The 244,022-nt window shown below is 48.8% G+C and overlaps 5 protein-coding genes across 7 annotated transcripts in view; 3 read left to right on the plus strand and 2 right to left on the minus strand.

The window, feature by feature from the left end:
- Positions 1-7,925: 7,925 nt before the first annotated feature.
- LOC142575601 (solute carrier family 35 member G1-like) lies at positions 7,926-86,218 on the plus strand. 3 transcript variants are annotated; one of them, XM_075685089.1, is made up of 7 exons: positions 7,926-9,169; positions 69,222-69,340; positions 72,220-72,349; positions 81,959-82,152; positions 82,868-83,108; positions 84,598-84,800; positions 85,508-86,218. In XM_075685089.1, the coding sequence occupies exons 3-7, from the start codon at positions 72,277-72,279 to the stop codon at positions 85,967-85,969; spliced, it is 1,173 nt and encodes a 390-aa protein (XP_075541204.1). In that variant the 5' UTR covers positions 7,926-9,169; positions 69,222-69,340; positions 72,220-72,276; the 3' UTR covers positions 85,970-86,218. The 3 variants fall into 3 exon arrangements, with proteins under 3 accessions (XP_075541204.1, XP_075541202.1, XP_075541203.1); XM_075685087.1 differs by lacking the exon at positions 69,222-69,340 and having other exon boundaries at positions 7,927-9,169; XM_075685088.1 differs by lacking the exons at positions 7,926-9,169; positions 69,222-69,340 and adding an exon at positions 67,613-67,709.
- A 5,079-nt stretch (positions 86,219-91,297) lies between these two features.
- On the minus strand, positions 91,298-93,844 carry LOC142575599 (methionine synthase reductase-like). The gene has a single exon (XM_075685084.1). It carries the CDS (start codon positions 93,727-93,729, stop codon positions 91,642-91,644), a length of 2,088 nt encoding a protein of 695 aa, XP_075541199.1. The 5' UTR covers positions 93,730-93,844; the 3' UTR covers positions 91,298-91,641.
- A 157-nt stretch (positions 93,845-94,001) lies between these two features.
- On the plus strand, positions 94,002-95,736 carry Ctu2 (Cytosolic thiouridylase subunit 2). The gene has a single exon (XM_075685086.1). It carries the CDS (start codon positions 94,161-94,163, stop codon positions 95,436-95,438), a length of 1,278 nt encoding a protein of 425 aa, XP_075541201.1. The 5' UTR covers positions 94,002-94,160; the 3' UTR covers positions 95,439-95,736.
- A 1,579-nt stretch (positions 95,737-97,315) lies between these two features.
- On the minus strand, positions 97,316-123,351 carry BCAS2 (BCAS2 pre-mRNA processing factor). Its single transcript, XM_075685090.1, has 6 exons — positions 123,236-123,351; positions 122,988-123,080; positions 122,785-122,855; positions 121,187-121,399; positions 111,214-111,294; positions 97,316-97,645 (listed from the first exon to the last, which is right to left on the minus strand). Exons 1-6 carry the CDS (start codon positions 123,308-123,310, stop codon positions 97,378-97,380), a joined length of 801 nt encoding a protein of 266 aa, XP_075541205.1. The 5' UTR covers positions 123,311-123,351; the 3' UTR covers positions 97,316-97,377.
- Positions 123,352-149,663: 26,312 nt separating this feature from the next.
- The window catches only part of LOC142575603 (uncharacterized), a 283,677-nt gene continuing 189,318 nt past the window's right edge, over positions 149,664-244,022 (plus strand). The window contains exon 1 of the mRNA XM_075685091.1: positions 149,664-149,953. The gene's annotated coding sequence lies outside the window, so the exon portion shown is untranslated. The remainder of the gene's footprint in view (positions 149,954-244,022) is intronic.

The following is a 244,022-nucleotide window of genomic DNA, read 5'->3' on the forward strand; positions in this document are numbered from 1 at the left end:
CCACCAGCACACCATACAGTGAGATCATCAGCATAAATGGTATGGTCAACGCCCTTAATGTTGCCCAGCTTTCTGGACAGACCAATCATGCACAGGTTGAAAAGGACGGGAGAGATCACCGATCCCTGGGGGGTTCCTCGATCTCCGAGCTGAACCACTTCCGAGTTTGTGTCTCCGACCTTTATCGTCGCCGTGCGTGCTTCAAGAAAGGACTTGATGTATTTAAACATCCTCAACCCGAGTCCAATGTCTTCTATTGTTTTGAGGATGTACTCATGCTTGATGCTGTCGAACGCTTTTTCCAAGTCTAATCCCAGTATGGCCTTAGTATTTCTAGAATATCCGTCGAGTATGTGGTGTTTAATTTGCTTCATGGCATCCTGCGTGGAAAGTGCGGACCTAAAACCCAGCATGTTGTGGGTGTATATATTATTATCCTCTAAGTGGTCCTTTAGCCTGTTAAGGATTGCGTGTTCAGCGACCTTCCCCACGCATGATGTAAGTGATATTGGCCTTAAGTTGTCCAAGCTTGGAGGTTTACCCGGTTTCGGTATTAGTATAACTTGTGAAGTTTTCCATTCTTCTGGCACTTCGCCTGAGATCCATGCTTCATTGATGAAGTCTGTCAGCGATTCAATTGACGGCTCATCGAGATTGCTAAGTGATCTGTTTGTTACTCCAATGCCTCCTTTACTAGATGCCTGCCGCGTTGTCCGGTAGCTCGGTTCCGGGCCCTCTCCCTTTTCTCTCCTCCGCGAAAATGCAACGAGCGCCTGCATTGGCGAACGCCTGCAACTTGCAATCACGTGCTGCGGCCTCTGAGATTAACGCGGCATCTATCACAGTCTCGGAGGCCCGCGATAACGCTCGCTAACAGACGCCCGCGCATATAACGCGCCGGCGGTTGCATTCAGCCGCCGCTACCACATCCGCCGGAAGTTGAAAAGGCAACGAGCGCCGCCACACGGAATTTATGCTGAACTAACTTCAACTAAGGGAACCGCCGCTACAATGGGAAAGCGAGCAACGCGGCGGGCATCTAGTAAAGGAGGCATTGGTTACTCCATCAGGACCGGGGGCTGACTTTCGATTTAGTTCCCTTAACACCCTGCGGATTTCGGATGTGCTGAAGGGTTGGTCGAGTTCAGGTTGAGCGGCTCCCCTGTATTCTGATTGAAGTGGCTGGTCCTGCTCATTTCTAACTGGTAGGTATTTGTCAATTAGTTGTTTGGTTACTGTTTCGGTGGGCTGATCCTTAAGGGCTATGTGTATGTATACGTTACATAAGATATGATGGAAGCATCGGATTTCCAAGCATTCCCCCATTTACGGGCCTTACTTCCGACACTTCATCGGACGAGTTTTGTGAGTCAATCGATGAAGTGTCGGAAGTAAGGCCCGTAAATGGGGGAATGCTTGGAAATCCGACGCTTCCATCATATCTTATGTAACGTATTGTTTGGGATGAGTCGAGGGTTTTCTATACGTCATGTTTATAAAAGCGATTTTTTTCACTGTCGCCCATTCATCACTTTCGCATGTTTCGCCTCTACACGCAGTTTTCCTATAAGGTCTAACTACCAAAATGGCACAAGCTTGTAATTTACTTACTTCAGCTGACGGTGTCCGGTGCAGCTTCCTACGGGAACTATACTACTGCTTACAACATTGAATGAACGCACAAGAAGCCCGGAACAAGCATTTATATATAGCAAAATAAGATTTCCTCGTGTCACAAAGCGTCTTGCGTTTACTTCATGAAATTATACGTTGCACAGAAGAAAGATTCGATGGAGGTTTGTAAATATCGCTCGCAGATATATTTATTTTATTCAATAAAAGAAAAAATTATTCCTCACTAAGACAGTGCGTGGATGAGCAGTACAAGCAAAAACAAATGCTGCACCGATCAGCGCAGCTGGCCTAACGCGTACCAGCCCAAACCTGAAACCGGGAGTGCGGTTCAGTTTTAATGCCAGCCACTTGGCGCGTTACAGTCGATTCGGCCGCTGGGCTCAATGGGAGTGTCCGCTCTTGTTAATGCCCTTCCCTATATTTAGTTGTTCAAAACAACGGTAATATACAAAACCATCAGGAAACGCTTACCAGCATCACTGCAAACAATGAGTTCAGCCGCTGGGTTCTATGGGAGTCTCCGGTCTATCGAAATTAAGTTTTCAAGACAACGGTAACATTCAATCCTTCAAAAAAAAAGCTTATTTCAACAAAAGACAATACGAACACTGAGTCACAATGACGGGACAATTTCACCAGTACGATAACATACACCAAGCTCGAAGCGCTGTATACATGGCACGTTTTCAAAGACGTGTCCGAGTCCACACTCACTAACATATAACCGCATAGACCCACGGAAACGCACAGTTACATAACTAATTGTCACATAACACAACGTGACGTTCGTGTATGCAGTGTACACAATGGTTATGTGCAGTGATGATGTGACATTATAAAGTTTTGTATCGGTGCTATGAGATGTGTATATACAAAGATGATCATGCATACGTGAGCGCACACAAATCTACAGCGAAAAGCGCTTGACTACCACTGCAAATCGAGCCAACCCAAATGGCAGTGCTACGATGATACCACTTTGTATAACCTCTGTCGTTTTCTCGTTTTTGAAACTTCGCTGAGTCTCAGTAACTCGCAAGAAGTAAAGATACAATAAAATTCAGTTCAGCACCGCGCACATGCCTTTTATCGCGGTGCCTCTGCAGCAAGCATGGCAGAAAGAGGTACCTTCAGTCCCTAATATAAATTGAACTGGATTTTGGCAGAGATACTTAAGACTGCTTACGTGTGGGGAATGCATTAGAGCCCCTTGGGTGAAACGCTTTTTACGCGAGTCTCGCTTGTATTTTACCTGCGACTCGGTAAGGCCAAATTAAAACAGGCTAAGCGTTTCAACGCGCTCGCTTGCCAGCGAGGAGTTCCAACTCGAAGGACCGCTCAGTGGTGTTCAGTTGGACAGTAATGCTCCTTTTTTTTTAAACGCAAGCGTAACTGGCCAGCTATTCAGATCGACAGTGTTTGTTTGAGGCTGTCAAGCATGCGAACGAGGAAGAAGACGTCTCACATTGATCAGTCACATTGATCACGTTAAATCTAGGGCAGCACGCGCTGTTGGCATGACAAGCAAACTAGGGCGACATCACTCTGGGCTAGCGCAGGGAAACTTTAATTATGGTTTATCGCATGCATGTTACACCGATAATCGAATTTCGGTGCGTGCTATTCTCTGGTGGACCAGCATACAAGATTAGTCCCCTGGTTCTTCTAGAGCGGGAGGCTCTTCGGAATTGTCTTGGTTTACCAAAATTTGTTGCTAACAACGTTTTGTATCAAGAAGCACGAATGCCTACTCTTGCCTGCAGATTCCGCATTCCATTGTAAAACATATTTAACCATATAGGAATCTTCTTTGACACGATCAAAATTTGTATGTATAAGCATTAGTGAAATGAGGGCGTTTTTCGAAGAGCACTGGTCCCGCTAATATAGACGGCAGGTTTTGTTTGTACAAGCTGAATTATATTAATTAGGCGTTATTGTAGGCGAGATCATTTGCCTATACAAGCCTTTGCTTAATAAAACGATTGAAGTTGATGCTATACGTATTTCCATCGAATGCCAAACTCCTGCTTACTACATATCTTAATAACATGTTACGAGATCATTTAACGCATTTGGGAATAGACAGTGTGATTGCGACTGATGCGTCAATGAGTGAGGAGAACGGGGGTGCGGGTATTTTCTCCGAGTCACTATCCTTGTCATGGGCATTACGCCTTCCGGATTTTACGCCCATATTTATTGCTGTATTATCAGCCATTATCTTAGCTCTGCGAAAACTTTGCTCAAATCATTCAACAGTGGTTATGTTGACTCATTCACTGTCAGTATGTACATCACTCCCTTGATCTTCGGACACGACTGTAGCCAATACATTTAAATCATTAACTCCTTGAACCCTAAGTCTGGTGCGATTGGTATGGGTTCCAGGCCATCGCAGTATGTTCTTAAAAGAAATGGCTGACACACTTGCGCGGATCTCTCTTGATGGACCTGTTATGTCCGTTATGCCTACTTCGGCTTATGTTACTGGGGCCAGGTGTAGACATTTTCTTTTCGAACATTCAACAAAATTGAAAATTCAAATGTCGGAATTTAATCATCTGTCCTTTTCATGGGACAATAAATGGTGTCCCACACGTGAATTAGAAATCTCCGTGACAAAATTACGCTGCCGCATCCCACCGTTAAATTTTTACGTATGCCGGTTTTGTCTCGCACTGTCACATCTGCGGGGGTGTGACTGCCCAAATTTATTTTGGAGCACTTTGGAGCAGACAAAATTGCATTTTGGAGCAGATTGGGGCAGACTGAATTAAATTTTGGAGCAGCTTGGAGCAGGCCAATCTGAATTTTGGTGGAATAATGGAACATGTAATATGGAATATGGCAGCACACTTCGAAACCACGACGAAAATGAATAAACCAACACGAGCGCTGTACTGCAACTGTCTTAACCAACGTCTGAAGCTGAATTTCGAAGCAGATTACTGTGATTATGAAACCGCCTGTGTATGCAAATTTTGGTAATAGTGCCTGTAGATCTTTAATTAGTGATAACAATCAGAAAACATGTATTCTCCAGTATTGAGTTAGACATTTTGAAATGCAGCCCAAAGCACTTCTTATAAACACAATTTTCTTTATTGGCTCGATATTGTGGGCGAAGTGCCTGGAAATGCGCTTCACCACCAGAACGTACGAAGAAGTGTGAGTTATGAACTACTGTGGTTTATTATTGTGATAGCAATTATATGAATACTCCAGGCACATTTGTGCCGGCGTCGTCGGCGTCGCCATGACGTTCCGTACAAGTTCAAGGACGATGACATCATCGCCGCGCGCCGTTTGCTGCATGTGCTACTGAGAGCCGACGATCGTGGCTCAATCTCGGGCGCGTATGGGAAAGGGAAGAGGAAGTGCGTCGTACTCCGTCGCTCACAAGGCGCCGGGGAGACGGGAGAGGGCGTTCTACTCCGGGGGCTGCCGCGTATGACGCGGCTTTCGCGGCCGCAATGTGCGATGGACAGAGCACAAGCGCCGAGTGTTGATAGCTTCGTGTACGCCGAGTTTTCTCCACTTAGTTCGCGTTGAAGCGAGAAGCAGCATGAAAGTTAATTCGCCCACTGCTGGTAGCGCGGTTCCTCCCTCCAGTGTTTTGACAGTGAGTGCGCGTGGTGAAGGAGTGAGATGTGCTCACGTTTGCTTGTGCGCACGTGACACCGTGCTTGTTAATTTAGTTAGTAAGCCAATGATTACAAGTGCACACGACGGATAAAACAACTATCCTTCCTTTGTATAGCTGTCCACTAATTTGCTATCGCAATGGATGCTTCGCCTCTAGGCGAAACTAGAACTCTTTCTGAAAGCCATTTTTTTACATAATAGACCAGGGTGATTCCAAAGCACGTAATGGCTAACCTTCTGGTTTCACGTTTGTTTCTGTTTTTATTCCGAATCCGCCAGTAGCCCTTCGTGATAGGTCAAAATGGCCCAGGCCTCGCCCATATAGAATAAGATGGTAATAGTTTTACGCTATACCGGCCCCAGGGAACGAGACGCCCTCCCGCTGAGCACACTGCAGTGCGCTCATACCTAATATCTAGTTCGCTCGCAGCGCCTTGAGCCTGCTTTTCGTTGTTTTGCGCCTCAGATAGGGAGCACCGCGCCGCTCGGCCCTCTCCAAACGTATTCTAATACACTCTAAATACAGCCGCCCTGGCCATTCCGACAGCAGCGACAACATCCGGGAGTGGCCGCGCGCGGGCGCGCCGGCAACATGCCGGAAGCGCCGAAAAGTGGTGTTAGAAGAGCCGGAAAGGGATTCAGAAGAGCCGAAAAGTGGTGTTATAAGCGCTAAAACATCGTGTTGGAAGCGCCGAAATGTCGTGTCAGAATCACCGAAAAGTCGTGCTAGAAGTGCCAAGAAGTCGTGTTGGAAGTGGCGAAAAGTCGTGTTTGAAGCATCGAAATTCGTGTTAGAAGCCTCGAAAGGTCGTGTTAGAAGCGCCGAAAAGTTGTGTTAGAAGCGCCGAAAAGTCGTGTTAGGAGCGTCGAAAAGTCGTGTTAGAAGCGCCCAAAAATCATGTTAGAAGCGCCGAAAAGTCGGGTTAGAAGCGTCAAAAAATCGTCTTAGAAGCGCCCAAAACTCGTGTTAGAAGCGTGGAAAAGTCGTGTTACAGGCGCCGAAAAGTCGTATCCGAAGTGCCCAAAATTACGAGAAACTCTGCAGGAGGCGCCGTCATGCGGTGTGCGGAGTGTGAACGACTGCACTCTTATTTTTTTAAAAAACGAATCCGCTCGCTATTCGCGGTCGCTACCGGACCACACATGCCGGAGCCGTTCTGGCGCAAATACGGTCAATTTTCTGTGTTCGGCGCAGTTTGAGGAAGGAATTTGCGTTTGTATCAAAATGGCGCAAGAGGCGCAGAGTCCCACCCCTGCATCTGTCTTATTTGCCAGGGATCTGACGACATTGACCACTTTCTACTAGCATGCCGTCGATTTAGTAATCAGAGGAAGGAAATCGAATTGTTATTGCGAAAATTGGGTATTTTTTAAATACAAAAATATCCTCTCCTTCGGGACTTCTTCATCGGGCTTTAGCCACACGAACATCTGCGTGGCCATTCGCGACTATATCTGTAACACAAGGCTGCCATGTTAATTTTCGAACTGAATAATTGGATAGCTGATTAAATCGCTGATTCTAAGCTCGAAATAATCCCAATTCCACTAAAAAAACACGAAATTTGCTGTTTATTCACATGGTGTCCCAGCTAACTTTAGCCATAGCTTAAATATATACGAATGTCATATAGCTGGACAGAACCAAGGTAATGAATGTTGTTTGCCGTCGCTTGGAGATACTCAGATTATTTTTTCATTCTGCATAATTATTTAATTAGTCTTAAATAATTAATCAAGTTCTCAAATATTATAATTAGATGAAAAGTGTCAATGAGAAAATTGTAGAGCGCCATGAAAAACTCCCGGTACAGCTTTCAGTTCCTCAATACATGCTGCATAAAAGTGTTTTTCCGAGCGTGAAAGAAACCCGCGAATACACACAAAGTGCCTCGAGCGACCAGTCGCGCGGCAATTTTGTTTATTTTAAACTGTGGTTATTTTAGTGATAGCACTGATATCATCGGTAGCTATACCATCACGTACACACTTTGCAAAGTTTCACATGCATGTTCGCAATATGGACACTTACTGCACTTCGATCCATGCAAAAACATCATGGGGCTACACACTGAACGTGTTGCCCTTTTGGAATGGACATATTTGCTGCGTTTGCTAAAATATTTTATTCTTAAACACTCTAGAATACATCGTAAACAATTATATAATATCAATGTTAGCGCTCCTTCAAATATTGCCTTACGAAGAACATAGAAAAGAAAACAAAGAAAATGCAATCAGTGTATAGTATAATACGTTGAGTACTGCAAGATAAAAGCCGTGGGCCAGCAGCGCTCAGTTCTCTCTCCTCGATAGGACCGACATACGCAGGCGATTTCATCAGTGGCAAAGTACATTGCTTTCTCTTTCACTTTTTTCCCCGTGCATAGGCAACGAACAAGCTGCACCGACGACGCCTATCACCAGATGTCACACACGACTCAGCTGCGCTCGGCGCGCGAGGCATGGCCTCCGCGAGCGACCTATCTCCTCCGCCCCCACGTGCAGCGACAATCTGTCCTTTCCTCTCAAGCTGCAGAGAGGTAGCGCCCTTTGCTTCGGCTACATTTCTCGCCTCCTTTCTGGTCCCACTTCGCCGCTACAGCATACTACCACGTGCCCTCTTCTCCTCTCCACATCCGAAGATCACAGCGTCAGAGCATACAGCGAGCGCCAGGAGTCGCGGAAAAAACTCCGCAGGCTTGTTTTAACCCACGAGCAAGGCTGAAACGCGCCGCGCTTTGGCGGCATACCGTTATCTTTCGGTGTCTGGCGGTGGTGCCGCCTGCTGCGTCAACCGATCGCGCTTTGTCGTCTGCAAGAAATATCCCGCCGCCGAGTGTCGTACAAGGTTTACGGTGGTGCGTGTCGCTTCAACGCGCGTCCGCGCAGTGGTGTCGCCTTCTGCGTCGTCCGAACGTACCTTGTCGTCTGCAAGCAATAATCTGCTCTCGAGTGCCGCACCGGAACGACTAAGGTGTTGTCTTTAGCTGGATCAGCCTAGTACCCGCCTGTGTCACCTCCTGCGTCGTCTGAACAGACCTTGTCTGCATGCAATAATCTGTCACAGAGTGTCAGAGAAGAACGTATGCGGTAGCGTCGTCTGCTGCATCAACGCGGGTGTCCGTGCGGCGGTGCCGTCTGTTGTGTCAACCGATTGCACCTCGTCGTCTGCAAGCAACGAGCCGCTGAGAATGTGAACGAAGAACGGTTGTTGTAGCAACCGCTGATCACTGTTCCCCTTATGTAAGGACTTCATCGCAGCTGCATACTGCGTTTGCCACGCGCATCAAATTTACGACGAGCTTTCCTCGTGTCGTTGGCGTCGGCAGAAGAAAAGACGAGAACGGCGGGCCTAGCAGACAACAGTCTGCAAACACAACGAGTTTCCCGCAGCATTTGATGTATTGAGCGCTTCTGCGGCGAGCCCGGGCCTTTGCTCAAACGTGAACGTGACGCCTTTTCTAACCCGTAGCTCTTGAACCGTCATTCTTTTGTTTTATTTAAGGTCGCATCGGGTGGTTAAAGAAGAACAAGAAATGACCTCAATAGTCGATGTCCTAACTTATGGGTTAGAACACAAGGAGAACTAACCTTTTCGTTGAGACAAACCAGGAACTACTCGTCAAGCCAAATGCAGCTATGATGGCAACCTTGTTGGATGTACTGCAGCAAAGCTGGAAGACTGTGATAACGAAGGAGTGAAATAGCCGCGCGTTTCTGGTTGCTTAACAGCACACGGAAGCACAGCGTCCAGTTCGTTTCCTCTATTTCTTTTTGCCTATTTGTTTACCGTGCCATCGTCTAAGGACTCGTTGAACTGTTTCAAGGGAAACATCAGTGGTTATGTTCGTGGGCGGCGGACGGTGCAACATTTTGTAAAAAGGTGAGTCTAACATTCCAACATTCAAACTGGAACTCTTCCATGTACAGCGTCGCGTAGTTCCGGTCGCAATCAAATTTATGCTTACTCAGCGCCTTTCCTTAAGCTTCGAGGGTAGAATTAAGTCGAGCTTTCGTAAAATTGCGTGTATTGCTTCACATCTTTTTACTTGTGTACTGATTATGTCATAGTAAGCAGCACCGAGGTTATCTACATTACAATACATTACAAACGAATCCCTAAAACGTACCTATACTGACTTGTTGCTCCGTGCTAACCGTCTTTTGGAGTAAACGGTTTGGCGAAATCTCGTACGATTGGCGGCAATAACAGCACGATCATAAATATAGGAACCGCCGCACAATCGAAACAAATTTCAATATATCGAAACTAATACTAATTCAGTTTATTCTTAAATTTCTTTCGTGACATGCATCGACATGCGTGTTCTCCTTACGTTATGTCTCGACCGGGAAAAAAATCTATCTGTTTCTCTTATTGCCGTGCGCGGGCTAGAAATATACAACATTAAAAAGCACAGTTTATCAAATGAAATCATTGTGACAAAATAATAGTGCACTAATGTAAATGTTGCCTACAGTTCTCGCCCGAACGCTGCATTAATTCCCGTGAGCATTACCGAAACACAGCGCTATTGTGCCTCGACAACGTAATGTCATGTAGTAATGTACCTGGATAAAGTAGATCAATACCTGGATATCAGCACCTGCAGATGTACATACCTGGATATTAGCATCTTACGCGGTTTGCGTTCGATATCAGACAACCATATTCCAATTACATCAAGAGCATGCAACAGACAACTGGTGCGATTGCACTAAAGATAACACAGTTGGAGTACAGTGGAACAAAACGAGAAAGAGATCTTCAAATTGATGCTGCTTTTGTTTAAATTGATAATTGTGAGAAAAAAAATGAGCTCATATTGTCCCCCGAGTCCCTTCCTTCTTCTTCAGGAAAATATTCGGTAAAGCAATTAGCGTGAGTATTGAATAAGGACTGTTTAGAAAAAGTGAGCGATGTTTAATTTTGCCCCGTCCCCGGGGCAAAGCGAGGCAGCTAGAGGAGGCAAAAGATGACAACACAATAGCACAAATTATTGCTTGCAAATGGTGCACTTGTGGTAGTCTACGTGGACCCCCACGCGACCATCACTGGCACACTCGTTGTAGCTCGTAGCTACCACAATTAGCTTCCAGAACTTGCAAACCAAGCACTATCAGCACCCTTCGATGCGGGTCACGTGGTTGGAAACATACATTTAATTTTCTGGTGCTTCTACGTCGAATGGCTGTTTGATTTTCTTGGGTTTTCTTCGATTTATACATTTCTGTGTGAGAGAGGCTACAGACCTTCTAGTAGAAGTTTCCGACAAAGTCGCCTTGTATAGGGAGATGAGGGGATAATCTTGTTCACCTCTGCGTACTCAGCTTGAGGTTCTGTTATTCTTGGCGCTGCAGAAATTTCATGGAAGCTTTTACTGCTTTCAGTAGGCTCAAGGAATTTTTCCGACAGGCTCTATGGCATACGAAAAAATATTGTCACATTTTGAATAAAGCGAGTCTGCTGATAGACAGCTTCATGTCCTCGTTTACGTGACGTTCTCGGCGAAAGCAGCACCGAATGCATTTCTCTTGTACGGTCGTACCGTCCTAGACAAGAATACAGAAACGGCACAGAGCGGTCACAAGCAATGAGCTCGATAAAAATTACATTAGGGTATACAAAGGCGTGCTTTACGGGCAGGTTAGAGGAAATCGCTTCAAGCCAACCTCTCTGCATTCCGTCAATATATTCTCTCTCTCTCTCTCTCTCTCTCTCTCTCTCCTTTGTGCGTTTTGCCCCTGGATTAGAGTGCTACCCAAATAATTTTACCACAGCGAACATTAAGGTGAACTCAACAGAAACTGGTGTAAGTGTAGCAAATGAAGGGAAGAAAGACAAAAGCTTTCGTTGAGTGAGAACAGCACTTGGACTGTGGTGTATTCGCTCGAAAAATTATGCGAGCCGGCCCTTCTTTTGGCGGGGCACCGAACCTACGGTCACTGAGTCATCCTTTTTTTTTTACAGCGGAGCTATTTTAGGCTAGTTTCCAGCGTTTCGTGATGTGCGTTTGCGTGATGTGCGTCGTACTGGTGCTACTCTGACGTGGTGCACGAGTACGACCGGATGCACCCACGGAAGCTAGCATACGTGGAGTTGAGCCGCTGCACCGACTTTAACCGTCTGTACCTTACCGTTGCAACGCCAAGGGTGATCACAGGTTCCAACATGCCAAAGAAAACTTGGATCGTGACCTTTTAGACGCTTAAACACACACCATCTTCCTACTGTAACCCAGGCGTGCGCTGCTCGGCTCCTCGAGCCACATTCGCTCGCGCTCGCCACGTTGAACGTGACGTCGCTGCGTCTTCGCGCCACGCATATCGTCCGCGATGCCGTGCTGAGGGACATGCCTCTCATGTGCCTGTCCCAGACCTGGACCGATGCCCTGTTTCTCAGGTGGATGACTACAATGCCGTCGCGTGCGACAGGAGCCTCGATTCCCAGGCGGGGCGTCGGTGGGTTCTACGCAAAGAACGACAGCACGGCCGTTGCGCCCTGTTGTCGCCACCGTGTACGTTCATCCCGCAACGTCAAAGAGGGGACCTTGAAGACTTTATGATCGACCCATTTGAGTGGATCCTCCCGGTGGACCCCAATCCCGTCGTCATTGTGGGTGACCTTAACGTCGATGTGCCTCATTCCGACGGAAAGTTGGCCCTTCAGTGTTGCGCCAAGACCAATGTCTCCACAACGCGCCATCGGCCGTGCATAGACCTAACGTTCGCTAAGAACATCTCCAGTGTCGTCACAGGGCCCATGGCCGTCTATCATAGCGACCGTAAAGCAATAATTCCAATGGTCGTGACGTAAACGTAAATACAAATAAGCATAAGAAAGTACATACTTGTGCTATAATGTTTTGTTGTTTTGGTTTATTTTATTTATATCTATACAATGAACTCCCACTTTAGTCAACTTCAAGAGACCAAAGGAAATGGTTCACTTAACTGAAATTTCTCTAGACTGAATATTCACTAGAATATGGAACAGCATAGGCCACAGCAGACGTCGAGTCAAAAGTGTGAAAAGTGATTTATGGAGTTATGTACATCAATATATACGAAGTGCGTAACAGTTACGTTGCTGCCTATCTCATTTTGAAAAAAAATCTAATTTGCACTGGCGCTCTTAAGGAGCAAGAAGTAACAAAGCTGTCCTGAGAGCCTCTGTTTTTGCCCACTTCCTCTGCCACAGCTTGTTGCTGAGACACGAAGTCTCGCAGCTTTCCAAGGCATATCCTACAGCTTCGGCTAGAATGAGAGGATTTGAATCTGGCTCTGTCACTGCATCTCTCTAGTCGCACTCTTCTTCTTCGAGATGAACACTGGAAACAATCTGCAGGTCTGATAGCTCCGCACAGGTGACCAGCTCACTGTCACAGTGGAGATAGCCGCCGCTGGAAGGGCGACTTGGGGGAGGCGGGCATCGGTTAAGCCAGCGCTGCAGAACGCGAAACTTAGCTGAACTGATTTCAAAAATGAGCCCGGATCCGCTGATCAAGTTCGCTCAACTGAAATAGTCACTGTTCAGAAATTCGTTTCACTGATAGATTTTTGCATTGAATGCATAGGAAAACTGTCGGGGAAATCCCAAAAGTTCGGTATTCTGAAATATTCGTTAAACCGACGTTCGTACAACTGACGGCTTACTGTATACAGCTCGGCTGGTCGTACACCTGTGGACCTACACCTGTGTGTGAGTGGACTGACTGTGAATTTTTTCCTCCAAGCTCCATCGCCCGATGGCGACAGTTTTCTAGTCAAGCAAAGTGGACGTGTGGAATGGATGTAGGCAAAATGTCACGCGACTTGAACGATTCAGTTAGAAGACAGGAAATGGTAAGTTCGAAATGACGCGTTTGGCCCCGTCTCTCACTTTGTGCCATCCTACGCGACTGGTGAAGCATTGGCATCTTGCGCAATCAACTAATACTAACCAGAAAATAACATGTATCAACAGAATCGAACTGCGAAGTGATAGGCACTACTTCAATGCGTCCTTGATACATGGTGTGCTTGTGCAGCCGATATCGTAATTTGCCTGATTGCCTTCGTTACGATTAATAACTAACAAAATAGCACTGATTATTATTATTATTTTAATCTATTTCGTTTACAGAGCATGTTGCAACTGCAAAAGTGAATTCATGCAATGCACTATGCAAAACATTTTGCAAGAAACTATGTGCCACGCGCCAGTTTCCAAGTTTGCGGACTCAAAATATCGCAGTTAAATCCATTCCAATTCCAGTTATTAGCTTTCGAAGCTGCATTTCTCATAGTGCGGCAACACCTACTGGTGCAGCTAATTTTGAGCACTTGTTTCTGAGACCGGCGCAGAGACCCGGCAAAACGTTACGTTTTGAGTGCTGGCTGGCTTGTATTCTTCAATGAGATGTTCCCAAGTAGGTAATTATTTGGTCTGTTAATTTAGTTAAAAAAGTATCATCATTTAAAGTAATCGAGATTATCAAAGAAATCTGGCATCTGTTAGTCGGCAAAGCTCTGTCAGCAGAAACTACAAACCCGTCTCGAATCCCTTGTTTTCAATAAGGACAGCCGATGCTCAAACGGTAGCATAATAACATATATTATGCTGCTAACATTTGCAATGAATAACACTCCGACTCTCCATCTTGAGGAGCTGTACTCAGTTAACATTTGCAGTTACTTTCCGTACAATATACAGGCAGCTCAGGCTTTTGTCATCACGGCAATAGATAACTTCGCGACAAATGTCATTCTGGGAAATTTCAGATTTGGCATGTGACGTTTCTTCTCAAGATATGGTGTGTGAATATACGAAGGCTTTAAAAGCTACACAAAAGTATACTGTGATACAAGAATCGCGCGAACAAACACATACAAGGAGGCGTAACCCTCCGAAGTCATGGTCATGCCATATGGTCATGCGACACTTCTCTCTTGTCCACGTAGCAGAAAGTTTACCCAAAGTGGTCATTTCAATTGTGCAAAAAAAAATAAGAATGGATAAACAACCCACTTGTAAGGTGTTAAAACATAATGCAAGGTTACGCAGTGGAACCCCTGATTTGCAAGTTAAATATTTTTTGAATTAGTGTCGTAGCTCAACACGTCGTAGAAAACTATTTGATTCCAGTGAAGCGATGGACGGCGAATCTCCGGTACCTATAATCAGCACCCTACGCCCGAAATTAAAAGAAAATGCTATCACGCAAATATGAGCTACATTTGTTATTATGGACGATAATATCACCAACAATCCAATCCACAAAGAGTTCCAAGTGAATGAATCGATAAATCGGTGGACCACCCAAGGCGAACAAAAGCGCACAAGAAATTCATGCAACGTCGCCGAGACGCCTGCAGAAATTATGTAGCAGATGCTCGCTTGAATTTTGCGCGGCGTTGACTCCCTTCCCGCCAGTTCCTCGAATTTCAAGCTGCACTTGCAGCTTTTCTTCCCTGTCTCCCCCAATCTATTGGAAATAAAGATATATTCATTCATTCATTCATTCATTCATTCATTCATTCATTCATTCATTCATTCATTCATTCATTCATTCATATGGTCGGTTGACTGCTGATTGAATGACCCAGTCAGGCAGGAACCATCCTTTCCGTGTCCGAGCTACAGCTCGCACGTCAGCGGAAGTAATCACTGCCCATGATTTTTGTGAGGTGATACTAAGACCTTGGTTATAAATCACTTGCAATCGACTTGCTATTTCTGCAGCCCTCGCTTTCCCGAAAGCTCGCACCTATTCTTTACCACGACATACTCAACTTTGCCGTAAATTTACCTTAAATGAGTTGAGCTGAGCAATAGCGCCCTGCTGTACAAAGAATACTCCATACCCAAGTGGCCTTACAAATATAACGTAAAAGAAAGCTCACACCAGCATGCAGAATGGCAGCTTCAGAGTTACTTAATGTCCTCCAGGTAGAGGAGCTACTTCGGGCTTCATGCAAGTTTTCAGGCGTAATCGTAATCCTTAAACCTGGTAAGACCCCAATTTATCGTGAGTCCTTCAGGCCCGTAAGCCTCACAAGCTGCCTTTGCAGAGCATAATGAAGAAAGTGGTAGAACTGTACTCAAATGCTGGTGCGCAAACACAAAAGTGCTATGCGATTACATGACAGGGTTTAGACAGCGGCGTGGCACTATGCATGCAGTGCTGGACCGTGTGACAAACGTCGAGCATGAACGTAGCTGCGGAAATATGAAAATTGCTGTCTTTATAGATATTAAGACAGTTCTTCTTTTCCCCTTGCTTGGCGCGACGCTGATAATAAGACGGGGGCATGACGTCACCCGAATGACGACAGAGTGACGACGAAGGCAATTGGCAACGGCCCCGGGCGCAGCTGCGCTCTCTTCTCCGCGCGTTTACTCTACGCAGGCCACATGCTCTTCCGACCATTCGCTTTCCAAAGTCATGCGCATACCGCGCACTGTGGGAGCCGGCCTACGCGAAGCTGTGGTAAGACGACTCGAAGAAACGGCGTATGTCGACAGGAGACGCGGAGCAGCGGGGTTATTCTGTAAGAGTCCACCTAGTGGGCTGTGTTTGGGATCGGACTGCTGGTACGATCTGTTGGGAACTCGGCGCTGACGCCCGTGGTTGTACCTGGGTCGCAAGCCCCAAGGGTAGCGTTGGCCTGGCGGCCTGGGGTACAACTGGAAGCATCCGAAGGTCCCGGCAAAGCATGAGTCGACTGGTAACAACGAAACAACTTGTTTATTTTAACATCGCAAAGAGTTGGCGGTCAGGTTTGACCGAAGTAGAGAGACGGGAGAGCACTTCACTCAACAGAAGAAATCGGAGCCCTCCTTTTGGCGTCCGGGGGCAGCTGTTTTTATACTCTCGCAGTTGAGGGCAAGAAGGAACCCCTCAAAAGACGAGCACGTGAATGTACAATGGGCTAATGGTGACGCACACTGTCGTAGCGATGCCGTAGCACCATGTCGAGCACGATCTCGTAGCACCCTGTCGTGGCGCTGCCGGTCGGACACAATGACTGTAATGAGAGGATGGTCCCTGCTTTGGCATCGCCTGTTTCGGGCACAATGACTGGAATGAGATCCCTGCTTTGGCATCGCCTGTTTCGGGCACAATGACTGGAATGAGATCCCTGCTTTGGCATCGCCTGTTTCGGGCACAATGACTGGAATGCGAGGATGATCCCTAGGCGGTCGCATCGCCGCAGTCGCGCCTGGAAACACCTGGCGATGAGTGTTGCGGCGACGACGATCGGACCAAAATGTCTGCCGCCCCGCCGCAGTCGCGCCGGCAAAACCACGTGTCGCAGGCGAAACGCAACAGACCGCCCCGCCGGGGGAAGGAGATCCCGATGGACAGGGGACTGCATCCGCTGTCCGGAGGGATGTCGCTCGATGATGCTCATAACCGAAGTCGGGCGTCCCTCGACGTTTCTTGAGCGCAGCGCACAGAGAAGGCCTCGTTCTCTTGTTCAGGTTCGCACGGGACACTGCAAAGTGACTTCGGGAGAGTTCACATTTTTGTTCTCGTTCCCGGCAAGCGTTAGAACTACGCTGAAACTCAACCGCTCAGTCAGCAAGCACGGCACAACCCTCACTAAGCCCTGCCAGGCTCTTTCCCCTTTACGAGGAGGTCTCGCATGTGAGGCTCGAGAAGCTTCATGTTCTCGTCAGTGCTGCCTATTGAAAAAAACACAACTTTTGGTGTTGTTTCCGGACACTGCGCCGAAAAGTGACCCGGCTTCTGGCACGTATAACACAAGCGCGCTCGCCTCATCTCGAACCGCTTTCTGCGTTTGGCTGCCGCCGTCTCTTTACGTTTGGTCGGACTGCTTTCGCTCGCATCCGCACTACGCGTGTCCCCCTTTGCTCTCATGGGTGTGAACTTCGGCCTCTCAAACTTCGAGCCAAATTCACCCTTTTGACCGTCCTTAGCTCCGCGAGCCCGACGCGTCACAAACTCCTCGGCTAGCTCAGCGGCTTTAGCCACCGTACAAACGTCTGGCCTATCCAAGACCCAGTATCGCACGTTCTCCGGTAACCGACTATAAAACTGTTCTAGCCCGAAGCACTGCAGAACTTTATCGTGGTCACCAAACGCTTTCTCTTCTTTGAGCCACTCCTGCATGTTCGACATAAGCCTATACGCAAACTCTGTATATGACTCACTTTTGCCTTTCTCATTTTCCCGAAACTTCCGACGGAACGCCTCCGCAGACAGCCGGTACTTTTTTAGCAGACTCGATTTTACTTTGTCGAAATCCTCTGCTTCCTCTCTATCCAAGCGAGCGACTACGTCGGCCGCCTCGCCGGGTAACAAAGTGAGCAAGCGCTGTGGCCACGTTTCCCGAGAGAACCCCTGCTTCTCGCACGTTCGCTCAAAGTTAACCAGGAACAAACCAATGTCCTCTCCAAGCTTAAACGGCCGCATCAGGTCAGTCATTTTGAACAATACTCGTTCTCCTGCACCGTGTGCCTGACTTCCATTACGAGCGCGTTCCATTTCTACCTCAAGACGCTTCATTTCCAAAGCGTGTTGACGGTCACGCTCTTGTTGCTCTCGCTCTTTCTGTTCTTTAAGTTCGCGCTCCTGTTTCTCTTTTTGCTCTTTAAGTTCGCGCTCCTGTCTTTTTGACCTCTCCTCAATAGTCTCAAGGCATTCCGACAGCTCGTCATCCTCAGCCTCTAACTCAAGAATAGCCTTTATCAGTTCCGGTTTTCTGAGTTTGTCCGAGACATCCAGACCCAACTCTCTTGCAAGCTCCAACAATTTCGGTTTGCGCAACGACTTCAAATCCATGGCTGCTCTGAATGCTGCTTTCTCTACTGCTTACTATTGTCTTGCCGCAACTAACCCGGCAGCAACGACAACCACAATTACCAGCTCTGTTTCTGACACTAACAAAAGCCTGGCAAAGCTCAGAAGAAGAAAGTCCCGCACTCACCAAACCTCGCAGGCAGGAATTCCGCGCAGTCGTTCCGCTGCAGGCAACCAGTCGTCACACAGGGCTCGTTGCACTGCTCCCGGATCGTCGTTGAGCTGCTCAGCATACCGTCAACTGCATCTCTTCGCTGCTGGCCACCGTTGTCGCGATCTCACCGCTGGCAGACAGTTGTTTGAAGTCGGAGGCGATCTCACCGCTGCCAACCAGATGTTTGGATCCGACTGCTGGTACGATCTGTTGGGAACTCGGCGCTGACGCCCGTGGTTGTACCTGGGTCGCAAGCCCCAAGGGTAGCGTTGGCCTGGCGGCCTGGGGTACAACTGGAAGCATCCGAAGGTCCCGGCAAAGCATGAGTCGACTGGTAACAACGAAACAACTTGTTTATTTTAACATCGCAAAGAGTTGGCGGTCAGGTTTGACCGAAGTAGAGAGACGGGAGAGCACTTCACTCAACAGAAGAAATCGGAGCCCTCCTTTTGGCGTCCGGGGGCAGCTGTTTTTATACTCTCGCAGTTGAGGGCAAGAAGGAACCCCTCAAAAGACGAGCACGTGAATGTACAATGGGCTAATGGTGACGCACACTGTCGTAGCGATGCCGTAGCACCATGTCGAGCACGATCTCGTAGCACCCTGTCGTGGCGCTGCCGGTCGGACACAATGACTGTAATGAGAGGATGGTCCCTGCTTTGGCATCGCCTGTTTCGGGCACAATGACTGGAATGAGATCCCTGCTTTGGCATCGCCTGTTTCGGGCACAATGACTGGAATGAGATCCCTGCTTTGGCATCGCCTGTTTCGGGCACAATGACTGGAATGCGAGGATGATCCCTAGGCGGTCGCATCGCCGCAGTCGCGCCTGGAAACACCTGGCGATGAGTGTTGCGGCGACGACGATCGGGCCAAAATGTCTGCCGCCCCGCCGCAGTCGCGCCGGCAAAACCACGTGTCGCAGGCGAAACGCAACAGCTGTCAATTTCGACCGCCGCTGATTGGCTAGGGCCGTTCGTCTCCTCCTCTCTCGTACAGTCGCATCCAATCAGCAGCGGCCGAATTGCACAGTCCACTAGGTGGACTCTTACAGAATAACCCCCCAGAACACCGGCGAAGAACGCGCACTGCAACCATCAGCCCCCTGGCGGTGAAACGCGACATAGCGCCACCACCGTCTACGGCATCTAAAGAAGAGCAGTAAATCACCCTGATCGAAACTTTCAGGTCATGGGCGGGGGCACACTGGACACGTACCTCCTACGCCCGAAATTAACCAGAATTCCCACCCCCCTCGAAAAACATTCCTGGGGATGCCACTCTTCAGATGCCAGAAAACCGTCATCTAAGAGGTATAATAGCTTTCACGTTACATCACGAACACCGCTTCTCAACGTGCTAGTCCTCCAACATGGCGGCTAGAATGACGTCATTGTGTCGTATTCATTGCCACGAGTAACCTATTTCCATGTTATACAGACTCGGTCGGAACGCAGATGGCATGTCTGCAAGAACGACGACAGAACGGGCAGAACATCAGCACGAGGCGCCCAACACACTCAAGTTTTCTCCTCGGTAGATAAAGTCCCACAGCCGACCGCCACGGAAACGGCTGAAGACTGCGCGCTACCGCTAGGCCAAGCCAGCGCTTGTACGACATACCCAGCTCCAGCTCTTCGCTATCGATGGAGCCAAATGTCTGTAGCGCTGCTAAAATTCGTTATCTCGAAAAGCATCGATGTTTGTCCTAGGTATTCTGGAGATCTTGTCGACATATCTCACAAGCAATGTGGCAAAACATTGTATAAACATGAGCATAAAGTTTGTTTACATATTATTCATATCCTTTAAGCTAGCACTTTCGACCATAGAGTACACATGCTTCAAACTGGGCTGTTAAAATGTTTGTCACTAACGCACACAAAGCCACAACCTTCGCAGATGCGTACCAGTCCTAGGAACTCGTACATCAAAGACAGCGAAGTCAATAAGAAACTGTTCAATAAAGGCGTTGCCAATATCCGGTGCAAGTCCCTTCCCTAACCGATCCTTTCGTACTTTTCAATACATGTGAGCTTTCAAAGACGCACTCCGAGATGAGCGCCCCGCTTGAAGCACTTGCGCTCACATCGTTCTTCGAATACCCATGCGTTTCAGCGAACACTTCTTCAAGAATACCGGACTGGCGGACGCCATTCGATGCGTGAATGCAAACGGAGCCTGTAGAACCCAATTTCTGACCAGGGACCTTTTATTATCCCACCGCGAGCCTTAGAAGCCACCAACCTCGTGAGCACCACGCTTAGCCTACTGGAGCGTAGGTGGTAGCGGCAGCTGCCCGGCGGAACGCCGAGGAACGCGGCAGCAGATGGCGGCGCCAACACCGGCGTCTGGCGCAGCGGACGCGAAGAATCCCGCAACTTGGAGCCCCGGAGGTCACGAAGACACCAAAGGAATGGATTGCCGCGACACCGAAACCCCAGCATCCAAACCCACGACCATAGGACCGACCAGCAGCTACAGCGGCGGCGGTCCGAGGGCAGCACCAAACGCAGGAGAAGAGGACTGGCAAACGGTACTCACCCTGCGACAGCGTAAAGCGCAAGCGAAGAAATGCCAATAACAAGCAGCGGGAAAAGTGCCCAGCTTCGAAAGAGCAGACGCTGAGAACTCCTCCGGGAATCAAGAACAACGGCCAAAATGCCGCAAACTTCCACCACTCCCACGCGATGATTTCAAAGTCGTCGTGAGGCTCCACCAAGGACTTCCAATCCAATCCCTCACAAGCCCGTTGCTCGCCGAAGTGGTCATCGCCACATGCAACGGACACATCCGAGGTGAGCACTTTATGCTCCGTATTAAACCGCGCTCCATTATTTTTATCGTATCGACCCCTTTCCAAGAACTGGCGGAACGAGTTAGCAAACTCACCTCCATCGTCATCAACGGCAGGCCGCATGCCGTGAATGCGTACGTGGCTACTAGAGACGAGGCTGTGCGCGACGTAATGCATGGTACACTGCCCTATACCCCGCCTGACACCCTCAAGGTCAGCTTACGCATCCGATCGCGAAGCGTAGGAGTCATCCAAACTCGCATGCTCGGAGACTCAAAGACTGCAGTGGTCACCTTTTACGAAGATATTGTACCACGCTACGTCTGCTACCAAGGAGGAGAGTTAGCGTGCTACCCTTACAAAGATACGGTGCAGGTATGCAAACTATGCCAACAAGTGGGACACCGCACAGACGTTTGCCCAGACTCAGCACTCCAAGTGTGCCGCACGTGCGGCACATCGGACCCCATGGAAGGACACGAATTCGCCCCGCGCTGCACCGCGTGCGAAGCGCCACACCTCACAGGAAACAGTAGCTGCAAGAAAAGACTGAAGCCAAACCGTCAGCTGCAGTAAACCGAAGCATCTCAGCGCAATAAACCATCCTGGAAAGCTCCACCATATATCAATAGCAAGCTGCAACGCAACCCTCGACCCCGATGATTCAGCTCGGAAGAGGAAGAAGCAACCTAGAATTCCCGAGCCTCGGACACGGACCCGACAGCCGCACTCGGCGAGTGAGACACCAATCAAGATCCAGGACGTGATCTCGATCGCGATCCAGACCTCGCAGAACGAGCCGCCACGAACTTTTTTTTCTTTTTCAAAACCCTCAAACGTCTCCCAAACACCCTCTACAATGTCCATAGCAGCCCGTCAGGAAGGCCACCAACAAACCAACCCACAGGTAAACTGGGCGTACGTTGCGTCATCCACAGCCAAAGCCTTAACTGAAAGACCCGAACACCAACGCATTCTTGCCAAAAACAAATTCCTGTAAGCTAGCTTAACAGAAATCAAACAAGAGCTCACTGCATTCTGCTGCGCCCAAACTCAATCCAGGCCTACAAATACGAAACCGGGGATAGCTAAGGAATCTCTGAAGCAGAACCCGTACTGCCAAAGTCATAGCTGAAAGTCCGGAATACCAACGCATTCTTGCCGAAAACAAATTGCCCAAAGCAAGCTTAACAGAAATCAAACAAGAGCTGGCCGCATTCCGCTCCACCCAAATTCAATTCAGGCCTGCAAATACGAAACGGGGGATAGCTAAGGAATCTGGAAAGCCAGACCCCATTAATCGGGATATGCCGTCCAATCAGATCGCAACACTAAAGCAGCAAATGCAGAATTTTCTACAACAAATGTGCACCGAGCTCCAAAACTTAAAAAGCTATTTTGATGAATATGAGGCTAGTCACAATCCTGGACTCTCCCACACGAACAGGAAGAGACACTTTTTCAGACCTCGCGTATGCAAAGACCTTAGACCGAATCAGCTAGACTAACCTCGACGAAAACCTAGGCAGCGACCACAGCATCATAAGCATTTCGGTAAACTCGCCCAAGATCAGACGACCACGGGGTCAAGCAACAATCATTGACTGGAAAGCGTATCGGCAAAATAAACCAAACACCCAGTTAAAAAATTCCACGACCAGTAGCCTACAACAACTCAACCCAACTCAACTCCACGACCTGGGCTGAACAAATACGGACGGCCTACAGGTGGACCACCAAAAAGGTGGCGCTAGCACACGACGTTCCAGCTGTCGACCCACACTATACTGCGTCTATGGGACGTCAAGCGCAGCTTCATAAGACGATGGAGACGACACAGGCAAAATAGAACGCTAAAACTTAGAATAGTGAAACTGTCCCAAGAGGCGAATGAATACACCCAACATTTGCATGATAACAATTGGCTGGAATTCTGCGGGTCCATGCAGGGTACCCTGCACACAAAGGCAACGTGGGCCGTACTACGCGGTATGATGGACCCATCAGGCACTTAAGCAGCCACCTCCAGAACGATAAGGCAAATAGCTAGCGAATTCGAAGTTACGGATGAGGAATTCTTTCGGAAACTTAGAGAAACCTATATAGCAAACCCACCACAAAAGCAGCAATATCATGCCTACGACGGCGCAGCTAGCTATGTGCTCGATGCCCCAATAACTGTAGCGGAGGTACATGCAGCAGAGGAGTCCCTAAAGAAACACACAGCCCCGGAAAGTGATCAAATCACTAATGATATTTCTGATAAGAAATATATCAGCTACGAAACCGTTGATCAAATCACAGACTTCTTTAACACAGAGGTCTGGGATGCTGGCTTGGATCCGAGGGAGTGAAAACAGGCTACAATAATCATCATACCCAAACGTGCGAAGGCTAAAAACGTTCAAAATCTGCGACCAATCTCCCCCACATCCTGGTTGCGGAGATTATTTGATAAAGTCGTGCTAACGCGCTTAACCGCTCACATAGAAAACAACCAACTCTTCGCACCCTCAATGTTCGGATTTCGGCCCCATCTACCCGCCCTAGACATTTTCCTCGTGTTATGAGACGAAGTCTCAAGCCCTTCGACAGGCAGCTCCGATAGAACAGTGGTAGCGCTAGACCTTAAGAAAGCGTTCGATAGCATATCGCGCCAGCTAATGCTGCAATAGCTGCAAGAATTGAGCTGTGGCAAGAAAACCAACGCCTACCTCTGCCTGAGCGTAAAGCCACCACAGGTGTAGACTCACTCCGATCGGAAGAAGAACAGATACCGAGCAGAGACATCCCGCAAGGCGCCATCTTGTCACCGCTGCTATTTAACAACGAGATGCAAAGGCTCGGCCTGTCCCTTGAGACAATACCAGATCTTGATAACGCACTGTACGCCGACGATATTACCTTGCGAGTCTCGACAGGTTCAAGTGGGCGTAAGGAAAACACCGTACAGGAGACAACAAACAAAGTCGGAGCCTTCACGGACACGGCGGCCACGTGCTGCGCGCCGGAGAAATCGGAATTTATTCGAATCAAAGCAAAATACACGCGCACAGAACCAGAGATCTGGATAACGCTCCAAGACCAACCGATACGGGGAGTGCAAAAAACTGCGAATTCTGGGCCTCCTGTTGCAAAGTAACAGCAGATTAGATCACGCCCTACTCTTGCTTAAATGTACAGTGCATCAAGTGGCCCGAACCTCCCACAGGAAGGGCTGAGGACGAAACGATCGGATTGATACACGCTTTCATAATCAGAAGGGTGACATACAGACTACCTTACCAGCACCCTACAAATTCTGAAAGACGAGCCATCAACATCCTGACACGCATACCGCACAAAACCGCTCTGAGCCTACCTGAATATACCGCCATAGATCGACTGAAGGCCCTATATATATATATATATATATATATATATATATACATGAATGAGATACGAAAGGCAGGGAGGTTAACCGGAAGATAGATATCCAGTTCGCTACCCTGCACTGGGGAAGGGGTAAGGGGAGACGGGAAGATAAAGACAACTACACGTACATACAAAGAGAGGGAGATTACAGAAAAAGAAAGAAAAAACACGCACACGAAGGAACTCAAGGGTGTAAAAGCCGCTCAAACAGGTCGCTTGACCGGAGGAACTTCAGCAGTGCCTTCATCGCCTTCTGGTGTGAAGAGTGCATCAGCCGCCACTTCAAGATCGTCTGCTCAGAAAGCGGTCGGTCGTCGAGGCGTGCCAACTCCCTCACGAGCGAGTGTCTCTGGGAGCTGTAGCGGGGACAATGACAGAGGATATGTTCAATCGTTTCCTCGCTGCCGCAACTATCACAGGCCCTAGGTTTGTACATGTGCAAAGAGCACGCAGCCGCAGTGATAATATCTCAAAGGGAAAGACTCAATGTCACCAATACAGGCAGGGCCCTGCTCGAGCGCTTACGGTATCCCCTACGTGCACAGTACATAAGCGAGGAAACCACCCCAATGCCCCGGGAAATACAGAATCGAATACTATTCTCCCCAATACTAAAAAACATGAATCCTAAGAATCACCTACCAAGAAGGCAGGCAAGGTCTAAGAACCTACAAAAGCGCTCCGGCTCAGATCCCGGAATGATCTATGTAAGACAGCGATCAACCATAACAGCCTCTGTCAAAGCTAACTCAGTCAGCACGGCAGAAGTGGTAGCAATCGTCCCAGCCATCAATGATAAAGACTGGAGAGAAGAGTCAGCCTTGGTACTCAGAGACTGCCAAGTAGCCTGCCACCTATATTTAATTGGAAACATCCCCAAGGCGGCCTTACAAATTTTGGGACGTGGCTTACAAGAATATCATGCCATCGTATGGCGCCCAGCAGACACAGGAGTGGAGGGAAATGAAAGGGCGGACCGGCTAGCTCACGCATTTTACAGCCGAGCGCCGACCAATCCTATCGACGAACCTCTAACAAACTCACGTGATGTCTTGGAAAACCAATGACGCCACCGCCAAAAATATAGTAATACGCACCAGGACCTTACCGCGTAACGGGCTTGTGATTGTGCCGACTACAAACAAACACGTACATAAATTTATACCGACAACACCATATAAGCCCCACACAAAACGCGGACATCTGCCCGTGGTATGAGGAGCGGCCCACTCATGCCCACATTACTTGAGAGTGCAGTTAATTGGCACCCAAGTACCATTTCCCTCAAATTGGGGCAAATACCCAGAAAAAGGCAGTGGGAGATCTGGCTTCCTAGCGCGGAACGGAAGAGCCAACTGGCCCTCCTAAGTGGTGGTCCTAAGTCCAAGGCTCCACTGGCCTTAGCCAGTGGAGCCCTGGACTGAGGGCCCCACCCACTCACCCATCAATCCCCTTCATGCAATAAACGTTTACTAGCATTTCTGGTTAACATCCGTGCCTCCTCTCTTTATTTCTTCCTGACCTCCTCCTCCTCCTACTACTACTACTAATAATATTATACTACTGTGCTTTCAAAGGAGAGACGATTTTTAATGCAAAAGCATCATATGTCCTATTACGTGAAAATCCGTAGCCTTTGGCGCGACCAAGAGATGGCATCAAAAATGGCCGACGGCGCAAACAGTAAAAACGGGTCAAGAAAAAATGCTCCGACTGACGTCAAATTTCTCGGGGAGGTTCCTGTAGACAAAGTAAATGAATGGCCTTGAAAAGAAAATCAAGGACATTTCGACCTGGGTGGGATTCAAACCCGGGCCTCCGTGGTGCGCGACGAGCACGCTTACCCAACGACACGGCAGCTCCACGGTTCTGCCTGACTAAAGGTGTGCCCTAGTGCTTTCATTGACGCCCGTGGGCTGCATGGCTGCATGACTGCATGGCTGCATGAATGTAGCCAGCTCTTCGACGACGACCCAATCATGTGCACTCTCTACTTAACCGCATCGTGAGGCACATAACGTACATTCTGTCCATCAAGAGCATTTCACCATTCGCGCCCCACTACGCTGCCGAACATTTCAAACGTAAGGAGTTTGATGCATGTCTCAAACATCAATCGAAAACATTTCACCGAACCGACTATAATGCTTTCCCACTCTCCCGCGCGTAAGTAGTCTTGAGTGTCTGTACCGAATTTTTCGTTTAAAATCCTGACAAAAAAAAAGAACGCTGCGGCACGCACGTGCTCATAACAACAGATACAATATTTACTGAGCCCAATCCCAAATATAATCTCAGGATACGGAGTTGTCAAAGGTTCAACACACAACCGATGGACATAATTTGACTAACGAGTCGAATCCTGACAAATACAGTACCCTACCATGAGAAACACGCCGTGTTTAAAGATAAAGAAGACTAATAAAATCATCCATTGACTCGTTGGTCGCTAATAAGGCATGGTCGGAAGATGGAGGTTGCCCGTAAGAATTTTAACGAATCGCGTGTGCCAGCGCCTTAGCAACCCGTCGACAACACTGACTTCTAGATCGTGCACAAGGTAGGCACTGTTGTGATCGCACCGCTGGCGCGAGTTGTTGGGAACTCGGCGCTGACGCCCGTTGTTGCACCTGGGTCGTAAGCCCCAAGGGTAGCGTTGGCCTGGCGGCCTGGGGTACAACTGGAAGCATCCGAAGGTCCCGGCAAAGCATGAGTCGACTGGTAACAACAAAACAACTTGTTTATTCTAACATCGCAAAGAGTTGGCGGTCAGGTTGACCGAAGTAGAGAGACGGGAGAGCACGTTACTCAACAGAAGAAATCGGAGCCCTCCTTTTGGCGTCCGGGGGCAGCTGCTTTTATACTCTCGCAGTTGAGGGCAAGAAGGAACCCCTCCATAGACGAGCACGTGACGGTGCCGCTCGGGAACAAAGGGATAAGGTGGCGCAGCGTCGTGTCGGCGCCACTCGGACCCCCCCCCCCCTTGCTTCACAGTTGTTGGGAGCTCCTCTCCCCGGCTGCCGCGCTTCGACAAGCGTGGGCACAATGGGAAGAGAAGGAGGAGCAGCCGTCGTGTCGGCGCCGCTCGGACCCCCTTGCTTCACAGTTGTTGGGAGCTCCTCTCCCCGGCTGCCGCGCTTCGACAAGCGTGGGCACAATGGGAAGAGAAGGAGGAGCAGCCGTCGTGTCGGCGCCGCTCGGACCCCCTTGCTTCACAGTTGTTGGGAGCTCCTCTCCCCGGCTGCCGCGCTTCGACAAGCGTGGGCAACAATATGCACATACACTCACACACGCACATGAAGACACGTGGCATCGGAACATGCCGGGACGCGCTTGGCGGGGAGGCGTAGCGCGGCGCCGAACAGGCCAAAATGTCTGCCGCTTTGTTGCAGCCGCGCCGGCTAAACCGCGCGTCGTAGGCGAAACGTAACAGACCGCCCCGCCGGGGGAAGGAGATCCCGATGGTCAGGGGACTGCATCCGCTGTCCGGAGGGATGTCGCTCGATGATGCTCATAACCGAAGTCGGGCGTCCCTCGACGTTTCTTGAGCGCAGCGCACAGAGAAGGCCTCGTTCTCTCGTTCAGGTTCGCACAGGACACTGCAAAGTGACTTCGGGAGAGTTCACATTTTTGTCTCGTTCCCGGCAATCGTTAGAACTACGCTGAAACTCAACCGCTCAGTCAGCAAGCACGGCACAACCCTCACTAAGCCCTGCCAGGCTCTTTCCCCTTCTATACCACTGCCTAGTTCCTTACAGTAGTCTAGCAGCACTTAGAACGCGTCCACAAATTGGAAAATTGCACTAGAAAGCATGTCATCACTTTGAAACACTAAACAAAAGCAATATGTTAAAAATCCTGCCTCAGGAAGAAAAACATCAGTAACAAACAATTTTGAGGCTGATTCCTACGTTAGGGGCTTCGACTTAAGCCATCGGCGTTTACCGTTGAGACTCCCCTTTTTGTAACGCACCTCAAAGGAATATTGTTGCAAAGCGAGGCTCCAGCGCAGGAGGCGGCCATTTTTGGGAGAGATGGTCTGCAGCCATTGGAGAGGGCAGTGATCCGTCTCAATTATAAACCTCGAGCCGGCTAGATAGCATGACAATTTCTGAACGGCCCACACGAGACATGCACACTCTTTCTCGGTGGCGCTATACGCCTGCTCACGACTGGTCAGCTTACGACTAGCATACAGGACGGGGTGTTCTACTTCTCCATTTTCCCGTTGGCACAGTACAACGCCCATGCCTCGCTCACTAGCATCGCACTGAACAACGAACCCTTTTGTATAGTCTGGCGATCGTAGCACCGGCTGGCTTGTTAGGGCACTCTTTAGGGCGCTAAGAGCTCTTTCCTTTGTCTCGTCCCAGACGACTGTTTGGGGCTCTCTTTTTCTTAGAGCATCCGTCAGGGGAGCCGCGATATCAGAGTACCTGGGGATGTACCTCTGATAGTAGCCGGCGACACCTAAGAACGACCGAATATCGGTCTTCGTGCGCGGTTGCGGGAAGTCTCGCACAGCGGCCACCTTTACTTCAGAGGGGCGGCGACGACCCTGACCAATCACGTGACCGAGGTAGACAACCTCGGCCTGTGCTAACTGGCACTTGGGAGCCTTGACTGTCAAGCCCGCTTCGCGCAGGCGGGTTAGCACTGCCCGCAAGTGTGCCATATGCTCAGACCAGGATGCGGAGAATATCGCTACGTCGTCTAGATACGGTAAAGCGAATTCTTGCTGTCCCCGCAACACTTTATCCATGAGGCTTGAAAAACAGTATGGCGCGTTCTTCAAACCAAAACTCAACACTTTAGGACGGAATGTTCCCATTGGTGAAATGAACTCCGCATACCTACTAGCCTCTTCTGTAAGTGGAACCTGCCAATAACCCCTGACAAGATCTAGGGTGGAAATAAACTGAGCGCTACTAACTTTCTCAAGGCGCTCCTCGATGTTAGGGATCGGATAAATTTGATCCTTAGTGATGGAATTAAGCCTGCGGTAGTCGACGCAAGGACGAGGTTCCTTGCCCGGTACCTCAACTAAAATCAAAGGGGAGGTATAATCACTCTCACCTGCCTCAATAACACCGAGCTGTAGCATTTTCTTTACCTCAGCCTCCATAATATCGCTCTGGCGGGGTGACACCCGGTACGCCTTGGATCGTACTGGCTCTGGGGAGGTAAGTTCTATGTCATGAGTAAGGACAGAAGTCCTACCAGGCCTCTCAGAGAACAGACCTTGAAACTCTTGTAAGAGCTGGTGTAGTTCGGTTTTCTGCTCAGGCGACAGCGGTGCTTTACTGATAAGGTCACTAATGACTTGACCGGTGTCTTCCCTGTTCGTCACTGAGCCTAGTCCCGGAAGCTCGACCGGAAGCTCTTCAGGAACGTTTACCATCATGCACACCACTGCTTCCCTTTGTCTATAAGGTTTGAGCAGATTACAGTGGTAAACTTGCTGTGCTTTCCGCTTTCCTGGCAGACTCACCACGTAGTTAACGTCCGACAGTTTCTGAACAATTCGTGCTGGGCCCTCCCACTGCACGTCTAGTTTGTTGTTTAGCGATGTGCGCAATATCATGACCTCATCGCCCACCTCAAAACGACGGGCCCTGGCGGTCCGATCATAATAAACCTTGGCCCTCTGCTGGGCCTTTGCCATTGCTTCACCTGACAACTCCTGTGCCCTTCTTAAGCGTTCGAGGAGCTTAAGCACGTACTCCACCACGACTGGGTCGTCGCCCCTGCCTTCCCACGATTCTCGAAGCATGCGAAGCGGAGACCGAAGCGAGCGACCGTACACCAGCTCAGCTGGCGAAAACCCCGTAGCCGCATGCGGCGCGGTCCGTAATGCAAACATCACCCCAGGCAGACACAGCTCCCAGTCAGTTTGATGTTCAAAACACAAGGCTCTCAACACGCGCTTCATGACGGAGTGGAGCTTCTCAACGGAATTCGACTGTGGGTGGTACACTGAGCTGTGTAACAGCTTTACCCCACACCTTTCGAGAAAAGTTGTCGTCAAAGCGCTAGTAAACACTGTGCCCTGATCTGATTGGATTTCCGCAGGAAAACCAACTCGCGCAAATATGGACAGTAGTGCATTGACTATCTCAACTGAGCTGAGTTCTTTAAGCGGCACTGCTTCAGGGAACTTTGTCGCTGGGCAGATCACAGTCAAAATGTGTCTGTACCCCGTGGCTGTTACCGGCAGAGGTCCCACTGTATCAATAACGAGCCGTCTAAAAGGCTCCGTAATGATAGGTACCAATCTCAACGGCGCCCTCGATTTGTCCCCTGGTTTGCCCACCCGCTGACAGGTGTCACATGTCCTCACGAAATGGTCTGCGTCCCGAAAACACCCTGGCCAATAGTACTCTTGCAAGAGACGGTCCTTAGTTTTCTTAACTCCTAGGTGTCCGGACCACGAACCCCCGTGCGACAAGCGCAACAAATCCTGACGATAGCATTGAGGCACGATCAGCTGATCGAACTCCACTCCCCTGCGGTCTAGATACTTCCGGTACAGGACTCCACCTCTTTCCACAAAACGCGCATTTTTCCTGGCGATACCTTCCTTGACATTGCAGCGCACGTTTTCTAGGCTGCCATCCTTTTTTTTGCTCGGCTATCAAAGCCGACCGGCTGACTTTTAGCAACCTATTAAGTCCATCTGACGTAGGCGCGATGAGCAAATCTGCAGATAGCTCTTCTAACTTTCCCGCATCGGGAATTTCCTCTCCAGTATTTGGTGCCTTTAACGTTATAGACTCAATTTTATTCAGTTCGGGCGTGCTCTGAATATCGGCTTGCTGCGCCTCTGACCCTTTTTCATTGTTTGATAACGTCGGCCCCGCAACTACCGCCTTTGCAGCGAGCTCCCGAACCTTCGATCTGGTTACGGCCTGAACGCTAGCCTCACCAAACAAAAGCCCCTTCTCGCGCAGGAGGTGATCGGACCTGTTTGAAAATAGGTACGGGTACTGGGAGGGCAGCATAGATGACACTGCGGCCTCCGTCTCAAGCGCTCCGAAAGGTCCTTCGATAAGCACTTTTGCTACGGGCAGACACACGCTATGAGCTTCCACGGCTTGCTTGATCCATGCGCACTCGCCCGTGAACATATGGGGTTCTACGTAAGAGGGGTGAACTACATCCATCGTAGCTGCGGAATCGCGAAGCACCCGGCACTCTTTCCCGTTCACGAGGAGGTCTCGCATGTAAGGCTCGAGAAGCTTCATGTTCTCGTCAGTGCTGCATATTGACAAAAACACAACTTTTGTTTTTGTTTCCGGACACTGCGCCGAAAAGTGACCCGGCTTCTGGCACGTATAACACACGCGCGCTTGCCTCATCTCGAACCGCTTTCTGCGTTCGGCTTCGGCTGCCTCCGTCTCTTTACGTTCGGTCGCACTGCTTTCACTCGCCTCCGCACTACGTGTGTTCCCCTTTGCTCTCATGGGTGTGAACTTCGGCCTCTCAAACTTGGAGCCAAATTCACCCTTTTGACCGTCCTTAGCTCCGCGAGCCCGACGCGTTACAAACTCCTCGGCTAGCTCAGCGGCTCTAGCCACCGTACTAACGTCTGGCCTATCCAAGACCCAGTACCGCACGTTCTCAGGTAACCGACTATAAAACTGTTCTAGCCCGAAGCACTGCAGAACTTTATCGTGGTCACCAAACGCTTTCTCTTCTTTGAGCCACTCCTGCATGTTTGACATTAGCCTGTACGCAAACTCTGTGTATGACTCACTTCTGCCTTTCTCATTTTCCCGAAACTTCCGACGGAAAGCCTCTGCTGACAGCCTGTACTTCTTTAGCAGACTCGATTTCACTTTGTCGAAATCCTCTGTCTCCTCTCTATCCAAGCGAGCGACTACGTCGGCCGCCTCGCCGGGTAACAAAGTGAGCAAGCGCTGTGGCCACGTTTCCCGAGAGAACCCCTGCTTCTCGCACGTTCGCTCAAAGTTAACCAGGAACAAACCAATGTCCTCTCCAAGCTTAAACGGCCGCATCATTTTGAACGATACGCGTTCTCCTGCACCGTGTGCCTGACTTCCATTACGAGCGCGTTCCATCTCTATCTCGAGACGCTTCATTTCCAAAGCGTGTTGACGGTCACGCTCTTCTTTTTTTTCTTGTTGCTCTCGCTCTTTCTGTTCTTTACGTTCACGCTCTTCTTTTTCTTTCTGTTCTTTAATTTCGCGCTCCTGTCTTTTTGCCGTCTCCCTTTCCTCAATGGTCTCAAGGCATTCCGACAGCTCGTCATCCTCAGCTTCTAACTCAAGAATAGCCCTTAGCAGTTCTGGTTTTCTGAGTTTGTCCGAGACATCCAGACCCAACTCTCTTGCAAGCTCCAGCAATTTCGGTTTGCGCAACGACTTCAAATCCATGGCTGCTCTGAATGCTGCTTTCTCTACTGCCTAATATTGTCTTGCCGCAAACTAACCCGGCAGCAACGACAACCACAATTACCAGCTCCGTTTCTGACACTAACAAAAGCCTGGCAAAGCTCAGAAGAAGAAAGTCCCGCACTCACCAAACCTCGTAGCCAAGAGTTCAGCGCAGTCGTTCCGCTGCAGGCAACCAGTCATCACACAGGGCTCGTTGCACTGCTCCCGGATGGTCGTTGAGCTGCTCAGCATACAGTCAACTGCATCTCTTCGCTGCTGGCCTCCGTTGTCGCGATCTCACCGCTGGCAGACAGTTGTTGTGATCGCACCGCTGGCGCGAGTTGTTGGGAACTCGGCGCTGACGCCCGTTGTTGCACCTGGGTCGTAAGCCCCAAGGGTAGCGTTGGCCTGGCGGCCTGGGGTACAACTGGAAGCATCCGAAGGTCCCGGCAAAGCATGAGTCGACTGGTAACAACAAAACAACTTGTTTATTCTAACATCGCAAAGAGTTGGCGGTCAGGTTGACCGAAGTAGAGAGACGGGAGAGCACGTTACTCAACAGAAGAAATCGGAGCCCTCCTTTTGGCGTCCGGGGGCAGCTGCTTTTATACTCTCGCAGTTGAGGGCAAGAAGGAACCCCTCCATAGACGAGCACGTGACGGTGCCGCTCGGGCACAAAGGGATAAGGTGGCGCAGCGTCGTGTCGGCGCCACTCGGACCCCCCCCCCCCTTGCTTCACAGTTGTTGGGAGCTCCTCTCCCCGGCTGCCGCGCTTCGACAAGCGTGGGCACAATGGGAAGAGAAGGAGGAGCAGCCGTCGTGTCGGCGCCGCTCGGACCCCCTTGCTTCACAGTTGTTGGGAGCTCCTCTCCCCGGCTGCCGCGCTTCGACAAGCGTGGGCACAATGGGAAGAGAAGGAGGAGCAGCCGTCGTGTCGGCGCCGCTCGGACCCCCTTGCTTCACAGTTGTTGGGAGCTCCTCTCCCCGGCTGCCGCGCTTCGACAAGCGTGGGCACCAATATGCACATACACTCACACACGCACATGAAGACACGTGGCATCGGAACATGCCGGGACGCGCTTGGCGGGGAGGCGTAGCGGCGGCGCCGAACAGGCCAAAATGTCTGCCGCTTTGTTGCAGCCGCGCCGGCTAAACCGCGCGTCGTAGGCGAAACGTAACAGCACACTCAATCCTACAGATACTTGTCCACAACGCTTGCCAAGAACGCCGCCCTGTGCGGTTCTCGGCGCCCTCCCACCTAACGAGGGCTCCCCCAAATTGTGCAGGTTCAGGGTTTGGTACCCACCGGCAACAAGTTACCTTTTCGTCCTCCTTCACTTCCCCTTTTCTTCGGTATTTTATACATTTCGATTTCAAGCACGGCTAACTACCTAACTGTATGCTTTCAATGGCTCCATTGCCTGGTAGCTTTAAAAGGTCGTGATTAACACAAAAAACAAGCCCTTCAGCGTACCTTATCCTGCTTCACAGAGAGAGAGAGAGAGAGACAAGAAGGAAATGCAGTCAAGAAACCAACATCACACCCGGGCAAGAGAAAAGGGGAATAAAGATCAGGAATGACGGAGGATCATTGTGCGCGCACTGGCAAATGAATGTTCAGTCACGTTATCTCCACTCATAGTGAATCATCCGGGTGGCCGTTGTCTTAACTGTTGGATTAGAACACGACACGAACTAACCCTTATGCTGAGACAAACCGGGAAGTGCTCGCCAAGCCGAACACAGCTGTATGATGGCAAAGTTGTTGGATGAACTGCAGCAAAGCTGGAATCCGCACTCGAAATCCTAGTGTCTTGGTAAATGAGATACCTTGGGCTTCATGGAAATTCGAATGCGTAATCGTAATCCTTAACCTAGAAAGACCCCAATTTGTCTTGACCCCTTCCGACCCGTAAGCCTCACAAGCTGCCTTTGTATAGTAATGAAGACGATGGTAGAAAAACGCCGGCATATTCCGCGCCCTGTGAGAATGGATGTAATGCGAAGCAGTGTGCTACCAAGACGCCTACCAAGTTATCGAAACGACCATGAGAGCACCGAGACGTAGGCGGCTGTTTCATGGCCTAGGTTTCACGCATGTCATGACTTATATATAATTTATGTTCGACATACACTCTTGTTATACTAGGCCAATTTTGGCAAATACCAAGTTAACGAAACGAACATGAAAGCATCAAGACGTAGGCGGGTGTTCCATGATCTACATGACATGTATATCATGACCAATCATTTCTGTTCGTCATACGCTCTTGTCACACTATGCAAATTGTGTTACATACCAAATTAACGAAACGACCCCGAGAGCACCAAGACGTAGGTTGCTGTATAGATACGCGCTGAAAGTGGCGAATGTTCGCCGAAAATTGCTTCGCATTTAACATACTTCAGTGGTGGTGAGCAAACACGAAAGTGCCATTTGATTACATGACAGAGCTTAGACAGCGGCGTGGCCCTATGGGCGCAGTGCTGGACCTTCTGACAAACGTCGAGCATGAATGTAGCTGTGAAAATTTGAAAAACGCGGTCTTCCTAGATATTAGGACAGGCTTTTTCGCGCTCTCAGCCGCATACACGTCTCCTTCGGCCTGCCGCCGATAATGTGACGCCGATGTTATGACAACTGTGCGACGGAGACGGCAGCACGCCCGATCTGGCCTGGCGACAACGGAGTCGTCACTTTGTGACGACGATGGCAGCACGACATCGACGGAATGACGACAGAGTGACGACGAGGGCGGGGGGCAACGGCGGGCGCAGTTGCGCCTCTCTTCTCCGCCCGTTTACTCCACGCAGGCCATGTACTACTCTTCCGACCATTCGCATTCCAAGATCATGCGCATACCGTCCACTGTGGGAGCCGGCACGAAGAAACGGCGCATGTCGACAGTAGACGCCCAGCGTAACGCCGGCGACGAACGCGCACAGCGACTATCAGCCCCCCTGGCGGTGAAACACGACGCAGTGCGACCATCGAACACGGCTCCTAAAGGAGAGCATTAAATCCCCATGATCGAAACCTTCAGATCCAGGGGCCGGGACACACTGGACACGTGCCTCCTACGCCCAAAATTAACCAGAATGCCTCCCCCCTCCGAAAAACATTCCTGGTGACGCCACTGTTGAGATGCCACAAAACTCTCTGAGGTATAATAGCTTTCACGTTACGTCACGGACACTGCTTCCGAATGTGGTGGCACTCCAACATGGACGCTAGCATGCCGTCAGTGTATTACATTCACTGCCGTGGGTAACCTACTTCCATGTCGTAAATACGCGGTCGGAACGCTGATGGCGTCTATGCAAGAACCACGGCAGAACGGGCATAACCACGACACGAGACGCCAACAAACGCAAGTTCTCTCCAGCACGGCGTGAGCATGCACTCTCGGAATTGAAAGGGCAGAAGTAGAGAGAGAGATTTATTTACAGAAAGGCAGAGAGGTCGGCCTGAGCTATAACTTGCTCTGGCCTGCTACTCTACACTGGAGAACAGGGACGGGGAGGAAAAGGGCTGATGAATGATGATGATGGTATCTGGAAGAGATGCGTATATACAAGTTCACAAAGTTGTGGTATCTCTAAAGCCGTGCGTCCAGGCCAGTGGCTTTGAGAAAGGCTATATAGCAGCACTTGTTATCAGGGCTGCGCTGCTTGCATTAGGACAAGGACCTAAAAGAAACTCGACTCGTAGCGGCCTTTTATCGACGTTTGCAATGGAGGAGACTAGTTGCTGTCGTTCTTGCGCGTACGCGGGACATACGCAAAATATATGATCAAGCGTTTCTGGTACCTTACAATATTCGCAGTTTGGGCTAGTATCACTGCAACCTATCAGATGTCTATAACGGTTGGTGAGTGCGACACCAAGGCGAATCGGTGCACCATGCTTGTTTGGCTTCTTTTGAGCTTGTGAAGTATACAAAATTTCATTCCTTGGTCCCATTTTGTTTACTCGCCTGTGTCGTCGATCTTGTTGGGTCCAGTGTTCCAACTTACGGTTGCGTATTACGCGACGAAGTAGGGCGTTTGTGTCTGTTCGTGAGAACGGAATGCGTACTTCAGAAGCATTATTTAAAGTAGTATTATCGTCAGCGTCTGCCTGTTCGTTCCCTATCACGCCACAGTGTGAAGGTATCTACTGAAGGTGACATTGTGACCATTTCTATTTGCGTGGTCGTGATGCAACAGCCATACAGCGATTGAATAATACGGGTCCCGTCTGAGGACACAGTCAATCGTTTGAAGAGGTGGCTTGGAATCGCAGAATATCGTCCATGCGCGGGGAGGCTCCTCGGAGAGAAACCGAAGTCTGAATATCACCCGTATTATCAATCTCTCCAGTACATGTAGGAGCGGTACATAAGGGCGTTCCCGCAGGCCTTGATGGTAACGAGGGCCACTGAGTACCCGATGTGTTTGGGGCCGATGACGAGTCGCCTTGCACTTTCGTAAAATACAAAGGCTTTGAGGCACGTGTTTCTCCATTCCTCAGGCGAGGAGGGGGTGGAAGCTGCACTTGAGCCGTCGATACTTCTACGCGAGGAGGGCTGTGGTCCCGTTGACGTCGGTGTCGTGAACGGCGTCTACGGTGGCGGATAGCCCTTGCCGCTTCCCTGTGTGTAGAATGATCTCTAGCCATCTTCTTCAGAATACCCATCTCATTCCTTATCTTTGGGCACTTTTCTGGAGTTGCGTCGTGTCTTCGCAGCAACGTTGCAATTGCTGTCTCCGTGAGGTCCACCCCATCGTTTGCATGTTACTGCCCCCTTGCAAACTGCACTCACATGCCCAAGTTTCATACACTTGTGACATTGTAAAAGCTTAGGCACGTAAAGACGTACCGAATGCCTCGCATATCCAACCTTGATCTGTGTTGGCAAAGTTTACGACTGGAACACTACCTTCACACATCGGGATCGTCCAAAATGGTGAAAGCTGGGCACAGGAGCCGACGATGATAGATGTTTCGCGAGATCAATGTGTGTAATATCAATTTTGTGGGGATTTGAGGAATTCGATGCGCCATGGAGCGGGCGCATTTCACCTGTTTCTGCAATCCCTACGCTTCACTTCCTCTTTGCTCCGAACCAGTTGTCAGTGGTGGCGCTCCACTCGCGACGGTTCGCGGTGAGGGCGGAGCTACAACGTCACGAAGCGGCCCCTGGTGGCTATTCTCGTGGCGTGAGTGTGTCTCTTCGCTCTTGGGGCTGCGCCGGGTACCTACATGTTTCCGCTCTTCCGCCGACAGCTTTGAGACTAGGACTGAGCTCACGCACGGTGCCTTTGCCCGTGCGGGGAGCGCGTACCTCGTATTGATCCTGTCCAGACGCAAAGCCGAAGAACGGGTGCTGTTGCGTTTCGCCTGCGACACGTGGTTTTGCCGGCGCGACTGCGGCGGGGCGGCAGACATTTTGGCCCGATCGTCGTCGCCGCAACGCTCATCGGCAGGTGTTTCCAGGCGCGACTGCGGCGATGCGACCGCAAAGGATCACCCTCTCATTCCAGTCATTGTGCCCGAACCAGGCGAAGCGAAAGCAGGGATCATCCTCTCATTACAGTCATTGTGCCCGACCGGCAGCGCTACGACAGGGTGCTACGAGATCGTGCTCGACATGGTGCTACGGCAGCGCTACGACAGGGTGCTACGAGATCGTGCTCGACATGGTGCTACGGCAGCGCTTCGACAGTGTGCGTCACCATTAGCCCATTGTACATTCACGTGCTCGTCTTTTGAGGGGTTCCTTCTTGCCCTCAACTGCGAGAGTATAAAAACAGCTGCCCCCGGACGCCAAAAGGAGGGCTCCGATTTCTTCTGTTGAGTGAAGTGCTCTCCCGTCTCTCTACTTCGGTCAAACCTGACCGCCAACTCTTTGCGATGTTAAAATAAACAAGTTGTTTCGTTGTTACCAGTCGACTCATGCTTTGCCGGGACCTTCGGATGCTTCCAGTTGTACCCCAGGCCGCCAGGCCAACGCTACCCTTGGGGCTTGCGACCCAGGTACAACCACGGGCGTCAGCGCCGAGTTCCCAACAGATCGTACCAGCGGTGCGATCCAAACAGTGCCTAGTGCTCGCGCGAGGTCGTACCACGCTGAGCCGCACTCATCGGAGGCGCAAGCCGAAGGAGTTTGCCCGAGCTCTCGCGACTTGGCCCATTGGTTATTGGGAGAGCAAGCAGCATAGCTGCCGGGTCTTTTCCTAGCGGCGTGTCCCAACTTGAGCCTGTGCTCTCGCAGCAACGTGCTATAGACACCCCCGACTGTATTTTTCGCCCTTGGTTGGGGCCCCTTTTGCTCCCCGCCGCGCCAGGACCGGGCGTTTGTGCAGTGCCGGGTGCCGCCGGATACAATAAAGGGTATCAGATTACTTAGAGCAATAATGTATTCTTGCGTGCGTCGCTCGGCAGGCCCTTGTGGCCTGAGCTCGCGCGCAGCGTGCTAGAGGCTGACGGCTGACGTGGCCCTGTAGCGCGCTAAATTGGAACCCGTCGTGGTCGTACTCCTGTGAGACCTGAAGACCCCACAATGTCCATGTCGTAGATGACGCCTGTCGTCGCTTCCTTGCCATATGTAGGGAATGCACGAACAGGGATGCTTCCCAGCTGAGTGATGTTTTTCAGTGTTTCCAGTATTGTCGTTGTATTGAGTTCCACCGAGGGGATGTTCTATCGAGCGGATGTTCTATACGTATTTCTGCCACTTTACCATGGGCAGTTCCTTCGAAATATTCCGACAGGCTCTGCCTATTCAATGAGTTGAGGTTGTCTGTTGTTCGTGGTGCGTATGCAATAGCCTATGACTGCTTGCCACTTGCCTTTTTCGTCGCCTGACGACTGGTTGGTGATGTCCTTCTTATCTTTCCCTCCAGAAGTCGGCTTGACACCAACGTAAAATCGCTGTCCGAGCCCATATCTTAAGTGGAGCAGTCATCAGATGACTCAATCGGGACCATGCTGGGGGACGAAGAGGTCACTCACGTCGGTGGCATAGCGAACTGGCCGTTCATGAAACAACTGCTGGGCGCGCTTCGGGTCTCCCATTACAGAGGACGACGTCCCCCAGTTTTCTTGTCACTGATTGCAGAAATCACTGAAAATAAAATAGAAAATGCAGAGAGCTCTAAGCTGCTTGATGATGATGATGATGATGGCCTCATGTTATGGCCCATACCCACACTGGGGGATTGGCCAAGAATTGGGAAGCTGCTTGCTACGGTCACTTCTTTCTCCTTACCATAAGGAAGAGAAAAATGCATTCGCTTGAAAGACTCAGCGCAACTGCTAGGACACGCCAGTGCTTGTTTCAATGGCCACCATACCATAAAGAGAGAAAAAATATTCGCTTCTAAAAAGCGCAACTGCTAGGCCAAGCCAGTGCTTTGCAGAGCAACAGTGTGTAGATCTATCGATGGAGCCAAATAGACATAGCGCTGCTAACGTGGGTAATCTCGAAAAGCATCCGCGGTGGTCCTGGCTATTCGGCAGATTTTTTATGTATATCTCGCAACAAATGCGGGAAAACTTAACATGAAGGCACAAGGTATGCTTCATATCCTTTAAGCTAACATCTTCGACCACAGGGCCCACATGCCTCAAACTGGGCTGTTAGAATGTTTGCGAATCACCTACACAAAGCAACAGCCTTTGCAGATGTATGCCAGTCCCAGGAGCTCTTACATCAAAGATAGCGAAGTCAATAAGAAACAGGACGTTGCAAGTCCCTTCTCTATACCTGATGCGTTTCATATTTCTCAATACATTTGGGCTTTCAAAGGAAACACGTTTTTAAATGCTAAAGTGTTAATTGCCCATTTACGCGAAGATCCGTCGGCGTGATTGGTGTGACCGAAAGATGGCGGAAGAACTGGCCGACGGCGCAAAGAGTAAAAACACGACAAAAAATGCCCGGTCTAAGGTGAATTTCCTGTAAACAAAGTAAATTAATGACTGAAAAGGAAATCTGGTACATTTCGGTGTGGGTGGGTGGTTGGTTCTGGCTGACCAAGGGTGTGCCTAGAGCGTACGCCCGAGGATATAGTGAAGCTGTGCGGAAAAAAAAATTATAGGGTTTTACGTGCCACAACCACTTTCTGATTATGAGGCAAGCACGCCGTAGTGGAGAACTACGGAAAATTTTGACCACCTGGGGTTCTTTAATGTGCACCTAAATCTAAGCACACGGGTGTTTTCGCATTTCGCCCCCATCGATATGCGGCCGCCGTAGCCGAGATTCGATCCCGCGACCTCGTGCTTAGCAGCCCAACGCCATAGCCACTGAGCAACCACGGCGGGCGACGCTGTACGAGCGCAGCCAGTCCCTCAGCGACGATTCCATCATGTGCGCTCTCTACTCCGCCCACATTGTGAGGCAGATAACGTTCATTCTGTCCAACAAGAACACGTCACCATTTGCGCCCTACTACGTTGTCGAACATTTCAAGCGTATAGAGTGTCATGCATGTCGAAAGCACCAATCGAAAAGCTTTCACCAAACCGACTATAATGCTTTCGCATTCCCACACTGCCACAAACTTTTTCCTTAAAATCCGTTTAAAGAAATACATAGCGGCACGCACGTGCTCATAACAACAGACACTAATCGTGGCAGTGGTTACTGGCCCCAGTCACAGATATATTCTAAGAATACGGAGATGTCAAAGGTTCAGCACAAGACCGGTGAACATAATTTCGGACTAGCGAGTCGAATCCTGACAAGAACAGTACCCTAACCTGAGAAACACGCCATGTTTGAAAATGAAAAAGAAAATTGGCCGACGATTGCGCTTCTTGGTAATGCGATCTTTGAGCGCAGCTGCTGCCTTAATGCGACAACAGGCAACCGCACACAGAACACGCAGTGCCGAACGGAGGTGGTTCTGCGTTTCGGATCGGGCGGCACACACCGCGATCCGCCGCTATCGAGCCGGCACTCCGGCGACGCTCCAATATAGTGGGTCACAGCCGCGGAGAGGGGGCGGGGATTGGCAATTATTGTTTCATGTGTCTTCTGAGGTGGGATGAGGAAGCGGGTGGAGAACAGGGGTATTGAGGAGAGGTCACACACTCATTCACTCACAGACAGCCCTCAATGTGGATGCATAAGGTTGGGATTAGAAGAGGCGAAGGGACGAAACGCTATAACTGTCTTTCGAGTCACCGCAACGGCACTGCACCAGGTAAGGGGAAGTATAGTGTGTGAATCTCTATGAGGTATGCGGCAAGAGTGGAGGCGGGAGAAGTACAGCCAGGCGCCGTGGATCCGTGGACCACGCGCAAGGCGGCAAGGAGCGCCCGCCGCCGGCACCGCGGCCGTGCCGCGACAGCGGGAGAGGGGACGGCGAAGGCACTCAGCCTTCGCCGTCCTACGCTAGCGGCGAGAGTCACCGCAACGACGCTGCGCTTAGGAAGGGGGCGAGAGGATAGGCGAGAAAATGTGATCCGGCTTTGGAGCACTAGGGACATAGAGTTTCCTACAATATACTAGAGGGAACTATGGCACTGCAGTCGTTGTCCTACCATGGGAATGATGGGAAGTACTTGGATATGTCTGGTCTTCGTGCTTGTGGATTCAGATGTTACTGTGGCCTTGTATATTACGCTATACAAATCTTATCGTAAACTTCAAAGCAACCTACACTCTTCGAAGTTCAGGAGGCGCCGCGAACACGCACAATAGGTACTAATTGCAACGACTGAGCATGTCTAGGTGGCCAAATCGAAACGCGCCCAGCGTCTCAAGGCGTCTCATGCCCGCGATAAATTCATAAGGACATTTCACATCGCTTGTCGATACATGCGTCCGTGGCTTAATAGCTTCAATATCCGGCATCTGTGTTAGAGTTCCTGTGTTCAAATCCTGTAGTCAGACAATTCTCATAATGTTTATTTAATTACTTATTAAACAGTTCATTGTTGAAAATGACGAGTTTACAAAGTCACAAAGCCGTTTGAAGCCAGAAGGACAAAATTTAGGCAAATCCATGTACTTCCCTTAATTCCCATGCTGGTACACTGCAGCTCCCGTAAACACAAGCGCGAGAGTACTCTCTAGTATTTATTGTATGAATCTCTATGACCAGGGAAGAGCAAGACTCGCGCCGCGCGCGAGAGATGGCAGCAGGAGCGCGCAGCTAGAGCAGCGCGGATGATGACCTTGGTTACGACGAGGCACGACGGCGAGGGCGACGGCGACGCGAAACGCGGGAACGGGCGTCAAAGAACTGCGCCCTAAAAGTAAGAATTACCAACAAGTTCCACCGGAAAAGAGCGCTCTGCACCCTCCCCTCCTCTCTGACAGAGAGCGGAGCCAGCCGGAGTCCACTCACAGTTTAGTAACCCTGCTCTTCTGATGTAAATGTTTGGCTAATCAGAAAAATGAAGATCGTTGTTTCAAGCTAAGATATTAACTTGGCTCAGTGATACCGAGATAAACCATAAAATTCGCCCTAGACATTCAATTTCCTTATTGAAATCAGTGCGATTTGTGCGATGTGTGCGAGAAAAAATCTAATTCCTGTTTAAAACGCGCAACATCGCCTGACGTCAGAGAAATAAGCGAATCTAATTGGTCATGTATCATCTGTATATAATTGTGGGTGGACCTCAGCGGCGCTTGCGGCTCTCTCTCAGAGGTGAAGGCCAAGTGTACTGCGTCTTTATGGGTGCAGCTTGTTTGCAATTCTGAGGTTATAGGCGACTACAGTCCGGTTGTTTTCAAGAAGCGTACTGGCACTCTGCGGCGCCTTGTGCATACTACACCCGGCGACAAGGCTCTGTGGCAGCAGAGCAAAAACTACGGGCGCGCAGTAGCACTTGCCGAGCTTCTGCGTTTGTGTTAACACGCCAAGTAGCGCTGACGTTTTGCTGGCGGTTCAACCAGATTTCAAACCGGACTTAGGCAGCAGAAATAGATAAGTAGGAACCTCAATTAACGGAAATCCTTTTCCTGAGCGCATTTTATTTTTGTTAGGAAGTAAATAATGAACAAAAAATGAAGAACAATTGGTGCGATTTGTGTTACGCTACTTAGTTCGAGTTGCATGCATTCGCGGACTACATGCAGATGCGCTGAAACAAAACATGTGTCCTTCGGCTTCGTAGCTGCGGCTGCGCTGCCACAGGAGATTGTCGCCGGGTACAGAGGTGTGCGACAAGGGTACCACGATCTTAGCTTCCGAGAACAGTCTGTCGTCTAAACAGCTAAACGCAGAACTACCCGTTGAGAGTTATAGCTTGGGCAATGGCACAGAATGTGTTAAATATATATGGTCGCATCTCATTCTCAAGAGTTGCATACGGCGTTGTTGACTATTCCGATGAGGAATGAATAAACGCTCGTGAACGCGACAGGCAGAGTAGCATGTCAGAGTCTAGTGAATATAATCGAGAGCTGTTAAAATTCAAAATCCGTCGAATTCTAGCGTCAGAGTGGAATGTAACGTGCAAGTGAGTAAAGCTGCCACGCTATATCGGTTCTTGGCAGTGGTATTGGTATGCACTGCTCTTGCTGGTGAGCCGAGCATGCCAACTGCTGGACGCATATGGGACCTGAGAAGAAGGTTCCACCCCATCTGGTGCCAGCGCGCACCAACCGTCACTAAGGGCTCAGCACAAAAGTTGATTCTCTCTCTCTCTCTCTTGACATCTGCCTTGTCGTTGCCGGCAATGCCGCAGTAACTAGACAGCCAGTGAAATATAATATTGACACGGTGAAATCGTTTATCTTTTACGGGTGAGCGCTTTTACCGCCTAAGAAATGTTATCGCTCAGAGCAGGACGCGCCTGCATATATCAGAAGTTTCTGGAATGTTATCGATGCTTCTGTCCGCTGTCTGTTGTCGCCGAACCTTGCGTAATCTGATTGCATGTATGCGCGAGGCGAATGGCGTAGAACTTTGTGGAAGGCACGCGGGTCCCAGCGATTACTCTGGAACATTTGGCGACTGATGTATAAAAGCCGACGCGCTTGACCCGCTGATAAGGTTTTCGACGATCGCTGAGTGTGTTCGCCGCTATCGTTGCTCTTTGAGTGTAGCCTACTTTTGAGGGCACAAGTTCGCCCAATAAACTAACCACAGTTTTTCTACCTTCTTCGCCGTCAGTACTACGTGACAATATCATGGCCGTTCTCGAAAGCTTGACGGTGCATACGTTGAATTTCATAAAAAAATCTGCTCATGATTGTCATTTACGTATACAGTGACCAAAGTGACAAATCGTGATTTTGCCCCAGTTAGGGCACTGATCGTTTCACACTACGTATCATCTCTCGAGATGTTACGCTCAGGTACCAATTGCTACATTCTTGTCCAGTCAAACTCGTGCATAAATTCCGGGACTCGATTTCTTCCTCGTTGGTGTTGTCTGTTATTTGCTGATTTCTTTTAATCTTATTCCCCCAAATGCTTTGCGGTGAAAGGAAACTTAATTTTTATTGGCCACTGCTCTTCAGATTTTTCACCCTTCTCAAGTTCCTCGAAAGTACCCTCTGCAGGTCGCTTTTCATTGGGGTCTCTGCTTTGGGCGCACTGCTTCGGGCGCTAGGGGACTTAAGTGTGCAACACCAATACAGCAGTAAGCACTTCTCGGGGTACCAACAGCAGTTTTCGATCTGTAATCGCCTCTATATTGCTCTTGCGAACGATAACAGTTCGGGAAGGCCAAGAACGCCACTGTCGTTGGGGAGGTCGAGGCATCCAATTTGCAATTTCGCTGGTTTCCCTTCCCGTTCAACATCACCTGCTATCGTTGCAACCTTTCTGGTGACCCGCCGTGGTTGCGCAGTGGCTATGGTGTTGGGCTGCTGAGCACGAGGTCGGGGATCGAATCCCGGCCACGGCGGCCGCATTTCGATGGGGGCGAAATGCGAAAACACCCGTGTGCTTAGATTTAGGTGCACGTTAAAGAACCCCAGGTGGTCAAAATTTCCGGAGTCCTCCACTACGGCGTGCCTCATAATCAGAAAGTGGTTTCGGCACGTAAAACCCCAAATATTATTATTATTATAACCCGTCTGGTGATTCGGCGTGGCACGGAATCAACACGCTCTACGTTAAAGGCGTGTACGCGCACGGTTGTGTCTGCACGAACGTCGCTCTTGCCGCGATGGGCAGCTTACATCGGGAACTTTCGTTGTTACCTCCCTAGCTTTTTGCTACCGCTCGGTCCTAAGTCATGTTCGAGACCGCTCCTGCTTCAAGGAGCAACCCTAGCACTTTGACAGCGTCCGCGAACTGGACATTTTCTGGTATTTCTCCGTTGAACTAAACTTCATCATAACCAGAAGGGGGCCCACAAGCTAAATCCACAAGACGTTTTTGTCGACTAGGGCCCCTCCTGTAGCCTGCGACAACCCAACAATGACAAACAAGCTCCCTCACTAAAACGCAGTGCACTTGCCCTTGACGTTTCAAAAAGAACCTAGCTCACTGGAATACGCTCACAGTTTAATGACCTTGCTCTGCTGATGCAAATGTTAGGTTGACTAGAAAATAAAAGCTAGTTGTCTCACGCTAAAATGTTACCTTCGGAGGAGCAGTGATACAATGATGCCAGGATTGTCGACAAACTTTGCCCGGGCGTTCAGGTTTCATGCTGTAACCAGTGCAACCACGCCCAATCTTTCCAGGAAGAACGGTCGTTTAAAACACACGAAATCGCTTGACGTCAAGTAAATAACCGAGTGCATTGTGTTTGAGCTGGACAATCTACATGTAACGTTTCATTTCTTAGGTTGTCACCGGCTATAGTGCACTGACACGCGACGTGAGAAACAACCTTACGGATTGCCGGCAAAAAAAAAAATGAAATAAACCGCGTAAATAAAGTGGTCTATTCGAGTGACGTATAGATTAGGTAAGTTTCAATGCGAAAGCATTAAATGTCCCATTATACGAGAATGTCTGTCGGCGTGACCGAAAGATGGTACTTGAAAATGACTGCCGGCGCAATGAGTAAAAACACGTCAAGAAATGTTCGACGTAACATCACATTTCTCAGCGGGGGGGGGGGGGGGGGGGGGGGGGGGGGCGTTCTTTTAAGCAACGTAAATTAATGGCGTCGAAAAGAATTTGGTGCGTTTCGATCTGCGTGGGAATTCGACCCGGACCTTTAGGGTATACCGAGGCGAGCACGCTTCCCAAACGCCACGGTGGCTCCACGGTTCTGGCTGGTTAACGGTGCTGCGCCCAATGTGTGCGTCATTGCACACGTCACGCCGCAGCCACCTGGCTGACTAAATGTGCGGTCAAGTGCGTGTGGTCGTTGGCCACGTGAGGGTGCAGCCAATGGGGAGGACGTGGCGCCAAGTCATAATAATAATAATATTTGGGGTTTTACGTGCCAAAACCACTTTCTGATTATGAGGCACGCCGTAGTGGAGGACTCCGGAAATTTCGACCACCTGGGGTTCTTTAACGTGCACCTAAATCTAAGCACACGGCTGTTTTCGCATTTCGCCCCCATCGAAATGCGGCCGCCGTGGCCGGGATTCGATCCCGCGACCTCGTGCTCAGCAGCCCAAGCCAAGTCATGAGTGTGTAAAGCATTAGCGTCCATTTGAACTCCCCTGAGCGGTCCTTCGAGTTATGCACTCCTCGCGGGCAAGCGAGTGCGGTGAGACGCTTGGAGCGTTTCGATTTGGCCTTACCGAGGCGCAGTTAGAACGCAGGCGAGAGCTGGCTCGGAAAAAGAAAAAACGCGCGGAAAAAGAAAAGACATTTCGTCACAGAGACTACAATGCTTTCGCATTTCCAAACGCAGGGCAGTCTTAGGTGTCTCTACCTAGTTTCTTCTAAAACTGTCGATAGTTACGTTTCAAGACAAATTCGTGGTTCCGACGGAGATGGAGTTGTTGGCCGTACCTTGATTCACATTCACTACCGCCCACTTCGCTGCACGCCGGCGTTCGCCGGTGGTTTCCGCCTTCGAAGCACGTACATACCGTATATACGTATAAAGCGGTGATTTGGACAAGTTCCTCATGCATCGCGACATTTTTTTTTTTTTGCACTAGAAGACGCGGATAAAGAAAATGGAGTACAGGAGACACGAAGCGTTTCGTGTGTCCTATGGGTCCTGTCCTGTGTCCTCGTCTTCTAGCACTAAAACCGTTTCTTCTTAACAGCTTCGCTGGAAAACAGCTGGGTGCTCTGTTCTTGATTAGAAGTTACGTACGCGCTTATACCGGCTGGATAAAAGCACTCAATATGAGAGGTAAACTATACTTTTGAGAGCAGTTCGTTATCGTATTTGACGGGCTTGTGTGGCGGTACGCACGACGACTTTACATGAATGCTAAGCGACAGTGCCACAAGCAGAAAAAGAAATAATGCAACTATTAAAAAATAATCCACAATGGTTGTTGTTGTTGTTGTTGTTGTTGTTGTTGTTGTTGTTGTTGTTGTTGTTGTTGTTGTTGTTGTTGTTGTTGTTGTTGTTGTTGTTGTTGTTGTTGTTGTTGTTGTTGTTGTTGTTGTTGTTGTTGTCGTCGTCGTCGTCGTCGTCGTCGTCGTCGTCGTCGTCGTCGTCGTCACTCCACGCGGTGACTCAGGGGCTGTGATGTTCCGTTGTGGGTACAGCTGGTCGCGGCTTCGATAACCGGCCTCGCAGCCACATTCGGATTCGAGACGAAATGCGAAATGCCCTGCCGTCTTAGGCGTACACGTTAGAGACACCCAAGTGACAGCAATTCAATCAATCGATCAACCAATCAACCGTGTTTCATTTTTTGCAATAAAATTGCCGCGAGTCCTGAACCCTCTGCTGTGGCATCGCTCGTGCACCAGGTGTTATTTTGCAACGTTAGAACACAAAGGCCCAACAAGTATCAGACATTTTCAACGCCACAGACGGGCAACACGCTCCTCAATCTTCCCAGAGGTTCAAGGGAATTTATCAAATCGGCGTTTATACAAGAAACACTGTGTCATGTTGTATTGTCGACGAAGCATACATATATATATATATATATATATATATATATATATATATATATATATATATATATATATATATATATATATATATATATATATATATTAAGAAGACAGGATGTATCTGATGTTAATTTGATTCCTGCAAATGTGAGTACTTCCCTTCGGTGTATGAGTACACAAGGAGAGGGAGGGCTCGTCAGAATGTGCATATCGTACGTTATGCCCCCTCCCCCCTCCCCCACACACGCTCATTTTTCTTTCTTTTTTACGACGATCGCTCTTCATGAACGTTGTAACGACGGTACGAGAACGTGGCGAGCAAAGGCAAACGGTCTCGCATCCATCAAAAGTTCGTGTCCCGATCGTGGCCCCGAGGCGAGACGCGTAAAAGACGGAACCCGCGCACATCACGCGTCCCGCCTCTCGCCCACGCACGTGCTAAAACCAAAGGATCGGTTAATGGGCGCAGCTCGAGGGTAATTTATCGACGCAAAGAAAAACACTAACAAGAGACAAGCCGACAGCTGTGGGAATCCCAGATAGGAGGTCGTAAAAGCACTCTCCATATCCGGTACCGACTACATATACTCCCTCGCTCTACTTTTTTTTCTTGCGTTTCCCTCGTAGTTACTTTTTTTTTCTTCTTCTTCGCGTTTTGTTGTAGAGTGCCCAATACGAGCAGCTGCATCCACGTGCTTGTGCAGGAAGGCTAACGTATACAGAAAGCGCAGTATGCATATAAACCTAGTCCGGGCTGCCCGTTTGCGATTGTAAGGCCACCTGTTGAGCGAAAGATCAAGCTTATCAAAAACCATATTCTTCTTTCATTTTTTTTTTATATCTACAACGGGATTGTGCGGTGGAATTATTTCGCTTCCTCCGCTCGCTGCAGATTGAATAAACAGACCATTGAGAAAAAGAATATATATATGACCAACTGCGCAAGTCCTTATAGCGAGGTGGGAGCACAAAACTTTGCCTATATACGTCAAGTTAGGCATATTATTTGATACTCCTCTCCTAAAAGTGCGTCTGTAGCATTCAGTAAAACGTCGGCGCCGACATGCTTCATCATCCGGCATGACCGGCACCGCGAACATGGGGCCCTGTTTATGATAATTTCTTTAGCCTGAACAGACAATGGAAAGCATGTGAGTACGTCATCGATATCTTTACCGTCAGTTTTCGCTGTATCTCTTTCTGTCTGACTTTGCAACATTGCGATCACGCTGGCACCGCTGCTGCCTGACTGGCCTTATCTCTATCCACCCGCCGACGCGCGAGGCCATGCTCGACCACTCTGCAATCTCCTGATAGTCCGTGCAGCGTTGTCGAAAACTGCAGCAGCACTGTGACAGCCACACGTGTCAGTCCGCATGAAAGCGTCAAGTTAAAATAAATTGTGGAATTTTCTGTGCCGACTTGACGATCTCGTTATCGAGGCACGCTAGCTTTATAGTCGCTATATGATGAACGGAATGAACGTATACGGTGGCGACAACGATTCCGTCCCCAGTCTGTACGGCGCACGCGTCGGCACCATTCCACGGCGAGGCTCTCGCTCGTCGTCGGTGAGGCGCAGCGCACAACGGCCGCGCGGTCGTTCTTTGCGTAGAACGCAAATGTCGCAGATGGCACGTGGCAAGGGCAGTCCAAGGGCGCGTTACAGGTCCCCGAGCCTACAGGGGGATGTGCCATTGAGCCGCGACCTTCCCTGAACATCATGATCGGCCCACATGAAGATAGTGTTTGCCTACCCACGCAAACCGCCAGAATCTAGCGTACAACAGCTACCGTGTAAAACAAAACAAAAAAACATTCGGAACTTTTGTTCTTGCGTTCTACCACACAGCTTTGCCCATGCCTTCAGTCTACTCATAGCTAGTACACACAGCGCGCAATAAGAAACACGGACGAATAATAGACAGACACGAGCGCTGACTCACGACTAAAAGTTTATTGCGTTTAAACACGTATATATAGGAAAACACACACATGCGTACACCCGCGCACCAACGTTCCCCTAATCAAAAGCAAAGCAAGAAATGCAGCGATAAAGCAAGAAGTCCGGTAATTTTAACGATTAGATGTGTCTAAAAAAGCTTTTTCTTTGTTGTGTAGTGCGAGTGATGCCTGGCTTACGCACTTGTCACCCCATTTATTGATTAGGTAGGCCTCTCATTAGGTACCGCTCGTGTTTGTCTATTCTTCGTCGATGTTTTTTCGCGCGCTGTGTGTAATAGTTAAGAAGATGTACCGACTCGCCCAGCTAGCTACCGAACTTCAGTTTACTCACGCACATACTGTGTTCACCATGTTTTGTTTGACAAAATTACAGAGAAGCCGTTCGCCTCTCGTTGGTCGGCATGTTTCGTGCCCCCCCCCCCCCCCCCCCCCCCATGTCCGTGGGCAAAATTGTGGGCCGATGCCGGAGGTAGTGCATACCGGGCCGACACGCGGTGGAGGTGAAGCAGGCTTCAAGCACTCGGCAAAGTGAAGCGAAAAGTGCAAACATTATTTGTAATCGCACGTACAACGTACAGAAAAGCATACGTTTGAAAAAGAACGAGCACAAAACAAGCATCTAAACCACAAGATAAGGCGCTGCCGATAACAATGCGAAGCGCGTAGCGCTCCCCGCATACGTTTCCCGGTAAAGATTACTGCTGCGCAAGCTGTCACGGCGACGGTAGCTTGTTACGTGGATAGTGACGCCACTAACCTTCAGTACATAAATGAACCAGCCTAGCAACTCATCTCATTGTTCTTGCAGCACCGTTATGGGTTGGCAACGCTCAGTTGGGACTTCCGAGGAGCAGCTTGAATACCAGGAGCGGCTAAGGGAAAAAGAAACGGCAATACGACCAGTGGTGCCGTGCTGTCAAAATTACCATTACTGCCATCTGAAGCAAAAATCTGCCGTAGTTGAAGGCGGTTAAACCAACTTTGTCGAGCGATAGGACGCTTGTGCTTGCTTTGGGAAAGGACACAGACGCTGCTCGGCGCCATGAGCAACTACCGCATATGCAACTGCACCACAAGACAACACACAGACACTGCTCAGCGCCGCAGCAGCAGCGAGCGAATTGACCTTCATGCTGCGTCTCGCTTCAACGCGGACGAAGCGTCGAAAGCACAGCGCATACGGAGCTACCAGCACTCGGCGCGTTTTGTCCGCATCGCAGATCCTTTTCGATATGTGGGCGCCCACGCGGCGTACGCAGCAGCCTCCGATAGTGGCAGGCTAAATACCAGTTTGACCTTGGCTGAGCTTGAAGGTCACATTTACGGAACCAGGCTTTTCTGGGTTTGTACCTGTAGTGATAGAGCTATTGCTGTAATAAGGCACTGCATACCCCCTACAGCAGTTGTAGTGGTGGTTTTCAACAGCTTCGCTGGCTAGTCTTTTTTTTTTTTTTTGCTACCGACGGACAGTACCTGCTTCTAATATGGATACAATAAAGGCGAAGCGTTAAAAGGCTTATACAGAAGGTAGAACTGCATTACAGCGAATGGTGTGCTTTTCGATATATTGAGCTAGAAGGAAGCTTAGTAATAAATAATTCTCGTAAATAACCAGAAACACTACCGAGGTTATTCGAAGTGGTATCTTCGCGGCACTGCCTAAAGCTTCGGCTCCAACTGCAACAGTAGGCGGTCCGGTTTATGCTGATTTAATGTAACCTTTTGTACGTAGAACATTGAAGTGAAGGAAATTGTGTGGCTGGATGCTGTCTCACTTTTACGTTTCTGAAACGTTCGCCTTCCGCGAAACTATCGCCTTGGCCACGCCTCTGTCAACGACGCGCCCGGATTGGCTGTCTTAGCAAAACCGGAAAATAAACAGCGCCAGCTAGTAGTTCCGGCCTACGTCATTTTAACGTCATGGTGTCGATGAGTGCTCTCGACATGTATTGAATAGACAAACACGTCTATTGGCGTTGGGTTGGTGGTAGAGTGTAGTAGATATGAGAGGCGGTAATTTATAGTAGCCTTTTTGGTGGCATCGTACACGCGTTGTTTCGCGGCGATTACTCTTGCACACACACACACACAAAAGAAGCAAAACGGGAGGCAACAATAACTGTTTCACTTGTGAGCCAAGCTTTGAGACCACAGAAGCGGAGGCAAGTGATGTGTTGCAGGAATATACAGTGAAAGCATACCCCGCCGCGGTGGCTTAGTTGCTATGGTGTCGCACTGCTGAGCACGAGGTCGTGGAACCAAATCCCGGCCGCGGCGGCCGCATTTCGATGAGGACGAAACGCATAAACGCCCGTGCCCCGTGCATTGGGGGCACGTTAAGGATCCCCTTGGTGGACAAAATTAGTCCAAAGTTCCCCACTACGGAGTTCCTCAAGATTACATCGTGGTTTTGGGACGTAAAACCCCAGAACCAAAACGTCGCTGGTCAACGATATCCTTAACTATGTCAAATAGAGAGGCGGCAATATAGTGCCTCTATTAGCCAGTTTACGATAGCGATCTGGCGTGTGGCCTCATCTGGAGTCTCTACAATGAATATAATTGATCAGGGGATGATTGTCGGAGTCACGGCGAACGTTGATAGTACGATGCAGTCGAATTAAAACCTTAAATGTCCTTTGCCCATTGCACTAATAGTCCCACAGCTGCGCGCGTCTGCGCTGGCCGTTTTTCGTTTAGTTTGAGCGTGACACTGTTCATAGCACGCGTTAATAATAATATTTGGGGTTTTACGTGCCGAAACCACTTTCTGATTATGAGGCACGCCGTAGTGGAGGACTCCGGAAATTTTGACCACCTGGGGTTCTTTAACGTGCACCTAAATCTAGGCACACGGGTGTTTTCGCACCCGCCGTGGTTGCTCAGTGGCTATGGTGTTGGGCTGCTGAGCACGAGGTCGCGGGATCGAATCCCGGCCACGGCGGCCGCATTTCGATGGGGGCGAAATGCGAAAACACCCGTGTGCTTAGATTTAGGTGCACGTTAAAGAACCCCAGGTGGTCAAAATTTCCGGAGTCCTCCACTACGGCGTGCCTCATAATCAGAAAGTGGTTTTGGCACGTAAAACCCCAAATATTATTATTATTATTACGGGTGTTTTCGCATTTCGCCCCCATCGAAATGCGGCCGCCGTGGCCGGGATACGATCCCGAGACCTCGTGCTCAGCAGCCCAACACCATAGCCACTGAGCAACCACGGCGGGTAGCACGCGTTCTGTAACCTTCGAAAACGTGCGCGCGCCTGGTTGCGCTCGTACCCGCGTGACAGTAAATATATCTGGTCATACAAGAACGTCTACCCGTTCAGACTTCAGAGCCGTGTAATAATGCGATTAGCTTTCTTTGGGAACCTGACTCACTTTCAAGGAACTTTCTGTTTAAGCTTGTTGCCACCAACTAATGGTGAATTGCAATGGCAGATTCGGAGCACTTCTGGTAGTAGTTCTTCTGCTCCTTGTATAGATAGTTTGCACAGGCGCCATCTCGGCCGCCATCTTTAGGTACTAGCACGTCGAGAAGGAGTGTAATCAAGAAAAGGGACAGTATATGACAGCACGATGCGCCCATCTTATGTCGAACGACAAAGCGTTAACAGCTATAAACGGGTGAAAAGAAGTCACCGTCAGTAAGCAAAACAATGTGCGCGTGATAATTCAATGCATTGAAATCATCGTGACCGCCATCTTTAGGTACTAGCGCAGTGAGAGGTGGTGTCCGTGACGTCACATGAAAACTATCTATAGCAAGTCTATTCCATTGGGAGGTGGAGAGTGTTTCCCGTACCTTTCATTGGCGGATTGGGAGCAGCTCCACCGATAGACCCACTCAGCGGAGCAGCGCTCTCTACTCCGCGAAAATTGACGTAGTCAACCGGAAGTCGCTTGATGTCACGCCACCCACAGCCAACGTGCCGCTTTGGCGCGCGCGCGCCCGTGAATGCGAATCGCGGTTTCTCGGAAACAAAGAATGGTGCTTCTGATCGTCAACTCTGCATGCGGAAGGCGATGACTGATCTAGCTCAAGTTCCCAATGGACCAGCGGGGACTGAAGCGACGAATAAGCTTCGGAAGCTAGTGTATTCAAGCAAGCGTTCGAGAGCATGCTTCGGCAGCCGGCGAAGAGACCGAAAGTTGCTCGTGTCAACGTCGACGACGTCGTTCTCCGGTGTCCGGATGAAGAGGTAACAACGGCTCCTTTTCGGAAGTTCGCATTTTGACAGCCTTTACTTTTTCTGACGAAATGCACCTCCCGTGGCACTTCAGGCTGTCTCGACGTGTTGCCACCGAACTAATCGCGGGCTTCGCTGCGTCCCTCCGACGTGCCCGACACACAATCACCGCGGACGCGAGAAGCAGACTTACATGCGGCGTGACTTCCATTAGAGCGCCAGGAGGCTAAAAATAAGCAGCACGAAACTTCGAAACACAACGCGCGCGCGAGTTCAAGCCGAAAAGGCCGAAAACTACTAAAAACGCGAGGAAATGCTGGGCACTTCCGGGAGGCGATGTGCGCTAGCGCCCCTGCCAATCGCTCTGGTGGTAGTGCCTGCGTTAAGATCGCAGACTTCATTATGTTTCCCTCCGCCGTAGCAGAGTGCTCCGGCACAGAGCTCGTCGGCCACTCCGAATCTGCCAGTGGAATTCACCATTAGGTAGGTCACTGCCTCACCCGTAGTGCAATGGGTACAGCATTGGGCTGCTGCGCGGTGGGAACATGGTTCGAATCCAATCATCGCACAAATTTTGGTCGCTGGGTATATGTCACGGGGTGTGGGCCACGCTTCATGTGAATCTCTTCACGCTAACTTGGGCTGCTGGGCGTGTGCCCGTGGCGACGTGCCTCTCTTCAACGTGAAAAGAAAATTGTTAAGTAATTTCTCAAGTGCTGAGAGGAATCGAACGCGCATCATATGCACTCAGATAACTTTGTCTGAATGCATATTCGCTCACACGCGGACTTCGCGGCGTCGGCGCTAGATGGCGCAGCGCGTTCGGCGGGATGCGTGGGAGAGAAACCCGGGTGCGTACACGCCTCATACATCGTAACCGGTCTCTGCAGCGGTGAATCGCTGCATTGCGTCAGTGCTAACCGCATTAACGTCGGCATAAAGGTGAGATCGGTTGTGTCGGATTCTTCAAATGCGAAGCATTTCTTGGCGAACGTTTGCCACTTTGACAGCATCTCTCTCTCTCTCTCTCTCTCTCTCTCTCTCTCTCTCTCTCTCTCTCTCTCTATATATATATATATATATATATATATATATATATATATATATATATATATATATATATATATATATATATATATATATATATATATATATATCCGCCTACGTCTTGGTGCTCTCATGCTCGTTTCGTTAACTTGGTAGGCTCACTGCTTCGCATAACATCGATCCTCACAGGGTGTGGAATCGGCCGGCTTTTTATTATTATCCACTCAAAGTGCTCCTTTTGTGCAGATAGGCGATAAGCGGCTAGAACAAAAGAAAGTGAAAGGGGGGTTAGCGATACGAAAACGACACGACATGCGCTAGGTCAGAGCTACGATAATCGGAGTAGCGATAACAGAGGACGACCGTCCTTACTCTAAGCAATGCCGTTCACGACGCTTTCGCTGCGGACTTCTGGCGCTTTCCACGAGATTACACATAATGTTTATTGTGCTAGTGAAGGAGACTACCAGCTTTGCTTAACAGTTTATTGTTCCTTTGTGTGTGTACTCGACATACTATCGCCTCCGCATATTTATTGCCAACCGTTCCTATATCGGGACAGCAGTGCTGTGCGGCTGAAATTATAACCCACAATGCATTAGATGAAGTCCACTCCAGGAAACCAGAGAGCTTAACGACTTTCCTCTCTGGTCTCCAGTAACATCGCATAGATGACGTTCGGAGTACCATTATCTAAAATCATGCATACTTCCCTGGTACATTAGGTTAAATCGCAAATGTGCGCTTCACGCGAACCGCACTGCTGTTCGATAGCAAAGCAATGTAGCTGCACGTTTTAAGCAGGTTGCATCACAATCGTTCTGCCGTCGTCGCTATGTCCTCGTCGCTGCCGTCGTTATTTCATCGTCATCATTCCATCGTCGTTCATCACTCAGTCATCGTCATTTCATCGTTGTCATTCAAATGTCGTCACTCTGGCGGCGGCTGCGTGTGGCTCGGCTGAGCGCAGCCGCGCGGGCCCTACCTTGAAAGCGATGCGCGAACGGTACAGCGTCTAGATGTGTCGATAGCTGATAGCTTCGTGTGCGCTGTGTTCTCGCCGCTTAGTGCCCGTTGAAGCGAGAGGCAGCACGAAGGTCAATTGCGCGCCGCTGCTGCGTTTATGTTGTGTGTGTGTGTGTGCGTGTGTGTGTGTGTGTGTGTGTGTGTGTGTGTGTGTGTGTGTGTGTGTGTGTGTGTGTGTGTGTGTGTGTGTGTGTGTGTGTGTGTGTGTGTGTGTGTGTGTGTGTGTGTGTGTGTGTGTGTGTCGCAGCACAGGAGCTCGACGCTGTAACTATTAAGGCCGTGCACGCGTGTTTGAAAAGCCGAAAAGAAGACACCCTTAAAAACATTCCTCGTGAAAGACAGAGTTCAGGAACGATTGGCGCGTTACATAGTTGCGTCGCATTACACTAATTTACTCATCTAAACTGAACATTTCCATCGTACAGTTGACAATGAAGGCAACAACTAGGGGACGCGTTGATCGTCGAAACTCACACTGCGTCTCTCATCGTTGTGTGGCGATCTGGCGCGTTTTTTCGGCGAGGTCGAGAACGTCGCGTCTTGTGATCCAACGCTTTCGCACGCTGAATAAAAGTTGCGCTTTCTCTGCGAGCTGCTCCGTGGTGGCTGAAGGACGCGTTTGCCACCGATATCTGCAGCTCGTCTGTTGTCGTACGATGCGTCCACTTTGCACTTTCTGGCTCACGGAGACATCGCCTCCTCGCGGATTCTCGCAGTACGTGGGACATGCGCGTTATTTTTCGTATTTGTTTTCGGATGATGCTAGGCGCACTAACGGAGCGCGCGCCCCCTGGCGGAAGTGGCTGAGTCCACGAACGCACAGGTGCCGCGCGGCGAAGCTGCCGCATGCCGTAGAAGGCTTGTCATTTCAGCCGTACAGTAGTTTGCCAATCGAAACCTATACACTCGCCGGGAATCACGAGTCTCGTTTAGACTATTACAACTGACGCACCCCAATCCGCGAGCTTCAGTAATATTTCGTTCTAACCGAATTATAACCAACTTGCTTTTAACCTAACCTAACCTAATCTAATCTAACATAACCTTGCACCAACCTCGCACCAACCGCATAGCATGATTACCAAAATTTAGGCATCGCGCCCCGAGTCAACGCCTCCTAGATTGCGGGCACGTGCGCTCTGCTTTATATGACGTCGTGCTACTGTACTGCTACGTGCTGCACACTGTACTGTTGGTGGTGAACATAAGCGTCAACTTCACATTTCCGTCGCCAAGCTCGGCGCGACGGAAGCGCGGTGACGTCGAAATCGCCGCGGCTCACTCGGGAGCGTCCCCATCAGATTCTACCGCAGTCGGACAAGGTAGTGCAACGTCTCGGATCGAAGTACACCGGCCTTGTGATAATTAGGGGGCGCCGCCCGAGTGCGCGCAGTATTAACTCTTTCCCTCTTTCTGTTCTATTCCAAGTCTAGTGCAAGGTAGCAAACCGAACGATCTCCCGGTTGGCCCCCGCCCCCCATACTTTTCCTCTTGCATTCTCTCTCTTTTTTTATCTCTTCAGGATACCGTGCATCTCTACAGGCCTCACATATGCAGGAAATTTGATCCGGAACCCTTGTATTCCCCTTTGCCATGTATACAGCGTTTCCTCGATCGGCTTCAATGACAGACAGTTCCGCCGCTACGGCAGTGACGGCGCTCGTAACGGAGACGATACGGCAAAATACAACCTCCTTAAGTAGCACGGTGACGTCACTGCCGAAGAAGAATGCTCTGCACGAGGCATACAACTGCGTACGACAGATCGCCGGCACACGACGTCGATTATTCGTGCAAGTCATTCGCAGTTCATCGGCTTGTTTTTTTATTTGTTATCACGCACGACGCTGCAGCAACGTCACGAGTTTGAAAACGGAAGGCAGTTGTTTACGTCCTCGAAGCTACGAAGCGCCAAACGTCACGGCATAAACAACAAATGCGAAACATTCGACTCCGCGGAGGTCAAGTTTTCGCGTTGCTATGACGTTTGCAGTTTGCTTCAATGTTTGCTTATGACTGTAGCAACGTCTTTCTTCCGGTCTTCTGCTCCCAGTGCAGACAACTATACTATTTGCTTATTGAGTTGGAGCAACCCTTCTTTATTATTATTATTGCATGGAACACAATCATCAGCCACGACCTCGCTGGTCAACTGTGGGCCGTCCGGCACGCCGAGGAAGCCGCCCGTGTCCAAGGACTCGAGGCCGTCACCTAGGCTGGGGTGCTTATGGCCCCACCCCACCCAAACAGCCGGACATTTAAAATAAAGTTTTTTTTCACTCACTAGAACACAAAGCGCGATTTGGTTTAAGTGGATTACCTGAAGCGCCAGACGTTATTCGCGCGAAAAATCGGAATGTCCTGGTGTTTCATTAAATAAATTTAACAAATTCCATTTGAATCCTTCACTTTAGAGCTCACGCACTCGTATTGCAGAGCTGAAGGTTAGCATAACTCGTTAGACTAGAGCAACATTCCAGATATACGTCTCTGAAATCTGCTATAAAATTCACTGGCGTTACAGTTGAGATAATACCGAATTGCTTGACACAAGCTTCGGGGAAACCGTTAGGAGGAACGCCCGTGTGCTTCGCAGAGCACTTTAAGGACCGATACATCAAAAGTGGCGCAAGATTTGCAATTTATGCCAAGTGAACACGACATCACTGCTGCCCGGGCTTCAATGTCGCGATTGGAACACATGCCCTAAATTGAATAATTCGAAAGTTAATTAGTGAACATTTAATTTATGATTCGCCACCCTGTTATTTTTCGTGCAGGCGCCGTCCACCTCTTCCATGAGTAGACATGAAAAGGAGCAACCGCGCTATTTGCCACAGTCGATTTGTTTTATTCTGTTCGAATTAAACGGATTTAAAACAAAGCATATGGTATATACAGAACACGGATCAAAAGCTAAATTCCTGCCAGCTATAGTAAATGGGCTTCGGAAATGCAGGTTCTCGTTTTGCACTCTACGACAGATCGTTGACAGAAAAGAAAGACGACACATGACATAGAATAGAATATGCGAAAGAAGCAACTAATATATTGCAATCTAGGGAAAGAATGTACCCACGTGTTAAAAAATTAACTATCTGCATGTACATAGAACCGGAACTGCAATGCGTTGTCTCATACCATATGTGTATCAAATTAAGTACGAATCCGTATTTACACATTTGTGAATGTTTCGTTGTATTTTGCTAATTGCTTGCTTTTATGTAAATGTGTCATGTTTTTGACAAACAGCGATGTATAACTAAGGCGTACATTGTGCATGACTTTGACGATTTGTGCGCTTAACTTGTTCTGTTCCTAATAATGTACCTAATCTTCTCTGTACATAGTGTATTGTTTGTTTTTGTGTTCTGCTTTGCTGCACCTGTCCGAAGTGCAGCACGAAGCGTAGGCCCAGTCGGGAGACAGATTGTCTCCTTTTCCCTCTCTTCGTGGGCATTTCTCGAAATGTCCGAATAAAAACGAAATGACATGAAAACTGAAACGACATGGCAGCGACGAAGGTACCTTATTCATGCGCATGTTTTTTTTTTAATTTTTTTAGACCCGACACTGCACATAGCTACAAAATGCAGCGGCAGAAGCTAAATTTCAGCGAGTAGGATGAATGAGCGAGTGACCGAACGAACGACCGAGCAAACGAGTGCTATTATAAAAGAAGCTATTCGCTTTGAAAGCTCTTTGATGAAAAGCAGAGTGCCAGCTAAGCGGCCGGATGTTGAGCTTCGCTCGAGCCCGGGTTTATATACGCACGAGCGATACGGCAAACTCGGTCAACCGCCACGGGTGCAAAGAACTCTGCACGCACATTATAAGGGTATACAGCTGCTGCGAACTATACTTATTGAGAATATTACAACAGCGAAAGGACGCCACCTTGCTTCCGTGAAGCTGCTGATACAAAACCAGAGCAATTATTTACTGTCAACTTGCGACTATGTGTTCCGCTGCCCGCTTGCCAATATGAACCTACCGCATTAAGGAGAACTGAAGTACCACACATTTCTAAACACCCTTCGTGTTTGCCTGTCCGAGCGCTTGATGAAAAAATTAGATAGAAAGAGAGAGAGAGAGAGAGAACGTTTTTCTTGAGCGGACAGGCCTTTCAACAGGTTTGGCATGCAATGCAAGTGTAGTCCAAAATCAAGAAAGGGGCTGCCAGATGGAATAGCACACTGTGGTATAAAGTTGCAAACAGGGATAACGTCTTTCTGAGGCACCTTATCCCTGTTTACAAACTTTATACCACAATGCAAGTGTAGTGTAATACAAAGGATGACAGCACACACGCACACACAAACGCATCCACATACATACATACATACATACATACATACATACATACACACACACACACACACACACACACACACACACACACACACACACACACACACACACACACACACACACACACATACATACATACATACATACATACATACATACATACATACATACATACATACATACATACATACATACATACATACATACATACATACATACATACATACATACATACATACATACATACATACATACATACATACATACCTACAACTTACGGCGTGATGCCTAAGAATAGAGACTCGGCGGGCTGCAGGCCCGGGTTCGATTCCTCATAGAGTCATATTTTTTTCATTCTTGTACGTTCATCGTAACGAGGCCATATTGACTATAGCAAGGTAGGGTAGCCAAATAAATGTTCTCGCATTTAAAATTTATTTCACCAAACAACGATACGAACTTTGCGAACGATACCACCAAGACCATACAATACCAGGCTGTGCACTATACGCACAGCTCGTGCACACAGAGCACATGTACAGGTATGTCAAACTCGGGGAACCTACTTAGACCAAGAAGCATAGATCTAGCTAAATGCTACTAGTCCTGCGCGAAAGTCTACACCCGTGCAAGCCTGTGACACTAAAAAGCCTGCGCAATCTCTGTGGCCACTGCCTTTCTATTAAGTCTTAAATATTCTTCGAAAACATTACTAGAACTAATCAAATCAAACAGCGACAATACGCTATAACTGCACCGGGTCCTTTTAACCCGAATCATTTTCAAAGGAACAAAAATCTACGGAACGCGGCTTCTTCGAGCTATCCTATATCTGGGGATTCATTAGTTGAATTGTAATAAAACAGCGACGCCTGGCATCGCTACGAAAGGTTAGCGGACGCATTCAAAACTGTAGCACCGATAGGCTTGCGCATTCATATTCTAATGCGTTAGCGTAGTAGTGTCAAAGTGGAAAATAAGCGTATCTGTGTGAAGCACGGAGTAAGATTAACAGGAGCGCACCATCGCAGAGCGCTTTCAAGATAAGGCCCGCGCGTCCGCACCATACGCAGCAGCCGCCGGAGTAGAACGCTCCCCCCCCCCCCCCGATGCCTCGCACGCGACTGCACGCGACGGAATACGGTGCACTTCCTTCCCGCTTTCCTCCCTTGCGCGCGCGACATTGAGCCGCCATCGTCAGCTCAGCTTCGCTCGATTTCATTCGCACATATAGCATAGGGCGCGCGGCGACAATGTTATCGCCCTTGGAGTTTACGCGAAACATCACGGCGACGGCGACGGCACCAATGCACCTGTAGTATCCATATAATCGCTATCGCAATAATGTTATCTCGTTAGATAGTACATGTTAGGCGAGCCTGTCGCACATCGGTAAGCAAGGTGCTGCGTTAACTTCAAATTGTATGTTCTATATGATACACATGTTCAATATTTCAACTTAAAGCAGAGTCGTAGAGAAGGAGTGGCTGCTTATGCCTGGTATAAATCTTCAGATTACCTAAACTTCCGAGATATATATGTCCACATACTGTGCTATGAATACACTGGCGTTCCAATGAGCGGTTTCTCAAAAGGCTCCTTCCCACAGTTCGGAACGACAATAACTGCAACGCCAATGCAATCTTTAGCAGATTTCGTAGGTGGATAATGGGAAAGTGCTTCTGCGTAGTCTTAGGAATTTGTGCTAACTAGAAATGTCTTTAATACTGTCAGACTGCAACATCGCAGTTTCAGCGGGCGTCCTTAAATGATTAACCAAACAAATTAACGAGTTAATCGGTTTGATTAGCTGCCTGGATGTTGCGGCTTGTTGAGCAAGTAATGTCCGCCTCTTCCTGAAATACGCCTGCAAGCGTAGACAGTGATATCTTCCACGGGCTATTTCGCGACCGGAGGAGGCAGATGCAACCGCGACGCGACAGAGCTTGACAAAGCGACGAATGGTGAAGCGTGCACCGTCGAGTTCATTGACACCGCCGTAGTGGCCGCCGCCGTCGCTTACCTCGCACCAGCCCTGGCGCACAACCAAGCGTAGGTTTCCACGATAGCACCTCCGAGGCGGTACCGTAGAGGCACCCTAGCCAAGAGAGTGCGTTTATTTCGGCAATAACCCGATAGTAAGCTCTCGTTATACCCAAACTATGGAGGCAGCAAATGAAGTTCGTTATAAGCAGTAGTTTGTTAAAAGCGAGCAGGCACTGAAAGAGCCATAGTAACGCGAGCTGTGCATTCGAAGAGTCCGGAGGCTCGCGGAAAACTATAGCCGCGCTCGATGCAGGCGCCATGAAAGTGGAGAGATTCTGCGCACACGCATGACCACTGCAGCTGTCACGTGCGACGGTTATGATCACGTGATTGAGCTGCAGACCAGAGGAGCGGGCGCCACGTGGCGGAGTTGTCTCCGCAGCGCCTTTCCAGGTTGTCGCGAAGAAACGCACAGGGTCAACGTGTGTCCTGCAGCAAGCATTTCCGTGCGGATCTCTCGCTTCGCACTTCGTATTAAGCAAAGTACGGCGTTATTTCACTCCGAATAATCCGGTCTATAAGATGCCAACACAAGGAGTCGGGAGCTCGCAAAAAAAAAGCTTCGAATAAAGCAATATTTCGAAAAAGGAGACTTCGTCACAACGAGAGTTTACTGCATTTGCTAAATGTATGCCGGTCTTATGGGTGCATTGAGGTCGGACGCTTCTCTGAGTGTGACCTGCATGAGCAAGGGCAAAAACATTTACGCACCCCGTCAGCGAAGCGGAGAAAGTCGCAGTACAGACCATATCAACAATGCCGGCCGAGGCCGCTTTACCCCGCCGCAAAGATTGCGCGTGCAATTCTCCAAATACTGCGAACTTTCTGTCGTCACGCGAACCCGGAATCTTGAGCCGGTCGTCTCAAAATGGTCGAAAACATGACGCCGCGCCAAAGAAACCCGAGTCAAGAGAACCGCGTGCTATTCCAGCCCGTGCCGAAGCTTCCGCAACTGGTAACACGGCCGCTGCGCCGATCGTATTACGGCCCACGCTTGACGTCAACTCGGCGTTTGCCCCCTTTTCGAGAGCTCGTTTATCAGCTGCTCGATAAGGAGCTCTCGTGATGATACGCCTAGAGGCATGCGGCTAACCACTCGCACGACCCGTGCACCAAGTGCTGACGCTCGCAATCGACGAGATAGCCACTTCGACCGGAGCACGAGATGTCTCACGGTTCCGTCAGCATAAATGCCGCGAATGAAACACACGGAGAAGCGGACTAAACGCCTCAAGGACCGAAAAAACAAAGCGCGAAATGGAAGAAGACGTTGCGAAATATTCATCGTACTCATACGACAAAGGAACGAACGCAGTCTGTCACTTAAACGTTTGTGTGTTCAGGCTTTAGTGGTGACAATGTAGTCCCTACTAAGAACGTCCAGCCGTCCGCTCATGTCTCAGTACACTGTAAAACAAAAGAAGAGGGGAACGTGATGCTCGTTTAGTGCTTTTGTAATACGCGCGATTGATTGATTGATTGATTGATTGATTGATTGATTGATTGATTGATTGATTGATTGATTGATTGATTGATTGATTGATTGATTGATTGATTGATTGATTTTCCAAAGCGAGGCAGAGTCAATGAGAGGCGCTGCAGGGGACGGCCATCTTCGAATCAATTTTCACAACCTTGGTTCCCACCTCTCGCAGGCCTAACAGGCCTTCAATGAAGAAGCTTTTTATTACTCTTTAACGTGAACCAGGAATGCGCCTGGACTGTCCATATATTTGCTATAGCCATAATAATAAATCTTCTGAGGAACGATGAAGAGGAGGATGTTCTTGGGGGAGACTGTAGGCGGATCTGTAGCCTCGCAATGCAGCAATTCTGAAACTTTGTTTTTCATTACATCTAGAAATAATCCATCGATTTCTCAGCCAATCGTCCATAGTGGGTATATAGGAGCCACATGTTCGACAGCCAATAACAGCAGCAACAACAACATGGCGGCAATCGCTCCGCACACGAGCGCCTCCATTCAGAAAAGTTCGCTACCGTTCGGACGCGCAGTGCCCAACGAGTGAACGCGACAACGTACGTGCGCAGGTTGGAGTCTGCGATAACTAACTCCTGTTTGGCTGGCCGATGCTGCGCAGTTCCTCGATGTCACAGGGTGTGACGTTAAATCTTGAAAACGTGTCATCTGATCGACTGGCTGTCACGTCACGACAGAGCCAGTCGGCTATGCGTGCACTCAGATTGTTTGTGCGTGTCAAAGGCTTTGACGTTAAATCTTGAAGCCTGTCGTCTGACTGTCACGACACAGGCAGTCCGGTGCGCGTGTATTTACATTGCATAGACGCACGGGTAACAGTTCACATTTCACTTTTTTGAGGCCAATAGTTCTAGGTTGTTGTTTTCCTTTTTCTCGTCCTTGTGTGAGGATTCCACATGCTTTTATATAGTAAAAAATGGACGTTCTGCCGCTGTATGGCGCAGCACCTTAGTGTCCGTAATACTGTGGCTAGTGTCAAAATATTTCGCTCCCTAACGCGTCGAAAACTCCCATTATGTCCAGCCACAAGGACACCTATAGGGACGGGAATTGGGATAGTAGATATGCTTGTTTACTCGCATCGTTCTTGGAAGGCCTGGCTGCAAAGCGGATCGAATAGCTTTTGTTACAAATCCGGGGTATTGCCTCTGTTTCGTTTCTTACTTCTTTCAGTCTGCGTACAATCTTGCCTTCATCCAACTCGCGATCAACAGCCCATAATTTCTGGTTCAACGCGAATCTCGCTTTTCAGCAATCCGTGAAGGCTTGCAAGCAAATCTCTAAAGTGAGTGCATGTATGCCAAAGCCAAACCCTGCCCACTATTTTAGACAATCACGCATTTCTTTCACAATTTGGGAGCTTCCTCTTACTTCGGAGTTCGAAGCTTTAAGCTGAAAAACGGTCGCTTTAAAGCCTTTAAAGTTTTGCCACAGGTTCCACGATGCTGGTTCACGCCGCTTTGCTCCTTGTTAGTAACGTCGCCTCAAGCGAATGGAGGTCAGCGGTGTTAACTGAGCAAGGTCACTTAACTCGTTAGCTTCGAGCGTAAATTTGGTACGACTTTTCGCTGTTTATATGAACAGGTTTGCATCCTGCATTGGCACACGACAAACCTGCCGATGATCACGGCCGTGTTGAGATAGCATCTTACGTCTTAATGTTACAGATCCTTGCTAAACACCATTGTGGCACCACTTTGTGAGTAATGGTTAGTTCGAACCTGGGACGCTCATCTTCTTTCCGTAAAAAAAAAAAAAAAAAAAAAAAGATTGAAGCGCTAGAAACCTAACGCAAAGCCTACAATAGCATTTCTGATACGCTAGAGGCGGTCTTCCCCTGTTGTGGATAGTTCAGCAAACCATTTACTAGCCAAATAATTGCAATACTAATTAATTTACTGAATTATCATTCCATTGTTCCTCGCACAAATGTGTGCTTTCCGCGGCCAGAAATTAATGTGAAGTTTATTTAATTTCCATTAATTTTAAGTGCCCTTTGAGCTTTGTGGAGGCCAATGATGACAGAAACGTGGCATATAACACCACATTCATTGGAAAAAAGAGTGCAAGCTTTGTGCTCTTGGAGCTCTTCGAACTCCACCGTATCTCCAACAGAAAACTGCTTTGTACAACTCATATAAATAAATAAATAAATAAATAAATAAATAAATAAATAAAACAGGAGCTGGTCACAACACTTTCTAAAAGACCCGCCGCGGTTGCTTGGTGGCTGTCATAATGGGCTGCTAAGCACGAGGTCGCGGCATCGAATCCCGGCCACACGGCCGCCGCATTTCGATGGGGGCGAAATGTGATAACTCCCGTGCACTTAGATTTAGGTGCACGTCAAAGAACTCAAGGTGGTCCATATTATTCCGGAGTACTCCCCTACGGCGTGCCTCATAATCAGATCGTGCATTTGGCTCCGTAAAACCCCATATTAAAAAAAAAAGGTAATTTCTAACGGTATACCGACCAGCTAGCTGCTGGAATAGCTATTCTAACGTGGCACACATTCGACAGCTCTTCACCTCGAACTCACTGCATGGGCGCCCGCCGCCCTAACGCCACGCGCAAGAGGAATCGAAAGCTGAGAGTCCCGGCTTACGCACCTCCATTTTTTTTTAACGTTTCTTTTTTTTTTTCTTGTTCCGCATGTTCCACAGCTCGGCACTCCATACCTGTACAACGCAGCCGGCAGAGCCGCTGTCGTGGCATGATTTAATGGGGTTCTGGCTCGAACGACGCGTCTGTGTATATGCGTTCCCCTTCCTGCAAACCTGTGCTGGGCGGAGGAATCGAGCTTGCCTCGAGGTAGGGGGCTTTCAACGTTTTATCTGCCTGCGCGTTTCTGTCTGTGCACTAATTTCGTTGCACGCGCTCCCTGACGAAGGTCCTATGCAGTGCAGCGCCAGCGGCAAAACAAGTTATTTCGCATTATTGGATTGACTCGATCGATCCGCTTGAGTCTAGTCGCGGGAACAGCAGAGCTTGCCGCTTGGCTGCTGTCTCGTTCGTTCTTTCTTCTTTATTTATTTTTAATTTGACTGTCTAGGAACGTTTGCGTAAGAAGCTTCGTTGCCAGAACGTTTCTTTCGTGTCGCCTTTCGGTATCATCCTATGACCCTTGACAAAGTTGTTTGCGGAGAAGCCGGCGATACAAAGGTTGGCGACATTCCCGATTTCGTTCGAGCGTATGAGTCAGTGTTTACCGCCCCGTTGTTTCCATTAAACGTGAACGAAGGCAGAGAGCCACACACTGGAATGTGTGCCCAGGTCCACCAGCATCGCAGTCAGTGGTGTGATTCCGTGTTACCACGACTCCAGAGTCGGTATTAATATCCCTGTGAAAACAACAGGAACCGCTTTGAAGTTGGAGAAAGAACACTCTCCCCGCAAAGAACTGCTGGCAACGTGGCACTTAACGCTTCCGTTCTCCAATGCTTGAAAGAATGCCTGTGTAACTGGAGACATACGGAATTAGACGAGTTCATAAGCGTGTTTCCCGAGTTTTTCATGTTTGCTTGAAAAATATTGCTGCTGCCATACACAGCGTCATTCGCTGATCGAATCTGACTCAGCTTTTATGGTGCTCTGTGTTGACGGGCTGCTTTGCTTTACGTCGTCGATGTGCACTGCTAACCAGCTTCCGAGACATGACAGAAGGAATTCCGGCTATGACAGTGACTTCATCTGGTAAGGTCGGCACTGTCGCGGAGAAATGGCCTCACATTAAAAATTAAAAAAAACATGACCGTGTTAAATGTCACCTGCGCTCTCTCTTCAAATGTGCGGTGCTTCAATCCACCCACGTGACGTCACTGTTCAAACCGCAAGGAATTATTTTTTTCTGTCTGTACGAGGTGCTGACTTAATTAAACTTGCGGATATATTTCCGTGGCAGTTTGAAGGGAAAGGTGTATGGAGGCAAAGCGCAAGTCTGACAGCTGCTCCTGCGTAAGGTCCCACATACTCTTTCGCTTTCTTTTATCCTGGGAAATAGAAAACATAAACAGATTACGCAGCACTTACATGTAAAGAAATACCAAAAAATACACCGCCGAGCATCAAATTAGAATTTTACTCCTTTACTTTGTTCTCCAAAGTTGTGGCAAATGCGAAACCGTCACAAGTTGGAAGCTACGCAAATTCAGAATCTGCTTTAAAAAAAAAATTAGGAAAGATAAAGCAACGTCAAGCTCTGACGCACTATACTTGTCGCAGTGACGTGTGTGCGGAAGCTCCGCCCCGTAGCTTTGTCTTCATTGCCACAGAAAGCAGAGCTGATCTTTCGCGGTGGTGACGCTAAGCTGCTGCGCAGTGCAGGTCCCAGGTTTGGTTCCCAATCGCAACGGCCACATTTCGATGTGGACGAAATGCAAAAGACGCCCATGCAGTGACGCTGGATTTTTACAGTAGGTTTAAAGTGACACCCTAACGCAAAAGTAAGTCAGTTTAGACTATTAAAGTAACCTTTCGAAGCATTATTTTCACTAATCTGGCGGCAAAAAGAAAGGGGGGGGGGGGGGTATATTCTCGCACTTCTCGTGGTTCTGACTCTGGAAGAGTTCTCGAAACATGCTTAGTTTTATCTTTTGTTTCTTTCAATATGAAAGCTATATTCCGACTTTACGAACAAACAATTGAAAAGGCTCGAATGCACAATATGAAAATCTAACGACGTCAAAGCCTGTGGGAACTGTGGGATCTTGATAACGGCATTGCCGTCAGTTTGCCGTCTTTGTGTCTTTTTCTGGCTTACTGTAAAACTGCTTCCACTGTAAGAGCGGCCACTGAGCTATCACAAAAGCGTAGTTTACTAACACAGCTGTAATACAGGATGCAAAGCACTTACATCCTGTAAGCTTCTTGCCTTTTTCTTTTGTTATTATTGATTATATGATACTGGTAAGTATTTCGTCGGGGTACGTATTATCAAATCAGGAGATTCGCAGGCGCAAGTTGGAATCAGCTAGAACAAGACACGGTTAATTGGAGATCGCTGCGAGAGGCGAGGCCTTTGTCCTGGCGCAGTGGACACAAAAATAGGATGACGATGATGATTATGATGATCGTGATGATTATACCCCCTCCTTCTTTGCAATAACCTCCAATGAGGGCCTTTGGGGTGTTCACACTGAATAAATGAATGAATGAATGACACTTGGTAGGTTATCTGCAGTGTAGTTCATGTGGGTGGTCAAAATAACACCCCACCCTTCCTCTACCTCCCTCACAGTCCTTGCGTTTCCGACACCGTTTACAGCTCTAACGTCATCTTCCTAAAGAGTGGAACTCTGAACTGTATTACCGATTCCGTCACTGCCACGTACTGCAACCGTGTACAACTGTGGTCGTTGTTGTTGTGTACGCGCGAAATGGACATACTGTCCTCGACCGGTACCGGTGCGGTAACTGGTACCTGTAGAACCGCGACGGCTTTCCAAGCAGTTTAACCTAATTTGATTTCGCTTGCTTAGTAAGCCAAAACCATAGAACGTGATAGCTGCAAAGTGCGGCAAACCGTAGAGAATGCGTTACTTTCTGGCTCAGTTGTGATGCTTTGGCACCGCATGACCATCGGTGGCATTGTCTGGACCCATTAGCAATATAAGCATCAGTTGACGTGCATTAGCTGTACGTAATGATAGTGACGATGACGATCTCCCCAGTGGCACTGCTTGGATTCATTAGCGGCAGATGGATCAGAATTCATGCATTGTCATCTGAGCAGCGTCGTAGGTTGTGACTCATCGTCAGCTGCAATGAACACTACATCGACGCCAGGGACAACGGAATACGTAGACAGAGCAAGTGTTTGGCTCAAGTACTGCGATAGCGTTTCGTATATGGAGCTAAAGCGAAGCAGCACTTTCAAGGGCGCTGTCCAAACGGCTGCTGGGATCGTACGGGGAACGTAGCAGCTGCTGCTATTCGGGGCGAGCACCAAACTGAAAAAGTAAAGACAAAAAGAAAGTATTGACAATGTCGTAGAAGTCATGTGGCATGACTATCTGTGAGAATGAAATAGCGTTTCAGCGTAATGGCGCCTTGTGACGCGATTCGTGTCTTTCTTTGTGTGTGTGTTTGTTGTGGCAAAATTTTTACGGCGTTTAGGCCAATTCTGCTGGTCCGCAAATGATACAGCTCACGCCAGCGCCTACGGGACATAAGCTAAAGTATGATACGTATGTCTTCTAAATTTTAAGTTTTGTATTCCTTACGTGAACGTGTGGTCAGTTATTACATCGCGCGGTTTTTGCGGTGGGAACCAACTCCGTGGGAAAGCGCGAAGAATTCCCGCTTCAAGGAAAGTTATATGAACTTGTTAAACCTTACTTTTTTGCCATAGAAAGTGTATCCGGACAAAAAAGAAGTTATGCAGTGTTACTTGAGTAAAATTTTCTCTCTGTAGTAATTAATTAAACAGAAATTGAGTTGCTGCAGTATCTACAACCTAAATCTCGCTTCAGCCAATCAAAAACGCTGCCATGGGCTTTGCGTTAGGCTTATCGCGTTTGAATCTGGAATTGGACCTATCCAATTCAAATGATGCGTTGAGCTTTGTGATGGCACAAGAGAGAGAGAGAGAGGGAGGGAAAGAAGAGCTTCATATTATTTGGTGCTATCGTTAAACGACCCTTTAGAGTGTTGTTGTGGTGCTATGGTTATTAAATAGTAGCGTCACACCACAACCTTTACTGTTCTGTTTCTTTTGCTTATTTGCCGGCACTTTAGTGTTATTTTCAAGTAGTGACAAAGCGCCCTTGTCATACCTGGAGATTTTAGTTGTTAGTTTAAGCTGATACGGCTTCGAGGTCAGGTAGTTAGTCAAATTGGCTCCCATGTAATGTACCATCGGGACCCTTGAGGTACAAATGTAATTTCTTTTTAATTCAGGAAAGATTTAATTCACGCAAGAAAATGTTATTGCACTTATTAAAAGGAAAGTTTACCTCATACACAAATTGTATGAGACTGCCTACGGAACTAAACTTGCTATTTTTCGACAAAGTACCTACAACGCAAGCCGGCAGAGCTTCCAGTCCAGAAAGCTAGATTCAGGAAACGGGGTTGACGTTCGCGTGTGAAATGGTTTTTCATTACAAAAAAAAAAGGGGGGGGGGGGGGTACGAAAGCTGAGGAAATATGGCTCGGTTCGCAAACGACGTCAGAGAGAGCATACGTTTCCGCCACCGGTCTCGGCTCTTGACTCCCGCGGAGGCGAGTGGACGCGGATAGATATTCAGGGAAACGGCACTCGCGAACGCGCGGAAGGCAAATGTCAAAAAATGTTGCTGCGTCACACCGGTCGTTCACGCAGGGCCCTGAATGACACCGGCGGAGCGGACGCCTGACGACAGCTGCGATCGGCGCCGCCATGACAGCTGGGGACAGCAAGGCAGGCGATGACGTCAGCGTCGAAGTGGCCGCGGCCAAGCTGGCTGCCGAAGGCAAGTTCACGGACGCGCGCCGCGACAGAAAGTTATCGTGCTGCGACTCAGAAACTTGCGGTGACACGCAGATCTTTTGTGTTATTCTTGGTTTCTTCTTTATTTTTTTTTTCATCGTGCCCATTCATTTTATTTTTACTGATATTTTGTATGCGTGGCTTTCAGTGCAGCTCTTCGACGTGACGAATATTTCTTCGGCAAGATAAAAAATATTAATTCCGAAACAACGTCACATTTTCGACAATTATTGCTTCAATAAGATACATTTAATTCGATCATTAAGAATAATAACTTCAGCCATGCACCACTTGCACAACGAAGACGGGCTAGTGTTGTTCATTGACTAGTCACTCCACGCAAAGCGCACTTCTCATTTTTTTTACTCCAGAGGCCAGTTCATTTCAAAGCGAACGTAACCACCCGACCTACTAGCTTCTTGTTTGTTTTTTTTTAATCTTGCCCCATTCGAGTTGTTAGGCACCATAGCTTGTCATGGATCGAGGTGCATCGTTTTATTTCTCGGTGGCGTTATACCTGGCGTGCTATCCTGAGGAGGGGGTGGGGTATTTACAAGCGGCAACCTAGTGCACTGATCATTTCGGCTGCCGTCGATTGGCTGGGCTGGGGTGCGAGTGGGGCCGACCTGTGCGGACGGCTGTAGCCGCTTCGCCTTCCTATACTTCCCTTTCTCCCTTACTCTTTTTATCCCTTTCCCTCAGCCGTGCAGCGCTGTGGAGGTGCCCTCGCACGAGAGGCAGTAAAGGCACTGTACTTTTCTCTTCCTTCTCTCCACTAAAGTCGCTCACACTCGCTCGTACACTCGCTCGTACACACCCAGCCAATCAGGATTTATTCAGCAGCAGCCGAAATTGTCGTGTCCACAGGCGGACGCTTACAGAATACTAACCTTCTCTCCCCTCCCCCTCCCCGTCGGACACCACTATTTTTTAGTTTTGACTGCTTTAGAACCAATTCGAGAGGACAATGAATACGCTCTCAGCCAATTAGACAGCGACCTAGCCAAGATGATGAGCTGTTAATACAGGACAAGGCGACATAATAATAAATATAGCTAATATGCCGAAATTCGACAGTCTCCAAAATAGCAGTTCTGCAAGCAAGATTCAGCCCTTAAACCAAGTATACCGGAAGCTTTTCTTTCCTTCTTTTTTTTTTCTTTTACAGACTGTACGAAATTATTCTCTTTCTTTTTTTTTTTTTTTAGTTGTCGCCTGTTTCTGAGCATGACACATGTTTCAACATATTATTTTCCAAGCTGTGCGGCGAAGTGCACTGGCGTCCCAGTCATCTTGGTGTTTCAGTGCATTAAAATGCGCTCTTTGTAATAAAGTGAAACAATGCATTTTTACTGCCAGTTCGACGGCGTGCATGTCACGAATCCGGTGTCATCCTCACAACTCGTTACAAGTGGAGACGCCTTACAGTCTCACCGATTACAATTCGTAAGTTGCAATGGGTGCCGTAAAGTAATTACACAAATGCATAACACGTGCTTTCTTTTATTATTAGTTGATTGTTCATGTCGGTTCTTGCGCAAGTTATGTCCGCCGCTTTGAGTAATTCAGTTCAAGTACTTCAGTTATGCTGTCTGGCACGGATGACTCATAAAATATCTACATAACTTACAACACAGCGTATACGTATGTGTAACATACACTCGAATACTTCACGAGTCTAAACAACAGAATGTTACAAAAAGAATCAACCAGAAACTCCTCTGGGAGTTGTCTAAGTACGCTCTTGCTCATCTCCACGCATCCCGGTGTCAATATCGATGTTCTCAGACTTGATCCGGCCAGTATAGACGACAGCACTGCGGCGACACCAACTGCTGCGGACGGCGGCGCTAGGTGATTCGATGACGCTCGCAAACTACTGCAGGCGGCTGCGCCAGGTGGTGCTGATGACGTTCCTATCATTATAAGCCGTTGTCGCTCCTGAGCGATTTATCCATCCGCGTCGAACCGTTATCAACCGTGATTAACCGTACTCCGGCAGCAACTGCGTATCTTTAGCGCTTTATCCATCCGCGTCGAATCGTTATTAACCGTACTCCGGCGGTAGCTGCGCATGGTGCGGCCGCGCGGAACTTATGTTTAAAGCAATCGCCCTACGTGACGGACGGACTATAGTTTCCGCGTTGGGTAGGCATAAAAATTCCCGCGCATTTAAATATTTCGTAGCAACAGTCCGAGCAAAATAGGGCTACTACTTAAAGGGCAACGCCGGCGTGTTCTTTTTTTTTTTTTTTTTTTGTCCACCATATTAGGATGTTTTCATCTTCAAATGGCATTGACAGTCCTGTGACCGGTAGGTCGGTTCAATTTGCTCAGAAATTCGTCAATATTTTTAAATAACCAATAGACGAAGTAGCGAAACCGAAACGGGTAGCTGCTTAGTGTGACGTCAGGTACTGCACCACCATAATGTAAACACGCAGAAAGCGTGCTAAGCACGCAGTACACGTGACGCTAACGCCAGAGAAGCAAAGCTGATGACGTCTCCTGACGACACAGGGAGCTTTTACAGAGTTTCCAAACTAGATAGCGGCTATTTAGGCGAGGATTTCAGCGGTAGTGGCGGTGTAGTCTCTGACGTATCAAACGCAGGGTGGCCAGTAAGAAGTCATGAGTCGGGAACGCAATCAATCTTTAAAATTCACTTTCGGGAAAACTAAATGACTTGCAGCCATATTGCTTGGCACAGATAATCAGAGTGCACCAGAAAACGTATATTCAAAATTTTATTAACATCAGCGGACGTCGAAAAATCGCCGGAGTTGCCCTGTAACATGTAAAGCACGAAATGACAGTAGAAATAAGACGCTCATACGAACAAGGCTTCCTCAGAAAATATCCTACGGTGTATTTGCACGCACGTTATAACAGCACTGAACTATGCCACCTTTAAAAAAAAATTGCATGGCTTTAAGTTGGATGCAGTCCCGGTGATTCACTTAAATAGAATGGCCTCCGATGTAATGCTATTAGTGAGGTTTTCAGACAGTACATTTGCGTCTCGTCATACGAGCGTTCTGAAAGGAGACAGTGTGTTTTCCTGGTTGCCCTCTTCTGGGCACGAATATCTCTGTGAACACAGGCACCGCAATTCACCTCAGTAATTAGACAGCGCAGAATTAAGCCCGTGTGTTTCCTTCGCAGCTGGCAATTTGTCGCCGGCCAGGCGCAGTTGGTGCGCAGATACATAGCACGCCCTCTCGCTGTCCGAGCCGTGCACCGTTGTAGGGCAACAGATACCATTCAGCTGTGAAAGGTGGCGAGCATCGTATGCACGCCTGCAGTAACGTGTGCAGTAGAAAAACACCGAGTTTCCGCGATGAAAAAAAAAATGCGAACGAGAAAAAGATACGTGCGAAATTAAACGAAAACGACACGGGCATAAAAAAAAAAGGTTGAAAACAGAGAAACGTGTATGCATGCGACGAATACGGCAGATATAGACCTGGCAGAGCTTTACGGGGGGAATACGTCGCACTTGCGACCCAGATTAAAGTAAAAATAAGAAAGAAAAAAAACGTGCCACAGCTGCATACTCGTACAGAATGTACTTTTGTGCAGCAGCGCACTGAGCCTTTTCGCTGCGACTCGCAGAGAACTGCAGTGCTATCGTTAACCATTAAACTAACAAGGTCGCAACTACTGCGCAAATACTTTCCTTTATTTTTGTTTTCTTTTTTCTCTCATTGGTTCATGTTGTTTTACTTTCCTCAAATGGGCATCGAAACGAGTTCGGAACCATTTCAAAGCAAAATTGGAAACACACAGAGCGTCGAACGATATATTCGTTTGCCAATTTAAGGAACATAATTCGAAAAAGAAAGCCAAGCCCTCAGTACATTATACGAAAAGAAAAATCTTAAACCACGCGACATTGAAAATAAAGAGTTTGAGTTGCGAAAAGCAAATACCCGGGAATTTCGTATAAAGGCCAACTTGGAGTGCGGCCAAGCGGTGAACACAAATATAACCACATATAAACGCACGACAATCATTATAATGCCCACTGAAAGAGGCTCAGACCACTTAGATGTCAAATGCACGTAAGAGACGTGAAACGCGTCGTCTCAGGTCTACAGCTGTGCCCGTGTCGCGTGCACATTTATGTCGCTTACGAAGTGCTTAATTCGGCGCAGTCATCGACAGACATTGGCGGTCGGCAGGGCAATAAATTCTATAGCGTGGACTCGGGACAATTTTTTTTTTTCGCGAGCTATAACTCGAAAACAATCTCAAAGTTTCATGCAGGCTGCTCCCACAAAGACGTATACGTGCACTTGCCACGTGCCCTTCATGTCGCCGCGAAACGAAAAGGTCGCTTCCCCCATGACGTCACGACAAGTACTGAACGCAACTGGCTAGCGCACATATATACAGGGTGTCCAAGCTATATCATGCACCAAGCTTTACAAAAACTCGGAACATTTACGTCAATAAGACCAAATGCTTGCTGCTCAGAGCCTTGTTAAGAAACGTCGGAATTTTAAGATTTCCTGACATCCGATTGTTTATTTAAAAATAATTACCTAACTTTTTATAGTTCTGTTCGTTGTCAAGGTGACACTTAGGGAGCTGTAGAGAATCGCAAGAGGTGTTGAAACGGGGATGTTTCCGGCCAGATACACAACGCGTGTTCAGTGGGAAAGCAAGCTGTTCATCTGCTACTCGGCCGATAAGCGACGATAGCAGCACGGTTGCACTCTAAAACAAAATTACACCCTTTAATGCTGTGAGCCCGGTACTTCCCAGTAGCGAACGGCATGCGCGTTATCAGCATGACATAGCATTCGCGACAGGAAAGTAGCGGGTGCGGCATTTTCAAGAAAGGAAACGCAAGCAACGCAGATGCCGATTATCGTTGTGTGGCAGATATACACCCCGAAGTGTGTACCTTTGTCTAAGAGTGTTTTTTTTTTTTTTTACACGACGTGCCAAAAGATCTGACTATTGCGCTTAAACGTCAGGGAAACACGTACGCTACCTACTGGGGCGAGCCTGAAGATGAAAATCTTGTTTTCCCGCTGAGAACTGTTTCATGGCACTGATATCCTATTATGCAAAAAAGATGTGAAGCGTGCAGACAGGACACAAGAGTGGAGAAGTGGACAACACGAACGAATCCTATGCAAAAATCATATCCAACACGAATCCAACACGAATCCTATGCGTGCTAATTCTTCTGCAGAAACCTCAGTGCGCACGGTTTCGTAGTGACGTGGCATTTTTTTTTTTTATCTCGCTAACTGTTCTCTATTCGTCGAAAGCAAAAAAATAAATGCGCGATATGTACATTATTGGAAACTCCTGCTTTCGACGTATAACTTGCGATTTTCTGCGAGGTTTTCATTGATATCTCGACAATTAGGACAACAGTTAGGAAGTTAGAAAAGTGATCTCAGTTAACCAATTTACGTCCATGGCTAGAAAATCACTGACGGTTTGTCAAGTGAACTCCGAACGACATGTGCATTTTATACAAGATGCACTTGCCCTTGCTGGCGCAGGACGATCCATATGGCGGCTGAGACACCCTACATAGTTTGACAGCGGTGTCCGTGCCACCTCATCCTCGGTTTATCACTGAATCTCGGAGCCTATGAAACGTAACTTCAGCATAAAGCACTTTTCTCTTTCGCAGTTTCCTTGATTCTCTGTAGTAAGTTGTATACGGGCCAGCGGGCCTTGCGTGCACATTCATTGACACTCGACCTTGTAAACAAATGACCCGGTGCACAAATGTGTGTGCTTCTATGCCTACAGCGTCAAATATGTTTCCGCGCTTAATTCGTTTATGTGTTCCGAACCCGTTGCAATAGCGTTAAAGGGTTAATGCGACCCACAACGAATCATCCCGCCGGATGATGACGCCGGAGGTTCGCCACCTGCCATCGGCTGCAAAGAGTCTGTGGAAAATGCCAACTTTAAGTGAGAAAGAAAGTGGAAGAGTAATAACGAGAACAAACGAAACTAAGAACAGGTAGTGAAAGACTGACAGAAAGAAAAAAAAAGAAGTTATCAGGTGGTAGCGAACAAGCTAAATGTAAGAGCATTCTATTTGCTTTTGGTGAGCGATAACGCCCTACACGTGTCAATTCCAGACTGTGCACTCAATGCATGATTTTACGCTTCGCTCATTCGTTTCTTTTTAATATTTTTCGTAACGAGTCTCCACTTCCCGTCGGCCTTACATTTTTTTTTTTCCGAGCGGCAAGGCAATTTTAAATCTAAGCGGGATATAATATCGCGACCGCATATCGAGTCAGTAACGGAAATGCACAGCATCCGCCGTAGCCCGAAAGCCAGTACCATATTTAAGTTGCAAAGAGGCAAGAGGGGAGAAAATGCTAAAAAGCCTTAAAAAAAAAAGGAAACACTTGCACTCTAAAACAGACTCCGTCAATAACTCCATGAACGCGACAATCCGAAACGTTAACTGACGTTCGTGCCGTTCAAATCGTGCAACATGATTTCCAGCGAAGTAGGAACGCTCCAACTTTAAAGGGGCCCTGAACAACTTTTTATCGAAGTGGAGAAATACATTTGAAGTGAAGGTGGGCTATTTCAGAACCACTTTGCCGCGAGAAGTACTTCAATGCGTTTAGCAGAAGCGGAGTTATCGGCAATCAAACACGGCCTTAGCTGTGTTCCCCTTCCTGCTCCAATGCCTTGCACCGCGAAGGCTACGGCGGAGACGTCACCGTGGCGCGCAGTTCAAATTTCCGATTTGGTGCCTGTGCCGCGCTAAACGTAAGCCAAACGCGGCTGTCCTCAGAGAGCCGCAGTGCGCTTAGCCACTGGACTCGTGGCGGCACCTCGCGGCGCCCGCCGTGTAGCTGAGCGCAGCGACCTACAGCAGCCGCGTATTGGATTGTGCTTTACGACGAAATAAAGCACACAGAAAAGAGCGAGGAGCATGGGGTTTTTGAAACGAGAGCGTCTGAGAAAAAGGTGACTTCGCGCTCCGCTTGCGAGCTCCACGGATCGCGTACGACAGCAGAACTTGGCTGAGATGTTCATAACAGCGTATGCTACCCGCGGACTATGTTATTTCACCAAGCCCGAGGGGTGGTTCAGGGCCACTTTCGGCAAGCGAACAGCACGAACGAACCGCAGCCACCGCTGCCGAAAGATTTAAAATCGCCAATCAAGAGCGCGAAGAGGACGGCACTGCTGCATGTGGCGCCACCTGCGTTGCGCTTGAAAAAAGCTGCCTAACCATTTCTCGTGTATGTTGACGCCACAACATGCACCGGCAAAGGGTAAGAAGGCAATAAGCACAAAGTGGCGACGGTCCTCAGGGAAATCACCAGCGCGTCAATACGGAACCGCGCGGTAGTTGAAGCCGAGGAAGCGGCCGTAGCTCTAGCGGCAGTGGAGGGCTATCGACTAGGCAAATCCCTAACGATTCTAACAGACTCGCAAAAGCATGCCGGAATTACATGAATGGCAGGATCAGCCGCAAAGCGCTGAACATTCTCCACTCTAACGGCCGACCCACAGACAAGCAAAGCAAACATGCGATAGTTTGGCTACCGGAACACCGAGTGTCGAGGGAAATCTGGAGGCAGATAGGATAGCTCGAGACTACGCAACAAACCGGGCGTCCAAGAACACTGTCCCCATATGGACCCAGAACCGGTAGGCCAAACATATGCTGACACGCTAAACTACTTCAGGGGCGCCACAATGAGATATCCGGCACCAGACAAACAACTCAACAGAGAAGAAGCCGTAGTCTGGCGGCAACTACAAACGGGGACATACCCGAACTTATACACACTAAACAAAATTTACCCTACCCAATATGAGAATACATGCCCCTGGTGCGGGGACAAGCCCACGCTATATCATATCACGTGGGCCTGCCAAAAAGCAAAAGAGATAACTATAATAGAAAACCCGAGTGCGGAACAGTGGGAGAGGATGCTTTTCAGCGACATCTTGAAAGTCCAGCTACGGCTAGTAAGGCGTGCGCGCACGGCAGCTACCCTCAGTGGGGCCCTGGACTAGGGGCGCCAACCCTGCAAATCAAGATGGAAGAAGCCATCTGAAGAACCGCTAAATCCATATGTAAATAGAGCAAAATAAACGTTTTTCACCACCACCACCATGCTTACCTATTTTCACTTTAAAACAACTTTACTAGACAGCTCACAGCTACCTTTTTTCAATAGGATACATTTAGTTTTCTTCTTTTTACTTGCTCTTTATGTACGCTTCAAATTGTGCGCCTGCGTTGCGGGCTGCATGTCGCCGCATGCCATCAATGTGGCGCCAGATTTGAACCGGCGAATGCGCCCGGCCGCTTGAAAACGTGCGTAGGAAATCGAAGAATCGGTTTCCGCGCGCTCCGCTCCATTTGTGGTGCTTATGACGCCACAAGGGGTTTCACGTGCCCCATCAACGCAGCTATCCCCTCGCCTTTTCCGGATCGCGCCAGCAACTTCGGTGCTTACGAAATTGACCACAGACCTGTGGGTAGGCGCCCTTCGCGACGGCACCTATAGTACGTCCGCCCGGCACTGATCCGGCGGGCCCGGGCCATCGCCGAAAATGAGCCCCGGAAAGCCCCATCGAGATTTGCCTTTACATGTAGATAGACATGTTTTCATCATCAGCAGCGTTGTCGCTTTCAACTTTCTTCCATCGCGCATAACGAACTCATCGGAAAAAGTTAATAAGCTTATATATATACATATAAGTTTATTAACTTATGTATAATATATATATATATATATATATACCGAATTACTTCATATACTGAACTTTTTTTTGTTTATTGCACGAACTTCATATACTCTGTTTACACATAGCGGCCACATAGCTGCAGAAGCTGCACGAATAGTGTGGCCGCGGAAGTCTCACTCCGCGTTTCACAATGCAATGTCGTTCTGTAATTTATCTGCGTATGTTACTGAATATATACTGCGTATGTTACAGCTACGACTCGTGGACGCCAGCATTCACGTTAAATGACGGATTATTTTTTTGCCCCTTCGTGCTTCCAGTGCGCGACACACTACACGTTTTGGTCACGAGCGCTAGTAATTTACACTGTGGCCGCTGTTCGTATACAGTGACGTCTCGCTCCGTCAGAGAGAGAGAGAGAGAGAATAAACATTTTTGTTGGGTGAAGGCAGCTTTGGAGAGGCGTCCTCATTCCAGAATGCCTTGAGCTCGGGCCGCGTCCTGGGCCCTCGCAATCAGCCGTTGCTGATCCTCGAGGTCGGAGCTGGCCAAGGCTCTCTCCCAAAGCTCGTTAGTGGGGTAAGGGTTCGGAGGATTTAATGGTGCCGCTCTGCAACCCCCTACTGTAAGGTGGGTCCATATCTGCAACGCACTTCATCTGACAATTACCTCATAGTTTGTCGCCATAAAAGTGCGAGACTTAATGTTTCATCGAATTCGGTTTTCTTTTTCTTTTTTTCCTTTTTTCATATCTGACGCACTTCTTTCTTATCTATCTCTCTCTTTTCTCTAATGCGAGCAGCAAGAGCAGACTTGCTAAATTTGAAACGGAGTGCAGTTCGTTATGAACATGGTTTGACCGTTGTTCCTTTCCTTCGCGCAGGTACCAATGGCGAACCGATCAAAGATCCCAATGGCGGACCGGGCAAGGGCTCCGACGGGCTGCCGTACTTGCGCCGTCACAGCAGCGTCCACATGCTCGCCCAGGCAGCCTGGCGCGAGGCGGCCGGCATCACGGCTGCCCTGGGCACGGGACTCGCCATCAGCGTCGGGGGGCTGCTCATCGGACTCGTCGAGGTGAGCTTCCCGCGGAGCGCGAGAAACGCGTTAACGGACGTTCGCTGGCTGGAGGCCCGACCGCGCAGATTAAGCCGCGCGAACAACAACAAAAAAGAAAGCTTGGAGAAAGGCACGACGAGGACGATGATACGTTGCGAAAACGCAAGACAGGCTGGCAGTTAAGGAATGACGAGAAGCGTCGTAAGGAGAGAAGGCAGGTTTTATTTACAAAATAGGTTTATTCTGCGTATATATAGATATTTTGGAGAATAGTTTTGTTGTTGTTGATGCTGCTGCTGCTGCTTGATCGCAAACATAAGCGAAAATAAGGTACCTTAGAGCCAGACATTCAAAGACTACACTCTACCTTCTTGCCGGTTTTCCCGCTATTTTTCTTTTGATTAGAGTCATTGAGCAAAAAATCCACCACCGCATTTTAACGTGGTTGGGACTAGACTTAACTCTTTGCTAAAGATTTTACATCAAGAAAGTAAACGATCGATCGAATGAATATATGAATGAATGTTCCGCATGCTGGTGCATTCCTCCGCTCATCGCCGTTGATCTGCTTTCCGGCGCCATGGTCGCTGGGTCCACAACTTAAAACTGCGAGCACATGTACCTGCGCTCGCAGATGCGTGTCATGCAGTCTGGGATTGGAAATTCGCACGCGGAACACCTATTCGCAACCGTTGGTATAATACCGTTGTATGCGTCCGTCACGTGACCGCAGGTGATACCTCCGCTGGCGGTGTCCGGGCTGCGATGCGTCTGCTCGGTGCTCTACCTGCTTCCCGTGATCGCCCTGTTCCGACCGCAGCTGCTGGCCGACAAGGGAAACCGCATAGGCCTCGCCGCCGTCTCCGTGGTGCTCGCGCTTAGAGCGCTCACCTTCACGCTGGGAAGCTCCACGCTACCCCTGGCTGAGTTCTCGCTCCTCATCAACACCATGCCCGTCTTCGCGGCAATCTTCGGTAATTTTGCACATGCGAGCTTCGCATGGCTGCCGCTCTTTGGCCAGACCTGGCCTTTCAGCCAATAAACCATGTGCACGTCATATCAGCGGGAAAGAGCGTCCCTCGCGGTAAACTTATTCACTGCGTTATGATGACAAAGGCAAGAGAGGGGTGCCAGCTTTCTGTCAAGAATAAGATTGCTACACATTTGCCTATGCACTGTGGTTCCTGCATGTGTGAGCCCAAGTCTCTCTTAACGTCCGCATACTGCCAGATGCCCCGGCAGGTGAGTTAGCGGAGGAATATGTATATTATACTTAAAAAAAAAACACACACACGACATTTGTACAAGCGACACATATACGTCTGTGTCTCTGCACAGTGTTAAGAACGGCCAGCTGAAGTGCAAGGTTTGCCGGCCAGTTGCGACCGTGGCGGCAACTTTCCTGGAGCGTCGCCGCAAACCTCTAGCCACGGCATGACTAAGTCGACTGTGTGCGAACAACAATACGTGCGTCCTCGACTCTCCGTCGCTGGAGCAGAGTTTGACGAAGCAGGCTTTGTGCTGAACCCGCCACAGTTATGCTCTAGCCTCGTCGCCATTGTAACTAAACGGGCTCGGAGGATCAACTATTGTTACTGAGCCCGCGGGAACGTCTACTGAGACCCCTTCCCACGCGCCGACCAAGACACAAGACAATGGGCAGACGGCGGGCACGCTGCGGGGGTCAGTTCGGGGAATAAAATGCCCCTACGGTGCCTGGACGGCCGTTTCCGTCACCTGCGTATCGGGGGAGGACCGAGTGTTTATAAACCACTGTTGTGCGGCTGCTCAGCGCACTCTCTCTCTCAAACAGTCATGTTAGACTGACGTACTTTCTCTCGCAGTCATGCTAGACTGATGAACTGCATGTAAATACTGTAAATAAACCCATATTCCTCGTTCTCGATGAGAAGCAGTCCTTCCCTTTAACAACGTCCTCAGTGTGGATAAGTTGGACGACGGCATGGGCCAGATACCTTCTAATTCATGCCCGACTCCAATCTTGACAACTGGATACGAACGGTGGGATTGAGCCCCCAATCATAACAACAGCAATAGAGAGTTTTAGTTTAGGACACGCAACCCGCTTGCGTCCCCTAAACTAAAGCTCTCCAATGAGCACGCATTTTCGCCGTTCCATCATCGTGGTCTAATTGGATTGCACAAATGCATTTGCGCACGCTCGGACCTTCCTAATTAATATATTTCCTATGAGTAAACGTACAGTTGCGAGTGACGCTCTTTCTTGTCCGTGGCCTTCCTTCACGTTATTTCGCGCCTCATTACATTGTAATGTCTACAATGACCAGTTGAGGCCACCCATGTTTGGCAGGTATTTCTCTCACCTCTTATATGCGAGCCCCCTGAGGCCATAGTAAAGCGTCCGACTCTGACACCACATAGTTCCAGATTCATCCACAAGATGGCGTGTCAAGCGATAATCGCGGCGTGACTCACACCCAGGCTGCGCCATACTGGAGGAACGCTGCGGGCCCCGCGAGATGACGGCTGGCCTGCTGGTGCTGGGCGGCATCCTGGTGGCCTTCCTGCCTACCTTGCTCCTGACGCCCGACGTGGGCACCTCCATATCGGGCATCGTCATCACGCTCGCCTGCGCGATCTTCCAGGCCATGGCGTTCGTCATACTGCGACGGCTATCCTGCCAGGCAAGTGTGTGTGCAACATGCTTCCGCTTAGAGGCAGCACTGTAATGTCTAAACAACAGCACATTCCATCTCATGAAGTCCGCGCAGTATGCATGCATCGCGTCGTCAGGTAACTAGGAATAGAAAGGAGGGCCGGCCGAACCGCGCCCTTTGTTATCCGCCTATCACCCACCTCGTGAGGAAGCCTGAATGGAATTGCTTCGCGGCAGGATCGACAGTAGGCGAGCCCTCCTTCCTTCTCTGGAACGAGCATCTGGCTCAGTTTTCCTGGCGTTCTGCTTCCGAGTACAAGTTATATAGGTCGCTGATTCATTTCCTTGCCGCATTTTGACGGCAGAGGAAGGTAAAAGAAACGATCACTTACCTATCTATGAATGCGCGTCAAAGCTTCTCTCAGAATCCGAAGGCTTCCGTTAGGGCGTCTCTCATGGCTTGATGTAGATACACGCGCTAATCCACGCTTTTGCCTCTACAGTGCGTGTCCCACCCGCTTGCGCCTTCCTACATCTTTCTTTCGGTATTACCACCCTACTCTCACCATTCTTTAATTCCTTCCTTCCACCCGTCTCTCACCGCATGATAGTGAACGTGCACAGGATTAAGCGCTATAACGTAGGCTGCATGGGTACAATAAATGTGTGAAAGCCGGCCGTCAGCAGAAAAGACACAAACAATTACGCACGCGTGGCGCTATCTATCGCTCGCAGGTGTCGCCCATCACGGTTTCCTTGTGGACCTCCGTGGCCACCGTGGTGCTCTGCGTTCCCCCGGCAGGGGCGCTGGGACAGCTCCGGCACCTGGACACCGAGCCCCTGGACGTGGCCTACACGGCGGGCGCGGGCCTGACCGCGCTGCTGACGGCGCTGCTTCCGACCATCGCGTGCACGTTGGCCGAGGCCGGACGCGTCGCCATCGCCACCACGTCCAGCGTCGTCTTCTCTTTCGCCCTGCAGGCCGCCGTGCAGCTCAAGGCGCCCACGCCATGGGCCCTCGTCGGCGCCGGTTTCATCGTGGCCGCTGTCGTGTGCTCGAACCTCAAATGGGAACCCTCGGTCGACATCCTCGAGAAGCTAAAGCTCAAGGGCTCCGGTGAAAAGGACAAAGAACCGTTTTTCGCGGTCAAAGACTACGGAACAGTACCGGTGCCACCGTCCACCAAGTCGCCTTGATGCCTACGAACCTCTTCGAGCGCACACTGACAGACAGGACACCAGGATACGCAGTGCAACGTTTGCGTTGTTTGCTGTACGTTATTCTAAGCAAATGTAGCGTCGGGATGAATTGAAACGCGAACGGCAAGAAACAAATGAAAAACAACCTAACAGATGAAAGTGCAGCGCGACAACACTGAATGCCCGACTTCCCACATCCAAGCCTGAATCACAAGTAAACGTGGAGAAACGTTATTTGCATTTCAATTTATGTTGACCGTGCAATTAATATATTCGGAATAGGTGGTGTTTAATACACAGCGCTCATGTCTTTTTCCCACGCCTGCAATCGTTTTCTGTACAAGGAGTATGTAAAAGTATGGCCTTTGAGATTGGTTTCAGTTTCTGAGGGGTATGATGTGTCGTCTGCTACCAAGTCGACTAGGATCGTGAAACCTCAGCCGCTCAGCTGTGCAAGCGACTTGGAAGTTTAAGGGAAATGGAAAAGAAAATATACTGGTGAATTCATGTTTTGACCCTGGCGAAATCATGCCAATCGCAGCTGTCTGTCTCGCATGCACAGCCGAACATGTACAGAACTTATATTTGCTCATTTTTGTCGACTGCCAGACTAATGTGTGGCTGAAGGTCGCCTTCGGACCTGTTCGTTGCCTCCCGACACAGGTTTCTTTTCGCAGCTCAAGAAAGTGGTACCAAAATGGCCACTAGCCACTGCTCATAGCCAGCATATAGCCAGAGACACTATTCAGACATTTCTGCTTAGCAAGTTCCTAAATCATGAACATATATACATAAATGTACAGTTTACCAACTTCCCTGGAGTTTTATAAGCTCTAGTCCTAAAGCTCGACATACATATATATACCTCCACCAGGTGTGCTGTGGCAATACATGTTCCTTTTTCTACCAATCTATAGTCAGCAACATACAGAATTTTCTGACATCATATGTTCTGTACATTGTACATCTAGCTTCAGATTTCAAAGGAGGAAAAAGAACAAGAGGTTGGATGAAATTTATGACTTGTTCCTATTGTAGATGACCTTACAGTCGAAGAGAAGAAGAAAAGAAAACACAGAAGAAAATTGTCTTTGTCCTGTACGCATCTACTCCTTTTCTGCATGCTATTTTGGCGCGTCATGAACAAGAACCTACATACTCGCACAAATTAATGTGCTGCACCGATGCGGTGTCAGTTCTAGCACAGGCATACTAGATTAAAAGAAAGTATAAAGGGCGACCGGCTGTTCCGGATAACAGATGACTGAGCTTTGCTTATTTGTGTTGGAATGTACAGCTGGACGTGTACAGAAATAGCTGTCCGGTCACCATCATTTTTTTGGCCATGTGACCAACATCTTCAAAAGAACAAAACATTGGGTGACTAGCTTAGCCTAATGTCTGTCTCATGCTGTTAATCGTTCAATGTGGGCAAGCTAGGCAAGTACAGCAGTGAGCAGGCCCCAGGGAGCATCACTCCTTTGTAAATCAGCCCTGGCTCGGGACTTTCGTGAACAGGACTACAGGAAAACTACTGTAACTCAGGCGATGATTTCACGAAGCAATAAATCAGCATGCATATTTTTCCTGCTTTAAATTCCCTATCAGGTACAGTCTACAGAATACCAATACAGTTGACTCCCGCTAATTCGATCTTGGTTAATTAGACTTTTCGTTTGGTTAGAATGCACTGACAAGTCCCAGCCATGCATTGATGGATATGGAAGAAAAACTGGTTTAGTTTGAACGCGAGAGCATGCCGCTTTGGTTAGCTGAACCCCACCCGCACCCCCTCATGTGCCCAGGAGTTGCTAACAGCTTGAAAACACAATAAGTTCACCACACTTTGCCTACTGCTTCACTAAACAACTGACTTGCCGTATGCCCTGGGCGATGCCTTTTTTGGGGATCTTGTCAGCCCCGTGACGGAGCTGGGGCCGGTGGGCCACTGGCCAACAATGACATGTGTAGTTATTGGTATTCTGATTTGAAATAGATGACAGACTACTTCAAGAAATAAAATAGAGAAAAAATATTGAATTCCTTCACTTTACCACCGTTACTTTATTTGACCTTTCGGATAATTCTACCACATTTAAGAAAAGAGTCAAATTAACGGGAGTCGTCTGCATCTGGTTTTCATGCAAAGTTACACATTTATAACTTTGGCATTACATGTTTTTAATATTTTGTTTTTCCTCAGGTTTTGTAAATAACTTGGAAGCCCAAACTGAGATTCCGCTACTATCATGCACATGCTTATGTTTCCTGACCTGCTGATTATATCAAGGCACCTATGACAGCTGTCCACCAGCATGCCTTGCCTGTGATTTTAATCTGGACAAAATGTTTGTGATGTATGACAGCTCAGTCTAGTATAAAGGTATATATACATTATTTTGTATGTAAAGCATCCACTGTAAAATGTGCAAGTTACACTTGTGAGTGGAATTCTCAAATTACACATCCATATGCAAGTCTGGTTGCTAGAATGCATAAGTGTCAGTCAAACCAGGGTCCTTCAATACATTTCTACTGGTCCGGAAAGTTCGCCAAAAGTTTCGTATAGGGACAGAAGGTGGCACCGGAGGCACCGGCGTAAGTAAAAGGGGATCAGTCTGCTGCACGAGATGGCAAACTTTTTATTTCAGCATGTTTGCCGAATGAACATGCAACAAGAAATTTAGGCAATATAATTTGGCGAGCTTAAATTATGCACGGTAGAGTTGTGTGATGGACGTGCCACCCCCTCCACCCTCCCAAGCAGCATTTCTCACACAAAAAAGTTTCAGTCTATTTACTAAATTCTCTAGTTATATTTGGTTAGCTAGTTTAGTTAGGTAGGCTAGTTTATTAGTAAGTTAGGTTAGTGATCAGTTACATAATTTCGTTAATTATTTATACTTTGCTAGTCAGTTATATTTGGTTAGATAGGTTAGTTATATAGTTTAGTAAATTGTTAGTTTATGTAATTAGTTTATAGTTATGTGGTTTGCTAGGTTAATGTTTAGTTTCGTTAGGTTGTTAGTTAATTTGTAAATTAGTTAATCCATTAGCTTAGATTTAGTAGGTTAGGCTAAGTTATTAGCTATTACTTGATGACTAATACCATGTAACTTGACAAGTTTATTCTTTCAGCTCAGACAAGCAAGCAACCAAGAAGGCCTTTAAAACCCTCCAAATGGCCACCTGCTTGCTTAGATCGCTCACATTGTTGCAACATAAAATTCACGACACATCTTCACGAATAATGGCTCAACATCAAAATGTTTTTTACACATTTGAACATGTTTTCAGTCAACTGTGAAGCCCCAAGTCTCTTACCGCTGAACGGGTAGCTTCCATTTGCCTCCTAGGTCCACGTTGGTAGGGGACTAAAACAATGATTTTGTTTCAGTGGTGCCCTTGGAACTGGCTAGACATACAGGGACACAAAAAATGTTAGGTATTGTCGTTGTCATGAAGCATGCTGTAACCATACAAAGAGAAATGTACGTACAGTGCAATAATCGAAACATGAGCAGCTACAAAGAGGAATGCATGCCTTTATGCGTAATTACATAATAAAATATGACATGCAATCGTTCCGTAGCCACTGTCTAAAAATGAAGTAGTCCCAAGTATACCTTTTTAGGTATGAATTAGTTCACCATTACAAATTCAGATAACCCTGGAAATGAAACAGTGCATTGCCGTAGTCTTGAAATTGTTTGCATTTCAATTTTTGAACCCTGTACAGCAATGGGGTGGCAATTTTCATGTTGTGCCGGTAATGTTCACATGCCGATAATGGCAGTCGACCTTGCAAAAAATTCGGCAAATAATGCCTGTAACATCTGTCCAGCATCTGCTCCTATACGCTTCAACTAGCGCCAGCGTGATGCCCGTGTGGCCGCTTTATGAAAAACTCCTATAGTATTCCGTGGGAGTTTAATGATCAGATGCAAAGTATTGAAGGATCGTGGTTAAACTCTGTGCAGCCTACCAATAATCTGGCACGAACAGAACACAAGGAACGTTTGATCGTGTCCTTGTGTGCTTGCCTGATGTCCTCTATGTTCCTCCTATAGCTCGACTGTACATTTATGGTACATTCGACTTGTCACTTTTGAGCGCTCTGGCGGCATGCTTACATTCGCATGGACGAAATTGAGTGCTCAGAATGCATTTACCTAGTTCTCTCAGTGGGCCACGCTGCAGCTTGGGGCACTCCGAGGTGCTCTTATTGTCAAGCTGACAGTGCATCCAAGACCCGACAGACTTCTGGTCATGTGGCCCTCCTGATTGCTCTGAAAGCAGCTGAAAGTTTGGCTTAGGCAGGCTTTCTCCCGTGCCAGCTTCAAGAGGGTTTCACATTGCTGCAAACCAAGTTAAAGCATCATAGGAACCAGTCGAGTGTACCATTAACCTGCTACTCAGTTTGGCCACCGTTTGCTGTAGCGAGTTGTTGCACATCCCGTTATGGATACAATGCACTGCGGATGGCAGTAGGCAGCCATGAATAATTGTGCAATTTAAAAGGAGCCCGATAGTTCAGTTATATAAGAAATAAATTCTCGCTTCGAAATCTGAATTCTAATGCTTAGTTCTATGTCGTTTTACTGCGTCCATTTGCTGCGACACAAAAAAAGCTTCGAGCCATGTGACTTAAATGCAGTGCTATGCAATGGATGAGGCTTGCTTGTGAACTCAAATGCAAAATAAGATAATTTGGCATGTTATCTGATGTTGTTAAGTATAATAGGACTTTGTCTTGCACAATTATTTCTGCTTAATCCAATTTGTGTAATGGAAACACATTCTAGTAAACTCAGTAACAAGGTAACTCTGATAAATGCTTTTTGTAATTAAAACAAAACCTATGATTAATAAATATGGTGTATCATTGATTTCAATATTTGCAATAAAGGTTGTACATGTATGCAGGAATGCAGCTTATTGTCCTTAAAAATAATCATCGCCAATGCACGTTTAAGAATGAGCGCAGATGTCTCGCATACTTTGGGCAAAGGCAGCCTGTGGGATGCGGTTGAGTCCAGTGTTCACATTGCAGTGGATGTCGGCCATGTCCAAAAATCGGTGTACACGCACTTTTTCACTAAAACAGTTTCCATACACTTGGAACAGCATGTCGTTACATTCCCTTGGCATTCTGATGAATATTACGCAAATTTTATGTGCATTGCTCCATTTTGACCATACCAGCGTTGTTGCCCTACACCTTACTGACAACCGCAGGACAACCGCTGGACTTTGCAAATGATGACTGACAGACCTTTGGCTTCACTGACCTGACTGCCAACCAGAAGTACCAACTACACAGCGTACCAGCAACTCATTCACCATGTTTATTGAACACAAGTTGTATGACACAGTGTGCACAGTTAACCAGAATTAAAATGCTTTACTGCATTATGAAACATAGTATGGCATCATAACACTTATTTTGCATTAAAAAAATATCAAACAAGGCACACTGCTTATTTAACTCCTTTCATACACTACACAGCTGTGTAGTAGCTTGTAGTGGTTGTAGTGGTTTACTGAAGATTAAAATATACTACAACTGCATCTTGTTTTCATGGTTCGATACAAAACATGTGAAATAGGCCTACACTATAAAATCATTAAAAATGACACTGAGCTACATCATCTAAGCATCAGAAGTATCACGCAGTCCAGATGTCTTCCAAGTACCGACCTTGCTTCTGAAGCTCCTTCACAAATGCAAGACCATCTTCCCTGCTTGCAACAATGCCCTCATCAACGAGAATGTCCACAAGTGTGTCTCTCACACTAGTTGCCATGCTGACAGCATCACCACACACATACACACGGGAGTTGGCTAGGGAAATAAACCGTGCTAAATCTGCACGCCAAAGCCTCATGCTGTCTTGAACGTACTTTCCACCACGAATCCAATTTGAGCAGCCCGCATCCTTCTCTTTTAAGTCATGTCCTTCACTTCCCTCAGCCTCTTTGAGTCTCATCTCAGATCCTGTTGCAGTGATCCCGCTGTCAGCATCTCTTGAAAATGAAACAACCAATTTCGACAGCGCACCTTGCTTTACCAGCCCACAGAGCTCATTTTCATACAGAAAATCTAAGCAGCGGTGCCGGCAGCCCGTAAACAGCCATGTCTCGGATAAATCACCTCTATCACTTTGAGCCATGGCTTCTCTCCGCCACTGCAAGTATGAAAGGAACGGGGCAACACCCGAGCCCGGTCCAATCATAACGACAGGTATGTCCAATGATTCGGGAAAGCAAAATGTTGTGTTTTTTCTAAGATAAACGGGCACTCTGCTGCAAGAATTTTCACTCAGTGATAAAGATTTCATGCTGGACACAATGTCGGGCTGTGCACGCCATTGCTTGGCAAGTTCGGTTAGCCAGCCAGTGCACAGACCTTCTTCATCACGTCCGGGTATTGGACATCGTTTGTAGAGTATCCTGAACTGACGTGCAACACTGCTCTCCTGTGGGGGCCAGTTGCAGACTGAATAGTAGCGTGGCAGGAGCCTGGGCAAGTGTTCCAACAAGGCAGCCAGAGGAGGTTTGCAGCTCGGAAAAGCCTTGAGCACATCAAGGAAAGTGTTTCTTGCTTCGAGGATGAAACGTAAGTAGTCCTTGCTGCCTTCTCTACTACTAAGCTCCAGCAGGCGCCTTTTTTCACTAGCTTCCGAAGCAAACTCTGCAAGTGTCCTCAAGAATATCTTCTTCGGAATACCTCTAATGTCGCAGATGGTAGTTAGCAATTTTTCCACGGTGAGCGGCGCTTTAGGCAGGTGTTCCATGTTACGTGCTTTCTGCGCATGCGTCACGGCAACCATGTGACTACTGGAAACGCCTAGCCTATCAATGACGTAGCTCACTTCGGCTGGCCGGTTCACGCAGAGAAAGCCGAACGAGTCGCCCGGCTTAAAACAAATTTTCGGTTCGCCGGTCGCACCAGGCAGCTGAAATTCCAGTTCCCAAGCTTCTTTGACCGCGTCCGAAAAGGTCAGACGTTTCGCCGAAGTCAGAGCGACATACAAAATTTTCGATTCTTGGAAAGGCAGCGGCTGACCTCCTTGCCAGACTTGACTGTCCGAAACATTCTCGTCGGTGCCAGATACATCATATCGCACGCACACCAGAGGATCTTTCATGAGCGGGAGCGTGAGCTCTGCAGAAGCCGATAGGCTGCAGTTCGTAAGACTTCTTTCTTCCATGCTTCTTTGCACCAAACGGTCCTCCCGAGTCTGTGTTGTGGTGGTGGGGCCAGAAAACAGGGTACTACGCAATGCCGTCCACAGTCCCTCGATCCAAGGTTCGACAACGATTTCCAGCCCCACCGCGTCGTCGGCGTAACCGGTCTCGTAGAATCTTGCAGCACCCAAAGCGTCGAACTGATTTTCCAGAGTCCTGGCGCCGTTGCAAAAGTTGTTGTAGTTGGTGTCGCCCAACCCGAGAACGGCGTACTTGGACCCGCTCAAGAAGCTGTCCGATTCCGCCGCCTTGCGTAAGTATCGGAGGAAGCGACGAGCGTTTTCAGGCACTAGGCCTTCGTCCGTAGTTGATGTGATGACAACGAAACAGCTTTCTTTGACCAGGTCGAATTCACGGCCAAAAGCACTCACGCAGTGCAGATCGGGCAGAAATCCTCGTTCGATGGCGGCGGCGTTCAGTCGACGAGCTATCGCCTCGGCCTGACCAGTTTGCGAAGCGTACAAGAGAAGAAACCGTCTGTTTTCCACCTGCTCGTCCACGCGCATAGCTCCGAAATTTGCGCAAACATTTAGGAAGGTACTCGCGACTTTTTACTTGAGTCAATGCACGTGCGCTTGTTTGCGAACGTGAGAAGTGTGCGGCTAAGGCTACTTGTGGCTTCGTTTTCACTTAATAAGTGGCTTCATAAACCATAAGAAGTAGTCAGAACACAAAATCTTCGGCAAGTGTGCGCACAAATTTTCAACAGCACTATTAATAACTAACAAGCTAAAACGTGCTCATGTTGTTATTAAATTAATAAGGCGAAGGAGAAGAGTTGTTAACGGATAGCCGGATAGCCTACGTTAGCCAAACCAAGCCTAGTTGTCACGGCATGGCAATGTGCAATGGCATGCGTAGCCAGCGTGTTGGACAAAGTGCAGTGTTTCTAACAGGCGTTTATTTAGCACATACTTGCTGGTTGTAAACAAACAAAATGTGCTCCAATTCCTGCGATTGCGAAGACCTCAGCGAGGCTGAGCCAGCACCAAATGGGGTTGCAGAGACTCATGTGAGCAGCAACACATGCAAGACCTGCGGGGACTCTGCTCTCCTATTACTTCGCAAAAAGGATCCATACTGCAAAGCGTGCTTCATCGCGAACTGTACTCACAAGTTTCGCTCTACTCTCGGCAAATCCAAATTGTTGAAGCCTGGCGAAAAGGTACTGGTTGGTTTTTCCGGCGGACCTTCGTCGGCCGCCATGCTACAGCTTCTCCGAGACGGTTTTTCGGAAGACGCGCACAAGAGACTTCTCTTCGAGCCGAGCCTCGTCTACATCGACGATTCATCGGCGTTGGCAACACAAAGTGACGAAGTTTCATTGCAGGAGGTAACCGATTTAATGAGGGAGTCCGGCTTTCCCTACTACACATGTCGTCTTGACTCTCTATTCTCAGCGGAACGCTTGGACCTATACCCGTCGACCCGTTGCACGGAGGTAACAGACAGCGAAGGGGCGCGGGCTGCCTTCACGACAGCGTACCGATCGTTCAAATCGTTGACTGACCGCGAGTCGTTCTACAGGTTGTGCGTGCGTCGTCTGCTTCTGAGGCTTGCCAGAGACAACGGATTCGTCAAGGTGTTTACCGCCGAAACGGGCACGTTGCTGGCCGCCACTCTGCTCTCAACTATCGCCCTGGGTCGGGGGGCGCAGTTGAGGGAGGAGGCTGGTTTTCTCGACGATCGCGACCCTCAGGTGCTTCTGCTGCGCCCTATGCGCGAGTTCAACAGCAAGGAAATCGCGCTGTTCAACGTGCATCGCAGCGTCCGCTTTCGCGTGCAGACTACGCAGAGTACGGGTCGCGATGCTCGCGCTAGCGTGGCCCGGCTTACGGGAGAGTTTGTGAACGGCCTGCAAGAAAACTTTCCCGCGACGGTGTCTACGGTGTGGCGCACGGGAGACAAGATCGGGTCTCGACCCCGCGCGCGAGCCTCACCAACAGCTTCGGGTTCGACGTCGTGTTGTCGTCTGTGTGGGTCGCCGCTCGACACGGTGGGCGTCGAACCGTGCTCGGCCGTAGCGGCGCTGAAACTGACGCGTGAAATCTCGAGACTGAGAGTGGAAGACGCGCAAGCCAGGACGTCCGATGAGGCTGGCGTCCCGGACGTTTCCTTAGCCTTTTGTTACGCCTGCCAAGCGCTCGTCGGGCAGGGCGATTCAAATGCGCTGTCATTGTTCTGCGAAGCTGTCGGGACCAGTAGCAATAGGTGACGTTTGACTTAAGAGCACGCTTTTATTGCTTCACACATGACTTCAGACCTGACCATCTTTTAAAACACTGAAGCCTTTGTACACAAGTTGTCTTTCACCGTTATGCGTGGCCATACAGAAACAAGTACCGACAGTGCCAGGACGTGTTTTTATCTGCGATGTGCATATGCCGACACCCGATTTGCTAGTCCTTACAGTCACTCATTAGGACTGAAAATGAATACAAGCACCGTTTGCGAACTCCACGAAGAAGTACTGACCAATAAATCAGGCTAAATGAGTCTTGTTTTCATACAGGCATTTTTCCTCTGTCCTAATGCAAGCCTCTGCTGAACACTTACAAAAAGGTTTGTACTGTATGGGCAACCTGCAGTTGTCATGCAGAGTCGCCACACTCTTAAAAAAGTTTGCACCCTTTGGATTGTAACTTGTCCCACAACAATAATTGTCATCTGTCTTGTCCGCATTTCCTTTCTGTAATGCTCCGAGCCCAGTACTTTCAAGTCACGAATGGCTTGTGCATTATCAACGTGGCGCAGCATTCTCGACAGGAAAAGAGCGAGCGCTAGGTTTTCAAATAAGGAAATGCAAGCAAGGCAGATGATAATTGTTGTGGGACAATATAAGCCCCAAAGAGGGTAAACTTTCTGAAGAGTGCAGTGCATGTGCTAACATCACCAGTGACAGCAAATTTGACCATGGAGTGTGAAGCAGGCATCAGCCTGAAATGAATTCTGTAACTTCAAAAAGGCCTGCACATACTGATTATTTATGATGCATACGTAGGAGACATTAAATGTAGCATTTGTATATAACAGTGCCACTCACACGAAGTGCTCTAATAGAGTGTGAAATGCTCTATTTGTCCCTTGCTTCCTTTTGCATTATTTCTATCTGCAACAGCAGCTGAAAGTACGGTGCTAGGGTTTGCCGAGTTCATCTGTTCCTGCTGTTATGCCATCATTGCCGGGCCACCTTTTCATCCTCGGCACGACTCTCACGACATGGCAAAGAAAAATAGGTTTGACCACTGAATCCACTGGGGACCAAACTCGTGTTCCTGTGGCAACTTGCCATCGAAATTCATGCTGTGGAAAAGGTAGGCATACAAAACATGGACACAAGAATAACGAGAACAGAACCTTCTCATTGTGTGCATGTTTTGTACACCTACTTTTTCTGTGCCACAAATTCCTACAAACTTGCTGAGCTTTGCCAATCTGATGTGGTTGGGAGCTGGAAACTCAACCATCGAGCTATTGTATAATAATTTACACTGGGCCATGCTGCACACATTGAGACACAGGGAAAACAAGCAAGGTTAACCAGATGGACGTCCGATTGAATACCTTCCACCGAGGAAAGGAAAAGGGATTGAAACAAAGGAAGGCAAAAGGAGAGGGAGTTCACATAGTAGCAAATGCAGCGTGTCTGCGTCTTCTCACCTCCGTTGCTTTTTAATAAAAGTCATTAGCCCATGTACCCAGGATCTTTGTCACCGTAAAGGGCTGACCATCCACTCGGCAGAGTATGCTCCAAAGATACTCGGACCTTCACATTCTAAAACTGCCCTCCACCTCAACTCAAGAAAGCATAAGGCGGCGGAGCTCCTTGACAGTGGTCACTGTGCTTCACTGACACTTCGCTGCAATTCTTGAGAAGCGCAGCACATTCTTCAGTTGAGGGGCAGTGCCATGGTGAACTAGGTGGAGTGGTGGAGTTGAGGAAAGTTTGAGAATACGGGGGGCAAGTATGACCAGCATCTGACCAGCACATGCATTTCAGGAGCCATGGGTCACTCTCAAAGAGAGTATCTTCGCAACACATTCATCCCACTCTGGAAAAAAAGATACCAACAAAGACAACATTACACGGCATACAGAAGTGAACGATGGTGTTGTTTATTACAGAGATCATAACATACAGTCAACAAACGGAATCAGTCAACCCCTGTTACATCAGGTGGGGCCTCTTCAGTGGACTCGGGTTGTCCAGCTGTATCCATCTTCTCCTCCTCCTCCTCCTCCTTTGGCTGCTCTTTGCTCTGGCCATCACTTGTGTTTGCAGACTCGCTCCGTTCCACCGCTTGCTGGTTCTGAAGTGCTTTCCTCTTTAGGTCATAGTCAGACTCCAGGCCAGCTATCTCTTTCTCCAGCTCCACGCAAGCTCGTTCAATTTCGAAGTTTTTACTCACCAGGCTGACCCAGCTGAAATGGGAAAAGAATATACGAAAATTAAATTACAGGGTTCAACTTCCGAAACTTCGCACTGGGTTATGAAGTACACTGCAGCAGAGGGCTGTAGGTTAATTTCTGCCACGTGAGGTTCTTCAGGGTGCAAACCATGGCATGGTACATGAGCATTTTTTCACATTCCGCCTCGAGCGCAATGCAAATGCAGAATCACCCATGAGCTCGTGCTCGGCAGCATATCAACATAGCCACTGAGTTGCCAATGTCGGTTGAGACAGAATACGGTGTTTCCGTGCATAGGCGCCAACTATGGGAAAGGTGGGGGGGGGGCTCTGGGGCCCGAGCCCTGCCCCCACCAACACCTATTGTGTCATTTCCAGAGTTTTGTCATCCACATCATTTGAGGTTTCTTTTGACTCGCCCAGACATTTTCACTCAAAATTTTGTTGTGGCTAATAGCTTACTGCATCACAGTTTGCATGGATGTGCACGGATGTTAATTGATGCTTTGCTTCATTTATTGCAAATCCTGACAATAGGAGAAGAAGCGCATTAGAAGTACCAGGGGCGGCTGCCTCATCCATATTTTCTGTCTTCAACATTGTTTTAAATTTCCACTGTGAACATCATGCACATACACAATATATCTAAATATATATACACAGGACAAGGTTTAATATATTTTTGAAGAGAAGGAGGTAGCCGATCAATTATTTCTCAAGATATGGATAGCTTATGATAGAGAATGAATATGTTGCTGTATGTTCACCTCGCTTCAAAATGTGTTGCATGCTTTTCTTTTTTTGAGCTTGAAAAAAATACCTATAAACTTTAGTGCCTCCTTTGGCAGAGTCTTTTATCAACGGCATGTGAAATGCAGGTGAATGATATGTGTCTCAGTATCGCCTGTCTTGGAAGTGAAAGTGGAAGCACGAACCAAAGTAATGCGATGTTGGGACTCAAATTCAACAATTTCTTTCTCAATGAAATCGCAAATTACTTTGAAAAAATTTCTGCAGCGAAAGTTGTTATTCTTCTGAATAATATTTGCTCTTCTGCTTATTTTTTTATGAACCACCTTAGTATGCAACTAACGTCTAAACATAGGCCAAAATAGCATTTTTGCCAAATTCAGGCTTTTATTTTGGAGCCTGGTGTTACGTTTCGCCTACGACGCGCGGTTTAGCCGGCGCGACTGCAACAAAGCGGCAGACATTTTGGCCCGTTCGGCGTCGCCGCTACGTTCCCCGCCAAGCGCGTCCAGGCATGTTCCGATGCCACGTGTCTTCATGTGCGTGTGTGAGTGTATGTGCCATTGTGCCCGACCGGAGGCGATACGACAATAGAAGTCACCTTCTCCTCCCAGCCATTGTGCCCGACCGGAGGCGATACGACAGTAGAAGTCACCTTCTCCTCCCAGCCATTGTGCCCGACCGGAGGCGCTACAACAGTAGGAGTTACCTTCTCCTCCCAGCCATTGTGCCCGACCGGAGGCGATACGACAGTAGGAGTTACCTTCTCCTCCCAGTCTTTGTGCCCGACCGGCGGCGCTACGACAGTATGCGTCACCTTATCCCATTGTACAATCACGTGCTCGTCTATTGAGGGGTTCCTTCTTGCCCTCAACTGCGAGAGTATAAAAACAGCTGCCCCCGGACGCCAAAAGGAGGGCTCCGATTTCTTCTGTTGAGTAAAGTGCACTCCCGTCTCTCTACTTCGGTCAACCTGACCGCCAACTCTTTGCGATGTTAAAATAAACAAGTTGTTTTGTTGTTACCAGTCGACTCATGCTTTGCCGGGACCTTCGGATGCTTCCAGTTGTACCCCAGGCCGCCAGGCCAACGCTACCCTTGGGGCTTGCGACCCAGGTGCAACAACGGGCGTCAGCGCCGAGTTCCCAACAGGTCGTACCATCAGTGCGACCACAACAACCGTTGCCATCGGTGGGATTCAAACACTGGGAACATCACATAGGCGAAAATAACATTTGATAATATAGCAAGCTTTAGTGACAGTTCTATACAAGTAATTCCAGGTTTCCTACTCCTGTCACTGTTATTTTTTCTTAAAAAAATGTTAGAATCTGCACATTTTCACCTTGGTGCTAAGGGGTAAAACATATGAAGTTATATTGTGAATCTGTTTTATAATGAAAGAACAACGTTCAGACAATGCAAAACCTCAAATTTTGTAGTAATGCACAAAACGGTCGATTATCGGCGAATTTCTTTTTTTGCACCTGGTTTTCCACCATTTCGTGAAATTCAAATGGCGCTCATGTGGCCATTCAATATATTTTGGGGAAATAGTGTTTAAGTAATGCTTATATACCTGTTATTTTCTCGTAATTATTTGAGAGAAATGATTTTTCTCGAGTGGCACGGTTGGGACAGTTTGCGTGGAATGACTCCTTGTAAGTTCTCATATAAGGCTGTCACTTCAGTGAATGAACAATTCTTCGAGGTCACACGAAGTTTCTTCAAGTGCAAGTCAAGTGTGTGTATATATATATATATATATATATATATATATATATATATATATATATATACACACGTGTGTGTGGGGTTCGGAAAGGTTATTGTCCCCCCCCCCCTCGACAAAATGAAAGCTTTCCGCCTATGTTTCCATCTATACCAGGCAGCATATATTAAACTAGCTAGGCACGCAAAAGCTTATGCATACTTGACATAGTAGTGCGAATGATGAGGACAAAGGGAAGGAACTGCATTGGAGTTCATTGAGTAATTTAGCTCACAGTTTAAAATTGTGCTATCAGCCACAGGCAATTTTTCAAACTTTTGTGCAGCTAAAGAAACAAGAACAGCTGGTATAAAGATACAACCATTTATCAACTTTGAGTTTCGTTTATTATATTTTACTTGCCAATTTTAGACAATATTTGTACAAGAGTTTGAGGCCATAAATAGAAAAGATTTGGGTCCTACAGTTGGAAGAATTTATTTTTCTCTTTAATAGGAACCAATTTCACTGAAGTTGGTTCAGTGGCTGTAATGAGGACACTTCTGCATTCCACATGTATTTCAATAGGGAAATCGGAGCTGGCTCTTGACCTAAAGCTTCCTCTGAAGTTTTTTTTTTTTTTTTTGAAAGGAACATGTTTTTCTAAGATTGCTGATAGCCTGTGCTGTAAGACAGACGTTCCAATGTCATAAAATCATTGACCAGAGCACACGGAACCACGAGTGTTATGATGGCTAATGGACTCCCCCCCATTTTTGTTGCCGAGGTACTTATGGGTTGTAAACGTCTTGGTGCACAGCTGTGGCACTGGAAATCCACTTATGGTGAATGCCATCGTGAAAAATATATAAAAAATGATGTAGTGTCAGTGAACATAAATATGGGCAGGAAGAAACGAAGTGGACAGGATGGAGAAGCTCCTGAGCATCTGTCCTGTTGGCTTCGTTTCTTCCTGCCCATATTTCCACTCTATGAGACTACATGATGCAACAAGTGGTCCAACAACAGTTTATGCTTCTGAAGAAAATAATTATTTTGCTTCTCCTTCCTTCTTTTTTCCCCTGTTCCCTTCTGGCAAGTGTTGTAGTGATATTCATCATCATCAGCCTGGTTACGCCCACTGCAGGGCAAAGGCCTCTCCCATACTTCTCCAACTACCCCGTTCATTTAGTAGTGATATTTACGCAAGATAAAGTCTGAAACTTGCAGAGCAGCTTGATGCAGCTTCTAGTTCAGTATTTTAGGTGTAGATACAATATTCATTCAATGTAACTGCATGTCCTGCCATGTATTCTTGTTGCAGCTTCACAATGTTCTAGGACTCTCCCATAAAGTGAATAATAATTCGGTTTAATCAGGTTTCGCCTAATTCTGTTTTACTGTATCGTGTCAAGTATGCGGCCATACCAACTCGTCTGCCAACAGTATTATCAAAGATCAGGCAAGTGCAACAGCATGGCATCCTTTGCTAACCAGGATCATTTCAACACTTTCGCACTTGTTCATACCTTTGCACAAGTGTGCTTTATAACAGATTGTCATACAAGCATTGCTCCATAACTATTCTGACCAAACTACAAACAGCAGTGCACTGCCGTATCGAACTCCTTGACTCAGGCATTCAATGTGGTTCACTTGTACTCTCAGAAATTCCTGAGCTAATATGACAAAACCAAGTGCTATCAACTTCCACTTGAAAGATGGAGGAAGAAATAAAATTAAAAAAGCAAGGAGAGGCTTCAACATCGCTTTGCACAAAGCTCTCTTGATTGGCAGGAGTTCAAACAGACGTTGCAGCTCCTTCACCCCTGCCCCTTCTCATTCCAAAGACGAGCGCGCCTCTTCCATACTTTGCACCATGCTATGTTGAACACAAAAAGCAACCGATTTTCTTAGCAGCTGTTGCAGACTGCCTCATTAATGAGGACTACAAAGCACTGAGCCATATCAAGGATAATGCAATTTATCCAATGTTATGCATTGGGGCTTCGCCTTAGCTTTCTCCACTAGTCAGTGCTGCAAGAGAAAAATCCATACCACCATCTATACAAATGATCAGATATAACAAATTCAACTTGAAATGTTTAACTGATATCGGCATGCAACGAATATAGGATTGTAGCAAATATTGGATGTAACATTCTTATGTCGGATGTGACTTCATTATAACGAGGTTTTGTTGTAGTGGTCCTCCTAATGCACTTTGTCTTGAACAGTACAGATGCACAATGAAAGAAAGAAACCAAAAACCCAGTGACAACAACGGCATCCTATCAATGTCCTATGGACATCCACCACCAGGACATGGACATCCTAGGGATGTGTCGAACATGTCCTGCGGACGCCCTTTGCAGGACTGCTTGGTCACACTTTCCGCATCTGGCGGACATCCCCTATACCATAGGGACCCATGCTGAGTGCAGTTTGTGGACATATGCCTCAGCCTTTCGCACAGTTTGCCATAATGTCAATTATGGTCGCAGCACACACTGTGTGCACACCATTATGCATGCATGCACGTGTGTGGAAGTTCAGCATACTCCTCATTCTTCTAGGCCTTCCACCAAGCGCAAGTGGGTTATTGAACTAACATAAGTTTTCAAAGTAAATTGCATCAGAAAACATCTAAAGCATGATGTGCACACAAGCTGCATACATGATAGCTTTGGATTGTAATTTGAGCATGCAAGAAAACATAATTCTGTTATGAGAAAACTAAAAGACACAGCCTTAATTGGAGGACAAATATTAGCACGCATGTCAAAAAGGTTCATGTCCTTGGGACTTCCACAGTAGGATATCTAAAACTGGCATCCGCGAAATGTTCTATTGGTCTCCGAAATGGTCTATAGACATTGGGACATGATTCAGATGCAGTATGTCCTGTGGACGAAGTGGTTTTGCTGAGGACATACAGCAGTGCTTTTTGTTGTTGTTGTTTCTTCCAAGCATATCATTTCTGCACTGTTCCAGTTAAGCCAAAAGAATTGACTAGCTCAGACCTTCAATGCTACTTTTACTGCATTCTGAGCATCCCAAGAAAAACAGCATCGTGGATAACTTTGGGACCCAGCGTTAAAGTTTTGGAGCACTGTGTATGCTATTGCAAGTCTGAGCCATCAAGTGAGAACTCATCGTTAGCTCAGAATCAACCTTGGTCACAGCCTGAGGGTCTCTCATGTTTCTAAACATGCACCCAACATCTCGCAAACCCACTCGGTCATCTGTAGTGGCTTACTGAGTGTAAGAAATCTGCCACTCGAATCAGTTTCAAATTGTTGCACCCCAGATGCCTAATTTTCTGTCAATAAGTGGGCGGCAGCAATCAATTTATTTTTCTCCTATTGTTAAATGTTCAGGTGTGAACACACAATTAGATGGGAAGGCCAATGAAATTAACTTTACAGTTACAGTCAACTTCCATTCATTTAGCCTTGATAAGACTGATCAAATTGCTCGAGCTATCCAAAGGGGCGAATTAAATAAGGTGGCAGAAAAATTATTGGAACACACCCCTGCATGATTTGGCAGTACTTATCCGATTCTAATGCAACCCAGGATCAAATGCGCAACTGATCTAAGCAAGTCCCACTAGCTTATAGAAAATACTCTACAACAGCATAAGATGGCATGCAATCAAGGCACATGGTAAGAGAAAGGATGTCCATATGCCATTCAGCAGTATGCGTGTGCTCTGCAGTCAAGAGCCAGCTTAAGCTAATTACGAGACTTGGCCTTTACTTGCATCTTGTGCAGTGTATTTCGGCATCAAACGTGCCCCATGACTTGCCATGAAGTGGGCATGGCAAATGCTTTGCAAAAGAAGGTGTTGTGCTACCTACTTTCCCTAAACACAGCGTCACACAGATGGAGATAGAGCAGTCATCCGAGCATAACAAGCCTTTGCTCTATGGCACACACCACCTAATATGGGTGTCACATGGCGCGCTTTCGATGAGGACCAAGCCCAATCCCAGTCGAACTTCTCGGTTGCAATTGGTTTCCTTGTGCAAGCTGCGCAAGGGAGCCAATTGCGGTCAAGGATTTCGATCTGGATCGGGCTTGATGGCGATCGAAAGTGATCGTGTGACACTGGTATAACTTCCTAGCACCTAATTGTTGTTGACCAGTGGTGGTATCCTCAAGTGGTCAATTTCAGGAATACAATCACTTTTGCAAGATATTGCGTGACTCGGCATCGGGAAAGACAAAGTATGTGGCCAACAGCACGCCTGCAAAACTTTGGGGGATACGAACACTTTCAAAAGATTTTGCATGACTCGATACTGGAAGTGTGAATGCATAGTAGAAAATCATTGGTAAGTTTGCGCTTGTTGCATTTTCCTGGCTCTTATGCTATGAAGCACATTCACCATTTAGTTTGTAGGATAACATGTATTAGCTTCCTGTTCGTTATATTTCTCTTTCTGTTATTTTCTGTCCAATAACTGTAACAGCGCACTCATGAAGTGGCATTGTCGGTCAGCAACACGTCTATTGTGATTGCTGCTGAAAGCGGTCACTTGAAAAACCAGCTGTGCAATGCAGAAACACCACCATCGCTGTGTCCAGATTGTCGCTGGTTGCTGATCTGAACACATCCCATGAAGCCGAAAGGAAAGAGGTGGTGGACAAAGCCACGTTAAAGGAAGCTGGCCCACAACCTTCGCATTTCGTGGGTTCGGTTCCCACCTGCTGCAAGTTGTTTTTTCACCCACTTTAATTTCCACTAACTTATCGTTTCTTTATTTCATTTATTAAGCACAAGTAATTTCCCCTATGTTGTCCTTGGTGTCAGTGTTTGTTGGCTTCTTATGATATGACTAATAAAAATCGGGCCCCTCGGTTAACCCCCTTTCTTCTCGTTTAAGCTTCTTTTAGTGTGATTCACGGCTAGAACCACAGCACAAAAGTGTTCAACGTTAAACCTAAACGCCAGGTGGTGGTACCGAATTTTACTAAGCTTGTTTCTAATAGTCTGTTCACTTCTTATTACACTGCAGATAAGGTTTAGTGTGAGAGTAGCTCTTTGTCTCATCAGTAGTGCTGCCACAAGTGTTATCGGATGTTGCGCTCTCTCTTGCCATACATTCCTTCTCTCTGGTCCCCTAAAAACCTTATGAATGGGGTTTTACTGTATACAGCCAACAGCGTTCTTGGTACTGTTCGAAGCTATGTATACACAGTGCTAAAACACTCAGCCTTATACTTTGACACATACGGTATCAAGTTGTGAAATCTTGTGAAGGTGATCATACTACTATCAAACTTTTTCGCTTGAGAATACTGCCACAGGATTCTTCTTTAAGGTAGTGTCATTGCTCAGCTTCGTCAGACACGTTATGCTTGCACACCTGTTTCGCTGCTCTACAAAGCTGTTGCAGCCGTAAAACCATGGTTCAATGTCAATCACAGCACAGTCACAGCACCTCATGTGACCTTTCTGTATAGCATTATGCAACAAACCTGTTATAGCCTCATGATTAATGTGCGTGAACATTGCGAGACCCTTGCATGTGCACCGCCTGCCGCACATAGTGCAGGTAAAGCATAGGGCGAGTCTTTTATGAGCATTCCGCAATATCGACAAGTGCCAAGGACACCACCACTATTTCAATGGAAGAATTCCTATACTATCAGTTATCACTCTCATTTTGGCGCAAGCCTACTGCTACATCTCTTGTAGCACAGCCTGTAACTCTGTGACATCAAACTGCTCTGATACTGTTAAAGGGACACTAAAGGTTACCAGAAACTCAAGTTAAAGTGGTAGAGCAATGTTCTAGAACGTCTAAGGCGTCAATATAATCGCGAACAGAGCTTTAGTAACCGAGAAATTGAGGTAAATGCATGACACGATTTGAGACCCCCCAGCGACATTCCGGTACTAGCCCGATGACGAAAGGACTCCTCATAATTTGTGTTACTAATACTCAACTACTAGTATTAAAAATATCATTTCATTCGATTATAAGACGGAAAAAAATGCTACTTGTCTACGTCTATTCGATTCTAAGAAAAAATAACATTTTGACGTTACCCTTCAGTAATATGGGTGTTCGAAAGGTTTCGTTTTCGCTCGACTCTGCGCGCTCAACTCTGCGCCGCGCATGCTTTGGAGTTTCAGTAGTTTCGTTATCGCATCGTGCTGTGAGGGTTCTGCTGACTCGCGAAACTTTCATTTGGAACAAGCAGCGAGAATGCCACGTCCATGTGATGTCGTGGGAAGCCCTCGTTGCCTTCCCGCTCCGGAGAGCCGTTGTCGAGGCCGCCGTCGTAGTACGCAACGACGCCGGCAGTGCGAGCCCTCAGCAGCAGGTCGCGCTCGTCGGTGCCCAAATCGCTGAAGTTGAGCCCACCATCGCGAGCCAATCTGTCGGTGTCAGGGTCCATTGCGACGAGCGTCAAAGTTAGCGTCATAGAATGAAGTACCAGCTTATGGGCGCCTTGCGCTGGAGTTTGAGGTATAGTAGCGGCGCCTGGTGGCGGTGCGGGAAACCACATCTGGGTCGTGCCAGCTTGGGTCGTATTGAGCCCTGGCTGTGGCGAAGCACGTTTCTAGGCCGAGTTTTGCGTCGATTCGCACATTTTTATGCCCTGTTGCGAGTGCGAAAAGGCTCGTCGCTTCTCATAGACCACGCCGACCACGCTTCGAGCTCGCCGCAGCCTATAGTTTAACGAAAACGGACTCTCCGTGTGCCATGGGACGTAATGTGGGACGTAATTCGTTTCTCCTTCCGCTAGCCACCATACTCCCGCTTTCGCTCTGCTGTCGGCTCTGTCTTGGCTCTGTTTCTGGCCGCGCGTTCGCGTTTTGCGCAGAAAAGCCGTAGCGCCGTCTGCGGACGCCGTTCTACTCACCGATGGCGCAACGTCACTATGAGACCATGATGTCAGTACTCCTCGATCGGAGGGCGGGCGATTTGAACTGCGCTAGATTTGAACTGCGCTTCAGAACGCATTTTCTCTTGAAATAAGTCTCTCCTTGGCACGAAACAAGCGTTTCGAGGTTTCTGGGATGGTATTTCAACAGTCCACGTTGACTTAATAGTAACCTTTAGTGTCCCTTTAATCTTCTTCAGATAGATGATCAGTAGTGAATTTACTGCTTGCTTTATTTTCCCTCTAGTGCTCATTTCCTGCACACTGTGCTTACGAGTTGCATCTCCACCCAACATCTTATGTATGCTGCTTCAATTCTAACACAGTCAAACACTGACACACAACAATTAGGGAAATAACGAATTATCGAAGTGCAGTAGACTCATTAATTTGACTGCGGTTAATTCGATCCGAACAAAAGGCCCTGCCAATGCCCATGCATTTCCAAGGGCCCAAATGTCCGTCATTTCGATCCTAAAATTGGCCTCCGTCGGATAATTCAAACTTGACCAGTCAGCATGCATGAGCCTGACCCCTATGATGACCCCCAATAGCAACTCCTTTAATGGCTGCGTCTGTCTCGGTGAAGCTTAGGGGACGGTGGGCATGTTGCACCCATGTCACCTCCCATTGAAAACGGTCATTTTCAGCCTGCCACAAGATGTTCAAGCAGTAACAGTCACTCACAATGCCTGATTATGGCATTTACCCTATTCTAATGTGCAGCGTTTCTTTTTCCAGAGAAAACTGGGTTGAAAATTGCCTCTGCGGTGCAATCCGATAGGAAACCAAAACCGCATTCACCATGTTCGTAGGCTTTACCATACCGTGAATGTATTGCAGCTAAGCTGACTTTAAGAAACCGGCCACCATTAAAGGGAAGATGAAAGGTTTTCCAGAAAAAATGAGTGAAGAGCCGCACGTCACGATTTTCAACCCTCCGAATTCGAATATCACATCGAAATTGAGCGAAAGAAAGCGCAAACAGACTTTATTTCGACGAAAAGTGCAGCAGCAGACTCAGGGCAGCTTGCGCACCTCATTTCCGCCTGTGGTTGGTCAGGCGCCTCGTGACGTCAAAAATGGCGTTCGTCCGGACCAACCGCTGCCGCTACACATGAAGCACGGTGCAAGGTAATTTGGTGCTGTTTTGCTGAGACGGTAATGGAAAATTTCGAGAGCTTGCGTTTCTCTGAGGAGTTCGGCGTTACGCCCAAACCCCACGAGAGCGATTTTACGTGCGACGGCGACGGCTTCGTGTGACAAAACGGGCCGTCGCTTGAACACATCACTCGGTGTTGCCACTCGATCGCTCGTTTCTAGAAATCTAGAACTCGTCGCCCGGAAGTGCTATGAGCAACTAGCCAACAGCACGAAGCCGGAACTGGATGTACATAACTCAAATACTACTGATTGTTGCACGGAACGAGCAAACTATTGAATTTTACACATGCAAAAATAAGAACCTAGTGCAAGACCTTCAGAAATATTTTATGCTCTTTTTTACAGTAAAATATATCCACTTGAATCAATAAAGCATGTGTCACGCTAGTTTCAGCGCGTATATTGCTGCCCGCCTACCGGGAAGTCGTCGCTCAAGGCCATCGCTCGCGTGGAGTTCGGCATGTAGGCGACAAGTGAACGCGACAGCCATCTCTATCGCCTCGTTTATTGCTGTCGTGTGCAAGATCGCTTGTATGGGGTTTATACTTTACTGCCCACATGTACCAGCCAATTGCAAAGAGCTGACCTCTCCAAGAAGCAAAAAATGGTGGTGCAAGCAGTGCTTTCGATGCGAACAAAGGCGAAGTGTTAGCATCTCCTCATGTTGTAAATGATCTTTGGTGAGTATGTTTTTTTGTAAGCTGCACTCAGCGATCCAGTGAGTTCGTTTCTGGGCGAACAACTGTAGTGTTATGTTCCTGTATGCCTCCTTGTAGAACGTAAGCGTCGATGCGATCTTTGGCATTTGTGCGCTGCCCCAAAGCTGTCAGCAATCTACACAGACGGTTTAAACGCGGGAAAAGTTTACCGGCTGTTGTAGCATGTGTAGTATAGAACCTTCATCAGTGTGCCATCCGCACGCTACTCGTAACCGGCGAATTCCGTCGGCTACGTGAGATGGTTGGTTTCTCTATGTGTGCGAGAGAAGGGGGAGCGCAACGTCCTGGCGTAAGCAGGCTTTCCAACACATGCAAACTTTACACTTGCACTGCGTTATGGTAGCTGCATGCAGGCTGTTTCACAACACACGTGCGAATAGAAAATTCGTGGCACTTGGCGACGAAATCTGTGTCAAGGGCGGGAGATAAACATGCACTTTCTGTGCAGTATGCTAACATGAAGGAGAACCCAAACACGCATTATTGATAAACTCTGGTAGTAATCATCGTAACAGAAGTGGTTAGAGCACAGCAATGTTGTTCTTGAGCGCTTGAAGTTCTTTTGCTTCACAGCAGCCGCCCACTTAGCTGAAAGCTTCCTGTCTTGTAGGAAGTAATGGAAGACAAAATTGTCGCGGCCGCTGCTTTTTGTGCAATCATAGGCTGCACAGAAGGTCGGCATTTTTGGCCCACCATTTCAATTGATGGTGCGCAAGTTAGACACAAACAAAGTAATGCAGGGTTGAGCGAAGCAGCTTATGACGGCATGCGCGCAGAAACGAAGAAAGGTCAGGCACAGTAGCGGAGACTGCGAAGGAACGGGACGCCAGTGTTGACGTCACTACGCCGCAGTTTCGGGTCTTCGCTTGCATTGTCAGCATCAGCAGCAGGGCGCGGCGTTCGACGGAGGCGAATCGACAGCGCAATTTTAGCCGACGATTACGTCGCTCCTACGTGAAAAATCCACCCCAAAATTTTACCTGCATGGTTTATAAGGTTCCCGCATCCGTATATGAGCGTCTTATTGAATTGACAGACTTTTCAGCTTCCCTTTAAGCAAAACATAATGAACCCTTGACACTTTTTCTTGCTAAGAAATTGCGTGCTCATTAGATATCTACTTTGTTTAGGAGCTTTAACATCTCTACACTGGTTCACTATTTCAGACACACAGAAAGTTGGTGCGTGTTTGATTCAGGGGCATGTCAGACTTGGGGCAAATACTGCCAAATGAATCAGTGGTGTGTTTCGGCATTATTTCTGCATCTTGTTTAATTTGACCCACCGCATAATTCGATCAATTTCATCAGACCCGTCAGGCTCAAAAGTACAAAAAAGTAAATATGGTGTACTTTCACAGTGATATCAGCATGTAACAAATATCAAAAATGGTTGCTGACCAATAATTTGGACTCTGCAGGAACCGCGTAAGTGTCCGAATAATTAAGGGTACGAAATAATAGATTTAGCAAAAAAATAACTGGCTTTATCCCACAAGCAAACAGATAATCTTGTTGGCGCACTGCTACATGCACATATGCTTGCATACGACCTGTAGTCTGTACTTAGACCACTCTGATGCTGTCACTACAGATAAACGGAGGTATGGTCAATGCATGCATCAAATCTCCATCGCATATCAACTTGAATGGAGGTTGACAGCGCTCTGACAGCCAAATGATCACACCCCTTTTTCACAACAGTTGCTGCTTGGCACTCCCTTCACTTTATTGCTGTGCTCGGAGGTGCCAACATCGAGGGTGGAGCCGGCACCATTCGAAGCTGCTTGACGATTCTGAGCAGACAACAGTCATACGAGGCTGTGTTGGCCAGTGTCTCTGTTTAACTCAAACAAATGCTGGACACGCAGAACACGCATGGCTAACTAATTGCAAACGCGGCCTTTACAACTTAGCTACTTGACTTAGACTTGGGTTTGTCCCATGGTCTGGGTGTGGTCAGCGGCTATTGATCAAGTAGGCTTTGCTCCTTTTGGTTTTGAGGAGGGGCCGGTAATGTATCAAAACAAGAACACAGCTTTTCCTCATTTTAGTAGCAAGCAGTTGTGCAGGCAGAGTTCAAATTATAGAATGGCACGCTGGTAAGGGGTCCCAAATCTCTACCATTCTTGTATGTTACACATATGGGTCAAATGGTTAGGCCATGAAGCTGTCCGAATGATTGGTCGACGACCGTATACCAAAGGTATCTTTGAGTTGGACGTGGCTTTGTTGTAACGAGGCTCAAGTTACAAGCAGCATACGTTGCCTCTAAAAGGTACAGAACTGTTCTAGCATTTCATCATTCCTTTGGCTTGTACACTCCTTTTCTTACCTTGCTTCCAGATGCTTCAGCTTCTCACCCGCCTCTGTTTGAGTTGTCTTCCGCTGCCAGTTCACCTCCTGGATCTCCTTGCTGCATGACATCCAAGAAAAAAAATAGCTATCAGAATGTGCAGCGTGACCAAGACAAGCTGCTACCCCATGCTGAAGAAAGGATGAAAATTATGAAAGCAAAATAACAATGGCATGAAAATGCCCATTATAAATCTAAATGCAGAAAGCTATGCAATCCCGACCACAGAATTACTGCATTACACGGGTTCTTATGTATAAAGTTCATGTGCTGCAAAGTTGCTGTTGTTTTTGTGGGTTTTTTACTGTTTAACAGGGAGAGTAAAAAACTGGAGTGCATTAGGTAACCGCACAAACAACAACGGACAAAGAAGGTTCCACGCTTGTCCTGTGTGTTTCCTTCTTCGTTCGTCGTCGTTAGTGCGGTTACCTAATGCACTCCAGTTTTTTTACTGATATGAAAGTAAACACAGGGGTATGTGCCACCATGAGCTAGTAATTGCTACTCCTTTCCACTTGGTTTCAAGTAATAAAAAAAAAACAGATCAAAAACATGCAAATTCTTGCACTAGTTAATGCATAACTAAAACACAAGAAACTGCAATGATGACAAGAAATAACACTTGAAATAATATCCATGGATGCCAGAGGTACATCTGTAGGCTTTGCACAGACACATAAATGATACACAATTACACCAAGTGCTTGGTAGTCAATATTCATCGTTTATGCGATCTTGCGAATGTCGTGGTAAGTAGTCTGGCCTTAACAGTTCAGAGACCACTCAGTCTAGAGTATTCGACAGGTAAGTCAACAGGAAAATTGCACCAAGAGCGCCATGTGAGGGAACTGAACTTCACTGAGATCCACTAGAGATACAGAGCAATCTTCTTACTACGAACCTCAGATCAACAACTTTTTTTTTTCAGATTACGAAAAGTTTTCTAAAACCCTCAACCAAAAGCTTACTGTGTTAATGTAAAGATATTTCAGTACTATCAATTTCAAAACATGAAACATTTCAAAATTAAGACCAAAATTTTATGCCTTCGTGATATTAGTAGCGTCTCAAAATAATGATGCTGTGAAAAAGTAGACGTGCCACTATCAGCAGCAGATATTCCTGGACAGCGGCAGTTACAAATCCACGCCAGCCCTATGGCCATGGCCCACAGTAATGGTGGCCCACAGAATTACTTCATCACCATCATCATCAGCCTGGTTACGCCCACTGCAGGGCAAAGGCCTCTCCCATACTTCTCCAACAACCCCGGTCATGTACTAATTGTGGCCATGTCGTCCCTGCAAACTTCTTAATCTCATCCGCCCACCTAACTTTCTGCTGCCCCCTGCTACGCTTCCCTTCCCTTGGAATCCAGTCCGTGACCCTTAACGGCCATCGGTTATCTTCCCTCCTCATTACATGTCCTGCCCATGCCCATTTCTTTTTCTTGATTTCAACCAAGATGTCCTTAACTTGCGTTTGTTCCCTCACCCAATCTGCTCTTTTCTTATCCCTTAACGTCACACCCATCATTCTTCTTTCCATAGCTCATTGCGTCGTCCTCAATTTAAGTAGAACCCTTTTCATAAGCCTCCAGGATTCTGCCCCGTAGGTGAGTACTGGTAAGACACAGCTCTCTTGAGGGATAATGGCAACCTGCTGTTCATGATCTGAGAATGCCTGCCAAATGCACCCCAGCCCATTCTTATTCTTCTGATTATTTCCGGCTCATGATCTGGATCCGCCGTCACTACCTGCCCTAAGTAGATGTATTCCCTTACCACTACCAGTGCCTCGCTACCTATTGTAAACTGCTGTTCTCTTCCGAGACTGTTAAACATTACTTTAGTTTTCTGCAGATTAATTTTTAGACCCACTCTTCTGCTTTGACTCTCCAGGTCAGTGAGCATGCATTGCAATTGGTACCCTGAGTTACTAAGCAAGGCAATATCATCAGCGAACCGCAAGTTACTAGGGTATTCTCCATTAACTTTTATCTCCAATTCCTCCCAATCCAGGTCTCTGAATACCTCCTGTAAACACGCTGTGAATAGGATTGGAGAGATCATATCTCTCTGCCTGATGCCTTTCTTTATTGGGATTTTGTTGCTTTATTTATGGAGGACTACGGTGGCTGTGGAGCCGCTATAGATATCTTTCAGTATTTTTACATACGGCTCGTCTACACCCTGATTACGTAATGCCTCATGACTGCTGAGGTTTCGACAGAATCAAACGCTTTCTCGTAATCAATGAAAGCTATATATAAGGGTTGGTTGTATTCCGCACATTTCTCTATCACCTGATTGAGAGTGTGAATATGGTCTATTGTTGAGTAGCCTTTACGGAATCCTGCCTGCTTTTTTGGTTGACGGAAGTCTAAGGCGTTCCTGATTCTATTTGCGATTACCTTAGTAAATAGTTTGTAGGCGACTGACAGTAAGCTGATCGGTCTATTTTTTCATGTCTTTGGCGTCCCCTTTCTTATGGATTAGGATTATGTTAGCGTTCTTCCAAGATTCCGGTATGCTCGAGGTCATGAGGCACTACGTATACAGGGTGTTCAGTTTCTCTAGAACAATCTGCCCACTATCCTTCAACAAATCTGCTGTTACCTGATCCTCCCCAGCTGCCTTCCCCCTTTGCATAGCTCCCAAGGCTTTCTTTACTTCTTCCGGTGTTACCTGTGGGATTTCGAATTCCTCTAGACTATTCTCTCTTCCATTATCGTCATGGGTGCCACTGGTACTGTATAAATCTCTATAGAACTCTTCAGCCACTTGAACTATCTCATCCATATTAGTAATGATATTGCCGGCTTTGTCTCTTAACGCATACATCTGATTCATGCCAATTTCTAGTTTCTTCCTAGTTCCCTACAGAATTACTTGAAATTACACAAACAAGCACTGTCAGCATTGCTCTGCAAATTGCAATGCTCACTGGAACCGTGATCACACCCACTGCATTACTCATTATTGGGACAATCTTGAAGGATTGCAAAAAAGAAAAAAAGGAAAGCAGGCGAAAGGCACATGTGCTTGAACCGCAGAGATTGATCAGCAAGTTGGTGAATAATGCAAGAAAAATGATAAAATTCATGGAAGCTTCTGGGTTGCGGCAATGTTTCGCGACAATGCGCAGAGGTGCATTAGCGTATACGTTTGTGCAATGGCTGCAGGTATTGTCCAAGATTTGGGGTGAAAATCAGGGGTGTGGACATTACAAGGAGAAAAAGGCAACATTTTCTTTCCGTAAATATTTTCGGCGGTACTTGTCTTTATTGAACTACAGTACTCACTTGTACTGGCTTTGGCTATTCCTGCAGTACATCACCTGCTGGCTGGTGTAAATGGTGACACCCCACAGACCAGCAACAGCAGCGTCTCAGAGGCAGTCGCTAATTCTCGGAGGCTGTGCTTTTGCTACCTGGAGGCACCAAAAACTCGGCATGGCTGCCTTGTTTTGCGACCGATTAAAAAAGAAGTTTCGGAATTCTCACCACCACACAACAGATAACGACGGCAACCTTCTAAAATATCAAAGGTGCGGCTTATACACAGGTAATTTTTAAATATATCTTTCGGGGGGATTTTTTTTTACAAATTTCTGGGTGCGGCCATTACACAAGTACATACGGTATGTGCAAGCCCCTGATGTGTGGATGCTGCAAGTGCTCGCTGAGCATTTTCCTGATAGCCATCAACGTTATATGTGAGCTTAGGCATAGCGGGAGTGATGGCTCAAGGCGTGCGGCCATTACACAAGTACATACGGTATGTGCAAGTCCCTGATGTGTGGATGCTGCAAGTGCTCGCTGCGCATTTTCCTGATAGCCATCGACGTTATCAGTGAGTTTAGGCATAGAGGGAGTGATGGCTCAAGGTGTGCGGCTATTACACAAGAACATACGGTATGTGCAAGTCCCTGATGTGTGGATGCTGCAAGTGCTCGCTGTGCATTTTCCTGATAGCCATCGACGTTATCAGCGAGTTTAGGCGCAGCGGAAGCGATGGCTCAAGGCATGTTAGCTACACTCTGAAGAAACACACCACCGTATTGTTGATGTGTGATAGCTGGCATGCGCTCAAAAATCACGGCATCGTGATCGCTGTTGCCGTGCAGCGTCGTGCTTCATCCTACCACATACAGAACATGCATGCAATTGTGGCACGTAATCTCACTGCTGGTGACTGTTGGTAGAGTGTGTGGACGTAAGGTTGGGCACACACTCATGCACTGCGAACAGATCCGTGGTGTTCAAGAGCTGCGCATCCATAAGGCGGAGGTGACTCCACATAAATGTTCGCTCCGACTCCTATCTTGTGGAGTCGTCCACCAGCACAAATGCACTCGCGTATGTACTGCTTTCAGATGTAGGCAATTGCTCCTGTTGAATTCAGTTTCTAACACGAACTTTGTGTTCAATAAAACATGGTTTCAAAATAACGAAATATTTTTGGCGGTCTGATGAGATTCGATATATTGGGATTTCATAGTATTTCTGACTCACAGTAATAACTATGTACACCACAACGTAAGATGTAGCGGGAAGATTACAGAATTAATATTCCCAGACTTTAACAGTGGTTCGTACTTGGAGTGCCATGAACACACATGCCATGAACACACGGCACACTGGGAAAGATTTACAATCACTTGCAATTCAAGACCCGTGGTCATTTACAACAAGCTGTACTGCAGAAAGGTAGGTACCATTTGGCTGCCACGACATCATGTGTCAGAGATAAACCAAATCAATTCAATTCAACTCTGGGGTTTTACATGCCAGAACCATGACCTGGTTATGAGGCACACCGTGATGGGAGATTCCCGATTAATTTGACCACCCGGGATTCTTTAAAGTGACACTAAAGGCAAGCTAAAGTGACAGAGTAGTGATCGAGAACATCTAAGGCGTCAATATTAGCGCAAACAGAGCTTTAGTAATCGAAGTACTGAGGTAAATGCAGGACACGATTAGATGCCCCCGGGTGATTCAAGTACTAGCCTGATGACGAAGACACTGATCATTATATTGAATTATAAGACAAAACAAAATGCTACTTGCCCAGTCTATTTAATTTTTGAAAAAAGAATTCCTTGACATTAGCCTTGACAATCATGCGGGTGGTCGAGAGGTTTCGTTTTCTTCACTCTGCACCAGCTGCACTTTCACGTTTCAATATTTCTGTTATCGCATAGCTCTGCACTGGTTTTCTTGGCTCGCGAAACACACACAAGCTGCAAGTAGTAGAGAATACCACATTCTGTTCATGCTATGGGATTCCCGAAAGGTCCACGCCACTTGACCAAGAGCAGCTGCAGCGGTGAATCCAATGCTCTGTCTTGGCTCAGTTTCTTCATGGCCGTGCGTTTGCACCTTGCACAGAAAACCATAGCACCCTCTTTTGGGCGCCATTTTACTCACCAATGGCATTAAAGGGTGGCAATGGCGCATGAAAAGTCACCACTCCTCGCTCAAAGGCAGGCAGGTGATTTGAACTGTGCTATAGGTATGCCGACTCTTGAGAAGAAACTTTTCGTAAATTAAGTTTTTGTCTTTTCTTGACAAGATACAAGCGCTGTGAGGTTTCTGGAATGGTATTTTAACAGTACACATCAACTTAGCATTTGCCTTTAGTGTCCCTTTAACGTTCACTTAAATTTCACTTAAATCTAAAGAGCATTTTTGCATCTCGCCTTCATCAAAATGCGGCCGTGATCAAACTTGCAACCTTGTGATCAGCAGTACAGTGCTATAGCCACTGGGCTACTGCGGCAGGTAAGATAAATAGAATGATCTTTTGCCTGTCAGATACTCCTAGGCTGTGGCTAAAAGAAAGGTGAAAAACCTCTGGTGATGGCCTTTACCAGATGCACTCAAGGTGACAGTGCAAGGCAACTATGCAGTCCTACCATAAGCTTTTCATTCCCTCACCCTGTACAGTCCCCAACTGACAGATCAGATTCAGTGAGGATGAACTAAATGTTCTAATAAATGGGTGTCCAAGATACCAGATTCGCTAGAAATTAAGTGACTTCATCCCGCAGGTGGTGAAAAAAAGCTTGTCAACGCGTTCCTGCACGTGCATATATATTGTATGGGCCCCGGTCCGTCTATATTTTGACTATTGTCAAGCTGTTGTCACAGATAGACGAAAGTGTGGTCAACATATGCACAAAAATTTCATCCTTTAACCCTTTAGCCATCAATGACGTAAATATACGTCGTCACGAACAAGTCCAAAAATGGTCGATGCCATATATTTACGGCGCCATCTGTACGTTTAAAAAGCGCGCCCATTTCCTAACTTTTTCTTTTCTGTCATGTGCTGCCACTACGTGGGGATACAGGGAATTTTTTTCATGCACCTCCCTCTCTCAGTTTTCGTTGCATGGTTTGTTTTAGCGCTAGTTTCCTCCCGCATGCCTATATACTACCGCTCCAGCATTGGCGCACGCGCGGGCGGGCGGCTGTTTGGATTTTGTTTCGCGGGCAGTTTCAGCTTTTTGTGCTTGCAAAACTGATGGCTATCTCATTACTAATCGCTCAAAGGGCGACTGCCTGTTTCTCGCTCATTTAGTGCTCATAGGGGTGTGCATAGGAAGGATGCCGCGGTGCATGCGTTTCCATTTCTTTTCTTTTTTTTGAGACTCACGAAAACTAATTGCCCTAGCTGGTTGGCGATAAGATGAAGATTAGCGGAAGTTGGTCACACGTTTCACTTTTTTGACGGGTACACAACCACACAGTTTTCTTGAGCGCGCGTACCTACGCAGTTCGATTACGCTATGGACGTATGTATTAGTGTAAGAGCAGGAACATTTGAGACTTGCGAAATATTGTCGTGTGTAGATTTTCAAGGCCTTGAACTATGTGCATGAAAATGTATCAAATTTTAATTCTGATAAGTTTATTTCCTTTTTTATAGTTGTTATTCATGAATGAAGAGTGCATATATAACAACGCAAAAGATTTTTTGCTTATTTTACGGTCACCCTAAAAAAAATTACGGTAAATGTGTTTCGAAATAAGTCCCTAAAAAGAATTGGAATCTGCAATAAAAAAAATAGAACCTGGGCGGTCGCATACGGCGAAAATAATCGACCCTCATAGGGTTAACAGAGGTCGACCATGCTTCATGAGCTAAATGATCACAGGCTTCATCACAACCGTCTTTCTGCAGCACTTTAGTCACTTAACACCAACATTGTGGGCACAAACATTAAAGGTGGAATTGGCACCATTTGCAGTTGCTCGATGATTCTGAGTGACGAAATTTGTAATAGCCATCAGAGTTGCCCAAGACTGTGCTGCTATTTCACACAAAGGAACAAATGCAGAATGTGAGCAACACACACAACAAACCACAAATGTAGTTTTTGCAACTTAGTGGCTTTGCTCCTCTCATGGTTTGGGCATTATGGGCGACTGCTGGAATGACTAGGCTTTGCTACTTTTGGTTTTCAGGTGACGCCAGTGATGTATCGTAACAAGAACATCTATCTTTCTGCTCAACTCTGTGGCCAAATCAGCAAATGGTCGTGAAGGCAGAGTTTGACTAGTATCTAGCAGTCCACTGTAATGTGTCCGAAATTTCAGTTGTGCCACTGCATTACGTCTATGGGGTAAGTGGCAGCGCTGAGAAGCTGTCAATACGTACAACCAAGGCCACCTGTATTATCGTATTCTGAATTATCAGCCAGCTTGCAGACTTTAACAGTGGCAATCTGTGGCACTGCTATGCAAGCATGTTGGTTGAATGTGTGTCCTCTCAGGCATGTAGCCAAAACTATGTGTGTATCAAAGCAGTTTCAAAGAGGCAGGCAATGTCCGAATGCTACGAATGCTACCAAACACAGTGAAATCTCAGTACAAGAAATCGCATGGGAGAGCCGAGAATGATTTATTATTCTGAAATGTTGTACTGAAGAAATGCAAATTCTCATTAAAACTAAATTCAGCGACAGGAATTGCCTGCATTTGCAAGAAGTAGAATCCACAAATGTGGTTACACACATGACAATGAATAGGAGTGAGATTGCACATTTACTGTATTTACTTGCACAATGATTGCACTGGCATAATGATCGCATCCCCGAATTTTGTCATCAAAATTCGATTTTCGTTTCCCCGTGTAATGATCACATCCCGAACTTGCCGCAGCGATATGTCGTGTGCCAAGCCTAGCTAATGATGATTGTGCTTACCAACTGTTGAATGCTATGCGAACGACTCTTCAAGACATACCAAGCGGTCTGCACGCACCAAATATTCTCAAGCGGATGCCCCATTTTATTCCTTTCATCACTTTCCACACTTCAATGAAAAAAAGAAAGCCACAACCAAACTTGCCTCAGCTTTATTATTTGTAGGCGTTATAATGGTCGTGGTCAACAACAACAAAAAAGGCACCTTTCGATTCTTCTCGTCTGCACTCGTGGGCACGCAACAAATCGCGAGCGGCAAAGATATTAGCCACGTTTACACCGATACGTTAGACGTGTACCCTATTCATACGCCGACGCTTATAACACAGCTAAGATATTCGCCCACAATTAGCGGGAACGTGCCGTATTAGGACAGCAGTAAAGATAAATGCCGCAGTTTCCGCAGCATACCCACCATGTGTTTCTATGTCACTGGCAGCTAAGCACGCCCATCTCTGTTTCTGTCCCCTCAAATTGGACATGGCTGCGTTATTGCCACAAACTCGCCGATATTAACGATATTATTCATTACTGACATGGAACAAACTGTTTGAATGTGTGTAATGTACTCACAAAAAGAAAAAAATCGTCTTCAACATGTTCGGCTTGCTCCGCCGGCCGCCATTTTTGTTTTGGCGTCCCGTACTGTTACAGCGGCAGCCGCCTGTTTGGTGACCTGTTGTCATCCCACAGCAAATGTGGGATGAAAAAAAAATTGTTTCCTTTCGCAGGAAATTTAACCCGCGCAATGACTGCACTCCTGAATTGGCGGCAATTTTTTTGACAAAAAAGTGCGATCATTATGCGAGTAGATACGGTATTTGAAGAAGTCATCTCTGCCTGGAGCATGCACAGCTCGTACAGGCCTCAGTTCTGTTATCAAAAACATTTAAATTTCATGCAGTCGCTGCGGCCGGGATCGAACTTGCGAGTTCGAGCTCAGCACCACAGCCACTGGGCTACCGCGGTCGGTAACACTACACAAGTGCGTGCACAGCTGTGAGTCCACTGCACACCATACCGACAGACATCATGTTTTTGTTAATCTGGAATAGCTGTAATTGTGAAGTTTGCAGTGACAACATTAGCTATAGCGGTGTGACACTGCAACTATGAGGGGCACTGTCGTGCTTTAGCATGGAACATGCAATAAAACCTACTTATCAGTAAGGGTTTTACACCTCTTCCAAATAGACAGAAATATAGTCCAGTGCAACACCTTGTATTTCAGTGCTGCCTTGAAGTTTCTGTGTGTTGTAGCGTAAGGTAAACGACAGGGATGAATCTGTCACATAGAACTTCATCCCAATAATGAACGAAAGGCTGTAAGCCACAGTGATTGATAAATATGAAGCCTCAATGTACATGTTCAATGTTTGGAATGTGCATTGTATGTTTATCGGTACACATGAAGCGTGCATCTGGAGCTCATAAAAGAAACTTGTGGAACTCAGAGCATATTCAGCACTACTAAGGGCTGTGACGTTATCAACTGTAGTACTGTCTGTCTCATATTTCGTGCACCTTTTAATTAAGCAAACAATATGTAAAGCCTACGAGGACATTGCAAAGTTGACACGAAGTCATGCGTCGATTTGTCCACAAATGTGTTACTATATTTGAAAAACAATACTGGCTGTCTAAACGTGCCAGCAACCAGCAAACAGGGCGAGAGCCTTTTATGGCTGGCATCCGAATGGAACTCGTCTGCACCATGCTTGGCTATTAAGCTCACCGCAATTCTTGCAGTTGCCGCTGGAGCTGGTGGAGTATGCGAACAAGAGCTGCATTGTAGGCCTTCCAGGACTCGGAGCCGTATCGGGCCATTAGCTCCAAGTTGGCGATACGGGTGGCTTGGTGTTCCAACTGCGCCGATGAGTTGTCGACGCACTCGGCCCATGATGCAACGTCTGTCGTTTTTCCCGCAGGTGGCTGTGGAAGCTCGTATCTAGCCGATGGTGAGAAAATATAAAAGCAACCCATAAGAACAGACTCCTAGACAGCAATTTGAATATGCACTGATTAATAATGCTGATGAAAGATGCCATTACAGGAAAATTACTATATTTTGGGGGTCGAAGAAGAACTTTTTTTGCCACTAAGGGCAACACTATAGCATTATAAATTGTAGAAAGCTAATTGGTGTTTGCAAATATGTAATGTGCAAGAAAGAAGCCTTTAACGAATAATGAACAAAGATTTTCGCTTGAGCAGGGGTGAGAGCAGCTGGGTGTTGTTGCACAGAATTTTGTGCCAGGTATCCTGGAAGTACATAGAAATCAAGCAAGGGGGGGGAGACGGTGCACATGCCCTGTGTGCACACTCCTAGCTACACCTCTCACACCAGAAGATTGTACATCTAGCAATGTAATGTCCACTCACTATTTACTGCTTGCTCCTTGACAACAAACCAATGTCGATGCAGCATATTCACGACTGCACTTTGTTTTCTTTTTCAGAAGTGGAAAAGGGCAAACTGCGACACATTTTTGCCAGACTGTGTATGCCAAGCTTACCAAAAGTTGGGTTAGAAACCAGTTTCCTCTCCAAAATAGAATCGAAAGGGGTATCAAAAGCCCTTTTTACCATGGGTTTTCTGGGTTATCTAGTGGACAGTGTTATGTGTTTGAAAAACAGTTTCAAATGTGGTGAAATTGGCAGTCGAAATCATCAGTCACTGGTGACGGATTCAAATAGGTGTGGTAACAAAAGATTCAAATGAAGGAACTCCAATATGGTGAAAAGTAGTAGTGGTTCTGGTAATGTTTTACTAGTCTTTTATAGGTACTGCACAATATTGTAGAGTAGCTTACAGAAAGATATCTCAGAGTATTGGACCTCCTGCTATTAATACTACAATAAATATGTGGTACTATATCAGCACTTGAGAAAGTGTAGACATAAAATTACAAAAAAATAAAACAACAAAAGTATGTGAAAAAAAGAATATTACAAATACAATGTGACTATAAAGAGAACTGTTACAAAATGAATACAGGCTGGGTTAAGGAGCGGAACCTCGGCTCGTGCAAAATAAAGCTACACTTGCGCATCGCACTTCCGAGGCAGTTTATACTGGTGCTAGTCACCGATTTCGCATATTCTGTTGGCGTTAAACTGAACGCCTGTGGCAGAAACGGGACACCACGAACCACAGAACGCACAACTCGTGTGTACTCAGCACGCACCGGCAAATTTTCCTTCTGTCGACTGTGCCGGCATTCGTAGCGTGACCGCGGCTAGCCCACAAGGATGCACTGCCTGCAAAATTCCTTCCACGCGATTCTGCCGGCAGAATACACCGTGCTCCAATGCAAACAAGGCTCGACTCACCGTTTCATGCTCATCATCTCCATAGGCAATCTTGACTGAAGACGCTCAAACTCCGTCTTCATAATTTCAGTCTGCAAACGGAACACAGTAAAAATTAGCCGTACAGGGCGAACAGCAAGCATCTGCTCAAACGCGCCCATCGTATTGTCATGTGTAATGACAACGACGACGTAGATTCCAACGCTCAAACACATCGTTATTACCTCGAACTGATGCAGTGACAGCTGCGGCAAATGTTCTAGGTAATTTTTTGTAGGTCTGTATCGCCTTGTCTCTTCCTCAACCATCGTCATGACCTGAAATGGTGAACGTTGGATACAGTGTAAACATCTCCGCTCGGTAGTGAGATGACACCCGCCGCTGAGATGCGTATACACGCGGCGCATATGCGTGAAATGTTTCGGCGCAATGGGCACACAAATTAAAGTGGCACTATTAACCAAAAACTTACGGCTTCACGAATTCCGGGCTCGTCATAGCCTTGATCAATGTAAGGCAGCGCGTCAACGATCACTTCGCCAGCCATGTTGCGCGGATTCTAGCAAAATCTACGTTTGGATTTGGATGCAACTATGCTCGGATTGAAGCGTGATCGGTTTCAGCTGGCTATAATCGCTTCTTGAGCCTGTAGGACACAAAAGCATGGCCTACGAGATTAAACACACAACTTACTACGCATGCCGTTTTTAACAATACTCATTAGAATTGACAAAATTATTGTTTGAGGTGCAGAAATTCAGATGCACCGTTTTTACTGCAATAAACTTTAATTGCTTCTCAGCATGTCATTAGAGATGCTAACAGCCCGTACGGTGTATGGCATCGTCATTGCCGTATGCATCAAGCCGTCGAAGCTTCATGTTCTTTTTCTATGGCTTCGTGATATTGACAGACGTCAGCCAGCAGCCAGCTTTGAACTAGCTTAATTCAGTCAGTTGAAATGTCTCGTGTCTCTGTGAGCGACGCCCTCTCTCCCAGTACAGAGGATGCGGATTGCGCTACAAAAGAGCTGGAAGCAGAACTGCAACGCCTCGCCGTTAACGACGAGGCGGTTAGCCAGTCGAACGAAGCTATACGTGATGTCGTCACTGGAGTCGTTGACAAGGTGAACGAACTTCTCGCTTCTCCCGCAGTTTTCGGTGACACAGAAGACGGCGGGCCTAATGCCGACCAACTCTTGTCCTACCTGAAGGCCGAAAAAAGTTACTGCGCCAGCATCAGAAAGCAGGCGAAATTCATCCCGCCGCCGCTTCAAACCCGGGACGCGACCGGAAAGCGCACGACTTCGGAAGAGGACTCGGAAATGCAGCGACGAGTCGCTGCGGTCCTGGATAAAGACATCGAGTTCCGGGCTTGTAGCCAAGAGCGACGGTGCGCCGAGCTCGTCGGCCTGCTGACCGACGATCACGAGTCCGTTGAGGCCGCGAAGCCGTGGTCCACGTCCGAGCCGGGTTCCGCAGAGCGACCCACCGAACTGGACCGGATTCTGTTGAACGCCGCGTGTTCAGCTCTTCCTCGGCTCATCGAGACCAGAGCCCGAGAGTGGCTGAGCGAAGTGGACGAGGAGGAGGACCACGACGAGACGCTGGACGCGTCCGCAGTAGCCGCGACGGCGTCCCTTCCAGAAGAGCTGGCGCGGTACGCCAGACTCGCGGCAGTTCTGGACGCGGAGCAGGCCCGTCGCTCGTCGGAAATACTGCACTTGCGCGCGGAGTTCCGTAAGCGAGCTGCATTGGTGAGGAACTTGATGGCCCAAAAAGAACGGTTACGCCGCGTCCAAGAGTCCTGCGAGCAGCGCGAACGCCTCGTGGGCGACGTGACGCGCAGCGTCTCCGGCGTGCGCGATCACCTCGCTTCGAGGGTGGAACTGTGCGAGTCGCTGATGGCAGTTGCCGACGCTCACACACGGCAAGATGCCGCGGTATGCCCTGACGCTGAGTCCGTGGCCGATCATGGAGCCGCCATAGGCAAGCGCTGCGCTCGACTGACCGAAGCCGCGGCTACGAAAGTGGGCGCAGTTGAGGAACTGCAGCGCAAAAGGGCGTCCATGAGAGGGCTGGTCGATAGGCTTAACAATGATCTTATCGCGGCCTGCCAGGGTAGCGTAGAGACGTGGCTTGAAGACATGAAGGCGAAGAGCCAGCGCGACGAAAATCAGGAAATCATCCGCGAGCTGTTCGTTGAATTCCATACGATGCCGGAACGTTTCCTGCGCCGAATGAAATCTATGGACGCCGCCGATGTAGCTACTCCCCAAAGCCAGGAAAATTAGGAGCAAGCTGCGAAGTCAGTACGAGGCTGGCCTAAAGTTTACATGCTGTGAAACAAAGAAACTTTGTTGTTGACTGCTAAAGAGCTCCGGTGTTGTGTTCTAGTTACGGGTTCACGAATAAAAAAAAAAAAGCAGAGGAAGTGGTCCGTCTGGCTTTTACCTTTTGAAGAACGGTGCAACGAAACTCAACAGTTCTTACGTACCTACAATGCCTAGCGACAGAAACGCGATGCTCGGACAACATGGCGGCCAGTGCTTTCTTGCGCCACTGGTGGGAACTGGTGACGCTGAGAAATATATATATATATATATATATATATATATATATATATATATATATATATATATATATATATATATATATATATTGAAATACCACGGTCGAGACGACGCTATATTCCAAAAAGGAAAAATGGCGCCGATGCAAAAACGAACACGAGCCGATGATTGATGATGACTTTGTACAGATGAAGAAGAAGTCCGCATAAATGCTTACACTAATTGCCCCCGTGGACGGAAGCGGCCAGCCTGGCCGCACATTAGACAGTGGAACGGAGATGAAAGGGCGTCAGGCGAGAAACGTGCACGATCTCTGTTCCGCGGCAGCGTCGGTCGGTTGGGGCCTCAACAGGTGTAACGCGATAGTTCACCGGCGAGGTCTGCTCTATGACTTTGTAGGGGCCAAGGTATCGAGACTCAAGCTTCTCACATAAACCGGGTGTTCGTGCAGGGGTCCATAGAAGCACATCGTCACCAGGGCGGTAGGAAACGACGCGATGAGAGGCATCGTACCGATGTTTGCGATCGTCTTGGCTGGCTGCAGTGTTCATACGGGCGTAACGACGACATTGAGCAAAGCGAGACACAAACTGGTCGCAAATGAATGGTGAAGCGTTGACGGGGCCAGAGAAGAAAGAAACGTCGAGTGATGAGGTTGGGTGGCGGCCGTATACTAAGAAAAACGGAGAGTATCCGGTGGTCCGTTGAACACACGTGTTGTACGCAAATGTTACAAATGGGAGAATCGCATCCCAGTTACGATGATCAGGTTGAATATACATGGATAGCATGTCACACAGCGTGCGATGAAATCGCTCTGTTAGGCCGTTGGTTTGAGGGTGGTAGCTAGACGTTGTCTTGTGCACGGTGTTGGACGCTTGCAGAACTTGCTTGAAAGAAATGCCTTGCCTCGGTCGCTCAAAAGAACGTGAGGCGTCCCGTGACGTAAGTAGACAGCCTGCAAGAAGAAGACCGCTACTTCTGAGGCAGCTCCTGAGCGTATTGAGGCTGTTTCAGCGTACCGGGTCAAATGGTCAACAGCAGTGACGATCCATCGGTTGCCGTCTGGAGTAGGTGGGAGTGGCCCGAAAAGGTCAATGCCGACGACAGAGAAGGGTTGTGCTGGACAAGGAAGTGGTTGTAGGGTCCCGACCGGAGCAGTAGTAGGTCGCTTACGGTGTTGGCAAAGCGTGCACGAGGCAACATATCTAGCTATGCTCGTGGAAAGGCCTGACCAATAGAATCGGCTGCGTATGCGCTCGTGTGTTTTGTGGAAACCCAAGTGGCCTGATGTAGGGTTATCGTGTGAGGCCTGCAGAACTGCAGCGCGAAGAGAGCGCGGTAGAACGGGAACCCATCGATGGCCTTCCGGGTGAAAAATGTACCGGCAGAGCACGTCGTCTTCAAACTTGAACAGTTTGAGCTGTTTCCGTAGCCTGGCATTGGGCGGAGATGAAACACCGCTAAGGCGATTGATGATACCATGGCAATAGGAATCGGCGTGCTGGTGAGTGGAAAGCACTGAAAGGCGGTTTGATGAAGTCAAGGAAGAAATCGGTGTAATAGACGAAGCGTCCTCCGTGCGGCCAATTTGACAAGGTGATGTGATGTGCTCCGATGATGGTGGTAATGGGCATCGTGAAAGAGCATCGGCATCTTGGTGCTTCCGTCCGGACTTATATATGACATTGAAATCATATGCTTGTAATCGGAGTATCCAGCGGCCAGGGCGCCCGGACAAGTTTTTGATCGTCGACAACCAGCATAAGGCATGGTGGTCGGTCACAACCGTGAAATGTCGACCGTAGAGATATGGACGAAATTTCTGAATGGACCAGACAACAGCCAAACACTCTTGTTCGGTTATCGAGTACTTCTTTTCCGCGGAAGTGAGAGTGCGGCTTGCATATGCAACAACCTTTTCGCAAAATTCGTGGTCGCGCTGCAGCAGTATGGCACCAATTCCGTGATCGCTGGCGTCAGTATGTACTAATGTGGGCGCCTTGTCATCAAAAAGACAAAGAACAGGTGGGGATGTTAGTGCGCGCTTGAGTTCTTGGAACGCGGCTTCACACTGATCGTTCCTATCGAAGGAACTGGAACTAGCAAGGAGCTTGTGGAGGGGCGAGGCAATGCTGGCAAAGTTCCGGATAAAACGTCTAAAGTATGAGGCGAGTCTAATGAAGCTGCGCAGTTCTTTTGCACGAAGTGGGCGTGGAAAGTTGAGCACCGCGGAAATTTTATCCGGATCGGGCTGGATGCCGTCTTTGCTAACGAGATGACCCAGAACTTTAATCGTTGTGCTAGCGAAACGGCACTTCCTCGTGTTTAGTTGAAGTCCAGCATTAGAAAGGCATGTGAGCACTTCATCTAAGCGTTGCACATGGTCAGAGTAAAGTTTCGTTCGTTCTCTGTCCTCGCTTCACCGTTGGAACTTGAAGCTTCTCGGACGATGATCGGCAGTTGTTGATCAAACGCAAGCAGGAAGCGATGAGATCAGATGTACAAGAAATATTTATACGTAAACTTTTCTATATACATGGCAGGTAAAACAAATACATTACAAATTTGAACAATTGAGAAACAAAGTCTCACTCTTCGACTGTCTCAATGACTGTTAGAGCCCAGACTCGTTTTAACGTGCATAGCACGGAGGCTCACTGATCTATCAGCAATCCTGATTTCAGCCAAGTCTAACGTACATGGTACGGAGCCTCACTGATCTATCAGTAATCCTGATTTCAGCCAAGTCTAACGTACATGGTACGGAGCCTCACTGATCTATCAGTAATCCTGATTTCAGCCAAGTCCGAGGGACAGCATGTCGTCCCGATTTTTATAGCCCAAATACACAAAGAAAAAAAAGGCGGTAGGGCCGTTGGCCCGTCCCACAGGTTCAGTTGCCAATCAGAGTCAACCGTTTGTTAAGCCACAACCCACAGGGATGGGCTTACTCTTAAAAATAAACATATTGGAAAACAAAGCTCTTTTCCTTCTTCGCCAAAACTCCGTTGCCCTCTCATTTCTCCGTAGTTAGTGACGGGCTCAGCAAAACACGCCAGGCCCGAACAAGTTATCGCTAGACCGTTTCAAATCCCAACGGCGTCTCTGGGCCGCAACTGTCTCAGAAGCAGGGGCATCGATACCACGTAGTGCGGCCGTACTCAAAGTTTGTCCGCGTGGGAGACTGATGGCCCTCCTTGTCCTTCAAACTTATTGTCTACAAGACAAAGTTCTCCGAGTGCGTGTTTCCAAGACGCCGTCGTCCGAATGCACTTTTTACGTGTGCACCGCATTCCTACAGCGTGCACTGTAAGCTGGCCTTCGACACCACACAGGCAGTCGCACCCAACAACAAGGCTGGCGATTGCGTTCCGGACGCGTAGAAGATTAGGTCCATGCTTACTGCATGCGGAACGGGGTCAGAGTTGCTAAGCCCTTCTTAACCTCGGCGGCGCCTCCAATTAGTCAGGCACTCGGGAGCCACACCTACAATACCTTGTACAGCGGTCCCTTTCAAGGCTGGTCTGTGTGGACTCGTGTGACCGTCGGCGGACTGCCAACACCGTGCGCACAATGCCGACTTCCCGGAATCGGCACTCGCCCACCTGGCACCTGCCGCGACGCGTCACCCAACACCGCGCGGTGCCTGTGACCCCACATAACACAGCAACTGTCGCCCGGCTGACACGGGGGCAAGTGAACCCCCTCTCTATGCACAAAGCACGTGGCCGATTCGTGACACTTAAGAACCCGAACAATCAGAGCGACCTTACACGTCCCTCCTAAAGAGTATACTGGGCTCACAATGTGCCCAGCTATACTACAAGAGCCAAAGGGCGCTGTATCGTAAAATTTAGGCTCTGAAGGTTCCGTCAAAGAAAATTGACATACGCTGCCCAACACGGGTGCTGCGGAGCCCGTAAGGAACAGGAAAATGAACTAAAAAGACCACGAAAAAAAACAATTTTCTCACAGTGATAAAAGAAAAGGGCGAAGGCTCAACACATTCATGGCAGTGAGCATGCAAAAGAAGTACTCATGTAAGTACAGGAACACTCCAACGCACTGCACGTCACAACAGCAGCAAAGTAACATATGCAGGTTATATACATAGTATGTCCACAGTCTTATAACCCTCACACACATGGACGACAACAACCACAGAGAGTTCCATCAAGGCTGAACTGTCCCACGCACACGTCCTTCGGGTGAACGGGAACATTCACGCCTGTCCCAGCTGGCATGGCTGTTTTTGTCTATCCTTTCTTTTCTGCTCTTTACTCGATTGGCTCCCATGAACGATTCGAGAGCCTTGATAATGCATCAACATTGGCGTTACATGTTCCTTTCCGGTGACGCACCGTTACATTGTAGCGCTGTAGTGAAAGCGCCCATCTTGCTAACTTGTCCCTCTGCGGATTGCTGGTTGTCAAATATGACAATGGGTTATGATCAGAGACAACATTCACCACTGCTCCGAAAAGCCAGTAGTCAAATTTCTTGAGTGCCCAAATAATAGCAAAGGCTTCTCTCTCTATAGTCGACCAGCGCGCCTGTGTCGGGTTAAAGCGATGGCTAGGAAAAGCGATCGGCTTTTCTTTTCCGTCCGCTGACATTTGAGCTAAACAGGCACCAGCCACCGTCGCCGACGCATCAGTGAATAGCCGGTACGGCTGATGAGGCTCAGGAGTGTTCATGGCGACAGCCAGACAGAGAGTTAACTTTTGAATTTCGAACGCGCACTGCGCATCTTCCAACCATGGAATTGAATTAGGAACCCCTCGCCTTGTCAAAGCTGTAAGCGGTCTCCCCGCATCGGCGTAGTTCTCTCTCAGAGTTGAGGGCACCGCAATTTCACCCGTCCAAGTTTGCTGCAACCTTGATAGGGACCCATTTGGGTTTCTACCGTACAATGGCCTGAACGGCGCCACCCCGGTGGTATCATGCGGCACTTCGTGATACGCCCACAGAACAAATGGGATCAGCTTGTCCCACTTTCTTCGGTCCCGTTCCATTACATGATACAACATATTTTTGAGGACTCTGTTCCATCTCTCAACCACTCCATTGCTCTCAGGGTGTTCGGCAGTGGAGAACCTAGGTGGACAGCCCAGTTTTTCTAACATTAACTGTGTCAGTTGAGATTTAAAGTTCGTGCCTTGGTCTGAACAGATCGTTTCCGGCACTCCAGTACGACTGAAAATTTCCAGTAAAGGCTCGCATGTGGCTCTCGCTGTCAGGGATCGGAGCGGCACTGCCTCATTGAGTCTTTCTTCTGGCAGGACCAGTTGTCTGACTTTGACTCCCGCTAAGGAATCCCAATGGCACAAAAGTCCGTCTGACACGAACATGTCAGCTTTGCCGTTTCTCGCATTATTCCAGGCCTTTTTCAGGCTTTCATCGGCAAGCTGAGCAGCTTGAAATTCCTCCCGCTGACTGGGCACCTCATTGACATATTGTATCAAACTGTTCCCTTGCAATTTAGGGATTTCATCTGTCGTTTTCTCGCAACTTAGACCGCAGTCTGGCTCGGTATTATCGACCATTTCAACTGATCGAACTCCAACGGAATTGGCTACCCGCGGAATACTTTCTCGTCCAAACTCGTCTTTTTCCTGCGCCTGTAGTAGTTCCCAATCTTCCTTTGACAGCAGGCAGTCAACCCCGTTTGCAAGTTCGTCTGTAACCGCGCACACCAGATCGATCCTCTGCGGTTGTATCACAGCCCCCGGGCGATGTATGCCTACGGGCAGCGTAGCTAGGTTAGCTCGAATGGTGTTTCCGAATGCCGACTCGAGCCTTACTGTTCCCTATGGCTCCTGTAAAACGACCGGCAACATACTTTTACGGACGACCGTTATCTCACTACCTGTGTCCAACACAGCTTCTGTTGCTATATTCCCGCACATGATAGGGATAAGGTCCAGCTTTGACCTCCCTGAACTAGCATTTTGAGCTACGACTTGCACTCTACCGCTTAGCACCCTTTCTTGCTCTGGTGGAGGTTCTTCACTTACAACAGCAACCTTCTGTACCCTTTGTTTTTGCACAGTCGGCGCCTTCCCCTGCTGTTCTTTATTTGAAGCTTTTGGGCAGTCTCTGGCTAGGTGACCCTGTACATGACACACGTGGCATTTTAAGTTTGTCCTCTGCGGGCTAGCTAGTTTTGAGTGCTGCAGCAGTGAGGCTGTTGCGGCTGGCTTAGTTGCTCGTCCTTTCCCTTTAGCTTGCTCGAAAGTCTCGAGCACTTTAGCCACTTCCACTGGCTTAAACCAATCTTCACCCTCGTGCAAAAGAACATATTCAAGGGCTTCTGTGCTTAGACTGGCTTTCATACGGTCAGCGACCATAAGCTCCGTCATAGCTTCTTTGGAGTTTGCATTGCGAGATTGAAGGTAATATGCCAAATAAGTTCTAGCGCGGGACGCGAACTGAGCCCAAGTTTCCTCCTTTCGTTTAGATGCCTTTTCAAACCTCTCCAAGTATTTAGCTGGCGTGAGCTTAAGTTCATCTAATACCGCCTTCTTTACAGTCTCATAATCTGTACATTCCTCGTCATTGAGGCCACGCAACAGATAACGAACCCGCTCGGCCAGCGCAGCCATGATCAAATGTACACGGCTATGTGCTGGTACTTGAAAAGATGCAAACAACTTTTCGACCTCATCAAACCATATCGGAACGTCAGCGTCACACGGCAACCGGTATGCCTTAAGCACTTTAGCACATTGTGCTATTCCATCCGTGATGGCACCGTGCCGATCGCTTCCTTCCGACACCGAAGGCGGCCTGCTCGACTGCTCGAGCTCCACTCTCCGTAGAGCAATGCGCTCGCACTCTAGCTGTAGGCGCACCTTTTCCAGCTCCAGCTCCAGGCGTCTCACCGCCATGGCCTCTGGATCTGTCATGCTCGGAGCCTGAGCAGCGCCTTGCGTCTCACTATCCATTTCAGTATCCGACGTCTCAGACTCGGTCTCTCCGACGCGTTGCAGTTCCTGCCGTCTCTGACCCTCTCTTTGTTCAAATGCAGTATCAATGTTTACGTTAGCCTCAATCGCGCTTGCTGTTCTGCGCGTGAACACCATTAACCTCACTGAACAACAGCCATGCCAACCTAGACAAAACGCAAGGAATCCCGCTCACCCGTTGCTGCTGGGGGCGCCGCCTGACGTCCTTGTCCAGATGAATTGCAACCCTTGCGGAATTCGCTGGTGGCCCTCTGATTCCTTGCGCCTGGCTCGCTGCTCGTTGCTCGTTGTGGGGCTTGCTGATCTTGTCGTGCTGCGCCAGTAAAGTTTCGTTCGTTCTCCGTCCTCGCTTCACCGTTGGAACTTGAAGCTTCTCGGACGATGATCGGCAGTTGTTGATCAAACGCAGGCAGGAAACGATGCAGATCAGATGTACAAGAAATATTTATACGTAAACTTTTCTATATACATGGCAGGTAAAACAAATACATTACAAATTTGAACAATTGAGAAACAAAGTCTCACTCTTCGACTGTCTCAATGACTGTTAGAGCCCAGACTCGTTTTAACGTGCATAGCACGGAGGCTCACTGATCTATCAGCAATCCTGATTTCAGCCAAGTCTAACGTACATGGTACGGAGCCTCACTGATCTATCAGTAATCCTGATTTCAGCCAAGTCTAACGTACATGGTACGGAGCCTCACTGATCTATCAGTAATCCTGATTTCAGCCAAGTCCGAGGGACAGCATGTCGTCCCGATTTTTATAGCCCAAATACACAAAGAAAAAAAAGGCGGTAGGGCCGTTGGCCCGTCCCACAGGTTCAGTTGCCAATCAGAGTCAACCGTTTGTTAAGCCACAACCCACAGGGATGGGCTTACTCTTAAAAATAAACATATTGGAAAACAAAGCTCTTTTCCTTCTTCGCCAAAACTCCGTTGCCCTCTCATTTCTCCGTAGTTAGTGACGGGCTCAGCAAAACACGCCAGGCCCGAACAAGTTATCGCTAGACCGTTTCAAATCCCAACGGCGTCTCTGGGCCGCAACTGTCTCAGAAGCAGGGGCATCGATACCACGTAGTGCGGCCGTACTCAAAGTTTGTCCGCGTGGGAGACTGATGGCCCTCCTTGTCCTTCAAACTTATTGTCTACAAGACAAAGTTCTCCGAGTGCGTGTTTCCAAGACGCCGTCGTCCGAATGCACTTTTTACGTGTGCACCGCATTCCTACAGCGTGCACTGTAAGCTGGCCTTCGACACCACACAGGCAGTCGCACCCAACAACAAGGCTGGCGATTGCGTTCCGGACGCGTAGAAGATTAGGTCCATGCTTACTGCATGCGGAACGGGGTCAGAGTTGCTAAGCCCTTCTTAACCTCGGCGGCGCCTCCAATTAGTCAGGCACTCGGGAGCCACACCTACAATACCTTGTACAGCGGTCCCTTTCAAGGCTGGTCTGTGTGGACTCGTGTGACCGTCGGCGGACTGCCAACACCGTGCGCACAATGCCGACTTCCCGGAATCGGCACTCGCCCACCTGGCACCTGCCGCGACGCGTCACCCAACACCGCGCGGTGCCTGTGACCCCACATAACACAGCAACTGTCGCCCGGCTGACACGGGGGCAAGTGAACCCCCTCTCTATGCACAAAGCACGTGGCCGATTCGTGACACTTAAGAACCCGAACAATCAGAGCGACCTTACACGTCCCTCCTAAAGAGTATACTGGGCTCACAATGTGCCCAGCTATACTACAAGAGCCAAAGGGCGCTGTATCGTAAAATTTAGGCTCTGAAGGTTCCGTCAAAGAAAATTGACATACGCTGCCCAACACGGGTGCTGCGGAGCCCGTAAGGAACAGGAAAATGAACTAAAAAGACCACGAAAAAAAACAATTTTCTCACAGTGATAAAAGAAAAGGGCGAAGGCTCAACACATTCATGGCAGTGAGCATGCAAAAGAAGTACTCATGTAAGTACAGGAACACTCCAACGCACTGCACGTCACAACAGCAGCAAAGTAACATATGCAGGTTATATACATAGTATGTCCACAGTCTTATAACCCTCACACACATGGACGACAACAACCACAGAGAGTTCCATCAAGGCTGAACTGTCCCACGCACACGTCCTTCGGGTGAACGGGAACATTCACGCCTGTCCCAGCTGGCATGGCTGTTTTTGTCTATCCTTTCTTTTCTGCTCTTTACTCGATTGGCTCCCATGAACGATTCGAGAGCCTTGATAATGCATCAACATTGGCGTTACATGTTCCTTTCCGGTGACGCACCGTTACATTGTAGCGCTGTAGTGAAAGCGCCCATCTTGCTAACTTGTCCCTCTGCGGATTGCTGGTTGTCAAATATGACAATGGGTTATGATCAGAGACAACATTCACCACTGCTCCGAAAAGCCAGTAGTCAAATTTCTTGAGTGCCCAAATAATAGCAAAGGCTTCTCTCTCTATAGTCGACCAGCGCGCCTGTGTCGGGTTAAAGCGATGGCTAGGAAAAGCGATCGGCTTTTCTTTTCCGTCCGCTGACATTTGAGCTAAACAGGCACCAGCCACCGTCGCCGACGCATCAGTGAATAGCCGGTACGGCTGATGAGGCTCAGGAGTGTTCATGGCGACAGCCAGACAGAGAGTTAACTTTTGAATTTCGAACGCGCACTGCGCATCTTCCAACCATGGAATTGAATTAGGAACCCCTCGCCTTGTCAAAGCTGTAAGCGGTCTCCCCGCATCGGCGTAGTTCTCTCTCAGAGTTGAGGGCACCGCAATTTCACCCGTCCAAGTTTGCTGCAACCTTGATAGGGACCCATTTGGGTTTCTACCGTACAATGGCCTGAACGGCGCCACCCCGGTGGTATCATGCGGCACTTCGTGATACGCCCACAGAACAAATGGGATCAGCTTGTCCCACTTTCTTCGGTCCCGTTCCATTACATGATACAACATATTTTTGAGGACTCTGTTCCATCTCTCAACCACTCCATTGCTCTCAGGGTGTTCGGCAGTGGAGAACCTAGGTGGACAGCCCAGTTTTTCTAACATTAACTGTGTCAGTTGAGATTTAAAGTTCGTGCCTTGGTCTGAACAGATCGTTTCCGGCACTCCAGTACGACTGAAAATTTCCAGTAAAGGCTCGCATGTGGCTCTCGCTGTCAGGGATCGGAGCGGCACTGCCTCATTGAGTCTTTCTTCTGGCAGGACCAGTTGTCTGACTTTGACTCCCGCTAAGGAATCCCAATGGCACAAAAGTCCGTCTGACACGAACATGTCAGCTTTGCCGTTTCTCGCATTATTCCAGGCCTTTTTCAGGCTTTCATCGGCAAGCTGAGCAGCTTGAAATTCCTCCCGCTGACTGGGCACCTCATTGACATATTGTATCAAACTGTTCCCTTGCAATTTAGGGATTTCATCTGTCGTTTTCTCGCAACTTAGACCGCAGTCTGGCTCGGTATTATCGACCATTTCAACTGATCGAACTCCAACGGAATTGGCTACCCGCGGAATACTTTCTCGTCCAAACTCGTCTTTTTCCTGCGCCTGTAGTAGTTCCCAATCTTCCTTTGACAGCAGGCAGTCAACCCCGTTTGCAAGTTCGTCTGTAACCGCGCACACCAGATCGATCCTCTGCGGTTGTATCACAGCCCCCGGGCGATGTATGCCTACGGGCAGCGTAGCTAGGTTAGCTCGAATGGTGTTTCCGAATGCCGACTCGAGCCTTACTGTTCCCTATGGCTCCTGTAAAACGACCGGCAACATACTTTTACGGACGACCGTTATCTCACTACCTGTGTCCAACACAGCTTCTGTTGCTATATTCCCGCACATGATAGGGATAAGGTCCAGCTTTGACCTCCCTGAACTAGCATTTTGAGCTACGACTTGCACTCTACCGCTTAGCACCCTTTCTTGCTCTGGTGGAGGTTCTTCACTTACAACAGCAACCTTCTGTACCCTTTGTTTTTGCACAGTCGGCGCCTTCCCCTGCTGTTCTTTATTTGAAGCTTTTGGGCAGTCTCTGGCTAGGTGACCCTGTACATGACACACGTGGCATTTTAAGTTTGTCCTCTGCGGGCTAGCTAGTTTTGAGTGCTGCAGCAGTGAGGCTGTTGCGGCTGGCTTAGTTGCTCGTCCTTTCCCTTTAGCTTGCTCGAAAGTCTCGAGCACTTTAGCCACTTCCACTGGCTTAAACCAATCTTCACCCTCGCGCAAAAGAACATATTCAAGGGCTTCTGTGCTTAGACTGGCTTTCATACGGTCAGCGACCATAAGCTCCGTCATAGCTTCTTTGGAGTTTGCATTGCGAGATTGAAGGTAATATGCCAAATAAGTTCTAGCGCGGGACGCGAACTGAGCCCAAGTTTCCTCCTTTCGTTTAGATGCCTTTTCAAACCTCTCCAAGTATTTAGCTGGCGTGAGCTTAAGTTCATCTAATACCGCCTTCTTTACAGTCTCATAATCTGTACATTCCTCGTCATTGAGGCCACGCAACAGATAACGAACCCGCTCGGCCAGCGCAGGCATGATCAAATGTACACGGCTATGTGCTGGTACTTGAAAAGATGCAAACAACTTTTCGACCTCATCAAACCATATCGGAACGTCAGCGTCACACGGCAACCGGTATGCCTTAAGCACTTTAGCACATTGTGCTATTCCATCCGTGATGGCACCGTGCCGATCGCTTCCTTCCGACACCGAAGGCGGCCTGCTCGACTGCTCGAGCTCCACTCTCCGTAGAGCAATGCGCTCGCACTCTAGCTGTAGGCGCACCTTTTCCAGCTCCAGCTCCAGGCGTCTCACCGCCATGGCCTCTGGATCTGTCATGCTCGGAGCCTGAGCAGCGCCTTGCGTCTCACTATCCATTTCAGTATCCGACGTCTCAGACTCGGTCTCTCCGACGCGTTGCAGTTCCTGCCGTCTCTGACCCTCTCTTTGTTCAAATGCAGTATCAATGTTTACGTTAGCCTCAATCGCGCTTGCTGTTCTGCGCGTGAACACCATTAACCTCACTGAACAACAGCCATGCCAACCTAGACAAAACGCAAGGAATCCCGCTCACCCGTTGCTGCTGGGGGCGCCGCCTGACGTCCTTGTCCAGATGAATTGCAACCCTTGCGGAATTCGCTGGTGGCCCTCTGATTCCTTGCGCCTGGCTCGCTGCTCGTTGCTCGTTGTGGGGCTTGCTGATCTTGTCGTGCTGCGCCAGTAAAGTTTCGTTCGTTCTCCGTCCTCGCTTCACCGTTGGAACTTGAAGCTTCTCGGACGATGATCGGCAGTTGTTGATCAAACGCAGGCAGGAAACGATGCAGATCAGATGTACAAGAAATATTTATACGTAAACTTTTCTATATACATGGCAGGTAAAACAAATACATTACAAATTTGAACAATTGAGAAACAAAGTCTCACTCTTCGACTGTCTCAATGACTGTTAGAGCCCAGACTCGTTTTAACGTGCATAGCACGGAGGCTCACTGATCTATCAGCAATCCTGATTTCAGCCAAGTCTAACGTACATGGTACGGAGCCTCACTGATCTATCAGTAATCCTGATTTCAGCCAAGTCTAACGTACATGGTACGGAGCCTCACTGATCTATCAGTAATCCTGATTTCAGCCAAGTCCGAGGGACAGCATGTCGTCCCGATTTTTATAGCCCAAATACACAAAGAAAAAAAAGGCGGTAGGGCCGTTGGCCCGTCCCACAGGTTCAGTTGCCAATCAGAGTCAACCGTTTGTTAAGCCACAACCCACAGGGATGGGCTTACTCTTAAAAATAAACATATTGGAAAACAAAGCTCTTTTCCTTCTTCGCCAAAACTCCGTTGCCCTCTCATTTCTCCGTAGTTAGTGACGGGCTCAGCAAAACACGCCAGGCCCGAACAAGTTATCGGTAGACCGTTTCAAATCCCAACGGCGTCTCTGGGCCGCAACTGTCTCAGAAGCAGGGGCATCGATACCACGTAGTGCGGCCGTACTCAAAGTTTGTCCGCGTGGGAGACTGATGGCCCTCCTTGTCCTTCAAACTTATTGTCTACAAGACAAAGTTCTCCGAGTGCGTGTTTCCAAGACGCCGTCGTCCGAATGCACTTTTTACGTGTGCACCGCATTCCTACAGCGTGCACTGTAAGCTGGCCTTCGACACCACACAGGCAGTCGCACCCAACAACAAGGCTGGCGATTGCGTTCCGGACGCGTAGAAGATTAGGTCCATGCTCACTGCATGCGGAACGGGGTCAGAGTTGCTAAGCCCTTCTTAACCTCGGCGGCGCCTCCAATTAGTCAGGCACTCGGGAGCCACACCCACAATACCTTGTACAGCGGTCCCTTTCAAGGCTGGTCTGTGTGGACTCGTGTGACCGTCGGCGGACTGCCAACACCGTGCGCACAATGCCGACTTCCCGGAATCGGCACTCGCCCACCTGGCACCTGCCGCGACGCGTCACCCAACACCGCGCGGTGCCTGTGACCCCACATAACACAGCAACTGTCGCCCGGCTGACACGGGGGCAAGTGAACCCCCTCTCTATGCACAAAGCACGCGGCCGATTCGTGACACTTAAGAACCCGAACAATCAGAGCGACCTTACAGTCAGTGAAAGTCGAGGAAAACACGACGATGTCGTCGAGGTAACATAGACAAGTTTTCCACTTGAGGCCGCGAAGAACCGTGTCGATCATTCTTTCAAATGTGGCGGGAGCATTGCATAGACCGGCATTACATTAAACTCATAAAGATCATCTGGAGTAGAAAAGGCGGTCTTTTCTTTGTCCGCTTCGTGCATCGGAATTTGCCAATATCCGGAGCGAAGATCAAGGCTGGAAAAATATTGGGCGCCTTGCAACGAATCAAGGGCGTCATCGATACGGGGCATCGGATATACATCCTTACGGGTGATCTTGTTTAGCGCACGGTAGTCAACACAAAATCGTACCGATCAATCCTTCTTCTGCACTAAAACGACGGGTGATGACCAAGCACTGGCGGAGGGACGTATGACGCTTCTTTTCAGCATATCGGCGACGTTCTCCTCGATGATTTTGCGTTCGGCCAAAGAGACTCGGTAGGGACGACGGCGTACAATAGTCTGGCCACCGGTGTTGATACGATGGAAGGCAACACAAGTCTGTCCGAGTGACGAAGTATCCATATCAAATGAGGCCTGGTGCTTCGTAAGCAATTTTAGCAACGCTTCATGTTGAGCAGCAGTAAGGTCAGGACTTATCACGGAAGCAAGGTCAGTTGAAGCAGATTTGTCCTGTTGAGGAAGAGCTTGCGAGGCGGCAAAGAACCGTGTCGATCATTCTTTCAAATGTGGCGGGAGCATTGCATAGACCGGCATTACATTAAACTCATAAAGATCATCTGGAGTAGAAAAGGCGGTCTTTTCTTTGTCCGCTTCGTGCATCGGAATTTGCCAATATCCGGAGCGAAGATCAAGGCTGGAAAAATATTGGGCGCCTTGCAACGAATCAAGGGCGTCATCGATACGGGGCATCGGATATACATCCTTACGGGTGATCTTGTTTAGCGCACGGTAGTCAACACAAAATCGTACCGATCAATCCTTCTTCTGCACTAAAACGACGGGTGATGACCAAGCACTGGCGGAGGGACGTATGACGCTTCTTTTCAGCATATCGGCGACGTTCTCCTCGATGATTTTGCGTTCGGCCAAAGAGACTCGGTAGGGACGACGGCGTACAATAGTCTGGCCACCGGTGTTGATACGATGGAAGGCAACGCAAGTCTGTCCGAGTGACGAAGTATCCATATCAAATGAGGCCTGGTGCTTCGTAAGCAATTTTAGCAACGCTTCATGTTGAGCAGCAGTAAGGTCAGGACTTATCACGGAAGCAAGGTCAGTTGAAGCAGATTTGTCCTGTTGAGGAAGAGCTTGCGAGGCGGCAAGAGGAAGCAGGGAGACTGGTTGGGTATCCACATAACAGGTCACTACGGAGCCTTGAGGTAGGAGGATTGTCTCAGTGGTCGCGCTTAAAGCGATGATTAACGCAGAGCTTTCTTTGAACCGCACCAGGCAGGAAGCGAAGACAATCCCACGGGCAAGACAGCGACCGTAAGGAGTGATGAACACGTCGCCATTGGTGATGTCCGTAGAAGAGAGACTTATGACTTGTTCGTGGCCTGGAGGCAGTACAGAATCGGCAGCAGTAAGAAAACGCAGTCGTGGCTCATCGGCAGTCCCGCTGCAATGAACTGTATCGGTCATATGGACTACACGTTGACGAGAGAAAGTCCCAACCTAAATTAGTTCATGAGCGCACGGGAATAAAATCGCGAATTTAATGTGATGACAGATACCATCAATGAAGACGCGTGCTGTACATTGGGCTGATGGTCGAATGATTGCTCCATTAGCCCCAATCAGGGATGATCCAATATAAGGCGTCTTCACTTTCCGCAGACGAGAGCACAGGTCCGCGCGCATAACAGATATAGTAGCTCCCGTGTCAATCAGAGCTAACAAAGGCACACCCTCCACAGACACCAATAACATGTTCGAAGGACGTTCAGGAGGACTTGGAGCACTTCGCGGCGATGCAGTTTTCCCTCCAAAAACTGCACTGGTTAGTTTTCCGGTCGCTGGAAATGGAGTTGGGAGACAGGTCGAAGTGGCGAAACAGAACGTCGGAGCGGCGATGGGGAGCGGCGTCTCGAGGCACGTGTGTTGAGTGCGGTGTTGAAAAGGTCGGCCGGAGATGGAGATCGGCGAACGGGAGGATTATCGTCATAAGCGCGGTAAACGCGACGAGGTGGCTCATCGCGTTCAAAGGCCGCGTAACCACGACGTTCGTCTTGCTGGCGGCGTCGGCAAAACCGGGAGATATGTTCTCGAAAGCCGCAGTAGTAGCAGATAGGCCTCGATGAACGCCAGGCAGAGTAGTAAGGTGGGTTCGGAGCTCGGGCGACTAAAGGTGCCAGGTGATCGTGAACAGGCGCAGGTGGTGTGATTGGAGACGGCGCGGCTGGCATTGCAGCAACCTGGGCGTAAGAAGCCGGTTGTGGGCAAGGAGAAGCGTTGGTATGCTGGGCGTTCTGCAGGGAGGCCAATTCCTCCTTAATAATACCGCACAGGTCAGTAGAAGCAGGTTGGACGTGAGCGCTGCTGCCAGGGGGTGAGCCACGCGCTTGCAATTCCTCGCGAATTATGGCTCGAATGATAGACCGGAGCTCAATACTGTTTGCCAGGGGGTTGTAGGAAAAGTCCGGTTGCAAGCGGATTGATTGCAGGGCGTCGAGGCGCTGACAGACGGAGACGACGTCCGACACCGTCGAAGGGTTTTGAGCGGCGAGTGCGTTGAAGGCAGTAGATCCGATACCCTTAAGAAGGTGTCGCACGCGATCAGGTACTGGCATGGCACTGTCGACACGGCGGCAAAGCGCGAGGATTTCCTCAATGTACGAGGTATACAACTCGCCATAATGCTGGACGCGCTCAGACAGCCTCTTTTTCGCAACTTCCGAACGAACCGTGGGTGTGCCGAAAATCCGCCGTAGCTGCTCCCTGAAAGACGAACAATCACGGAAGTCTCTCTCATGATTCAGGAACCATGTCTTGGCTACTTGAGAGACGTAAAATGGCACGTTGTTTAACCTCGATGTCTCGTTCCAGTTGTTGTATTCGCTGACACGATCGTAGTTGTCGAGCCAGTCTTCAACGTCCTCACCAGGCAAGCCAGAGAAGATTTCAGGATCGCGATACCGGTTGTTGGCAGGGCTGGGATTGGGGGTGGCTGGCACTTGAACCGAGATGGTGTGTGTACTCACATGAAAGCATCAATCTCTTTGATGCATCGTAACTGCATTCTGCCTCCTCAGCTATTACCGGTGGCGCAAAAAGCGCCGGCCGCCATGCTGTCGCGTTTCGATCGCTCAGCACTGTACATACAAAGTGTAGGTCCCTTTACAGATTACGAGACCACTACGTATACCCACGGTTTCGGGTCGTTTCTTCTGCAGCTGTCCTTGCTTTCCGAGAGGTCGCCATTCAAAACTGAGAAAATGTCTTTTGCTGCCTCTTTCATTGGACATAATATCAAATTAGGGAAGGGTAGAAGCACGTGGACCCCCGTCCCCGTTCAAGCGTGCCCACTTCGCCGAGTGAGTGAGTGAGTGAAAACTTTTATTGAGTCTTTCAAGAGTTTCGCGGTTACGAGGTCTCCGTCGTCTTCATCTTCTTGGCACTGCCGACTTGAGGCTTCTCTTCAGCAAGGGTGGGCCCCTATTCCAAGGCTCCACTGAGTCGTGCTGCATCGCTCGCGTGCTGCACTAGGGCACTTTGGGACGTGAGATGAAAAAAATTCCTGCCTCAGGCACACTGTCTGCCTCTTACCTGTTCGAGGCCAACTTTAAGGTATTTATGTTTCATTGAAGAGTGCCGTGGAAAAGGTAAGACCCATATTTTCAAACTGCATCACGCTCGGGATAGCCAGCATTTCGTTCTTTCGTTAGACAAAGATAATGGGAGACCGAAAAGTGCCGGAAGTATTCAAAGAATGATAACCGCATTAAAAATCTAATGGTTTTCTTTCTTTTTTGACACAGGCTGTCTCTGTTGCGTGTGCACATACAAGCGGCCACTTGGTCGATGTCGAAATCGGACATCCAAAGCTACTCACACCTGAAAACGGCACTGCACTCATCAAATCCGCGGCTCATGTTCCGCTGAAGTCCGCAGGCGCTGTAGTACCAAGACGTTTGCTAGAGCTGGTGGACATAGTGCAATATTTAGTACGGAGTGAATTGTTCCCCATCGTCGATGCTCAAGATAGCATTCGTGTAACGAATGTTCAGTTATATTAGCTTCAATGTGTCATTATCCAGCCTAACTAAGTCAACAGCATGCATCTAACGGATATCTCCATGGTTACGTATTTCTGTCATGCCTGAACAGAACAGTTCTAATAACGCTTCATAACGAGGCGCTATACAGCTAATGTAGCACAGCAGACCTAGCTATATATGCGCCAACGTACTTCGAGCTGCCTCTCGCTTCAGCGTGCCTCAGAAACGAGGTTCTGCGACCTCCAACACAAGGCGCGCGGGCAGACGGCGCACACGAAGCCGCCACCCATCTCGGCTCGCCTCCGTTTGTACCCGCTGCAGATTGCCTCCGAGATATGGCGCGCGGGTCACGTGTTCACGGGAACATCCATGAATCAAGACGGGAGGAGTATCCCGTTCCACTTACATGTAGGCACCAACTTCTTGAATACACATGACAGAAAAAAAGGATAATGCGAAGGCTTCCACTTCGCGGAGTCTTTGATGTCGTAGGTGTCTCTCTGTGACAGTAAACTGGTCAAACATATCAACGAAATCAATCCTCCCAGGATGTTCATTTCCAGGTTGCGACAGGGTGTGCCACCGGCAAGGTCCACGGACGGTATGTCCACGGCCGCTGGATAAAAGCACACCTGCTTGCACACGTGCGCGAGGTCTTGGAGGAACCCTTTTGTGACGTGGGTCCGACTCCTCCGCTCAGCATTGGAAAATAGGGATGTTTCTTTCGTCATTGTAGGGCGGCCCATTCACAGTGGCACATATCTGTAGCGACTCAAGTTGGCGTCAAACACGTTCATTGAAGAATGCACACCTAGTTTTTATCCAGCAGCCGGGGTATTTCTATGGTCAGTCGTCCGGCGTTGTGTTGTCGCCTGGTTCAGCACGCACTACATATACTTCGCCTCGTCCGTGCGCTGGCATCAAGGATGTGGGCAAAGCGATTGCGTAATCGCTAAAATTGGCACGACAGTAGGAGGCGCACCCTCGCGGTATACATGCCTTTGGCATTGTAAGTGAACGATCACAGCGCTAGAGTTCTCTATAGTAACTTTTGATTGATTGATTGATTGATTGATTGATTGATTGATTGATTGATTGATTGATTGATTGATTGATTGATTGATTGATTGATTGATTGATGTTATGACGCAAGGGCCCACTTCTGGGCAATATAATAACTTTTCTAGAAAGCTCTGCGAAACCAATGCAGTCTCTCCAGGTGACGTTTGTCAAATACGCGGTGCTCTTTCGACTCCGACTTCGTCAACAACAGCACATTAGAGCACCGTCGCCCCTTCGCGCGCGACCATTCAACAACACCCACACGCTCGCCCGCAAGTCCGGTGCCCACTTCTCCTTCCCAATTTAGCCTCGCTGTCTCCGGAGAGTGATGACGCTAGGTGCACGCAACAACCTCCGAGCGACTCGCATGTAGCTGCATCGGACTAAATGTTCGCCCGGCGACGCCTTTCACTGGACGAGCGCTCGGCCTGAGGCAGCCCGCCATCGGTGCTTGATGCTGGCCACGTGACGTGCTCAATTCTTCCCCATTTTCCCTTTTAAAGCGCGTAGATTTTTCGGCGCCTTGTTTATTCTCATACCTCATAGGTTTCCGAAGGAGTATTGCACGAGGACGGGATACAAAGGAAAAAAAAAAAGGAAAGACGCGTCGTGGAAGTTGGAATCACTTGGTGTGGGACAAGAGCTTAGGCAGAGACCTTCGTCCTGCGGTGGACATAAAATAGGTCGTTGTTGTCCTCGTCGTCGTTGTTGTTGTTGTTGTTGGTGATGATAATGATGATGCGTTATTGTATATTCACCCCTTTCGCGGCGATCCCGTGGTGACGCGTCCATTGCTTGTCTCAACTGCCTCCGTTGCCTCTGTGTTTACAATGGATGTATATGACGCCGGTGCGGCACTGCCAACCTCTGTTTCGACGGATATCGTATACGCTGATTGGACGGACGACACGCGAAGGCTTGACCGCAGCTTCAAAGGACACGTAAGCGCTTTCGGAGCTCATCACGCTTTGTCCAAACGGCTCGAGAAGCGTATACGGAGCTCGTAATAAAACCGAGGCTAAAGATGGTATTCCGAGCGATTCTAACTTTCCGCTTATGAATTGAGTCAGTATCAGTGTGTTGCGCTCTTTCTTCTTTATTTAGCAAACACTTTTAACAACGGCTTGTCACGTTTCTGACGCAGTAAAGATCTTCTGGCATCAATATGCTCATCGCTGACATGCTGATTGCTCATGTTCTGCCTGATCGCTCGCGGCTGTGCTCAGTTACGATAGATTTGTTCTTGCTGGACGCAAGGCTTGTAACGTACATGTCATGTACGCTGTGACATGTTGTAGCAAATGCGTATTATCGCTAGTCACTAGCTTACTGTGTGGACCGTTACGAAACGTTAAGCTTCGAACGTTAGTGTTCTATCAGTGTAGTTGCCGTCACTCGTGATTCGGCGCATTGATTCAAGGGTGCGCCCGTTCACTTATTCTTCACACGCTTCGTGAACTTGGACACACACGCATTCCGTGCCTGAATATGCCGCTCACAGTTTTTGGCATCGAACTACTGCGCACGTCTTCACTCCACCGCTCCATAATTTGCAACGGAAACGGAGCACACTGCGTTAGCGAAAACCCAGTTGTATTTTCTAGACAGCTGATCGCATGTTAGGAATGCAGAAGAGGTAGTGGTTTCGCATTCGTGCGCTTTCGCTGAGGCAACGTGCGGCGCGTCGCCGAAAGCGCCATCTCGTTTCTCTGGAGAAAACTGCTTCGCGAAAAGGGTCAACAGGTTATTCCATTGTTGGATGACCTGTGGCAAAGCTGATGAATGAAATGGCTCGGGCCAAAGATCCACGGTAAGCGTAAATAATTGTGCAGACGCCGAGATCATACGAGGTACAGACGACTTAACGAAAGGGTGGACGGGTGCTTGCTGTGGGGATTGTTTTGAGAAAAAGCTTGCGAAAGCAATGCTATGATTCTACGTGAGTGAAAAGATGAGTGGGACAAAGACAATTCAATGCTGGTCTTGCCATAGAGTCGCGCTGACAACCTCTGGCAATGAAACGGGCAGCGCGATACTGAATTGACTTTCTTATTTTTTTTAAACTGTATTGAAATGGTCCGTTTTCGATGTCGGTGGCCCGATTTCCGCCGGCGCTGCAAAGGGCGCTGATGCAGAAAGCGTGCTTCCGAGCAACGGAGTTGCTGGGTCGATTTGTTCGCCGATAACCAGCTAGCGCGAGACTTCACGCTGAAGGCGCGGCGCGGACCCTAAGTGCTTTGGCTCAGGGGTCCGAGGAGAGTCTCATCGACAAGTTAAGGACATCCTCGGGATATCTGCACATCCCAAAAAGTGCAGACATCTTGGCGAATTCTTAAGGGTGTGTTTGTGTTGCTCGCGGGTTGATTGAACAGAGTCAAGAAAAAAAAAAGAAAAAAAACATGTTAGGGAATATAAATTGAAACGAAATTAATAACTTAACCTTTTAAGACTAACAGTGAGCTGAAACAGATATGCAGCGACTAATATAATGACGAAAAAAAAATGAGGACAGGAGAAAAGAGAAAATTTGGTATGTATTCCAGCTTGCCTCGCTCAGGAAATAGAAAATGGCTTCGCAAATGTCGCTATGCTGAACATGAAAACGACATGCAAAAAGATATGTTTTATGGAATCGCTCATTAATAAAGTGACGTGAAGCGGACGGAGCCAGACCAGACTCGTGTAGGTAATTCCTCCGGCCAAGGGGGTGCGGGGGGGGGGGGGGCGTCATCATTCCACACGTGTCTGTTCCATTCACCCCGATCTTTCGTTCGGTTCCCACCTGCGGCAAGTTGTTTTTTCATCCACTTTAATTTCCATTAATTTCATTTATTTATTTCATTTATTAAGCACAAGTAATTTCCCCTATGTTGTCCTTGGTGTCAGTGTTTGTTGGCTTCTCATTATCGACTGCAAGAAGTCACTCTACAGCTTTTGGGATGGGTTGCCCTTGAATCTTGGTCCAGGGGTCAATCGTACGGATAAAACGTCCGGTGTTCAAAGTGCTCCGTTCCTGCGCTTGAAAGGGACGCACGCTATATATTTGGTATACGAGTTCCCAGGGATAAAGACTATACTCCGAGAAAGTGTACATAGGAGTGTGAACTTAGGAAGTGACCAACCTGAAGGTTCTGAGCGATTAATTTATGGACAATACATTTCATAACTCGCCGTTGCGGTATGTATGCATGAAACGGGTGTGATTGCTTCCGTGTACTTTCATTTCCACCTTTCGTCGCCTGGCAAATCAAGCGAATGAAAAAAAGAAGTTCTCAGGGAAGAAAGTGGGGAGGGGGAAAATGACTCGGCAACGAAATCCGGCACGCTGGATTTCGTACTTTTCAGTAGGGGTACCAGCCTGTGTGCTACAAGAAATAAAATAAAAATGAAAATAAAAGAAAGGTAAAAGAAGCCGTCGGCAGCAATTCAGAAGGCAATGTTGTGTCATTACCGCTGGTCTTCTTGTTTTCCGATGATCACATATTCCTCCTCAGACTCAGCTACTCTAGAACCATGCGGCCACGCAACTGGATTCCAGGCAAGTAGCAAATGCTGACACACTCAAAAAACTGCAACATTTGACCATTTTCCAGTTGCTAACTGACTAGAAACCCTATAGTGTAGAAACATTGCGGATCAAGAAGGCAGGAAGACAAGATAAAAAAGTAAGACAACAGAGGTGTCTGTTGTCTTGTCTTCGTGGTTGGTGTCGCACTTTAAAGGCGCGTTACACGCCCATTAAGAACCGGAAGCATTGCTCAATCCAGAGTGAGCTATTCGTGTGCGGTTATCGTACACACGTAGCTGACACGTATACTTGAATTATATCAAAAAATATGGGGCAGAAACACGTACGTTTTTGTTCTTTTCTATTACAGTCGACTCCTGTTAATTCGACTCCCCCGTTTTGTTCGAACCCAAAAGCATTCCGCTTCGGTTAATCCGACTTTTCGCTTGATTAAAGCGTTTTGGAAAGCCCCGTCGTAAAACCATACATTGCTGTGGAAGGAAAGTTCGTTTAGTACGAACTCGAAGGCATGTCGCTTCGGTTAATTCGACCCCCAACGGTGCCCGCTCGTGTGCGCAACGGTTACTAATACCTTGAAAACAATAAATACAGCAGACGGTGCTACTGCATACCAATTAAGACGTGAAGCTGGTTTTATTAAATTCATTTTACAGCGAAGCCGTTAGCCTCTCGGTGGTCGGCATTTTTCGTGTTTGTCCGTGAGCAGAAGCTATCGTCATAAACAGTGGCTCCACCCCCCCCCCCCCCCCGCCTAAGCAAACAAAAATGCAATGACTCATCCCCCTCGTAATGCAGAGGCCACAAGCACTCAGAAAAGTGAACCGAACCGTGCATACATTCATTCGAATCACGCATACAACGAGCAGAACAGCCTGCGTTTCAGCAAAGAACAAGCTCAAAACAAGCATCCGAATCATAAATCAAGCACTGCATACCCCCTTAGCAGTTGTAATGGTGGTTTTGCAACAGCTTCGCTGGACGTCGACTTTCGCAGGGCGGGGATGGCGAGTCTTTTCTTTCTTTTTTTTTTTTTTTTGCCAGACCCAACTATATGAAACTTGCAGATAGTGAAGGCAAAGAAAGCGCAGGAAAAGTTATTGATATTTTATTGGCCGACGCTCCTTCCGCTCACGGAGCCATTTCAACCCGGTCGCTTCATGTCGTTTCACGCTGAAGCAGCATTTAAACAGGTCCATTCTCTTTGCCTCATGTCGCTTGAGTCGCTGTTTCAGAGACAAGAACAAAAATGCACTACATACTGCCTCAAACGATAAAAAAAGGGATTTCAACATCCATTTTGCCGCCGTTTGTTAATTCCACCTTTCGGATAATTCGACCAAATTTTGCGGTCCCTCAAGAGTCGAATAATCGGTAGTCGAGTGTAAATAATATAAGAGTCCTGCGGATACCATCGCAACTAATAAACAGCGCTGCCAGAACGAATTCCTATGTGCCCTAGAGCCATTTCCTCCTTTTGCTGCTGCCGCTTATGGCGATGAGACTTTAAGGGGAATGATATCCTGCGGTTTTAATCGAGGCACTAATAAAGAACGATATCCGCCTCGCTGCGGTACCCCAGAATTTTTTGTTTTTTCGGTGGCATATTTCTTACTTTGTTAAGGACATTCTCGCCACTAAAAGGACGCACACGGAAGCGGTCTCGTCAGAGCTCCCCCCTCCCCCCCCCCCCCACCATCCCACTCCTCACCCCCTCCGTCCGTTTCCTCTCACCATACACTCCCCCTTTTTTTTTCTTATGCATCAGCAAAGCGGTAGTTGGGTCCGTCTGCTGTTCCTCAGCTTCGCCGCAACGCCGTCAGATGGCGCCGGCTGGCCACAACGGCTCCCCTGGCCCCGGGTTCGGGCGGAGAGTCGGGACGGCTATGTTATTATTATTTTATTTTTCTGGGCCAGCCCAGCCAGTGTAGTGTGCGCGGGCGATCCCATATTGCCCCGCGAGCCGCTCGCCGTTTCCCCGCGTTTCCCTCCGGAGCGAAGACCTCGTTGAGAAGCCGGGTCGGTCGCTCGCTCGCTCGGGCTTTCGGTGAGCGCGCTCTCGCCGCTCGTGGTGTTGGTGGTAGTGGTAGCGGGAGAAACGCCTCGCACGCGCAGCCAAGCGACAGCCGTCAATGGCAGACGCCTTCCGAGCAGCCGCCGACACCACAACCGCCGGACCCAGCGGAGCACTCCTTGCCGGTCGCAGGTCTGTCACATCACCGTCCCGACATGAAGGTAAGCGGTGCATCTAGGTCATCTTAAGGACCTCGAACTCTCTCAGATGTCGGGGGACCGAACAAACCCTGAGGCCCTTCGATGGTAGATTCGAAGTATATAGCCGTAGACGAAAAAAAAAAAAAAAGATAGGGTGGCGCCGGCGAAAGGTTCTCCTGCTCAACGAAGCAGACGACAGACAGCGTGATCTCAATTCCAGTAGTAGACGATGACGAGAAAAATAAAGCCCGTGCTGACCTGCCGACGATTAAAAGAAAGAGTGAAAGAAAAAAAAACGTTTTGACCGTACTCCACTTGAAGAAGGTGCTCACTAGCGCTTTAGCTGACGCACGCTAGCCTGTATTGTAAAGCAGTTCATGTAGTTATGGTGCCCCATCGCTTTTATCTCCGCTCTTGTTTTGTGGTGGTTCCTTTCGCTTAATTGTCCCACTCGCGGCGTTTTTCTTTTCTTCACTTTTTACAAGCTTTCGCCTCCGTCTACGACGACCACTTTGGCTGCTGTCAATAGTCGTCGGGTAAACCCGGCTCCTTCCCCCGAGCCAACCTGTGGCCACAGGTTGTATAGGAAGGGGAGTTGGGGAGGGGGGGGGGGCGAAGTGCGAAGCGGGAATGTGGTTTCCCGCCTCTTTCCGTCGTTTCTTTCTTTCACTTTCTTTCGCGATTCTGTGGTGTGAACTCTTCGCGAATTGCAGGAACCAGACGAGTCATTTTTATCCCGTCTTTCATTCTTTGGAAGCGTAAACCAAACGAACGTTGCAAGACCGTTTAAATATAGGCCGTCTGTCGTTTAGTTCTTCAACGACTTGTTCCACTTTACTTGTCGTCTGCGCAAATCTCTACCGCCAACTACGTCCTAACGCTGTCAATCTCTAGATCCAGTGTTATTCGTAAATCTGCGGGCAACTAATTTCACTGAGGAAGCGATGAGAAGCCACGCCTGCCTCTTCTTTCTTTCTTTAATTGCGCAAGAAGAGGTCCACGCTCGTCACCAACCTAACACTGCAAGGCCGCTCAGCTATAAGCCGTGTGTCGTTCACTTCTGCAGCAACGCGTGGTACTTTGTAATTATCGTCTGCTCGGCCTCCCTTTTGCACGTCTCCCAACCGCATACGCTTCTTTGACAGCCACTGGCTCTCTCGATCGCGGCTTGCAGTTCTCATGACGACCGCACCGCTGACGAACGACAACAGAAAACGTCGCATGGCCTTTCACACGTTTCTTTCTATATATATATATATTTAGTTTGCCACACACGCGCTGGGGTGTTTACATAAAAAAAAATAAAAAAAAAGAAGAGTCGCTCGGCGGCGTGCTCGAAACATTTGCATCTATCTAGCGATTTTATTTATAGCGGAGCGGCGCTCGAAGTGCAACTCGTGTGACGGTGCGCAGACGCCGCACGCAGGCGGCAATCGCTGGCTGCAGTGAGTGGAGATGCCGCCGCGGGCAACGCGGTACAGGCAGGCCTGTTGCACGTGTGCGTCAGGTCAGGCAGCGTCTCGCCAGACGTTGAGCGTTGCGCCACAGTTTTCTTCCGAGCAAGACAGGGTGGGGGTTGCTCTTCTGCAAGTGCAGCTCGTTTAAATAGAAGGAGAAGAATGCTCTGGAACGCGTCGGCTACAAACACACTAAGCGAACGATGAACTTGCCTAGCAGGTCAAGTTCATCCCCCTGAAAGGGTGCGAGTCATCCAAACAACAACGCGCGGGGAACTAGTTCAACTGGCGCTTTCTATTCTGTGGTGATTGATGGGGGGAAAGAATGAGTTTGAAGGTCCTGAAGAACTTGATCTTGACGAGCTGTGAAAAATTCACATTCGCAGTTGGCTGATATTTCGTTATTCGAAGTAACAAAAATAGTGACAGGTGATGATTGGAGTAATTTGAGCTGGTGGATTATTGTGCGAACTTGAGAGCTCAACGTGCTATAACCAGGAAGCTGGCGGAATAACGGCAATGTTAATAACATAATGCCCTTCGGCTTCTTCATTTCATTATGAGTACTCCGTTCCCATACAGCTAAGTTAAGCGTGCGGCCAGCTTTACAGGAAACACAAGCTAGCATTCATTTTCAAGTGGAATCGCAGCATGCAACACATGTAAAATATATATATATATATATATATATATATATATATATATATATATATATATTACTACCCCACCTTAGCAGAACTAAATTTTGTTGAATCACTTCGGTACGTTAGAGTGCAGGCGAAGACAGATTTAAATGAGAGTGATTAAGCCGTAGATCGATTTAATCTGATGGATGTCGTGTATGAGGAAACTAATGAGAATGGTGCTGCTGTTTGGTTGATGACAGTATATTAGACCTCATTGGTTCGGACAGGATGATCTTGAACTTAACTCGTTACACCATGATGAACGACATCGCTATAAGTGTGCTTCGATCCTAAATGGGGTATGTTTACATCCTTGGTATAATCGTTATAGCGAAACAAAAACTATATTAGTGAGTAAAGACATACAGCCCATATGGCCTTTTATAGCATTAGGCGCGTACTATCATAAACATAGGAAAGTTTTCATAGACGTGAGCAATGTATTTAAGCGCTAACGTTGCGCCTTTTAAGGCGCGTCTTAATTTCATTACGAGTACTCCGTTCCTATACAGCTAAGTTAAGCGGGCAGCCAGCTTTACATGAAACACAAGCTAGCATTGATTACTACGTGCGCATTTCTACGTAATAACGATGACCCGGGTGACTTAAATAGGCTTTTTTGCATCAAACAACTAAAATAGTCTCTCGCAATATTTTAAGTTCAGGTCCCATCGCGCGTGCGACAAGAAACTGCCGTTGGATGATGAAAATAAAGTAAATGGTATTGAAAGCGACCAAAACATGAGAAAGCTGACGCGGTACGCTGCCAACATAAAACAGTCGCCCATACGTTCTAGCTTATATTATTTTCCTGGACAAATGGCATTTGATTCCTTAGGCTTAGAGCACCAGCTCCTGATTCCAAAACACTTTACTGAGTGCATCCTGCCTTCGGTATAAGTCCAGGAGGATGAACAAACGTGGAAACGTTTCCTTTTTATGAAAGCCAAGTCTTTGAATGTCGATGTTATTCGCCAGATTTAACAACCGTCTTGTCTCTCGAAGTTCTCGACTCAATCGTTTTTCTTGTTTTCTTTTTCGGTGTATAGAACTAATAAGCGATGAGTGTGCTAAAAATGTGACGCATGCACCTTGTACAACAACCTTCAAGGCCGGTTTAGTGGCGCGACTTCGTAGGAAAGAAATAATGTCACAGTTTCGCCATAAGGGTGAAGCGACAAAGGCGACAGCAACATGTTGGGATATTACACGAAGCGTAAGCCTCGTAGCTGTAGTGACAGTATGAATTGAAGTAAAAGTAAGCTGATTAAGCAAAAGCGAGCTTTTGTGCTAGGGGTCCTGTGTTTGGATCCTGCCATCGGAAAATTTCATTTGCGTTTACTAATTAAAGCCAGTGCCTTTTTTAGTGGTTTTACCACCAATTTTCCGTACCAGGAATGTTTGAAACTCCTTTCCTGCTCCAATCCCGAAGGTAGTGCACAGCGACGCCAATAAAATTACACCATTTTCAGGTTTGAGCTATGCTATTGTTTCACACATTTAGTATTTAAGTCTGAGAAAACGTAAGATAAAAGGCATGCGCTGTCAGTGTTTTCTTTTACGACAGTTGCTTGTAGGCTGTCATTCTCAAAATTCCGAGGAATAATTTAGGAAGTAAGACCTGGCATGGGGCAACATTAGTGAATGGTGTGGCAATATTGTGTAACCCGCATATACCGCTTGTCACATAGCATAATTTTGATTCTTTCTCTCCTGAGCACTTGCTGGGCTAGAATTACTGTACAATGCATTTCTGCGTTAATTGAATAAAGGCAATAAAGAAAGAAAAGTAGATGACATGGCATATAGCATACTTATACCTAAATATATACAGAACCTCACGGTGACCACGACGGAAAAAGTTCGCTTGGAATGTCCACATAATTGCTGTCACAATGAAACTGACAAATACTATTCTGCATCGCGCTTTTGCCCCTAAGCTACATGACATTTTGTTCAAAGGAGCCCTAAAGTGAACCCTACATCTTAATTAAGCGACCCCCGTGCTTTTTGGGGGGTCTTAATAGGATCACCTTCGAAAAAGTTGCGACTGCGGACCGATACAGGAACCTACTTACCTACCTGCCAACCTACCTATCGGCCCATGACACAAGGCACTGTCCTGTGGAACAACGTCTTCCGGTACGTCCGTGTCCACTCAAACTTAACCGAAGAGGGTCATCTGCATTCACAGGTTCACAACTATTCACAACTATTCACAACTATTCACAACTATTTGCATTCACAACTATTCGTAAAAAAGTCGGGTGCCACCCATCATCACGTTGGACGCGCTGTTAGCGAAAGCCGGCGACCAATGAGAAGTAATTTTCGCGAGGGAACAACTATGTGAATTTGGCCCGAGAAGGCAACACCGCTTTGCGACTGCGGCCTGGATTGAGAGCGCGCACTTTTTCCCCGCCGCTTTACAGCGAGGCAGAGGTTGAAGCAAGTTTAGCGAGAACTTTCGGCAATGCGCAACGCAGCCAGAATTGCGTTTCTCATTCGCGAGGATGCGTAATTGGGTTCCCCGCACACTTCGCGTTAAGTATACCGCGCGCGCGCGCGGGTGCCTGTGGGCAATTTGTACAACGCAGGAAGCGAGTGTGTATCCTTTTGTCCAAGGTCCCACTTTCGGCGCGAGTTTTCTCCTCTGGGCCTCTGCAGGCGCGATCGCGAAGCGATGTTCAGAGAAATAGATTTGCATTTTCGCCAAGCGACTTTTAACGGAGGATTTCAAACTGCGCGCGCACGCGCGCTTTCAGACTAGGAAAGAACCGCGCGTGGCGGCATTCGCGACGCACCTCGTACCCTTATACCCGCCGTGGTTGCTCAGTGGCTATGGTGTTGGGCTGCTGAGCACGAGGTCGCGGGATCGAATCCCGGCCACGGCGGCCGCATTTCGATGGGGGCGAAATGCGAAAACACCCGTGTGCTTAGATTTAGGTGCACGTTAAAGAACCCCAGGTGGTCAAAATTTCCGGAGTCCTCCACTACGGCGTGCCTCATAATCAGAAAGTGGTTTTGGCACGTAAAATCCCAAATATTATTATTATTACTCGTACCCTCATAATGCGGTCCGTAAGAACTGCGGCGCCAGCCAATTGAGGCAGCGCGACGCGTGGTGGTAATGAAGGCGGCCGGCCAACGATAAGCGGTGTTTCAGAAAAAAAAGAAGAACCGAAGAAAGAAAAAAAGCTGCGCGAATGCATTCTCACGGGACCAAGGCGCTTATTATAGGCGATGTAATACGGCGCGTGCGGCGAAGAGTTGTGCAGAAAACGCTTTTCGAGGGAATAAGTGGTCACGGTCGTCGGAGTGAGAGAAATAAAGAAAGACTAAAATGCGGAAGCGGCAAGTGGGGTTACTTCTCAAGTTAAGGCGGACGAAACGACAGCACTTTAGGAAAACCGAACAAGTAAGTTTTACCACCGAAGGAAGTTTGATAGGGCAGAGAGTTCAAGAAGCGGATCGGAAGTTCGAAAACTACGCCAGCAAGGCGCGACACGCAAGAATTACTCAATTATAGCATCTTACAGTGGTAGGATGAATGAGAAGAAGGCGCACCGAAGGGGCCCGATTTTCTTTAACCACGACCGTAAGGATGCCAATACGTAATGAGGCCAAGGAGAGCATGGGGCAACTTATTTGTAGTTTTTTAATTGAACTGTAAAAGTGATAGGTAGAGGGAAATGAAAGTGGACGAAATAAAATAAAGTTGGCGCCGGCGGGAACCGAACCCACAACCTTCGCATCATACTCGTGCGATGTCCTGCCAATTGCGCTGCGGCGGCGGCCGTAACAACGTCCACAATTTTGGATGTTCATGTATGTGTACCCCAGGTAGTGTTAGTCAGTACCACACGGTCCACCTCTGCGGATGTGGGCCATGCCTTTTTTCGAACGATGGTGCCACGTGGTAGGCGAACTTTTATGAGCAGTCAGCTGACCAATACACACTCGTATGCTATACCCGAAAGCAACGAGAACATGGCAAACCAAGGGGCCCGATCTTTTGCTAATCACAACCATAACGATTAGAAGACTCTGTGTGTAGAGCGCTCTGAAAATGCGTTACGCGTCTCTCTGACCGATAACGCGCCTTCTCGTTACATCACGCTCACCTGCAGTCGCTACACCGTGCCACGTGACTCACTGCGGCTTCGGAACACTCCGAGTTGCTCGGACTCTGAAATGGGAGGAGGGCGCGCTCCACATCCACCGAAGACCAGTCACGTGACGCTAGTCATTTGCGTCGTTTGGGTTGCTCGGGGCAAGCACAGCATTCACTGTGTATAGCTAACGTGTTTACTTCGGCCGGTTGGTGCAACCACCCAGGTGCACTGCATATGCATGCAGACGAATGCACAGTAAGGGGCGAGACGGGACGGAGCGCCGGCTGACAACTAACAACTGATCAACAACCCACTAACAATTTATCAGTTGCTAATTAGCGCTCCGCCTTGCATCTTCGTCTGCTCGCGCTGTACGTATACTCGGAACTCACTGTATGACTGAGGTTTGCACAAAAGGCACTGTCAGTTTTGCTGTTCTGACCTATCCTGTATACGTACTTTCTTCTGTGTCTTCCCGCGATATAGTGCCCAGAGACAAGTGCTGTGCAGAGTACTGGACCAGTTAGACAATCGCCCACTATCAGAACTCAAAGCTTTAGGTCAGTACTCCCTCAGAACATCCGCGCTGAAGGCCTTACTCGCGTTATTATTGTTCCTTAGTGTACGCGGCTTGTTCGTGTTCGTCTCTATTTCTCTCTATCTCGCCCTTCCGCTCTCGCTCTCTTTTTGTCCCCCTTCACCCTTCCCCCCTTGCAGGGTAGCCTACCACAACTGCCTTCGGTTAACCTCACTGCCTTTCTATTCATCCTTCTCTCTCTCTTTTTCACTTATGACCCGTTTCTTGGTCACTCGCTATCAGTGGGCAAGTGAATAGTATACGCGACACTGAAAAAAAAGAAAAAAAGAATGTGCGCCGGTAATGAAGTTGGTGCGAACTCCTTTACGGCGATGTCACCGTCGAGCTCTTGCGGAATCTCTCCACCGGTGTTGTACCACTTTTTCCGGCGTTCTTGCCGCTCTCAAAAGCCAGCCGGTGTTCGAACGAGACGCGTCCTTCCTTGATTTAGTTTCGTTTTATTTATTAGGCGATGCGTAGGTATAGAGGAGAGCGCTAACGCACAGCACAAGTCAAGCTTCGCACTGTGTACCAAGAAATGTTAGCAGAGGAGGAATTTCAATATGCCTAATGCGAACACTGATTACACAAAGAAAACGAACAATAATGACATAAGTTATATTACGCAAGATACAAAACCAGTTGTGGGATACATTCAAGAGTTGCTTACAAAGTGCGTTGAAGAAAATGAGAGAGCAAAACATCCGCACGTGAAAGATGAATGAAATTCAAAATCATGTTTGGACATTTGAGGAGCCGTGCTATATATGTGGCTGTAAAAGTAATGCCAATATATCTGAATAGAGGGACCGAATTTGTTCTTTAAGACGGCTGCGCTTACATATTCTTGCGATATCAGGTATGCGAGGGCAATATAAATTATTCAGTTGTACAAAGGCCATATCAATGATACAATTATGCAATGTTATATCGATAGCTGCTCCGAATGTAGCTTTTCAAGAGGAGTGAGCAATCAAAGACATACTAATATGATTCACAGATGAATTTAGTAATAAATAAGTAAATACTGCCCGATGAATTGTCAATTGAAAGACTTCGCATTGCTTTTTGGATTTCGGTGCAAAAGACGTGTAAACGCGAGATAAAAGCACACGGCGCCTGTAGGTGTTCTCCCGCGTGCTTCTCTTTTGCATATAGTTACGTTCCTTTGGCTTCGCATGCAAAATGAATGTTAAACGACTAGTCGAGCAGCCCACGTTGGTATACCCTCCCGTTTTTGTGAGTTCTTTCTCTTTTTTTTTTGTTTCTTTTTTACGGGAGCGTTAGCGCTCTTGCATGCTACAGAACAAGGTCACCCGGAAATATTTCCAACGCCGCACGGAACGGCATATGAAGCGTACCAAACAAAAGGCGCAGGCGAATCGTTCCTTGCGGGGATACCGTATCTCTCAAGAATAAACGAATAACACGAAGCGAAAGATGCGCTTTCAACGGCGCATGCGATGATCTGCGAGACACATTGTTCAGGTGCTCGATGCAGCCAAAGCGTGCCCGTTATAATAAGGCTTCGTTCACAGTACTAGTTCGTAGACAAACAAACCCATTCAGAGATACCGAAGAAGGGCCCTCGTGAGGATTCTTTCGGCGCAGTGAAAAGGGTTCCTGCTCTCCCGATAAGAAAAATCTACCATTCCCAGCCTTCTTTCGTTTCACGCTTTTGCGGAATACAGTACGTTCACGATAATGCTCGCTTCCAAGAAGGTCGGGAAGCTTCCGGAAACAAACGCCAGCGTGCACGTGCGATCGATTGAGCGTTACAGCTGTATACGTTGTACTGTAGAATGCCTCTATAATACGAAATGACCTCCATAACGAAGGATTTCGTATGTCCAGGCCGGTGCGCATTGTAAACGCCTCTCAGCTAGCGAAGATTATTGGAACAGGTTCACCCGCACAACGCAGGAATATAGGCGTCCCCGATGGTCGATTTCGCTGCCTTTACAACGCACGCAAGTAGCGGCACCGATATATTTCTCTCCGTAGCCGCCGCAGAGAGAGAGAGAGAGAGAGAGGGGGGGGTTGCTAGGAACTTGCAATCAATAGTTGGACAACATCTCGTTAGGTCGGGACGAGATGTTGGTTAAAGAAGATTGGCAAGGGCGACTTGAATGCTAGAATGCGTGTGCTTTTCTCGGCTCCACTGAAACTGCAGCAGCTATGTATAAGCAAGTCAACGCAACCTGTGCAAACTTTTCTTCGAGCCCCATCGAGCACAAGTCGGGTTTCGTCCCGTGCGTAGAAGGGGTCGTTTACTCGATCCCACTGAAGTGCGGTGAGACTTATGTTGGCGAAACTGGCAGATGTCTCAACGACCGCTTGCGCGAGCACCGAAACAACGTGTACGATACAGTACAAGGGAATCTTGGAATTCACTGCCGGGATCGCAAGTGCATCCCCGTCGTTTATCAGTGCGTGGTACTGGCAAGGCGTAGGTGGTAGTTAACCCGAGAAATTGTAAGAAGCGGAGCACATTCACAATTTAGGTGGCCGCTGCGCAAGCACCCCTTCCATTGCTCTGTCGCGACCCGAGCGAGATTACCTGGCCGAGCGCAGGACAATCGTGGGCACGTGAAGTGATTTGACTTACCAATGATTTGCTGGCTCCACGTATCCTCATTTTCTGAGCGTTTTCTTGTTTGCCGTGCATATTTATTATGCTCGTCCACAAATGAAGGTCAGTTAAAAGTTAGCGCTCTTTACTCATCTCTGCAGTCCTTCCTTTCCTACTTTCGTGCGCTACGCAAACACCGCCATTAGATTATCTGTTAGACGTGTATTACACATAAGAGACTGCTAACACAAAGTCGAGGGTGGCATAAAGTTAAATGGAGTGTTGACGTGGGACATCGTTAGTCCTTGCAGAGTGTTCTGCTGACACGCGAGGTAACTTGAGGTGCGCGGGAGAAGAAGCCATTGTTCCGCAGTGGAGCTCCATAGACTGATCATGGCCTCAGAGATCGCGTGGGTGCAGATTTCCCGAGTGCGATCCCGCCAGAACACGCAGATGTCCAAAAACTGGAGCTCTATGACGTGCTCCCGGCTGCCAAAATCGCTTCCGCCGCATTCAGCCAGCAAAAGCATAGCCTTCGAGATCCACATTTAATCTTCAGAGGACGCCACTCGATGAGGCGCTTGATTCGGACACCGCCTGTTCCACCGAATGAAGGAAACGCTGCAACGAAGTGGGAGTGACGTCGCTGAAGGAATTGTCCCGTTACTTTTAACACATGAACGCGAGAGGAAGCTTTCACCAAGTTCATTTGGGTTATGTAGAGGGCGCACTCTTATGGACTTCGGTACGGCACTATTTGAGGTGAATTTAGGGAACGTGTGTTGCTCTCTGAAAATCCTTGCTTAGGGAGCCACTTCGACGTCATTGCAGCGATGTCGACCAATCGGGTGCCTTTCAGAGCTATAGGCGTACGGCCGGACGGACGGTCTGTTCGCCCAGTCGAAGGAACCACGGTAAACATATTAAGGAACCGAACAATCGCCATGTTCCATACTGCGTGAACAATGAGGGGCAATTAGACAGCTGCTCCAGTCACTGTGTGGCATTAATTACCTCGTCATAACCGTTATCATTATTTATTCATGAACATTAATTATATGATGACGGTAGCACATTTATTAGCGCCTGCAGAACGCAATATTGCGGCGTCACAGAATGAAAATAAAAATTAACGATCAGGTTTAAAGTTCCAAGCGGCAGGTGTGCACTTTATTGCACTTTCGCAGACAAGTGGGCCAACATGTAGAGACAGTTTGAAGATCGCGGGTCCGCTGTTTCTCAAGCACACAATTATAGGATTTCGATATGTATCTACAGATGTGCACACAGACGGAATTGCAGCGTCGCAAAGTGGTCACAGCGTAAGTGCTAATTAATAAATTGGTGAACGTTTCTTTCTTTCCTTTTGACATTGCGGCAACGTCGTCCTTTTAGCGGCTCTAATCCTACGGGGCATGCAGTGCATTAACGTGCCACACCGCCAAACGGAATCAAGGACACCCGTCGCTTGCGTGGAGAGCATAGTTACGTAAATTTTTTCGTCGACGAAGAAGACATTCAGCTGCATTTAACTGCATGCTCTCCATGTAACCTACAGATGTCCTTGGTTCTGCTTAGCGGTATGACACATTAATGTACTGCATGTCATGTCATATATATATATATATATATATATATATATATATATATATATATATATATATATATACGCGCAGTGAACAATGCTCTCTGCGTTGCGTGACTCCTCTTCGAAAGCTGGTAACCAGGCGCGGCCATGTATCAGTACGCACTTTAGCGACAGGATAATCTCGGGCCGGGCCTCACTCGGTGCTCTCGTGCTCGTAAATCCCCCCCCCCCCCCCCACTTCCCATCGGCGTTTCCCCCCCGTCGCCGACGAGACGCGTCCAAATCCTCTTTCGACATAAAGATTAGCGGCCAGATTGGAGTGCACGTGGCAGAGCGCAGGAGCGTCGTCGTCTTTTGGGACCTTTTTCAAAAGCCATTACGGCGCCGTGACGCAATGGCCCCGGCTGTACACGTATACACACACACGCGTGTGTGTGTGTCCCAGCCGGGAACCCGCTAAAAGCCTGCATATATGCAATTAGTCGCGGTCTGTTTTGGTAAACAACTTGGCAGTTGCGCGATGGCTCTTCGTCTATCGCAGTATTATTTCTTGCTTCATTATTTCTTTTTTTGCATTATTTGCGCACGCTAACTATAATCCTCGTTGTTATTGATTACGTAACATTAACGACGTTCTGTTCCGTCTCTTCCGCAGCGACTGTGGTTTAAGAGGAAGCTTTACCCAGGGAATTAGCATATAGGTGCATGGTAAGGACGAAATTATTCTGCTCCGCTGTACCACCACTCAATTTGGCAAAGTTTGCTACATTTACAAAAAAGAAAGCTTGTGTCTATGCGGAATACACCGAACACAGTTCTGATTTAGGCCTGCAATTTTTTTTCAATGCTGTAAATTAGTAAACTAAAGAAATAGCGGAGGCGGGGGGTGGGGGTGGGGTGTTGGAGGAAACTGAAGCGTCAAGTTTAGAACTGTGTAACAAAGCAATAAACAACAATATCACCATTCTGTGAAATGCACTTATCAAGACATTTAACGCGGACAAGATTGTATTATACACCACTGGGAAACGCACTGCGACTTTGCGAGTAACACATTTAGAAAACCCTTGTAAACATCGTAAACATGGTGAACAACTGTAAACTCTTATATCAAATTCGTACGATTCAGACGATCCAAGAGGTGCAGGTTACAGAGATCTGATTTTGGCGCAGAGTTACGAATTTGTAAGCGTCGTGCTTAAGTTTCCAGACTTACCAGTTATCGTAAAATTGGTAAAACTTTTGTAAAAGGAGAGGTTGATATACTTGAGACCCCAAATCAAAATTATGCTGCCTATTGTACGAATTTGTAGACACGCGTAGTTTCCCATTTTTTAGGCTTACCAATATTCGAGCAGTCCTTTTTTTGTATTTTTTTTTTGTAAAGACTACGAATACTAGGACGAAACAAAGAGCCAAGGACGTCACGGTAACGATTATTCCGCTGACGACACCTCTGAACTAACAAAAATATTAGCGGAGCGCCGTTTGCGATTTTCACCAGTTGTCAATACACTAATCTGGAATCGTTCGCAGCGGGGGTATACGTTGCGTACGGGCAGGCCTTACACGGCTGAACGTACAAAGCAGACATCCGGCTAGCTATCTTGTTTACCGAAAAACGTTCCTCAGAGGTCCGTACCCGGGATCCGTCCGTTTGCTGTCGCCACTCGTTTGGCCGGCGACGTTGTGCAGCCCGCACATCTCTTCTGGGTGGACCGGCGTTTGGCGTAAACAAGTGCCGTGTTGGGCGAATGGGGGGGGCGAGACAAGGGGGGGGGGGGCTCGTTTTAGCCTTCAGTTGTGCAGACACGCGGCGCCCTCAGAGTGGCAGCGCGCCTGGCCGATCCAACCCCCTATTAACCGCATCGTGAACGACGTGAATTCCGATCGGCGTTATCTACGCCGACTTCGTTGGGTTAATTCGATCATTTGAATCGGCAGACGGCGCGTCGGGCCCACTTCGCTGCAATGCGCGGTGGCGTTGCGGGAGAGATCCAAGGCTGCGCACTCGGGCGTTGATTATCGACAAAAATAAAATTGGCGTGCCTAATTAGGATTCCGTCCAAGCATCGGATCAATTTCAAATGAATGCTTTGCCATTTCAGAGCAGCACATATACTAACTGGAACATCGTCATCCCGCGTTCACGGCGTCAAATAGATTCAACGAAGAACAGCACGTACCCATATCCCGTGACCCAAGTATATAGGCGTCAAAGAGGTTCATTGATAGGCGGCGCATATACCCAGTTCCGCATCCCCAGCGACCCGCTAATAGGCACGAAAGAGGTTCTTTGGGGCGCTGCAAACATGTAACAGTCAGCCATAAAGCTTTACGGAACACGAGATCTGAAAAACGAGTTATGAACACGAGATCGGAACACGAGTTATGAGGCGCAGCCTCATAACTCAGCATATAGCATTCACATCTACAGCTTCTACTTGTATATGTGAACGACATTGTGATATGGGGTTTTACTGACTACTGTTACAGGCTGCTCGGAAATGACTGAGTGTTTTTCTGAGATCCCGTGGTCCGTAAACTTTCGTGGTTGACTGCCCACATGTCACACGCTCACTGACCCAAGTTGGTCCAACGGTTGGTCCAATAGATGGACCAGCCCTATGCTTTAACCATTCGACCGTGGACTACCCAGCACGCCATGTCGACGGGAAAGACCGTTAAGGACATAGATAGATACACGCGGCTAGCCACCCCGAAAGTGCGTGAAAGTACTCTAGCAATGCTAATCGCGTTAACATGTTCCCCTCATTGCACGGCGGACGCGTTCGTCACCACATTACACGCGGTGTCGCTCACAGCAACGCTGTAGCTGTGGGGGACTCCAAACCCCGCAGTTCATCTCATTTGATTGCTGCTGGTGCGGAGGGAAACTACCGTCGAAGTTTCGCGACAGCTACGTCCAACGCGCCAAACAACGCTCACCGATAAACTGAACGTTGTCCACGTCGTCGCGCTGAAATTCGCGGATCAGACTGGTCTGATGCGGACGGGATCCAACGAGATTATGCCCGCGAGCTCAGCGCAATGCGCTCTACGCGCAGATCCCATGGCTTTCGGGAAACTAAGTCCGCGACCGTGCTTCGAGCTGGAATGGCTAAATACAATCCGGGGCGTGCGTATCGCACCACCTCCGACGCGTCAATCGCAGCTCGCGGTTAAGCCCGCGACTGGCGCGCGCACGCGCGAGCCGAAAGCGCACGGCGTAATCAGTGGAGAACGACACTGGGTATACGCAGCTCACATGGCGGAGTCCTTGCCGAACTCCCAGAGTCCCCTGGCGCTGACGTATACGGCGGGAATTAAATAGTCGCGAAGAGGCGCGCGCTCGCGATTTTCGCGGGCATTGAATTAGAGAGAAGGAGAAGAGAGTCGGAATGCAAATTAGCGAGACTCAATTAGTTTCGCCGCGCCGAGAGGCGTGCGCTCGTGCGTGTTCCGTTGAGACGGAATGCCTCACCGTCTTCCGAGTTGTTCCCTTCTTTCTGCTGATATCATTTTTTTTTTGTTATATATGCAAGTTGCCTATGGGGCCCTCAGTGGTGCTTAGTTTTCGGGGAGGTTTGGGCAGTCGAGGCTGCCTTGATGCAGCTTGCTTTCGTACCTTCCTCGTCACACCTTGTACTTTTCGACGAGTTGAGAGAAAGAAACTGGTCACCCGCTCCTCGTTTCTTTTTCTTTATTTCGATTTCTGAGGTTTCCTTTTACTTATTTGATTTTTGTTGGACTTACGTCGAACGACATATCGCCGCCGGCGTTCTCTTCCGCCTAGTTGTTTAGTTATATAGATAACCTGATCTGGATTTTTTTTTACTGACGGCTAGGGAACGCGGGGAAGGAAAAAAAAACTGACTGTGACAAGAAATGAGCCACGAGGAAGACACATGCAAGGCGCTGTGTGACTTCCGTGCCTGTGTAAACATCCGGGGCCGAATTCACCAAGCTTTTCGTTGGTAAGTGCTGTTTTTCATTGGCTGATCCCCTTCGCTAACAACACGTCCTACATCACTATTGGCTCGCACGAACGCTTTTAGCGTAAGAACTTTTTTGTGACTACGGACCCTGCTTTGTGCCCTCCAGTTGTCCCTCTTTCGCGTAATTACGGCGCGCGGTTTCCGCGTAGGGATGAACAACCAACAAAAATAACGATGTTTCTCTGTCTTTCATCGTTTCAGTTAGCTGTAATTATATGCTGTAGTAGCCAAGAACAAGGTACACAACTGAACAGCGCATTGATTCAGGCTAGTTGCTAATCCACAATATTATTTTAGGGCAGAGTCGGACAGATGACAACGCAAAATGACAGGCGCGGTAGAGAGTTGTACAGGTTATAGCAAAGAAAAGTAACCTTTTACAGTTACTCCATTTAAAATTTCTATTGTTACGGTGCCCAATTACTGGCCAAAGATAATTGAGCATTTATTGAAATTGAATCAATGACTGTTATGCTACTTTTCTCCCAATCTTTATTAACACCGCACAGAAACGGTAAATAGAACGAGCTGGCCTAGTTCTTCAGGGCGCCCTCTGCAGCCGTTATGACAGTGTTTATGCACACACATACACATACACACACACACACACACACACACACACACACTATATATATATATATATATATATATATATGAAAAACTTGCCGCAGGCAGGAAACGATCCCACAAATTAACCTTGGCTTGCGCGCAAGTTTGCGGTTCTCACGCTGCGACGCTCCCGGTAGGGCGGATGGAGAAGTAACAAAATCGTTCACGATTTCCTGGCGCCGACGTCACCATCGCTGTCGAGCCGTTGCGACGCCCGTTCGAACGGTCGGCCAACATCCGCTGCAAGTTGCGGAGGCGAGCTTACTGCGCGCCACGGGTTTGCCCGCGCATCCGACGCACTCGCGTCCGCAGGGGCTGCTGCGTGGCACGGCCGTGGGCGTTCTGTGTCGTTCCCGCCAAATTCAAGCGTTCGATGCAGCGTTGCCCGTTACATATGCAGCTTGTCTCGTCAATGGTGTAACTGGTTACGTCTAATTGGCTGCTGAAAAAAGAAGTAATCGAATTACACTGAGCGTTGCCGAGTAACGAAACTTAATCGTTGAAAATTACGAGACTACTAAAAATTGTGATTCATTAAGGGCAATTGTTTACGTGTAATTCGTTAAAGGGGCTCTGAACGACCCCTCGGGCTTGGTTAAAAAAAATATCAGAAAAAACACAGTCCGCGGACAGCATGCACACCCGCCGTGGTTGCTCATTGGCTATGGTGTTGGGCTGCCGAGCACGAGGTCGCGGGTGCGAATCCCGGCCACGGCGGCCGCATTTCGACGGGGGTGAATTGCGAAAACACCCGTGTACTTAGATTTAGGTGCCCGCAAAAGATCCCCAGGCGGTCGAAATTTCTGGCGTCCTCCACTACGGCGTGCCTCATTATCAGAAAGCGGTTTCAGCACGCAAAACTCCGTAATGTAATTTTTTAAATAGCATGCGCTGCTGCGATAATCTCAGCCAAGTTTCGCAGTCGTGCGCGAAGTCACCTTTCTCTCGAACGCTCTATTTTCAAGAGAAGCCGGCTCCTTGCACTTTTCTAAACGCTTTATTTGATAATATATCAGATTCGAATACGCAGCTGCTATTGGCCAATAGCCGACATCGATCAAGAAGGGGCTTTGGATCGGCGTGCTTCTTCCTGCTGTTATACTGCGTATACTTATTGGCGCAGTTTAAATTGAACAGGTTCAAGTGAGCGAAAATCAGGTTTCCCCGAATTTCGATGATAATCGCTCACTTCCGGAAGAAGCCGGCTATCGATCGCTCGCCGATCCTCGGCCGCGGCCGCCGACGTAGGAATTTAACTTTGGCCACCCTGATTCTCGGTCTCGTGGCCGTCGGGTCTCGCCTATCACGACTATAGTTTTGAACGCTCAACGAGCCACGAACAACGCGAAACTCAAGCGCAGACCACGCGCACGCTTGCCAGCCAGCAGGCGCTCACTTCTGGCTGTTCTCCTGGTTAGACACCTTGGCAAACTTCGCTTAGTATTGAGCTGTTTATAGCACTGCAAAATGCGCAGCACGGATGTGACTATACTATCCGTCGGTCAAGCTGGTGCAGGACAGAGCCGGTCCGCACCACATAGCACGGCCAGGCTGGACAACATATGAGCGCGAGCACGCACTCAGGCCCTGCCGTGCCCAAACGTTGCGCATGCGCACTACAGTTGCACGTTGCTGTCGTCTGCTACGTAGCGTATGTGCTGCGGCCGGCGCGGGATGCCGCGACGAGTTCAGTGGCTGAGCGCACTTCGGCTCGCTGAGAGGACATGCGCGTTTGGCTAACGTTTGGCGCGTCGTAGACGTCAAAATAGTAAACAGTGGCGTCTACACGTGAACATCCAAAATCAAATTCGAACTGCGCGCGACGATGACGTTCAGGAGACGGGGCGTTGTGGGCGCTCCGTCGCAGCCTTCGCAGTGCAAGTCACTGAAGAAGGAACGGAAGCCCCGCTAACGCAGCGTTTGATTGCCAATAACTCCGCTTCTGCGAAGCGCATTGGATTACTTTTGCCGCAAAGTACTTCTGAAATAGTTTAACTTCAAAACCATTTTCCGACTTCGATAAAAAAGTGGCTCAGGGCCCCTTTAAGTGCAAGTATGGTGCAGAGTGCGTCCTCTTGAACCAAGGAAGCCAACTTGAAACGCTATTCGACTGATGTTGTAAAACAAAGTACTGTCGAAACTTAGCATTTGGGAGTGCAACGAAGAGTCACTGCTCTCTTAGAATGCTGGACCATTATGTTTGATGGTGAACTCACTCACTCACTCACTCACTCACTCACTCACTCACTCACTCACTCAATCAATCAATCAATCAATCAATCAATCAATCAATCAATCAATCAATCAATCAATCAATCAATCAATCAATCAATCAATCAACTGGTCGGTCGGTCGGTCGGTAAAAGTGTTATAAAATTGCAAATGGTGGAAATTATAGCTTTGTCCCCTTAAGTAGCAGGTGTACGCTTGGCTCACATTACTACATTCGTTGATGCGCGACGTCAAATGGGTCCCGCCGTCGCTTTTTTTCTTTTTTTTTGGTGTCAATTGACCTTCGATCCCTTGCGTGGTCATTCACGCGGCATCCCGCCTGCCCCACGTACGCGATTTGCCACATGCCCGTCCAATATCGAAGACCGCTCCCGCAGTAATCAAAGACTCCTGCGTCGGTGGTGGTGATAACTTTATTGCACACAGGGGAGTTTCGGACACGCAGGTCCTTGGGCCCCCGCACGGCCCCACTGCACTCAAACGTTCATGTCCCGGAGGCTCATGACGCTGGCAGCCCGGCCTGTGGCGATGGCTTGCTTGGCCGGGTCCTCGGAGCGCAGTAGGGTCTCCCAAGCCTCCCAAGTAGTAAGGTGCTCCAGGCCCCGCGGGGGAGGATCCGCCGGGCAGAGGAAAAGAATGTGATCGAGAGTGGCTTTGGGGTGGTGGCAGAGGGTACAGGAGGGGTCGGTGTGGACGTGGTGATAGCGCGAGCGTATATAAGGGGAGGGTAAGGTGCGTGTTTGGAGCCGCCTCCAAAGTGTCTGGTGATAATTGTCAAGGGAGGGATGGGGTGGGGGGTAGAGCCGACGCTCAGTTTTGGAGGCTTGCGTCAATTCAGTGAATGAATGCATGCGCTCCCGTGAGAACCCTGGATCGGAGGCCGCCGCTGCCCGGTTGAGAGAACCTCGGGCTAAAGCGTTGACAGCCTCGTTTCCAGGATTCCCAGAGTGGGCAGGCACCCATATGAGCTCCATGTGGCGGGGCGGGTATGCAGCGAGAGAGTTCAGTATGCGAAATGCAGGGACGTGAACTCTCCCGCGAGCAAAATTTAGTATCGCAGTTTTAGAGTCTGATAATATATACCGGGCCTCCGTGCGCATAATAGCTAGGGAAATGGCAGCCTCTTCAGCCTCCTCCGAAGTGGCAGTTGGGGATATGTGAAGGGTGGTAATCGGTTGTAGGGAGGGGTTCGTGATGGCAACAACCGCGTCCTCACCTGTGCATGCGGCATCCACCCACACAGCATCCGGTTCCGTGCCATAGTGTTTGTGGAGCGCCCGTGCGCGAGCTCTGCGGCGGGGTTCATGGTAGGTGGGGTGCATGTTTTTAGGGAGAGGTTTAATGAGAAGTTCGCGGTGAATGTGGTAGGGCACCTGGAGCTGTGTGGGATCCGCGGCTGGTATCCTGATACCGAGGGTGTGTAGTATGTGTCTGCCGGTGGTGGTTCTCGCGAGACGTATGTATTGTGTCTGTCTGTGGGCCTCAATAAGCTCACCTATCGTGTTATGTAGGCCTATCTGGAGGAGTTTCTCGGTGGAGGTATTTAGGGGTAGGTGTAGTGCTGTCTTAAATGCTGTTCGGATCATGGCATCCAGGGTGGAGATTTCTCTGCCCTGGAATTTAAGGTAGGGGAGCGTGAAGAGAAAGCGGCTGAGGACGAAGGCATGAATGAGACGACATAAGTCATGCTCCCTCATACCCCGGTGGCGTGCAGAAACTCGGCGGATTAGGTGGGATATCGACACCACCGTCCGCTTGAGTTTGTGGATGGTGAGAGTGTTTTTCCCGTCATTTTGGATGTGGAGGCCCAGTACCCGGAGAGTGTGTACCTCAGGGATGTACCGGTTTTCCAGTGTGACGGTTATAGGGGTGGTGGGGCAGTTTCGGGTTGTGGGGCGAAGTATGAGGAGTTCCGACTTCTCCGGAGAGCATGAGAGTCCGATACTCCGTGCATGTGTTTGGGTGAGGGTAGCTGCCGACTGCAGAGTGTTCTCTATGTCTCCATCACTGCCATGGGTAGTCCATAGAGTGATATCATCAGCATAGAGTGTGTGCCGAAGGTGAGGGATGTTTTGTAGTTTGCGGGCAAGGGGAATGAGAGTGACATTGAAGAGAAAAGGTGAGAGGACAGATCCCTGGGGGGTGCCAATCCCACTAAGGGTGTATGGGCGGGATGTGTGGGGACCGAAGTGAATTTCGGCTGTGCGGTTAGTAAGGAATGCTTGAACATAGGTGTACATACGTTCACCTATGTTCAAGGGGGAGAGCGCCGCCATTATCGCTCGATGGTCTAGGCGATCAAAGGCCTTGGAGAGATCCAAGGCGAGGACGGCTTTTGTGTGGCCCGGTATGAGGGGGTCGAAAATATCCTGTGGGAACTGGAGCATGGCGTCCTGTGCCGACAGGTGGGGACGGAAGCCCACCATGCTGTGCGGGTAGAGGTCGTGCTCCGCCATGTGTTGTGTGAGTCGGGCGAGTGCGACATGCTCCAAAAGCTTGCCCAGGCATGAGGTTAGGGAGATGGGGCGAAGATTTGCAGGTGTAAGGGGTTTGTGGGGCTTGGGTATGAATAAGATTTTGGCGTGACGCCAGGATTGCGGAAGGGTGCCCTCCTGCCAGCATGTGTTGAAGTACTCCGTGAGCTGGGAAATCGACCGATCGTCCAAATTGCGGAGCATGCTATTGGAGATACGGTCAACTCCTGGAGTGGAATTAGAGCGGAGAGTTAGGAGGGCCGCTCTGACTTCTGCTTCCGTAATCTCCGCGTCGAGATTGGCATTCGGCGTGCCTGCATAGGGGGGCAGGGGGTTTGAGGTACCGGGAGTTGTGTGTGTGTTCCTAAGTATGTCGATGAGTGCGTCGGGAGAAAGGTTGGTCTTGTGTATAAGGCGTGTGACGTGATGTTGTGTGGCTGTTTTAGATTGCGTGGGGTCAATTAAGTGACGGAGGAGTTGCCAACTGCGCTTGGAGGACAGATTGCCAGCCATACTATCGCAAATCTGTCCCCAGTTGGATCGGCAGAGCTCCTCAGAGTGTTCAGTGATTTTTGTTTGCAGTGCAGCTAGCCGCTTTTTAAGGGTCCGGTTGAGCTTTTGCCCTTTCCAGCGCTCTAGGATGCTATGATGGGCCTCCCATAGGTGCGCCAGGTGAGTGTCGAGGGTGGGCGTATCTGGTGTGGTGTCAAGGGTTCGAGTGTGTGCGGAGACATCGTTCATGAGTGATGCCACCCACTGGTCGATGTTTGTAATGGGAGCGTCAGGAAGGGCCGCCCGTGCGGCGCGGACTGCATCCCAGTTGGTGAGTTTGTGTGTTAGGTGAGGGGTCGTTCTTTGTTTGTAGGGTACTGTAACGTAGAGGATGTAATGATCGCTCCCTAATGTGTGATATGTTGCGTTCCACGTAATACCCGCAACGTTGCGGCTCAGTGTCAAGTCCGGGCTGGTGTCCGCGCTGACACTGTTGCCAATTCTCGTGGGGGTGTTAAAGTTGTTGTGTATTGTGAGGCGGAGCTCTTGCACCAAAGACCAGAGTCGTCGTCCTCGTGCCGTGGTGGTGCGGTAGCCCCAGTCAGTATGCTGACTGTTGAAGTCCCCTCCGATTATCAATGGATGCTTGCCTGCAATACGATGGAGATCTCGCAGTAGCGTTTCCAATGAAGCCATCGGATGAGACGGTGGGTGGTATATGTTTGCAATAAAAATAGATGGTGTGGAGTGTGTATGTTGTATGATTTCTGTGATCACGCAGGGCGGCTCGGAGGTGATCTGATGCGTTTGGTGTGTAATGGAGCGATGTATGAGTGTGGAAGCCCTGGGTGTGTTCGTTGCGTCCGAGTGCGCGGATGTGTAACTGGGAAGTGTGGCAGGGGCATGTGTGTCCTGAAGGAGGAGGATGTGCGGCGTGGGGAGTGTGGGGAGGAGGAGTTGGAGGGGTGCGCGCTTGCCCCGGAAGCGGCGGCAGTTCCATTGCAGAATTGATAAAGAATTAGGTGGTAGCCCCGCCATACTGTAGCTTGGGTGGGGTGAGTATAGGTGGGTTGGGTAGGGAGTTTTGTGGGGTAGGTGGGCGGGATTGATAGGGGCGATTGGGCGGCTGCAGCGAGGGAAGGGCCTGCTCGATTGTTTGGAGGCGGGTGTCGTACCGTGCAAGGCCCATCTCAAGGGTGTGTACCATGCGCGTAAATGCCGCTTCAATTTGTTGTTCAAAGCGTTGAGATAGGTGGTCGGTGAGCTGAGTGAATTTTGCCTCTAGACGCGCATCCATTTCGGCGAGTTTAGCGTCCATGCGGGCCTCTAGAGATTGAAGGTCGGTCTGGGTGACGGGTGGGTGCTCTGTTGTGCGTTTTTTCTTGGGTGGGGGTGAGGTGGCGGTTTGGGAGTCAGATTGTTCCATGTTTTCACTGGGTGTTTGGGGTAGCGGTGTGGGTTGGGTGGGAGGTACGATTGGCGGAAGCGGTAGAGGGGTACAGGTGGGAGTCTTGATGAGAGAGCTAAGACGACTCACCTCCTCTCGCAGGGCCTGGAGCTCCCGGTCACGGGGGTCCTCCTGTGTGGGCGGGGGGATTGAAGCCTTGCTGGGAACGTTCAGTCTTTTGTCTGCTACTCTGTCCGCCCAGGAAAGCTGTGGAGGCTGTTGGTCCTGGCGGCGACGAGACGATGAGCGAGACGTGCTGGAGCGACGGACGCTGGAGCGGTCCGCGTCTCGTTCCGGTGTGCGGGAGATGTGCTGTTGTCGTGACGCGGGCGGTGAGCGGCGTCCCCTCGCTTTGCAGCCTTTAGTACCGGTCATGTGGGCGCCTCCACAGAGTATGCAGGCTGGGGTGCATGTCGGGGTGTCCTCTCGGGGGTGCGGGATACCGCATCTTGAACAGTTGTGCGTACGCTGAAGGGTACACACATCCGCGCGATGCCCTGGTTTTCTACAGTTTGTGCAAGCGTCCAGGTGTCCTCTGTACAGACTGCAGCTGTGGAGCCCGCCTCCGTAGGAGATGGTTCGGGGCACCGGACCCGTCCGGAAGGTGATAAGGATCGAACGGGTCTGTCCCATGCGGCGTGCATCAATGATGGGGATGCTAGGGTTGCCCGTGATGAGGTCGTCCAGAATCTGTGCTGGGGTTTCTTCCCAGTAGGCGTTAGTAATTACTCCTCTTGCTGCACCATCCGGGGGTGCGATGTAGGCGGTGACGGCGTAGACTTGGGTTCGGATGGAGAGTTGTTGGATGGCGACCAGGCGTAGCGCGTCGGCTTTATGCGGGGTACTCATCGTGCAGGTATTGTTGAGGGGGTGGATAATCAAGCTGGTGGCGTCTGGTGCTTGGAGGTCCTTGGCTGCAGTTAGCAGGGCCAGGCGAAGCTGGCGCGGTTGAAGGTCGGTTAAGGCAAGTCCCCCGGTTGAACGAAACACTGTCTTGTAGGTATCCTCAGGCAAACGCGGCTGGCGTTGCGACCTTTGCGCCGCGAGACGCGTCGCGCGCAGCTGGGACGCTTGGTGTACGGAATCCGCAGGTCGCGAGCCGGTGGCGGCGTTCGCCTGGTCCTGGATTTTCGGTGTTCCTTTCTGACGGGTGGGTAGGCTCAGGATATGATTCCAGTCCCTGGGATCATAGTCCTTTGGTTCGATGGTCTCTCCGATCACTTGGGCCTCCATACTTGACGAACGGTGTAGTGAAAAGATGGGCACTGCGTGGGTGGAAATCCGAACGAAATCGCCGTGTTTGTACAGAGCCGATGCGAAGCTCGTTCGCACTCGCTGGCCCCCTGGCGGCCTCCCCCGGTCTGTGGGAAACGGCGAGAAAGCCGCTTCCCATATGACTCCCGGCGAAAGCGGCCCGGGCAAGGGCGGTCAAGGGCGGTCGGTGAAGGTCTCGGTGGTTGCGGAGCGCGCCGACGACACGTCCGTTCCCTTCGGCCGACTGATTGGAACTCCTCCTGCGTCGACCGTCAAGAGAAGCCTGCAACGGTATATTTCCCCGCGGAGACGGGGCCACCTCTCTGGTTACTTTCCGCGCGACACGCACGCAGCCCTACTTTTGCTAACCCCCCCTCCCTCTATTTTTTTTTTCTTTTCTTTCCTCCGTCCTCCACAAGCCGTCGTCTGCTACATTATCGACTATTCCCTGCTCGCGGTCAGGCACGCGTCGACGTAAATAGCAGCGTTTGTGCTGCGCCTTTGCTCCGCGGGTGCCTCCTCTAATTATACGGCCGACCACTCGACTGCCTCGCGCACGTGGCGCGTCAATCCGACGCGACCAAGTGGTAGAACCGCGCGGGCCTCCCACGCTCTCGCCGTCGCCGCTGCCGCGACCACTTTAAGTGCACTTGCCGCGCGAGAAAGAAAATAACCGAATGCCTATAGCTGCCACGCATACACCTCCCCGCGAGTGCGTTTGCTTTGTTTTTTGGCGTATTCTCTAATCCCACTTGCACAAGCGCGAAGAGAGGGTGGCACCGATTAGTGAGGCTGCACACACGTCAGCGTTGCGACAGGCAGACGCTTACAGAAAGAGCGCGCAAAAAAAAAAAAAAAAAAAGACGAGCGGGGACGCCGCATCCGAGTTGCCGCAACCGATCACTTGACGTCAAACAGCGTCGCACGTAAAAAAATAGAAGATGAAAAAAAGAACGCCACATGGTCAAAAGTAATTTGGAGCAGCCTGTTACACGGCGTTATTTGCAGCCATCTGTACAGAGTTCTAACAAGAGGGTTACGAGACTTACCGATACCGATTTACCGGCGGCCACGACTGCGCATGCTCAGAGTTTACCCGCGCTCCAGTACGTATTACCGGACGGTATGCGGTTCCTGCCGGTTGCCGTGACTGCACAACCCAGGACCACGGTGCCCGCTTCGATCCTCAATTTTAGGTGGACCTACATGCAGTACTTGCTATGGACATGCCCAGGTCTCCAATCGGCTCGTCGACGTCATCTGAGGCGTGTCGGTGGTCTCCACCCTAATCGGCCGCCATACTTACACGAGTGGAATCATAGTAAGTTTCGTTACAGCGCAACACAAGACAAGGACAAAAGAAGGTATAAAACGACGACATGGCGCTGCTTTATGCCTTCTTTTGTCCTTGTCTTGTGTTGCGCTGTAACGAAATTTGCTATGAATCCCAACCAACTGGCCGAACTTGCCGTCTTCTTGTTACACAAGTGGATTTTTGGCCCTCACTGCAGCTCATTCTTGCACTTTATGCGAGAGACAGAGCTTCACGATTATGTGTGATACTTCCTTTTCATGCCTTAAGTAAAACTAACGCAATAATAATGAAAGAAATTGCCCGTGTTGCTTGGTCTCTTTCGTGACAGCAAGAAATAAATGGTAAAATCAGCCATCACTCATTGGCATCATACGACGAAGGCTACATATAGGAGCCGTATTCTTCTTATTCTGATCCGTTTGTTTCAACTCTGCTAGGCCTAAAAGAGGCGGGAAAGTGAGTGAGTCGACTTTTGTCTAACAGGTGGCCCCGCGGCATCAAGCGTTGATTGAGGCTGTGCAGCATGCTGTGATGCTGGCTTCAAGAGCTAAAGAGGCGCTTCGCAAAGAGCAACAGTATAAAGCGGTTTGGAGTGTCGTATAAAATATACAACGTTGTACATAAGTTATACAAAGTACTGACAGGGGACCTTAATGACGAGAAGGAAACTTACAGAAGAATAAAAATGGGGTGGAGCGAATACGGCAGGCATTACCATATTATGGCCGGCAACTTACCGCTATCCTTGAAAAGGAGAGTGTACTATCATTGCGTCCTACCGGTGCCAACATACGGTGCAGAAACTTGGAGGTTAACGCAGAAGCTGGAGGAGAAATTAAGGACCAAGCAACGAGCGATGGAGCGAATAATGTTAGACGTAACGTTAAGAGATGGGAAGGCAGCGGTGTTGATTAGAGAGCAAACGATGGAAGTCGATATTATAGTTGACATTAAGAGGGGGAAAAATGGATCTGGGCAGGCCATGCAATGCGTAGGACCGATACGATAACCGGTGGTCTCTTATAGAGTTACAGATTGAGCACCGAGAGAGGGGAAGCGCAGTCGAGTACGGCAGAGAATTCGGCGGCGTGATGAAATTCGGAAATTCGGAGGCATAAATTGAAATCGGCTAGCGCAAGGCAGGGGTAATTGGGTATCGCCTTCGCCGGGCAGTGGCCGTAAATATAGTATGATGGTGATAACGATGCTGCTGCTGGTGATGCTGCTGCTGATGATGATGCTGGTGATGGTGGCAAAGTACTCTTTTGAAATCGTGTTTTCCTTTATTGCCGGAAAATAGCCAAGAAATTTAACCCCATACTCTTCGTACCAATTATGTGCCGAAACGTCAGCGCCGCGTGCAGGTCGGTCTGACGTCACGGATTTCAGCGCGCTTTATCATACTTGGCTTGGCTTTGGCACAACAAAGGTTCTCTCTTTCGTGCCGGTCTTCGGACACGACTTGTTCATTCTACACCCGACCGGCCGCTCTCACAGACCTGCCGCACTCATCGTACTGTTGTCTCGGGCTATACCTCCGTAAGATAGGGCTGCATCTCCAGCCGTCCATGGGAATAAAATCGGTAAATCTACGGTCAACACCGTAGATCAATATAATTGGCTATATTGAACGCAATAACGTATATGCACACCGTACGTATATGAGATTCGCCCCCCGTCTTACACTGCGGGGAAATCTGTCGAAGTGAAAGAAAAAAAAAAAGTTTCTCGAAACTTACTATACGTTGAGCATTCAGTTCCCTTGAAATGTAGCCTATTGTCCGTTACCGGTTAACTGTACCGGTAGTTAAGTGTACCCGCGTATAGCTAAGTGTTGAGTATATGGTGTCGCTATGCCCCGTCAGTCGACTTTGCGTCTTGTCGACCGTTTGCGATCGCCTCATCTCGCGGTAAGAGTGGCGCTGTTATTTTGCGATTGCAGAGGCGTAATTTATTAACACAGCTTACAGCTTAATTTGACATTCCTGCTTCGGAGCCCATTTCAACCTTAATCAAAAGTCAGTCGATACCGCTACCACCCCTCTTTTCATCCTTTCTTTTTTCTCAAGTTACATAACGGCGTATAGTCGCTGCATCTTCATCAAGAGTCGAAGACATACACGAACACAACATCCTTCGTACGTGACTCAGAATGTGTCGTGTACATCAATGTAGTCTGTGTTACCGTCGGGTTATGCGCACGAAACTGAGAAGTAAACGCGCGCCGCTTTCACTGGCGCTGCTTTTGCGGAGCATTTTTTGAGTTAAATTAAGTGTCAAACGCTCTACAGTCGCCGGCAGCCAAACAGTAAAATGTTGTATTACGCTGTCCAACTCCAACACAGATGCGCAAGCCAATTAGATTCACTTATCTCCCTGACGTCAAGCTGTTTAGCGTGCCTAAAGCGCCTTTTCTATTTTCCTCCCTACAGATCTGTCCTTGTGTCATTGGTTTCGCGAATAAACCTGAATGTATTGGAAAGTTTTATGTAGGATCCTGCGATCAGTGCTTTGCAAAAAAAAAAAAATATTTTCACTCGATACAATAAGCTTTGATCTTCCAATTAGCCTAGCATTTACATTAGCAGGGCTATGCCAATTATCTGTGAGCGGACTCCAGCTGGCTGGGTTCACTTTCAGAGATGAAGAACAGCTGCACTGCCTTTTTCTGGGTGGACCATGGGCGGAATTCTTAGCTTCTCACCGACTGTCATTGCGCCAAAAATTACTGGCACGCCTAACAATTTGCTACGATACTTCTTTCTGCAAATCCTCTTTCGGCTTCGGTATCCAAGAGTTGGATGCGTCGTGACGTCACGGTACAGAACTGGCTATACGCAGCGGCATTTCACACGTAACTGCAGCCAGTAAAAACGAACGTAGCGATTGTGTTTCTTTCTGTCTTTTTTTTCTTCTTATAAGCGACGTTATCTTATCTACAACCTCGCTACTACACGGCGTCAGCAAATTTCGCTGCGTGTGTTAAGACGTCACGACGTCGCGATAATGCCGATGACACCAGGTCAGCCGTTTCGAGACCAACTTTGTCCTAAATGTAAGTGTTTCCCAACGTTAAGTGTCGTGTTTTTGAACACAAGGTCTTCTTTGCTGACTTCGTATGGGTTTGGCGTATCTGCGATCTGGCTATCTGTGTATGCAACCTCTTAACAAAAGCGGCAATTTCGTTACCTTGGAGCGTCGTAGCGACTAGCAAAGGCGATCAAAATGTAGTTCTCCACGATACAAGAGGCGAGAATTTCGCAAGGTAGGTAATATTAGCGGTACAGTCGTTATTAGCGCAAATATAGTCAAAAATTAACCACATTGCACCACAGACTGGACTATCCCGTGCATCGGCCCCCCTGGTAGCTTAGTAAAAAATAAATTAAGGCGTGTCAACCGAAGCTGACGCCACAGGAGAAGGTGAAGAAAAACGGAAGAATAAGAAGGAACTCGACTTAATTTTAAAAAAAAGGTGGAGGACCCGGGAAAATTCGTGAGGTGTGACTTCGAAACGAAGCAAATAATGCATAAATATCGTGCAATTACGCAACATTGCATCGTCCCTAATACTCCAATTTTAGTAAACATAAACACATCTACCACCTACGTCGACCTCGTCTTCGTTCCCGTCGACATTGGCTGGCACGCCTTTCTTTCTTTCTTTTCTTTTTATTTTCTTAAATTACCATGCCAGAAGCGTATGGTACGTAGGGCGCCTACAATTTCGAACACATTGATTGTCATTACTCCTTTACCTAAACAAACTATGCAGACTGTCTGGAGTTAAATGCAAAGGCTGTCGTTGTCAGGGCGAGGCCCTTTCGATACACACAGCACAGCAATCGGCGCGTCCATTTGCCACGGTCTCCAGCAGCGTCGCAGACACCTATACGCGAAGTGTGAACGCCACCTGACAGAATCCTTCGGGGGACATCGCAGGACTCCTCTGGCGAATTGCGAGATGAAGCGACGTGCTGCCTAATGGTACATCAATACACAGGGACAAGTGTCGGCAACGCCGCGGGACCAGAATGCCGTCTCCCGGTTATCTTCTATGCCGTTCATTTCTCTCACCTTTCTTTCTTTCTTTCTTTCTTTCTTTCTTTCTTTCTTTCTTTCTTTCTTTCTTTCTTGTACTTGCCCGTGTATAAATGTTCTGACGTGGCGTATGTATGCTACCCCCGTATACGGCACCTATGCAAGCATTTTATTTCTGAGTCGTGACTGTAGTTACCTCTGCCGTTTTTTTTAAATTTTTTTTCTCTGGGCGGTATGCGTCCGGTGAGCTGCGTGTGGCCCGCCGTCTAGACTGCGAGTTGTTTATTCGACGACGGCTCATAAATTACGACCTTCACGAGCCACCCCCTGCCTTTGTATGTTTTGCGTTGCACTTTCTCGCCTTCTTGTTCTGCTTCGTCTTTTCGTTCCTTATTTCTTTCTTTCATTTCTTTTGCTTTTCAGGTGGTACAGAAGCGAGTCAGGCGCTGCGCGTTATAGCGTAATCATTCTCTAGCCTAATGCTTTTCTGTTCGCGGAGACGGAAACTTGTTGCCGCGTTAGCTGCGAAGTTGCGTCTCCGTATGGTGTCGCGAGACATTTCAGAGGAATCACAAGGTGTCCCTCGGAGGTCGCTCCCGAAGTGCCGCCAAAGAAAGCGGCTGTTCGCTGGCCTGACGAAGACAGCGACAACAAGAAACGGCAACGATGCTTAACTACTGGCGACGATGACAACACGACGACGACAGCACAATGATGGCAAAGGCAGGGGGAGAGAAGGAAATAGCCCTTTACCTTTACCGACACCTTCTAACCTACAACCGGTCACCTTATAACATGCAAACGGATCTAGATGACCGAGGTGGTTAGAAGAGAAAGAGAAGTTCCTAAGATAACTGCATCCTAACCGAACCTAATCTAAACGTTGTGGTTGGAGTCGAGCGATGCTTGAGAAGAAGGACAGTGGAAGAAAGTGTGGGGAAGGAATAGACAGCACAGCTTATCGTCTTGATTACGCTGTTGGTGCCTTAAATGATGAACGCTCGAGTCCCAGTCATCGGCTTGATTTCTCTGCTGGTTCAAGGTGACTCTGAAGATTAGCACAATGGCTGTGAAGTCACGAACCCGGGAACACATCTGCGGATGTCATTCAGGACACCGTCCAATTCCGCCATATTGCATATTTCACTATCTTGACCGCTCCACTTGGCTCGCAAAGCGGCTGCGGCCCCTTTGATTGGCTCAAAATTCAAACATGGCTGAAGCACGGAGGTAGCTTTTTTTTTTTTTTTGCTTACTCCATGCCGCCACTACATAGGCGATGGGGACAAATGAAGTTTTTGGTCCTGGCGACTTTCGGCTGCCCGAGGAAACGGGCCGATGATAAATAAACGTGATGATGCATTCGCTGCGTGACACTGCAAAACCTTCGATAGAGCAAATGCCAGCCAATCCAGATACTGGACGTATTACCTGTATTAGCGAAGGCAACAGCTAATGGAAATTAGCACTTACAGACGAAAAGTTTTGGGAATTCAAGCCCCTGGTCGCAAGACTATACGGACCACAGTCTCGCCGAAAAAAACAAGGAAACTGAATTTATTCGTAATTGAGGCACGCAAACTGAAATCGACGCGATCACTGGAAAGTTCACATGCCAAGTTTTGAAAGGAAGCCCTCAATTTCAGGTTAGGTTCACCGGCGAAGAAGGAAATGGGCCCTATCGCGAAACGCACGGTCCGTACACTTCCATTTTCTTTTTTTTTCTTTTCTTTTGCTGGGCACGCGGTAGGAGTGGGAGGGGAAGGAGGATGTCATCAAAGAAATGAAGTCGTATACTTCCTCCGTATTTCCCCACCCCCTTTTTTTTTTCGCTCAATATAATCCGCGGATATCAAATGGACGCAACAGTCCGGGGGAATCAGACCGCGTTAGCCGATCTCACGGGATTAACTTTCTCTCTCTCTCTCTCTCTTTCCGTTAGGCTGCTCGATAGGCGATCCCTACTCGCGGCTTTGCGCAAGCTCTCCGCACGCGGACAGGCACACAACGCAGTAAACGTAAGAAGATGTACGATATATCCTGGTGTCGGGCGTCCGCGATTCCGCTGTATTAGGGTCGTGCCGTTCGTATATATACGCAGAGAGACGCATCGCCGGTCCGCCCCGTCTGCGACGCACGCTATAAGTGCTCTCGACGGACGATTGAGTTTTCGGCTTGTGCGAGCGATCCCGGGGCGGCGCACTGGTCGGTTCGAAAGACCGAGGGGGCAGCGGCGCGCGTGATTTTTTCTCTCTCTCTTTTTCTACGAAGGGGGATCGATTAATCGAAGGAATAGCGACAGGACGGACTTTCTGGGCTTCGCTGTCTTTCTCTCTATCTTTTCTTTTTGTTCATCCTCGCGTAATCTTTTTTGTTTATTCCGCTTTTCCTTCTTTCAGTCTTCATTTTGATTCCTTCCTTTCATTAAGTCTTTCAGCCTCTTTGTTCTTTCTTCTATTATTTCCTTAATTCATTCTCTCTGTTTTTCATCATTGTTACTCCTTTCTTTCTTTCTTATTATATATAATATTTGGGGTTTTACGTGCCAAAACCACTTTCTGATTATGAGGCACGCCGTAGTGGAGGACTCCGGAAATTTTGACCACCTGGGGTTCTTTAACGTGCACCTTAATCTAAGCACACGGGTGTTTTCGCATTACGCCCCCATCGAAATGCGGCCGCCGTGGCCGGGATTCGATCCCGCGACCTCGTGCTCAGCAGCCCAACACCATAGCCACTGAGCAACCACGGCGGGTCTTTCTTTCTTGAGAGACCGCGTCTTTAGCCTGCGATCACCGGCAAAGAGTAACTGGTCGCGGACGAACCATCGTAGTGCAGTTGTAATGGCTACTAACGAAAAAAAAAAAAAATGTTGGGCAGGTCATCCCAGTGAGGCGGCAGCGGGAAAATTAAGCGAATAGCTTTGGGAGACCTGCCGCTGTGAATTCTCTACTTCTTCTTTCCTTCCTTTCTTTTTTCTCTTTTTCTTTACGCTTTCATCTTGCCCTTTAGAATGTTCAGCATCGTGGGCGCTCCCACGATGCTGAAACAAACTAAACTAAACAAACTAAGTATACTAAAACAAACTCGCGGAAAATTTCGTCTTCTTGTCTGCTCATTTCTGCTGCAAGTGCACACGCCGGCATGCTTCGTGAATTACCGCTCATTGGTGGAAACGACGCTCGTTTGTCTGAAGAATGCACTCACGCAATAAACTATCAAGTTGCGCGTACTTTTCATTATTGCGGGTCAACCCATTTACCAGCCAACAGTATACAGGCTCTTCGAATCTGAAGAGCAAACAACGATAACGGCGTGTTGTTCACTTGAGTTGCAACACAATTTGAAACGCGGAAGCACATCATTTATTAAGACATCACGATGCCACGTGCTTTGCACTAAGTACGACGAATGCCACAGCTTTGTTAAATATTCGCCAAGAAACTGTATACGGCTTAAAGTATAATTTGTTTTATATCGTTTCTTTTTAAAGTACAAACGTGAGCAAGCACTGATATAATATATATACTACTCTAATAACTGTTCTGATGTGTGGTTAACTAATATTAGTTCACCGTAACGTCCGAATTGCGAAAAAAAAAAAATCTGCGCTGAGTATCTGCAGAAGTGCGGCATCAGCCCTGGATGTTGATTCTTTTCCGAGACTTTCTTCGGTTATCTCGGCAAAGGTTACAGGTATACGCGGTCGTCCTTTTTTGTTTTTCCTCTATCAGTCCACTGCGGTCACTTCGAGCAAAGCCCGCCGGCCAAAAGTGCACCCATAGACGCCTTGTCCCAAACGCATGCAAGGAGGGAACAGAGTGAACTGACAATCTTAACGTCTCACGCAATACGCGGCGGTGCCCACTATACAGCGCTATCAATCAGCTCGGTGACGCAGGCTGGGCCATCGTCACCGCTTTCGCTCGCGAATTCCGGGTCCCACTCTCTGCTGGTGCCCCCCGCCTTGCCAGTGTCGAGACCGCGGCTAGACAGGTTTAGCTGTAACGTCTGGCTTCGGCGCGCCGCCGTTTCAGTTCGAGCTGCTCTTCAGCGTATTCTCCTTAGTGAGGCATACTTTAGCGTTAATTATACATCCACCACGGAGTTTCCCGTCAAATAACTAGTGGAACTCTGGCGCTGCGGTCGTTAAGCTATACTATGAAAGTTATGGGTTTTGAAGCGAAGCTTGTTTTGCCGCTTCCTTCGACTTTCCCACTGCTGCTGCTGCTGCTGCTGTTGTCTAGCACACCGCGTCGAGGGGTGGTTCACAGCGTGTGTACACATGACAGCAGCGTGGTAGAAAGGAAAGGCGACGCGAGAAACTCGTTTGGACCTTCGCACCGCGTCGAATGTGCGCAACGCCCTCTGGAGCTCCCTGGGCGTCGCCGCAATAGCCTCTTGACGGCTGCAATTATCCGTGACCCCCGCGAAAGCATTGCAGAAAGTGCAGTGCTTACCTTTCTACGAACGTGCAACTGTCCAGAGGCGAAGTATATAAAATGGTAGGGAGGAGCGGTTGAGAGGATGCAGAGGATGGGAAGAACGGACGCAGCCATAAAGCGAGTGAATAGAGAGTTTTAGGTTAGGGGACGCAAGCGCAGGGCTCTGCGCAAGCGCAGTACCGTCGCCCATAACTCCTGCGTACGCAAGCCGCTTGCGTCCCCGAACGTGAAACTCTCTAATAAACTATTCGCTCGCAGCTCGCATGCTTCATGGGAAGGGAGAAGAGGGAAAAGGCGGCGTGAGAAGGGCGAGGAAACACTACCATACTAGGGTGCTTAGACGCCCGCGTCCCCGTGGCACCCTAGCTATACTACACAATAACACGACAGGGGTAGCGGACAAACTGGATGAATTTAAGTTCAAGTTACCGTACGTGTCTGCTGTTTCTGCAAAATAAAACACCGCGCACATCTATCAAGTGGACAACTCACGCACAGCGTTGCGGAATCAAAACCGCGTTGAAGCACCGTAGCGTCTAGGCGACATTACACCGTAGAGTGTAGGGGTCGCACTTCAATTCGGCACTGCTGCGCCCGCCGTGGTACCTTTGCGGCTGTGACATTGATCGTTGTTGCGGGTTTGATCCCGACCGCTGCAGCCACATTTCGACGGTGGCTAAATGCAAAAACGCTCGCGTACTCAAGTTTAGGTGCTCGTTAGTAAATCCCAGGGATCAAAATCAATCCGTAGTCAGTCACTACGACGCGCCTCGCAAACCGATTGTAGTTTTGGCACGTACAGTTCTATAATTCAAGGCAACTTTAGCACTTAATCAGTCTCTAGTCTGTTACTATGGCGTGCCTCATAAACCGACTGTGGTTTTCGCACGTACAGTCTCATAATTCAAGGCCAATTTAACACTTAATCAGTCCGTATAGTTTGTCACTACGGCGTGCCTCATAATTCGATTGTGGTTTTGGCACGTGCAGTTCGGTAAGTCGAGTTTAACACTTGTGCCACGAGGCGATGTTGCCGTGTGAGGGAATGGCAATGCTGAACCATCTCGTAGGGTTATGAACAATGGCACTCAACAGGGCCTCAAGCAAACACCTCTCGCTGTGCGTTCTGTGTAATACGCAGACAAACAGCAGTGGCGCACGCAGAGTAACATTTATACCAGCAACAGGTTGCAGAACCCAGCCAGCATCTGGACCTCAGCCGGCCTCCACACGTTTGGGGAAGCAGTCGACCCTCCTTTGGGCCGATCTGGCACGTCCCAAGCCCGGTGCCAATATAGAAGCTGCTCAGGCACCTCGTAATGACCCACACCCAGAGCGAGCTAGGGACGCGGAAGTCATTCGCTTACGAAAAGAAAACGACGACCTCAAGAGCATGATCAAGAGGCTAGTTACCGAAATGGCAGAGATTCGGAAACTCGTTACGAATGCGTCTGATAACGGTGCGCCAGGCAGGGCCACAGAGACTCCAATCCCAGCCCCAGTAGACGGTACTGCGACGTCCTCCAAACGCAGAGCAGTAGTAAAACAAACAGGTGAATCGGGAGCGATGTCCTCAGAAGTCAGCGAGATTAAGCAATCTCTCTTTGGGCTGGCAGATGGCCTCAAACAGGTCACTGCTAGCGTCAGTTGTCTCACCGATAACGTTCGTCAAATTCAAGTTGCACTCGGAGACCCCAACAGGGGCCTCGGAGCTCTCGCTGATCGCATAGACGCCATTGAGGCGCGAATGGCTACACCCGCCTCCGTCGTACAACCGCTCACCGTTCCCGCCATACTAAAGGAAGCTAGACTTCAATATCCAACCAGGGCGGCGTCAGGAGGTCCCAGTCTTTGCACAACCCCAACTGCCCCGTTAGGTGGTAGTCCATCCGGTCCGCCATAATGGATAGGTCCAAAGAGAGTTTTCGCATTTGGCAATGGAACTGCAGGGGATATTCTAACAAAAAAGCCCCTCTGCAGCAGTTCTTCAGGTCCTTCGCTGTCAAACCTCAAGTCATTGCTCTCCAGGAAACATTAGTCTCCGTCGCCTCGCTCCAGGGCTACAGGGCCGTGTCGGGCCTGCCCGGGGGGCGAGGGATTTGCACCTTGATTGATAAAAGGCTGACTCATCTCACCCACGACCTCAAGCTGGGGTGTGGTAGAATTGAATATGTCATGGTTGAGATCCTGCTCGACGTACCACACCAGAATCAGCGCAGAAAGAGCGTGTTCGTCCTCAATATCTATAGCAACCCCAGGGACTCGCGCCAGCAGTTCAAGACCATCCTCAAGAAAGCGACCGACTTGGCCGGCCCTCGACCCTTGGTCGTCGTCGGCGACTTCAACGCACCGTACGGCATCTGGGGTTACGTCTACGACACTACCAAGGGGCGCAACCTGTGGCAAGACGCCAACGAGATGGACCTCACTCTGGTCACTGACAAGAATTTTCCTACTCGCATCGGCAACTGCGTCACCCGGGACTCGACACCTGACCTAGCGTTCGTCAGGAACGTTGAGGACGTAGGCTGGGAGAACACCGCCATGGAGTTCGGCAGCGACCACTACATTCTCGAGACCAACTTCAAGGTGTCTCGGAGTAGGATCAAGGAATTCACGTTCATCGATTGGGACCACTTTCGCAAGATTCGCGAAGAACCCAGCATAGCCAGGGCACCCGCCACCCTCGAAGAATGGTGCGAAGGCGTCCGGAACGACGCTTCCGCGGCTACCAAGAAAGTGGAAACCGATCTCGACGTCGAGCGGATGGACAGCAGACTTGCCCACCTGATCGAGGCCAAAAACGCCCTGCTCCGCCGATGGAAGGGTCAAAGGCTCAATCGCAGACTCCGAAAAAAGATCTCGGAGCTCAATAAGGTCATCGATGAGCACTGCAAGGCGCTATGCCAGCAGCAGTGGGACGAGCTCTGCGAATCCATCGACGGACAGATGCGCAACGGCAAATCCTGGGGAATGCTGAAGCACCTTCTCGACGAAAGCGGCTCAAAGTCAAATCAGAGGCATACGTTGGCCAGGGCCCTTCACGAGGCCACCAGGTCTCACACGGTCGATGAGCTCGTCGCAAAACTGGTACAGAAGTACTTGCCCGTCCGTCGCGACGGAGATCCAGTGACCCAACTCCCCGACTACCGAGGCCCTCCACGCCCCGAGCTCGACGAAGACTTCTCCATTGCCGAGGTTAGACAGGCCATCTTCGCGCTCAACCGCAAGTCTGCGCCGGGTCCAGACGGAGTCACCAACAGAATGTTGAGAAACCTCGAGGACACGTCGATCGTCTTCCTGACCGACAAAATCAACGAGTCCTGGAATAGCGGCGTTGTTCCTGCAGAATGGAAGATGGCCTGCACGGTGCTCATTCCCAAGCCCGGCAAGGCCCCGAACATCGAGAACCTCAGGCCGATTTCTCTAACCTCCTGCGTCGGCAAGGTCATGGAGCGCGTCGTCCTCAACAGGGTCAACGGGTACCTCGAAGACAACGAGGTTTACACGTACAACATGATCGGCTTCCGCGCCGGACTCTCGACGCAGGATGCAATGCGCCTAATAAAGCATCAGATTGTGGATGGCCGTTCCAGAGACGTCAAGGCTTTGCTCGGTCTGGACTTCGAGAAAGCTTTCGACAACGTGCTCCATAGCTTCATCGTAAAGACCATTTCAGATCTGGGTCTCGGCTCCAGATTCCATAGCTACGTCAGCTCTTTCCTAACGGACAGGAAGGCCAAGCTTCGCATTGGGGACTTCCGCTCCAACGATGTGCCCCTCGGAGGGCGGGGCACTCCTCAGGGCGCCGTCATCTCACCCACCCTGTTCAACATCTGTATGATTGGTCTTTCCGAGAGGTTGGCACGCGTAGAGGGCGTCAAGCACACCATATACGCCGACGACATCACCTTATGGTGCTCCAGCGGCTGCGAGGGCAGAGTCGAAGAATCCATGCAGGAGGCGATAGACGTGATCGAGGAGTATCTCCGCCCCACCGGACTTCGATGCTCCCCCGCCAAGTCGGAGCTTCTGCTTTACAGAAAAGAGAAGGGAGGCAGACCCAAAGATTGGAAGCCAGTCTCCGAAAGCAGCATCAGTCTTCGCACTTGTGACGGGGGGGTGATACCCAGGGTTGACGTTATTCGGGTCCTGGGCATGTTTGTCGAATTCAACGGCGGGAACGGAACGGCTCTCCGCAAGATCATCGCAAAGACGGACAACGCTTTCCGCCTCGTTCGCAGAATAGCAAACCGGCACCGAGGAATGAAGGAAAACAATCTCCTCAGGCTTATCAATGCATTCGTACTATGTCACTTTACGTACACAATTTCTATGCATAACTGGCTCAGAGCGGAGCGAGACAAACTCAACGCTCTCATCCGCAAAGTGGTCAAGAGGGCTCTCGGGCTACCCATCAGGACCCATACCGAGGATCTCCTTAGGCTGGGGGTGCATAACACTGCCGAGGAGATTGCCGAAGCCCAAGAACGCGCGCAACTCACTCGCTTGAGCACCACAGCGGCAGGTAGACACATCCTCGAAGAGCTGGGTTACCAACCTGCGGGATTCCCGATGGTCAGTACCCCGATCCCCAGGTGCATTCGAGACAAGTTCGAAGTGGCCCCTGTGCCCCGAAACGTCCATCCCGTCCATAACGAGGGCAGACGCAAGGCCAGAGCAGCAGCCATCCTCAAACAGATCAAGCAACGAGACATTAGAGCAGGCTTCGTCGACGCCGCGGAGTACAGCGATGGGAAGACCTTTGCCATCGTTGTGGTCGACTCCAGCGGCAAGATTTCCAACTGCGCCTCCATTCGCACTTCAGACCCCGGTGTCGCCGAGCAAGCCGCCATCGCCCTCGCCCTGCTAGATGGTCGTGGATCCGAGATATATAGCGATTCCAAAACAGCAGTTAGGGCTTTTCAGAAGGGTTGCATCGCAAAGCAAGCTGCTCGTCTTCTTAGCAGCTCGAGTCGAGATGCTCTCACGCATCATTCAATCCACTGGTTTCCAGCTCACGTAGGGTCGGTCGAGGGTGCTCCCCCGAACCTCAATGAGTCTGCTCACGAGGCTGCGCGTGACCTCACCGACCGCGCTTCCTCTACAAGAAGCACCGACTCCCCTCCTCCCTACGGCCACAGGGACGCTCCCGCTACTCACAACGAGCTTATTAAATTCTTCTACATGTCTAGAAGGGTCTTTCCACCCCCTCACCCCAAGTTGAATAGGGCGCAAGCCGTTTCGCTTAGGCTTCTGCAGACCAGTACGTATCCGTGTCTGTCCGTTCTCCACGAGGCTTACCCGGACGTGTATCGCGACGACGCCTGCCCCTCCTGCGGCCAGACCTCCACTCTAGCGCACATGCTGTGGGAGTGTGGGTCGACATACCCCAAGTTCATCAAGGAGGAGTGGGACTCGCTTTTGCGTAGCCCCGCTCTAGAAAAGCAAATCCTGGCCGTCCAGCATGCCCGCGACCGGGCCGGTGGGCTAGACCTGCCGGTCCCGACGTGGGAAAAGCCGGGTGCGCGACGAGTTCGCGTCCTCGCCGGACCTACAATAAAGTTTATTCACTCACTCACTCACTCACTCACCATCAACTCACCACTCTCATATTGCACTAAATTTTGAAGACATTAAACGTTCGCCGTCAACATCGCCGCTAATTATCGTCAATCAAAGCAAACAGCACAGAAAGCTTCGTTTACGTAGATGCGCACAGTGCGTGAGATCCCTATATATATATATATATATATATATATATATATATATATATATATATATATATATATATATATATATATATATATATATATATATATATATATATATATTATACAATGATTTTTCTAACCTTTATGATTGTGCAGTTAGGCGATCTGTGGCATTACATACGGCACTTTAGGTTTGCATATGTGCAACCAAGATTTTTTTTTTTTCGCTAAACTCACGGAAGTCTGCTTTCTTCGCACATGCATATTCATATTTAATTGTGTCAGAGCTCTCTCGAGTAATTCTTTAGGGAAACTCAATAACATGCTTTAAAGAAAGTGTCTACCCGCCTCTCGCTACGAGGGGAAAAGGATTTAGGAAGAAATTCACGACAGGCATTCGTAGGCAGTGACCCCATCGGTAAGAGACCCTTCGCCCTGGTGTGGCCCGTATCACCCACGTGTACGTCGTGAGTCTTGTTCGTGGGATGCGAACGCGTTACGTAACGTGTTTCGCGGCTCGCCTTCGTCGGAACGGATCAGGCCGACGTTGCCGGTCTTTGTGCGATAGCCCGCTCCTTGCGTCATTTCAGAAACACCACGCTCTATAAACAGTACTGCGCGTGCGCACACGAGACTTCAAAGTGGGGGAGGGGGTGTGCAGCACAAAGAGGTGCAAGGTCCGCGCGTTTCTGCAGTGTACAGACAGAAGTGAACTCGAGCTGAGAAAAATTGACTCCGTTCGGAGTCTGTCGTGCAGCCTCGAGGAAACTCTAAAGCTGTTTCTCGCCGAAAACGTCATTCATGTATACCGTTCTCTTCTTCTTCTTTTTAGTTCACCAAAGTCGTCAACGTGTTCGTTTCACGAACGAACGCGGTACAGATGCGGTTTTGCAACGACTTGCACACTGCGCATTTCTTCAGCGGGGGTGGCCGGGGGGGGGGGCAACATATGCGAAACCGACAGTTGTTGCCACATTCCGGTTGCAGTTGCTGCCTCGTGCCATGCAGCCGCTACCTCGGCGGTATACTTTACCGAAGCCGATAAGTTGGCATATATATATATATATAAGCCAGGAGATGACGGGTATATTGCTCCGCAAGACGACCTCGTCACGTGTCGGTAGAAGAGAGGATGAGAAGGTTGTGACGGGATCGGGGAGAGACGAGAAGGTTTACCACAGGTGAGCGCGGTGCGTGTTGGATAAACACGTGCCTCGAGAATGAGGAAGGAGAGGAAAGAGATGGGGAAGAAAAATAGGCGGGATCCCCATTGCGCGTTACCTCTCTCTGCCTGTTACGACGGCTGCCCTTCAAAGTTAGGAGAACCAATCGCGAAGGTCAAGCTATGGCCACGCTGCAGGCGCCGGAAACGACGGGTGACGTCGTGACCACCATTTCCTAGACGTACCATGTATATATATATATATATATATATATATATACCACTAAAGACGGAGAAAGAGGGAATTTCCCGCTCTGGACACATTTTACTGAGACAGCAGCAGATCATCGCAGCACACGCCGCCACCTCCTAGAAAACGACTCCTCTGCAATGCACGCAGCGTCGTTTTTCGTCCTCTATGCACTGGTGCACGGTGTTTAGAAGTACACTGGTGCTCGCTGTGGACTCCGAAATACGGTGCGCAGACGCCGGCGCTCTCGGAGTCTACGTGGCGCGTAAGAGCCCGGAGAAATTGCCAAGTTCAGTTGTTGCGCGATTACGTAACGTTTTATTAACTTGGACACAAGAGCACCGCTAGAAAACGCTCAGAATGTTTTGTTTAAATGCGTAAAGTGCACATAGAATAAGAACATTCATTGACACACACACACACACACACACACACACACACACACACACACACACACACACACACACACACACACACACACATATATATATATATATATATATATATATATATATATATATATATATATATATATATATATATGAAAGATCTATTGATTTCGTAACGGCATTCCTTCTCTGTGCGTGCTCATGTTGGTGTTATTCTTTCCTATGCAGCATATGCCTGCTACCCACTGCGGGGGGAGATCGGCCATGAAATGGGCAGATTATTCCAAATCATGCTGACGCATAAGATTTATGAATCTTTATGAGGTTAGTGCTATAAAACGTCAAGTTACGGGTTAAAATCAAAATCGGTATGATCGGATCGAATGAATTATCGTGGATTTAAAGGCACACACAAACAAGGAAAAAAAATATATTTTTGACAGAGCATGCGGTTTGATTCCAGCTGAAAGGGAGTAGCGCAGCAAACTTCATCTTCGTTCTTCTCTGCTCCTGCTCTAATACAGCAGCTGACGTCAGCTGCCTATCATACAGCGTTGGACAGATACATTTACCGAAACACTTTGTACGCAAAAGGAAAACTCGGTGAGAAAAGAAATTGTATGCGTTTGGGTCGATGCTTGTAGGCAACAGATCCGACGTTATCTGGTGCAAGGCAAAAAGAAAAAAAAGAAAGAAAGAATTATTTGTGTCGCGTTTATTTTTACTCTACACAGTAAAATAATTTATGCCCGTAAACATGAATAACGGGGTAACTCGCTCTTTAACTCACACATTTAAGTCCCTTCTATGTGTAAGGGTGCGAGTTATACGCCGATTGAAACTTTATTCACCTTAGGGTCGTAAATTATTTTGCAGTGTATGTGTTTTTGTTTCTGGCGCTCTTTCTGTTTCCTTCCCCCCTCTCCCTCTCTTTTACATTGCGCCATTAGCCCTGCACCAACTCGCCTGGCATAGTACAGTGCTAAGCTACTCATAGGCAACACACGTCCACAAAGGGGTTTGTGTTTCGAGTGCGTCCGGCGTCCAACTGCACGTTGCCTGAGGTGCAGGATTTGCATACGCAGTGGCGGTGGTGGTGGGGGGGCGGGGGAAGTCTCGTCTTCCTTCATTAAGCGAAGGTGAAGCTGACGATGACGAGGTGGCGGACCTGACGACGGCGACGTATAGTGGAACAGACGGACGGACGGACGGACGGACGGACGGACACAGCAAATCATACTTCGACGGTTCTTACAACTTGCGTCGCAATAAGGTGCAGGTCACTGTATTATTTCTATAGGTTAAGGCTCTGCACAGGCCATAGGTAACTGTAAGTGGCCGAGGAGACAACATATAGAAAGTAAATATTCACTTAAGTCGAATTCAGTTCTGAACACTGGCCCAAAGGCAACTCTTGCGCGGAAACATTCCCCCCCCTCCCCCCAAGAAAAAGAAATAAAGAAAGAAAGCGAAGTGAATTGCAATGACTACTTGGATAGCAATTAGCGAAACGTTAGCGACAGCGATAGCGAAACGTTGTTCCGCTGACGGACGAACGTTTCGAAGGCCGGATGTGTACGCGTAAAGTCTGAACTTATACTTCGTACCTATAGAGAATGTTCCCGCACGCCTTCAAACTAATTCAGTCCACGTACGGAAATTTGAAGTTTCCGCGCAATGGAACACCAGCCGACGAACTAGTGGATTATGTAACACTATAGCGTCGCCAAGATTGTTTTAATTGTAAATTTCTACCTCGTTGGACGTACAGAAGCAAACTTTATATCGAAGTATATAAAGAAGAGCAAAAAAAAAAACAAAAATGGCGAGAGAAAAAGCGACGCTAATTGATTCCGCAAAGGAAGAAGGAAAGCAAAGAAATAAAGACGAACGATCTGGCGCAACCCGTTTCGTCTTACCGAATTCCTTCGCGCGCAAAAACTTGCCAGAGAGCTCTACATAGTCGATTAGGGGTGGTGTATTTGCTTAGAGGAACCGAGGGAGCAGAATCGTTTTCAGAGAATGCGACACGCACGGGCTTGCTGCGGGAAAACGATACACAAACGAAGGTAATAAAGCGACTTACGTGCTTCGTCTTGCACCTCCCGCAACACACTGTATTCGATTTCGCGCGGCATTCGCGGAGCGTAGAATGGATTTCACGCGCGGCTGCTTCATTGTCTCGGCGAAAACTTAAAGAAAGAGAATAAATAAGGGAGGAAAGAAAACGCAAGGGAAGAGGAATCTTCGTCGAGATTGGTCGTCTTGCCTCATCGGATCGGTTGTCGCAGAAACGCGCGCACACGGACGGGATCGTTTCAATTTCGAGCCACACGCGAGTCTTGCGTTCCCGAGCGTTCTGCCGCCTTCTGTCTCTGTTTCATGGGACATTCCGTTCAGCCACAGTCGAAACTCGTAATAACGAAATGGGGCATAACGAAACAATGGATATAACGAAGTAAGTGGAATCACACCCTGAAATCTCCACAAAGAATTATACTGCAGTACGTGCGATGCAATGGACATAAACGAGTAATTCTGGCTCCCGCTTCCATTTCCTTACAGCGGGGTTTTACTCTATACACTCGTACTCTGATGGAGGATAGTGATGCTCTCTGAGAAAGAGACCGTCGGATTGTGCGCAACTTCGGAATTTGCGAGTTCAGTTCCTTTTTCGAGCACGTCGCCTTTCTTCATTATCGTTAATTCATTACTTTCGCTGCCTTCTTTGGGATGCTTCTAACTTTATACCATTAGCGTCCTACTGTATCTACTTATTGTGGCCGCCACTAAACGGCCGCGCCAAAAGATGGCCGATTGTTCATTTGTGCCAGGCTATACACGCGCGACGGCAGACTTGCGCCACTTACCGAGATACGCACGGGTGCTCTCTTTATTATTCATTCCTTAAATGTTTCATTTTCATAAAGCATACAGGGCGAATAAGAAAGAAAGCGCTGTCTGCGAAAGAAAAAAAAAAGAAAGGGAAAGGAATTGAGCAGGAAAAGCCGACGATGATTGCCAGTGTACGTAAGCGAATAGCCGCACTCTTCTTGAGAGGTATTCGCCTTATTAGAAAGAATGATGCGATTGCGGGCCCATACTTACAGCAGTGAGGGTATTTAGGCAGCGCTTGCTGTTTGAACAGCGTAATACGGTAGGGAACGGAGCCGTTAACCAGCCTGTACCTGTCACAGTCGCATAGGTGGCTACACATATCAAACCTACCCGTCGTATGTGCGTTGTCACCGTCGGCGAGGTATATATATATATAGGCAGCATGTCAACTTCACCTGCCGCTGCAACGCCACGGTCAGAGATTAGCGGAAGAAGAAGACGATGAGGAAATAACGTTGTTATATCCTATAGATGTCTTCAGCCTGTGCGGAGAGTTATGTAGGGGCTCTAAGTCTAGGACTCCTTTGGCATTTGCATGTTCTGCGGACCCGTTCTATCAGGTGTAGGCTGGTTGTAAGGGGTCCGAACTGGTCAGGCACGGCATCCCCACTGCTCAGGTGTAAGGTTGGGGAGAGCACGCGCCATCTCGGCTGCACGAGAGCACGCGCCACCAACCGAAGCGTTAGGTGCCGCCGGAACAGTGTCCGAGCCAGCCCGAGGGCGACAGCGATTGAGTCGACGAAGTGAATGACGAAGATTAACGGTGGCAACTGTGCCTCCATCTGATCTGACTGCTTATATAGTTGCACGCTATTCTTTTTTGTTTGTTTTTTTTACCACGCAGTTCCAACTACTTTCTATTTTTTGTTTCTTTGATCTCATTTTTTCGACCTACTGTACTTTGTACGATCTGCGCGTTACCTACAACCGCCGGATTCATATTTCAAGGGAAGTATATAATGCAGTCGTTACAACAACATAAACACGCTGCATACACTGCTGTCACACATAGGGGGGTGGGGGGGGGGTGGACGCGGGGCGAGGCCAGCATCCCAGTGAAGCTGCATGCTGCAGGTAGCAACTTTCATGTGGCTGCTCCATCAATGATCGATGAAGCAAAATAAGCTGCCTTGACGTGGCTTGATCTTTTGGGCAATTTCCGATTGTTTGTGCGTTCCACGTTGATGGATGATCATAATCATCATCAGTGATTTTAGTTTCCTTTCTCTCGTTGTCGTGGTCACACGGGGACAGTAACTTGGCGCGCTGAGTGATCTTACGATGCGCCGTATTATTTACAACGGGCAACCGAAAATTTTTGCCAATTTCACCCGAACAGCAGAGCGAGGGAAGCGATAGATAGCAAGGTTCAGCGTTGCGCCGGAGGCGACTAGAACTCTGTCGTGATCTAATGGTTAGAGCGCCTGGATTCTGTGCTGGGGGACCATGGAGGGTTCTAAGCCGACCGTCGGGCGTGTCTTATTTATTTCTCTCTCTCTCTCTCTCTCTCTCTCTCTCTTCGGGCTAGTAGGTGTCACCTATATCGGGCACGTACGTAGTGACTCTAGTATCCCAAGTTGACTGCAAACGGTCAGAAACTGGCAAAGCTCTAAGTGGGGCGAAAAGTGAAAGCAAGCTATTACTTTAAAAAAATCTGGTAGAACGCATCTACAAGGATTTTCCAAGTAAGCAGACAGCCGAATCGTGTTCCGCATGAGGCGCATGCTGCAGCCGGACTCCGCTCTCGTGCTTACCTCTAGACCCGATGCGTGTTCTGGCGGCACCGACGTGAAGTCCACGCATATCCATGTGGCCCAGTGACACAGTAACTCGAGAGAGATTGATTGTCGGGCCAGTTGGTTTTGCATTGCTGATGAGCAAAGTTATCGCAACAAGAAGACAAGGCGCGCACAGGTAGGGGAGACCAAGACAAGCGCTTTAATGGTCGGGAGGGTTTCACATACATATATATCGCTCTGTCACGCATGCGCACCATGCATATACTGAAGCATAGCAAAAAAGAACAGGTGCAAGTGAAAGAAACTCCGGGTTAAGAAGTGCGATTGATGCCTCACTTATACAAGAATCTGTTTTCTTTTTTCGATATAAAAAAGGCTTCCAATGCAAGTCTACAAGAAGCGTTACCACTTCTGTACAAAATGGCAGTATCCGAGAAACGAGCCTAACAACCACACGCGGTAACATGGGCCACCTTATGTGAGCCCATGTCCTCTTTCCTATTTAATTTTCGCGCATGCGCCCTTAAGCGGTCGTTCGCGCAACGTTGGGTTTGACCGATATACACTTTACCGCCTGACATATAAGGGTGGCATAAAGCCTACCTCTGGGACACTTGACGAAGTTTTTCTCACGCCTGGGGGTGCGGTAACCTCATATACTTTCACAGCAAGTTTGCGCTGCAAGAGCGCAGCTTAGAAAGCTTATAGGGGGCAGAAAAAAAAAAAAAAGAAACGACAAGCGCACCATGACCGTTAGCAACCTTTTTAAGCTTGTGTGACACCTTGTGCACACAACCTTTTGCTTCAACTTAGGACGTTGGGCCTCTGCCCTTACCCTTTGCGCTGCATGCCTCACTATTTACAGTAGTGTCTCGGCTACAGCATCCACGGCCTGAAAGGGAAGGCAGCTACCAAAGGGCGGGCTACTTGGCTAGTAAAGGTATAGACCGCATTTCGTGTGAGCACGATTTACGGAGGGCAGCTTCGAAGCATAGCGTAGCCATACTGCTCGTTTCATCGCCTAGGAATGCGCGATATCGTGGGGCAAAAATTGCCCCAAAGCAAGCGCTTGTCCTTGCCATCCCTTCTTGTGTACCATGTCCTTTTCTAGCTGTAGCTTCCCTCATTAACAGTGGCCAATACTGTCGTTAAAAGAAGGTCATTGAAATGCGGCACATACCCACGTGAATAGCCCGCATTTCAGAATGCGCTATTTCGGTGCGATAGCTAGATAGCCAGAAATAAAACTGGCCTGATAATGGTGTTTAGAAAAAGTTTATTTCGACAAGAGACGATACGAACACTGAGTCATAATCACGGCTCAATTCCACCTGGACGATAACACGTAAGAAACGAAACACAGCGCGTTTTCAACGTAAGTAATGTCCGAGTCCTATCCCGGCCACGGCGGCCGCATTTCGATGTGGGCGAAATGCGAAAACACCCGTGTACTTAGATTTAGGGGCACGTTAAAGAACCCCAGGTGGTCAAAATTTCCGGAGTCCTTCACTACGGCGTGCCTCATAATCAGAAAGTGGTTTTGGCACGTAAAACCCCAAATATTATAATGTCCGAGTCCTCACGCACCAACATATAAACACGTATAACCACGGAAAGGCACAGTTACACATAAACTAAATGACGCATGTACAAAATGATTTTCAATATATACAGTGCACACAATGGTTATGTACAATGATGATGTGATAGAACACTTTACACAATAATGAAATGATGTGCACGAGATGTGTATATACAAAAATGATCACGTATACGAGAGGACACATACACACAGCAATCACGGGCACCTGCATTCTATGTGCATTAAATGAATACTTCTGATGGTCTGGCTATAAGAACCAGGCTGGACGAAAATTCAGCCATACGCGTCCATCAGCCACCGACAGGAAACGACATGACCACTGACGAAGGAACTCTTCTTCTCCAAGGAAGAACAACTCCTCCGACAGAAACGACAGTAGCTCAGAGTAGAACCTCCCCATAAGTGGAAACAGAGCGCGGTGACGACGTCCCATGGCAACTGCCTCGCACCGGTTACGCCATAGACAGAAGGCCCCCGCAGCAATTAAAAGTCGCGCGAAGCGGCCACGTGAGCAGCGACCAGATGTAATAAAGCGGTTAACTCCAAGGCCACGAAATCCAGTATGCTCGGCCCTCCAAAATATCCTGGCAACGACGCATTGCAACAGTACATGTTTATTGGATTCTTGAAGGGGGCAATTGGGACACTGCGAAGATGGGACAACGCCCCACCGTCAAGCCTGTCCCGAGTTAGAAGCACTTGCCACCCTAGACGCCACATAAAGTCGCGTAGGTGGCCAGGCAAAAATGACGCCGTTATCGCATCCCACGACACATTATTTGAACGTGCGAGGCGCGCTGGGGGAACTAGAGGAAGCAGTAAGGCTGACATAGTATCTACTACACGGTTTTGTAGAACGTCTACATCAGGGCATACCTGTTGTATGTGGCGATAAAATGCCATGGCCGTACAGTAAAATGTAGGTGCGTTTAACACTTGTGGTCCGTGATTTAAGTGTACGCCCGGTAACATGTAGCGAATTTTCGTGCCAAGGAAATAGCAAGCGAGTTCACGCGCTGGACACTGATCATGCTGTAACAGACGGAGCAGAAATCGCAGAGCAAGCAGCCGGCAGCGGACAGACACGGATGGGAAGGCGAACCCACCGCGAGAGCGTGGTTGCCCAAGCGCCGCGCGACAGACCAGTCCTGTACGGCCCGACCAGAAGAAGGCACCAAGAAGGGACTGCAAGGACTTAGTAACCCGTAATGGTGGCTGTACGACGTGACAAACGTACCACACCCGGCCGCAAAATACAGACTGCGCTAAGTGCCTTCTTTCTGATAGGGATAAATCATACCCTTGAACATCTTCAATGTTTCGCCTTACATCTTCAAGAATTGAGAGCCACACAGAGTCTGATATGCCATTAGAGGTGTAGTCAAGGCCTAAAATGCGAAGAGAATTGCTCTTTTGAAGACGAAAAAGGGGACTTAGGCGTGTCTGTGGTGAACCAATGAACAAATAACGACATTTTGAAAAATTTAGCGCAGCACCTGAAATATTTCCGTACTCTGTGAAAATTCGAAGGCTACGGGTTAAGCTATCTTCATTCCTGAGATATAATGTGATGTCATCGGCGAAGGCTGTCACCTTCACAACACTGCTACCAGGCAGTGGGAGACCGCATACGTAAGGGTCTCTCACTATTGAGCGCAGAAATGGTTCAAGGCTGAGCACAAAGAGTACCGGGGATAGAGGGCACCTTTGACGAACGCCACGAGTAACGGGAAACGGTGAACTTTCTCGACCATCAAGGAACAATGTACTTCGGATATTTGAATACGTATTCCTAATAAGTTCAACAAAATTTGACGAGAAGCCGAACGAGGTCAGTACATTAAAAATGTAGTTATGTTCACGGCGATCGAATGCCTTTTCTTGATCTAGTGAAACTAGATCAAGAAAACCACGTGCTAGACCACGTGCTAGACCACGTGCCGACCTGGTCAGCGTGTATGTCATTACGTCACGCGTAACGAACGAAAGACTGTGTATCTCTCTGCCAGGGACTGAGCATGCCTGATGGTGTCCTATTAGGGAAGGCATCAGGCTTCTCAAGCGCCGGGTGAGAACAGCTGTGAAGGTTTTGTAGTCAACGTTGAGAAGCGTGATTGGCCTCCATTCCTCTGGATGAACTGATGACGGGTCGTGCTTAGGTATCAGCACAATACGACCGTCCCGAAAACTAAACGGGAAATCAAAGTTCTCAAAGCATTGGCTGATAACAGATACGAAAGTGGCACCAATATCTTCCCAGAACGTTAGATAAAACTCAACGGGCAAACCGTCCGGCCCTGGGGCCGAGCCACGCTTCATGGAAGATAATGCTGCCTTCACTTCCTCGGCTGATGGTCGTGCACAAAGACGGTCAGCTACCTCAGGTGGAACCTGAGGCAGCCCACTAAGCAATGTATGAAATCCTCGAGAGCCAGAATCTATTTGCATGGTCGTACGCGCCATGTTTTCAAAATGCGTTACAAAGAGCGAATAATCACGCGTGGGAGGTGGTGTAACAGGAAGTGCTCTTGGGGCCGCAGAACCGAATGCATTCGGCTGTCTAAAAAGCGAGTTTCTTGAAAAGCGCAGAACTTCCGGGTGTGCACACGGATTACGTCTGCATCGCCAAGCAGCAGGTGACAAAGACGACGCCGCGATGAGGCGTTGGAAACGCCTCCGTAGCTCACGCTGCCAGGACCTCATCAACGGAGTCAGCTAATTGACCCGAAGGGCGATGCGGAGCTTCGTGGCAGTATTCGCCAGTTCTTCTGACATACGTCGTCTGAGTGCACGTCCTTCAACTGAACAGTGCAGACGCCACTGCACCTTGAGCGCATCCCATGACTCTCCGTCAGATCTAGAAACAGAGGAAACAGAGGCGCCCAAGACTCTTGACAAACAAGGGCGCGAGCGCGCGTCATGTAGAACGCGGATGTCCAGACGCCAGGGTTTTACTGATGAGGAAGCAGGGAAGCGAATTTCAAGTATTACTGGTTTGTGATCGGAAATATAAACAGGGGATGAAGGTAACGTTATCACATCAGACCGGGTGACATACTGAGCTAAACTGCTTGGCACATAGGCACGGTCTAACCTGCTTGACCACGCACCACGTCGCCAGGTCCAGGCAAATAAAGAACCATGAAAAAGTCGATATGTATCCAGCAACGAAAAATGCTGGACGAGGCGACGCAACTCCCGTGCGTTCCAATCAGGGCGACCCCAGCCCGGGCCTTGCACATCTGCTCGCGTGTCTAAGACGCAGTTAAAATCCCCAACGAGCACCACGTGACGGACGTCAAGGAAATACACGTCCAGGTCACGAAAAAAATCATTGGACTTAATGGCCTGCGCGGGTCCATATATGCACAAAATCCGTAACCTAAATGAAGATAGTACACAATCAAATGCCAATATTCGCCCAGTCCCATCATAAAAGACATGATGATCTCGCAAGAGAGCTCTGTTGAAAATAATAATGCCAACTCCGCTAGATCGTGATGTCGCGAAGGAGGAGAAACAGTCTAGGTTAAAAGTGCGTTTGAAAGTAAGGACATGTCCAATGGTGAAAAAATTTGTTTCTTGTAAACACAGTATGTCACACTGTTTTGCCCGGGCCACGCTGATAATTTCGGCTTGTTTTACAGGACTTCGGAACCCTTGTGCATTTAATGAAATAATCTTCAGGGTGTCAGCCATAATTAATTAAATGTATCACCAAACTGACCTGGTCGTGCTGTTCAAGTCGGCGCCCCGGGAACAAGTCCAGGGGTCAAGCAGTCCACGCGTCACTTCTTCGACCCTCTCGAAGAAGGCCGAGGTTTTTTGGGCCGCTGTAACTCGGCACGGCGATCGGGGCCGCCGTCCGAGCCAGAGGCTGACGCATGAGCGCGCTTTACGTCTCGTGGGGCCGCCATTTCTATGTCGAGTTCATCCAGGCTTGGCGAGAGTCCGACGCTGCTATCAACTCCGAGGCTGAAGCTGTTTTCTGATGAGGATGATGTCGGTAGCGGTAGGGCGGCGGGATTGGTTTCATCGTCGCCGACAACTTCGGCATCTGGGGGCTCATTCAGATGTAATGGTTGCGCCGTTGTACGAGATGCAATTGAGGCGGATGAAGCCACAGCAGATTTCGTGGGTATATCGGCTGTAGTGATCGCAGGGTCAGGTGTTTTATCTGCTTTTAAAACTTTGCTGAGATCAGGAGGAGTGATGGTAGCAGCCGAAGTGAAGGCGCTTTCGGCCACAGCATGCGTGTCCTCCGCTGATTGGAAGGCCAGCGAACCTGGCGTGTTGCGATCCGCCACGTCATGATCTTCTTTTTCAGTAGAGGAGGCCGGCGAAGATGGCGCGTTGTGACTTCCCGAGCTGCATGCCTCTTCTTTTTCATTTCTTGACGCTGGTTCTTGCGGTGTCAGTGCAATTTCTTTGGTTACGGCGTCACGCGCAGTCTCAACCGCAGTTGACGCCGGCGGTAAAGGGGGAAAGGCTCCAGTAGCAGCGTCTGAGTATGAACGCCGCACAGGGCACGCGACTGTAGGGTGACTATCCCCGCAACGCCGACAAGGACGGTCACACCCGTCGCTTTCGTGGCCATGGACGCCACAACGGCCACAGAACGCTGCGGTGCACTGCACGGTAGTGGTCGCTGGAACCGCACCGACGACACACGCGTTGCAAGCCGCGGTAGTCAAACGTCACACGATGACCAGAGACTCGCAGATAATTTGGGACCGGGGTTGTGGCACTCATTTCCATACGCACGAAGCGTGTGCCCGTGAGCACGCCACGTCGTCCGCTCATAAGACCAGAGTTGACAGACAGAACCTTGCCGTATGGCGATAGTGCCTGGACGAGAACTTCGTTCGGAACGAAGGACGGCAAAAAGAGGCAGGTTACGTTGGTTACCTGCGGGCCGACGGGAACGATGGGACAACGCTCGCCACCGATGACGAGGCAGCCAGCATCGACGATTAGAGTCATGGAAGCCATGCTCTTGACGGTGACTTGGAAGTTGAGGCCTCCCATGTGCTGAACGCAGTAGACCTCAGAGAGGCCAACTATTGAGGCCGTCGCGTCGACGACGGTCTCGGGACCATTCCCCGTACGGACAACAACATCGAAGACGTGGGCCTTCGAGGGAGTCCACGACGCTGTAGGCGCCATGGCGTGAGAGGTGGACGTCCCCGGCGTGGAACACGCAGGGGCGTTGGTAGAAGCTTTGTTCCGTTTCCGCGGAGATTAACCGTCGCTGAAGCCAGTCAGCCCTGGTGGCACACTGTCCTAGTTACCTTAGGAAACCTACAAAGCTGCTCAAGGCAATTGACGTAAACTTTGAACAAGTATTTCTGCAATTTACGCAAGGGGAAACCATTCTAAGTACACTTTGAGATAACTTTATTGCCGACGCATTCCATTTAGCCGAATCGCGCTCATCGAGTAAACGACCTGTACAAAACCAGATTTCCGTCTAGAATTGCTAAAAAAAAATTCGACAGAGACAATTTGCACTGCTTACGTGTGGGAGTGCGCCGTAACGTGCCCGATGGCGCGCACGTACTAGCCCACACCTATAGTAAGCCAGAACCTGCGTGGCCACAACCGTGGAGAGAGAGAGAAAGAACAAACTTTATTTAAGAACCCCGGTCCGGGGCTCGCCCGCTTTGTTCTAGTTGTCTGCCAAGCCGAGCGTCGTGATGAGCTCGATCATGGCACGCACGTAGTCGGAGGAGGAGGAGTCCGCCAGCCACTCCTCAAGTGTCGCAGGTCTACGGGTGGGTGAGAGTCTGGCAAGGCTAGCCTGAATAGCGGTACGGCTACCTGGACGATCCCACAGAATGTGAGCATTACCCGGGAAACCGCCACATGCCATGCAAGCACGTTTACCAGGCAAACGTTGTATGCAGCGTTGAACGTGTGGGGACAAGAGAGAGTGCGTCTGTGCACGCCTCCATAGTAGCGCCTCTCTTCGCTTCGTGTGTGTGTCTGCTTGTGGATACTTCATGGAGTTGTTTCGTAAATGGTCAAGTTTTTTCGTGCCTTTCCACCCACGCGAAGGCATATTGCTTATTCAGACTCAGTGGGTCCGGCCACCACAGAGGAGGGCCCGGGAGACTTGCGCGGGATGTGGCATGTGCCACTTCGTTCCCTCTGATCCCTGTGTGACTCGGAATCCACTGAACCCGCGCTCTATAATGTTAGGGTGTGCGTTGGGGTGCGTTGTTAATGCTGAGTGTAGTGGCGCGGAAACGTTTCTGGCTGCGAGTGCCCTGCATGCAACCTGGCTATCTGTTCGAATGAGCAGATTTTGTTCGTGTGGATTTGGCATGGTCGCGGCCTCCACGACAGCTGTAAGTTCCGCTTGATGTTGCGATGTACAACCGTGGAGCCGCCTTGGCGTCGGGCTAGCGTGCTCGTCTCACACCCCAGAGGCCCGGGTTAGGTTTCCAGCAAGGCCAAGAGTTTCCAAATTTTGTTTTCAAAGTCAAACTTACATCGTGTACAGGAACCTCCCTGATAAACTTTTGGTACCATCTTTTGGTCACGCTGACTACGCCGACCTATTTTCGTGTAAAGTTGCATATAATGCTTTAGCATAAAAAAAAAAGAAAAAAACTCGGTGCCCTTCTACTCTGTGAAGAAGGATGACCAGCGAAGGTCTGTATGTGGGCCCCTTAATGACGAACTGCACCTCCGCCGAAGGTCGGCTCGGCACTGCACCATCTTCGGTATCGGCCCACCTATGGGGAGTGCTCAACGCCTGCTTCACCTCCGCCGCAGGACGGGCCGGTATTGCACGAACTTCGAGATCGGCCCACGTATGGGGAGTGCTTAACGCTTGGTGGTGGTGGTACAAACTCTATTTAGTGAAGGCCAACAAATTAAAGGAAAAATTAAGGTGCCACCGTTCCGTGGGTGGCCTTCAGGCTGCCGATCGTGGCCTCCAGACCATGCCTGGCGGCGACTTTCGCTGCCCATATCGTTAGCCGCAGCTGGACGACCGGCTCCGGTCTGGCCAAAGCAGCCTCCTACAGCTGCGGACTAGATGCATGCGAATATTGATGGGGAGAGTGTTTCGGGCACGAATAGAGAATATGAGAATAGTCTGCTCGAGGGGGTGTCTGCAGAGCGTGCATTCGGGTGAGAAGGCACCGTGGTGAATAAGGGCAAGTCGGGCCGGAGGGAGGGAAGTGTGGGCCTGTAAATGGCGCCACGTGCTCTGTTGGAGCTTAGACAGGGATTTGTGAGTGGGAGAGAGGGATAGGCGAGAGTTGCGGTAATGAAGGGTGATGTCTTGGAATGTGAGGAGGGAGTCGCGCGTGTCAATGCCGGAGGGGGAGGAGGGGCGGCTCGGTCTGTGATCTCGCGAGCGATGGAATTTGCCGCCTCGTTGCCAAGGTGCCCCGCGTGAGCCGGAACCCAGAGGAGTTGAAATACGACGAGAAGGGGGAGAAGAGTGCTCAAGGATGCTGAGCTCAGAGGAGGAGATGCAACAGTTCGCAAAGTTGTGGACTCCACCTGTGGAGTCGCTGAATGCTTCACCTCTGCCGCGGGTCAGCCCGGCCCATGTATCGGCCCATGTATGAGGAGTTTTTTGCTTACTACACGAAAATTTCCTTGGAGGATAGAGGTATGCAGCTTCTCTGTAAAACGCTTCTTCATTGAAAGATCAAATGTACGGAAAAATATGGAAAGGAATGGCTGTAGGGAAGGGACTCGCACTGCACATTTGCAGTTATTGACTTCGCTGTCCTTGATGTACGACTTGCTAGGACTGGCATAGATCTGCGACGGTTGTTTCTTTGTCCGGGTTAGTCTCAAAGAATGTAACAGCCCAGTTTAATGCATGTGCACCCTGTGGTCGAAGATGTTAGCTTAAAGGATACGAAGCAAACTTAAGAAACTTTATTGCTGCAGCTTTATGTTATGTTTTCCCACATTCTTTGCGAGATATGCAGACGAAATATGCAGAATAACTAGGACAAACATGGATGCTTTTCAAGTTAACCTAAGTGAGCAGGGCTACAGCTATTTGGCTGCAAGGACAGTGCCAAAATAGAGAGAAACCTTGCTGCGCTCCACGCTGCACGCGGGACGTGAGTCAGTGTTTGTGTCGCCTCCCCTATTTTCTGCGACGGAGAAAAATAGTTTCCGCTGACGTTCCTGCGTGTTATCTGGAGCCTACAGCGTCGTGGACTCCCTCGACGGCCCATGTCTTCGATGTTGTTGTCTTTACGGGGAATGGTCCTGATACCGTCGTCGACGCGGCTGCCTCAAAGGTTGGCCTCTCTGAGGTCAACTGCGTTCAGCACATGGGAGGCCTCAACGTCCAAGTATCGTCAAGGGTGTGGCTTTCATGACTCTAATCGTCGATGCTGGCTGCCTCGTCATCGGTGGCGAACGCTGTCCTGTCGTTCCCGTCGGCCCGCAGGTCACCAACGTAACCTGCCTCTTCTTGCCGCCCTTCGTTCCGAACGAAGTCCTCGTCCAGGCACTACAACCATACGGCAAGGTTCCATCTGTCAACGCTGGTCTTATGAGCGGACGACGTGGCGTGCTCACGGGCACACGCTTCGTGCGTATGGAAATGAGTGTCACAACCCCGGTACCCAATTACCTGCTAGTCTCTAGTGATCGTGTGATGTTTGACTACCGCGGCTTCCAGCGCGTGTGTCGTCGGTGCGGCTCCAGCGGCCACTACCGTACACATTGCATGCACCGCAGCATTCTGTGGCCGTTGTGGTAACGATCGCCACGAAAGTGACGGACGTGACCGTCCTTGTCGGCGTTGCGGGGAAGGTCACCCTACGGTCGCGTGCCATTTGTGGCGTTCATACTCGGACGCTGCTGCTGGAGCTTTCCCCCTTACCGCCGGCGTCAACTGCGATCGCGACTTCGCGTGGCGCCGTAAGGAGACGGACGCTGGTGCACCAAGGAAGCCAGACGCTATACTATTACAAGAAACTCGTTTGTCCGCTGACCAATACTTTAATTCAAACAACTACAAGTGTTTTCGATTGGATAGACCTTCCCGAGGTGGTGGATTAGCTTTTTTTCATTTCGTCTAAATTATGTGGCCTGTGAGATCTGCTCTCGCAAATCTCGTAGGCGGCGGCCGGTCTGTGAATGGTAGAAACGCTGGATATGGGGTTTGTGTTTGAGTTTCCGCGGAACGGAATTAGGTTTTTCTCGCATATTCAAATTAGAATCCGACGCTATCGTGTCTGTAGCGTGTGTCTAAGTCGCACTTTACGATTTTTTCGACCTGTCTTACTTCGAGAAATTCAATTTGTTCAGTAACTTGCTTGCGCTACACGGAGGGTGTGCGTGGTTGGGTCCGCATAGTTCAGAATGATGTTTTTTTGTCGAAACGACGGTCGGCGCTGGACGTGGGTTGCCGACGGCGAATTTACTGCGACTCGGGGGCCTTGACGCCGTCGCGTTAAAGTTCTGACAGTTTAATGCGCGAAGCGTTCCAAGCGACAGCAGCGTCTAGCGTTGCGCTTCGTTTCCTCGGACGATCTTGTCGGGTGGGCTGCAGCACAACTGCACGCAAATCACGTGACGGGAAGGAGCGTGGCCGGTCTGCGTTGCACGTGTGTGACGCGACGAGGCCTACGGGAAACCGCATAATGAGCGACCAGTTAAAAGGTTAGATAGCGTTAACTTGACGTTTACTGTCCGTTCAGCTCAGCGCAGCGCATACGCGCAGCAGCTCGACAGCTGCGCGACCGCTAGTACGCCTGCGTACATAGTAGGGAGTTTTAGAATAGGGGCCCCAATAGTTTGGGGCCCCAAAGGGCTTTGCGGGTGTTAGCGTTGGGACACGTAGGAGTGAAGAGTTTTAGAATAGGGTTTTACGTTTGCGGATAGCGTCTTGCGCTGACAGCGCCACTACGGCGTCAAAGAGAAGCTATTAGAAATAATTAAATAAAATATACCATTTTATGATAGGAATAATAATTTTGACTTGCATGTATTCCCGTTTAATTACAATTTAGAGGCTATTCTGTAAGCAGCAAACAGTTAGTTGCGCTTAGTTTTGAGCAAACCAACTTTACTAGCCTTCACCAGCCAAGCTTAGCCGTGTTAGGCCTGCGAGCCATAAAATCCACAATCGAATTCAAAATCAGCGGCGTCTAATGAGTCAATCTTCATAACACACGCTAGTTGAGAGAAAGCGACAACCGCGGTCACTTCTCCTAGCTTGCGAACTTCACGCGTTACCGCGAATCGAACCCAGTTTTGTGCTAGGGTGAGCCGTCGCTTCGATGGGTGCCGCCATGTTTGCCGACGCAAAACTTTTGGGGCCGCTATTTGGGCTCCCGCTAAATCAGTGAAATAGCGTTCCCAACGCAACACCCAAACGCAGTTTGCGTCTTGCGCATGCGCAGTGGCTTCGACGCTATTTCTTTGGGGCCCCAAAACGTTTGGGGCCCCTATTCTAAAACTGTCTAGTTGCGTACACACGACGCCAGTGCCAGCAGTGGAAGGCAGGACGCCGTCTTGGCTTTATCGCCGAGGCGATTGGAGCGTGTCTGGCATTGACGGAGCGTCTAGTTCACGTGGTCATTTTTTTTTTCACAGTGAAGCTGTACATGCCTACCCTCCGGTGGTGGGTGATGTCCGTCCGTCTATACGCATCGCGCCGACACGAAAAAAAAAAAAAAAAAAGAAAATTCGTCTCCAGTTTCTCGCGAGTGCTGTGTAGCTCACAATCTAACGCAGGTATCTTGGAAGAAAAAAACACTCATTCTGAAATTGGGCGCGAATACGACTCCATCATTACGCCGAGTTTCATTTACTTGTCGTAATTAGTTAGTTTCAAAGTGAAGTTGTAAACGTTGCAGAATTCCCGTCTGCCATGCAGCGGTACTTGCACACGTCACTTCTTTGCAAACAAATAAGAATAAATCACTCCACATTCAAAAGATACATTCGTTGTCTGTGTCGTTGAATAATAATAATAATAATAATAATAATAATAATAATAATAATAATAATAATAATAATATGCATCTATACATAGATGCGTCGATTAAGGTAAAACACACCCAAGCTTCGCTGCTCGTCCTTCCTCAAAGAGTGGAAGGGCTGATAAATTTTTATTTATTTATTTATTTATTTATTTATTTATTTATTTATTTATTTATTTATTGCAGCCAAACGCATTCCACGTCGTTGGAAACCGACCGCGCGCGCACGAGCCGCGCATGTGACGTCGATCAGAGACAGCACGACAGCGGCGGCGGCGGAGCCGATGGCAACTCGACGTGTAATTTCTACGTCAGTGGAATGATGATGACAAAATGTATTAACAAGGGATGGCGCGAAGGCCTATAATGGGGAATAGGAAGAGGAGGGGGGAGGCGCATTCAGAGCCGCGTCCTTAGAAGCTGCGCGTCCTCGGCGAAAGCCAAGAGCGAGTCCAGAATGACCCTGCCGGAATCCATCGAGCCCGTTGCCGGTCTAATCCACTCCTCGTAGGACGACACTCGCACCGCCCTCAGGTGGCGGTCCCGCTGCTGAGCGTGTCGCTGGCGCTGCCAAAACAGATGGGCTGCGGATGGAGAACGCGTCGACCGCTCGGATCGGACGCCACGAACGCGTGTATGCAGTGCCGATCGGGGGATCAACCGAAATCCTAAGCGGTAGCACAATGGATGCGCGCGTCTGCAGCATTAAGCTCGAATTTCCAAGAGGAATAAAAAGAAATAAAGGAATAACGATCGACTCGGCGGAGGCGCAAGCTCGCGCGTAGAAATCGTTGTTCTACTGCAAACTGTCGCGTTACTCGGAGCGTCAGGAAGGTGGGCAAGCTGGAAGGCATTCGCGGTATGGAACGGTAGGCTCACCGTACGCGCAGGTGCGCATCTGCTTTAAATGTGAAGTTGAAATCTAACGCGCCATTCGGCGGCGCCGACCCCGTGGTAGAGCCAAGAGGAGCAGCGCCGGCGCGGCCCGGCGAAATGCTCGCATCAGCCCGGTCCGGCTCGAACATCCCGCCACCGACGTTTCCGTGGCCAGAATAAACGTCGACTAATTCTACTCCCCCCCCCCCCCCAAGAAAAAAAAAAAGAGAAGAAGGGTACCGGACGTGCAGTACGAAAGGGCATGGAGAAGCATGCCTATACACCAGCAGGACACCGACAGAGCTGGCGGATGGTCCGACGCGCGAGGTGCCCCAATTGCGGAAAAAAAAGAAAACGCGGAGACGGCTGCAAGCGCGCCGTCCCAATTTGTGTGGCAGCCAGGACCTCTACATGGGCGTCTCGTGCCCCAATGCGTGCCCAGTTTGTGCGCGGCCCGCACAATTGCGCGGGACGCCGGTGTCCCCGAGGCGCCTTGGGAAAGTTGCTCCTCGCCGCCGGGGACCAACTTTGGGGCAACCGTTGCAGGACGGTCGGCAGTCGCCTGCGGCTGCAGTGGCCTCTGATGGCCCACCTCAGGAGGGTCTTATTAGGCTTCACTCGAGATCCCAATCGGTAACGCGCGTCGAGCTTGAGTTCCTGCGGCACCGTTCCCACCCATTCGTGGTTCTAGCGGAATGCAAGGTTATAGACTCTCTGTGGTCTGTCCCGATGCCGATGCGCTTGTAATTTGTTTATGCTAAGGGGCCGAACGGCGGCCATCTTCTGGCGTCGGTCACTCGGGTCTCTTTTGTGGACCGTTTGCGTGCAGTCGGCGAGGTGGTGAAAGTGTGCAATAATTTTCTGGTTGTACGAGTGCTAGAGTATATGCCCCCCCAGTGTACTACCTCTCGGGAACGTTGCTCAGTGCTTGTCTCTGACGACGAAGACGGAAGTTTACGGGAAGCGTTCGTCTCCGAAATTCGCTAAGCGTCTCTCATCGTATATTGTAGTGCTGCGGCGCATTTCACGCACTTCGCGTTTTTGCGATTCAACACGTTTCGTTGCCGAATGAAAGTCCCGCTCTCGGTGCAAGGTGCTCCACGGTGGCCGAGGCAGCTGCGAGACGCGTCCGTTAGTGAAACGTGCGGCGCGTTTCCTGTCGTGCTGCGCAGTCTTGCTTTGCTGGCTCAGGAAAGCTTCACGAATATACACCGACTCGCACAGTGCTTGGAATCTGCGCAGTTTCTATCATTCCTTCTTACTTTTTTTTATTTTGTAGAAATAAACTTTCCTTTTAGCTTGATAGTTAGTGCTCAATGCCCAACATGGGGAGTCGGTCACGAGCTAGACGGTTGAGAATAAAATACTTCGTCGTCGTCATGTTTTTTTTTTTTTAATGTTGTTGCCGTCGTCGTCGTCGTGGACATTTAATTTCTCCTGTGGCAGACTTGGGATATACACGACTGCTTTTTCGTATCTACCATCTTTTGGCTCGTCCGTAATCAGTGGTAACTGACGTAGATAACGATGCTGCGCCATCGAATCGTCGCTGTATAGTCGGCGTGGTATCACGCACCAACTGGGGCAACTGGGGACGCCGCGGCTGTCACCCGGAAGTGTATGTTTTGCAAACCGCTCTGCAACTTTTTATTCGGAACTCTTTTCCTTGCTTCGTTGCTTCAGAAGTTCTTTAATTAAGCTTGACTAATTATCTCATTATTTAAAATACAAAAAATTGCGTGACACGCTACGTACAAAAGTGAGCAACATGCGTTTGGTGGCGTCGTCTCAGAGGGCATCGGCACACTTTTAAACTCTGGCTAAAGTTAGCTAAAACACCCTACACACACACACATACATACATACATACATACATACATACATACATACATACATACATACATACATACATACATACATACATACATACATACATACATACATACATACATACATACATACATACATACATACATACATACATACATACATACATAGCTTGCAAGTAAGGAATTGTCGTGGTCGATCCCCGGGTTTAAACTGAGTTGCAGAAGTACAGACTCCTTTTTCCTATAGGCCTTTTTTTTCACGTCGAGCCTTTTCTACACTCGCCGGCTTCGATTTCAGATTTCCCCACCGGAATGACGTCAGTCGCGTTGAACAAGTTCACCACGCGTGCAGAAGTGGCGGGCATCGCTTCCGTCTCTTATTAGCGCTGTCGCAAGAGGCAGGCACCCCTCGACACGCTTTAGACTTTGCCCCTTAAAACCGGCCCACGTGCGCTCTTCCGGGTCCCGTCTGCGCACGTCGAGGGAGCCAATTTCGTGCCGTCGCGTCATTGTGAGTCGAGTGTCAGCTTACGCTGCGCCGCGCGGGAAACTGCGCGCGGGTTGTAAAAAAAAAAATAAATAAAAAAAAATCGAGTGTTGCTAAATTATTCGTTACACCACTGGCGGGCTTTCTGCGTTCCGTATTATAATCTCGGCACTTCCGCGCGCGGCATCCGTCCCGAGGAAGAAGACGCGATCGAGATTTCCATGTCTCTTCCGCTTTTTTTTTTTTTTTTTTGAAGTCTGAGCTGGGGTTTGTCGCGCACGTGGTGAGAGTGGCCTGGTCACGTATACCTTGATTGAATGATTAATTGGCTCTTGCTTCATTACATCCATCCTATTTCTTTTCTGTGAGGGCTGTTGGAACAATGACAATAAGCTCTTGCGTTTAATTTCGTGCCTATGCGATTTTTTTTCTCCTGTACTGTGACACAATTCCTTGCAACTTGAGATGGGTTAAGATATTGTTATTCTTTGTAATGGAGTTTGGTGTTTTGTTATGTTCATTTTTTATTTACATGCCCTATTTTAGCGCTCTGCTGCTGTTGCTTTGACTTGTTATCTATCGCTTATCAATGTCTTTTTTTTTTTTTGTACAGGGCGTCCTTATACAGTCTCTGATCATGGGACCTTCTTCCGGATACTAAGTACCTGTACCAATATTAACCGCTAATAATAAGTTCTATTTATTGATTGATTCATCGATTGATTGATTACAATGTCCCAAGGCAACCCAGATGCTACTAGAGAGGTCGTAGGGAATTAACCCGGTATAACTTTGACAACCAGGGATTCTTTGAAGCGCGTGCAAAAGGTGAAATACCGATGAGCGTTTTATGGCATTCCGCTTCCATCGGAATGACACCGCCGCATCTAACTTATGCTCGTGGCACACTTTTAGAACGAAAAAGAAAAAAAAGAAAAAAGAAGGCCTCCCAAATTTCCTTCTCGGCATCGCCAATCTATCGGCGTGCAGAGATCAACGACAAGTTCGAGACGATTCTTTACCATCATCATCCTGATTGGCTTGCTGCACCGCACGACAGACCTCTCCGACGAGAAATCTCCAATCCCCGAGATGCTTACGTGTTCGACAGTCAGCAGGTACTCCTAGTCATTGCGCCCTTATATGCCATCCACTTAAGATATTGCTTAGATCTGCGTATTCCACATAGGGCTCGCTTTGCGTAGGTATAGTGTCTTCGCCGGGCCGCATCTCATCATGCCGGTCTTTTACAGCTCTGTTTCCACTCGCGTTAGGATTTTGCTTCCTCTTTAAACTAAACCCGTTTCCAAAGCGTCTTATCACTTGTGTACACATTTCCGGAGCATTTGTAGAGCCGAGTATGAAGAGCAACGTAAGCAGAAATGGTTACACACCCGATGAAAAAAATACTAGAAAAAAAAAGAAGGAAAGGAAACGTGGGGAAGGGAGGCATTCGGGCACACTTTGCCGTTTTTTAACTCGTCAACACCCGAGGGCTCTGTGACAACTTTCCACAGAAAACGTCGCTTCTTTTTGGTTCTCCGTATATCATTATGTTTTTTCTTTTTTGCTTGTAGCAGCTATATGGCGCCACTAGAATTCGTTCTCGCCGTGTCCACGGCCTCCTTTGGACGTCGTCCTCGCGCCGCAGAGCCTTCAAAAAACTTGCCCGCACTCGCTGACGTTCCTGCGGAGAAACGCGAGTCACACCGCGGAGGACACTACTGCACCGATTCTGACCTTGTTGCAATGCGAACGCGACGCCCGGGTCTATACACACACGCACGCTGTGCCGCTGCAAGTAGCGTGCAGCGCGCGTGAAACGGTGTGTCGCGATGCCCGCTACAGAGAGCAAAGGCGCGGGCCTTCGAGTTTCGTGCGAGAACGAATTCGTCTCAAGAATAATTCTTATGCGATAGTTGATGCCCGACTGCTGAGTACAGGAAGACGAGCGTTGGCGTGTGTTTGGTGGAAGCGCCAGCCAGTGAGTTTCGTTCTTTGTTGACTGTACGCGACGTCACGTAAAAGAAACGTGCAGAAGCGCACTGAATACATCGGAGCGCCGACTCTCAAACGAATGTCGTTTGAAGAATCAAGGGGCAGAATAATATGGATGCGTGGACTTGCATGATAAATTAAAGAAAAAAAAAAAAAAGAACGCTCAGGCTACAGGTGTCGTACAATGACTCCCGCAGTCATCTCTTTCTCCTCTGGCGTTTTTCTTTTCCCCCGCCCATGCGAGCTTCAACACCAAGGATACAATAATAAATATGAAAAGCAATTAAGCCTAATGCGTGTTCTAGATGCACACCGCCTTTTTATTTATGATTACATCGGAAGAACTGTACTCCCTTCACACTCAAAGTGACGGATGTCTCGCCAACGCACCTTTCTTTGTTCTTTTTAATGTGAGAGGCCTCAAGAATCATTCTACCTGTTTACCTGCTCCCCGCCCTCTCAATATTTGGGCGCTATGAGGAATTATCTAACCCAGCGTCGTATCATCTTTTCTTGCGTCGGCCTCTAACAGCTCTTATCAGCAAATTCAATTTCCGCCGCACTTCGTTTTTGCTGTGGTAGTTGTTGTATTTCCCGGTCCTGGCACAAATGTTTCCGTTCTAAAATGGCAGGTATACATGTAGGGAAAAAGTAACGCGAAAGGCCTCAGAGAAGGACATATTTGAATGCGTACGTCTTTCTCGGCTGCTGAGTGCGTTCCGCTAAACACTAACCAGGCTAACACATCTTATGGCGCAATGGTGTTGCCGAGGGGCTGCACTACATAGCATACCGAGAGTTGAACTTCACGAAAAACGGCGACCAAGACCTTGGTGCGGCCTGTGAAAATACCCCCATTAGCGCCAGCAAAACTCGGCGACAATTTCTGCGGCGAAAACCCCTTGCAATGTCCTTGCAGTGCATGCGCATTGCACAATTCTAAGCGAAAGAGAATAAGTTTTCTGCGTGATTGTTCGAAGATTAAACCCTCCCCCCCCCCCCCCCCCCCACCGCCCCTCGCTGTTTATAACGATACATCGCGTTTACTCAGTGCTTTGAAGGGGAATCCCCGGAAAGGGCCGAGTTCTGATGGCTTCCCCCGCTATCCGACTTCAGCGAGGCAGCCCTGGCAACGCCGGCCCAAGAAATGTCTCATTTTCTTTTTCTCCGTAATTCTTCAACAATCTGTGTGCTATCCTCGGCGAAGACAGATGGAAGCCGACACGATATTTGACCTGTCCATGGCGCGGGAGAACGAAAGAAATAAGGAAAGAAAGGTTTTCAAGGCCTCCGTTTCACGAAAAATTGGGCTTGTTTGGTGCGAGCACGACAGGGCCTTACATCTGTCTCGTTATCTTCATTTTTGCTGCTTCGCTTTCGGGTTGTAAGCTCTACCGTTCTTTGCGTGTTTGGAAGCGAAGGAAACGTCACGCTGCAGTTCGATAAAGAGCCATCCCTTGGTCACTCCTGCCAAGCTCCCCCCCCCCCCCCCCCCTCCAATACCCGCTTCCCTCATCCGATCTCGCGATGCCCACCGACCCCGAAAAAATCCATCTGGGAGACGAAGCTCGGGCGTTGTTGTTGTCGACATACGCCGTCACATTTCGGATCACAAGCCATTACGGTGCCATTTTCGTTTCGTCTCGCGTCTGATAGGGGCAAGAAATATAGTTCAATGTCGCCTACATCTGCTCCGAGTCAACATGCCTAGGCGCACTTCCTTTTTCTATTTTCTTTTTTTTTACGTCCGTGCCTTGTTTATCACCATTACCCCATCCGGCGGTCCACCAATATTACACGTCGCCCCACGTTCCAAAGAATGCAATATTGCGTTCCTACGGAAAAATCAGTCTCTTTGCGAAGTCTTCTGTTACGCTCTCGATTGCTTGATTCGCATCCATTCATTCTTGATCCTTACATGACATCACAATGCTTTTTTTCCTATTTTGCATACGTAGAGAGTTTAGCTTGTTTGTAAGCAAATTATCATTCGCAGAATGCCGGAATACCAAAACGTAGACGTGAGATGATGATGACTGCGAATAACAGGCTCTTCGAATCGGTGTGGAGACGAAGTATTCCCCTAACCTGCGCCAGCTACTTGCGTGTTGGGATACGTGATCTGGCGCTTTACCTATCTCCGCTTTATCTCGTAAAGTTACATATGTCCTGTTACTATCCCATGCTTATCTAATCCCTGAGCAGCGCAGCAGCAGTGGCGCTATCTGGTGGCATTAAGCTCAACTAGGGCGTACAAAACTATCATTGCTATGATTAGCTGTATGTCACTCAATCGGGGATGCACAAGTGTGTCTGCGATAGCGTCACAGACAATGTATAGTGCCCTCTCTTATGATTTAATTCGACGATAGCGACATGAAACAAAATAAATCGTTTCCGACGCCGTGCGGTTCAACAAGCTTGGCACAAGACGCCGACACCAGCATTGCTGCTGCTCTGCAGGTATTCGGCGGGCCAGTATGCTCTGTAAACTGCAGCACATATACTGACGCGCTAAAGCGCATGACACGTGCTTCCGGTAAAGTTGTAACACGTGTGTCTTAAGAATTTCGTATGAATGACGTATCAGCAGCAGCAACAACAGCAAAAGCAAAAACAAGAATGGGCAGCATGACCGGAGTGCTTATGGAACGTTTCAGGAAGGATCTGTGCCTATTTCCCATTTTAATTCCGATGCATCATCATTTCCGGCAGTCAGGAAATAAAAATGAGTCGGTGTATTAGGCCAGCTGTGCGACTTCGAGCTGCTTGATCTACAATGCCTGCCATTTAGCGCGCTGTTTCGCACGTCGTTCAGCAGCTGCATCCGCGACTGGAACTCGGCAGTCATATTTTTTTTCTCGACGTCCCAAGATGGAAGGCTTACTCAGTCGTTACCGTTTCTCTCCAGGAAGACCGCCCTTTAGTTGTCTAGCACGAGTTTCTGCTACCAATGTGGCCATCTCAATTATATCGCATATAAATGCATGTGATAGCACCATATTATTTTTTCTTAATTTCCTGGCTGTCAGCACCATCTCGGAAACGTTTTTTTTTTCTTCCATTTAGCGAGCGTGGTGAGACATGCAGAGGAGAGCGTCGGTCCTCCAAAGGCGCATCCTTTCCGCGTAGCTGCTTCGACAAGGAAACCAGAAAAAGAGGCGATAATACAAAAACCGAAAAGCGCTGTCTTTATTTTCTATTTTTCATGTTCCAAGCCATGCAGCCGCCGTCGCACGTACCGATTACGTTGCGCTTGATTGCTGAGAAATTTGGCTATAAACACTGCCGGTGTCAGGATCGGATGCCGAGACCTGCTTTCTGGGCGCTAGATAATATATGTGCTTCAAGTGTCTGGAAAACGAGACAATGAGGCCTCGGAGGCTGCAGAGAACAAAGCATACGAAGGGAACAACATAAGCACAGAAGGTGAAAAGGGAGAAGAGAGACTGTGACGAAGTTTGCCTTCCCCGTGGTCCGGGGCTGCCATAGTTACCGCTGCTGTTCGAGCCCCCTTGCGACTCGCCTCTGCAGCCTCCCTCTCCGAACTACCCTCCCGACGCGCGCCCTCCTTCCTTGCACACCCACAAATTTATAACGAGGAGAAAGTAGCAAACAGAGCACGATAACGCGTAATGACGCACAGAAAATCATAGTGCGTACGCCGACTACAGCAGCTGACATGGTTCTTGCGTCAGGCAAGAGATGTCTTTCGCTGCTGTATACTTTATAGCTTGCGCAGTTGTTTCTACTTGACGACGGTTGTGATAGAAATAAACTAAGGTAAGGGTAAAACAAATTGATAAAAATTCATAAGTAACGCTCCAACAGCCACCCCTGAGAATAAACGAAACTAGAAAGTCCAACCGTGTTTACGCCACGCGCCCCTTTCGCCAAAATTTCCAAGACCAGTTCCAAGCACCAGTTCCAGTCGCCCCTGCTCCCTATCCTCCCTAAATCGATCCCGTTCGGGAGGCAAAAAGAAAGAAAGAAAAGGAGGCTGCGGGCCGTCCGGGACTTTTCCTTCATCCCTCGCTCTCGGTCGTCAGTATATAGGAAGCTGGAAAACGAGGCCAAGGTCCTGAGCTCGATCCTCGCCCTCTCTCTCTCTCTCTCTCTCAGTTTCTTGCTCTCCCGTCTTCTCTCCTGCTTTTCTTCCCAATTTCCAGTTTATTTTTTTGCCTCTCGCCATCCTTGCTTTGTTCTTACTTCTGGTGCCATATCTTCCCCATTGGCCCGTTGCATCCCCGCCATTCCTCCTCGGAAGGTCCTGACGCCTGCATCCCCATCTTCCCCACTTCTTCTCTGCGTTCACCCTCCGTGGGCGGAGATTAATAACCGCCACGTCGGGAGCCTGGCGACGAAGGGAGAAAAAGGAAAGGAAAGAAACAGAGCACAACGGCGAGCGGCGGACGACACATTGCGAATGCGACGGACCGAGCGAGCCGAGACGGCGCGCCTTTTCCCGTCGGCGCTCGCAGCATACGCTGCAGCAGCCTTCCCGAAACGAGCGAGTGGCGTACGAAGCACACAGCTTGCCTCAGCTGCAGTGAATGCGGTGGTCCACGACGCAGTTTGCTTTCCCTCTCGCCCTCTATCACTCCTCTCTACCGCATCTCTATCTCCTCCTCTCTCTCATATCCCTCGCTGCTGCGGGGCTCAGAATGTGATGATGGTCGCCGCTCCACGCCAACTGACAATGGGTCGAGACACGTTTGCGTGTCCGGGCGGCGCGCGGGACCTCGCTTTGCCTTTTTGTCGTTCCCTCGCCACTTTAACCGCCTCTCCCACCACTCTCCGGTTCTCTTTTGTCACGGCGTTGGAGACAATCGCTGGCCCGTGGAAAGAAAGTTCGTTAGCGAGGAAGCACCGTGCTTTAAGCGCGTTTTATCACGCGAGTGGTCGGCGGCTGAAGTAGCCAGTGGCTTGAAAGTGTGGGTAAAGAGAGAAGGGATACGTAAGGAAGAATTTCTAGTTTAGTTGTACCTAATTGCTCCCTCTGCTCTTTTCCCGTCTCTCTCTCTCTCTCTCTCTCCATTCCTTTCAAGCAGTTATCTTTCTGACGCCATTCTTCTCCAGGTGGGGCGAGTTCTTTTAACGACTGTACTGCACTGACTAGATAAATCCGAGGTAATTAAATATATCGCGTGTTCAGCAGGGCCAGAGCAGCTCTGATTCAGCGCTTCTAGATTGCGCTGCCGGGGGCGATGTCTTGAGTCGTAGATTCAATGGTAGGCAACGATACTAGGGTGGTAGGCACAAAGTGTCAACATATTTAGAAACCGAAGTACAGCATTATCTCTGTTTGCCGTAGCAACTTTCGTGCCTCCGCCGCCTTAGTTGAGACGGATCGCTCTGCAAGCACCAAACATTCCGAATTTCCTTCTTGTATTCGTGAAGAACGTCGAAGAGGTGTTAGATGCGAACCGAAAATGAAGATTACGTTCCCGCTGCGATAAATATGAGGCGTAATATTTGTTTGTCGAGTTAGATATTCAATCTATACAGAGGTCTCTTTAGCTTTCAAGTGTATGCTTATGACTTTTGCTTTCAGTCAGCGTTGAGCGGTCTTTGCCTTCGTTTGCATGCAAGTTGCTTTACATGAAGAAGGTGAAGCTCACACTCAGGGACAAGTCATGCAATGTATAAAACTGATGAACGCTGACTCCGTTAGGGTAACAGAATGGTTACCGTGGGAAGAGAAAGGAATGTGGATCACAGCAGATTAGGCAGAGTGAAGAAATGAAAACAATTTGCAGGCGTCAGGTTGCAATGGTTTGACCTAGAACAGAGATGCTTAGCGATCTGCAAAATAGCATTTACACATAAGCTAAAGTCGACCTAAACCAATTTGAGCAAAAAGAAGTGAAAGGGGTATAAAAATTGGGAATTGCGTCTCCTTAGGAACGGCTATGCCCAAGTCTCAAACACTATCAAGGAACAATAAAAAATACAGGATAAAACACGATGAAATATCAAATAACGTTATGATAAAACAAACACCAGACACAGCAAGCCACAAGCGTGCAAGTAATGCGTTGTAGTAGTAATTGTTGTTATTGTTACAGTCTTTATTCGTTAAATGAACATTCCAAATTATCCGCTGTGCCTCTTACTTATTTACCCATTGTATATATATATATATATATATATATATATATATATATATATATATATATATATATATATATATATATATCACTAAGGGCAGCAATCAGCCCTTTACAAAGGAACAATGCTCCCAATCGCAGGAGCGCAAAAACGAAACGCAAAGATTGCGCTAATGTCTCGGAGACGTGCGAAGAAACCATCTCGCGAAGGTTGCGGATTTCCTTCGAGAGGAGAGAGAAATCTTTCTCGACTGGGGCCAGCAAGGGCAGGCGAGCGCCGGCGGCTGGCAATATTCGCCCAACGGGGGAGAAAAGAAAGAGGGCCGGAAAGAGTCAAAGTCGGCGGGAAAAGCTTGCACGCAACGGAGTGGAACGCAGAAAGCAGCAGCAAAGCGGGGGGGGGGGAACAGGTAAAAGGGGAAGAAAGAAAGTAAGGAACGATCACGGAAGGAAGATCCCCATAAGCACGCTATAATGGGATAAAGCTTTAGCACTGTGTACCTCAGCGTACATGGAGCGAGGGAAAGGATCCGAGGACCGACAGAAGATGAAAGAAGAAAAAGAAAGAAAGAAAGAAAGAAAAAAGAAAGAAAAAGAAAGAAAGAAAAAGAAAGAAAGAAAAAGAAAGAAAGACATACAGAAAGAAAGAAGCGGGAAACAAGTGTTGCAGATAAACTACAGCGTTGATATGCTGGCCGCTGAAATATCACGAGGCGACATGAACAGGCACTCAGATTGGTTGGCGCAACGCGAACTGCAAGAAAAAGAAGAAATGGAGAAGAAGAAGAAAAAAGAAAACTAACCTAGGATATTCGCTACGTCAACTGTCTCCTAAATGGCGTGCGATAAACGTTCTGCCCATTTTTGTCCCCTATTTTCCCTCGGCTTCCTTTCTCTCTCTCTCTCTCTCTTTTCCTCTTCCAAGCTGCACTTACGCTCGCCCTCTTCAAAGCGTTCTGCTCCATTTTTCTTTTTCCTCTTCTTCCGCGGCATTCGCGGCACTCTGTCCTACTCTCCGCCATGCTTTTTATTCCAGAAAACTTGTCCGTCTCCTTTCCTGTCCACCGCATCACCTATTGCGAACTCCGCTATGTATTTCCTCCTAGGTGCGCACCTCGCATTGCTTATGATTCTTTTACCTTTCTTGTTTTCTTTTTCTTCATCGCCGAAGTGCCATTCCCTTTGCGTAAGCACTAGAACCCCCCCCCCCCCCTCCTACCCCCAAGTCCCTCTTCTATAGTCCCCTACCATTTGCACCGTTTCCTTCCTCAAGGCATATTATTTCTGGTGCCCTTTCGCGTACAGTCGTCGACGTCACGTGACCTTTTCACCAGTGGAGAGATTGCCTCGTAGGCACGGCCGCGATGCCGTCTGGACGCCTGCTTTCCACTGGAGGTCGCCAGGGCGATAGCTTTAAGTTGTCCATAATTCCTCCGTTTCCATAACAAAATAAAGTTAGACACTCTGTAGGTTGTTCAAACAGACTTTAAATGGACCGCTTATGTGCTGCTTACATAGTTTTCCTTATTTATTGTACTAGCGAGACTGAGCAGACGGTTTTCGGTATATATAGTGCAAGATCACTATGGAATCTACCTTTCATAGATTTTAGTTAAGGACGTCCAAACAGTCTGTTTTAGAAAGTTTGCAGACTCCACCAAAGGTGTTTATTAAAGTGGCAAGGAGGCAAGACCACAGGCTGCCTACAGACATTCTGCACAGGTTGCTTATAGCCAAAGATTTGAAATTTGCAAACTTTTCATAGCAAAGGCTATCATAGGAAAGGTTCACATAGGTTTCATAAAGGTTCACATAGGTTCACATAGGTTCACATAGGAAAGGTTCACATAGGAAAGGTTTTCATAGGAAAGGTTAACATACCTGGAAGCTCTATCTTAGCCTCCGAATTCACGCGCGCGACACCCACATACATACATACATACATACATACATACATACATACATACATACATACATACATACATACATACATACATACATACATACATACATACATACATACATACATACATACATACATACATACATAAATACATACATAAAACCCGCATGCAAGGACGAAGGAAAAACGAACGCGCGAACTGCTGCATAGGGAGCAACAGCGAGTACGACACAAGCGACTGGCAGGACGATTCATGAATAGGGAAAAAAGGAAAACACGTCGTCCTTCATCCCAGACAAAGCACGCGGTGAAGGGTTGCACGCTCCCTAATGGAGTCACTATGCAGAGGCGACCCCCACTTCCGAGGCTCCTGCGTGAACAGCTTCCCCTTCTTCCTTTCCCGGGACGACGAGATACTCTGTTCCTATACGCTTTCCTTTTGTTCCCGAACCGCGCGCTCGCACGCAAAGGCGCGCGTGTGTACCTAGGAGACGAGGACGCGGTCCGTTCTCTGCCATCCATGTGCGGGGAGCGAAAGGAAGCCCCGAGATATATTTCTCTGTCGCCCTCGGGCGCAGCCGCTTCTCTATATGCATGCCATGACGGGAACGGCGACGAGCACAGCAGGCGGCGCGGGTGTCGCCTTTCTCGCGTCTACGATTCCCTCCCTTTCGCCACAGTTTTCTTTTTTTTATCTCTCTACGTCCTCCCGAACCCTTATGCTAGCTCTCGCCTATGATATCGTTATTTTTTTGAAGGCTCGAGCGCACACCTTACCTCCTGCATGCATTCGTCGATGTTTTGTTTGCAAGATTTGTGTACAAGCACCCCCCCCCCCGTCCCCCCCAAAACTCTATTCCCAGGTCTCCCGAATCTCTCGAGCAACTCCCCAATTCAAACGCCGAGACTGCTTTTCCTCGTTCTGCGGGCTTGAGTTTGATGCTTGCGCGCGTACAGTATGTGCGCGCAACTCTTTCTCAACCCGACTCTTTCTCAACGTTTCCCGGAATCCCGTCCCCCCTGAACAGACATTCCCCAATCTTCATCCCGTATCTTCTGCAAACCGTGGGTCGGTGTGTGTGTGTGTGTGTGCTTTGTGCGTGCCTGCGGGCACTACGCGTGCGCGCACGTGTGTGTTTGTGAGCGACAGCGGAAAGTGGCTTGTCAGGACTTCGAAAAGGCCGGGCCTTTGCCAGCCAACTACTCTCAACCGAAGTGCGGCCGGCCTATATTGCCCTTGTCGAGGAAACAGCGGTAGAACAAAAATTGCGCGTGCAAACGGCGTGAAACACACCGGTTATACATATATATGAAGGACACCAGCTTTGCGAACCGCACCGCATAAAGCGCAATCTTTCTGCCCTCGTGCGGGGATCGTGCTCACAGTGCGGGGATCGCCGAGCTACTTAACGTTGCTTCGATCATGGCAATGCAGCTGTCGTCCTACTCGCTCCGAGAATAGCATACGTCGTTTCGGGAGGGCCGGATATGAGATGCCCCCGGCGCTTTCTAGCGCGATGTCACACTGTGCTGGCGCACACGTTGTCATTAAGTATTGCGTAACAGCGGCGTAACCTCGCGTCGGTGGTGACGTCAAGGGCAAACAGCGTATAGGTGAGACGTATATATCACTCGAAGTACTTTGAGAGCAGCGGCGAAAGACAATCAACAAATGGAAACGCCCTTACCCCGTGTCACCGCGGATACGTAGCATGTACGTTTACGATGACGCAGGTTTGCAGGTTTCTTTTACGCTTTATTTGGTGCCGCGTGCACGAGATGCATACACTTGCGGTGTCACAACAACGGGTACCGCGTTCACGACTGATGTGACAGATTTTTGAAAAAATTATTTTTGCGTGTAGCACATTCAGCACACCTACATGGACAAATAACGTATCAGAAAATAACAAAAAGGCAGCAGCCGGCAGTGCCGAAAGGCGCAACTATCTTAAACACGGGTAGTAAAGAAAAAGAAAACTTAAACAAGAACGGGAACAATAACTGCGCGCGTGAGCAATGACAAGGAAATGGCATTCTTCATGACTTCGGGTGGAGACTATAGTAAGCGACAGCTGGAAGATTGATGAATGAGAGGGGAAAAAAAATATGCACACGAGGTGAACATTCTATTATGAATGATGTAACTTAATGTATACATAAAGACATTCAACATTTAAAGATATTCCAAAGTGAAGCTACACGTAATGTAACGAGCGCAAGCTCGTCAGCTCGTGTCACCACCCGTTCGGAAGGTTATGCTCGCGTGATCGTCGTCACCTTCGTTATCATAATTGGCATGGCGTGTGTAAGGGACAAAGACCACAGAAGAAAGGCGCATAGCTAAGGGCTTTACTTTCAAGTTAAGTTACCGCCTGTCTGTTCTGTTTTCTATGTTTCTCTCTGCGCTGCCGATAAATAGTTATCGATAAATTGTTATCGATCCCAGCGACTAGCCCGATGAGAGATCGCACCTCGCACGGAAAGGCGCTTTACCCGCAGCGCAACAGAAATGGGTTAAAGCTGTACAAATTTCATCTAAACACATCTATCTATCTATCTATCTATCTATCTATCTATCTATCTATCTATCTATCTATCTATCTATCTATCTATCTATCTATCTATCTATCTATCTATCTATCTATCTATCTATCTATCATTGCTGTCTCCATCTCTCCTTGCCCCGCTAGCTTCAGTAGAGCACTTCGACCGTTTGCGTCGGCGCACGCAAAGCGCACGCAACCGACCAGCTACACGCACGTCATCTAAGCTGCTGTTAGTATAAAGCATTGTACCTACGCTTCGCTAACGGGCAGTCAACGCGAAGTGTTGTGGCGCCATCTGGTAGCCAGAAACCGGAGCACAATCGTGCCCACGGCGGCGCCATTCGTTGGGCCCGGCGGCGTGAAAACTACAGAACCGACCTCGACTGTACAACGACAAAATGTCGCGAGCACGCTCCATCCTAAGGGCGATGGCGTCGAGTGAATACGTCGTTTACGAATTGTTTCTTGCTTTCGTGACGGAGGGCAGGCAGCAACAAGTTGCGACGGCGAATGCGCATGGAAGCAGCTGGCCCGCGGAACCGCCATGTTGTTACATTAGTTACGCAAGCCACGCAAAGCACGCGGAGCCGAAACCGAAAGTTAAAGTGCGACACTATACCCAACGTTCTGCGCATGCGAATTGCGAACCCGCTTGACTATAGTGTACGAGAAAACGCCGTGGCTTATCCTATACTGACACTACAAGGATGACACCGCAGGGTTCTGCTTCGCTTCTTTGCAGCCAATATAACACTAAAGCGAGTGACACTAGAGGAACACTAAACTGAAACACTTGACCAGTTTAAAGTTATAATGTATGCGTTTCAAAACTGTACATTCATTAATTTCCTGTTAAGGGGTTGACGATTATGAGAAAAGGCGAAGGTTGAAGTTTTATTTTTCTTTAGTGAAGAGACATGAGCGCCGGTGCGTCACATTACGGATTTCAATATATATTCTCGCATTTGGGACGCTTCGGCCGAGTATATACCGGGTGTTCCAGCGAACACTTTCAAAATTATTTTAAGAGTTGCCTCTGGCAGATAGCGCAATTCTATTTCATGAGGTGGTCTACACAAACAGACGGACACTACTTGCAAAAAAAGAAAAAAAATTATATGCATTATCGACTAATTAACAAAAATCACTCGTTAAGCTTCTAACTGATTACATTATAGCTCATATTGCAATTTACACATTCTAGACGTGGAGTTTACAAGCCGGGTCCACTTGGAACGAATTGTCAGGATGGCACCAGTTTCGAGATGTTAATTCCCGAACTTTGCGGAGAAGTGCATTGGCGTTCCAGTTACTTTCATAACAAAACGCCGTTTTATGCGTTGCACACTCTGGTAGAGGTATAAGCGCGAATCTTTTTTTCGGTATTGTAGAAGCGCAATTCGCTAACACAGCTCGACTTACTTTTGTATTTAGCGTCCCTCTGAACGGGAACCGAAACGCGCAATGCCTTGAAGTCATGTTAATTACCTGCATGCTACAGTACATGCATGCAAACAGGACTGCATGCATTCGTTTGATTCCTTTTGGTAATTTTATTATACATAAGCCTTGCGGCACGTTCCAGAAGAATAATCAGAATGAAAGGAAAATGCCACGACAGCAGAGGGGGTGACACCGTCGAAGAGATGGGGGAGGGTGAAATCATGGTCTAGCGCTGACTTCGCGCGCAGCGTCTACGAATTTCGCGTGGGCGAAAAACGAGCAAGAAGCAAGTGAGAGGCGAACGTCGCAGAAGGCGGTCGTCTAGAATAGTTGAGAGGCGGTCTTGCAGGTCACTTAGAAGCCGTAAGTTAACTGAGAGAACTGTCCGCCCTTTTATTAACGCTCTCTCTCTTTCTCCGGTGTGTGTGCATTTGGGCGGGCTGGAATACATGGATTGCCGGTGTTCTGTAAGGAAGAGCTGGCCTCCCATGCTGGGTGATGAATCACCGCTTTCTGGTGCCTAAGGACATAACGTGTTAGACTCTTCATTTCTTGCGTTATATGAAGATCCTGTGCGCCTCTAAATTCTATAGAAAAAAAACACTGACAAGCCTCGGAGAGCACTAAATACCTTAATATAAAAGCTTCATCTAGAGCCAGTTTAAGGTTTAATTTGTACAGCGCCATGAGGTCATGACGCAGAACTCTGTCACGTGGGAGCAGGACATTGCGACCATGGAGGCAGGAAAGAATTTGGAGAGAGCATGGGGCCACACGATTATTGAAGCCAAACGTATCGGCCCAACACGTGGTTGCGGCTCGAGCTGGCGTTTGCGCCAGGAATCCAGCAAGCCCGTCGACAAGTACGTCCGGTGGAAGGAATGAAGGGAAAAGGGTTCATTTTACATTATTTACACTGGCTCCAGATACGGAAGCCCACTCCATGTACAAGAGCATATTTAAAAGGCCGAGTTCACATCAGGGCGCGTGAGCACCTTCCACAACATCAAAAGTATCTGCTTTTAATAACGTCGCGTTCCCTAGGTGACCAGACCGGGAAATCTGAGGACTGCATCGCGGCCAATCACAGTCGTCGAATCGGTAGCAAAAGCCCGCCCACGTTGACGCACCATTCCGCCGAACTCCGCCTCCGAACCTTCGCGCCCGCATATTTAGCAACATGGGTAACGAGGTCGAAGCCTTTCCCGCGGTAGCATTCGACGTTGGCCCTTTTCGTGATTAGTTCAGGTAGTCAGGTCCAGGTAGACCCACGTCATTTGTTGACCCGTCATCTGCCGGCGCCAACGGTGTGTTGACTTCTGGATAGGCGCTAATTAATGTGAGGGGGGGTTGCCTCGTGGTAAACACCTAAATTAATGCCCTTGGCCGTGTTGAGACGTAACAACGTGATCGTCACATCAGGGCACGTGGTAGGTTTTAGTGCTCCAGCTCTGCGGGCAGAGCTGTGCGGCAGGACGACCGAACACGTGCGCGTCGATCGTCGATTAAAAACTACCGGGAACCAATAATTACCTGCTAATAGGCGCGAATCTCGGAGGTCACGCGTTACGCCGATACTCCAGGGAATAAGCGACCGGGGACGACTTCTCGGAGAGTTCACTCGCCGAGGCTGGCAGTGTGACGCAACGCTCTCTGCTAGTTTATTGCCTTCCTCCACGACTGCGACTTTGTGACACTCGTTCAATTGCCTCCCATGCTGCTGCTGGTCGTTGGGAGGGCCAATATTCTAAAGCGTGACAACGCCCTTTCTTATATTCCGATATCATTATTTCCTCGTTGCCTTTTTTTTTTTTGCAAACCGACTTTTCTTGGCCCCTATATATAAATCTGAGTGGATGAAAACGTGCTGCCTCCAGCGTCTCCAGTCCCACACCAGGTGGGCTGTTCTGAAATGGACAGTCCACCTCGGGCACTGTCCATTTCGGCCGCTGCAGCATGATGTGTCGATTGGATGGAGCTGTGCGAGCCAGGAGGAGACGGGCGGCCCCAGCCAATCAGCGGCGGTTGAAATGGACAGTCCACTAGGTGGAGTCTTACAGAATGCACCTCCAGTTCACCATTTACCCCCTTATAGCCGCTGGACGCTGCGTGAAGCGAAGTTTCGCCCAGGTGTGAACGGGAGCAGCGAAACGAAAACGGCGGGCTCGCGTTGCCTGTCAAAAGCGGCTGGGCGCCGTCTAGCCCGTCCCGGCTAGGTTGCTCAAGAGCGGGCTCAGCGCGCTCCGACGTCGCGGGAGGTCGTCGCCGCTGCGGTCGTCGGGCGTACGCACGCAAACTGAGATTGCGGGCGAGGTCGGAGAAGGTGCCTGCGAAGGGGGACGACGCGGTGACGACAAAAGTGTCGCAGTCAAGAAGCGAGCCGCCCCTCTTCTTTTCTAACTTTTCTTTCCCTCGCGATTTGTTCCTTTTCTTTTCTTTTTTCACTTCTTCCTCGTGGAAGGTTAACAGAGGGGATCACCTAACTAAACTCACAATGAACAAAGCAAACGTCTTACAGAGAGTTTAGTAATGTTTCTTTTCTTTTTTTTAACTTTCAGAGCAGACGCACGAATAAAAGTATAAATGCAACAAAAGGAAGATTTTAAAAGAAAAGGGGGTGGGGGGGGGGGGGGGTTCGGGCCTTTTCCTTTTTTCCTGGGAAGACTGACTGGCGCAGGAACTTCTTTACGCACGTGTGAGCACTGCAAGCTCGCTTCTCCTGCGAACGCGGTTGCGCGTAGCGATCGGCGGCGCGCGCTTCATGTTCGTCGAGCGAGTGAGCGCCGAGGCGCAAGAAAGGAGGCGCGTCGCTCGTGCAGTTTCAACGACGGAAGATATATATATATATATATATATATATATATATATATATATATATATATATATAGCAAGGATAGGGAAGGCGTGGAGGTCAACCAGAAGAGCACCCGGTTTGCTACCCTACACTGGGGGTGGGGGAAAGGGAATAGAAAGGAGCCGTCTGCAAAAGCACCGTTGCTTCGATTGCGCTGACGCGTCGCAACCGGGCGCGAGAAGCCGTGGGCAGTACGGATAACTTAATTGACGAGGAAAAGGCAACCACGTATACGCGTGCTCGCGCATTATATTTTAGTATATTCATTTTAAGTATACTGCTATAGTCCACGCGGAGATTTCTGCGCGGTTTGAGTTGCCCGCAGTGATCTCCCAGCAGGCTGCCACAAAGAGGAAAGAAACAGAAAACGCAGTGAATGTTCATTGAACGAACGAACGAACGAATTGAATGAACGAGGGAATCAGTCTCTCAGAAATTCGAAACTCGAAAGCTCTCGGAAGTCGGAGCTCTCAGAAAATGGCCGATGCCTACTAAACCTTATCAGAAACACGTCGAGCTCAAAAACTCTCGTTACTTCTCTCTGAAGACGAAAGAAGCCTTTCCGCAGCTTTCCTCGCGACCGTTACGCAAAGCGTACACGCATATCGTAGTTACGTCCCCTTGTGTAGTGTAAAAATATGGCGTTCTTACGCAACTGTGGGAGTAATTAAGTTGCTACAGGCGTAAACTTATACGTTTCAGCGGTGCGCCACGGCTGCCAGATTAATTAAAACAAAACACGCCTCTGCGAAAACCCCGTGTATTAAGCGGTCGAGACATTTTACGCGCTCACCGAAAAAAAAAAAAAAAAAGTGCCGCTTTATGGGCAGGCTAAGCGAAAAAAAAATTGCGAAGTATTTATTTTATTTGTTTTGTGCCTGACCTGTCCCAATACTTAGGGAACAGTAAACAACGGGAACAACACTTTAATTAGTTTTTGCATTAATTGCGAATCACGCCCTGACAGGCGAGCACGCGAAGGATTATACACGCTTCACCGGTGGTAGTGGCAAAGAAAAAAATTCTTGGTGCATCGAAGTAATGAGAGATTCCGTTTTTTTTGTGAACTTGACGTAATAATATTATTATTGCAGCGGAGCTGTCTTAGGCTGTAGTTCCCAGCGTTCCGTTATGCGCGCAGGCACAACGATTGCGGCCTTTACAGGGCTAAGATAGCGAAGCACGAGACAAGGTCTGCTCGGTGGCTATGGTGTTAGGCTGCTGTGCACGAGGCCGCGGAATCGAATCCCGGCCACGGCGGCCGCATTTAGATGGGGGCAAAATGCAAAAACACCCCTGTACTTAGATTTGGGTGCACGTTAAAGAACCCCAAGGGGTCGAGATTTCCGGAGTCCCTCACTACGGCGTGCCTCATAATCAGAATGTGGTTTTGGCACGTAAAACCCCGTAATTTTTTTTTTAAAGACAAGATCACATCAGCGTATGCGTCCCAGCTGCCTTGGAGGCCAGATGTGTCGAAACCGATCGTGGATGACTGGTTGATGTGTCGCGATCTACGCAAAGAACGACATCGTGGTCGCGACGCTCTACGCCTTATACCGACGACGGACGAGAGCCTCAGCGTGAAATTGTGCCGACGCGTGCGCCGTATACAGACCCGGGACGGAATCGCTGTCGCCACCGCACACGTTCATCCCGGAACGTCAGAGAGGGGCCTCGAAGACTTTGTGACCGACAAATTTGGGTGGGTCCTCCCTGTGGACCCCAATGCCATCGACATTGTGGGTGACCCTAACGTCGACGTGCCTATAGTCCCGACGGAAAGTGGTTCTTGGCGTTTCTCTTGGAAAGGTTCGGCCTCCAATGTTGCGCCAAGACCGACGTCTCCACGACGCGCCACCCGTAGTTCGTGTATGGACCTAACGTTCGCTAAGAACGTCTCCAGTGTCGTCACAGAGCCCGCGGCCGTCTATCGTGGCGACCGCAGAGCCACACAATTACTGCGGTCACGAGATAAACGGAAATAAACGTAACAACGTGTATATTTGTGGTATACTGTTTTGTTGTTTTATTTTATTTATAGCTATATATATATAGCTCCACTGGGCATCCGCCTTCGCAGGGTCGAATGGCTTTGATCATTTTATTATTCGGTACGAAAACACACGTACAATGCACAGAGAGGGGGAAAAAGAAATTGCGGGGTTTTACGTGCCAAAACCACTTTCCGATTACGAGGCACGCCGTAGTGGAGGACTCCGGAAATTTCGACCGTCTCGGGTTCTTTAACGTGCACCTAAATCTAAGCGCACGGGTGTTTTCGCATTTCGCCCCCGTCGAAATGCGGCCGCCGTGGCCGGGATTCGATCCCGCGACCTCGTGCTCAGCAGCCCTAACACAGGGGGAAAAAAGGAGCCGTAAAGTGCAATTTTTGCCCGCAAGTGCAGCATCGCGTTCACCGCGCAGCTTTTAGGGGTGCGAAGGCTAATAATTAAACTTTATTATATATATTTATCTTTATTACTTCATCACCACGCGTGCAAGTGTCCCGTATTGGAACACGCGATAACTTGCGCGCATAATATTCTCTATCGGCCCCGTCCTCGTACACGAAAGTGGCCGCACTATATAAACGAGATAAGCAGAACCAGGTCATTTAATTTAAGGAATTAGAATGCAAAACAAGTAATGCGAGACTGCAAAAAAATAAAAAAAAAAACAAGTACAACGCGACGCATACGTCTAGCGAGACAAGCGGGTGTCGACACGAGAAACGGCGATCGATGATTATGCAAGCCGTGTTCGAAACGATTGCGGAATTAATCCGCGCTTTTCCCCGACAAACACACACACACACACTCACGCACACAGACGGTCCGACCGTCGTCATTAATAAACCAAACAGCGGGGCGCAATTACATGACGCGCGTCACGCGTCAAAGCAATTAAGGCCGCTATCTTGCCGGAGACTTGGGCGTGAAAATTATACAGCGACTACATCCCCCCCCCCCGCCCCCTGCTTCTCCTATCCTGCCGTGCCCCCTCTCCCCTCTTTTTATTTTGTTTTCTCCTTTGGCGGCGCGTGGCTCATAGAGGCGGCGAAGAAGCGAACGACAGATTGAATGAAGAACAAAGAAAAAATACGAATATAGTAGCGCGATTACGGGACCAATGAATAAAAAGTAAGTGTCGACTTCGTCGCCAGGGCCAAAAGGGCAGTCGAAGACAGAGGGTTCTTGGACTGAGGAGCTCTTCCCACCTGAGGGTGATACCGGGCCTCACTCGGGACACAAATAAACGTTTCTTTCTCTCTCTCTCCATTCGCTTAAAGTACGAGAAATAGAGGGAGCCACGAAATAGAGGGAGTCCAGAAGAAAGGATGCATCTGTGGTATGGATATATTTACACGAAGGAAGATAGCAAGGAAGCAAGCAAGGAAGGAAGGAAGGAAGGAATAGAACTAATTTTGAAAAATAGTATTTGTGGTGCAGGCCATATGAGGGATTGAATAAAATATCGATTGATTGAGAGGCGGAGGAAGACAGAGAGATGATAAACTACCAGTTGGTCTTTTGCGAGGACGCAGCTATAATGGAAGTCTTAGAAAGAACGCATCAGAGTAGTAGCGAGCGATTATAGCGAGACGCCGAACGCGACGACAAAGAAGAAAAGCTCAGGGATTGACTGGGAAGACCAGGGTGAGGGGACAGGTAAAGACAAGACATATGCAACGCTTTCCAAGGAAACACAGTTATAGAAATCAGAAAACGTCAGGCACGCACAGGGGGAAAGGACGGGCAGAGGAATAATTAAATTCCCCGGGTGGAGATGAGGCGCGCTGAAAGTTGCATTGCTTGATAACCACGTGTCGAGGTCATTAAGAGGGCGCGCTGATTTATAATTTAAGCGCATTTTTAATAACGATCCCCCCCCCCCCCCCCTCTTCGGAGATAGCCCGCAGGCGACAAAACTCGAAACAGGGGCATAATTATTTGGCGTTTAGCGCCTCCCTGAAATCGCGTTCAGTCACGGATCCCGCATATAGCTTCGTCATTAAAGACTCTGGAAAGAAAAGAAAGGAAGAAATGGAGAAAAAAGTGACGTTCTGGTAATAAAAAAAACGTAGCATCGACGGTCACCAGTTCAGATATCTCTGACGAAGTTTTATTCCCACGTTGTAGTTTCCGCTGTGTGCGAGAGAGGGAGAGAGAGGAGCGCTCGTACAGGAAGCCATAGTGTAACGCACTCGGAGAAGGCGTTAGCGACGGCTTTAATCTGCATGATGACTGCTTTAGTGCATCTGCATTAGGCATTGATACATCCGGGGTTAGCGTTATCTCGTTACCGGGCGCGGCAACATCAAATGCGCAGCGCATAACGTTCGATTGGCTTGTCTTTATGCCCGTGTTTGTCTCAGAAGAACAGAAAATTGTGTTCTAAAGCATCCGCGCGTGCGCACTCGCACACAAACGCGCATACACACACACACACACACACACACACACACACACACACACACACACACACACACACACACACACACACACACACACACACACACACACACACACACACACACACACACACACACACACACACACACACACACACACACACACACACACACACACACACACACACACACACACACACACACACACACGCACACATACACACACACGCACGCACGCAAGCACACAAGCACACACACACACACACACACACATACACGCACAGAAAGAAAATGACATGTAAAGCTTCGATATTTTTAGGAATCTGCCGGCTCATGAAAGTACACAGTTAACAATTTTGTGTGCTTACTAAATTTTTCGCAACGGGACACATGTTTACGGCGCTGAGAAAATCAATATTCCGCGCAGCGCGACAAATAATTTTCGCGGCCATGCTGTAAGCTCCAGGTACGGCCAAAATATAGCGAAACAAAGGCCACGGAACTTCGCTCTGCGGCAGTGACCGTGCGCTCCCACTCCGCAAACATGTTCGACCTGTGCAGCTTATTCTAAATTGTTTCGGTTTAGACCGCATGCCTCAGACAGATTAGACGTTAGATGTACAGTCAGTTGGTATATGCTTGGATTCAGGTGCCGCGAACATTGTTTATCCGGTCTGTGATGTTTCTGAAGCGTCGCTGAAGTTCGTTCTAATCACAGTGACGCGACGGGTACCAGCTCTGTTTGTGGCATGACTTGTGGGGAACAATCAAATCATTTAATGGGGCAATTCCACCTCAGCTACACAATATGTGGGTAGTGGGGGGGGGGGGGGGGGGGGCTTGCATTCACATACGTTGCCGGAATTAAAACCTGTCGATTAAACGAGCGATTCCCGCGCGCACTTCAACACCTGTTGCCAGCGCGCACCTGGCGTAAACCCGATTATCGATGCCGCCTGGCATTGATCGGCGATGGCGCTGGCGGCTTTACAGAATCACTGGGGACGAAACAAAGCTGACCTCTTCTACCGACATGTGCGTTTAGGCTCGGCACCACAAAGTACTAATTAGAGAGCAAGTGAACCCCCCCCCCCCCTTCCATCCCCTGAAAAAGAAGAAAGAAAGAAAGTGCAGAAACCAGGGCAGACTCACTTGGCCTTACCCTCCACCCCCCGTTAGCACACGCGGCCACACCCTCGCCGACATGAAATAAACAAATAAATAAAGGAGATATAACAAAGCCGAGCAAAGCGTTCGGGCGAACAGGGTGAGGCAATGTCGAACGGGCCCCCGTGCACAATGGAGCCACCGTACGGTTGCCGCCCAAGGCCGGCATTGCTTTCGGCCAGCGTGCAATCGCACCCCCAGCGCCAGCAGGAGCCGCAGTTCGATTCGTCGTCGCGCGTGGGAACAATGGGAAACGAAAACGCCCGCTAGCAGCCCCCTTTTCGAGACCGGGCCAAAGAATAGACCGGGATCCCTCGTGGGCGCCGCCGGTGGGGTCTGTTCGCGCCACGCTTTGGCCCGAGTGAACGGATTCGGCGTGTGGGTTTGACTGGATCTCTCTCTCTCTCTCTCTCTCTCGTTGCTCGTTTCCTAGTTTGTTCGCTCGATGTAAGCGTCGCTCTTTAGGGACACTAGAGCGAAACAATATATAAGTTTAGAGTAATAAAGCATTGTTTGAGAACCCCGCAGGCAGTCATTTCAAAATAATAGATTCATTATTAGATGAGAAAATGAAGGCCGAAGTATCAGTACTTGAATTTCGCGCCGAAACCCCCAACGCCACTACGTCAGTGTGACCTCAGGGTTTCCAAAGTACGCTTTTGAATTTGGGCCGCATTGGCTGGTTAAAGGATTCCGAAACTTGCCATGTTTAATATTTGATTCCTTTAGAACACAATGTAGTCAGTCTGTTCCGCTATATAAGTAAGTAGGCCCTAGAAAGTGCCATCGAAATCCATGACGTCACAGCGACCAGGTGCGGAAACTTCAAGGTGGCGTCGCCACCCGTCTTTCATTCTTGCGCTTTTTCTGGCTTACCAAGCGTCTTAGTGTATGTAAGAGGGGTGTTTTTAGTGTCGTAGAAAGGTAATTTACTCATGCAGAAGAAATCATTTTTCTCTTAATTGTCCCTTTAAGTCCTCGTACAGCTAGAGCTGCGAAGGGTAGTTACGCCAGCTTTTGAAGCGTTGGTCGCTGATCATCGTCATCGAGAAACAGGCTCCGAGTGGTGATAGGATTACTGAATGCAAATGAGCGACTTGTTTCAGTCCGCGAGTTGGGTTAACATTGAATTACATCTCATGCATCCTTAGCCGGCCCTGGATATACGTAGTAACCGTGATCCATATTCACCAATCAAATCTTGTGCTAGATCGGTTTGTGAGAACAAGTACCTGGAAATGCTGATGACGAACGTCTTGCTAGATAAGACGACCGGCTATCCACGAACAGAATGAACAATTTCTTGAATTTGGTCACGCGTCAGCACAGATGGCCCACGATGTGCAGTCGGACCGAGATCATCTTGACATACAAGGTACGTAGGCATTGGAATCAAACAATCAGTAAATCAGTAAATCAATCTACCAATCAATCGATTCGTAAATTGATTAATCATTTAAATTTACTAACTGACAATTCAAGAGTCCAGTGGAGGCTCCGCCCTCGAAACTGTACCGCAACTGCCCTATGTGCCTTCGCCGTACGTCGCGGAAATGAAGGACGATAATTGGCTGGCACACATATACGCAGTCATTCCTTAAATTGTACGATGGTATATTTGCCAATGCATTCTTAGATTGTTGCCGAGTTTAGAATGCGTTCGTTACGGCTAACCGAAAAAGTAAGAACGAAAGTCAGCCCCCTCCAGCGATCCACACTCCGAAACTTCTCCGAAAACGCGAAGCAAGCGCAATATGGCGTCGCTCTTTCTTCGTTCCCCTTTTACGTGTTTATACGAGAGAGCCCCAACACTGCACGAAGCATCACACCGACGAAACGAAAGAAACAAAAATGCAGCCGTCGCCGACAAATTGGGCAAGCTTAATGCGCAGTCCCATCATCCGCGCGCCAGGTGGCAGCACCGGAGCATCCGGCGGCCTCGCGGGCCATACTGGCCAGCCTTCTCACACGTATCGACAAAGCTTGTTGCTTGTCCTTGCCGCTAACGAGCGCTAGGCTTTGGCGTTCGTCCTTCTTTTTTTTCCTGCGGACTCCCTCACTTTCTTTCGCTCTTTCCGTCGCGCCCTAACTGCCCTAACTCCGACTGCGTGCTTGTAGCAGGTCACACCGTGTTATACTTCTCGCTTCGCGCCGCCTGATCGCGCATTGCGTTCTGGCCCATCTTATTGCGGGTCTGTTGAGCGCACGTGTGGCTTGCTACATCTTTGTGCGCTTGGATGAAAGCAGAGCAAGCGAGTGCCTCGGTCGTCGTTGGCGAGGCGCATTGAGGATCAATAGCGGAGGCATTTGCGCGTCTGTCTATATTTCCTCAGCTCCCACTTTCTCCTCCAGACCCTATTCTTCCTCCTTTTTGCCTCGTTGCTGTTTTGTTTTCCTTTACTAGCTGACCTCCGGAGGAAAACGGCATCGCCGGAGGAGCTTCCGCAGTCTAAGCGGTCTGCGGGTGTAAACAGTTGAAGACGACGGCTCCCACCAGTACCACGAAACATTTCTCGTGAAAAGCAGTGATTGAGCCACGGAAGCGGTTGGAAGGCGCTTTGCGTGGCTTCTTGACTGGCTTCTCCTTTTTACGTTTCATTTGCGACTTCGTTTTGAAAGTTTGTAAGCTTATTCATAGACCGTGCGTAAGGGCCGCTTGGAAAGTCTTTTTGAAACATGGGATGGATGGATGGTTGGATGGAGCCGGATGGATGGATGGGCACAGACGGACGAGCACATGAACGGACGGACGGACGGACGGACGGACGGACGGACGGACGGACAGACAGACAGACAGACAGACAGACAGACAGACAGACAGACAGACAGACAGACAGACAGACAGACAGACAGACGGACGGACGGACGGACGGACGGACGGACGGACAGACAGACAGACAGACAGACAGACAGACAGACAGACAGACAGACAGACAGACAGACGGACAGACAGACGGACAGACGGACAGACGGACAGACGGACAGACAGTTTCGGTGAGTCACCGAAGGAGGAGGGCCTTTCATTGCTTTGCCAAGTAGTTTCGGGGAATCGCGAAGTCTGAGAGCGTTGTTGACCGCGGCTTCTGACCCTTGTAGAAAGCCCCGATGAAGATCGCTTTTGTTGAGGGCACGCTGATTGCCGCCTCTTTTTTCTCGCACCGACCGCCCGAGTTTGGACTAGGGCCAGGGAGGGAACAAAAGGCCCGGGCTAATCAAGGACAAGTCGTGCGCCTCTTTCTGAACAAGTGCGCGTGAGTGGTCTCTTTCGACTGGATAACAATGAAGACAGTTCTACATGCCGTTTTTGAAAAAAAGAAAGAAAGTACTTGCAGAGAAGTGGCTGCAGATTTCGAGCATTTAGGTTAACGACGAAAAGCTGCAAGGAGAACGATATTCAGAAAGTTGTATTAACAAATTAGGCAATATATCAATAGTTTGCGACACCGGTGAGATAAGACTTAGCTAAAAAATACAGGAAGTTAGAGACTTACTGACTACGACAGCAAGTACAACAAAGACTACAACGAAGACGCAAGTAATAAAGGCGAAGACGAAGGGAAAAGTTGTTTCGGGGATCGGCAGACCATCGCGGAAATCACAAATGCTGATGCGCCACAGTTTGCTCTACGATAGGCAGGGAATGATGTAGGCGGCACGCCAACGTCTCCCTCGTTGTGATTTATTCCGATGAATAATGCACCCCATTCGCGAGGTCCCCGCGCCGTCGACTGCCTCCGGTGCCGCTCGCTCGAGAACCTTATACCAAGCACGCCAAGAGGAACGGTTGCAATCAAGTGGCAGGAATCCTCTTTGCTCAGCGTTATTCTGGTTCTTCTCTCATGCTATGCCCTGAAAAAACCAAACAAGAACAGTCAAACCACTTAACCAACCACTGAACAAACAACCGTCAGCTAGTCGGTATATTACTCGAGGATATTAGTCCACTGAGGACCATCACTACGCGGCAGAGTTCAAGGGGTTCTCAATTGGTCGCCCCCACTCGCCATGTCATGGGGCGCCCTCCCCCTTCCATTATCAGCAAATTAGTAGATAGTTTAACGAAGTAAGGTTAATAGTCTCATCGGCCCTATAAACTCGTAAACATTCGCTTAGTAACTAAATTGACAATGATAGAATATGGAAGTATCACTCAACGAGGAAGTAGAAAGAAACAGACGCACAGAGACAGCGCTGCCTTTGTGTGTCTACTTCTTTCTACCTCCTTGTTCAGTCGCGCTTACACATTCTATTATGGATTCAAACAAACTAGCCCTTCAACGTGTTTTGACTAAATTAACCAGCACGGTGTCACGCGCGCACAGGTAAACATGAACACACCTCGCCCGATGGCAGCGGAAGCTGTCTGTGAAAACGCTGGAGTCAGGAATCGCGGCAGAAGCCGCGAGCCAATCGACCTCCGTGCATCTGTCGCTTCAACGCGTACGAAACGTCGAAAGCACAGCGCATACGAAGCTACCGGCACTGCGCGCACTGTGCAAACATCGCAGATCGCTTTGAAGATGAGACCCGCGTGGGCGCGCACTTTGGACACGTCGCAGATCACTTTCGAGACCAACGACCAATAAAGGAGGCACTGTCAAGACATACGAGCGCCGGCAACGCGTCCCTACGGCGTCCGCCAAAGGCCTCTGCTATGGCGTCCGCGATTCGCGTGGTCAACGCCGTTGCAGACGCGGCGGTTGTCTCCACTCTGCACGAAGCGGCAGGCGAGGAGGACATCGAGACACCCTAGCAGCCGCCGTAGAAGAAGGCCCCTCCTCCCTCGCCGGAACTCCCCCCCCCCTGCCTCGCTCGCCAAAGGAGGCAGGCGTCCGGGCCGCGTCCCTCGTTAGCGCACGCGAGATTGAACCGCGTTCGCCGGCTCACCCTCACACGCTTTCGCTCATACGAAACCTCACGGCGACGGCGACGGCAGAAATGCGCCTGGAGTGTCCATGTAATTGCTATCGCAATAAAATAAGATTTCGAAAGCGAGACCAGTTCAGTCGCTGCCTTTCGTTTTAGAGAATTTAATTATCTTCTTGCCACTTGCAACCACGTAAGAAAGGGTGACGGACATGCAGATGGCAATTAGACATGATAGGAGAACTCAATTTCTTTTTTTTTTAACTAGGGCATGTATTTGTCAGTACAGCAGGATACTCTGTTGTGTAACAACTACAATGTATCTTTTGTGTGTGACAGTGCAGATGAACTACGTGTGTGGGATGTAACCAGTTGGAGATCAACGTTACTTTACAAGCGGCTCTTTGTCCAAGGTAACGAGGATTCGTATGCAAGTGATCATCGAGACGCAAGCCAAGCCGCTTTTAAATCTCCACTAGCGCACGCAGACGACGCCACGCAAGCTTAATCCATGACGTCATAACCGTCTTTCACCTTATTTCAGCCGCGTATACGATACAGCCGCGGTTTTTCTGTCGAAGGACGCCTGTTCAAAGTCACAGCTCAGCGAATAGATAGAGCGAGCGACACAAGTCATCATTTTTTGGCGCCGCAGCGCCGGATACTTTTCGCATAGGTTTGCGCAACACGTAAGCCGCTATCACGGCCCGTTTCGGACCTAAAGATGAACTAGGTATGCACAGATAAGACAGGTAAGAACCCCGAGAGTTAGCACGCATCGTGTTCAGCGTGAACGAATCCGCATTAAGAAAAATGCGTCCCCTCGCCCCGCCCCCCTTCCACTCCCAGCGCCATGCCAATCCTATTCAGTGCCGAGCAACACAGGTTTCAGCGAGCCACGTTTCAGGCCTTTTGTTCGAGCCCCCAGGTCATCCTCTTATCTGGGAGCCTTCTTTCTTTTTTTTTTATTCCACCGAGAAATGCCAGAGGCTAATTGAGTTGTGAGAGTCGTGGAGAAAGAAAAAAGAAATCACTGAGAAAATGTGCGTGAGCCGCGGACAAAAACAGAAAAAAAAAGAACTGATTTGTCTGCAACGAGAACAATGCGATCCGACGGGCCTTTTTTTTTCTGTCTTCTGCTTTCAATATTCGCGAAGAAAAAAAAAAGAAACCTAATTTGTGTTTCAATGTTGCGGTCCTTTGGCATAATTGAAATGTTACACTAACACAAAAAAAGAAAAGAAAAAGGTGCCCAGCTTAAGTGTAGGAAACGGGCAATATAAGCGCGGAAGCAGGAAACCGTGACAGAGCTTAAAGGCAATGAAGTAATACAATAAATAAACAAAAATATAAAACTGGGCTGTCTGCCAATTTAAGTGCAAGCTGACGGTCGACACGTGTGTAAAGAGTCGGCTAATTGAATGCTCAGTTAAACAATGTTCGGAGGCCCAGAAGAAATTGTTTGTTAAAAAGTTGAAAGTTCATTCTGGGGAAAAGTAACTACATAAAGTTACTTTGAAGACTGGCACGTAATTGTTCGATGACCCAATTAGCTCACTCAATTGATCTTGAATACAATGCTACTTCGCTGCGTTCTCATAAAGAAACAAAACACTCGGAATCGTCTCGCAGTGTTTCAACTTATGGCGTTTCTTCCTATGTCCTGCGCCGCCAATATAATTGAGTGATTGCTTAATTGATTGGTTGATTGATTGATCGGCAAGTTCCGAAGATACACTGTGGCTACTTGATGTCGCAAGGGAGGGGCCCCCGATTGATTTTAACCAGCGGGGGTTCTTTATCGAATTATATAAATTCAAGCACATCACCGTTATTTTTGTGTGTGTATGTGTGATCAGCTCCAACCAGAATGCAGCTGCGGAGATTCGAACCCGCGACATCGTGGTCAGCAGCAGAATGCCATAGTCGCTAGGTGATCGTGGCAAGCGTTCGCAGCTACTAGGCAAGTAAGTGTCCGCGCCTTCTGCTCGCGTCTCGGTTCGCGACCTTTTACGCCCAACCCAACATCGTTGCTCTTTGCGTATATACTGACGTAAGCACGCGGCTTTTGAGGACCGTGGCGAACAAAATAATTTAAAAAGCGGCACCTACGGACACTTGCGATAACTTTTTGAAACCGCGTTCCCGTTAAACTGTCACAAACGCTTCTTCAGCTCGCGGCGATGTCGCAAATTCGGCTGCTGTATATACGGCGGCTTGGTTGCCGCGTGCCGCAGGAAGCGCGTCTGTTAGGAGGAAAAAAAAAAGACAACTTCGCTTACGCTTCAGCTACGCCTTCAGCCACGTGCGAATAACAAGGCGCTTTTTTTTTTCTTTATTCAAATACCTCTTTTATCGAAACATACCCAAGACTGCGCGCGTTTCGAATCTCGTTCGATGCCGCGCCTTTATAGTTCGGTGGCGGTGTCGCAAAAGCGCTGCGGAGGAATTTGGAAATGGCGCCTTGGAAATGCGTGCACGGCTGCGCTGTCCTCGATCCGCTGCGATACAGAGAAGGAAAAAGAAAGGGAGGATGTGTATGAGGGGGGGGGGGAGCGGAGAAAAGAAATGAAACAAAAATGAAGAACTGAAAGAAGGAAGGAATGACGTGTGAAAGGACAACGTGTGAAGGAACCAAGGAATCAAAAATAACATGACGAGAAGAAGGGAACGCGGAATGGAATAAAGAAAGAATGTATGAGAAAGAGAGAGAGAGAGAATAATATTGTATAAAGCGGGAAGGAGTGGTGATTGTCTCGCTGAAATGTTGCCCCCGTGAACTGCCTGGGTTGCAGAAAAAGTATAGGAAAGAAGGAAAGGAAAAAGAAGCAGTGAGAAATGAAAGAAAGATGGAAGAACATGAAACGTAAATAGAAGCAAGAGGCGAGAAAGATTAAGAAAGGGAGAGGGAATAAATTATTGGGGAGTGGGAAGGTGAAACAAGTGTTCCGTTGAACGAGAGATCTTGTAGTTATTAGGAAGAGCGCGTAATAAGTACCCCACTAGAAGTGTCGTCACGTTACCAACAGGGGAAGAAAAGATAGCAGGAATGAATCGAGAAAGAAAGCGAAAAGAAAGTAGAGAACGAATGAATCAAGAAAAGAGAGGAAGAAGAGTCCATAATCGAGAAAGAAAAGGGACACAGTAACTATCTTACTGAAAATGTCGTTACCTTAACCGCGTCGAAAGAAAGAAAGAAAGAAAGAAAGAAAGAAAGAAAGAAAGAAAGAAAGAGAGAAAGAAAGAAAGAAAGGAAGAAAGAAAGAAAGAAAGAAAGAACGGAAGCAAGAAGGAAGCTTTGGTCGCGCGGTTTTGTCGGGGAAGGCTCGATCCAGAGCGGCGACGAGGACCGCAAGTTCGACGTCTTTGTGTGCGCCCCTGCGGAGGCGAGAGGATCTTTCGCCGCGGACGCCGCATCTGCATGTTGGACGCGCGCCAACAAACGTGGCGCCGCGTCGAGTCGTGTATGCTTATATGCCGTTATACGTGCGGTTTGCGTATACGCGTGTGTTCCACGACACCGCCGGCCGTCGCCTCTCCGCCGAATGCGAGAAAACCTATAGCGAAGTCTCGATCGTTGGACGGGGTGGGAGGAAACCACGAATCAGAAAGACGGGGAAGGGAAAGGAAAAGAGGGAAGTATTTCGCGCACGGAACGGACGCCGAATTCAAATGCACCAGGGAACGCCTATGACAACGTATCATTATTATAACTTTTCTTGCGGCATTAGCAAGCTGAATATGCGTTTCGCATCTCCAGCAACAAATCATCGTGGCAGTGGAATGGTGATTTGCGGCATGCGTGCTTAATGTCATGTGTACACACATAGACACACACACATACACGCACTCACACACACACATAATAACACACGCACACGCGCACACAAACACACATACTCACAGACACACGCACGCGCACTATACTGCATAATTTTTGCATGAACAATGTGCGCCCCCATAATCGTACTTCCTTCGTTTCTTCATCTCCTGTACTTTTGCTGCTCGAACGACTGAGCGTGTTTCTACACGCCGCCTGCAAGGTGGCGTTCCGCCTGGACCACTCACGCGCGTGGGCGCACGCAGAGAGCTCGTACGAATCTGTAACCGCTCCAAAAGAGGAGACGTCGTTAAGGAAGGAGGAAAGTGGGCTTCAAATGTGTCATAAAGAGACAAGGACCTCTTGGAAACACCCGCTGGAGTGACAGATGACGGCAGTGCGCAACGGAGACGGACTGGCATTAACGTTGTTTATGATCCCCCCCCCACCCCCCCCCACCCCGTGAGTGGGCTCGGCGCCCGCTTGCCTCACTTGCCGCTCCAATAGACTAGCGAACGCCTGTTGGATAAGAACGGCGGTGCGTCACAAAGCGTGGAATAAGCAAGAAGAGGAGTGCGAGGGAAAGCGCATCTGTTTGGCGCGATTTCCTTCGAGCAACGAAATGTTTGCCGAGTCCAGCCCCACTTTCTTCCCATTGCATTCGTTCAGAATCATTTGCGATTTGGACCGCTCGATGAATCTTATTTCTATCTCATTAAATTGCTGCGCGCTCATCGGGTCTGACTACTCAGCTACACGCCATTCTTTCGTGCCAAGTTTCACGTTTCTGTACGTGCTCGTTTCGTCTTTCACATATCCTTATCGTGGCGTTTCCTCCTAGAGCCACACGATTCTCGGCCCACCCCCAAATGTGGGCTCATGCCACGGTTAAGAATCATCATCACTATAACGTGAGTGTGAGTAGACGTCTCTTGCGGCGCGAAGGGTTTAAGGAAACACGATCTATTCACAGGTTATATTAAAATGATCTCGAGGCCGTGTATCATGAGTTATCATGCAGGAGTGCGCGAAAGCGTGTGTGCGTGCTAATTGTTAGTGGTGTTTTGAAAATGCGTGTCTGTTCACGCGAATGAGTGTGCTTACAGCGCGCGTGTTTGGTTTTTTTTTCTTTTTTTTTTGTGGGCGTCGACTTGGAATGAAATGTTTACCGCTCACAAAGTTCCACGTATTGCATTTATAAGCCTGTTTAGGTCGTGTTGCTTTAGCACAGCATCCGGTCGAGGAATTTATAGGGCGAGAATCCTGTCGTGCATTTTCTACCTTTACGTTTCCCCTAAGTTGGAAAGTTCGCATTTTCTGCGACGAAAGCGTGCAGCGCACTTCGTTATTACCATTTTATTTGTCAGCTACGGCGATGATTCAGTGCAGGTAAGACTAACGACGCATTCTTGACAGCAAACATTGCGTTAGCGAGTGTTGTGGTGGAGGTAACAAACGTAATGTAAACGAATTTTACAGTACGAAAGGCGTCCTGAAATTTTCGCAGTGTCCCGACTTCACCGCGATGCTATGACAAGATCGCGTGAAGTGGAGAGTACACGGCAGCGAAATCTTAAGCATGGCTTCATTTTCGAGATTGAAGAGAAAGGTAGGGTATATAGCGCTTTCATCCCGATCCATGTGCAACATGCTAGTGAGTTACGTACGTATTTATTTGTTTTGTTTGTTTGTTTTTACTGCGCAGTTCGGTTGCTGAAAGAGGGCTTGCTTGGCGCCAAAT

Source organism: Dermacentor variabilis, chromosome 3 (genome assembly GCF_050947875.1).
Source record: "Dermacentor variabilis isolate Ectoservices chromosome 3, ASM5094787v1, whole genome shotgun sequence".
Lineage (NCBI taxonomy): Eukaryota > Metazoa > Arthropoda > Arachnida > Ixodida > Ixodidae > Dermacentor > Dermacentor variabilis.

Bases quoted from the DNA above. Each gene is read 5' to 3' on its own strand.
- LOC142575601 (XM_075685089.1), top strand. From the start codon at position 72,277: ATGACAGCTGGGGACAGCAAGGCAGGCGATGACGTCAGCGTCGAAGTG. The intron at 83,109-84,597 runs GTAATTTTGCAC...ACTCACACCCAG, and splicing joins CGTCTTCGCGGCAATCTTCG to GCTGCGCCATACTGGAGGAA. The intron at 84,801-85,507 runs GCAAGTGTGTGT...TATCGCTCGCAG, and splicing joins TGCGACGGCTATCCTGCCAG to GTGTCGCCCATCACGGTTTC.
- LOC142575599 (XM_075685084.1), bottom strand. From the start codon at position 93,729: ATGCGCGTGGACGAGCAGGTGGAAAACAGACGGTTTCTTCTCTTGTAC.
- Ctu2 (XM_075685086.1), top strand. From the start codon at position 94,161: ATGTGCTCCAATTCCTGCGATTGCGAAGACCTCAGCGAGGCTGAGCCA.
- BCAS2 (XM_075685090.1), bottom strand. From the start codon at position 123,310: ATGGCTGGCGAAGTGATCGTTGACGCGCTGCCTTACATTGATCAAGGC. The intron at 123,081-123,235 runs GTAAGTTTTTGG...TCACCATTTCAG, and splicing joins AGCCCGGAATTCGTGAAGCC to GTCATGACGATGGTTGAGGA. The intron at 122,856-122,987 runs GTAATAACGATG...TTCCGTTTGCAG, and splicing joins TGTCACTGCATCAGTTCGAG to ACTGAAATTATGAAGACGGA.